Source organism: Phalacrocorax carbo, chromosome 8, assembly GCF_963921805.1.
Source record: "Phalacrocorax carbo chromosome 8, bPhaCar2.1, whole genome shotgun sequence".
NCBI classification, from domain to species: Eukaryota; Metazoa; Chordata; class Aves; order Suliformes; family Phalacrocoracidae; genus Phalacrocorax; species Phalacrocorax carbo.
The window spans coordinates 8,896,711-9,173,117 of record NC_087520.1 but is presented as its reverse complement, the minus strand read 5'-3'; the positions used below and the strand labels follow the sequence as shown (position 1 = coordinate 9,173,117).

Here is a 276,407-nt window from a genome sequence, read left to right as displayed (position 1 = left end):
CCCCATCAATGCGCATAAGGGATCCCCAGGCATTTTTCGGAAGTTGCCTTTTAGTCCTCATGACAATGAGCCTCCAAACCCAGCAGCTCTCATGGTGGAGCCTGTTTGGCGATGCAGACCTGCACCATGTAGCCCCAGGGTGCTTAACTCAGGGCCCCCACACCCAGTCACAGGGTAGCATAGTGCCACCTGGCTGGGTTTTGTATGGATGAGGCTGGGGTGCCCAGCCCCACCAGAGCTGCCCATTTGTCTTTTTAGAGAAGTTGCAGGTGAGAAGCACAACACAGATCACAGCTACTTCCTGGAAACTTGCCATCCCTTCAGGTGTCCATGGGAGGTGGGTGAAGCCACCTTGGTGTTTCTGAGCAGCATAGGCAAAAATCCTGTGATATCCATGGAAAGGCTCTGGGGACACTAAAAACAGTGAAAAAGAAGAGATGAAGGGTGGCATTCACCTGCTGCTGCTTCTAGTGGGACAGAAGGGCTGAGGGGGAGAACATTGCTGCTGCTAGGGTCAGAAATTGCCCCCAGTCCTTCTCTGCAACAGCAAGCTGCCCCCACACTGCTCAGGGGCACCAGCAGGGCCTGCTATCCCTGTTCTCAGGACTTTGGTGTGGCAGGGCTGGCAAGCAGGCTAAACACTGCTCAGACATATCTCTGTGTTGTGCTTAGATCTGACCCTGAGGATGGGGATGGTTTAGACACTGTGGGCTGCACAGGCATGTGTGTAATTAGCAGAGAGGGGCAGCCCAGCTCTGGGCTGTGGACCTTGGCTTGGACCTGGGGCGCCTGAGCAGGAGGCAGGTCTGCCAGCAGCCCAGAGTAGTCCAGGGAAGTCTGAAATCTTCCCCATTATCCTCAAGCCCTGTAAATGCTGCCTCTCATTTGACCATAATGACAGCTCTGCAGCACTAACCTTACCTCTACTCTGCTGGGAAAACTGGAGCCTTCGGGTGGCTGCAGGCAGATCAGAAGGAGCAAAGCCCATCATTTCACCATGCTAATCATATCCTTTCTGAGTGTGATTTTGCTTGTGTTTCAGCTGGGTTAAGGTTTAGGCTTTAGAGAGCAGATTGAGTTGGTAACCAGCATGGGGGTGTCAGTGCGGTTGGACTGGCCTTGGAGGCTGGGGGATCATTTGTGGGGTGTGCTGCAGTCCTTTTGTGTATGTCATTGGGGTCCTCACAAATTCTGCATCAGCAACTATGGGAATGGCATAGGAGAAGGTTCAGATCCACGACACAGCTTGTTATCTCCATTGCCTGGAGTTTGCCAGCCCTGTCTGTGGCAGCTCCAGGCAATGACAACTTGAAGTACAAGCACATTGTGGGAATAACATTAAAGCTGAAGAAAACATTGTGTAGTGGATCTGGACTTCCCCACCAGTCATTCTCAGGGCTGTGGTGAGACTTTTTGACTCTACAGCATCTTCTCACAGGCCACGAGTTACACGGAAGCAGGGGAGATTCCTCTTTGGGGTCCCTCTCAGTCTCACCCAGGTTCAGCACCCTGCTGTGCACCCTGGTTTAACCGCATTGTGGGAGGCAGAAAGGAGTCCCCGAACAGAGGATGTGGCCTGCAGACTCCCAGGTTGTGTTTGCTCAGCTGAGACCAGTGCCTGTTCCACACTCGTTAATGTGGCTGCTACTACCCCAACACACAGCATGTGCTAAGCCTGGGGGCCTGGTGTCCGACACTGCTTCTAGGCATGCATCCTACACAAACACAAATCTGTAAGAAATAAAAAGGGGGGGAATGAAACAGTTTTGATATGCTCCTTTAAAAAAAAAAGGGTGTGTGTGTGTGTGTGTGTGTGTTCCCTTTTTTTTCCTCCCCAAGTAAACCTGCTAATTAAGCCAGCAATATCTTCACTGCAACTTGCAATTGGCAGGGCTGGGCCAATCCTTTTGCTCTTATTAATTAGCTCTGCACTAATTACTTCTTTAGAGCAGGGCTGTCTTTTGCTGGGGAAGGTTCTAATACATTTGCTGTGGTGCTGGCTGGACTTGAAAGCCCTGCTTTGGGGAGCTGCACAAGGGCAGAAGAAATAGCCAACAAAGTGAGTTTGATTTGATCAGCCATGTGCAAACGTAGTCCAGAAATGCTGTAGCAAAGCTGTAAGTGTAACTTATGTTGCTAAGCATTTTTATTTACCTTTTTATCCATCCCAGTTACTGAGGCTGAGGTGACAATTGGAAGCAGGGAATCTGGGAGGGTTATATTTAAATGAAAATATATAGAAGTAATTTCTGAGGAACTGGCTCTGGCTGTCAGTACGTACAGTGAAAGGTCAAAGGGAGCCTTTTAAAATGTGCCTGGAGGAAAAAAAGATGCTGTTTTCCAAAAGCAACAGAACCCCCAGAATGCAGTTTCTGCATCTAATGAAGAAAAACCATATGAAGGCAGAAGGTTTTCAGAAACAAAAGACTGTCAAAGAGTATGTCATTGGCATCTGGAAACATTAGTCTTTATTTTTAAGACTTTTCCTTGGAAGGCAAATAAGAAGTGCGCTTGACTAAACATAAAGCACAGCTGCTGATAAAACCCTCCAGTAAGCAGCCTGAAACAATACACAGGGTCTAAGTTGCAAAGCCCTACAGGGGCCAGTGCTTCAGGCTGGGCAAACTTTGACAAAAGGCAGCCTGGCCCCTGGCAGTGCTGTGAGGCTCGTGCTGTTGTGTTGTGGGGTTCAGGTATCCTCAAGAGTTGCTTTGCTACAACTTGCTGCTGCCCGTTAAACTCACTGAAGCAGGTCTCCCTGCAAAGTCTGCCCACGTGCACCTTCGCCCTGCCCGCACTGGCCTCCCATACCTCCCAGAGAGCTGCCAACAAGGAAAGCTGTTTGCTTTAAAACTGCTATGCGTTTCCCCAAAACTCCATTCCCTCCAGACCTTGCCTCCTGCCACCTCTCAAACTGCCAAGCGCTAAGTCATGAAATTGTCCAGGTTTAAGACCTCTCCCGGTGCTCTGAGCTGCTGAAGTTATTGCAGTGTTTATGGGCTTGCACTGGGAGCCTGTGGCTAGAGTGAAGCAGGTTTTAATTTGTTCAGAGTCCATGTCAAGCCTGAATGGTGTTATATCTGGGGATTCTGGCTCTGCTCCATGGAGCAAGATGGTTAATTAATGAAGGATTTAGCTTTTGGTCCAAGTAATAATTTTCACTGGACCCCAGAATTTTGTGGACAATTGTCTGTATCAAAACGACCAATTAAATTGAGTAGAGGAGGTCTGACGTGAAGAGATAATGACTGAACTACCTGATTAGTATGGAGGAGGTACAGAAAAGCAATTAAAAAGGGAGATCTGAATATACTGGGACATGGGATTGTCTAATGAGAAAACAGGAGGAAATACTGAAAAAAAAAAAGCAGCAAGCACTGAGTTAGGAATACAAATCCTTTAAAGAGAAACAAGAGGAATGAATTAAATATAATTTTGCAATTAATAAGAGACCTCTCTTAATAGACTTTATTGGAGCTGACTGCTCTGGTGGTCCCTTTCCATCTCAGCAGCACATTTCATTATGTTTCTAGGTTTGTTTCTTAGCCTTAATGTGCTTTTCTAGGCATTTTTTAAGGTTAATATAAATAAATCTCTGGGTTCCAAAGGTGGAATCTAATTGGAGCTTAAGAAAGAGCAAGCAAAAGGGAAGAATGTGGCTGAGTACATAGGAAATTAGAAATAAGAATAAATAGCATCATGGGACTTTGGGAAAGAACAGAGATAACCACACAGTGTGAGGCGAATGCATGAAAAAGTGGAAAATTTTGGCGTAGTAGAAAGAGGAAACGGGACGTGTTGCTGCAGACATGACAGCAGATGGCAAAGTTGAGCTACAGAGACAGAGCAGAGAAGCAGCTGGAGAGATTAGAAGAGGCTGTAAAAGTGATGCGGATTTGCTGCCACCAAGCAGAATAAATGCAGCCTCCTCCAGTCACGATGGAGGTCCTGGCAAGGAGCTCAGGTCACGGCTGCAACCAAAGCACACTTTCTGCACACTTGGCCTGGCGTCTGGCTTATGTGCCCCCTAGCAACACCATTTCCTGCAAGTCTCAGTAATACCCAGATTTTCTTGTGCTCCTGAGGCCACGGTGGCCATGCACTCCTTGGTTTCCCCTTCCCACTGATGTGTAACCCCAGCTGGGAGCAATGTGGCTTTGGTTTCTCTTGCTAATTTAAAACATAAACCCCAAGACTCAGCACCTTCTGCAATTACACTGTGGTAGCAGTGACCTGGCAAAAGAAAAGTCAACCTCTAACCACCCCGTAGCTCATCTCAGCATCCACTCCCTCCTGCTATCAAGCACATGAGAAAAGGTGGTGGTCTTGGCAAGGGCGCCTCCAAATTATCGCTTTGGGGAGTGCTCAGAACTAAAAGAAATACTGAGATTAGAGTGGGGCTTCCTACAGAGAACTCTTTGGTAGGAAGGTTCATCTCCTTACCCTGTGGTAACCTCATCTTAAGAGCTCCGAGCTGAGGTAGGAGGTCACAAGGACAGTGGGAGGATAGATGCAGACTTGAGTGTGCAAAAACTGTTGGAAAAATTGGGAAGGAGGGTGTTGGGAAATGATCTTTGGTATAAGTTCATTGACTTTAGTCTTTGAAGCACTGAGCCTTCTCCAAGGGGAAGGGAAATCCACCACTTCCCCAAATGGCTTTTTTTTTTTCCTAAGAGTGGAAAGAAGCTGTATGTTCTGCTATTTCAAAATGCAGATTTTTTTTTTAGCATCTAGAAAAAAGAAAAGGGTTGTGGTTGTGGTTTTTTGTTGGTTTTTTTTTTTTTTAAATACCTAGGAAAAGAGGTGTAGGGTAGGTAATCCAAAGCAGAGAAGAAGTCCTGTCTATAGTTAGGTTTTCTAAAACAAAAAATACTAAGGCCTGGCTCTCCTCTCTCATGTACTGGTATGTGCTTTGTAGTTCTACCGATGTTAGTGAACCCTCAATCCTTGAAAGTAACCCTTTTTCATGCTTAGATGTATATCTAATGAATATTCATGGCTTCAAAGCTGCTCTCAAGCACCAGAGCTGGTGTCATTCTTAACTAAGCCATCCAGTAGTTAATAAACATCACACAAGCATCTGCATATTTAATGCAGGGCAGAGAATTTTATGGAGAAATCTATAGCTTTTAATCCAGTGATGAATGATTTATGGAATTTTGGATTATTCACTTTGCACTGAATTAAGTTGTATCTCTCTCACAAAGTGAGACACCCCCCCCAACATGGTCTGCGTCACAGACGAGGCTGCACAGTGGTGTATGTTGCTGGGATGAATTATTTATTGGATGTTTTAGAACACTTGCCCAGCAGTGAACTAAGCCAGTTAATTTTAAATCTGTTCATTCCTAAGTACACAAAAAGGATTTTATGTACTTGAAATGTGCGGGTGCCAGAGCAGGGGCACAGGCTGCCCAGAGAGGCTGTGGGGTCCCTTCCCTGGAGACATTCAAACCCTGCCAGGACGCGTTCCTGTGCCCCCAGCTCTGGGTGTGCCTGCTCAAGAAGGGGGGTTGGACAAGATCATCTCCAGAGGTCCCTTCCAACCCCCACCATCCTGTGATTCCATGATTCTGTGAAATTAATCTCTCCTTCCTCCCTCCCCCTCCAGTTTACTAGTGAATGATCCATGAAGTTTGGGTTGGGTTAGCTTTGGATGCAACTTTTCCCTTAGGGGACACAGTGATGGTGTCCTGGTGTGAGGGACTGTTTGCCCAAGCCATTTTTGGACCTGGTGTGCAGTTGTTTGTGGAGACCTTCAGCCCTCAGTTGTGTCCTACTTTAAAAACCATGGAACTGAAATGATTTTGATTTCTTAGCTTGTAATGCACATGGTATATTCTTCTTAAACCCAAGGGAGCTGTGCAGACAACTTATCAATGGACCTTGATATGGGGGGTAGGGAAACTCCTGTAGACTGTAATGATCAAGCACTGATTTGTTGGTTGTTTTTTTTTTTTTAAATTTCAACATGCAAGCCTCAGCCCATGCCAGAGCAGAGCTTTCCCAGGGCTGTCCTGTGATTTCTGCTTCAAGGGCAAGGGGAAATCAGTCTCTCAGTGGGGTGGTGAGTCAATGCTGCTTTTGAATTCTGCTTGGTGTTTTGTGTCCTTGGTCCATTATCTAATGGAGAATATGATGAAGTAATTATGGAAATACACAAACTGCAACCTCATGAATACCAGAGAAATTCATGATGATCCATGCTAAAAGAATGCATAAAAATGCTAATCTTTTGTAAATGGGGAGCAATAAATCTTGTTAATATTAATAACTTAGAGCATTTACTTGCATAAGGTCTGGATGAATTCTAACCAAAGCCTTCTGAAGAGAGGTTTATAAGACTCTCTCCTGTGAACTGTGTACCATGAGGTCAAGGGAAGCTCTAACTTGGATCCACTTGGTGTGCGGTTGCCTTTGGTTATCTATGGTGACCTCCATTTTTGAGGGAGGGTGGATGGGACTGGTCCAGAAGGTGACACAGGCCACCCAAAGGAACCTGGGGGACTCTCTTTTGTGGGAGAATGTCAGAACTCGGTTGGGTATGTGCAAGACCCTGGACTCATTTCATAGGCACTCGCAGTATGAGGCTTTGTGTCTGCTGTGCAGCTTTGACAGTACAGTTAGATTAAATAACACTGCTGGGGAAAATATCCTGGGTGTATAAAACCTCATTGCCTTGTTAACTGGGGATTGTGTCTGTCTCTGAAGTTAATAAGAGTGGATTGTCTCTGAGGTGGGATCAGGCCTCTATCTTCTTCTCTAGGACAGGATATCTGTGTCACACTAGCTTTTTAAAAGCTTTTTTCCCCAGTTGCATCATTAATAGTTAAGAGTATGTAGTAGGCTACCAAGTAAAGAGCTCTAGTAAAGTGCATCATGTTGTCTCTGCAGAAAGAAAAGATGTCATCAAACCGCTGAGTTATGCCAATTTTCTCAGTCTGACCAGCTTGTTCCACACTGGGGAGCCAGCGTTAATGGTCATGCTCTGGGCACCGTCAGCATCTTTGATCTGAGCACCTCTACAGGCTCTGTGGTGGCTGTATGACAGCACAGAGGAGGTGGTAGAGAACTGTCCTGCAGAGGAATTGAAACTTTCAGAAGGCTATTAAATGAATTGTTCATAAAACTGGAATGAGAGGCCATTGACTATGAATTTCAATGTTGTTTCTGAGCAACCTGATCCCTTCTTTCTCTAGGTCGTTTAGTTTACAAAGCTGGGGAATGTGTTCCTCTTTCCTGAGTGGTTTAGTAGTACCATAACTGCATCCTAAAGATGGGTGTGGGGAACAAAAGGCCACAGCTGAGTGAGCTGGGTATATAGATAGGTGCCTCTTCAGGCAGACTTCACGGGCAATGAAACCCCTCCAGTGCTGAAGAGAAATGGAGCTGGTTTGTTAAGCTTGTTGAGAGATGCCCGGTATGGATATATGGATTATGAAGCCCGGGGAGGTCCTGTGACTGCACTGTCACCAGAATGATTTAAACCACTTCTAATATTGGAAGGAAGATGCTGGGAAGCTGTAGGGCCTCCCTTTCTGCATCATAAACACTGCTTGGTCGGTTCATCTGTCGGCTAATTATGGGTCTGGGATTTATCTTCAGGCTTCCTTCTGGGGTTTGTCATATCACATCGTATCTTGTTTGGGTTTGCAGGAGGTGCTCCCAGCAACATCCTGGGGAGGAAAGGGAGAAGAAATTCCAGCTGTGTTCAGATTTTTGCCTTTTTTATGCTATTGTTTTTATACCTCTGGCCAGGTGTGGGGGAGTTCTGTCAGGCATCTGCTGGGTTGAGAATACCCCTAGTTACCCACTCACTGAAGCTTTCCCAAGCTGTTAACAAATTTTTCATTTATCTATTTTCCTTTAAACTTTGCCAGGCTTGTCAGTGGCTGAGTGTTTGGTAGGGATCATATTTATCAACGTGTTCTTCCCTCTTTAGTTCATTCATTTCCTGTCTATAGCTCAGTTATTCTACAAAAGAAATTAATTTTATAATACAAAGATACTGGATGGCACTTTCAGGCATGATGCCTGCAGCTTCATAAAACCTGATGAAGGAGAGAGGAATATTCTAAAAGAAAAGGAGAAAAGGTCGTGATTTATTGCTTATAAACAGTTCCCTGGATCTTATTATCTTTGCTGTGTAGAAGCTTGGAGATCTAGACTGGGCTTTATAATTCACATGAAAATTCATTGTATCACATGTCTCCTGTAAAGCCACATTTTTGAATGATACAGCAAACCCTGTTAAACAGGTACTCATTAAACTACACCACCTTATAAATTTTTCCTGAGTTTTGTTGACAGTACACATCAAACACAAACCATTAAGTTCTTTTCATTTTCCTGGTAGTGTGCGATCATAATGCATTACATGACAAAATAATGTGTTTACATGACAGATTTAATGCTTGATGTGCTGCATGAAATGCTTCTGAGCACCAGAAGATAAGAGAAAAATGTAACATTATACTTCCAAGTGTCTATTAATTCTTAACTAATAATAAATTACAGTGGGATTCTGATAGAAATGGATGAGAGAGGCATGTGTGCATGGGAGGAATTCATGAGGATCGGTGACACGACAATGAATACTAAATGCAGACATCATAACTAGAGATAAAATGAAGCATTTCTGTGTTGGCAAGAGTGCCTCTAGAGCCTGTGGACTTGCTGCTGCTCAGTGTGTGTGTTTCTTTTGTGTCCTGACAGGTTGGCCTGGTTTGCAGCGAAGGTCATGTTAGACTTACTTTCACTTGTCCCTCCCTCCAAGATGGTGCCAGCAAGAAGTCCCAGCTTGCTTTGTCCTGGGAATTGGCCGGGCATGCAGCCAGCATTGAAACTGGACACCAGCTCTGGGGACATAAAGGTACCCTGCGCTGCCCTGGCAGACCTTCCCACCAGCCCTTTTGTGTTACCCTGGGACTGAAAGGGTTACCCACTTGCCCCTCTTAAACCATGTGAACAGCAAGGCTTGCTATAGCGAGTCATTTTTCTTCATAGTCAGCTTGTTTTCTAGGCTGACAGCCCAGGGGGTGCCGTGGGATGGCTGTGTGGACTTGGGAGCAGCTCTGCGGACCTTGTGGCTCCACATCAAGCCTCTGCATGGATGTTGTACAGGGATGATGTGTGCATTAAGTGACAAGGACAATCATCAATCCCCCTGGGGCTGTACAGCCAAACAAAAGTCAACCCTTGCTTGGAAGGGTTTGCTAGTAAACTGTTTCCCACCAGTGAAAGAAAGTAAGCAAGTTTCTGGTTTTCCTAGCCAAAAGCCCACCCTGCCAGACAGCCCCCCCCCTTTTTTTTTTTTTTTAAATTTCCTTGGTTCCTTTAGCTGGGAACTGGACCATTCCTGCACCTCCTGTGCACAGCGCTGGGCATGTGGCTTCCCACCCTCACCCCGCATGTCCCAGCACTGCAGCTCATGCACCTCCACACCAAATCCTAAGTGAAGGTTTGCTCCCATGTGACTGAACTGTCGCGTTGATCGCATTGCAATGATTTCATGCTTTGGTTTGGTAGTGCTTCCTACTTGTCTTCAAAATAAAGCACAGACAAATTTAATTTCAATGAATTCTGTGCCAAATTGGAGTTTCTTTATGAAGAATTGTCCTTCAACAAGTCTGATTTCTCCACAGTGCTACTAGTCCGCCACCAATCCTTTCCCTCCATGAAACCCTACTGTAATCCAGGATTTAGCTGACTTCCAACCCCAGCAGATAACTGTCAGAGCCTTGAATCCAGAGTTTAAAGAGGGCTATTCAGCCACTTCACAAGTTTAGAGTATGAGGGCAGCTGTGTCTATTAATCTTTAAAAAGAACCCAAATCTCTGGTTTTTATTGCAAGTGGGAGCTAAGAAGGAATTGGTATGTGGGAAAACAATGCTGTAATAACGACATGCAATCAAAGGGAGGGTAATAAACCTGCTAGTTCTCTATATTTACTGGGGGAGTTTGCTGGGGAGCAGGAGCTGAAGCTTGTTTTAACTATGGACAGCTTTCTCCTTTCAGTTTTTATGGCTTTCTCAATCACTTTGCTCATCTGCTGCTGGAGGCTTTTATTTGCTGATAAGAGGTGCTAACCTGTTGGAAATGAATTTATGTAAAATGCAGTGAACAGTTTTTGGCAGGTTAGAGACATGATGCTTTTGAGGAGTAAGGGAGATGGGAGGGCTTCTGCCCCTCCTGTTGGAAGGGGAAATGTCCTGGGGAAGGCACAAATTGCAGTAAACTATATGTGTATATATATCACTGTTTTACTGCGATTTGTCTCCCCCTCAGGATGGGACATACATATATATATGTAAGTATACAGTTGTATATGTACACATATCTGTCCCTGCACCTTGGCACCTGCTGGTACTGATGGGACAATGAGTTCCTCTTGCTTATTCTGTTCCCTCTTTTTCAGAGAAATTTCTAAAGTCTTCTTTAACAGGGAAATTACTAACAAATGCTGATTTGCCATGGGAAGGGTGCTCAGACTGCCTTGCCCCAGTGCAGTGCTGTGAGCAGCATCTCTTAGAGAAGAAACGACCAGTTAAACTCCAGGAAGTCTTTGAGCTACATTAAAGACTACTTCCAAAATGACTTTGTAGTGCATTTCCTTATCTGGAAGCAAACAATGATAGAAATGGAAAAAATACCATATTTTAACATTGCAGTTTTCCTTTGAGCATTCATCAGAGCTGTGTCTCTGCAAGGATGCAGGGAATTGTGTAGCATTTTCTTTTCTAGCAAAAGAGAATTTCAAGGAGCAGAGCATCAAAAGTGTGTAGGCTTCCCCATGTGTCCATGGGTACTTTGAAAAATCCCATGCTTTGCTGAGAATTCAGATTTTCTTGTTTATAAGATGTGCCTGGCAGTTTCATCTTGTTTCATGGCATTTTGCCCGAGACAGTATTTCTAATCTCTAGAGCTCTGTGTATGATGCTACTGCAAAATTCAAGAGGAGAGCATTATTAGTTTGAATTCTTAAAGGGATATTCAGCATGGAAACTGGAGTGTAGGACACAAGGCCTTACGATTCATGGTGAACCTGGCTTATTTGGTTTGGGGTTGGAAGTTTATTCTATACAGAGTTTTTTTGCAGAGGCAACAGTTATTCTGGGTGTGCTTTGTTTTGCTTCTTCAGCCATTATTTATCTATTTATATTTGTCCCTTTCTGAAAGCATTAAAATTTAATCTGAAAGGTTGTGTACTATATATATATACACACACACATATAAAATGTATATAAAGTTAAAATAAAACCAAACAAAACCCAAAAAATCCACCAAACCAAAAAACTTTTCCCAATATTCAGCTATTATCTTTCAGGACCCTCTTGCAAATCAGTAACACAGTTTGGTCGACATGAGTGCACTTTTAACAGTTTCTTCAATTTTACAATTTTTAAAAGGCTTCTAATTTTCTTTAGCTCAGTTCATGTCCCCAGTGTTGTGGATTCTCTTTAAACCCTGTATTTCTCACCAACTCTTTGAAGGTCTCAATTACTGGAGTACAGCAACCTCTAGTTTTTTTAAAAATTTCCTGGAAAAGCAGGCATCCTTTTCAAATCTCATCTCCATTTGGCCATCACTTGAAAAATGAGGAGCATCAGATTTTACAAAAGCATTTCAGTTCCCCATCACTCCTTCAGAATCTTTTTGCCCTGAAACAAAACAGAAAAGTCCTGTAGTATTTTCTTGTAAAGCCTCACCTCTCTCAGATTCTGTATGGTAGAAATGCACTTACCCTCCTACCTTTTAGTCTCAAGCAATTTCCCTCTACCCACAAAGAAATGTGAAGTCAAAACTGATGACTCTGTCTGGAGGTAGCCCCTGTAATGTGACAGCTCCTTCTCCCCAGAGCAGAGCAGCAGGGCCGGTAGCCTGGGAGAAATACTGCTGACTGCAACAACCAATTCACTTGATTTTCCCTTTCCTCTCTCGAAACAGTTTGTTCAAAGCCCTCTTCAGTCAGGGAGCCTGTGAGAATAGTTTTAAAAGGTCTAGGAAAGGATTTACTCTTTGCATTAGTTGACAGGCTGCAATCTCCACTGTAGAGCAGTTAATTGAAAACCAGGGAAGGAAAGGCTGTTAAAAGGTGTCATGTGAATCTTGGCTCAAGGTAGTAAAGCCCAGCTTTCAAGCTAGTTTCTTCCCTCTTTCTTGCAAGAAGTGCAAGCTCAAGGGACAGAGATCTGAGGGGTTTTGGAGGGCCATAAAGCTGCTTGGTAATGATGGAACATTTCGTGCAAGAGAGCAGTGTGAGTGCAAGGCGCTCGCTGTGAAAGCCCAAGAGGGCTTTGACTGAATGCTTGTTAGAGTAACTGATTTCCTCTATTTCTATAAATGTATGTGTAAGAACTTCCCAAATTGCTATTGCATCTGGTTTCTCTACTCCAGCAGTCTGGATTTTGGGGTCCAGTGCACTGTGACATAGTCAGGTTGATGCCCTGACCTCATGCCTTCTGCTACCTTGTGAGCAGTGGTTGCTGCATTTGCACTTGACAGATTTGCCCAGCTGCTTCATAATTTGGAAGATCACTTTCCAAACTGTGGTCTCTTAACTGTGTATAGTATTTGCCCTGAATGTGAATCTCACTTGAGGAAAGGCTGGTATGAATCCTTTTAGAAAAAGTATAGCCAGAAAGTCTGCCTATATGTATGCTGGTGGGTTCACTGTTCTACCGCTGCAGGAAGGATTTGAGATCTCCTTGGCTGATGCTCCATTTTCTGATGGAGGTGCATTAAAAATTGATTAGTTTTTTTAGCAGGCTCCACTACTTCCCTGCTGGGGCTATTTATGTAGAACTAGATTTAAACATCTCCTATTTACTCATAAATTGTATTGACCTGGTTAAATCCATACCATTTTCAGCAAAGTCTGTTCCATTTGGAAACAAGATATAAATCTCCTGACTTCAGAAAGCTGTTCTAAAAAACCCTCATCTGAGGCACAAGTGGGGTCAAAGCAAGCTAGAATCTGAGATCCAAAGTTTTCTGTGTTTCTCCTCACCCAAGCTGCTACCTGATACCAAAATTTACTAGTGTTGTTTTTCCACATTAAATTCTCACAACCACCAGAAAGTTTTACTTCTCAGCACTTCTATTTGTGGGTTAATAAAATCCACAGTCTTAACAGACTCGGCTGCTTTCCTCCTGCTGCACCATCTTTGAAGCCCTCCGAGATCCAGAAGTGAGACACGCTGCTTGCTGTCACCTCCACAGGGCTCAGCCTGTGACTGGCTCCCAGGGTGATACTATGCCTCAATACTGAGTTTCCTATAAAATGTAATTGCCGCTGCTTTCTTTTAAGACACGACCAGGGGAAAGAGAGGTGCTGAGGGCAAAATCTCTTCTTTACAAAGTAACCTGTGAATTACAGTGTGTGCTCATGCACTGGAAATCAGGAATTCATTTCCACTCTTTTCCTGAAGAAGTCTAAACCCACTTTTCCCAAGACAATGGCCAAGCCAGTGGCTGCCCTGGAGTAGGGACACTTCCCTCCATTGTTTCAGGCTAGAATACTGGGGGGAGGGGGAGGGGAAGATTTGGGTCCCACTGGTGGCAGAGAGAGAGAAAGCACTGTCAGAAAGGAGTGGGATAAGGGAGACCCGGGCTCTGGACTCTTAACCCACCATTGCTTTGCATTTTCCATTCAATGCCCATTCAGCCAAGTATATCAGCTTTTGGACCAGGAACAAAGTCATTTTCCCCCTCTGTGAATGTGTTAGCAAGCAGCTTATACCCATGTAGATCCTGTGCCCCTTTTGTCTGTTAAGAACATTGCAGGTGGATCATCTTCCTGGACAGCCCAGATTTGGCTGGATCTTTTCCAAGGCAGATGCTAATCCCTGTGCAATGCCCCTCTTCCAGGCTCTTCACTCCAGGGTCTGGATCCAATCGAGTAGCCAAGCACCTTCACTCAACCCCAGAAACTGCCATGCCTCAGATGCAGGAGGTACTTTCATCCCGCCCCAAGTGTATGCACACAGGAATAAGTGAGCTACCTGATGAACTGATTAAAGATTTATAGTTCTTAGAGCACATAGCTGTCTGTTGGGGAAAATCCTGGATCAGAAATCCATCTCTGTCCTCACTAATCCAGGTATTATTCTCTCTCATTACTTTGTATTGCTTAATTCCCTTGCCACGTTGCAGCATTGGGTCACCAGCGTGTGTCTGATATTCCAATACATTATTCAGTTGTCTCCTGAATCTCTTTGGTATTTGGTGGCATCTGTTAACACGGTTGACTCCTCTCTGTCTATTTATTTAATGGTAGTACCTTATTTTTTTCGTAACAATACCAACATCCTCCTGGTCCATTAGCTGGTCTTATTCTGCCTGAATCCAAAGTTGAACTCTTTTGTGCCTCCTCTTTTTTTCCATTTTACTACCTGCAAAATGTTATCAGGAATTGATTTTGTCTCTTTTTACTTTCCAAATGATACAAACATGATTTATGGTGTCATCCTATGGGAATTCACGTAACAGAGGAAAGCTCTCTGCTCTCCATTTTTCTATCACCTCTATGCTGCCATTCAACCACTGGAGTGAAGTACCTGGGATATTTAGGGAGCTTTACAAGAGAATATCTACCCAGACCAAGTGCCATGCAAACCAAATGTAGCAGGACCAGACTTCTGCCTATTTTGTCTCTTCATTTCTATATTTTTGACTAAACATTTCAAGTCAGGGATTCTCCTCCTTCTAAGGAAGTGAGGGTGGGACCTGATTTCCTGGTTGGGGTTCCTAGGTGCTCTTTTAACACAAATACAAATCCTTTTCTTTTCCCAAAGCCCATCATATCACAGATAGTAGTCTCTAAGAATATGGGAGGAAACCAGCAAGTGTTCTTGCTTTCTGATGAGCAAGTTTCTTCAGCAAAGAGCAAGCTGAGTGCTGTGCTCCTGCTCGGGCTGAGTGTAGACATAGGCTGGCATTGCTAGCACAGACACGGATGCAGTGGAGTGACCTGGCCTTCAGCTGCTGATTTGCACGGCCCTTGTCTTTCTCAATGACTGGTCCCTCTGAAGAGAAACTGCTCCACATCTCTCTGGGCATGACCCACTTGCTGCCTTTCATCAGCTGTGATGGGCTTTTAATATTTTAAGATGTCAGAGAACATGTATCAGCCCCAGTGGTGACGAAACCTTTCTATGTTCCCGGGCTTGTAGAAGTGCTGTTGCAAGGGTATGCAGAGCACTTCTGTTTAGTTTCAAATCTACTTGTAACAGCTGGGTTGTATCATCCCCCATGCTCAAAACAGCACAGCATGGTGACTCCTCTCAGCAGGCTGCTTTCTCAGTCTCAGCTGCATCCCTTTAGGGTGTCTTTTACCCAACTGGCTCTTCCTGAAGTGCAAAGCACATGTCAGATAAGAGTCTGCTCTTGAGATTTCTTATCATTTTCCTTTGCTGGACCGCCTGAGCAACAACAGCAATAACTCTAGCATCTCTCCTGATCAATTAGAAAATCCTGTGAGTTCCCTAAGTTACAGCTATTCATCTCACTTCCTTTGGCTTCACAATAATAACAAAAGACACCTGGACGGTGCTGTCTGACTCCTTCCTTGCTTGTTCAGCATGCCCTGCTTCACAAGTTTTGAGGACACAGCAATACCTTAACTCCAGGACTTCAGTAACCTGACTATGCCAACAGCTGCCTGATCCCACTGCTGGGGAGAAGAGAGTCTGCTGTTGGAGAGACATCACAGCAGGGTTTAGGAGAGGCTGGGCTGATGGAAGTAAGTGTTGCTCAGAAATCCCTCTATGGAATCCTTACAAATGATAATGGGAACACAGACAGCTTGCAGATAATCCATTCAAGTATTTTTAGGTGAACTAAAACCCTCAAAATTTTAATTCCCTTTTTATTTTCCACCTTATCAAGCACACGGGCCTCAGCTCCATAGTATCCCTAACCAGAATGGAGTTGAGGTCCCATTATCCGGAGTGACAATTTCTGCCACCCCTGTTCAGACTTTGGCTCCCAGTCATCTGAGAAGGGTTGCACCCCCAGGGAACGATGCAGGTGTTTGTGTACCAGGGCTGACCTCCCAGCAAATGCAGTTCTTTTATTTCCCAGGTTGTGGGTGGCATCTGGTCTATGCCTGTCCCTGCTGCAGTGAGATGAGCTTTGACTCCGGTCTCCCGTGAGAAGAGTGGGATCTTGACTAAACTTTAGTTGTACTATGGAGGTACCGTTGTGCACAGCGGTAGCTGTGCTTTGGAGATACTTATCAGGGCCTTGGGAACTCCACCAGGATTAGTCTGAGACCTCTTCTTGTTTTGTTTCTGGTTTGATTGCATTCAAATCACAGCCATAGTTTCTTACCATGCCTTTCTCCACCCAGCACCTGTATTTCTTCCCTGTGAAAACACTAATTTCCAACACTAACTTTTTGACCTTTAAAATGTCCCATAACCTCTTACTTTTCTAGATCTTAAACTGTTTTGTGTTCCTCTTTTTCAGCTAGTTAAATTTTTTAATATGCTTTTAAAAAGCCATAGGCACCAGAGTTGAACTAACATCCTGGGTTTGTCTCGCCAGTGGCACAGCTGGGAGTAAATCTCACCTTCTTCCTTCTGCTTGCTCCTGTGTGGTTGAGCTGGGTACATCTGCAGTCTTTAATTCAAATACTTCCTGTGATAGAAAATCTATCAGGCACTAATGGAAGATGTTCCCATGGTTAATTACTCTCTTTGGTTTACAAAAAAAAAAAAAAAATTAGAAAACTACTCCCCATACTTATCTTGGATTGATCCAGTTTCAGCTTGCAGTCATTGGGTCTTATCCTGCCCCATCTGCTCTTTCTTAATAGAAAATCATGTGGATACTTTAGTGACCTCTTAAACTTCTCTTGGTGAAATCAAATAAATGGAAGCTCTTTGGTCTCTTATTGCAAGACGAGCTTTCCTGATGAGGGTCAGGGCAGGCCAGCAGGGTCCAGGTCAGAGATCACAAAAAAAGAAAATATTTATGTTCTTGCCCCACTTTCTGGAAACCCAAAATAGATTAACTGTGAGAAGGGATTGGACACTTAAATACATTTCTTCTCTCCCCTTTTCATGATTCAAATTAACAGAGAACTAATGGATAAAATTAGTCAGGCACTGTTTCATCCATCTCCTTCATGAAAAGGCAGGTGAACATTAAACTACATTAAGTAAACTGAGATTCCATACAAATACAGTTAATTGAAGACTGAGACCAGCCAATTATATGAATATATGCAAGAATTATTTGAATGCGGATGCTACAAGATTGGAGAAGGGAAGAAGGACACCTGTCTATGCCTCTAAAAACCCATTTGAACTGCTTAGTGCTGCATTTTATATTTAACTTAATAAAGGCATTTACTGTTGATGAGATGATAAATGTGCTGGAAAACAGGACTAAGTGATTAAAATAGGAAGCTATTGAGGTGTAGCACTTGGCATTGGTAAAAATGGAAAGGAAGTGGTTTTAATGGGGCCATCTGATAGGAAGGGCTGTGCTGGGACCCAGCAGACAGTCAGGTAGGCACACGAAGAGGTGTCTCTGTCTCATAGTCCCTTCTTGGCTCTTTGTCCTCCTGCCCTTCCCTCTTTCTTCCCACTCTTTCTGATGTTGCTAACTGTGTTGCTAATGAGCCCTGATCATGCTGTTTCTCTGAAGGTCTGCAAATGAATATAGATGAAAAGACAATCTCTGCCCAGTGACTTATTTCCAGCCTATGTGCATTTGCTTATCCAAAACAACGCTACAAGAGGCTAGGTTAATAAGAAGTTGGTCACAGGAGCAGAGTCCTGTTGAATAAAGACAGCGTAATTCAGCCCTTAAATCATAGGAGATTTGGGAGCTTCTTGAATTATGCTAATATTCAAGCAAGGGTGAATTTCATGGTTTTAGTGACCTCCAAGCAAGGACAAAAAATACCGCTTTCTGTCTAAAGCCATTTTCTGCAAAAATAAGATATAGTTTCTGGACACAGAAGAATTAAGGCATTGCAGTGTCAGAAGCTATGTATGGAACTTATATTTGCAAGTTTTTCATTTGTTATAAAACATTGATAGGATGAATTCAGTGTCTCCATTCCCCTCTGGAACTGACCTTCTCCTGGGAACAGGCTGCTGAAGCATTTAATATTTAGATTGCTGAGAAAACTACCTGCAGCAAAAACTGCACCAAGAAAATTGGACCACGTTATTAGGGTTTTGTCACAGTGTACCTTCATTGCCCTTTCAATTCAGGTTAAGGAATATTAGGCAACGAACCCCCTCATGTCTCACTTTGCAGCTGCAGAGCTGGTAATTCTGTGCACATTGCTGGGATAGTGAAGGTGGGTTTGGCTCTGCCTTTTCTTTTCTGCCATGCTGAAAGGATGAATTCTTGCCTTTCTGGGCATAGATCAGTTTTAGTTATGGAAGGTTAGGAGGAAACCTCCCTGGAACCAGCTTATCCAGTGATTGACCACTGAGTAGGTTTTGGACCTTTGTCTGAAGTATCTGGCTGTCGTCACACCCTCGCTTGGCAGGCTGTGTTGGCTCATACAATTCAGAAGACTTCAATGCAACAACAGCCAAAAATACATTAGAGGAGAGGGCTTATGAGGAGGGGAGAAAAATCTACTGGGTGATCACAGGACTGTCTTGCTCATGCCATAAGCACTAAACAATAACGGCCAGAAATGGGCTGGAGACCATCCTTCTTGGAGGATTTAGTCTTTGTGTCAGATGTCCCAGAGGTGGCATGTACCAGCCCATACCAGTAGTGCCACGCAGGTTGGCTCAGAGGAAAGCTGAGCTGTGTGTTAAGCATACGTTTAGCCTATGTGACACACAGGACAGAGGGTGTCCTCTGATAAGAGGACATAAGATAATGGTTATTTTCATTTTAGATGTATAGGTGCTGTCTCTGCCAGGAAAGGAAAAATATAATCTGTAAAAGGAAAGGCAGTGTCTTTTGGTTTGAATCGTGCAGAACAGGATAGGGGTAACACAGGAATCCTACAAATGATAAGGTAGGAAAGGTGGAATAGAGCAGCCCCTTGCAGGGTTTATTTGGCCAATAGGTGACACTCTTTTGCTACATTTCCAACAGTGAATGCTGCAGGTGGACGTTAGGCAGACACAAACTTTTATTTTGGGCAATCCAAGCGTAACTGTTTCCTCAGTCTACAGGCTTAATTAATGTGCGAACTTTACAAGAAATTTTCTGATCAAGAACCTTCCACTTCATCCAATTCCTGATTAATTTTATTCTCCACTTTAATGTGATTGAAAATTCAGGAACCAGCTCCCTTGTGTTCAGAATAATAACAATATATTTTGCTTGATTTAAATCTCTTTAGGTAGGCATTGTAAGATAATTCAGTCATCAGATCCAGGGTGTAACTATTTAATTTGTGCAGAGGGTGGCATTTCAGCACCGTGGAAAGTAAAGGAGACCAAGAAAGATGCGTGAATAGCAAAAAGAGAGGGACAACCAGGGAGTTATTTTGCTGATATTTCTGGCTGTGTCACTGACCTGTCTAATGACTTTGGTCAAAACAAGGACTTTGAAAGCAGCACAGAATAACCCCAAAGTCAGAGACATGAGTTTGCCATTTTCTGGCAATGAAGTCTGTATAAACACATCTATTCCACCTCCTTTACCACTGTTTTTTGCAACTATAACAAAAGATAAATGCGTGCTTGGCCATCCCTCGAAAGAGCAGCATTGAATTCTCAGACTACATCCACATCATAATGGCTCAGTTGAGAAGGATGGCTTACATGGAAAAAGCAGTAGCAGTATTTTTTTTTCCACAAGCATTTGGAAGATTTATAGCAAACTTACCTCTTAGTTCTAAGGAAGTAACTGGATTAGTACTAATTAAAGACTATATTTTAGATTTAGAAAAACAGTCACTTATGGATTGTAGACATAAAACTCCCTGTTTTTTGCTCCTGACTAAGATATTTTTTTGCTGTTGCTGCAGTCAGCAAATGGAAAGCTCCTGTTTTCTGTAGTGCACCTTGCTGGGAGGAAAATTGTCAATGTAAGAAGTGAAGGAGACTGGTGGGGAAGGCATTATATATTCCTTTAAATCTTTTTAATATCCATGTATAGAGGGACACAGAGCCAGCATTGACCTCTCCCGAGGTGACAGAGTGCCTCTGCTCAAGGTCACTCATTTATGCCTCTTATTTGTTTGCTCTGGAGCCCACCTAACTTCTTGAATAATTGACAAGCACACTTGGGCCCAGGAACACTCTTTAATGAGTTTGAGAAGCAGCCAGGGCTCAGTTGCTGCAATCAGCTTCAGACTGCTGAAGTGCAGAGCATGGGGCACCGTTTGCCAACCCAGGGCTCCAACACGTACCTAAACAATATTGGTCTTACAGCAATTTACACTCAGTGAGGACAGGCTCCAACAGGAGGCTGCCAGAGACATCCCAGTGTTTCTTCTTCCTCAAACCTTCAAGATAATTAATCTTGATAAGAAGTGAGGGACAGAGATTTAATTTCTGCTGGGAGGGCACTCTGATGCTTCTGTTCCTTTTGACTTGTTTTCCCTGCCAGGGCCAGATCCTGTCTGTTCTGCAGGTTTAACTATGTCATTAATGCTCAATGGGAAGTCAAGGCAATTGACCTGGACTTGGAGGAGCCAGTGCAAATGGTTATATTCTGTCTTTACAGGATTTGAAATATGTCTACTTGCTTATCTGCTGAGAGCTTCCCACTCACGATGCTGTTCACAAACACAAGAGCCCACCAGCTTTCTTTTATGCCAGATTTCTGGTTGTGTGGCAGAGGGAATTGGGTCTTTCACAGGCTTCCATGGTAGTATCTCTATGCTATGACTCAAGCACAAGAAATACAAAAAGATCTCTGAAGGTACTTGCTGTAGTAGCCACCAGCTTTCATCCTCCTGTGGCTGCGCACCTCCTCTCTGGGAGGAGCGAGCATGGAACAGGATTCACATGCCTGCTCCAGCCTAGCTGGTTTTCATAAGCTTGCTTACAAGTTTGCAGAGAAAAATCAGCTTTGCAGGTATGCTCCACTAATCTGAAATGACTTTGGTGTTGGTTTTTCATTCCATTGGCATACTCGTATTTACTTTTTTGCAACACTTTAGGTATTTTTTTGCTGTCTTCCTTTCTGCATCTGTGTGAAGTAGGCAAGGCAATTTTCTGTTTCAATTGCTTCTGGGGAAGGCACATTTAAAGCCATAGACATGCTTGAAAGGTGTGTTAAAGACTTAAAGGGTCATCTTAGGGACCCAGTTATATACTTTGAGTCCTCCAATACTTAAAAAAAAGGCCATAATCTGGTTGGGTTCTTCTGATCCTTTCAGGAAAGAAAAGAAAAAGAGTAGCTTAATTTGCAGTAGTTTTTTGGCTGCCTATTATGGAAAGATTTCTGACTACAAGTTCATTGGAACAAGCAGGAGGAGGCTTTTGACAGCAGGTTATGTCATCACCCGACAAATGCAGGTGTATTAGATTTTGCAATAAAAGCAAAAATGGACTTGGTGTCCTCCTGGAGTCTCTGTTTCTGACCTGATCTCCCAGATAAGGGTTAGCAAGCATTGCATTATTGACCTCAGTGAGTTTGTAAAGACTTATGTCCGTTTGGCTTTTCTTTTATGAACCTGAACAAGACTGATGGTTAGATGAGATTTGTGTCCTCCCTCATGTAGTGATCCTGTCTTTCAGTAAGATGGTTTTGCTCCCCTTGTTAGTAGCAGGGGCTGAGGTGGGATTGTCAAACCTGGGAAATTCCATATGTTTGGAATATTTATTCCTCTTGCAAAATAACCTTTAAAGAGCAAGGTTCATGCCCCACAAAGCTATATTTTTGGATTACGTTTTTTTTTTTTGTCTGCTCAGTTGAAACATTTGATCTTTTCCATAATGCAAAATAAATACTGGAATGAAGAGCTATACCACACTGCTGCTGAAGTGGTTGGAGTTCTCCATCTCGACATTTTCAGAATAGAAGACAGATGTTACCATGATGTTTATGGGATGGCCTGTGTTTTTCTTTAATGAAAAATCATTAGCGAGCAAATGTCCACAGAAGGTCGGAACTTTAATGAAATGGGATTTTTCTGACAGAAGATGTTTTATGGAAACTTACTGTTGCTTTTTTCGCAGTTAATTGGCATACCCTTTCTGGGCATATGCCCTTAATCCTGCCTGTGTGATTTGATACGAGCATCTTCCTCCCAGAAGACATTGCTCCGCATACTGTATCCCCGGGGGATTTTGCTCTATGGAGGTGCTCTGAGAGCTGCCCAATCTTTCCCAAATGGGGCAACATTTGTGTTGGCCTATAAATAAAAGTGAGTTGTGTCTTTAGAGACCAGTTGGCTGTAGCCTCAGTGCTAGTAGAAGGCTGTCCCTGAGGACCAATGCAGGAGGGTTGTGATCAGACGCTGGAGCTGGGGTGAACTCCATGGACTGTTTCATAGTGGCTGCTTGTGGCAACCTTGTGTCATAGCACATGTGGATTCTCTCTGTGACCATGTCTTGTTGCAAAGCCTGGGGTTAGAGATGGACTGGCTGGGACATGCTGGGCAACTTAGAAGTGCTCTGCACTGTTATACTTTAAAAAAAAAATAAAAAGGCCTATATTTCTTTGTATGTAAAAGCTGGTCAGGCTGGTATCTTTTCTCATTGTGGTTATGTTGTGCTTGTTCTTCTGTGCTACTTATGACTACAGAGTGTAATGGTGGTTGTCCATTAATTGCCTGCTGATTGTTTAAAGACATAATTAAGGTGTTACTGTGTAAGTCTATTTTCACTAAATTAGAATGATTAACATTAGCAAATTGATATTAAATAGAGATTCAAGGCAAAAACAGCTCCAAGCGCAATCGCTGTTTATTCTTCAAAAAGTCCTGGGCACAAGTTACAGTCCTATAGGCCAGTATGGGAGGAGCAGTGTTGGGTCTTAATCTTAGCCTTTCTCTGGTTGAACAAAGAGAAGAGCTTGAGGGAAAAGGCTACCCAGGACCTAAGAGGACAATGAGGAAGATGTGTTCAGTGGAGGTCCCCAGCAAGCAGGGGGCTGCCAAGGGAAAGTATTCTGGGAAGGTCTGCTCATCCTCACACTCATTTTCACTCCACTGTGAAATTACTCAGAAGTGATGGTCTTCACAGTATCACTGAGAGCCCATCATTTCCCCATAGCTGCTGGAAGAAGGGATGATCTAGCTGCAGGGGTTGAATTCCCTGTGACTCCGCTCACTTGTGGGCTGCCAGGGCTGAGCTGGCTGCAGCGTGCTGCCTGTCTGAGCACAGCTGGGCATTGGGAAAGCCACTGCTGGTCTGGGCAGGCGCCGTCCAAAATTTGCACGCACACAGCTGGCCAGAGCTTGCTTTGAATTTGCTGCAAGCATCATAGTCTGCCTTCATTCAGCCAGCGTTTTAGGAAAAAAACAGTGCGGACATCCCCACATATAAAAAGCACTGAGTTTGTTATCTTTCCATAGGATGGTTTCACTGAAAGTCAGATCTATATATGGACCAAAGGACAATTCCTGCTTGATACTCAGCCTGCAGACCTGGATCTCTGAAGCTGGAGGTGTCCTACATTTTAGCCTTTCTGCTGCAGGTGGCACTACCGTTCCTTTTCTGTTAACTGCTGTCCCAAATCTGAAAAGGTAAGTTATTTGCTATGGTCCAAAGGGCAGCACAAAAGCCTGACCAAATTTAACTAAACCAGAAGGGCACAAAAAGGATTTTGAACAAAATGTGAGCGACTTGCTTGCCTTGCCCATCCCCTCTCAATTACTGAGAGCAAATAACTTGCATGTAATGGCTATGGGGGAAAGGCACGGAGACGAGTCAGAAAAGTCTTTTTGGCAAAAGCAGTGAGATTCAGGCAGAAAAAGAAGATGAATTCCACAGTGTTTGCTCAAACACAGTGTGTGCTCCGCTGGCTTGGGACTTCACAACTGGCTTCGCAGCTGACATGGCAGCAGCAGTTTGGCACTCAGGGCTCCGTGCTGGGGACCCTTTCATATTTAATGCTCACCCTTTGCACGCTGACTTGGTGGAGCAGTTTGCCACAGCACCAGTCCCCCAGAATACATGCCAGCAGGTTGGCCCTTACTTCCCTAAGGACATATGAGAATTACCGCTCTTAGCACCACGGCAATGCTTCCCTCCTCCAGCTTGATGTGCTGGGGGTATGACACGAAGGATCCCCATGATCCATCACATGGGTGGTGTCTATAGGATGGTCAAGGTCAGATTTCCTTGGCAGGATCTGGGCAGCCAAATTTCTTCCATTTTTTAAAATCCAGGTGAAGCTTTCTTTTCCCTTGTGAACTCTGTTAGGGTCGTGGGAGGGAGGAAGCCAGCAGCAGTTAGCGGAGCAAATGCAATTATCAGGTAGCATTCAGGTAGGAGGAGGGAGGTGGTGGGACCTCTTCCCACCATCCCAAATAGGCCAGCAAGCAAACATAGTGTTTGGGCCGCTTCCACCTGCTCAAAACGGTCCATTAAATCATAGTGGGTCTCCTGGCTTCAGCTGGGATATAGTTAATTTTCCCCTAGTAGCTGGTACAGAGCTGTGTTTTGGATTTAGTATGAGAATAATGAATAATGTTTCTAACACCCTGATGTTTTAGTTGTTGCTAAGTAGTGCTTATGCTAGTCAAGGACTTTTCAACTTCTCATGCCCTGCCAGGGAGAAGCTGGTGGGGGCACAGCCCTGAGAGCTGACCCCAACTGGCCAAAGGGATATTCCACACCATGTGACATCGTGCTCAGGGTATAAACTGGGGGAGCTGGTGGGGTCCAGCAGCCGCTGCTCAGAAACTGGCTGGGCATTGGTTGGCAGGTGGTGAGCAACTGCACTGTGCATCACTTATTCTGTATATTCTATTATTATTGTTGTTGTTCTTGTTGTTGTTGTTGTTATTGTTTTCCCCTTCCTTTTCTGTCCTATTAAACTGTCTTTATTACAACCCACAAATTTTACTTTTTTTTTTATTCTTCCCCCCATCCCAGTGTGGGGGGAGTGAGCGACCAGCTGTGCGGTATTTGGCTGCCAGCCAGGTTAAACCACAGCAGCAGGTTAAAAAAGAACAAAACTTGAAGACATAAATGTGCTGGGTGGAAGAAGCTAAGATATTCAGGGTTCTTATCGAAGGGAAAGTTAAGAGGTGACCCAGTCACAGCCTGTAAGTAACAACAGCCAGCAAAATAGTATTTTAATCGAAGGAAAAGAGTATAAGTAAATTTCAAAGACTGTAAATAGAAGCTACATAAATCCAAATGGGAAATAAGGTATGTGAAATGCCATTCAGTGGCTACCCTGGGCAGGTAACAGGAGGGTACAAACAAGATGTATTTCTTGGCTGTGTGCAACACCATGTGCACTAATCTAAAAAGCCCATAAAAATCTTCCTGCAGTTTAGCTTGATTCCATGCAGTACAGGAATAGTAAACAGAGAGGAAAAGTATATGGATTGAGTTGATGGAAATTTACTTTCAACTGACTGAAACGGAGGTGACATAAAGCAGATGGAATTTTTTCTCACCACTGCTAGCTTAAGGAAATGAAGTCTTTCATGATGATCCAATTTTTTTATTAATTTTCATATAAAGAACACAAAATATTGTGGCTGTGAAAAAGCTGAATATGAAGCAGAAATAAAATATGTATATAAAACAGGATAAGTGACAGGTTTAATACATTTTCAATTTATATGTGAATATAGCCACAATTCCCCCCTTCATAAACCAAACACCTAGCCACGCAGTATAACACAGGAAGCATAAAATCAAAACAATGTGAGGCTCCTGAGCTAGAGAAAGGGTGGTAGAGTGGTGGCAGAGGGCAGGAACTGCCTGTTGGCTTGATGCGATCATCCCCTCCCTCCTCCCATGCCCATCTCGGTAGCAGGCGTCAGACTGGCTCAGCACCTGACAGGCACAAATCTTTGGTCTTCCTGGTCAGTGTCTAAGACTTTCTTCATCAGCAGCTTGGATGTTCTGCAAGAATCAGAGAAATCATCAAGCTTAAGGAGTTGATTGTAATGGCCACATGTGACAGAAGGCAATCTGAAGGCAAAGCTGGTGTGACCAGACTGTAGCTGTTTCCTAACAGCTCCCAGACGACCCATAGCGGCTACTTAAAGATTGTTATAAATTGTATCAGGCTCCAGTCAGATCCTGTGTGAATTCAGACACACGATGCCATAAAGCCACCCTTACCACCCTACCGCCTTACCACCCTCTGATGCGTGCACTTCACCCCAGATTTTTGGCTTGCTTTAAAAAAAAAAAAAAAAAGGCCTGAAAGGAAAGGAGAAAAAAAAAAGAAGAACAAAGAAAGAACAGACAAAAACTCAGAGGAGTAGAATAAGAGAGGGAAGAGATTAACATTTTCTGCACCCACAGCAGTAACCTATCTGTCTCCCAGGATGCCCGGCTGTGCCCAATGCTGCCTTTTTAATTATTGGCATAATCAGGTCGAGCAGCTAATCGGCACCCTGGTGTGGGAGCTCATGCTCATGCTGAGTCTCTCCTCTGCCAAGGCTTTTTTGGAATTTGTTTAGCTGCATGACACAGTGAAACCTCATTAGGAATAAGACCAGCTCTCCATAAAGGATAAGTTCTGATGAGTGGGTCTTTTCTCTTCTGCTTGAGCTACTGTAAGGGCTTCTTGAATTAATTTAATATAAGCAGCAACAAAAGCCTCTCAGGCAGCTCTGCACTCTCCTTCCCAAACGGCTGTTTATAAGGATTCAACTGTCCTACCCTATGTTTTTCATCACAGAATTTGCAAATATTTAGCAGATACCACCAGGGCCTGCTGCAGCTGCTCTTCACTCCAGGATGACTGTGCTTATGAAGCAGAGTTGTGTCACAGGGACCCAGCACACTCTGCTCTGGTTGCGTGGCTGTAACATACTGGGAGAATAAGGTTGTGCTATGCCTAAAGAAAAAAATCTCCAAGGAAAATGGACTAAGGATTTCCCATGGCTTCTGAGGTGTGTCCCAGCCTAGACCCTTTCTCTAGACCCTCTCATGGATGTCCAGCAATGCCTTAATCTAGATATTTTCTAGGAATGTCCCACAGCTCTCCAGGAATCTAAAACCTTTCTAGGAAATCTCCATGGCTTTCTAAGAATATAACAGTTGCTTTCCAGGAATCCTTGCATTAGAAGGTTTGGGGCAATTTCCCTGGTTTTCCAGGAATTTCTCAATGTAGAGTCCTAGAAATTCACGTAGTGCTTTCAAACAATTCCTTGGGCTAGATTCTGTCTAGGAAATTTCCTGCTACTTATAATTTTTACCAGCTGCTTTTCAGAATCTTTTTTTGTGACTGTGCAGGCAGTTTTATCACAGCCTTTCAACATACGCTTTCTAGGAAAATTTCTGTTGCTTTTCGTGACCTCTCCAAGCTTTCTAGGAATTTTCTGCTCTTTTCTAGAAAATTTCCTGTTGCTTTTTAGGAGTTTTCATACTGCTTTCTAGAAATTCAGTTGGTGCTTTTGAAGTTGGTTGTTTCCTAGAAAATTAAATTAATTAAATAATTAAAATTAAGATTAATCTGTTGTTTTCTAGGAATTTTACTGGTGCTTTCTTGAAACTTCCCCACCATTTTCTAAGAATTTACATGGTGCTTTCCAGGCATTTGCCCGTAGATTTCTAGGAATTCACACCAAATACTCTAAGATTTTCCCCACTGCTTTCTACGAATTTTCTGCTGTGTTGAAGGTCTTTATTAGTTGCTCTCCAGAAATTTAGGTGGTGCTCGGGGGGAATTGCCCTGTGCTTTCTAGGAATTTTCCTGCCTCTTCCCAGGCATTTTCCTACTACTTCCAAGGATTTCCTCCACTGCTTTCTAGGCATTTTCCCACTTCTTTCTAGAAATTTGCTCTGATGCCTAAGTTAATTTTCGATGTGAAAAATCTGTAAGGTACTTTCTGCTCTGCTAGCATGGTCTTGCTGTGCTAGTGGTGTCCAGGTTAACAGCGCATACCATCTGTGACCAGGTAAAACAGACCAACAGGGCAGGGCAATGGCGTGGAGAGAAAATAAGGCAACTCTTCCATCTTAACCCATGGTTGTAACTTGGTTCTGCTATTGCAGTTTCTGACTGTGTTATATCAAAGCTGAGGAGAAACTTCTATATTTTTAAAAAGTTGGTTTTTTTCCAGTGGAGTAACACTTAAAGGAGTTTTGCAATTAGAATTGCTAATGTTCAAGTGTGGTAACAGCCAAGCACGATGCAGCCTTGCTGTTTGGCACAGCACTGATGAATTGTTAGGAAAAGGAACTGATTCACTTTGCTAAATTAGAACTGATGCCATGGGCACTATGAATGTTAACATCCATGTAATTATGCAAAATATTTGTACTTTTATCTACATTAAGTAAGGTACAAGTGTACAAGACAGCGGCTGTCAAAAAACACCCACAACTTACCCAAAAGAAAAGTTTCTTATCTCCTTAGTTCCCAGGAAAAAAAAAAAAAAAAAGAAAAAAAAAAAGGAAAAAAAAGGTGTAGTGACAGGTTCTGAGGCTGCTTTCTGTAGTGTATTTTTAGACATAAAATAAAGCAGAATTTGGGGTCTGGGGTCTCCTGCTTGTTAATGGGAAGAGCTGGCCTGCTGCGCTGGGAGCACTGCTCCTTCAGTTGCAGCGTGAACTATGCAGCCCAGGGAAAACAGGAGGTCACCATTTTTCCCTGTGAAAAAACATGTGAAGGTAACCTCGAAGTCTGCACAAGGAAATGGAAAAATAAAGTATGACCCAGATAAATGATATCAGGAGAAGTCAGCCACAGCTAAGAGTCCCATTCTTCATACCTCTTGCTACAGACAAATTTTGGGGTTTGGGGTGTTTTTTTTAGCCATTTCCAGGTAGTTATCACCTTTTCCTGCAATGCCAGATGACAATGCGTGTGTCTGAAGTTGCTCGTAAGACTTCAGAGTAAGGTAAGGCACATATACCATTGTGGTGGCCATTGATTAACCTTTCTGCTTGCCAGCCTGAACTTCTTGTCTGAACGGTAGGACTCGACTCAAGGCAAGGCAGGTAACAGTGTGTGGAGAGATACCAGCATGTTTCACCTTGACAGACTCTCTCAGGCTGAACTAATTGAAAGGATAAGCATGTTTAGAAGTGATAGTGTACCTGTTCCACTTGTATTCACATAGCTGTGGTGACACTGAAACCTTTGCGGGTAATGCCATTGGATTCTTACTTCTCCCCATTTGGGGAAAATGTTAAATCTTAATAGTTTAAACACTAAATCATCCCACATGTTCAGAGCTGCCAAAGGAATTGTAGAAATAACCCCAAATATATGATTTTACTTTCAGCTGTTTAAAGTTTTAATCTGAATTTAATTACATTTGGGGAGCGGAGGTGGTGGTGGGTGTGTTACTACAGAACACTAAATCTTCAGCACTTGCCAATCCGAAGGTGATTTCTCAAAGGAGAGACTTTCTTAAGAAGGGTTTCAGGGTCAGTCGCACTTATTTTTAACCAAAAAGAAGGCTCTTGAAAAAGATTCTGAGCGGCAAAACCCTTGATCCTTCACTCTGGTTTCATAGATTCTTTTTAGAAGACTTTGTCACTTTTTCCTGCTCATTATTTATCTAAGAAGCTTCATGCCTATGCTCAGAGAGGTATTTGACCTTTGTATGTTAAAAGTTGTTCAGGTAGCAACGCTTTTAATAGAACAAGCACCTTCCTTCAGTAAGCTGAACTTTGACTGACATATGTATAAAACCATCACAGTCTGGACAGCAAAACCCCACAGTCCTGGGAGGGATGCTATTCATTCACCAGGCTTGAGAAGTAAATGACTGTTCATCAATATTAACATGGTTCTGGAAGTCAATACCCAATAGCTCTGCTGATACTCCAGGATATGGTTTGAGACAACTGAATACAGAGGTGAAATTTCAACCCGAGGTCAGTGGTATAAAAACCTTGGCAGTTTATTCAGCTTCCTACTTTTCTGCCAGCCATTGGAGAGAGGTGTTGTTAGTGAATCAAAATGTCTCAGTTAACCACAAAATATCTCAAAAGCTTTGTATGCTGTGAGGTTTTGGGCTGGATCTCACTTTAGAAAGAGGGCTGCTATTTCCTTTACACACAATGAGTTTTAATACTAATACTGTTAGCATCAACAAAATACGTATTAGCACAGTGTTGCACCGGTCAGGGCAGGTTCTGCCATACTGGGAGAGAGTTAAGGTGAAGGGACTTCTGCTGCCTGTGACAGGATCAGGATTGAGCCCTTAATGTTCTGAGTTTGTGTTTGTTTTGGTTTGTTTTTTTTTTTTTGAAAAAAATAGAAGGCAAACATTGGTGAGTCTGAAGCACCAGGCCGTTGTAAACCAGCAAAGCTGTGTTCCAGCACCTCTCCTAATCCACATCATTCACAAAATCATCAGCTAATCCTTTCTGCTGGTTGTGATGATCTACAAAGCTTCAAAGCAGTTTCTTTTTCAGACAGTACATTAAACAGAATTGGTTCTGCTGTAGACTGCAGAAGCAGTCATGTTTAAGTGAGAAACTGCAGTAAGAGGAAGGTAGCTGTAACAGCCATGCAACATCAGTGGTGTTTGCTGTCTCCCCTCATGAGCAATGGTCTCAGAGCAGGCATTCCCACGGCTGTGGTTAAGGCTCGAGGTTTCGCAGGCATAGCTCATGCTGTTAGCAGAACTATTCTTTTCGTAAGATCCTCTTTATCATCTTATATGTTATTATGAGGGTTTATGACAAGGGACTACTGAGAGGTGCTGCCCCAAATTGCGCACTGGGAGCCTGGATAAGGAATGGTCAGAGATGGATTGCAAATGAGCTCTGTCACAGCAGGATGTGTGATTGTCCTCTTCCCCGATACTGTCCAGACAACTCACAGTCGTCAGGCTGAGTCCTACCTCCTATGCGTGAACAGATTTTTATTTGCTGTTCTGCTGAGAGTCTGGAAAACTGTCCAAGTGGTTTCTCACAGATGGATCTCAGTCCTAGAGGTATGTTACTAATGTCTCTGTGTACGTGTGCGTGTGCACCTACATGCACCGAGTGTTCATTTGCCATGGCAGGACAACCTGCTGAGAGAGGAAAAATCTTTTATTGACAAAACCCACCCCAAACCCCAATACCCCTCACCCCCTAGACCCCAGAGGGACCATTCATTTTTAGAGATCTAATTCACCACAAGACCCTATGAAAAAATGAACTGATGCCTGCTGGAGAAGCTAATGAAAACTCATTTAGCAAGAAAAAGGGTACTGCTCCCAGGTCTAACAAGTGCAACACACTTGCCCACCCCGGGCCCTGCAGCTGGAATCCTTCTAGTGTAAAAAAAAGAAGAAAAAAAGAAGTGAGAAAAAGTGAGAAACACTGGATCTCCTACAAGAATTGTGTCTCACCTTAGCAATGTCTAGGTAAGGTGTTCCTGCAGGCTGAACTGCAGTTGAAGTCCATGGGTAAGGAGCTCTGCTGCCTCGTATGCCTTCGAGTAATTTAACAACTTCCTTTTTTTTTTTTTATTTTTTTTTTTTTTTAATAGCCAAGACTGGTAAGTAGAGGTGATTCCTTGACACAGAGCTTTAGCACATTTAAGTCTTGTCTTCATAGTCAGGGTCTTTTAAGATGCCTCAGATTACATTCGCCAGATGTGATCTATTCATCATGTGGAGCATTTGGGTGCTGTTTGAGCAAGAGGAAGATATCAGTGTGTGTCCACCAGCAGATGGACGTAAGTCAAGGAGAAAGTCTGGTTGCAGCTGGGTGAGGCATTGCTCTTTAGTCCTGTTACCTGCTTGTTGTTTCATGTCTGGAAGGCAAGAGCTGAAGTGGAATGAGGTGGTTTCCAGCTGCTACTTTCAAGCTTGACAAATAACTGCAACAGTTGGTGGCATAGGAGGGCCCACAGTGAAAAGCCTGAAGTGCTGATTATCCGACCCTTAAGCAAGATACCCAATTTTTATGCTAGAAGGTCAATACACCAAGGTTTAGCTTGGGAACAGTCTCCAAACTGGTTTATAATTCTTTCCTATGCTATGACTCAGTGAAAATATTTTGTCAGTCATGAAATCTATTCTAAATCCCAGAGAACTGCTGAGAAAGAAGCTGTTTGTACATGATCACAAAACAGCAGTTTCTTCAGACTTGCTGTATATTTACAGCTCTCCTCCTTGGGAGTTTTCCTGTTTCAATTAGGAGTCAGGGTGCATAAGAAAAATGCTTTCTCTGTCTCCTACATAGATTTGGGTCAGCACAGGACAAGCAAGAAATTCAGCTGAGCAGTGGCTAATGTACATAGGAGGTATTTGATTTGTATTGACTGTCCTAAATAGCTTGAGCTCCAATATGTGATTCAGATGGGAGACTGCCAAACTTCTGTGTCAACATCGCAGTGGCAACAATAAAAAAGAAAGAAGGAGAGACTACCACAGAGAGCAAGCTCTGGAAATAATCCTTCACAGTGTGACTTTCTGCATTGTTAGACAAAGAGGGAGCAACTAATTGGAGCATTATTTTCCTAACAGAAGCTCACATTTTGCTCTCAGTTACATGTCAGCAGCTACACTAAAGTAATTGGAATAACACCTCCAGCAGAAGAAGTTCAGATACCATGGTGATGAGTGCTAATAGAGAGACTGGTTAGATAAAGCAGGATGCATAGATGACAGATCGCTTCAGTTAAATGTATTTTAAAAGTCATAAAGATTTTCACCTGTGGCTTTCTTTTGAATCAAACACTAAACCAGATAGCTTTAGAAGACTTCTTCCTAGAGAGGTGTTCATTTGCAAGAATTGTAAGTTTGCTGTGCTAATGCTCCAAATTCTGTTTTCTTTGAAGTCACAGATATTTTGCAGTTATAAATTGTGATCCTTGTTATGAAATCTTATTTATGAATGGAAACTTAGACAATATATAGTTCTACCACATCTACTGTATGCTTAGAAAGAATTTTCTATGTTATAATTGTAGAGATGTGCAGGTCATGGGTTTCCAGGGTAGGCTAATGACACCTGGACGCTAGTTCTGAAACATGGCTAGAAAATCTGTAGGTAAACCTAACTAGCATGTCTATAAATGTTTTATTGCTATGAATATTTGCTGAAGATCTATTCCTCAGGCACTAACTACAGAGGACTGAAATGGATTTTTACATTCCCTTTTATATTTTTCCCAGTTAACACTCAAATAAGGTTAACAAAACTGTTCTTGACTATGATTTTTCTTTTATTTTATTTTCCCAAAACTTCTGGAACCGGCTATTAGGGAGCTTAAATTATTAAACTTGTGATTATTCTGTGATAGGCCAAAGTTGATATGAACTTTATTCTCTGAACTATATCTCAGGTAAATTACTGTGTCTAGGAGAGAACTGGGCTGACGTGCCCAGAAAAGAAAGCAAAGTGGTTTATATGCAGTAAAGGCAGTCACTGTATGCCTACCAAAATCTAGATAATCCACTCAGAGTGGGACTTAGACACTGTTCCCAGTCTGTTGGAACCTCTCTAGGTTTAAAGGGAGCTGATTTGTACCTTAGACGTTCTGTGCTGCAGTCCTCCAAAAACAGGTAGCTTGGCCATCTAGGACAACAGCTTCTCCACCTCCTCCCTTCCTTCCTGCCCTCAGAACTGGTATCTTTCATCTAGCATTTACTCAGCAGTATGTACACTGGCTGATGTATCCCTTGACAAAGTTTTGCATCTTTCATTAACAGGTTACCTTATAGAGTAAAGCCTACAAAACTGATGCTTGTGAGAGCATTTGCTTAAAATTGCTCGTAAGGGCCAGTTGAGCTGTTCAGCCATTGACATACCACTTGCACTGAAACGCAACAGTGTGCTGAACTGTGATGATCTTCAACCACTTTTGTTTGGGAAGCTCCAGAGGAAATAACGAAATGCTTTGGCTTCATATAGCTGAATAGTATATCAAAGCTTCATTCAGTGCAGAAGTACTGATGTTCATCCAGAAAATGGAATTGTTGACCTATATATAAAAGCAACATGCGAGAATTTTTTAGAAATCAAAGTTCAGCTTTATAGGAGGGATTATCCTTTTCTTTTTAGCAGCATAGGGAAGTTAAAGTCGCTGCTTAATGGATTGTAGCTGACAATGAAAATTACATGGTCTGACAGCCTTCCCACTTAAAGTAGAAGGTCAGCTTCCATGGTATCAGGAATCATTCCTTTTATAATTGTTCTGGGTAAATATAGGTTTCTTTTATAATTTTCAGCCAGCCTGTAGATCAGACATGGTGGGAAGCAGATTGTCTCTTCTTAAGTGGCACGAAGCTCATTCAATGCAAGACTTCAGCAAAAGATAACTGCTACAGGTATCCTCTAGTGACATCACACGGGCTCTGCTTAACTTCTTGTCCTCCTCAGCTTCTGCTTTTCCCAAATTATGGCTAAGCCTTTTTGGCAAACAGCTTCTGCATTGCATAATGTTCAAATAGAAGGGTTCTGCATTGACCCCTGCAAGAGGGCGGTAAGCGTGCATTTCTCCTAACGCGCTACATACTGGGGTAGAACTAGGAAAGGGTTCTGTATTCATGTTATCTGAAGCTTCTTTGTGCTAATTATTTAACTATGTGTTAGAGAAGAATTTCCCAAGAAATGTATTAATCCCAGAATAGAGCTGGAGACAGAGGTATTAAATGGCTTATATGGAATTTTTCTAAGCATAAGGTTTCCTGGACTCTAGCCTCATGCATTAGTCTCAAAGTCAATCTTCCTCAAATAGTTTGCTCTGTCTAATTTTATCACAAGGCTGAAAATTCACAAATTTGGCCTGAGTTTCACTTTGCAGCTAGAAGCCAGAAGTAATAGCACTTCACTGAATACTGATGTTTCCAAGTCAGTGCCAGCTAATGGCTCTGATAGAGTGAGAGTTATTGGCATAAACAAGAAGTTTCAGGACCCTGAATGGAGATGTTCACCTCTTTTGTCCTACCTAACTATATATCAAACGTTAATTCCATCTTGGAGGTAACTCAAATCTCTAATTTCTGGGGCTAGATCTAGGTGAACTAACTCAGACCAGCCTCAGGGTTAGTCTCTGTACAACCAGATGTTATCACTCTTGCTATTCCTCATGTTGGTTTCCTGTCTAGCCAGGGGGTGGAATAATGCTGTTTCCACATTAAATTCATGTTACTTATTTGCCTTTATCATTTTGGAAAGCAACTTTTTGCATTTCAGAGGTGTCTGACCTGATGTCTGCAGAATCTACTGTAGGCTATGTCAAATCAACACTTCCAAACTTTCGCCAGTTAGAGGAAAAATAATCAGAGGAAGGCAAAAGTTGGTCTTTTGCCAGCTGAACATCTGGGAAAAACAAAGTGGTCCCAGAAAAGTCGGTGCACTGAGGCATTTTAACAGCTATTTGCTAAGCAAACATTGGTAATTAACAGACCTTGAGAACATTGCCTATCAGGTTTTCCATGTGCCTGGCATCTCAGGGCTTAGTGTACAATTCACAACCACGTTTGTGGCTCAGCATTAGGCTGAGAGAACCGTCTTAGGAGGTGCACCAGGGAGAAACCAAAGGTAGTAAAGTAGCATTTCAGAAAGAACGGCAGAACACAGCAGTCTTGGATGGAGCATTGTCCATGATTTTGGACTCTTCACCCCAGGTTATCTTTCCTCTGGGGCAAGTCCCAAGTTTCTTGGAGATAGGAGCCAAACTCAAACTTGTGTTCAATTCCCCCCAATAACCATGCTAAAACCAGCTGGCTTTTCCTACTGCTGCTCAATTATGCTGTTATTTTCCTTCCTTTGGAACGAGTCAAGTCTGAACGCAGGAGGTCTCCAGCTCTCCTGTTTCTTGAGAAATAATTGTTATTTCTGGGATAGTACTGCTGTTGAAGGGTTCTTGCTTCCTCACTTCACCCCAATAATATGAGCACAGGGACTGTTCCATCCAGCCAGAAAGGGAAGAAGACTGTGAGCCACAGATGGAGGCCGTTTTGGTTTGATGTTTCAACATTGCCTTAGTCCTACATGTGTTTTGTCTGCTGTGTTTAACTTTTGACTCTCAGTATTAACAAGGAAGTGAAGGAACTGTCTTTCCAGGATGTAATTCCATACAATTTATCTTTCTGTGCATGAGAGAATATGGAATAGCCATGCCAAATACCGATTCTCATTACGATGGTGATGTTTGCTTGTCTTCTAACCCTGTTGTTGCTTTTTGACACTGTCTTCACGTATGTCCAAAGCATAGAAGCTTGGCTTCAGTGATCAATAATTAACAGTAGTCAGAACATTTCTTCCAAAGACTCAGAACTTGCTTATCTGCAAAGATAAAGACCTGGAGGGCTGGGCTTCCTAGCGCTGCCTGTGGCTTTTCCTGTTATAGGATGGAGCTCATATTTTCAGCCATCTCCCTGGGGTTCACTAAACACATTATTTAAGACACTGAATACCACAAGGTGAGATAATTTGTGTGAGAGTTGCGTGTCTTGGCAGCAGAGGCTTGCTCTAGCCAGACTCCCAGCCTGGGATTTGGCTGAGAGCTGCATTTCTTAGCATGAGTGGGAACTGTTCCTGGTGCCCAGGAATCTTGCTCCCTTCTGGGGGCATAGCAGATGCCCTTGACCTCCCACTCTCTGCATAACTGACTGCTGAAGGGCTGCAAGCCCATCAGCTTAGGCTGTATGCAGTTGGTTTTAAAGAGAGCATTTGCATAAGGGATGCTTCAGTCTGCTTTAGCCTCTCTCTCCATGCACCTAATCCGCCCTCTCTTCTTGAGGGAAATCATTGCAAAGGGGTGTCAGGATGTCAAAGGCTTTCTGTGCCAGCTCCCCCTGCCCAGATGAGTCAGAACTAGCTTCCCCTCTCAGGCAGACTGGGATATAATCCATCCCATTTTCCACAACGACTGTAATCCTAGCACTGTTTATTCAAGCATGGCCATGCTACAATTAGAGCCAAGGGCTTTAAATATCCAAATGATGCCATTGGCAGAGCTTGCGCTCCAACGAGCAAACTGCCAGCCAGCACCTCCTCTATTTGTGCAGCCTTTCCCCAACCAGTAACTGAAGTGCCTTAGTGTGGTCTTGAACCTAAGCGGAAGAGAGGGCTTTTCCAGTCTCACCTCTGACTTGCATATACTCCCCCGGCTCCTTCAGCACACCTTGTCTCTGGGCTTTTAAATAACTGACATGGCTGAATGGCTTTTCTTTTTCTTCTGAAGCTTTTAAACTCTATTCCAGGCAGAACAGTCTTCTATCTGAATGCAGGGTGAAGTCCTGAACACCAGCTTCAGAGCCAGAAGAGGAAAAGCTTTAATTCCTCTGGAAATTCCTCTCTGTGCAGCACATAAAAATTCCCCCTCCAAATCTGACTCCTGATGATGAACAGAAAACCTATCCTGCTCGTGCTGGCACGCCTGTGTCCACCCCTGAGAGGGAGCTACTTCGCAGCCTGCCACTGGCTGCTCAGAAGCTTATGCCTCTCTTTAGGTACGTGGATGTTCCCACTGAAATCAGACCTAGACTTGGTGCTTCCGGATCAGGAAATACAATTTCATCACTAATTCTTTCAGCTACCTGCTTGCTCGTGCCTTCCTGCTTGAAAAGATTTTTGCTAAGGTCGACAGTTTCCTAAAAGGCTTAAACTGAAAAAAGGTCCCCTGAAAAATGTAAGTTAAAGCTAGTTGTTAGCAGTCTAATGAGACAGGCCTTTTTCTTGTCCCAACAAGCTTCTAATGCCTGCTGGGTGACTTCATAGTAAAAACTTGTAGTTGCCCACTCTGACTCCGAGTTCTCGTTAACCGCAATGAGGAGCAGCTCGGGGCAGGGATGTCTGCACGGTCCGGCGCAGCACCAGCCCAGAGGTGCTGACAGCGGGTGCTGCTGCCTGGTGCAGGACTATGCTGTGGGATGTACATGCCTGAGATCGTAGCCTGGTTAGTGCTGAGCAAGAAATTTGTCTGCTGCTGTTTTGGTGGAGGATGACTGCCTTTCCTGTGCTGTATTTTTGGGTTTCTGTGTACTTAGTGTAAAAGCAAAGGACTCTGAATCCCATGTTTAACTTCATCCAAGGTGTTTTTTTGGGTGGGGTTTTTTTTTTTTTCTTCAGTGAAAACTGCTAGCTTTTAAGCCTTTCCTGCTGCAAGCAAATTTTCCAGGAGCCTCCACTTGGCTTCTGGCATTGAGGGAAGCCAGAGAAATTACCACTAGAGCAAGGCACCATGCTTAATTTCTCATGGATGTGACAAATTCCAAGAGCAAGAAATCTTGAGGGCCACAGAAAAATCCAAGGTGGGAAATCACTGCCTAATCAATTTTGCAGTTTATCAAGGATCATTAAGAATTGGCCATTTATCCGACTGCAACCAACTGAGTATGTTACAAGAACATTATATACGACTTCATCTCAGCACAGAGCAAACCCAGATAAGCTGGGAGAGTTCTAGTGTCACTCTGTCACGATATCCTTGGGGGAGTGTATTCTTTTCTAGATTTGACCAAAGAGCAATTGCTTCTAGATTTGCCAGAGTGTTTCTGGATTTGCAGCCTAGGAATTGTTATGATGGCTTTTAACTATTTCATTCAGGTGCAGATGCCCACATACCTTGGACTCCCGCACAGCACAGCACAGCGTGGCTGGTAGTTGGCTGATGGGTATTTGGTTGATACAGACTCAGTGACTGGCAATTCTCCATTTCTTTGGGATGGTAGGAGGTGAATTTAACATTTCTGGTCTCTCTTTAGGTCCTTCTAAGGCAAGAGTCAGGCATGTGCAATGAAGCTTGTTCTTTCCATTCTGTCGACAGTAAAATAACAATATCCCCAAGTCCTAACTGCTCTCATAAATTGAGTGAGTAATTGCGATCAGGTCCGACGCAGTTATTGTCTGGAGTCCATGGAACTTTACAACCGCCTGGCAGTGACTTCTGCTGCACATAACACCAAAGCCTTTACAGCAGTAGATCAGCTCCACATCTGATGGAGAAACCCAGTTTCTCAGTGACCCCAAGCATGCTGCATTTATTCCTCTTGCATCCAGATTTCTGCTGCTGCCCAAAGTGCTATAATGCGTGCATTATAGCTTTCAGCCTACTGCCTGCTGCATGATGGGCCCGTTTGGGCAGTGTGCTCCTCACCTAATTATTTTTTATGTGGTAAGATAAAAACATAAAAAGAGAGGTCCTTCTTTAATACACAATTAGGGATCACTTTATAGGCCATGCAATATTAATGGAATTTAGCAGCTTATAAATGTTTTTTAATTGCAAATAATTAATTGTAATTTATTGAATGTATTGTTTACCCTGAATTGCCTTCTGGCTCCATTCCTGCACCTTCTAAGGCTTATCTTAAAGTCCTCCTTGCAGTCCTCGTGCAAAGCAGGGATGCAAATATTCTTCCAAGGGCAGTTTATTATTTATTATTATTATTTAATTAGTTAATTTAGTCTTCCTGTTTCAGCCCTGGTGTCTTTTTTAGTCATGTATTTCTTAGGAAGTGAGTAGCCTGCATCAGCTATCCTGAGCCAAATCAGTCTATGGTTTGTTTGGATGAATCTGGATCCAAACTGTCATTCACACCATGCCAAACTTTGGCCCTTTCATTTTAAGCTGGCTCTTCTATCTCTTAAAAATGGGAGTGACACTCTATATGTATACTGAGTGCCTTCTGATTTCAGTGGGAACTGCTTGAACTTGCCCTAAGGTTGCAGAGCTTTCAATATTTTTGCTGTCATTTTTGCTGTCTCCTGTCATCTTCTTGAGGAAAGAAAGAGCAAAGCAGTGGGTATTCTTAAAATGGCAGCAGGGGGACAGTTAGGGTGTCTTGTCTCTACTGAGCTCCCTAACAACGATCCTCTACAGAGATCCAAAAATCAAATCAGAAAGTGAAAACTAAGATGAAAATAAATGAGGCATGTTTGGTTGATATCCCCACCCCCTCATGTGTGAGAGAAGGAAAAGTGCCAAGTAAGATCCATCAGTCATTGCTGGAAGCTGGTGGCTGTGTCTATGTACCTTTTTCACCTCTGGGACACATGGGTCCCACCAGCTTCCATCTGCCTCACCATGCTCTGACCTCTCTCCATGACAGAGGTTGTATGTGCTATGTCCTTGTCCTGCAAAACTGCCAAAAAACAGGTCTCACCTCGGCACGTTGTGCTCATTAGTTTTGTCCCACCCAAATATTTGATTTGATAAACAGCAAGCCCATGTGGAAGAGGCTTCAGGTCCAGAAGTCAGCAGCGAAAGCAGAAAGGAAGAAAAAGGAGAAAAACTGAAAAATCATCTCCTGACTCTGCAGCTCTCAGCTGCTCTGCCTGGTCTGCTCTTTTTGGGAGGGAAACATCGACCCTCCTCCCAACAGCCAAAGTCCGAGCACAGTTTGAACTGCAAAGGTGTCTTAAATATTTCATCTGGTTTCTAAGATCAGTTGATGTGAACTTCTCTGAACTAGCGCAGCATCTTTCTGCTTTTACCTTCATTTTTCTGGTGGAAAACAACATAAAGGGCAGTTTTTCACTTGTTTTGGGAAACCATCATGGCTTCACCTTATTATTCAGAGCCTACACAGGTGCAAGTCAGACTTACCAGGGGATGCTATGCTGCTCTTCTCCCTGTGGAGAAACGCTGGCTGTCTGGACACAGAGTTTCCATTGTGGCACTGCTAAAAAAACCTCATGCCCTATGTGGCTGTCAGGACTCTGCACTATGACACTGGGCCTGGGGACAGGGGCACAACCAGAAGCAAAGGCGGTGGAGCTGCATATAACTTAAAAAAGTGACCATTATAAAAGTCATTGTGGGAGGGGCGCTAAACCATGCTCAGCTGTACTGTGCTTTAAGGGGAGAGACAATCTCAGCCATTCCACTGCAACCAGGCAGGTCTCTTGTGTTGCTCCAGAAATAAATAGGAAAAAAAGAGATCCAAAAGCATTTATAAACTATTCACTGTGTTTGCTAGGGTCAAACTACAGAAGCCAGGAGCTATGGCAGGAAGCGTCCTGCTGCTCTATTTGTACAAGTAGTTGTGACCGAGCATGGCCTGTGTCTGGTGATGCCACAGGAGCTGCAGCAAGCCCAGGACAGCCCAGTCTGGGCCAACCTGCCTGCTCTGTTTTTGGTTTCTCCCAGGCTTCTCCTGCCTATGTTCTCCTGCTAGCTCCCACGTCACCCTTGCCCCAGGAGCTATTGAATGCAGTTCTCAGCTCTGCCAGGAAACAGCCAGGTTTGTTTATGCCCATGATCCATGTTTGCATTAGAGAAACAAGGCATGCAGCAGCCAGTTAGCCTGAGAGCATGCCGTGCAGCTGCACAGCCAGCATCAGGACTGTGGCTCGGCTGCAGCTGCACGGTCAAACCAGGGATCCCAACTAGGCAGGAGAAAAAAAGACCCATAAAGCATTAATTTAATGTCATGCTAAAGGCAACTGCTGGTGTGGAGCCCTCACTGCAGAGCCCATTCCAGCGCTGGGCAGGGACAGCCCCTTTTATAGCCTGGCCATAAAGAATTAATTTAAAAGCGGGATGTAGCCTTTATACCTCCTGATTTCTTTGTTCCCATCATTAGCCTTTAAGCAGCAGCTCAGTGTACTTGTGTTTTAGCTTCGCATAAAAACAGCGGTGGGGGAAAGGTGCGAGGCAGTGGGTGACTCCTCCACAGCAGATGTCTGTAGACCAGAAAGCGCTTGTGTCTGCCACCTGGCACCGGCCAAGCAACGCCATGTGCCAGTCACAGGGTATGTTGGGCTATTAGTACATCAGGCTAGTGTTTGCTAGGAATTGGATTTTTTGTCTTAAACTTTCTTAGTGTGTACTGCTAAATGTCGTCTTGCCACAGGAACAGCGCACACGCGTCCCCTGCCATCACCCCAGGCAGGGCTGCACCGCCAGTTTATGTTTCCTTTGACTGCTAAACTGTTCATTGCAAATTAATTCATAAATAATTCATTGGATGTTGCACTCTGTGCTTAAAAGTTCATCGTGTAGGTGGTGGGTTGTGGGTTTTCTTGGAAATGACAGTGCTTTTTTCCTTTTTGTTTTCTTTATTAGTCGTGTGTGTGTGTGTTTGTCTGCAGAGCTCCCATAACATTCACAGCCTGATGGTTCCACTATAGATGTTTTAATGTTGTTATAGCAGATGATAGTTATTTTCAAATTTGGTTATTATGGTTCAAGATGATTGTGTTGCAGAAACTCTCTTTTGAGACTGGGGTTTACTGAAATACCCAAATGCTTTGGGGAGTTGCTACAAGTGACACAAAAATAACACATTATTCAGCAATGTGTCTCCCCCATCCCCACGCACGCGTGCCCACTTGTGCACACGCACGCATACATGCTCACATTTCCGAATCAGTCAGTTATTATTCCTAAGCCCGCTGATACTAGAAAGCAATGAGAAGTTTTTCATCACCCTGGATTTGGCAGTCAGCTGCTTTGCAGAGCTGGTTTGCATTGGCAGGGTCATTAAGCTAAATGTGGCCCTCTCTGGGTCAAACGCCAGCTCTAACACGGCTTATTTCACCCCTGGGGACTCTGTGGTTTGTTCTGGTAAGTGCTTTGAAACCTATGTAAATATGTCATGTAGGACACATTGGGGTGAAAACTGAATCTCATACCTCCTGACAGACTTCTTGCCATGGCAGGGAGGGAAGGTCTTGCTGTGGAGCACTGGCGTGCTTGCCCGGCTGCATCCCGCTGTGCTGGGTGGAGTGGGGCATTTCCCCATCACCCTGCCTCGGTCTTGGAAGCACTGGGGATGCAGCAGTTTGCAGCCGTGGGGCATGGTGCAGCTAAGCCCAACTGCAGTAGCTTCCATCAAAACCCCAGCCCCCAGGGCAGGAGATGAGATGTGGCACATTGGTTGGCCTCAGGCTAAGAGTGGCCGACATACAGACATACAGCATCACTTTTTGGCATGTGCAGGTATTGGGGTATTTTTGTGCTTTATTTTTTTCCCCCTTACATCTCCCCAGTCTGGCAAAGCAGATGTAAGACCCATATTCAACTAGTGAAAAATCCCATCTTAGTCATGTTCAGCATCCTTTGGCCGGCTTGGAGCTCTCCGCCACTAAACTCAAGATGTAGGTAGAGTTTAGGCCAGGTAATGCAGATGTATTTTTTATTTGACAAGGTGCTGAAAGACTGAGCAGCAGTGAGCTCTTATTGATTCCTACTTGTGGGTTATACTGCCATTTAAAATATTTGTGTTTCCCAGTCTGAGTCAGGCAGCGGCACAGGAATAGGGCTGCTGAGGAAGGAGAGGTGGGACGGACCAGGAGCCCCAGGAGGGGTCCAGCCCCAGCAGGAACCCGGGTTGCTGCCAACTCTGCCTCTGCAGCTGCATGCTGCAGAGGAGGGAGCAGAAAACCAAGCCAGATGCAGTTATTTCAGAGATTTAAAAGGTGTTTTGTGCTTTTCCCCCTCCCTACATGTGCTCACTGAATGGAGCAAAGCAGATGGCCAGATGCATTCCTCAGCGAGGAGGCAGTGGGGTTTTTTCTGCCTGTGTTGCCATGCTGCTTATGAGACTGAGAGCAAAGCCTAGAAATAGGGTAAAAACAATGTCCCTTTAGGTGTGAAAGGGAAAATACCACAGCTCATGTTACACAAGCTTAGCTGTATGATGGCCTGAAGCAGAGCTGTTATGTGAAAGGCTATTCAAAAACCCCAATTTTAAAAAGTGCAGATCATATCACTAATGTATATTACAATAACCTGATAGTGTGAATCAAATATTTAAAGATTACCTGTGCTCTGCTTTTTATTCAGAAACAGCTGCAGAAAAGAGCCAAGTTCTAGCTGCAGGCCAGACTTCTTGCTTTTTCTCTATTAAATGAGGCCATATAATCTTCCTCTGGGATACATTTGGCACTGGAGCTATTTAGGTCTGAACCTTCATCACTAAATTCAGGAGGATTTTTCTGTTCAGTTTAAGGAGAGAAGGATCAAGGTCACAGCACTGGAGAAAACGTGTTAAAAACAGGTACGTCTCATCACCGATTTCTGGACACTGTTCATAAAAATAAAAATAATCACCCTGATTTAACAACCGAACTTCAGCAGCAGCAACTTGTCTGTAGTAGACTTAGATGAAAAATACAAAAACCTGTCTGCACATAAAATTTTAAAATGTTGAAGTTGTTATCATTTTACAGAGTATGAAATGGACTCATTTCATCTCACTGGTTCTTTTCTGCTTTTGTAATTCTTTTTTGTTTGGTTCATCTTTTTGGTTTGATATTTAGGGGGAAAAAAAAGAAACAATGAATTACCTATAGGGGTAGAAGGGAAAGAAAGCAAAAATTGGGAAATATGTCTTAAAAAGTGAAAGGCGAGATACCTGGGAAGAAATTACACTTTGATAATTTTCCCAGGAGTCCATTTTGAAAGACAAATCCTGTTTTTAACTACAGCTTCCCAGGCTGCAAAAAACAGTTAATATATTGTTGCTACTAAGTATTGAACTTTGCATCGCTAGCATGGGGACACTGCAACTATGCTGCTGTTAAGGCTGAGTTTCGTAACTACTCACTGCTTAAATCACAACACACCTTCAGGCAGCTGGTGAGGAATTTGCTGGGACTGGGGAAGGATCCAGCTGCTGCCTGCCGTGGCAGTGCTGGGTGCTGCCCATGCAGCTACGTAGAGCTGCAGCTCCTGCGGGTGCTGTGAAGTTCCTGCCAACATGCTTCTTAATGGGGGTTAATTCATGAATTATTTCATTGTCAGTTTGCTAGAAATTCCAAATTCAGGCCAAGAACTGCAGCTGAAGTTCAGCTGAAAGATATTTTTTTTTTCAAGTGCAAACAGTCCAAAACCCAGTGAGCGAGAGAAAGGCTGTTCGTGCCCACTGAACAGGGCGCAGTGAACTTATTTGAAGCCTGGTAAACAGTAGCTCCTACAAAATGGTAAACAAGTATCCCTACAGCCTGGATTTTTGGCAGTGTCTCAGTGGCGAGGACAGGGCTCGTACTCTCTGTGCACTTGGAAGGCACACATATCTTTTCAGCCGGATTGAATTCCTGCTATTTGTTCAGATAATGAGCCTCAATCAGTGCTCTCATTTGCTGACAAAATCCAGGGTGAACAAATTCATATTTAAAACCCAGCTCCTGCAAAATGCCCTCACAAGTGATTGCCTGGCATGTGCAGAGTCACCCATGAGCATCTGATTAGTTAGCCAATTAAACTAAAACCGATGGATCGTTAAAACAGCCAGAGGTTTTCAAGAGGGGTTCTGCAGGTTGGTCCTGGCTGCTGTTTTTTTTTAATTTTTTTTTTTTTTTTTCTGCAGGCAGACTTGAGCTTGTGCTCCCCACGCTGTGCACAGGCAGGGGCTCGCTCCCAGGCACATGCACCTGCCTCTGGTCCCCCTTGGAAAACCTTGAGTTCCTGCTGGTTTGGAGCACAAGCAGCACCAGATCCCCTCTACTGAGAGAGGCAGAGATCCCCTGAGAGATTTATGATGCTCAGGCAGGACCTCAATGTCTGCAACACTTCCTGGCTGTGAGAGTCTAAAGCCAGGACAAGGGTGAGAAGTTCAACAAAACAGTAAGCAAGACGGTAACTCAACTTTCCCCAAAGGGAGTTATTCTTTGTTTTACTGACAAGAGGTTTTCTTCCAACAGCCATTGCAGGGATTCTCATTCTGTCCTCTACAACAGTTTTGGCATGAATGTATCCAGGGACTTGATGCCGTGAAATGCACCACTACTATGATCCAGTCTGGCATGTGCTATGGCTGTACAGATATATAGACATATCCCTCAGACATATCCTATCTGTGTCCTACAGACAAGTTTGAGGTGTGATTCATGTGTGCCATGGTCAAACAAACAAACAAAAACCCCTCAACACCTCTTTCCTTCTTAACAATCATTATTTTATTAATATATTTTACAAGATTGCAGTTGAAATCATTTAAATACAAATTTTTTTATACAGAAAGTGTAATAAAGTTAAAATAGTTCCTTGTGTAATTCATAGCATTATTGCAATGCTTACAAAATTTTGCATAGAGTGTGCAAGGATTGATGTTATTTGATACAAAAAAAGCTTTATATTTTCCCACACAACCACACACATACATAAATTAAAAAGAAAAAAAGCCAAAACAAATCTGTATTTCTTAATGAGAACTGTGATAAGACTTCAAATTAATTTTGTCCTGTTTACACAATCAAGGTCATTGGTGATTATCAGAGTAGAGGTCAGACAAGGTATTTTACCATCACAGATGAAAACGGCCATAGCATAAGCATATGGATTATGCCTGTTATGCTGCTGCCGTAGATGAATGGGGTTTTGCTTTGACTTGCACCGGATGTTGTTTTGCTGTTGGGTCTACCTACACGGAGCATTTGTTGTGTTAATATCGACAACCCTAATGGCGTTTGTGCACAAGGAAACCAATTCAAATAATAGGTGGGCAAAAAAACCCAAACCCAAAAGCCAAAGGGATCTGAGTCAGACCCAGCAGGCCAGTCCCTTGCCTGCTCCCAAACTACTGCACAGTGCAGCTCCAGACTGAGATCTGGGTCGCAGCTCAGGAAAAGCTCGGATCTAGGGAGAAATCCAGGTGCGAATGCTGTCAACTGAGCCCTTCTTCAATAAACATAGTATATAATTGCTCAGATCTGCTCTTTATGAGGTATCTGGCATGCTCTTACTATGCTAAGCAAGGGCAACATCTGTTCATCTTAACTTCTGTGCTCTCTGCTAACCCACAAACGGGGGGGACAAGAAAGTGAATCCCTCTAGCAGCACCTTCCCCATGCAAGCCACTCTGCAAACAGCGCAGCCCTGCCCTGCCACCAGCGGGACCGGCAGACCCCCGGTGCCTGCCCGGCGAGACCTGCTTCACACATTACCTGCCAAACCCCCAGCTGAACTCCAGCATGGTTTGTGGTGGTGACAAAAAGCCAAGCTGGATGGACATGCCTCCGCTTCCAGGCAGCGGCTTGAGCTCTTTACCTGCACCTACTTGACAGGGAAACCCCAGAGGTGTGAGGGGTCCGTGTCCCAGCCTGCCCCCAGGAGCACCCAGGCTGTGGTTTAGACAGGGCAGCCAAACTCTTCCTATTGATTTCATGAAAGCTGTTAAACCTTTAGGGCCAAACTCTCAGGTCATGTAGGCTACTGGTGAGTTAAATGGAGCCAAATCCAGATCTACACCAGCTACAGAGTTGAACCCCTGTGCTGTGGTGCTGTGAATGGCCCTGTTGCACTGCTCCAGCCCAGACTCCCAAGGCAGGCGTCCTGCCTTGCTGCTATTTCTAGTGCAGAGGACCTGGCAGTGGGGTGGAGATAAATAAGAGTGCAAAGCCACCCACCAGCCTCTCCACCTCACAGGCGTCCCAAGGGGAGGCAGCATTCTGGGGTACCATCCCCACAGCACCCCCTTGGATCCTGTACAGGTGTTACCAGGACAAAGCAGCAGTGGCTTTAAGAGCTGCTCAGCTGCACCTTCTGGAATTACTGCTGATGCCTTCAAGGTGGTCCAAGGTTTGTCAGAACAGCAACCACCAGTGTTATTTATACCACTTAGACTGCAGACACATGTCATCTGTAAAATCATTAATACTGCCAAAGTGTTTCATTCATTATCCACTACATCAATAATAGCACCGATACTGAGTGCACAAGCCCAGAGGAGGACCCAGATGAAGACAAAATTATCAGGCTCTGGCTTAGCGCAGGCACTAACTCCTTGCTCCACAGGCAGCCACCCTAGAGAAATCTAGCTGTAGTGTTGGGGGGGGTAATGGTGTTTGCAGCTAAGTAAGTGTGGGAGAAACTCTAACAGCAACATTTTTTCATCTACAATCCAGCCTTCGATAAAAATAGAACCTCCCACAAATAATTATTCTTTTGCTCTCCAGCGTGAGCCTGCCTCAAGATGTTTCAAGGACTCTGTTATGAGGAAATTTTTAAAAGACCAAAGAAACGGCATTGCTTTAGAAAGTGATAATGCATTTAGCAGTAGCAGGCTTCAGAACGCTTTATCTCCTATCAGTAGTTAAGCCTTCTGAATGAGGCAAAAATGTGAGAGTACAATGCAATTTAAAATTCCTGTTACATGCAAAGATGCACATGACCTATGCTTTGCAGTGGGCCTATTCCTATAATGGCAAATATGTTAGAGATGGTGAGACTTTCCATTTGGGTAGGACCTGATGAAAGGCTCCAAAGAGTCCTTTTTAATCTTAGAAGAAAAGACTGTTTAACTAAGGCTGCATGTTTTTACCTAAAGCATTTGGTAGTGGGGCACAACGTAAATGTAATACCTGCACGAATTCCTCCTTCTGATATTTTCTTTTGCTGGCAGAAAGAATAAGCCAACTAAATGCGAGACAAACATACAGTTACATATTGCTTCACAGTGGACACATCCTTCCTATTTTTTAATACTGGTGAAAAACTAACAAGAACTCAATCCATGGAAATGAGTTGCCTCAAAGGAAATCTGGCTTCCTCTGAACAGGCAGCCCATTGGTACCAGCTGGTGGTGGAAAATCCCAGCCACCGTGTGGCTTTGGGCTGTAATAAGGTGAGACATTTCCTGGGAGTGACCCTGGTGCTAACTTTCCTGCAGGAATTACACTTGTAGCAAATTAATTTTTAAGGGACTCACACCTCTAGTTTAAAGTGACTTGGATGGCAGATCTCAGTGGTGCACTATCATTATATTTTTGTCTTTGCTTCAGATAAAAATCCTGCAGCTTTAAATATCCATCTTTTCCTGTATAAAGAAAGTGTGCTGCTTTTCACAACGGCACAATACAGCTCAAATGGCGGGACAAGAGTCTGAAATGAGAAAGCCTCAGGGCTGTATGTGCATAGCCGTGGGCTTCTCAACCATAGCAGTCTTAAAAGTATCTAAATACAAGCTATTCACTGTAATTTCCATCTAAGCCACTGTGGTTTTTGTGGACGGAAACAACACCCTAGCAATCTTGAACAATCCCAAGCTGTAAGTGGTTTCAGTGACAGTAATTCCACCGTGCACCATGAAAGATTATGCATAATTGCTACCATATTTAGTAAAATGGATGTTATTAATCTAAAATATAACAGTGTAAACAGAGAAGTTTGCTGCATTACTGTGATTAGGGTGATGTCTCTTGCCATTTCTTCCCTCTCCCTCCTACCTGCCTTGTTTAATTCACTCCACACTTGATTGAATAATCTTATCAGCGGCACGTCAGTGTTTAACCCTGCTCCACTCACAGCCGTAAACTCAGCTACATCAGCTGTGAAAACACCGCAATTGCAGCGCAGAATTTCCCTAGAAGTCCCAAATTTCATCTTAGTACCTCTGCTACATGCAGGTTTTGGTTTTTGGGGGTATGCAAGATGGAGAAGGGACATGATGGGGGTTTGGGGGCCGCTGGCCACCTGCCCGCAGCCCCATGTGTGGCAGGACACTGGCTACCCAAGTATTACCCAGCAGTTTCAGAACTGAGGAAAAAAGTTAAAATGGGGAAAATGGAATTGCTGCCGGGGTTGTGTTCCTCAACAGCAATGGCAATAAAAATAAGTATTTTTGCAGTCAAAAACCACCAATCCAGTGCTTGGCAAAGCTTCGCAAGAATGTGCCCTGCATTTGCTGGGTGAATTCTGGATGATGAAATCTCAAAATTTAAAATGTCAGCCATAACAAAAATAAATAAAAAAGAACACAACCTCTAACTTTTTTGTTTTACTGTATGCACTTTTAAAAAAAATCATTACAGCACAGATACTCTTCGTCACTGAGCAGCTACTGGAGTTCCTGATCTGCCAATGCTCGAGTGCAGGTAAGCGAACAGCCAGTAGCATTTACTTAGTTTATTTATACTTTCAGCCCAGGATGACATCTTTTAGTGCTCTGGGTTATTTCTTCACATTTCAAATTTCAGGTAACCTTGCTCTCTGCACACATTTAAAGATTTTTCACATTATTTCCTTTTCTCCCCTTTAATGAAGTTAGAATTTTCCTGCCACTTTACTGTATCAAATGCAGCTTGGGGATAAACCTGTATTTTTCCTGCCCAGTTTGAAAAAGCACCATTAAAGTTAATGCATTTCAGGTGTGAGGGCAACCAGAGGAGGGATGAATTTCTGTAAGTCTTTGGTCTTTTTCTCACTGTCTTTTGCAATGTGAAATTTAAAGCCATAGCAACAAATAAAAAGAAAATTGGCTTTTGCTGTAAACAAGTGTATGTGAGTGTGTATATATATATATACATGTATGTATTTGTGTATGTGAGCGCGCATCTTATGATGACAAAAGCTAATTTCCTTTAAGAACATCTGTATTTGCAGAGTCGTATGATGTGAACTAACCTGACATCTTCACAAGCTCCACAGGAATCTCTCTTTAAGCTTGGAGAAATTTCTATGGAGGGGTTTTTTATTTAGACATAATTTTGCTATACTGTATATGGCAGATGATATTTTTAAATTTATGCCTTAAACTTCATTGTTTGTGCATATATGTGATATTCTGATAAAAGGAGGAAAAGAAACCCCTCTCAAAATACAGCTGTTTGACAGCACATGACTGAGAGAAACAGATATAAATCATTCTATGCATGCTTGTTTTTTAAAAAATGTATACCTTGAGGGGCCTTATACATATTTTAGTAGTTATTGTCTTCCCCTTTTGATGACTTCCCGTAGTGTTAACATTTCTTTGTACTCTCAAGCTACCCATTTCACTGACTACTGGGTAATATACTTCAAAAAGTGCACAAAAAACTCCAAACAACCAAACAACCAAACCAAACCAAAAAAAAAACCCACAAAGAAACTGGGAGAATGGATACAGCTGTATAATCAGTGTATGACCTCTGCTTTTGTTAATGGCAAAGTCTTTTTCCTTTAGAAAAACCATCCTAACACCTGTGACAGCAGAAGAGCCATACACTACATATGGATAAAGTACTGGTGTACAGGTGAGCACTGACAGTCATCTTCCTGACTGCTTACTAAAGTGTCGCATCTAAAGCAAATTTCACAAGGTCCCGAAGCCCTATAAAGTTAAGAGTTACAATACATAAACGAATTTATCTTTAACTGCAGTACTCACGGTTGCCTAAGGTATATGGACTTCAGTTTTCACAGTTCCTTGATTAGCATTTCAATGGGGTTTTAATGCTCACAGCTGCAGAGCAGAGTTGCACCCAGTGATGAATCAGGGTTTGGTCCCACAGCCACCCCAAGGGCTGGCAGTGTTTCCACTGCAGTCAGTGCCCTGAATTTTCACCTGTCCAGCTTCTGTCCTAGCTCTGGTCGTGAAGTTGTTGGCATCTCTTCCATTGAGCTCAGCAGAAACAAATTCACCACCCACCCCAGCCTCGCCTTAGTGTTGGGAGGTAAAACTAAACTCCGCTTTGAGATAAACATCACCTCCCCAAAGAGCAAATGCTCAACTGAACTGAATTGCAGGCCCGATTCATAAAGAAATACAGAAGCCCTTGTTTGTTTTTGGCAATTTATCAATGGCAGGTAGAGCATATGGATGAAATTCCAGCCAGGGAGGCTCTAGTTTAAATGGATTGAGGGAAAACCAACCCATACAGGTACAGCAACTGTGAGGGATTTCTGTGAGGGCAAGGCAGGAGGAAAAAGGACTCTCATGCATTTGCCTCATCCAACAGGTGAGTCAGTCACTCCACACAGCACCCAACACCACACAATGAAGCATGAGCTAGCTGGATGGCCTTGCATGCTGCCTTTTAAACGAAACGCCTGGTTTTCCCCTGGGATCTCAGATACACAGTCTTGTTTGCTCTGGTTTGCCACTCACTGAACAGGAGGGGACTCATTGTGTGGCCAACACAAGCACAGGCAGCATCATCTAAACAGCTATCTTAAAATTCAGGTGGGGCTCAAATGATTTACAAGCTGCCATACAGGGTCAATCTCTCTAGTGACAATTTCTCATCTTTCATCACAGCATCTCATTTTATGCTTTTTAAGATGGAAACTTGATTGTAAAAAACATTGAAGCAACAAGAATTCCTTTATGTAGACGTAATCGAGGTACCCTTTGTCCACCTCAGAGAAGCATCTGCAGTGATGTGTAAGGTTGATCCCTACCAGCTCCCCCGCAGAAACTCATACCAAAATAAATGGCTGAATGAGAAGGCGACAACCTCATCCAAGAGCCCAGCACCATGCAAGACTAGCCACTCAAAATTAATTTACTGGGAGGGAAATCCTCAGCAGAGCACCCAGAGGGTGTGTGGGGATGAGGACTGAGCCACCAGCCTCTTGGGAGCGGAGCATGGGAATCAGGACAGAGCATCCCTGCTGGGTCAGTCCCTGTGTCCAGCCTGGACTTTCTCATCATCCCTCTCAGGGATGGGGAGGTTAATACAACTTGTTTTCTGTACAGGGTACACTTCCTGCAGCACATGTCTTCACAACTGCTCGCACGGGATTTGTTTATGAATTGGGCCATGCTTGCTCTAATGTTTGTGATCAGTATTAAATGAAACAGGGAAAAAAACTCTACAGTAAAAGTAGGATTATGAATGGGACTTCAGCTGTGGTCCCAGAGGTAACGCACACAGTATTTTGCTATATTTAACATGGTAAAAAAAAAAGTCTGTATCACTCTAGGTGCCCCTACAGTCTTAATGCATTTCATTAATATCTGTTTTAAGTTGCACGACCAGTTCCCAAGACAACCTCCTGTCCCTCCCCCCAAATAAACTAGTTTTAATAACATGATAAATATGATGTGCTTCTCCTTGCTGAGTGCATTGACTTAAGGCATAGGCACAATTCCCCTCTTTGAACAGAGATGGTATAGTCCTGTGTCCCAATACAATTGTTATCCTGGGTGACCCTTTGCATTCAAACATTGACTCAAGACATAACAATTAGAGGAATCATTCATTAACAAATAGTTTGAATTCATTAATTAATCGGAAAACATTACTGAAATAAAAGCAGATCATTCAGTCCTCTTTCAGGAATAAATTTTATGGGAGTGTTGCTTTGTTAAGCAGGAACATATCTAATCTAAACTTCATAGAAATCTTTCGAGTCCAGCCAGTTTTGGATTAAGCCAGAACTGTTCATTAAAAAAAAAATAAAAATTCAAACCCTGGTACTCTCCAGACCACAAGAAAATACGTGAAAATCTGTAAAAAGGAATGGGGTAAATTATTTCTAAATAATTCTGTCAGCTACGTTTTTCTTGAAGATCTCTTGACGAATACCAGCTTTGCTTATATATCACTAGGGATGGGCATAGATCTGTCATATTCGCACATGAGGTAATATTTTCAAAGCATCTCAGTAGCTTGGAAACCTTGCTGTCCTCGTGAGATCTACTGCGGCTTGGACGCTTTTGCAGTAATTAGTACAGTTGTTTTTCAAGGATTTTTACATGCATGTGGATGCAATTATGGGTCAGAATTCAGTGATCTGGGCTCTTCTCTTTATTTTTCAAAACTCGAACTGTGGAAGTAATATTACCAGATCAGATTTCATGTTTTGTCCTGCCCGTAAGTGACTCCTGGACTTAAATAAACAAAAATGCACCCAGGGAGAGATTCAACCACAGAGTTTTGGGGGCTCAAATCCTAGAGGAAGCAGCACCCAAAGCCCTTGCTTTCCAGTAATCTGGCTTTGTCACAGTCTTTAAAAAATCCTTAAAAAAAAGTGTGTTTCATTGCCAGCATCTCTGATATTTGCAGTCTCCACCAAATCTAAGTGACCTTGGACCGTATACCCTGAAAAAAAAGATGACAAAAATTCTGGCATGGCATTCACAATACACATCTAATTTGTATGAATTTCTCTGTATCTATGGGTAGAACAAGTAATTTTCTCTGGTTCTATAGGTATTGGTAGGTAATATCCAAATCTTAAATCTTCAAACCTTCACATGATATCTCAAATATTTTCAAAATTAAAGGTGCCAGTGGAGACTGTGTAGGGTGGTCCAGGACACCTGTTAACTAAGGAGGTTCAGGATTTTTCTATTAAGTCCAACGTTCAGAGTTTTTTTCCTTCCAAGAACTGAATGCAACACCAGTTTCGTTAGCACGGAGATGACTTTAGGTTAGGGTTAGAGATGATGAATGACATCTGAATAGCACAAGGCATCCTTGGCCACATACAGCCAAGTCTGACACCCCTTCAGAAAAATACATGATTATTCCAGCAAGATCTGGACTTTTCTATTGGCCAAGTGCAATCCTTGCCTCCCAACAGGGAGCCATGCTTCAGGTGAAAATTAAAGAGCGTAATTTAATCTTAGGTATCTTGGCTCAATCTAGGGGATCAGTACAGCTCATCTGGCTATTTTGTGGTGTGCTTTGTTTTTTTTTTTCCATGCCACTGATTTAATGGTGCAAAAATCATCAGAGATGCTTCCCCTCCCTTTGTATGTTGGTTCCAGGGTCTTGCCCAGCCAGCAATCCCATTGGTCTGAGAACATGATCAAAAACGAGGGGTGATCATTAGACTGTATTAATATGGAAGGGTCCAGGGGAGCATCAAGTCCAATTCAGCAGATTGTACCAGTCAATTTTGGTGTGGGAAAGAGAAATGCTACACAAATGTAACAGGGTCACCCTGGGATTCCTTGTACTGAAACATCATTTTACACAGAGGATATATATATATTTTATATATATATTTTTTTATATATATATATTCACACACACGCGCGCGCACACACAAAAAAAGTCTTTGATAGGCTTTCTGTGTTCTAGTAAAAATAGTTGGCAGCTGCAATCTGTGAGACCAGAACTGGCTTTTGTGCTGCCTGTGATGCCCCACTGCAAATTGTCTCTCAAAGGCAGATGCTTGTATTTATCTGGCAGGTTGAGCTAGTGCCTGCCTGAGACAGAAACAACCTCCCGTTGGGACACACACAGAGCTCGTAGATTTTTTGCCTGGACCCTGCAGAAGAGGAAGATCCTTGAGGCAAGTTAGGTAGTTTGATTTTTGCAGAATTCAACGTTATCTAAAGTCCAAGGTGGGGGGAGAAAGAAAAAAAGAGAGAGAATTAGTGGACAGATGTCATTTTTGATCTTTTGTTTAAAGAAGCTTCCTTCGGACAATTCAGCTGCTACGAAAGCTGGGTAGGCATGTGTATTAAGGTGGGAAAGTCTGACACAAATCTGGGTGAGCATAAGACCTGCCTTTACCATGAGCCACCGAAGACCTGCAGTTTGTTTCTGGTAATCTACCCACTGTGTTTTCTTGTCTTGTAGCTTCCTGGGGCACCTCTGAGTTTGGGTTAACCCAACCAGAGGTACCCCACTGCTAGGTGGCGAGCGTGTATGGTTCATGTCTACACAACAACTCTGCTCCTCCACTGGGACTTCTGGCACTGTGAGCCTATTGCCACTTACGCTTACAGACTCACAGCACTGACTTTTATGTATATTTTATGTCTACGTGTAACACTTTTATGTACATTAAAAATAACTTAAATGCCACAACAGACCTGAATTTCTCCTTATAAGAGAGAACATAAAAGCGAACATGTGGCAGCTACAGGGGAGTGCTCTAACATTACCAAGAAGAGCACAGTAACATAACCTACACACCGGAATTTTACAGGGTGACTGAGAGTATTTGCTCTTATCTTCCAATCACAGTAAGAGTTTCCACTTCAGTTTCAATATCCAACCATCTAATCTCCTGAAAGAAACAGGTCAATATATGTATTTTAAAAGCAAATTAGTGTTTAAAACATTGAGGCAACTGCTTGCAGTGGTGAAATGCCTTGGATTTCAATGACTTCAATTGTAGTTTTTTAGGTAGGGTTTTTCTTTTTTTTTTTTTTTTGTTAGCACCCCTGCTCTGGGTTTGGAATGTCTTAAAATGAAAATGTTCAGAAATAACAGGGATTGCAATAAATTCCTATTATATTTATTACATCTGCCACTAAGATAGGAAAATGTTAGCTTATGTTGGAGCCCTGCTGCTGGGAGGTTTGTGTTCAATGAGAAGCTCCTCCTACCAAGGCTCTTGGTGGGTTCCCCAGCGGGAGCTCCTCAGCCACATCCTTTGGTGTCTTCCATCATTCTGGCAGGAGGGGATGACAACTCTGTGCTCGTGTATTTTTGAGACACCAGAAGAGGCTTAACTCAACACCTATTTTACTTTTGTTCTTTGTTATCAGTTTTAGTTATTCTCTCTTCCTCTTTGGAAGTTTCCCCAGTACAACAACCTGTGTCTCCTAATGTTCCCTTTCTTTCCAAAATTAAAACATCAGCTACAAAAGCTTTTCAGATCAATAATGGTGAATTAAGCTTTTCTTATAGAAAAATGTATGATAAAATATTTAATTATGTTGGCCAAGTAAATCTTGTTTTAAAGTGACAAGAAAACAAAGAATTTAGGAGCACAGTATATTTTACAGCTGCATAAATCTGCTTGAACAACAGATGCTATTATCCAAGCACTTTAAAAATAATGAATGAGCCTTTGCCACACAGTGAGGCTTGTTTACATATGATATGTTCAATCACTGCTAGCAGAAACTCAGCTAGGAAGGCCTGCTTCACCAGTGCCTTCACACCAGGGTTTCAAATGAAGCAGCTCAGTGACTCAGAAGGCTACAAATCCGCAGATGTGTGGCTTGGTTTGGTTTTGCTGCAGGGCTTGGCATCTTTCGCTTACCTCTCCGTCTTTGGATTCCAGCTTGAGCTCTGTCCTGCACGTGGCTTTCAAGCTGCCGGCCTCGGCGTTGATCTCAATGCCTTTTGGAGCCTCCATCACCAGCGCGCGCGTAGGCGACTCCAGCCTGTAAGAGAAAGGGGAGTTACAGAGCTCGGTGGGTTGAATATTCACACTTAATCTCGGGCTGTTGTCTTGCACAGCCTGACTGCCCGCTACACGGCACCTTAGGACCTGCTGACAGGCAGGTCCTCGTCTGGCTCAGTCAGTGGAAAGAATTCCTGCAGAGTGTGGTAAAACACATCACAAAACCAATCTGCTAACATTTGACATCAACTTTGCTATGCTGTAAAGATGCAAGGTGCAAGATCTTCCTCCACAATCAACTTGCTTATATGCAAGATGTGAGGTTTGGAAGGGTTTAAGGGCATAAAGGAAATCAATTAAAAAAAAAAAAAAAAAAGGCTGAAGGCCCCCAAATTCCTGGTCTCCACTACTATGCACACATCCCACTGCACACAGCCAGGCGTGCCTGTGCAGTGCTTTGACCCTCCTAACCATGGATACACCACACAGGGATCTGACAACCCTGTTACAGCACTAGCTAACACAACCAAACCTTTTAATTCAGGCAGTTTGTGTTAATGCTGTAAGAAGCATTAGAATGTAGAAGTGCAAGGTTCAGTCTTCCTTGCCGATTCTCCATTCATAGGTCTTGTATTATACTTGTCTCTTCTTTATAATACAGTGTCTCATTACTTTCTGTATTAGAAATTATAATAAAAACCAATTCTCCCTCTTTGGGAGTACCCTCTTAGTTGGTTTTATCACCATTTATTTACTGTACCATCACAAAATCTAGGCAATGATCTCCCCAGATGCCGCAGGCAGCCAGGCTGCGACAGAAACTCCTCTGCTTCAACCGCTTTGGGCAGGCAGCACTGACAAAACTGAAGCGCAAGGGCAGCACTCAACCACGGAGCTTACTTGGGCAGCTTTCAGGATTTGCTTGCATTACTGTAGTGGCACTTCAGCTGTTTCCCTACTCTTCATACATAATCATTTGTGCAAGTGTATTCTTAAATGGACTCCTGCTGGTACTGAGACAACATTATGGGAGACTGAGGGAATTCAGCTGTATTTATTGCAGCCAACAGTTCAATAAAGCAAAGGCACAGTTCCCTCTGTGTGGCACTTTTCAAGTTATGACTTTCCCTCTTGTTGGTGTCTTCATATTGCTGCTTTTCAAACACCTTTCCCGCAAGACCCCAAACTCATCTGTAATTTCCTGACTGACTCAACTAAATCTAAATTTCAGGGAAGAACTGAGGCATACACAGCCCCAGGAATGAGCATGGTCTCATGGTTAGCAGCCTCTGCACAATCTTTCTGAGCTGCTTTTTGTTTGTTCTCTGCAGGAAAGCTACATCTTACATAAACCTTCTTCTGATCCTTCCACTGGTATCACCCCTTGGCTGGTTTCTATACAAGGAACCTAAGGTTAAGACTGCTGCTACTCACTTTTTTTCCCCCTGATTGAATTGCAGATTGCATGGAGGAGGAAAAAAGCTTGCAAGTAATGATTGACATTAAATAGTGCTACCTGGGATATGATTCCCACTGACCTTCCAGTTGCAATAACTGCCTTTCCAATATCTGTTAGAATTTCTTTATGGTCAAAATAGCCACAGCACACAGCCTTAGGGCTCTGGCACATGCACTCTGGTGGTTTTTATTACAGGGGCGTAACATGCTGTCTGCCCCACGTTTTCCCTGGAGATTCCTGCCCAGGATACGCTACACTCTCATTCTTGGTAGTGCAGCTCACCAGCTGCTATCTACCCTGAAAAATGAAGGGCTTGCACTAAGCCCCCAGGATCTGAGCTGCAATGGCTGGGATGCAGGCACATATTCCCTCCTGCTGCCTCCGCTCCAGAGGCAGGAACCTCTGGGGGAGAAGCAGAGAACTGAAGCCAGTAATGTCTTAAGTCACTGTAGCTAAATTCACCAGAGGATGTGTCCAAACCCCAAGACAGTTGAACTAATCTGAGGATAAAATAATTCCTAAGAACCATGGCCAGGTGACTCAGCTGTCCGACATCTTAGTGACTCTTCAGTGTCTTTGATATCTTGGCTGTCTCAATATATTTGTTCATCTGTTAATCTTGTAGCTCTTCTGCCCACTAAGAAATAAATCTTGTAGTGCCAAGCAGTGTTCAGACACCACGGTGCAAACGCACTCATCTGCAGCAGCAGCAGCAGCTCTCGATTCCCGCCCTGTACTGGAGCAGCCTCCCAGGCCCACACTTTTCTGGGGAGTGTGAAGAGCTGGAAAATTGGTGAATGTCTTCCTCTGGTGGGAGGGAATCAAGAGGGGCTTTTTCCTTGTGTATCTTCCCCTGTGCACACAGGTCCCCATAACATCAAATGGAGTTAATTCCACGCTTTGAATAAGCTACTAAGTACCTGGGAGTCTATTAGATAACATTGTCCCAAAGTTTTATTCTCTTTTTATATCTAATAAAGTGACTGAGTTGTTCTCCCTCCTCCACCCAAAGAAAACCTACAGGACAACAGTGTGTTACAAACACTGATGAAAACCCATGCAATGAGGCACATCCTTATCCCTCCAGAGTTTCTTGCCTGACAAATACCCCTCTCGAGCACCTCCTCATAGCCCATGGTGTAATGTGGGACAAGCACATGACACTGGGTCTCTGCTGCTGTTCTGTAACACACCCCACTCCCTGCAGCGCCACGTGTGTTTTTTAAAGTTAGCCGAGCTGACCCCGCTCTGTCACCCTAAAGCACTAGCTCAGGCAGCTGCAATCTTGCTGACATGCTGAATTAACCAAGCCCCATCCCTTTAACATTAAAAAAGTAATTTTGAAGCCCAGGCATTTTTTTTTAGAACCTTAAAGCTGTGGAAATGAGTGCAAGTACTATAACAGTAAAGTTTAGCTCTTCCAATGATGAGAAACTAGGGCTTGCAGCCCACATGGTTTTGTACCTGTGCTATGGGTTTGGAGTCTGACTCTTCTCTCTCTTACATGTTCGATATTGGTGTAACTCCATCTATTTGCATGGGACTTTTGTCCTGATTTATGCTACTGTAAGCGAGGACAGAAAGGTCTTAATAAAATTTTCCTTGGCATTTGAGGGGCTTATGATTGTAAGGGATTTAATTTGATTGTTTTCTGATATCCTGAAAGAATCCCTGAGACACCTGTCTTTAAACCAGGAGCTGAAAAATCTATGCAAAGCCAGAGAAAGCAGCTGAGGAGTTTATGCTCTAGGGGGTTTGAGTAATGTTTACCGAACACTTTCATTTGAAGCAAGTGTTTAAGCGACACTCTGCTTTTAAACCCAATTCTGTCTTCCAGAGAAGAACCAATTTGAAGACTAATAATGAAAGAAAATGATTTAGCGATGAACAGATAATTTGTTCAAAATCAACATTTGTTTTCCAGTGTGATACTCTGGAGCTTTCAGTAGGCTTCACATCTCCTGGTTAGGTGTAAGCCTGTACTTAGAGCAGTAGGCTGGAAAGGTGGCTGCCTGAATATAGATCGTTTCATTATTTGCTCCTGCTCTTGAATTTTCCATCCCAGCAATTGGCACATAAGCCCTTTTTATTGATCATGGGCACTGCTTATTTTTGCTCCAGTATTTCCAGGACCGTATTCTGACCTTTCTCACAGAGCTGTGCAAGGCAGGTAAATTTGCCACTGCCCACAGAGTTACAGCTTGCTGAATTCAGGACCGAGATAAGCTACTTCCTCCCACTGCCGTAAAATTGCTCCTGTCCCACCTACAGTCTCCTAGTAGGTGTATGTAGACAGCCTCCTGTCTGGGTGACCACCCACGACATGGGAACTTCTCCTCAAGATCCCAGGGTGTCATGTAAGCCCAAAATTTAAAAAGAAAAGACACAAGTAACAGGATTTTCAGAACTATCAAAGTACCCAGGTTCCACTTATTACAATGGGTGATAGGTACTTTTGAAAATCCCATTGAGTACCTAAATGCCATAACAAATCTGACCCCTAATCTCAGTTCTTAGTTCTGCAACAGAAGTAATAGCACTTCCCAACTCCACAGCGGTACGTGTGTGTGTGTATGAAAAGATAAATATATTAGTGGTTGTGAAGTGGTTACACACTGTAATAACTTAGGCCAGGTAAGTACCATAGGCAAAGATAGATGTCTGGCCGATGGATAACTGATCTTTCCAAAGCTGCAATATTAGCCTCTTACCTTCATCAAAAATACTGTTAGTCTTGTTCCTCCCACTGAGCACACTCAGCCTGCATATCAATGTGCGAGATGATGTATGCAGGGAAAACCTTTCTCCAGCTCACTATGCTTAAAGGACAGTGTTAAACATGCCTCTTAAGCTCCTTTAATCAAACCTATCTCTAAAGCATCTCACATTTTAAAGAGAGGTGATGGCATGTGTGCATCTCGCAGTGGACCCCTCTCCTCCTACTGCTGGAAATTCTGTGTGCCTGGAAATCAACAAGAGAGCAAAATTTTCAGTGCCATCCCTGCTTTGCTTTGAAAACTTGAGCAATAATTTAAAGGAGGTCAGCACATGAGTTTGCATTGTGGTTCCAGTGAAAGTCATTCTCTTGGAAAGATCATTACTTACCCAGATTTCTAGTTTTCATTTCCTTCATCATAAACAGATTAATCACTCCAGCAGCATGGATTATATTTCTTTCTTGTCCCTCTCCTGTCCTCACCCCCTCCAGGATAATGCATCATTTTCCTTAGTACTATGAATAGCCTTTTGAGTTTGGGGAGAAGAGAGGATATTACAGATGGGAAGGCAGTACCACCAGCAGCTAGGGGCTGCCAGCATGCTTCCAATGAAGTGGACATAATTTACTTAAAAAAATCAAGTTTGATGCAAACAGTTCAAGGGGAAAAATACTCGCCTGGATCCAGCACTGATGCAAATCGTACTGGGCAAATACAGGCTGATTCCTTGGAGCCCATCAGCCCACGGAGCAGGACCAGGAGGGAAGTGGTCTGTACCTCTGTGGGGAAGGGCTGGTACCAAAGGCTGCAGCACAGTAGAGGGATGATCCTCAACATGTGAAAGGAGTTAACGTGAGCTGGGGACCTGCTGCTGCCACTTTTTTATTTTCATTTTTATTTTTTTTTTTAATAAGGAATGGCCCCAAGCTTCAGAATTTCTTGTCCCCAACAGGGAATTTTTCTGTGTGGGGGACAAACTGTGCTTGCATATGGAAATGGAAAGAGAAGTTTACTCTCAGGAGGTGAGGAGCATATGATGCAGCAGTGTGATAACATGAGCTAATTTAATTTTTCTTAGAAACCTCTGGACTGAGAATAGAGCATGTATTACTGCAGCTGTAGCCCATTATTTCTAATGACTCTAATTATTTCTTATGGTATCCATCTGACCAGCTATAAGATTTCACATTGAGCATAAAATTAGCCAATGTTACCACTACGCCTGCTTACACCTCATACAATTGGTAAATTATGCCAGCAAGTAAACGTAGAACTCCATCAATTTGCCGGTAATGAACCAGTATCTCAGGTTGAAATTTGTTTTCAGTTTTAACTCCCTTGTTTCAATGAAATCAATGGGATCACCCATTCGCAGTGACTTATACTTCTGCCTCCATTATTTGTGTGTCATCTTATATATAGCTATTCATAGAAGAAAACACTACTTTTCTTCCTATTAACCGGAAATTAATTAGCTTTTACTGAATTGCAAAGAAACCATGCTTCGTTTCTATTTCTAGAATGCTTTTAAACCTTTAAAAATTTTTTTCTTACTTTTGCTTGTGTTGGAACAGAAAAAGTTTAGGAGGAGGAACAACGGTAGGGTCTGGCCTCATCTGGTGAAAACCTCAACTGATCATAAGTTCAAGCAAAGCCTTGTCATCTCCCAAAGAGCAAAAGGCTCTGCCCTGGGCTCTACCCTTCGTCACTAGATTTCCTTCCTACTGGAAGGTGCTGCCGTTTCATGAGAACAAAATAAGCTAAATTATGGCAACAACAGCGAGCCTAGCATACAACAGGAAAGACCAAAAAAGGGAGCTGTCTTTGATACCTCAGAGTGAGAGGTTAAAATCAAAAGGGAAAAATGCACAATGTCTTTTTCCAAGATTCCATGATTTTGACAAAATATGACGTACATGGCACAGTATAAAAGCAGTAAGTACCCTGAGAGCCTACAGAAAAGATCGTGACTAATAAGAAAATCTGTATCCCTGTTATTTATTGCTTAGCATTGACATAAATCTTGTTTTCAATTACATTTTAATGAAGCACACCAATTACTGTTTGAATGGGGACATCTGATTACAGTCTCAATCAACAGAAATACATCTTGCTTATGGGAGGTTTCCAGAGTATTTTGTTTAGGAGCATTTATTACAGAAGTAAACAAGGATATATTATTATCATGTCATCCAATTGTAAATTCTGCCTATTGCTTTAAATACTGTTTGGTTTGAGAGCATGCACCACCATACAGTTTCCAGTGTTTATGCTGCAAATCTAATATGTGACAATTCCAGTGCAGCCATAGTCTGAAACAGACTTTCATGGCTGGTGGTCCAAAGCCTCGTATAATTCCTAATATGATCTAGCGCACAAGGAATGAAAATTCTTTCAGCTATCATCCACAGTCCATGGTTAATTCCTAAGGAAAATCCAGTTAAATCTGTCAGAGGCCTGACAGGAGCAGAGGTCTAATGATGCTTTACTGGAAATTACAGTTTTCTGAATGAGCCAGAGGTTAAGTCTGGTTCAAATGGCAAAGGGTGCAACAACTTTGCTTCTCTGCATTTGGGCAACACAGATGCTGAAGAGATTTTGTACAAAGCTGAGCCAAGAGAAAGAAAAAGGATTTGAGAAAACACTTCGAATTAGCCTTGTGCTTAAAACTATTCATAAGCTTTAATATTCTTTTGGATAGGGAACCTATCCAAAGCTTGGACTTTGCAAGTGCTGCAGTCCCTGACAGACGAATGAATGAGCAAGAGTGCGTGTGTCTGTGGGTACCTGTGTGCTTGCTCCATCCTCCCCTCCTGGTGTGCTACATCTATCAAGTGCTGACCATTTCTCCCTGCTTCAGCTCTGCTAATTCAATCTCAACTTAATGCCTTAAATCTCATTTTACAACTTGCCTTTTCTCTCTCTCTCTTTTTTTTTTTTTAATAGACCTCTTACAACTGCAATACAAAAAGAAGCGCTTAATCAGAAGTAGTGTAATAAATCTGCTGCTGGTTTTGCTAACTTCAGCTTAGCACCAAACAAAAGAGTTTATGTATTTTTCACCTAGTTTGAGCTGCAGGTACTGTGTTTAGTGAACTTTTCCTAAACACAGCCCATGCTGAAACAATACTCTCCTGGCGATATAATGGAAATGTCTTAATATATCTTCAGAGACTACAACTCCCCGAGGAGGGCTAATTGAGTAACAGGAATGGTTTGAAACCATTATGAAACAGGTCAAAGCCGGCATTAGGAAGATGCTCAGCTAATACTCAAAGAATATTTGAGTGGGTCTAGGCAAAGAGGAACCAGAGGAGTGTGTAGGTACGGTACTGGCTTGCAGCACTAAGCAGGTGAGAAACAGCTTTCATTTTCCTCTGAGAAAAACGTCATTCCTCACCAAGAAGAAAAGTTTGAGCATGCAGTTCCTCCCAGCACAGTGCAAATCCCCTGTTGTAGTCTTCCAGTACACTTTGCACTAGCTGAGGCTTATTCAGAGCACTAAAAAGCAATAAAACTAGAAAAACATGGACAAATCAAAATAAAATTGCAAATTCTTTGTGATTGCCTACCACGTTACAGCATGGGAATTGCTGAAGGAGATGTAATTATGCAAAGTTGTCCTAACTGTTTTAGGTTTGGTTTTTGGTTGTGTTTTTTTTTTTTTTTAAATTTTTACATAATCCCTGGAATGGTTTACAAGAAGGCAAATATGGTATTTAGAAGAAAACGCAGAGATCAAACAGAAGATATCAAATTAATCTAGGGAGAAAAACGTACTGCATAATACTATTGAGATCAAGTTTTGTTATGGACTGAAGAAGGGGTGAAGGGTAGAGATTGTCAAAGAAAAAGGTACAAGATTAATGTTTAACAAAGTGGAGGTATGGCTTAGAAATGTTAACAAAATCTCTGCCAGGAAACAGCCATATAAGACACTATGAAATACAGCAGCAGAGATCTTCCTTTGGCTGGAGGAAAATCAAAGACAGATGCCCCCTCTCCTGACATGATCAGAAGGGGGACAGTAAATGACATTATCACAGAGTAGGCTGGGCTCTAACTAAGCCATAGTGCTGCTACTGGTGCCACTAACTGGAACTTAAGTACTTGCAACTATATTTATTACAAAAAACTCACCACCAAATGTCTCTTGTCATAAGTTATGTAGTCGGGGTCAAAACTGGTCAAGTAACGGTTTGGAAGTTCCTTTGTGGCTGTGTGTGCTAACTAGAGGGCTTCGAGCTGCAGAATGGCCATGCCTTTGCTCCCGCTGATAGCTTCTCTGCTCTCCCAGTGTGGCAAAGTAACGGTCTCGGTAATTAGATATGCCCGATCTACTACCAAAACCAGCTTTTTTTGTTCTTGTCTGGTATACCTTGTTACCTAACTTATTGCAATAAAATAAAACAAGCTGAAACAAAATAAACCCCTCCACCTGTTAAGTGCATTAATGAGCACGCTTATTTTACACATGGAGAAAAATAATTACTTTTTATGTTACCATAATTGCCTAAACCACAAATGCATTTTTCAGAAGCAAAGGTTGGGCTGGTGTAAGTTTCTAATTACATGTTGAAAGCTTCTAATTAAAAGGCATAAATTGGAAGAAACCCTTTCAAGCAGAATTACAGATGAGGCTGCTAAGATTGGGTATTATCTTTATGTACTGTCACCAAGCCAGGGAGGAGAAAAAGAAATAGAAACAAAGCATCGCAGCTCTTCATCGGGGCCACTGACACCACTTGCTACCTAATGTCTAACAAAGTGCTGCCATCAGGAACACGGAGGAGATGAACACATCACAGAGTAGGTCTGTGGGGCCACTGAATCTCATACCAACCCTGAGCCATTGGAGCGGTGAGAGGGACAGCTATATTGCAGCCTGGAGGTAACAGCTGAGGCTTAAATGGGCTTTTTTCTGAAGTTTATACTGGCTTCTGGATGGTGGCAGGAGGACATGAATTGGCCTGAAATTATAAAACCCAATGGAATGATGGTACTAGCGAGATGGTACTTGCTAGATTAACCCGTAAAATATTTGTTAACATAGACATACAGCGCTCTGCCTCAGGGTGACTTTCTTGTGCAGTCAGTGGTTGACCACTGGGTCAATTTGGGCCAACTCTCCACTACTTTCATGGTTTGCTCTTCTGCTCTACTTCGGAATAACGTAGCACAATGCAAATTTTTGATCTTATTCTTCTGTTTTTCAGGGTGTTAAATAATCCTGCTGAGCAGACCAGCATGTCATCACTGACAGAGAAATCACTTTCTTGTGATAACCCAACATACTCAAATGAGAGGATTACTGGCAAGGGTGCAGTGCTATGCAAATATTGCAGTCATTATCCTCAGTACTTCGCATGCAGTCTTCTACGTCAGAACTGCTTTACAAAGCAAAGAAATTTTGATCTAGATTTCCATTTTTAAATTCTTTTTGAAGTCTATCTGCCACGGGCTTTTTACCTGTCGTTTGGTCAGACATAAAGGAAAAGGGTCAGGCAGATTCAAATCTCACGTGGACAGCACACAGGTTTAGCCTACAGTGTTTTCTGCAGTGATGATTTACTTTTTCTCTCCTCCAATGATTTATTCTGTTCCTTCTAAGAAGACTGGACTTAATAGTAAATCACTTACAATGAGATCTATAGAGATAACAAAACTTAAAAAGGATTTTAAATGGTAGGATAAAAAACCTGCTGGAAAAAAAAGCGTGTCTGTATGCATCACAGAATCATAGAATTATTTAGGCTGGAAAAGATCCTTAAGACCATCGAGTCCAACTGTTAATCTAGCACTGCCAAATCCACCACTAAACCATGTCCCTAAGTGCCACATCTACATGTCTTTTAAATACCTATGGGGATGGTGACCCAACCACTTCCCTGGGCAGCCTGTTCCAATCCCTGACAACCCTTTTGGTGAAGAAATTTTTTCTAATATCCAATCTAAACCTCCCCTGGTGCAGATTGAGGCCATTTCATCTTGTCCTATCACTCGTTATTTGGGAGAAGAGACCAACACCCGCCTCTCTACAAACCCCTTTCAGGTAGCTGCAGAGAGCGATAAGGTCTCCCCTCAGCCTCCTTGTCCCCAGGCGAAACACCCCCAGCTCCCTCAGCCGCTCCTCATACGCTTGGTAGTGATATCCCTTGGAAACATGTACACGCTTGCCTAAGTGGATTTGAAGAGCTTATTTAGCATGACAAATTGGCTACAACCTGATGGCTATTTCTAAAAACCCATTTATAGACCTTCAGACATTCATACTCCTGTGGTATATCCATTCATTGTACAGTCAATTTATAATGATTCCACCAAATTAAATCTTTATTAACAAACTTATTGACTCTGGCTTCGACTTTTTGTCCCATCTTTTAATTAACTGCAGTAATGAGACAAGCAACATCCATTATAACAACTGACCAAACATTTTGTTTAAAACCTGTGGTTTATTTCAAGCAGCTTCACAAAAAATGAAGGCTGAATTGCTATTTGCTAAATGTCAATTTTCACACTCTGTTAAACCTTTTCTGAAGCTTGTCAACCACAAATCTGTAGTCATTTTCCCCCCCTCTGATCAGAGCTATATAGAGGATATAACAGGTTTTCAGTTATTTTTCATTTTTATGCAGAAGATGCACCATTTGCTGTCCCCAGTATACTACACAAAATGGTAAATATGCATAAATTGTAAATCTAAAGGGATGCATATGCCAAATTTGTAGTCTCTTTCACAGTCACAATTTACATACAGTTGTATGTCTGCATGTGTAAGGCCACAGAAATGATCCAAACTCCTCAAATTCAGTCCATTATTATGCAACAATACTGCACTATCCTCTTTTCAAGTGTGCTGGGGTCCCACTCAGCGTTAGGGAGGTGTTTCATCCTCCAGACCACTCGTTCACAGCCTTGATCCCTGATTAGAGGCACAATTCCTATTTCCAGCTGCAATTCCCTGCTCTTCTGCCTGGCAGACACAGAGCAGCCTCACTTAATCACAAGCACACACACACTTCCCTGTACAAGCAATTATGACCACACACAGAGATGCAGGACTTGGCTCCAGTAAGAAGAAATGCCTTTTACAGGGTCAAACCCAGTGGCAATCACTAAATTTGACCTAACTTTTCCCACACTTATTACTACTTGCCAAAGCTGGGATAGCAAAGAGGGATATCAAAAGATGCTGTCTAAGTCAGGATACTACCACTGAATAGGGTGATAACCAGTGTCTAGTCTGATTTCTGGCATAAACTGGCCTGGAAGTCAGTTGCTCATTCCCGTATCAAACCTAGCTCAACTGAAACCTGCCGTTTAACAAGACAGCCAATTTAGGGGTGTAAGGTCCTCTACACCGCTCCATTATAGCACTGCTTTGTAACCTATTTTGACAATTTGGAAAATTTGCCTGTGTACAACTTACAATGTGCAACAGAGAATACAGACAAGTGAAAAATGAGCACATCTTCTCTGGAGGAACACCAAGACAAAGCCAAGGATCGGGCGAGACTGGTAAGGACAGAGACTGAGAGAGGGACCCAGTACCCTCCGTGTGGCTGGCTGCCACTTCAGCACCAAGGAGTTTGGCAGGGCAATGGGAGGGATGGGGGGGTATTTGAACAAGTTAGTCTCAAAGCTCTTTGATTGTCTAGAACTGAAAATCTCACAGCTATTTGAGATTTCCAACTAATTTCTTGCTTTCAAATATGCAAAGGAAAATAGGTTGGGAAATGGTGCAGGGAAGAAAATAAAGTGATTGTGTGGGTGGGTGGAGGGAGGAATGGAGCAGAGGGAGAAAGAGATCAGGAAACAAAACAAACCAAAAAACCAAACAACTTGCTGAGTATAGAGGTGTCTCCAAAGAGAGTACTTCAATTCTGAGAATAGGATGTTTCGCAGATTCTTAGCATCAATTTATCTTCAACTAAAAATGAAACTGTTTCCTGTTTATCTTTTGCACATAACCACTCCTGAGTAAAACATTTTAAGGTAAGGTTTGGCAATCTTTCAAGAGATATCTGTTAGACGATACTTTTCTTAACTGAAAGAGAGGCGAGTCTGGTGGTGCCAATTCACTGTGTGCTGCGAGATGACCTTATTGGCATGAATCCACCTCTGTGTAGGGCAGAAACATCCCTGTTCTGCTCCACCTGGAACTGGTGGGAAATGGGAGCTATGAAGCTCTGCTGCTCACAGGTGCTTGTCTCAAGAAGCTGTGGTCCCTTCTCTTGGCTCTGCTTATGCTCTCTGATATGTGCCACTGTGCTATCGCTGGCATCCACGCAGTAGGTTCTTGGCCTTGTTTGTTTTAAGGTATGGGAATCTGTTTTCCAGCTCCTTGGGTCAACCACAGCAAAATGAGAAAAAGTTCAGCATTTCTTGACTTCCATGAGGTTCCTTCCAGCTTTCCTTGGGCAAGTCTGCATTCTGACTGTAATAACCTCCCTTATAGGACTTTTTGGCAGGTAACGAAGAGAAAATTACAGCTGCTAATGGAATAGGTCAAATGGAGGTGAATGAAATGGCTAAAAAAACCAACCAAAAAACCTGATGTCAGAAAAGCCTCCGTACCACTCAGTGGCGTAACCACTTCCTAGAACAGATTTTTAGTTGGGAATTTCATTTCATTTTGCTCTATTTTATTTTGATTTAAAAAGAGAGGCAGGCAGGTAGGAGGACTGGCTTTGAGGTTGAAGCACTGGAATTCCATTTCCAGCCCTGTGATGAGCTGCCTTAGTGACCACGTGCGAGGGCGTTCAGTGCTCCCTGGGTTTGTTGAAGTAGAGCGGTGGTGGGGATGGCTCAGAGCAGCCCAGGAGGAGTAATCCTCCCAAACACAGCAAAGTTATACAGGCAACTCTTTGCTGCTGATTTCTTCTAGTATCCAAACCACATGAAAACTCTCTCATAGCAGACTGCCACCTCCACTGCAGAGGATGGCCCTGAATCATTACCTCCACAAGGAACTTCACCAGATGGCCTCGTGCAGTGGGAACGCTCCCATGTATACACAGGTAACCCCACTGGCTTCCCAAGTACTGTCTTTAAAAAACAGTCAATAGAATTACCTTGGAAACAACATGGGAAAGGAAATTGAACCTTGAAATCAACATTAATTTTTCCTTTGCATGGCCAAACAAAGTAATAGTGAAGAAACATTGCAAGAGAAAAAAAATAATTGTGGTTATTTTGTGGTCTTTGAAACCAACAACGATCAAAGCTGCAAGGTATAATTTCTTTTCCTGGAATTCCTTGCTTTTTCTGAATTGCCTGCACCCTCATGGTATCTCTCAGCAGCCACATTAACACTATATATTGATTGCCTGTTTGGTAGGTAGCAGGAGGGAAAATAAAACAGGCAAGAACGTAACTCTGTTTAGGTTCCTCCAGTGCATGTGGAATCTGGACAATTTTCTGTGAGTGGCCACCACTGCTAAAACCTTCCTGGTGAAAATTACTACCATGGTTTTCATCTGTGTTAGTAACCAAAGCGACCACTGAGCCAGGCAGGGCAGAAGTTAGGGCATGTTTTTTCCCTTCTCTTTAAAATTCTGGTCTGGTTCTGTTCACACAGAATCACAGAATCAATGACAGAATGACAGAATCACAGGTTGGAAGGGACCTCAGGGATCACCTAGTCCAACCTTCCTAGAAAGAGCACAGTCTAAACAAGATGGCCCAGCACCCTGTCCAGACGACTCTTGAAGGTGTCCAACGTGGCCGAGTCAACCGCTTCCCTGGGGAGATTATTCCAGTGGTGACTGTCCTCACTGTGAAAAATTTCCCTCTGGTGTCCAATCGGAATCTCCCCAAGAGCAACTTGTGCCCATTCCCCCTTGTCCTCTCCATGGGACTCTGTGTAAAAAGGGAGTCTCCATCTTCTTTGTAGCTGCCCCTTAAGTACTAGTACATGGTGATGAGATACCCTCTGGGCCTCCTTTTCTCAAGGCTGAACAAACCCAGTTCTCCCAGCCTGCCCTTGTATGGCAGCTTCCCAGTCCTTCGATCATCTTGGTGGCCCTTCTCTGGACCCCTTCCAGCCTGTCCACATCCTTTTTGTGTAGAGGGGACCAGAACTGCACACAGTACTCCAGGTGTGGCCTGACAAGCGCTGAGTAGAGCGGGACGATGACTTCTTTATCTCTGCTGGTGATGCCCTTTTTGATGCAACCCAGCATCCTGTTGGCCTTCTTGGCCACAGCAGCCACTGTTCGCTCATGTTGAGCTTCCTGCCCACCAGGACCCCCAGGTCCCTTTCCACAGAGCTTCTCCCCAGCTAGGTGGATCCCAGTCTGTACTGTGTTGTTTTTTGAAGCAAAAGGTATGAGAGATGTCTTGATTTCTACCATTCGAAGCTGCCACTCCGGCAGGTTTCCAAATGTCACCTGCTACCCATAGACAGAGAAGTGCTATGTGCTAAGGCTGGCCTATCTCACCCCTAGAACGGGGAACACCAAAAATTCAGCATTCCTTGTGACACCCCATGTTCCAGCAGTCAGGATTGGTTAATTTCAGTTCCACAATAGTGAACCCAGTCCTCACTTTATGGCCCCAAGGAAATGAGGACATGTGTCACATCCACGCACCATGCTGAGGAGCCACGTTCAACACTGGACCTTCCAGTCCAAACCAGTACCCACTTGCTAACATTACCCAGAATCACTGCTGGGATAAAACACTGGAACGAGTCAACCTAACAGACCACTTGTTTTGACACTGAATATGAAGCCTGCCATACAGAGCTCAGAGAAATCTACATATCTGTATCAGAGAAATACAGTAGAAAATTTCCTTCAGAGAAACTTCCTCAGTAGGGAGAAGACACTCAAAGCTGGTTACCTATGGCCCCCGCCCCTTTCCAAGATGGATAAGGAGTTTTCAACATTAATGACAGATTTTTTTCCAATGTTTCCCTTAATTTCTCACAATCATATTCAAGGTTGCCCACATATCAAAATGCATCTTTTCAAGTTGGATCCAAACATTCACCAGGACTTGGCTGCGATTTAGGAAGGTGAAGAAACAACAACCCCCAATCCATGACTGTACAGCAACATATCAGGGAATGTTGGTTTAATACTGAGAGCCCAAAGCTTCAAAATGGAATCTTTGGTTGCTTTTTGAGCTGCTGTTCTAAAACACATTGTCATGTTCATGCCACATCCTAGCATCCCAGTTTATTGTAGCAGTGAATATTTGTTTTTCAAAGCAATTGAGAAGTGGCAGAGAGGCAATGGCCTGGGAGTCAACCTGGGGTTTCTCCTGCCTCAGCCCCTGCACTGCTGCACACCACCAGAGAGGTCATTTCAGAGTGCCATGCCCAGTCTCCTTTTGTCTTTTCTTGTTTGTTCGGGACACAGTTAGGTGCAAGGACTATCTCTTTCACTGTCTACACAGCATTACACACGTCTGAAATGCTGTTTCATCTACAGCATTTAGGAACTAATCCTATGTAAGAAAATATTAGCCAAACATGCTCTGGTTACCCAAACTCAATTAGCTGTGAATTGGAAGGGAATATATTTAAAATAACTGAACCATTAAAAAAAGAGTGGAGACTTGTAATGATGTTTCCTTGCCTGCTGGCCTGTTTTCAAAATTCTGGTGTTGCATCTTTCTGTGCCCACTGCATATGAAGGAGGTAACTGTATCTTCTCTTCACACAGTATCTGCTGCTGGATCTCCTGGTCTAAACGATTTTCGTTCTTACTTAACATGCCACATTAATACTCAAGGGGAGAAACCTATTTCATCCCCAGACTCAATAAAACACGGACAATGGGATCATGAGTCCCATGACACAGGTCTCGCAATAGAACCTGACTCTGGCATGAACAGGAGGGGAGAGGGAGACAGCTGCCTCTTACAAAACTCGGAAATTGCCAAAGAATTTATTTTCTGTCCTGCAGAGATTATTAAGTTCACTGCATTTCTTCCCTCCATCTTACTCCAATGATTCCCAGTCCTCTTTTTTTTTCCTGTGTACTTCTATAGAGCAAGTGGCCAGGTATAAACATTTGCTGTTACCCTAAAAACGAACATTTGCAATTTTTAGTTTACAGGTGATGACAGTAACGGAGTACCCACTGAAACCACATAACACCCACCCCCCCCAAACCAGTAAAAACATACTCTGCCACTTCAGAAGAGTTCAAACAACTCCATCCCAGCAGCATTCATGGTGGACGAGGCAGGACCTGCTTTCCTGCAGCCTGCAGGGAGCCGAGCTCCTCCGCGGGAACGCCTGCCCAGGGCTGTGGGCACGGCCGGGTCTGGCAGGGCGCAGCTCTGGCAGCGGGGGTGCAGAGTCAAACCTGGGGGCAGGTTTTATCCAGCAATGCTTACTACACTCCTATGATGCTTCTACGGATGAGTAGAGTACAGCACAGTATACAGAGTATCTTTATCTCCTCTAAAGGGTATCTTTTATAAAGCAGTCACATCCTGACAGTCATGCTGCTTTAACTTTACTGCTCTAGTTAGAGGTATAATGTGGGGAGAGCTTAAAGAGATATAACTGGACAGGCCTGTTTTAATTGTTCCCACTAGACCTGTGTTCTGTGACCTTGGACATCTACAGAGCCATAAATATGAGCTTTGATTGTTGTTCCCATAGTGACTGGCAGGAAGAACACACTGGAGGCTGGACTAGGACCGCTTCAAGCAGGCAAGCAGCAACTGGAAATGATTAAGTTCAGAAGCTCTGGGGACACTAATGTCACTGCAGTCCAGCCAACCTGGAAGATAAACATTGCTGGGCACGGTGAAAATGATTTTTCTATTTGCTTTCCACTGAGAGAGTGAACCAGGGTACACTATAGGTGCTGGGCTTGGCAGATGAGACCACGAGCTCTTCTGAAGCAAATTTACCAGTCCTTTCTGCTGCTGGAGATGTCAAAGCTACTGCAGGGCCTATCATGGTTATGTTGTGCACACTTACTGCTGAGGAATGGGAACATCAGCCCTTGAGCTCAGTTAGGCCCGCAGAGCAGGCATGGCTGATGCATGGAGAGCATTTCTATGTGGAGCAACACACTGTGTGGGAGGCCAAATAATCCCAGGCAAAGCTGCCAGGTACCTGGGCTGTCCCTCTTCCAGTGCCAAAGCCAGCATGGTTTCTTCTATAGTGCTCTGCATTGTGCACCAAGGGCTGTCACAGGGTTTGGTGTGGAAATGGGAGACCTTTGGCATCCCACTCCAAAGGGGTAAGGACCTGCTGGATGCGCCTGGGAAAAGGAATGCAGCTTGTCCTGCGACCGTGACATCCAGCTCTCACTCTCACTGTGCTCTGTGCTGTGATTACAGAAATAGAACTCAAATAGCTCTAAACTCTCCTCTTTCGATATAAGAAATTGTAGCGTTTCAGGAAAAGAGTAGAGACCACATGCTGGTGGCTTGAGTATATATAAAAGCAGCTCAGGAATATTTATATTAGCAGAATGCACAGCAGGAAAAGCTGAGCTGTGCTAATGGCAAAGCTGCCAGAGTATTTCTGACTGACTTGCTCAATAGCACGGCATGGTGTGCTTGCTGGCTGCCCATCCACACGCAGCTTCATTAACTCCCCGGCAATCAGGGCCTTATACATCACAGAAGAATGGAATTTACACATGGTCAAATCTCACATTGCTCATAGATCACTCAAAGTTATAACCCTGAAAAATGCAACAGTCTCACCGTCTCCATAAGTATATTAAGGTTTGGAATGGAAAATAGCTGTTCTACTGCCCAGAATAAAGCAGTAATTATTCAGATGGAAAGTAACACTGAATCTACCTGCCTATACACTTCTTACACTATCCAAAGTCTCTAATTCACATACATTAAACTCTTCAGACTTTGGTATTGTGGCAACTTTAATGCCAAAAGAAAACAGATAAGCCAATAAAAGAACAAGTACAAGGCATTGCTTCTCCCTCACTACATACAGCACTTTCACATATACGCATAGGTCTGTTAAAAACCATGGTCATTCTGATATGTTTTGAAGTCAAGATTACATGGTCTTTTATGAGAAGTTTAGTGGGACACACAGGGACACACCGTACTATTCTCATGTGATAACTCATCATCCTGGTCTCTTCTCTATGCCGCTAGCCTTTCACTGTAAGTAGATCCCATCATTTTTCAAGTAGTTGAGTCAGATTCGCAAAGTCTGCACATTCTTCTAGTGGCCACAAAAACTTAAAGCATCAGCTATTTTTTTCTAAGTTTGGTTCCTCCTTTCTTTTTTTTTTAGTCAAGTAGAAAATGCCAGAATTGTCCAACATTCTTTTTTTAAAATGACCAGCTTGTGACCCCCTGATATTTATACAGTATGTACCATCATAGTCTGAAAAATCAAGCATTATAAAAAAATGAATCTCTCAAATCAGGTGCTCAAATGTCTTAAGTTACTTTTGGAAATATTGACTAATAATTATTATTGCCTGCTCTGCTTTACTGTTAATCTGTCTTTCAGAAAATGTGCTTCTTGAACTGTAGAAAATGGCACTTTTAAGAAGAATTTTGCATTTTTCTGACTGCAGCAAACCATATGGAGAGATGCTGACAGATCCTGATGGATAACACATATGCTAGCAGCTTCTCAGAATACTCATCTCTGAAAAGAAGGAAGCTCTGCAGAAGTGGCCTGGATAGCTCCACAAATCAATGTCACGCTGTTAATTCCTGACAGCTACTACAAATTAAGAGATGGTCAATTTTAAGGATTGGTCCTACAAAACTTTAGTAATCATTCTTTCAAAAGAGCCATAATCTCCGCTTGGGAGCAAGAGAACAATTATATGCAAGTATTTGGTGGCTCTGTCAAAATTTCAGCCTGGCTCTTGGAAGCTATTAAGTAAAAGCGCAGCCAAAGATGTTTCTTTTTTTCCTATAATTTTTTTTCCTGGAAATTCAAATCTAAAAAAAAAAATTAATTTGTTGTGGAATAATTCAGTCACACTGGCAGGCTAGCCAGTGCTGTCACCTACCCTAGGAAAGCCAGACATTAAGGAAATAGTATGCGCTTTGCTTCGCTCATAAACAGAGAACTGGCACCCAGGTAGAAGACAGCTTCCTCAAAGAGATGATTATGAAACCAGCCCTCACTTTGGTATCGCACAGACATTTTGACATCCTGTGTGAGTCAGAGAAACACTTTTAATGTGTATCTGAGCACCTTTGCCTGCAGAATTCCCATTGCATTGACACCACTTCCACTTTCAAGTCACATGCAACATCATTGAAAATGTGCATGTATTTATTAGAGGTTACAGCATAAAATATGCAGGCACCTTGAAATATATTTCAGACTCTGACAGCAGGCAGAGTGACTGAATATATGTCAGAGGTTTATGATGAACTCTGAAGTGTCTTCATTTAAGAGGCAGCATCCTTTTTTATAGGCATCCTTTATTGCTTGATTTATTCTTTCTATCTGTAACTAACCTCTAGACTCATAGATTTAGACTCTTGGTGTGACGTTGCTTGAATACCATGTACCTCAGAGCTCTGCAAAACGCTCTGCCAAAGTCATTGCTTGGCCCTCTCTCACTGTTCAGAACAATGGCAATGGATGGAGAGATTAAATGATTCCCCACTGCTCAATGGAGAACCTATAAAATCAACATATTTAGTGGGTGTTTTAGGTAATTTGTCACATGCTAAACAGGGAAGAGCAGGAAAGGACCAGAAGAGATTTAGTGTTCCATTTTCTACTCTCTTTAGCTGTATTGCCCTTGATGTTTTCGGTAAGATGGTTTTTTTTGGAAAGAGTTAGGCATGAACTGATGATGGGTATGAGGAACTGAGTCTAAGTGACAAACTGCTCTCTTCTAGATAAAATCAGTTTGATCCCATATAGCAAAACCTGAGCATTTATGGAAGTGTGCAGGGCACAGATGGGCCAAAGCCCACGCTAAGGCAGCTACTAGATCCCAGGGCTGAATTTGGGACCCAGGTTGTTTCCAGATGTGCAGCTCATGCAGAAATGCACACAGTGTGTTTCCAAGACGACCCCATTAACTGGAAGTAAATTATACAGAAGTGATCAAGGGACATAAAGTGCTGTGTAAGGCCATCATTACCTCATGACTTCAAGGGAACATTTTTTTTGAATAAAGGCAAAGCACTGCCTTACAGGATTTCACCTATTAAAACTAACAACAAAACCACACCAGTAATCCCACATTAGCAAAGTTTCTGTACCACACAACGTATCAGTGAATTAAGCCATGGGGTATGATACACAGCTAAAGGTTTGGATTTGGCGAGGAGCAGAAATGCGTTGCCCAAGCCTCTGTACATTTGGGACTGGCTTTTTCCACTGTGCTCCCAGCAGAGTTCCTTCTGTCCCAGAGGAACAAGAATTGATTATCTGGTACTGAGAGGTTTGAAGGCTTTAGAAGAAATGAACAGCAATTACGAAGGACTTAATTTTTGTACCCTAAAAGGCTCTGTCAGAAATGTAATTTGTAATTAATCGGAAGTGTATAAACCAGATTAAAGCCTGTTAAAGTCAGGTAGTTTTTAACCCAGGGAAGTCTGGGTCTCAACCACTGGCTGAAAGCTCAGGACCTTTTCACAAGTTTCTCTGTGCTTTCCAGGTGACCCTTCTGGCAACACTTGTGTTTCCAGAATGAAATTCTTCAGGTTTATAAAAAAACTTCCATCTTTAGGCAGAACTCCTCAGCTGATTCTTGTAAGATATCCTGTTTTTCTAAAGAGACTTCTATTGCAATATGAATTTATTACAAACCATTTCACATGCACACATTTTCAATCGTACTTTGTGGGTCATAAGAGAGAGAATTTAATTTCAGAAACCTTAGGAAGCAATAATAATCTTTAACCTCTGGCATTGCACGAGAAGATACTGCATATTTTCTATCAAAATGAACAGCTCTAATAACGTTCCATTAATATCCATTTATATTTATTACTCCTTCATTAAAGTTAAGACACCAAATCCCTAATAAAAAAATGTAATTGACATTTTACTTTACTTCTTTCTCTGTCTTTTAAAATGTTAATACTTAAGGAAGTGGACAGGACATGACATATTTTTATCACTGCCACACACAGTTCAGCACTAGCAGCATAAACCCTTTGTGTCTTGCTTTTTGCCCTTATTATATCAAATATAAGCAGATTTTCACTGAGTTCACTGGCAGGGAACATCTCCTTACAGCAGCACATCCCCTCATTATCCAGTCCCCTCAGCTGTTCTCAAACGCACCAGGAGGCCATTTCCCCTCTGCTTTACAACCTTGCTTTACAAAAGTTGGGTTTTTTTTCTTTTTTTGTTTATCTTCTTGCTTGATTCCCCCATTCCACTTTATAACATGTCCTCAGCCAGCCTTCCCACAACCGTCCTTAATGACATGAAACCAGGCAAAGAGGGACAGAGTGGTTTTTTCCTTTTGTATTGTAAAAAGCAAGAGATAATTAACGAACCGAGGTCAACTCAACATGAGAAAGAGAGAACTGCGGCTGAGTTTCAGCTGCGAAACAGCTGCCAGGAGGGTCCCAAGAGCCTGACACTGGTTTGTGTTACCCTAACCTGGGGGAAAGCTCCTCTCCTTCTGCAGCTACTGCCCACCCAGGGAGATTTGCTCCTACTCTCTAGAGAACTGAGCTGTATTTCTTAAGGTGTTTCTTCAGGTTTTCTCAGAGCCATGCACCTGCTTTTTGGCTATTACTGGATTGAAATCACATTTCTGCTTCCTCATCTCCTGCACGACCACGAAGCCACACGACACTGTGTGAAACACAAGCTTGTAAGTTTAGCTTCTTCTATCCAAGGACAAAGTGTCCCTGTGCAGCTGAACTGAAACACAGTGTTGTTTTACTTGCCAGCAAAGACGTGTGTATGTACTGAGGTATGCATTTATAGTAGCCACCTCTGCTGATGGATGAAATGGTGGCTGCCACTTTACCTTTCAAACCAACAATGCCCCACCGTCAATATGGTGCTTTCACATGTTTGGCCTCAAAAAACGCTGCTTTTTTCAGTGAGTCACTCTAATGCCAACTCAGCTGGGAATCAGAGCGGGGGGACTGCCAGCTTCAGAAGTGTCAGCAGAATCTAAAAATGAGGTGGCGACGTCCACAGGCTCTCAACTTTGTTAAGATGGAGAAGAGAAAGAGGAACCACATTGCTGGCACAAGTAGCTTCTGCACTTCCATTTCCTCCCTTCACAGGACATGAGTGTGCAAAGGGTGCAGGATGGGCCATGGACCACCTCCGGTCCAACGGTGCTGAGCTGACTTGCTGCTGGGCCCAGAAAGCGCATGGCAGCATGCAGCTAATGCTCACACACTAATAATATATTATTACCTTTCTAGATGATGTGGGGACCAGGGAGCAACTATGGGTTGTGCAGGGGTCCCCAAAGAGGGACATAGGTTTGACTGCCGAGTCATATTTAGAAAGGATTCTCATTAGCCATGTGCTGCCTCCACACTGAGAGGCAGTGCTGAGTCCAAACACCATTCGGGAGCAGGGAGTAACATTCCTTTAGTGTCAACTCAGCAACGCTATTTGGTTGGAATTTATTACTATTCAAAACAGCCAGAGGTGCAACAATAACCCATGGTATAAATCCATACTGCAAAATACACAGGAGGAGTAGAACAGCAGCAGCCACTGCACATTAAAGAGATAAAATCAAGTCATGAAGAAACAACATAGCTACTCCTGTTTGGCCTAGAGAAAGCAATTGTATTCCACATGAAACATAAATTCAGAATAAAGATTCTGTAGGCAGAGTGAATAAGATTTGTCTTAATAAGTGTACAAAATACTGCTTTCAAAAGAAAGGATCCCATTATAGTTATGGAAACATTTTTCTCCTCTCTTTAATAGTGTTATGCAACAGCTATTGATTCCTGACCACAGTCTGAAGTACAATTAATGTATTTGTAAAAGTGTCCTTTTAAATCACAGTGGACTTGTATAGCTCAAAGTACCTCACTCACACTAAATAATAAGTATTGTTGCCTTGATATAGCCAAACCCTCCGGCATCAGTAGAAGAAAACAAAACCCTGAGGAGCTCCCCACTTGGGCAGGAAAGCATCTCAACTGTCCTTCCCTATTTTGCACCAGGTTAATGAGAAGTCCGTGTTAAATGCTCAGTTTTAAGGAACGTGGTTCACTAACTGCTGCTCTTCAGCAGCTGAAACCCCAGCTGCGGTTCCCATGCTGGGCTCTGCACAGCTGCAGGCACGGGGAGCTCTCTTTGCCAGAGGGCTCCCAGGCTCGTGCGCAAAGTCTCAGTGGGGAGACAGTCATTCCTTAAAAGCAGGTACTGAGGGCTTAGTAAGGCAAAGATTTTTATTGTGGATCCTTCGCTCTTCATTTTGGGTTTTAGACATGCCAGATACAGAGCTGGAGAGACTATAAAGGGATAGAGAGAAATATTAAAGAAAACCATGTATTTTTCTACCTAAAAGCAAGCATCGTGCTCAGTGGATTACATTTCTCTCATTTCTTTAAGATAAGAACAGTGTTCAAAGGAAAAATCTCCTTCTCTTCTGAGCTATTCAGTCATTTTGAACACGATTATATCCTAAATATCACAGTATTTGCAAAGGATTGGGATCACAGTGCTAGGTGGGTAAGGTGCTTTCCTTGCCACCTTTCTATTTACTTGTCTATTTCATGTTCAATATCCTTGGTACAAATAGCTCTATCTCAAGTACAAATGTTATGATAAACCAATAGTTACTGAGCCTCTCAGACAGCGTTACCAATGCCGCATCCCAGACCAGCACACCAACTGATTCACGGTGCAGCATCTCCCAACTAGCCTACATAACAGCAGCAATGCCAGCCCCTGCTGCAAGGTGAACGTGTTGCCCATCCTGCACTGAAACAAATGCTGGTTTGCCTGCCCTTCGCTCTGGGTGGTTCTCTAATGATTGCTTCTAGGATACTTATGGCTGCAGTTCGTCAATAACCTGTAGATCCTGTTACAGCTGACACCCCAGAAATGGTCCTTAGAGCCTGCAGACCAGGTATTCCTCCCAGGGCACAAGCAGTAAGGTATCCTGCTCTGGAACATGGTACCCCTCCTTAATCATTATAAAAATGTAAATGAAAGGCAACATTTTCTATAAATGCCTGCATTCTAGAGGCTAAAGGTTATTATAATCATTTTCTGTAAGACCTTCCAAAAAATACCACTTCAGGGAACAGACTAACCTACTAGGCATACATCATGTTAGATGTGCCACCACATCCTTTTAATCAGTGCATAGTCAATATTCTGTATTATAAGAATAACTAATTAGTTTCACAACTTATTTCCACAGATGTCATTGCAAAATCTATCTGAGGAATGTCATCTGCACTTGAGAGAAGGACAAGCATTGTAATTAAGTATTAAGCCATTTCACCAGTGTGAGTCTGCCATGGAGTGTGAAATGGCTATAATTCATATTTTTAAGACCTCACATTTATTAGCATCTATTTTCTACTCAAGGTGAGCCGAGTGCTGCACAGAGTTAAAAAAAGCAGAAAAAGCTCACATTTTTAAAATTCAAATGGATATATGCACATGTCTGACTGTACAGATTGGTCACACCGATAGGGTTTCTCTCAAGTCCCAGAGGACGTCTGGCTCATACACCTTTGTGAACAGCATGCAAAGGTTAGATGAATGCTCTGATTATGGAGCAAGCGACATTCTGCTGTTGAAAGCTAATGACAATCCCGGGCACAACACACCTAGGCAGGATACAGATCTTGTATACAAGAAAGATATTCGATCTGAGATAACAGTCAGGATTGATGATTAATATCTCCCAGAAAAAAAGGCTTTGTTTGCATTAGGAAATCCCTACAGAATAAATGCAGAGAGAGAATAATGAACCAGGCTGTTGTATTTTATTCAGGGCTCAGGAAAACACAAACTGGCCTCTGTCTGGAGCCATTGATCCCATTGCAATTATGCTGCTTAATTATATGCGGAAGGAGAGGAGTCTCATGTATCGTCCCACCAACCACAAAATGAGAGGGGTATTTCCACAGCTCTCTATCCCACAGGCTATGCCATTTGAGAGTAATTTCATTTAGAAACATGCCTCCTTACCTCCCTGTTCCCACTCCTCTGTTTTCACATGAAGTGCCAGGTAGCTCTGGTGGAATATGCATGCTCTCGCACCCACACATTCCTGCAGCACAGGGAACGTGAGCGCATCTGGGAAGAGCCATGCACCCCACTGCAGGCTGCTCAACTACAAATTCCAGCTGCTTTTTCTTTTTTCCCTAGCTTGAGCTTATCTCATTTTTTACTTCAGCAATATACTGTGTTCGAAACACCTTCATGCCAAGTGCCCCTTCCTGTCAAACCTACTTTCACTGTCCATTAGCCCTCTTTGAAGAGGATCTGCCTGTCTATGGACAGATCCTATTAGCATCATTGTGAATAGGGCAGGGCCATGATTTATCCAGCTGGGATAAGTCAGCAAAGCTCTGTCAGTGCCTCTGCCATTTCCCAGGTGTGTGCCTCCTGAGCATCTGGCATCTGATCCATATCTAGGCTTCACCTGCTAAAAACAGGGAAGGAAAGGACACCAAGAGCTAAATCCCCTCTTTCTGGCGCCGGGTGTGAAAGAGGTAAAGACCATTAAGAGAAGATTTGCTGGGTAAGGAAAGGGAAGAGCAACCCCCCCTCTCCTCTTCTTTGCAATAGAAATACTTTAACAGATGGAAAAGCCCCATTAATCAACTGCCTCCTTAACTTCAAGCTTTATATCCAATGCTGTAAAGAGATCTTAATACACTGCCCACAAGAAGCCTATGGAAAGACTGCCTTTGATTCGGGAGGGCTGTGGCTTGTCTTCCATAACAGACGAACAGGCAGCAGCTTTGAAGGGGTGTCAACAGGAGGAAAGGCTAAAGCAAAGCGGCCATGGCTGTGAAATCAGTGTGAATTCTGCTCTGAGAAAGTCTCACCTGAGAGCAAGCATTTCAGGAAGCCTTAGCTGTCACAGGAAAATTGTTAGATCAGATGTGGTCTCCTAGATTAGAAAAGCGAGTGTGATGAGGACGTCTGCCATTCAAAAGAAACTCATCAGAGGCCACTTAAATTAGCCTGAAGTTTAGAAACCAGGAACCTGTTCTCTCGTTTTAGTTGTAGGCTAATAGGTATGTGTTGACTTTAGTGGAGAGAGTCATATAAATACAACCCACCTGTGTCATATGCAAATAGTTATATTTGTTACAATGGGGAAAGTAAAGCTCATCCCAAGGCAAAAGTCTGTTGTCTTTTAAGCTGGTAGGACTACCAAAATTATTGGGACTGCACTGGTATAACACAGAAAATAATTACATCCTTTCTGGTAAATCAGTTGGAAAATAACATTAGCTAGATACAAGGCTACATGGACCATTTTTCCCTTGCTGAAACCTCCCAGAAAACCCCAAGTGTCTGCTGTAAACGAAACAGTGCTTCAGTATCACACACTAGTCTTTATAAATGACTACCATTTCCCACCAATTACTTCCTCTTTCATACCATTCATTTTTTGCATTTCCTCTAATTTTTGTTCTCTTAATCTTTATTAATGTAATGGGTTTTAGACAGAAACATTATTTGTGTTCGTACTTATTGGAAATGTCTCTACTGCCTTGTGAAAAACAGCTGGGAGAAACCTTAATTTGATAAGAATTATTGTTTTGCAAAACGAGTATTGTTACATTAGCCGAGCACTGTATTTAAATTGCTTTTTGTTACAATAGGTCTCACTTGGACTATTTGGATAGTTCAGTACTGTACATGGTAAGGTAGAATTGCACTAATAAAATCAAGCTGCAAGTACATTTCATCTGCCGTTCGGTACTTTCAGTGCTTCATAATTAACTTTGGTCAAAAATTACCCCTTCAAGCCCAAGGGATTAATTCTCTCTTAACTATATTTGTGCATTACAGGAAAAACAGCCACTCCTTGGTTTCCTGGCCTTGGATGAGCAGTTTACTGCATTTTTAACCTACAATAATTGTGGATGAAGTCCAGGTGTGTGCTTGCCCCTCATGGAGTGAATTTCATGCTGTCTGATTTTGTTTTATTTAACTCTGGGAACAGAAATGCCCTCAACCACGTTTCCTTGCTCCGGGTGCCTCTGCCCAGCGTGACCTGGCCATCAGGGAGGTACCCATGCTCATTCCAAGCCCAGGGATCTGCTCCCACCAGGAGCCCAGGATGGATATTAACACAGGGCCTCCATCCAGTGTACACCCTCCCAGCTTCCAGCACTTAGCAGTTTAACCACATCCTCCTGATAATTTTTCTTATATTGGATCACCCACTTTTTAATCCCCTCACCCTAAATTATTTTCCTTCTTCCTTACTCATTGGCTAGTCTAGCCCTTATCCTTCGCCTTGGAGGATGTGTCAGTGCCAGTGAAAGCGCTGATCTTGTTAGCCTCCTTGGTGTATATTTGCCTTTTGGAAGAAGATAAATAGAGGAAGGCAGGTGATTCCTGGCAGTGTCACGGAGAGGCTCTCACGACAGACTCTTGCCAAGTTACCTGGGTGCTACTAAAATAATCCAGTGAGAAAAGGAAATCTTTAATTCAACCTTTATACAAAGGCAATCACATTACTGTATGGCAAAGATCTGCATTAAAAAGAGTCAATGCAGATGAGTACAAATATTTCGATGTCCTAACAAAGCTCCCAAGCCCCCTAAACTCTTTTGGGATGATACCGAATGGCAGTGTTAAACATTCCAAGAATTTGAAAATAATTTGAATTTGTCTGCCTTTCTTTTTACTGTTTTTGACCAGTACAGAACCCAGTGAACAATTACAGAAACTTTCAAGAGCATAAAATCACTTTAAATAAGTAAAAACTTTAAAATGTTCACAGAAGTATATCAAATAGTTTTTCAGCCATTTCTAGTCTTAGGTCATTATTAAAGAATATTCTAGATCCCAAACAGAAAACATGAACCATTAATAACACCCTGCATGAAACAAGACATTTATGAGCTCTGGCATTTCTACCACAACTGATAATGGGCTGAACAGGATTCTGGTTTTAGGACACGAGTCTCTCTGCAACACGGGAGAGCACCTCCTGAGAAGACTCAGCAGCAAAGCCCAGACCTGTCTCAAACAAGCACCAAACCAGTCTTTGCAGCCTTGCGGCTCTCTAATGGGCTTAGCACGTGACAAACAAGCTCCGCACACATTGCCACCGGAACTTCTCCATCTAAACCATTGCAGACCAAAGTGTCTTAAAAAGGGCACTCAGAAAAGAGGACCACACTTTGTCTGTTCTCCAGGACGGTGACCACCTAGTAGAGCAGCTGGTTACTAAAAAATGAATTATAAGACCATTTGTCAGCTAAATGAGGACAGAAAGTCTGTTGAGAACGTGTGTGCTGTCGCCTGGAGTGTGTCAGTCTTTGTGACACATGGGCATGACTGAAGGCCTTTGGGAGATGGGAGGAAAAGAAGGAAAGAAACAGGGATGACTAGCACGATAGCGTACTGCCTATCTTGCAGGGGAAATCAGTCTGTCTGCTAAGGAGAAGAGGAAGGGAAAGAAGACATGCAGATGGTCTGACTCCCAGTGGTGACAGGAGCAGTTGGTCTCCTCTCCTTCTGATAGTGACAGTCGCTGTCACCTTATTCTGAAGTCTCCTAAGGAAAAAGTGGGAGTCAGTATGGTACTGAAAAGAGCAAATGGATAAATCACGTAACTAATCTTAACCATTTGGTCTAGGATGAATGATGGAGGTTGGTGGCGCCTGGCGACAGCCTGCAATAGCTGAATGTGCACTTTCCCACACTGAGAACTTCAGCCTAAGGAGGAAAGAAATTTTGCACTATTTATTACAGAAAAAGGCCTTTTAGAGTCAAGCCAGCTACTGAGTGCATGTTTACAATGCTGCTTTCCTAGCAGTCTATGACAGCTTGGGACCCATAGGCTGCCATCTCATTCACTCTGATTTCACTGCAGCATCTTTTTAAATAGGCCAAAAGGACACCTTATGCACGCACTCTGCTATCAAAATAGGAAGGTACCAAAAATTTTCCCCCAGAGTAAGATTATTTTCTCTATTAACTCTGTACTGCACCCAAAAGGCACCTTTTTAACTAAGAAGCAGCCAGTGCTCCAACATGTAAAGAGAGAGATGGATGGTTCTTGGTCCAGGGAAGAATAGACTATTTGCTCTTGGGAAACCTTGCTTTCTCTACACAGTGCTACCATTGACTCTTTTCTGCTCAGAGTGGTGGAAAAAACATTTATTTTTGCCAAGATGAAATTTTCAGAAGCACACCAAATGTTTTAGGACCCTGTGGGACTTTTTTTTCCGAAGTAAATCCTATTCCATGATTTTCCCTTAAAAAAAAAAAACAAACAAAAGAAAAAGAAAAAGAACCACCAGATTTTTACAGGACTTTTTTTACCCAGTTCACTAATTTTAAAGGAAGTCAGTTACCTAACAGGTCTCTACATAAAAAAAGTGAAATAACAACTTGAATTTAAAGCAGATCAAATATATTGAATCAGCTCCTCACATGGACACTACCATTAATTAATTTCAATTTCATTTAACTTAATTCTCTTTGGAACAGAAGCATACTCAATCAGATTAAGGCCATTTTAATTCACATTTCTCCTCTCTAATATGACACCCTACACTTATTTGGATTAAATTCCCCTCCCATGTTTAGAAAAGTCCTAAGTAACCACAAACTTGGACCTAAATCTTGGATCTCTTTTGCACTCCTGAAAATGGGACCTGGTTTTGCAAGTTACTTAGATGCTATTAGATACTTTAACTATGATCTTGCCTTTTTTTTTACCCCCCTTGAAAATTTCAGCAAACATGGGCTGTGCCAGAAAGCCTTTGCCCCCTGAACCTCACCTACAAATCCACCCACCCACTGACTGCTTCATACGCTTGCTCTGCCCGGAGAAACAGAGGGTACGTGTGCTCTGCACCACGGCACCCTGCCCTCCTGGGGCTCCCTTCCTCCACAGCAGACCCTGGAGCTGCCCTGGCAGTTGTATGTCAGGCTGAGCAGAGACCCCGTTTCCTCTTTTTTTAAAGGAAGTATACCAAGATTCGGAAAACCACAAAGCAGTGTTAAAGTCACCGCACGGAGAAAGAGAACAAACTTTCATAACAAACCAAATCATGCCACCACTGCACTTCTTGTCTGACATATGATTCCCAGAGTGCAAAATGGGAACAATTAGAGTGTTTCCAGGGAGAAAGTGAAAGATACCGAGAGACCCAAGGGAAGGCAGCCAGGATATTCTTCACGTTGCACAGTGATCTAGCTGGGCCATAGCTATCCCCAGTATCAGAGCAGAGAGAGTTAATGAGAAGTCTTCTCCCATCTCGGTGCATCTAGCAGTAAATCTGCAGCGCTCCTGCACAACTTCAGCTGTTGGAAGATTGCTTCATCCCCAGGAAAGGAGAGTTTGCAACCCAAGACCCAAGGATGAAATGTCCTTCCGGAGATTTTTTCACCTTTCTCCTCTCTCTCTTTTTCTAAGGAAGGATAATTAGAGCATTGATGGCAAACCCTGACAGCCCTCTTGGCCAGAAGATATCAGGAGATTCAGTCAATAATTTATTAGGCCATACGATTAGTCTCTTGTCAGAGACTAGTAATCCAAACTAACCTGTAATGCCACACTTATTTTTTTTTAATATAAAATTAATATAATGTCCAGCATTAGCTTGAGGGCAAAGCTGGTTCTCAGGAGCTGTGCTGTTTATTCCCTCCCGATACATTGCTGTCAGCAAGTGGCATCTCTGCGAGTGTCAGCAGTTACATGCATGCACAGCTAGACCCTGTGTAGGTCAGGGAGGCTTTGCATTTCTGCAAGACAGATAATGCTGGAGAGCTTTATCTTTTTGCCTGCTGCTACTCCCTGTGATTCAGCACAGACTCCAGCACCTCCCTGCACGAACAGGAAAAGATTCCTCTACTTCTTTTCAAAGCCTGAGCCCAGGGTAAGCAGAGCATGCTACAGAGAAGAAACTATGCTCTCATGAGCTGTGATTGCCTTTAGCTTGGTCATATTACATGTAAACATGGCAGGTCCCTTCTCTTCCATGGCATCCCCTTGGTGATACCTTCCAAAGCAAACCCCAAAGCTCTTATGCAAAAGCAGAAATGATGCCCAGCAGTATGCACAACTCCAACAAGTCGCCACTGAGTTACCGTTAAACCATATTCCAAAGTTTACCTTAGTTCCTTGAAGGGGTCTGCCCTGACATTGGGAGTTTCTATAGATTTAGGGAACACTGTGCCTTCTGCTCCTGAAATCACAAAACAAAACAGAGGACAAATTGTAAACATTATAAGCTGTTATCAGGGGACTGATTGTCAAATCATATCTAGGTGCAATTTAACCCGTCACCTGACCCCATTTCTCTCTTGCACACATCCCTTCTGCCCCAGGAAATGCCAGACCTTGATCATCTGGAATTGGTTGCCTTGATTACAACCGGGATTTGCCTGTAAATTGCATTTCTGGCTGTAGAAGCAGCTGCTTGTGCCCTGACTCTGGGGTGTTTGCTGACCCAACTGATGCAGGGAATTTGGAAAAGAAAGCCCCATGGTAACCAAGCATCTAATCCAGCTACATCCCTCACTAATGAACCTGGATCCATGTCATGAAATTATTTCTTTTGCTGGGCTCTAAGAGATACTCAAAGGAGAAAAACAAATTTGGGGCCAATCACTCCACAGGTCTCTCAAGTCAGGCTGTGCTCCTGCCTTGGAAAAAGGAGGGAGGTGTCCACCGATGAAATGCAGTACAAACAGGCAGCAGGCTCTGCTCTAGTCCCAGTCCAGCCACCAGTTTGATTGTGACCCAGAAATCATTTAACTTCTGCTCATTTCCCCCTTCTCTTGGAGATGGTGGGGAAGGCAGTACTATCCCTTTTTGCTGAGTGGTTTAGATCATGAGCTGTAAACTGCTAGGCAATATGAGCAGCTTTCCTAAGTTTCAGGCCACTGCAATCCTCTTCTGTGACCACCTACAAAGCTCAGGTTGGACCATTTCTTTCACCCAGCCATCCCTGCATCAGGTCTGTAGCTGTGACCGAGCCATGTCGCGACTCTCTACAAAGATGTGCTCTCCCAGTTTCATTGTTTTAAGCCAAAGACAGCCCGCGCCATCCTCTGGCAAGCCTTTATGCTAACTGTTCTAATTTAAATACGTGCATCTAATCTGAATTGGTCTCATTTCAGCTTTCAGCCACTAAATCTTCTTGTGTCCTTGCGTGCCAGCCAATCGGCCCTGCACGAGCAGACCCTCCACCTTCTGTAGGTACCGACAGTGACCCAACCATCCCAACGTTCTCTTTTATTCTCTGAAAATGTATGGCTTTCTGAATAATTTCTGGACTTCTTATTGCTTTTTTTCTGAACAGATTCAACTTTTAAATACTCTGTTGGGGCACAGGAGTCCCCAAGTGCTGTCACTGATGCTCTGTGCTGCAGAACGTCACTTTCTCACTCCCACTGAAACTTCCAGTTAAAACATAGCTAGGAACGGTATTAACTTCCTTACACACAGCAGTGCACTAGAAATTAATGTTCATGTTCTCTAACACACAGCTACCTACCCAGTGAGCAAGTATGACCTATATTCCTAAATCTAGACCTGTTGTCTTGTGTTCAGACACATTGTGAAAAATCAGTCATTCATTATCTGTATTCATCACAGCAATTTCAGTGTCAGCATGCAAATGGCACCAGTGGCATTTTTTTATTTCTTTAATATTTTCTTTGATAAAGCTCTTGGTGCAAGCTACTGATCCTAATGAGACCTTTTCCATATACTGTTTGAGACCTCAACATGTGCTATTATAATTGTTACCTATGTGCAGTCTAGAAGTCACCACTATAGAATAAAAAATGTTTTGAGATGATGCAAAACTTGTTAATACAATATCCTTCTGTAACTTCTGCTATAACTGAGAAACACCCATGGCTTCAATAAGACTACACTTTCTTTGCACTCAAACAAATTAACTAAGCTGTCCCACTATATTAAAGAAAAAAATTCAGAATGAAAATAAGCATTCTAACATTTATAAAAAAAACCAGCTCCTTTTTAACCTAGAGAAAAACAAAGTAATCTCGAAGATGATAAAAGCAGTCTGAAGTTTGAAGCTTTATACTTGGGAATTGAAATTGATCCTATGGCACAATACAGATATTTAGCTCTTAACTTTACTATAAGCCTTCATCGTTACAAGTTGTCAAAAGCAGCTGTAACTTGCCAGCCATGAAGGTTATTATTATCAGATCTGTCCTCTCTCAACAGTTTCCAAATGATTTAAGTCTCTGCTTATCCACACAATTGCCTTGGCTATTAGCTTTCCAATGAAACTTACCAAAGACCCAGCCTGCACATATCTGCATAATAAAACAATGACTTTTGAGGGGAGGAAGATGAGGAAGTGCAGCTGGAGAGAGGCACATAGATATCCTTGTACCCTTTCCACCTGCATTGCTTAAATGGTGACTTTATGCTGGTAATTTTAATTCATTTTTTCAACACTTTAAGTCAGCCACTTAAGTTATGCAAAGCCCAAAATAACAATCTGCACATAACCGAAAATGCCTGCAGAATAAGGAGAAACTTTAGCATATTTCTAATGACTTGAGGTTTTCCCGGCTTTCGTTATTTAAATTAAATGCAAGAAGCAACCTTGGAAACAAAGCCAGCGAGGACTCCAATGCAGTAATTCCAGGAAGGCTGAAAACAAAAGAGCCTGCTACTCCTTTCCTCCATCTCCTTGTTTTCCTTTCCCTTCACAGAGTTCTTAAACCCTCTTTTCCTGTCTTTTTTTTATTCCCAGATCCATGGAAGAGTCCTGTATGCTCTGGGAACAGCAATGAGATTTCCAAATCCTTCTGTTTCTTTCCTTTGATATGAATTAGAGATGAATGCTACCTGCCTTGACAAGGCTTCCTTCCCTGACAATATAATTTCTTATTATTCTGTTTTAAGAACACCAAATCTCACAAAGGGCCACCTGTGCCTGTCACTGAGTGACACCAGCCACGAGGGGATGCCTAGGGACCAGGACTGAGACATCCCTCTCTTGTCTCTGGCTGTCAGCAGCTGAGGGATTCCTTGAGCTGGCTGTGTCATCCAGCCACTGGAGAGACACCAATAAGCTTTCCTCACCTCACCTAATTATCATTTTAAGTGTTTCCATTTCTGTAGCAGGGGACTCACAGATGAATTAAATACTCTGGAGAAGTTCTTCCTTTGGTTTCAACCTGCTGACTGATGATTTCACTGGATGCTCGTTCTGCCTTGGTCTGTGAAAAGCAGGGTATAACCATCCTCTTCTTCTTGTGCTACTAGAAATTTTGTAGACCTCAAATGTGCCCACTCCCACTAGCCCTCTCTCTTCTCTGCTGAAGAGTCTCGGTCTCTGCCTGGGGGATCGGCAGCTCCCGCAGTGCCTCCCAATGGAAACAACTTCCTTGGACAGATTCAACTACACCGGACATTTGTGTCAAAGTCTGGCTCTTGGCCACTATAGAAGTCCCTGGCCAGGCTGTGGTAGCATCAGTGTTGGATGGTGTTGACAGTGAAGGCATTAGGCTGGAGGAAGTGACCTCATTTAGTGCTTTTACTAAAGGCTTTGGCAAAAAAAAGAAGGAAAGTTTGAGGGAAATGTGCTGACGACACTGAATTGGGCTATTCTGGCTCTGCAAATGAGAACTGGGATGTCATGGAGAAGGAAATGTTTGACCTCAGGGAGCGGAAGAAGAAAGAGAGTGTGAAATTTAAAAATATGAATTCCAAGGTCATGTGCTCAGAGAGCAGTAGAAATTTCTCCTCAGTGTCGGATGCTCCCAGGATGGAAACGCCCCCGGATAAAGGCTGAGTGCTACTCATGATTCATGGCAGCAGGACAGGGCCAAAGGGAAGGCAAACGTGGCATTAAACTGAAAGGCAAGAGGGAAGTCTAACAGGAACATAAGAAAAAACACATTATTTTAAGAATCATCAGTGAATCCTTGAACTATTATGTAGCCCCCAGCTCATCCCCAGTGAGGAAAGTGAACAGAGAGGAAATACTGTCATGACTGCATGAACATAAAAACTCTATCCTACAGAAGAAGACAGGAAAGACTTGGCTTTTTAGCTTAGCAGCATGATGGCTAAAGCAGGATATGAATGCCGTGTATAAATACATTAGGAGGATAAATGACTTGAAGGAAAAAGAACTACTGGCTCTAGGCCAATGTTGGCATGAGAGCAAGAGGCAATAAACTGGTCCCAAATATACTTGGGAAGAAAAGTGTTTTCTAGCCAAAAGAGGAATAAAAGTGGGAGCAGCTTTTCAGTCAGATGGGACAGACAATCTAACAGATTTGACAAATTTATGACTATAAAAAGTGGCATCTCAAAACCAGGGGACAAGATCTGCATGACCAGAAAGTGCCTTCTAGTCTTGCACTCCCCTAGTTTTATTTTCACTGTCCTCTACCTGAGGAATGATGAGTTTTGGCAACTGGTATTAATGCACAGCTCCAACAGTTCAAGAATTAGCTGCTACAATCTCCCTTCTCAATCAAAGCTACTATATCCCTCTTCTCTCTTTATGGAGTATAAAGCAAATTTATATTACATTTATCATCGTACAACACAGCTTCTGGTTCCTGAATCACCTGTTTTTAAAACATTTGCTATCTACCATGAAAAATGCATAATACAAAATTTCTATTTTGTTGCAAAGTACTGAAAATATTTTTTTCAACTTATGAGACACTCTGCTGCTGCTAAGGGCAGCTTACCTGAGCCAGCCAAAGACAGTTAGGAGAAAACAATCATATAATTTGTATTTAAACATACGATACTGTACATCCCATGGCAATAAATTATTCTTTCTCACAGTATTATATCACAGCAACTTCTATTAAAAGCCATACCTACCTATTCCCTCTTCTGACATTGTGTAATTTACCACCGATAAATGTTCATAAACAGTTTGACTGAAAAATCCATAAAGCCATTTCAGCTTTATTTTAAGTTCCATTTAATGTCCCTCAAAAATTATTTCATCAATGTGTTTCCATTAGCTGGTTCTCTGCCCAATAACTTAATTCCACACAATCAGTCAGGAACTTATAAAGCATATGACAGGATCTACCTAAAGTGTTTTGAATCACCATAAAGATTCACTCAGAGAGTGGGTTTTTTTTTCCCCCTTCTAGTGCATGAGGTGTGAGGGCACAAATGTCAAAGACCCCTATGTGCGTTCACTTTATGCAAGAACAAAAATCAAAAGTCCTATGGCGAGGGAACATTTATAGTTCAATTTCAGGGTTTAGGGATTTTTTTTCATTTCTTTCTCTTCTTTCATTTGAGACTCAGAATAAAGACTGCATGAGAACAGGTCTGCCAAATAAGAGTTTGCATCTTCTCTGGCACTAGCGGTTTCTTAGAAGCCTACTGACACATCCAGGACACAAGCCCGGTTGCGGTTTGGACCACTGCAAGTGAGTTGCTGGAGCAACACCTCCAGCTTTTGAGCTGCTCCTCTCACCTCCCTCTTCCCATTCTGCACCTGCCACACGAGCCTCCATTGCCACTGGTCTGTTGCATCTTCTGAACAGCTGCAGCTCTTGCTCAGGAAGACACTGTCCTTTCTTGCTGCAGAGCATGTGCCTGGCACAGCAATCTGTCCTCACTATTTCCAACGTGGAAGCAACAAAATGAGCCAGCGGGCTGGGCTTTTGGCAATCATCTTGCTCTACGACACGAACCCAAGACATAGCATAAAACAAGGCATTTGTTTATCTCAGTTTTGCATTGAAACAAAGCAGAAGCATCATGTTCTGTATGTGCATGTTGGTCTGCTAGCCTCCTGTTGAAGAGTGCCTTTTGAAGCATCAGCCCTCTTCATCCAAATGGGGAGTTGGTTGATCAACGTCATGAGCTTTGTGAGAAAAGACCAGGAGATAACTAACAGCCGACCAAGGCACAGGCTCTGGTGTGAGCTCAATACTGGCTGGTTGCCAGCAACCAGGGGAGAGAGGAGTTACAAATGCCCCAAGTGGGAGCAAATATCAGCTAGAACATGCTTCTTAACTGGCAACAAATCCAACCAGAGGCAAGTGGGCATCAACAGTTCAGCTTTCCAAGCTGTCTCTTGCTTTCCCTGTGTGCTGCAAAAGTGCCTGAGCTGCATGACACTGTCCTGGCACCTTCCCTGGTGCAAAGGCAAGGGCCCGGCCAGAACTGGGCTCCAGCTACCGTGGCACAATACTGATCGTATCGCTCCCTCTGCACAAAACTTGCTCTAGGCTTCTACTGCTGGAAGGGAGAGAGGAGCTCAAATGCAGTGTGATGAGAGGTATTTTTAGACTAATGATTCATGCTCCTGCTGTTGAGGGTAGGTGGCAATCAGCTGAACAGCACTTGGGGGTGAATGGAACGTGAAGGAGAGAAATCAGGTTTCCGCTCAGGTGCAGATGCACCTGGTCAGCTATTCCCCACTTTCCTTTTTCTTTTCTTTCTAGACATCACATTTCTTTCCCACTCTGTGTATTGTTTTAGTAATAATTCAAGACCTACAGTACAACTTTAGTGTTGCATATCACTGCTCTATAATGAAATTGGGGTCTCAGAGCCCTGTGATGGACTTGGTGATTAAGCTGGCTTAAGCGTATCTTCTCTTTAGTGCTCTGTCTTAATGTAGCACTGTGCAAATGAGGGGAGAAGGAGAAGGATTAGCCATGATTTTTTACTAGCTAAAGAGGCAATGTGTAGCATGCTGGAGATCTCCATAAACTACCTCTGTTCCCACTATCATTGATCAGGACACATTCAGCAATTTGTTCATGAAAACACCCATCTGACGAGGTTCTTTCCTCTGTAGGTCTCATCAAGGTAATATGTGACAGTCTCAGAAAGGTGTCTGAGCAAACCGATGTCCAGGAAGTAAACCTAATGCAATATAGGTATAAATGATTTGTGCCCCCTTCTTTTAATTCCTAGCTTTAAAAGCTTTATTCATCCTTAATTTATGTTTTTAAATGGATGAATATAGTAATTGCTGTTGCTCCCCTTGAATCTCATCAAATCTGAAATCAATAAGAGCTCCATTTCAGGGCCCAATGATAATAGCATGGCTAGGTTAAGCCAGTGCACTGAACAAAAGCCATAAAGCTTCATTCATGTTTCTTTCTAGGATACTATAAAAATAGTTCATTGCAAAGGTCTGTCTGTCTGCCTACCTCCATTATCAGAGTGTTGGGGAGTTGTTCTTTTAAGGGCAATCTATGTAATGAAACCATGTGCAGCATCAACAAAGGTGTGTATAATAAAAATGTAATGTAGTTTATTCAGAATCTTTTAGATGTTGGTCTTGGCACTGTATGCACATGGGGAGTGAGTCAACCCTTAGGCACTGGGCTGTGGCTGAGTTAGGCCAGAAGGGAACTCCCTGTGAGTCCAGCACCGCCAGCTCTGCTGGGTAGAGGAGGAGCACTTATCTGACTCATAGTCCCAAGAAATAAATGGAGCCTGGTTTTAAGCTAGAAAACTTACAAACAATAAGATGAGCTGCAAGCTCTAAGATGAGCATGTTGGTCATTAGTGGTGTATGTGTCTGTAGATGCAGGTTGATCTTCAAGAGCCTAGCTTCAGTGGTTGAACGTTTGAGAAATATAAAGGGAATAACAGAAAAGAAGGGCTTGCATCCAAACTGAGAAAAGACGTACAAAGAAAGGTTGCTACGACTTATGCTGACCTCTAGATATTTCCTTCTTGACTAGTTTTGGGGTCCTTCAATACTTTTTCTGCAGCTGAACAATAGCAATGTCATCACTGAATTCCTTTGAAGCTCTTCTTGGCATTCTTGTGCAAAGTTGCAAAGAAACTCAGGAGACCACCTGAAGTAGGAATACACAGTGGAAATTTTCAAGGAGAATATTATGCAAGCTTCAAAGAGATCAGGTTGGAAGGCTGTGGAGGACACTTAGGAAATAAAATACAAATCTGCCACATTTTTAAACTTGATTTCAGTGTTGGTAAGTGTACAGTATGTTTCTTTCATAATCCTTGTGACATTTAATCAATATTAATCTGACGGTGGATGATTCCTCTTTTTCCTTAAACAGGATTAATGTAACGCAATCTGAACACACATTTCAGCCTGGACTAGAAGCCTAAACACTTTACAAAAATGCTATCCTTTTTGCCTGGAAGGTACTTTGAAGCAAACACAAGGAAAACTCCTCAGTATAGTTTTCTACTAATATATATATATATATGTGTTTTATGTATTATGTATCTTATAATATATAGCTGTATTATTTTGTTATATAACAACAGAAATGTTCTCAGTATGTCTCCCTCCTGACACACATTGTTCCCTCCAATGAAAGACAAGTTTACAATCTGGGTGAGCAGATTTTGAAGAAGGAGGACAATGTTATTTGAAGTCGGAGTTAAAAGGAATGGACAACAGTGTCTATGCTATTGCCCTCAAGGCAGCAAAGCAATCAGAATTATTCATTCAAGAACTGTATGTTTGCTCAAGGTCTTTTAATTTTAATTTCTTCATTTATACAATGGGAAAAAACCCTTTATTCGGAAGAAAGAATCCTGAAATCCCACCCCGGCCTCTGGGGAAAAACCCCCCACCCAATTCAACCAAATAATTTCTTTCTACATAGCTTTTTAATTCCTTGTCACTGCTGATTACAGGTTAAATCACTTCTTCACGCCTGACTTTTAGGTTGATACAACAATAGTGCAATTCCTAACTGGGAGCAAAAAAGAATTTTCTTGTGGCTTTAATCATTGATGGGAACCACATTATTTTTCTCTGCTCCTCCTTAATTTTCCTAAATGCATTTTTTTCCAGCACCACAACTCTGCAATGAGTGCAAAGAAATTTGATGAAACTCTGTTGCCATGACTGAATGCTACGGACAGTGGAGGCTGTTTCCAGTCTTTTTAGTGCCAGTGCTAAAACCTGGTGTCTTCATTTTCCAGCGTATTTCCCTACTTTGCTAATTTTATTCTCTGTCCCCTTTCCACAGGATCAATGACTACTCAACAGCTTGGCAATTGCTCCAGAACTGCATTAGCATTACTGCTTAATTACCTATAGGGAGTGCGTAGCGAATATTCGTAGCTGCTTCCTAAAGAAGTTCATACATCTCCTGCAAAAGGTCAAATGCCTGTCCAAGCCGCATGAGCAGCGCAGTCGTGGCAAGCTCCTTTCTCCTGCCAAGAGCACAGAAGGGAGCTCTGGAGCAACTGTTACCTCCAGGCGCCTTGAGGCAGCCTGAGCAAGCAGGAGCTCATTTGCAACTGGATGAACTGGGAAAGGCCTCTGACCCAAGGCTGTATTAAGGACACTTTTTTTCAGGAAAACATACAAAATCCACAATACTAAGATTCAAGCTTGGTATTTATACTCAGCTGTAAAGTTGCAGCAGCCTCAATGGTGAGGCCAGAAAGCTCTGTTTCCTCTTCGGATCAGGCCTGATTTCAACACTTGGCTACAAAAGTTGTTCCCTCTGCCACAAACAAATCAGCAAAATGCCATTTTGAACTCATAATGGCTGCTGTAAAGGGCAACTGTGCATGTCCTGACCCATAAATAACTGCTTCTGAAGGAAGGTGCATGCAGCAAAAATGGGTGTAATTCCTGGAAGTTGTTAAATTTCTAGCTTACACCACCCTCTGAAATGGTACCAGTCAAATCCACGAGCTTTGTGGATTACTTTCATGAAATATAACTACCCTTGCACTCATTAAAATTACTCTGCTGTAAATATTGCAGCAAACATAAGGTAGACAGGACATGCCAAGAAGCTACTAAAATTGTAATATTGAGGAAATGTGAGCAGAGGCCTTTAACCATTGCAGCCACAGTTCTGCAGGGTTCCTCCCAGATCAAGCTAAAACAACGCTCCCTGAAAATGTTTGTAGATGTTAAGCTTTAGAACCAGCTGAGCCAGCTTACACAGACATATTAGTTTACCACATTCGTATTAAATTGTGTTCTCCTTTTGTCCAAAGTGAAGGACACTGGAAATACTTTTATAACCCTTCCATGGGTAATGAAACCCAGCACTTTGTATTCTGCAAATACAGAGCAGGTTTCTCCCTCTGCCCCCAAGAACAGAAAACCCCAACCCAAACCCTCCCATTTACAAGAGCTTTCTACAAGATGATCATGCAGTGATCTCACTGACTATAACCTTGGCTTATGCTGCTTTTGTCATTGGTGTTCCTCCGCTAAAACCTTTAAAGCCCTTAATATACAGCTTATAAATAAAATGCTGGAAATGTGCCTTGGAATTAATTACTCCAAACTTATGTAATAAATTTGCAATAACATTTCAACAGCTGACTCCTCTTTTCAGGTGCCTACCCAGGCACCTGGAGAGAAACTGGAACAAATGCTCCCAAACTCACATTCCTGGGAGTCTAACCTGTGGTCAGCATTTGTATGCTCCACATGGTTCAGCGCCCAGAGGGAATATGCTACAGTGGAAAAAAGCTACAAGGTAGAAATAGAGCTACTGGCTAATTATATGATGGGAGGGCATTCAAGGGGACGGCGAGATCAAAGGTATGTTTTAGCCAGCCACAGTGCTGGGGACAGCTGTAATGTGTGGCGGGTGGGTCACACGTCTCCTGCAGAGAAGCTCCTGCAGTTTTTACACTGGGAGATGAAAGGCATCCTACCCCATTCTAAACACAGCTATTTTAGTTAGAGTTTGCCGGGGGAAAAGCTTTAGCCAAATTTTTATCATTAGGCTATATTAGAAGAAAAGCTTATGCTATGGTAGTATAAACGTCTGAGTGAGAGGCACATTTTCCAGGGACCCAGAGTGGGAGTGATTTGGGAGCAATCCCTGTATTCTTCTATTACAGAAAAGGGACCTTGCAGTTTTATGATTAATCCTATCCCTATTCCAAAGCAAATGGTAATCTTGAGTAGTTAATAAGTGTGGCTGATTTGTTATGGGACAGCATCCAGCCCATGCAATCCTACCTCCCACGCAAAACTTCCTCCACCACTCAAAACCAAGGACTGCAAAAGCCTGTAAGCTGCAGGAATGTGTCTTTTGCATTTTTATCTCAGATCACTGCAATGCATGTGGATTCTCATCAACATTTAGCCTTAAAAAAAATTGGTTAAATCCATCATAAGTATTAAACACTGGAGTATACTGGCAAGTTTCCCTGAAAACAAACTTCAAAAAAATAATCTCCAAAAAAGATGTCAAGGCGTTGGGAGAACTGACACTGTCATGTCATCAGATGTTTTCTTGTAAGGTGAAATTAAGCATCTGACCAGAGTTTAATTTCTGTAAAAACTCATGCTAATTTAAAGTGCTTTAGATTTAATTAAAAATGCTTTTCTATAGAGATAATAATGTAACTCTGTTAATTAGTATCAAGTGGCATCTAGAGGGCATATTTAAAAACTAATCTGGAGAATAAATAGAGCTAATTAACAGTCAGAATAATGCTTTATGATTGTCTTTTGTTTATAAATGCTATAATGTTCAATATGCTATTAAATGAAATTGGTAATTAATATATATCAAAGTTATTTTTTAATGCTCTTTTAACTAAAGAGTATTTCTTATGCACCATTTTTAAACGATCCGAACACGTTTCATTTCTGGAGGGAGGGAGGAGGGGGGAAGGAGAACGGCTGTGTGATGTACCACATATGAATTCAATTAGGTCCAGCTCATTCATCTCCCATAACACAGACTGTAAGCATTTATGAGCCCGCGGGGGACATCCAGTGAGGCATCAGTTTGCATCTACGTGGTGTGTGCCGAAGTGCGCTGCTGACCGCTGCCAGCGCAGGGAAGGTTTGCGCTTCATGCCACACACAAACCCAGGCGCAGCACCGTGATGCCATTTAGCAGGCAGAGAAGTGCCAGATTTTGCCTTCAAAAGTCTCAGCCTTGCAAAACCAGAGTCACAGTTCTGAGAAATGAGAACAGCTCTGAGGTTTGCTGTAGTATCTTTTAAAAGACCATGAGGTGCTCGAATACTATAGGAGTGAAGCTTGTAAAAAAAGTGGTGCTGACAGTGAGGATGTGCTGCCATCCAGTCCTACCACAAGAGTGGAGGAGACGGCTGGGAACTGCAAGCACTGGCAGATCAGCTGGAAGAAAAAGGGCAGACCAGATTTGGCATAAGGCTCCGTTTCTACATGGCTTTTGTAGGCAAACATGAGCTCCTCCTGAGTCATCTGGACCAATGCAGCTGATGAGCTCCCAGCTGGCTTTGAGTAAGGCAGAGGGAATTTGTGCTTGTGTCTGGAAAAGGTTGGGTAGGTGTTACCAGAGCTGATCATGGCCAAAGTGCTCAGAGGGCTGCCCTTGCCCTCAAACAGAAGTTCCTGTTATCCTCCAATCTCTCCTATGACAACAGGCTTGACCAGATTCACTAAATTAAATAAAATCATTGAAGTACTCTATACTACATCATGCATGAAAAGCAGAGGGGACCAACTCTGTCTTTCTGTGTCCTTCAATGGTTAAAAATCAGAAATAACCCCCCAAAATACAATTAAAATAAAAAGCACTTTCATCTGGTAATCTGCACTACCCATGCTGTGCAATTTTTTGAAGCACCATCAAATGCAGCACATCCTACTTGTATTTTTTTAATGCCTAATTCTATGTATTCCTCTCTTTTTGATTCCTTGCTAATGTTGAAAAATCCTTTAGCTACCCAGAGCAGAGTCCATTTCAAAAAAAGAAAGCACCTCTTTTCTCATGACAAGGCTTCAACATTACTTTGTAGAACAAACTTTCAGAATCAACTTTGAAGAGTGTACAAAGAAAAAAAAAGTAATTATCATTAACAAGATTAAAAGCTAGCCACAAGCCCAATAACTGCTGCTCTAACCTCTGTGAGATGACTTTCAAGCCAGATTGCAGACATACACTTCCTTCTATGACAAGTACGTGTTCAGCAATAACAAGAACAAGTTGAGATTATTTACATAGCATAGATAGGTGTCAGCAGACACATTCCGACAGCACCTGAGATCCCAAACACCAGAAAAATGATCAAAGGAATTTGTCTGTGTACTACAAGTTGGACTAGCCTCAAGTGCAGACAAAACCCTGGAAGAAATACGAACATATGGTATAACACTTCCCAGCATGGCAAACAGCCATGGCAAACGCTTTTGGAGATAAAATTAGATTGGGGAAGGAAAGCTGGAGAAAAACAAAGCCAGGCATGAACTCTGAAAGCATTTCAGCTCAAGGTCATTGAAATACATGCCATGTAACATCACCAGTGGTATCAATCTACCTTTTCTTTTCTGATAGATCTCCATAAGCCAAATAAACCCCAAGGAACACTCAGTTGCAGATAAAAATGAAAGTGCACTACAGTGGTGAGCAATATGTTTGATGCTTTTTTTTTCTGGAGGCAGAAACTCAAAATAGCTATCAAAAATAATTGCTGGTTTCTCCAAAGTACAAAGTAAATAAAAAGCAATATTTCTTTAAGTATGTAATCTAGAAGGGAGTACTTGCAACCTGTAAGGAAAAGTTTCTGTATTTGTTCTGAAGAACCAATGATAGAAATCTCTCACTTTTTAAGGCCTTCAAGAAAACACTTAAAAACTGTTGCTTCCTGACTTCACCTACCCTGCACAAGGACTGTACAATTAATTAGCTCTGAAGGGTTCAGTGGGAAGGGAGGTTTGTGGCAGAACACAGACTGTGACAAACGTTCCCCAGCTCTGTAACACCGCAAGAATTTTGAATGGTCCTTTTCAAAGTTTTAAGCTAAAAAAGATACTGTTAATTTTGTGAGGTTCAACAGTTACCCTATAAAAGTCACCTAACTTTGTACAGCTGGTGACTGAGCTAGTCCAGTATGTAACAACAGTGACCTGCGAAGAGCAACACCTGGCCTGCCTCGACAAACAGGAGCCATCTAGAATAGCATGACATCAGGTAACAAAAAATGTTAAGGGTTGGATACAAAGTCCCATTCATGATGGTTAGACTCTGAGGCACTCATTTTAAGCTCGTTTAGATTATACATAGTATACTAATAATATGCTATGTAATATGTAGAAAGAAGAGTAATTAAAAATACTATATATCATTCTAAGATCCTTCACTGATCTCTCTGTTTTTAGGAGTTACTAGATAAGTAAGGAACAATTTGGAGTGAAGAGATGCATCCAAATCAAGCCATTGGGAAACAGGTATCAGCACATCCACAGAGACCAGAGGTACTGCTATGTGACTAACTGCTAGCAATATTGAGCTACCCAGTCTGGTCCTACATGAAAACATTCACGAGCAAATCTTAGCCTAACCAAAGATCATGGATTGAACCGGAAAGCTAGAGAATTTAAGTTCCTAAGAGGCAATTTCATAGAACTATTAAACACATTTTAAAATTTTACAATTACCATAACTGTTTCTTTTCTCTAATTAAAAAAAAATCAAAACAAACAATAAACAACCCCACGGCCCCAACCTAAAAGTCCCCAGTTTTTTTTTAGGAAATACTGATGTAAAGCCTAGCAGGCAGGACAGCTGGGGAGGCAGATCCTGCGTGGGCAAAAGGAGAGCTCAAGCTGCCCCCTCTGTCTCGCAAGGCAGGCGGGGAAGCGGTGGCATTGGGAAGGTTGGCCTCTGCTCCCATGCTTGGGGCGCTCAACCCAGCCGCAGCACAGCTGAAGGTGGCGCAGAGATGCACAATGTGCCCTCACATGTGGCTAGGGAAAGATAGCTAAAATAACAGACACCAAACTATTCAGAGAATTAGTAAGAGATCTTAATTCATGCTGACTTTTTCACTGCAGGTCTCATCCTTGGTGCTTGAATTTAGAATGAAGGAGGAGCCGGTAAAGGTGGTGCAATCAAAACTATGAAGCCTGAGGTTTCCCTATGCGCAGTGACTGCAGCCATGGAAGCATCCTTACAGCGATCCCTCACTGCCCTGCATCCCCGACCCAAGGGGTAAAGTTGTTCAGTCTCCAAAGCTGCTCTTAAAGCTGCTTCACTGAGCCAGACAAACCACTTCCGGGGGAGTTTTTTTTCCGCAGGGGAAATAACACATTGTGCAAGTTAAGAAAACCCTCAGATAAAAACTCCTGGCCATTATCTGCTTGGGAAAGATTCACGCAATAAAGACAGCAAAAGGCTTTATCTCCAAAAGCAGCCTTCCCCAAGCACAAAGGGAAGATAGGCAAAACTATTCTAAAATTAGAAGAGGCGCTTATTAAAACAGTGATTTAGTGAATAATCTTTTACCTAAAACTCTCAATCTCTCTGCTCCAACCACCACTTCGTTGTCATCTGCAGAAAACAGCAATTTTCCAGCGAGGGTTTTCACCTCAAATTTTTGGCTGTGTGCTTCCACTGCTTGGGGACCTAGAGGGAAGAAGAGATTTAGCACAACCTTTTAGTGAAAAGTGTAAGAAAATCACATAGTAGCTTCATACATTTGATAAGCTCATCTGCTAAGATTATCCTAATAGCTCTGCAGATACAACCTGCATCTGACACATCAAACAGGGAGGTCTGTGCTTTTCAGGGGGTGACCTCTCATTAGAAAAGGGCTCTGTTTTCTACCCAAATAACAACCCCTCAACTATTTCTACTTATGTTTTTGTTAATGCTTATGTATGTCATAGAATCACCATTGAACTCGGCATAGCTGGGACATCTTTACAAAAAGACAGACCCACATGTGAAATAGCAACGAATATACCCAGCCATGATTTGAGAGTGTTGGTGCAGCTGTAAGAGGCATCAAGAGTTCCTGAGCACATTTTGCTGGACTGATGCTGCACTGTAAAAAATTCTTGGTTTTCTGCCTGTGAACCATACTTGGATTAAAATGTTATCGGTGTCATGCACAGTCCAATTTGGGAGAAAATAAAAAAAAAAAAAAAAGACAAGCACCACCACAGGAGCAAATCTTTTCTTTAGACCATTTCGACCATGTGCAGGCTAAGACAAACAGCAGACTAACCCACATTTCAGAAAGTTTTTAGATGGGTAAAACTTTCCTTTGTAGCTCTTACTGCAATTCTGCCGGTTCTCCTGCAGGCTGCTGTGCACGGCAGTGCTGGAAAGCCTCTGGCAATGCGGTTTGTCATGGAGCCCCATCAACATCAGCTGCCTGAATAGCAATTCTGTGCAGGTCTGTGGCTCAAAGGCTACAAAGAACAGACCCCTCTATTACCCGACTTAGGCTAAACTTTTGACAAATCAGCACCTAACAGCCCTGTGCAAGCCAGTCCAAGCCACAGCGTCCCTGGAAAATGCTACTGCACCAGGCAGATGATTGGACTTTGCATTACTTCTGGCCACCTTCCTGACTAGTCCCATTTCTCAAAAGACAAGAGAAATAAGACCTGAAAGCAGTATTTTATTAAAGGCAGGTTCAAGCTTCATCTATACCCAGCATTTCCCTGTACGGGTCATCTGTATTGGCAACAGGGCACACAAAGAACCGCGTGCATGGTTTGTACTACAGAAAAGTAAGGCTATGCTGAGATCCCTGGAAACACTTAAAAATCTTGCAGCCATTCTGAGAAAACCCATTACATTTGAGCTTTAATTTTGATTTGTATCTTGCTAATTAACTGCCTCCCTACTCATCACTGCAGCACGCACTACATGGGTCCATGTCTTTGCTCCTCTCTGGAACCAAAGCTGCTGCCGAATGCAGAAAAGAGCTCAATAATGAGATCACACCGGGAGATGTCACTGACTGCGTCCTCCCAAGCTCTCGTGAAATGGAGGTGCTTAAGTGAACCAAATGCCCTCTTGAAAATATATAGAGAACCAACAAACTAAACACGTTCATTCTGATTGTGAGAATCAGGTTGCTTGGGGTTGAATTTATTTCCTCCCTTCAGGCAATTTTCATGTGTGCTGCTTAAATCATTGCTTACTGAAGCTGCATATTTAATTATTTAATACTGTGACTAGAGGCCAAGATGTTATATAAGCAAACCAAACAAGCCAGTCTCACGTAGAAACAACATGTTTGTGGATTACTGGCTCTGACACACAGCAATACTTCTCCCAGTCCCTAGACAAATCTCAATAAATAAATATCTATCCTATATCCTATATATTATATATTAGAATATATAATGCATTAGGCTCTTTCAAGCCAAATTACACATGCATTCATTCAAAGGCTGCTGTGCACTGGGGCTTTATGAAACACCCATTTCCCTTTCAAACACACTCATATTTGGGAGCAGGAGAGTGTCCTTCATCAGCAGAAAGGCACAGAGAGCTCTAAATTGCAAAGCATCCCAACCCAGCCAGAGTTAATCAGCAAAGTTCCCAAGATCTCAGGCAACTTAAAAAGTGTCTCAGGAAAAGCCTGTGCCTGTTACAACAGAAATGTCACCCTGCATATGTTCTTCTTGACCCTGAAGTTGTACAACTAACCTTTCTGTCTCTGGATTGGCTTTCAAATGAAAACGATGGTCTACTTCATTATCAGAAAGCACCAGCCAGCTGCCTTTCCAGCACGGCTTTCATGTCTCTAGCTTTGTTTCTACAAAGTGGAGCAAAGTTTTCATTTGTACTTCACAAGACACCTGGGCTCCCCTCCTGTGTGCTAAAGCCAACGCAGCATCCCACAACACACCCACTTTCATCCTTTCTTAATTCTTCCACGCAGCTTTTCTCCCTCCTTACCTGTTACAAGGCGAGTAAGGACTTTAGTCTTCTCATTGAGGATGTTCACTGTCACATTTCTGGCAGACTGGAAGTATAGTGGGTTGCCCTGGAATGAGACCATGAGATCAAGAACGTGAGACAGGGATGGCTGCCCAAGACCAGCCTGCCTGAGATACCTGGAGCTTTGCCTAACTCTGATGGGCTGCTGTTAATGGCCCCAAGGCTGGGTGTGTGGTTGAGGTGCAGGCTAGCCTGCATCAGTTTTTATTGTCCGGGATAAAACCATAGTCCACACCTTTGACCCAGATAATGTACCAGAGACTAGCGTTGTTTTAGGGATGGTTAGCTTTATTGCCAGTATAAGCCAACCAGCTTGTTATTTGAAAATGTGCAGGTGATACGGGACCTGACCTAAGCTTCCTGAAGGTCATGGTGTTTTCGCAGGGCGGCTGACTGCAGCAGCGCGTCTCAGAGTCAAATCTGCAATATTTCACACAGCTCCAGATGACTCCCTCGGGTGACTGTGTCTGCATACCACACAGCCACATGAGTGAGCCGTGCCCAAGGGCTGTGAACGAGAAAACCTTATTAACGTGTAGAAAGTGCCTTTGATCTCAAAGCACTTATGAACCATCTGGCATGCACCACCATCACATTCCAGTCTGGGATGCCAGCTTGGGACTAGACCTGTCCCATCTGGTCTGGAGATACACAGGACATGAAGTCTTCCCCACTCAACCACACAGATTTCTACCAGCTTTCCATTTTTATTCTTTAAATATACCTCTGAAAGAAGAGTTAAAGCAGCTGTTAACACACAGGAGCCACACAGCTACCTGGCAGCATCCATCTCAGGTATTACTCCCGCAGAGTGAAGCCAAAGAAAACCCACAGAGAAAACCATCTGGCTCCTTCTGTGCGCAAATGCATCCAAGACACTTGAGAACTTGTGTTTTCTACAGGCATTCCCAGTCCACACAGTTGGTTTCTCAGGGGCTATTAGCACAGGGCGGCCCCAGCTTACATCAGCCAAGAGTCTAATGTGCAAGGTGGAAATTCACTGCCAGTGTCTAAAGCAGGCAGCTGATTAAATTCATCAACTGACTAAGGCATCGGTTTGGCAGAGGGGACAAAAAACCAAGAAAACCAGCAAGGAGTTGAAAATTTTACGTCCACGTGCTTCCCACACCAAAGTCTCTTTCCAGTGTTTCAAAATCCTTCCATTAGGAATGAATAATCAGGATGGCAATGGAGGATTGTGGAGGTCAGGCATGTTCTCCTTGCCTCTTGATTTTATAAGGAACACAAATAATATTTGCATTGATGCCATTTTTCTGGATCATGGCAGAAAGACTAGATGACTGTATATAAAACATAACAGAAGCACAGGAATGCACTCATGGGAGTCCTGTGATGGATTGGAGCTTCGAGGAACACTTCTAGTGATTTGTAAATGATTCCCAGCAGTGTTTGCAGAAACAAACCTCAAAAAACTCAAACAAAACCAGCCCCACGTGTGAACAAATATTCACAATGATTACATTTGGTGCCTTAACTATTTGTGCTGCGTGCACCCATGGGATCAGCCCTTCAGCAAAGAAGGGGGAAATGAGATTTGTTTGATCAATTGTAACTAGACCATTATGGCTACATTCAGACTATTTACAACTGAATAAAAATAATAAAAAGAAAGAATTCCACTTAATAATTTCCAGACCACGGCCAAGTTTCCCAAGCTCTTGGTGTCTCTGTCTCCTCATACACTAAATGAGGAGAAATCATCCATATATACCTCTGTGATGTGTTTGAAAGCTTAAGTAATATAGTATCTGAAACTGAAACATGATTAATAAGTTAGAAGCAAGGAGCAGTGGTAATGACTGATAATGATGCTCTTTTTTATTATTTGTATTCTTCTAGAACCTAGAAATTAATGTTGATTACTATTGTACGGTTAATAGAACAGGAAAAAAGATGGCTTCACTTGAATACCCACTTGCTCTGGTATTAATTCCCCGCAGCCCTGATCAGGAATCTGATTTGAACACCCCCAGCGACAGCAGTTTGCTGCTACATTTTCATTTCACACTTAGAGATGAAGGATATTTTTAAAGGCAGATAGCTACAATCTGCATAATCTATAGTCATAGGTGCGACTATAACCACTACAAACATGTCGTATCAAGCACAGAAAGGTCACATTTTTGACTTTCGCTATTTGACTTTTGTTTGTGGAGTTGTGCAAGCAGCTAGAGTGTTTTGAAAAGGCCAGGAAACCTTCTACTCCAGATTCAGGTAGGAAAAATTATTAAATCCCCCAGCTTTGAAACTCTCTTACTGATCTGCATAACAGGAGATCCCACTACAGAAGTACTACAAGATAAGCCAAGTGGTTAATATAAAGAGAGTCACAGAAAAAGTTGCTCCAAAGAAGTCTTAAAAGACAAGCTAAGAGCTGGTATCCACCTACGAAAGACTTTAAATACATAATCAGATCTTGAAACGCTTACCCCAGCATAGTCATCTCATTCACTGATTCAGAGCTCAGATTCATGCAGCCTTCAAAAATCAAAATTTCCCTAATGGAAGAGTTATGTTTTTATTGGTCTGCAGGGAAGGAACATTTCAAGCACTTAATGCAATGCCCGCTCTCATTTCCATAATTCTTCTTCCATTAACAAATGAAAAAGAGCTGAAAAAATTACTCCTTTTTGCTGAAAATTCTGCAGATTTTCTGTCCATCATCTTCTATTTACAAAGGTAACAACACCGACATCTTTTGCACAATGAACATTTTAAAAATGTTTCCTCTCCTGCAAGCTTGGTGATGATGCCAGCTTCCTTCACACAGAACAAAAATAATTAAAACATTAAAAACCTCTTAAAACAGTTAGAAATTGTAACTGAAAAGGTAAAATCCTTCATGTTAACTTTCATGTTATCATGAAACAAAATTAAGCATTCTGATGCACAGGAGCAAATGGAAATCTAGATCAATGTGGCATCAGCACCACAATAAAAATAATTATGCAGTGAAGTAATATTCTCACAACTGTCATAACACTTGAAAGACCTAGAGTCAGACTATCAGCATGCAATAAATAAGCATGTCTGACTCTAATTATAACATTGGAAGTATGAGACACACCACATTTCTTAAATATAGTATGCAACAATCCAGTTCTGAATCTTTCCAGATAAATAATATTAAAGAAATAAATATATTTCACTCTTGGACTTGATGCAAAGACAGCTGAGGAGAAGAGAAAACTGGATTAAGTATTCTTCTGGGTTCAGAAAAGTAGAGAAAATACTCTTTTGTCTACCTGTTTCTCTCCAAAAGGTGCCACCCAATTCTTCAGAAAAGCACATTTGAGATAAAATACATCTGATATCACCCATCACACAATAACCCAACATATGTCACTGCCTCCATGCTATCTGATGTACTGAGAAATCTCTTTCTCTGTCATTTGTTCTTCTCCTGCTCATCACAAACATGACAACAAGGTTTCCCTGCATCTCTCTCTGCAGGAGCAGACGCTGCCAGCCCATATGCTGCCACTGACTTGCCCTTTATGCCCAGACTCAGCTGTTATGACTTTAACCTCTTTACAACAACCCTCTCTTAACGGTGGTGTGTCAGCAGAGTCCCAGTTCACATCCATCCTAGCCATCTCATTGCACTGCACTGAACGACAGCCTTTGATTTAACTTCCTATGCAACTTCCTTTCCAACACTATTTTACATTATTGTTTCTTTCCAATGGTTCCTTTGATCATTTGGCTGGAGAAACTGAGGTAGAGACATTGATGGGAATAGGATGATTTTTTCCCCTTCTGCATATTTGCCTGTTTGCTTCTGATGTATTTCAAGCATTTTCCTTGCAGCACACCGATGGAGGAGGATCCCACCCTGCTCTGGGCTGCAGCTCCATTTCTGGGGGCAGGAGGGGCTGTGATCTTTTAAGGACCCTTTTGAGCTGGTTATCTACTTCCAGCCCACCATGAATCTATTATTTACCTCTGTGGGAAATCCTACGTAATAAATACATCATTCTGCCTCTTACTCCAGCCCCTCATTACCAGACCAAATGGCTTAACAATAATGCCAATGTTTGCAGACGCATAAAAGAAGTTGCCACAGCTACGCAATATATTAAAACACTGGAGACATGCTGCAGAATAAAGAATGTGAAAAGTACAAAAATACATCAAAACTGTATAGCTTGTTTCCTTACTAAGCAGTGAGGTATCCAGGAAAACACAGAAGACTTTGCAAAAGGTATCGACTGATTGTTTGCTAGGCTAAACACATGGCAAAACAAGCCCTAACAGCTCACTAGCTGTCTTTCTCTGGCTCACTTTGGAAGAGAAGCTAAAATTCTCTGCTAGATGAGAGACTAAACCAGGGAAAGCACTTTGACTGACAACCCTAATTTGCAGCTGAAGCAATCCCAACCAGTGCTGTCTTTAAGGAAATTCAATACTTTAACAGATGTCCTTAGACTGTTTTAGGGAATTATTAAAAATATTTGGAAATCCTTTTAAATTTTAAGAGGCAATTTTAAAATAATACATCACAGTCAGTGTGTTTCTGATTTGGATGGTCAAAAGGAGTAGCTTTGATTTAATCCTGTGGATTCAAAGACTTCACACAGTAAGTGCAAGTGATGCTTGTGGAAATAATGGAAATGATGCATTTCCTGCAGGCTTGACAAAGTAGTGGGAAAAATTAAAATATTGAAGCACAATCCAGGTTGGCAAGGAGCAGTCTATGGAGAATCCACTCAGAGCACCATTTTCCTGCTCAACTGTACCTCTCACTGACATCACAGAAAGCGAACACTGCTCTCTATACACAGCTGGACTGTCAGAGGGCAAAAGCTCATTTTCTGTAAAGCAAGCAGCCAGCCCACTATGAAGGCAAAAGCTCTCCACCTGGCCTACAGCCACAAGCAGTACATTCCCTTGCCTGCACCCTTGAGTGCTGTTTTAAGGAGCTGCTGATAGAAAGGAAGTGTTCATGTGGGTTATAACAAAGATATTCCTTTCGTGACGTTCAATCGGTCCTGCTATACTAGCAGCTAAATGTGGTAATAGTAATAACAGCAATGATACTTCCTCTGCCCTGTGGCATTTTCCCTTGTTAGGGACAACTCAAAGCTGCACAAGGCAACGTTCCAGTTTTGTCTGCTTTGGAGTGGCAAGTTTTCATTGCCTGTTAATTGAGACACAAAGCAATCATTTCAGGGCACAGGACGTCTTTCACCAAGGGTGGCAAACTTCACTAACAAAAACACAAAAACATCATTGTTGCCGCACCTCCTAACGTAACCAGACCCAGCAGCACATGCTGCTCGGGGCACAGTACTGTGTGTGAGCTCATTTTTGCAGTCGTCAGACATGTCCTGAAACCTACCGGGAAAGCTGGCTTTTTAACCTTTACTCTGTCGTTTTTGGTTGGTTGACACAGACATGCTTAAATTAGTATCCCTGACCCAGTTCTGCATGTTGCCGTATGACTTGCTCATCCTTCAAAGGGAAGCACCAGTCATTCCCTCACTGCATGAGACTAACTGCAGAGTTTCCTAACCACAAAGATGTCCAGAACATGCTGTGAGCACAGTCAAAAAAACCACTAGACCTGACCCCAATCGTGCATTTCTTTTTCCCAGTCCTGCCTTGAGAACAGAAACTCCTTTCTGGAGTGTCTGATGCTAGAAAAGCTCAGCACTGCCCCCTTAAAAAAGAGAGTTGGGAGGAAACAACTGGGGAAAAAAAACCCTTCAGAATTGGTAACAGATGCTGCAGAGATCAAGCAACTGGCACCACCACAAATCACAGCAAACCTCACCAGAACATTGTACAGCCATCGTGTACCTCCTGAAAAGCAAACAGACGAAACACTGGACAGCATCTATCTTCGGCTGCGAAGAAGACAAACTTGGGAGTATTTAGTGAACCCTTTCTCTGAGATCCCACTTGGAACAGCAGCCTGGTCTTCATCTATGTCAACAGAAAATCTAGACTCCAGGCCAGACTTGCAAGCCAACCATTACTGTTTCTATTTCAGAAGTAAACCCAATAGCTCTTCTTCCTGTCAGACCTTCTTCCTGATCTAGCTCCCTACAGCAGGAACAGGATTTTGCCCAGAAGCCTTCTGACACAAAGATTTAAATCATGTGGCTAAATCCCTAAGTGCTAGATTGAAAACATCCCTTAATATGATTTGAACATACTTTTTTTGTTGTTTAATCATTGAGTCTCTTTTGATCTTGTCTTTGTCCCTCAAAGAATTGAATATAGTGTTCATGTAACTAAATCCCTTTTTTAGTAAAACTTCTGATTTGGCAGAGTAAGCTTTTCACAGCAGAATGAAGGCAAACTGTGAATGGAATTGGTAACAAACAGATTAAAACAAATGCTACAAAATGCTCTAGAACGTGCTGTATTTGTGTCTAAAGATGATTGCTTTTAGGAAGGAGGCAATAGATCCAGTGCAGAGATAACAAAATGTAGTCTGCATCCTCTTCTTCCAGGAAACAAACTTTTCACAGGTGTAATATGCCCAGGTCATGTCACCTGGATCAGTAACGGAGCTGATACAGCCCTGACCTGCAACTGGCACTCAAAGACATAAACGTAATATCATGAGCTTACTCTGTGTGCTGTGTTCCAACTTTTGACATTTTATTGAGTAGTCAAATCCTTAAAAGAAAAAATTCAAGTCATCCCTTCTTCTATGCAAAAAGGTAGAGTCATGTTTGCAGAAAGATGTGTTTTACAGCACCATGAAGCTCAGAAAATACTGTGGTCCCACCCAACTTGACACATTTTAATGGCATACCTAGTGCACATGTTGGAGTTTTATGTTCAATACCACAAACCCCCCTCTTTTATGCATTTCTTGAAGTTCATTTAAATAACAATAGAAACAAAAGAAATTTCCCACAGCTTCGTTAAAGCAATTACATCTTCGACTCTTCTTTTTAAAGTGCAAAGAAGGCAAGTCTGCGATGTGAGATCTCAATGACTGCGTTCTGCTTTTGGATGGCTACCCAAGGGGGTTTGTACCCTTCAAAGTGATTTATTTCTGGCAATCTAAGGGTTTCTGTCTTTAGAAGAATACCTGTAATAATCTCATGAACACAGTGCTTTGAGAGAGTGGCTGCTCCTTCAAGATGCCTAATCAGCTGCTTCGCAGCTGAGATTCTTTTGAAAATTAAATTACACCATGTCTGTTGACATTAAAAACAACACCAAAAAAATCTCCAAGACTTTACATCTGCCTCGACTTCTTTGCTGTTCTTTTTCCTTTTTCACTCCATTGACTTATAATATAAGGAAAACCACAGATGACATGATGAAACTGATAGACATACACATAAAAATAAAATGCAACTGTGCATGTTGGAGTTCCATTCCTATCCATGGGGGTGGGAAATCTGGGTTTGTAATGTCTGAAGGCTGCTGCACGTTCACAAAACTTTCTGTATTGGTAGGACCGAACTAAGCATTAGTGGCTTCGGAAAAAATCCGATGCATAAAGTGTGCTCAGCACCAGGAGCCCTCTGGCTAGACACCCTTAGACAGCAACTGGAATGAAGAGAACAGCACAACTTGTAAAATGACCAAGTAATTCTGAAAATGCTTCAAGCACTTCACTGCAGAGTTCACCCAAAGGTGTTGCACCAAAGTTGAGCAAATGTGCGCTGATGATTCACTTTGCACCACTGGGGAATGGCTCTTCCTTGTACAAACGAAGCAGGACTCGAGAAACCGTAATGCTCTTAAACAGGAGAACAGCAGACCTAGGTTCTCAGCACATTGATCACCACTTCCAGTAAAAATCAACCAAGTATTCACTAACCATTTCAATTTACTTTAATTCTTCTGCAGAAATACCTAACCGCAGTAGCTGCTCAGTGGCAGTTTGCACCGATCTGATCCTTGTCTATAGCAGGTGTTGTAGCAGCGGGACTATGGATTTGTGCTAACTTATAGCCTTTTTTCTGCCTCGGGCTATCCTAGTTATGGTCAGACTCCAGTGGAGACAGATTTCCTGCTGAAGTGAACACACTGTAGATAAGCACAGGACCAAGAAGAGAGGGAGAGGAAGAAAGAGAGCTCTGCTGAGGTTTAAAATATTCTAAATCATCCAACTATATAGCTACTCCACTGCTCGTAACTTTTACTCCAGACAAGTGTGCAGTCCTCTCTTCATGTGTTTTCATTTTTATGGCCTTTCTGGTATGCCTACTGCCTGCCTTAAACATCTTTCAAAACTGCTGGTAAATCATACCTCACTATCTATAAAAGGCATTTGAAGACAATATTAAAATTATACAGAACTAGTAATTTCTAAGTTATTTTCTCTTTCTGTCAGCATTACTTGGACAATGGTACAGCCAGAAACAGTTAGGATCTCGCTCAGTTAGTGAGGTGGATACACATTAAAGAGTACCTACGGTTAATGCTACGAAAGGCACAGTAATATTTTGCCGAAGTCTGATTCAGCAGACGCTCGGGTTCTGCGACGCTCACAGAACCTTTTAAACATTTTGTTACTGCACTGCATAATGCCAAATTATATATCCAGATAATTTTTTTCTAAGAAGGCTAATAACGCGGCTATCCCTGAACATTGCTTTGAAATTGTATCTCTCCTTTGCTGCATGTCATGGATCGCTTACTTCTTGTATTAGATTATAAATGGCCATGCCAACTTATGTATGCATGTACAGCACGAAACACAGGCAAGATCCTAGCAGAGGCCCCTGGTGTTACTGAAATTCAGCTGCTGCTAATAAGAAGAAGGGAAAACATTTCCATCTGTCTGGATTGAGAAAAAGAATTCATGAGTCTCTGATTCATCTGCATCCATATGCTGATATGTAGACAATACTTATGGACACATAGACATCTGCGAGGTAGCCAGCAACAGAAATCAAATCAATCACAGATCACAGCAAGTGATTTGCCTAATTATGAGTAACACCTCACATTTTTTATCTACGCAAAAAGCACTTTGTGAAAGAGCAGATGGCATTGCTATGGGATGGCACTATCCTCGACAGTTGCAGATGCAGAGCATTTACACGGCACGCTGAAAAAATGACACAACACAAGCTGCTTCCTGGGAAAAAGATTCAAATTGAACAAGTGTCACCAAACAAAATACACGTATTTATTGATGTTCTGAACTTATCTGATCCAGCCTCTCTCCTCAAATCAAATACATACGCACAGGCCAGGCAGTGATGCTATCTAGACATCATTAAAGTCTCTTAGATAGAACTGTCACGTGAGCTGCCTAGGACGGAAAAGCGGGGCTGCAGACCAACTCGAGTCTAGTTCCAACCCGCAAACAATTTAAATCCGCACAAGCAGAATCAATAGGAAGAAGCCCTGCAGAGAAAGCAATTACTCTGCAAAAGCAACTATATTACAGCATGGTTACGGCTGGAAGGCAGGACGCAGAAGGCCATCCTCACTTCTGTGATTACCCAGTGGAGTTCTCTCCAATGCATCTGGCCTGTGAAATGGCAAGGTTCAGCCTGGACTTGTTCCTGCAATCAAAGTGGTTCTGTTTCTGGGTTTCTATCGCAATTATAAAGCTCTTCTTTACAAGACCTGTCCTTCAGGTTTGCTGTGCTCCATAGGCAAATGCAGGTCTGTGCATCAGGCAACAGGTTTAAAGGGCTCAGTGTACTCTCCGTTTCAATAGCTTTGTGGGAGTAATAATATCGTTTCCTGGATCTGCAATTATTTATTCATTGGACACTGTGCACTTGCCACTGTACAAGGAACAAAGAAAGATCATCTGACCGTTCCTGGTGATAGCAAATTCAGGTTTTCTATTCAAATTCTTGCTTTTATTTGTGGTTTGTCTGCATGTTTTTTTCCCTGAGCTGCTGTAAGCACATACGCTGGTGTGACAGGGCTGAAGCAGCTATAAAATGATTGATGAAAACCATATTTTGGCCTTGTTGTGGGAATATTTATTGTAGAAATATACTCAGTTAACTCTGTAAGGGCATATCTGGATAAATGTGAAGGGCAGAAAAGAATGGCTGGGCCCAAGACTGTACCTCTGATACCAAAGTAATTTGATCTGCTTTAATTATGAAACAGGGTTATGGGGTCACAAAAACATGGCACAGGCTGGTTTTGAATTGCTTTTATCTAACCACTTTGTTTCTTCTGCTGAAATGATCAATGCTCGGCTTTAAGAAGGATGCTCTGTCAGTGTACATGACTAGACAGAGGCTTCCCCACAGGAACAAAACAGGGGCCAAACTCTGACCTGCAGTGCCACAACACTCCGTGTGTGAGTTAGCGTCAAACAGGAACCATCTTGGAGAGGAAGAACTGCAAACCTCTATCCATCTTGGAGAGGCCTCATGTCTAACAGCCAAGGCAGTACTACACTTGAAAAGGTAAAATGAGAGCTGCAGCCTAGCATGCGACATGAATTTGGATTGATCTGGAAGAAAGATGATGCTAAATCACGCTGGATGTTGCTACACTGAACACATGTACCTACAGACATAGCATGACGGCAAAGGTTTGATCAGTAGGACAATTGCATGAGTGGGAGTAGGGTGCTCTGTGTTGGGATTTAACTGTATCTTGCAGTTGCCATTCAACAGACGCTCTCGAGCATCTGCTTCAGGGTGAAGAGAGGAGAGGAGCACAGGATATTGCCATGGTACAGGGCCGACGAGCAAAAATACATTCCTAACCAACACCACTGGGGAGCTGGGGATTAGTATTTCAGGAGATACCAGGCTCACAGAAAGAGCAGCAGATGCTTTTTCCATGCCTGGAAGAAGACAGGAATGTTGTTTGGGGAAATGGTGAGTAATGGCAAAAGCAGCTGAAGAGATTAGAATATGTGAAGGTAAAATAGAGCACAGGGAGGCATATAAAACCCAAGGACCCCAAATTAGTCTTTGGGCAATCAGCAGGGTGGCTCAGCCTGTCTGGTTGTCTCCACTTTTAAACAGAAGGCATTTCCCTTCTGGTGTTTTTATTCCTGAAGTTCTTTCAAAACTCTGGAGGAACAAAATGGATCAGCGACGACACCCAACCAGTGGCTCCTCCCAGGAAAGGGCACAGGAAGGGTCCTGCCTGCATGTCCCTGTTTCTTCTTCTTCAGCTCAGCTACACTTCCCAGAATGCTGCATAAGAGATGAAGTTGCAGAGAGAAACAAAAACCTGCCGCTCTCCCAGCTGTGTACCAACATCAAGGTTCATAATTTATAATTAACAGTTGGGATATTAACGAGACATATATAGCAAAAGTCAGTCTGCAGTAGGAGTTGGGGATTTCAAGAGGTAGCAGAATACAGATAAAACACTTTGGCGTGAAGCGACAGTAAACATGCAATAAAAGGTGTTCCTCAAGCCAGCAGCATTGACAACATATGTGCCATTGCCCTGTGTGGCCTTTACTTCGTTTAAACAGTGCAGGATGTTCTGCAAAAAACCTGGAGGGGACAGGCTTTGAACACTCAACCACAGGAAGCATCAGAGGAAACATATTCAGGTTCATCCCATCAACCCACTGTCTTCCAGCCATGGCTCTTTGGAAACCAAGTCACCAAATCAGCTCGGGCTCATCACTTCCTCTTGACCTTTCACAGCAGTTAGTATGTATTTGGATTATGGATTATTTTCCATTCACTGTGTGGCTTCACCTGTGCGTAAAACACAACAGTGAATCTGCTCAGAGGGAAATATCAGCTGCCTTAATGTGATAAACAGCTATACCCACATTGTACTTCTATCCTGCAAAATATAACTCAAAAATAATGATTTAAAAATCCCCAATGAGTTTTTTTCACTCTTCCAGATCAACCTGATCAAAAGAAAAGACAACAGCTTTTGCCTAAAGAACCGAAAGCCTTGCTGGAGAGATATGCTTGTTCTGTCAGACAAATGACCTCCCTTCTCCCCTCAATCAACCTGACTGTCTGTAATTTTATTTATTTCTCTGCTTTTAAATATTGATATCTTACAAAGCTTCTCATTGGAAAAAAACCCACGTCTTATTCTTTAGCTGTGCTGCCTTAGGCTGTAGTCCTGTCAAGATCGCATCCAAGAGGAAGGCTCAGCTTGCATTAATACATGGAAAAGAAGACTTTCCAGGCTCTGTGAAGAGTGATATGGATGATTCAGTGAACAGCACGTTTCTCTCCAAATCAGTAGCCACCCATTCATGGTGCCACGGGCAATATTTTGCAGCTGCTGTTGGCTTCTTAGCAGAAAGGCAGAACTCAGATTTTAACCACTTTTGTTTATTAAATGCCCCACGACAAATCCATCCCTTGTCTAAATCAAGAGAGAGACTATGGACCAGCATATTGTGTTGCTCAAGGAGAAAAAGAATTAGAAGCAGAATATCAAGCTGTAGCTGGAAAGAAAGAGGAATAAGCAGTTTCACTGCATAGATTTAGACTAAAAATTAAGAATCCAACAAAGTAACCTGCACTGACTAAGACACCGTGCAAATCTTGGCCTGAATTTACTCACCGTTATGTAAACAGTGATTTACAAATAAAATTTTGGCACTGCTGCATTTAAATAAAACCTTCCCTTGTAGACCATAACGAAGGACTGTCCAAAGGAAGGCATCTCTCTATCCTTGGGAGGGATGTTTCTGGGGGAAGTTGGATGACAGCAGCACTGTACCGTTGACGCTAACTGGGGAACCTCATTGGTGAGAAGACAAAAGCCACAGATGCTTTTGCTCTGCTCCTGCTCAGGGAAAATTTAAGGTTTGAAGGTAAGGAATCTCCTGCTATTTCTTGGAAGGATGGCAAACAAGGATCATGGCCTGATGGATGAACAAGGAAGAAATATTGTGAGCTGAAACACCTTGAATTTTCTTTCTGTTCCATAGACTATTCCTTTTCAGAGAGAAACGAGGAGCAGAATCCCTGCTAGTACTTTGTACAACCTGCCTCAGAAAAGTATCCTACCTTTTAAGGCCAGACTGGAAGCAAACCTAAAAAGTTTGTTGGACTCAGAATCACAGTAAATCAAGAGGAAATCAGTGGACATGTGTCATTTTATACTGAAAGCCTGCAGTAAAAAATGAAAAAGAAACAAAACAAAAAAAATGGGCATCATGGAAACTGCTCTCCCTTACCCCGCCAAGAAGGACAATTTTTTACTGTATCAGCTTTTATTTGAAAATATCTGCCAGCTCTATCACCACACTCCTTTGTACTTGGGGCACATGATCTACTAAAATGAGCATGGACAGAGGACTCCTCACACCAATCCTCAGGTGCTTTAGGAGTGAACGAGCAAGCTGTTTTTGCTCACTCTCATCTCCGTCTCCTGTCCCACTCTCTGCCTACCTATTGACAATGTAAAGCCTTTTGGAGAAAAGAGGTGTGTCTGTCTCCATGTTTGTACAGGGACCGGCGGGACAGACTCCTGCCAGTGGCTTTGATCTGCCACACACATGCAGTATATGTAGAAATTACAGAGCGCAATCTGGCAAAGAATACAAAGTACACCTGACCTTATGCATCCGAATAGCCTTACTGATGTCAATGAAATTACATATGTCTGTGAATTATGCATATAATTAAATATCTGGTTGGACTGAAGCCTAGATCAATGTCAGAAAGCCTATCTCTGTAACTAGATTTGTATCCATTTTTATCACACACCTACAGTAGTGTCCTGCACTCCAACACTGTGTCACTAATGCTGGCGTGCGACTGTCTCTTCCTGAAATACACTGGTGTAGATGGGAGTAGATGGCCAGGCACGGCCTCAGACAAACAGAGATCAAATACAGAGATGTTTCAGTCAGGGAAATGTTAATGGCCAAAGAAATCTTTCTTCTTCTTTAAAAAAGGAACTCAGTTTTCCCAAGAGCCTCAACCAATTTGCCCTAAAAGAACACGAGCAAATTTAGAGTAGTTCTTCTTTTATCCTGAGTTCTTCTCTCTCCAAATCTAACATTTGTTATTTAGAAACAGAACAATCAAAGAAACTCTCATTACAGGCATAGCAACTGGTAAATGAAACCTGGAAGGTCTCGCTTTCTTTTCCTGTTGCAAATCAAACACTCAAACTGAACTGTCTGCAAAACCAGTTGTGTGTGCCGCACCTCCTAATGACAGCACAGCTTGTCTTGTCAAGTAACGCTTGCTTTACAAAATACATAACTTTGCTGCTGAAATAGTTTTGATCAGCAGAAGAGTTGCAGAAGTGTTTGCTGTCCTCTGGTAAGAAGACACAAAGCTCTGCTCTTGAGGCTTCTTGGAAATATCACAAAAACATTCTTTCTCTTTATAATTGGATCTTGCTATTTGTCTTTTAGTGTTTCCTTTGTCTATTTGTCTCTATCTTCTCTCTATCCATACTGCATAAAGTTTTATTCTTTTTATTTTTTGGTATTAATAAGCCTTTCCAAAGCAGCCAGAGTCCTGATTGTCAGCAGCGATGTCTAGACATAGTAAATTCTTAAACTCAAGGCTTTTGCCCTTGAGAGAGAGAAATGCAGCAGTACACGATTGCAACGTGTTGTTCCCTGAGCAGTTACAGGTGCTTTGTAAGGCTTATGTCTTTCTGAGGCTACAGCTTGTTAAAATGAAATCTGGATCAAGTTTTGGACTGAGAATTCAAGGCTACTCTACAAATGCGTTCAATCCCACAGGCTGGTTCAGGTCAGCTGTAGTCAATTACCAGCAGCGCTTCTCTTTTTAACATAATACCTATCCGGCAATACAAGTCAGCAACAGAAATCCCATAATCAATAGGTGTGACTGATTTGTCCCCCGCTTATGAATCCCCCAGTAAACTCCCTGTGCAGTTTTTAAAAATATATAAGATTAAACATAGAAAAAGAAGGATGATATACACCTCCTGAAGGTTTAGAAGCCTGTAGGAATACTGAGAGGCCATAATAAATGGCTAATTAGGAAAAATGAGCTTCACAGCAGCTTCCCAGTTAATTCACAGAAGCAGCATGCAAATTCGAGATGCTAAACCAAAGCTGAGATAACAGACACTAAAAGAGTAGTTCATGTCCAAGGAAGACAAGAAACTACCTGCCAAGTTCATTCAGCTCAGCCATTTTTTTCTTTCAACTTTGAAATCAATAACTCCACATCTTTTGGTTTTCCTTTTGGGGGAATAAATTAAATGAAATGCTTATTCTGTTCTCTTAGCTTCTAATGCCGACATGCCTGTCTCAAGGCTTGTGACTCTGTTGAAAACACGATGATAGCCGATTTGCAACATTTCCGTGGAAATACAGCCCTGCCACAAAACTCAGCCCTGTTGTCTTGCTCTTCACAGCTGAAATGCATGCAATTTCTGGGATCATGGCAAAAATGCAGTGTGTAAGCTTAGAGACCACAGAGCACCCAGCCTTAATCCAGCAGCTCACTTTGAGCTGTGATGCGCATCACTTGTTTTTGTGACCGCAGAGTCCAGCTGCAAATGTTTAAAATGAAGAGGAGATAAGAATCAGATTAAGAATAGCAAAACACATGATCCAAACATCTCCCCTCTCCTTACACAACCAGCTCAAGCAGAGAAATTTCACCTGTCAAAGGGAAAAAGTCAAATACATTAGGAGGTCATTTGGGAAATTCTCCATCTCCTTCATGTTTAGCTCCAGAGCTGTTAACTAGCCTGCGTCAACTCCATGGCGCAAACTCCCTTGCTAGAAGGTGAAAACCACAGACTACAAAGTGCTTATTCAGCTTATGTGTTCAGATACTTCTGCAGTGGCCATTTTGGACTTTTCTGGCCACAAAATCTCCACTGATGTTAGGATAAGAAAGCACAAGCATGTTGTTCCCAGAGTTAGTTCAGAGGTGTACCCATGATGAAAATATAGACAAAAGCCGAGGTAGGTAGCCCACTTGGCACAGCTGATTGACTTTAATAGGTGTTGATTACACTGCTCATATTGCATGAAATTAAAAAGCTTACAAATGTTATGAGCCATTACCCTTCCATTTAAGAGAGCTTATGACAAGTTAGCAACATTTAATGAAATCCTTTTCAAAATGCCATAGGCAGCCTCCACGAGATTTTGCTTTGAAATGTAACTTGTGGAGTTATTTCAAAAAGTTGAAGTAAACAAACTTTTTTGTTTACTTCAGCCCTTCCTCTCTTGCTCTTCTTCAGGATACTCTGATTTTGCAACTGGCAGGATACTTCAGTTCCCTGTTGTGCTCTCAGAGTGTGGCACTTAACACCAGCTCGTCAGACAAACAACAGGGAACAGACAAAGCAAGATTTAATTCTGGTGTTCTTGGAAGTACCCCTTCAGCCAGCCTACAAAATTTCCTTCAAAACTCAAAGTGGAAAGACTTCTGGCCAATTTTACTATGAAGCTAGAGGGAAATGTTTTCATAGTTGCCGTAAAATTTACTTAAACTTCCACCTTTTCAGCACACTGGAAATATCACTGAGCCACTAACTGCCCCCAAAGCGCTGGGGCAACCAAGGTTCAGGCTGAAGTAGGCTCTCTGGTTTTATTGCTTAAGAATAAAATTTATTAAGAGCAGAGCATATCAATTTTATAAATCACACCGGATGCTCACAGCCTACCGCCATATGTGGATTCAAATCTGCTTTGGACGGCGATGGCAACAATATCTTTGCATCAGGTGAGGGCACTTCTGCCAGAATGATGCCTCAGCCACTTCTGTTTATTTTTACTGTTTGTCCCACTGACTGCCAGCTCTCCTCTCAGCTGTTGGGCAAGCAAGACTTGAACTGACCAAACTGGGAGAGACTTTTATAGCAAAAGCACACAGGCAGAGAACCTATGACAAGGTGTCTGGAGTGGTGCCACAGCCAATGCTTAACAAACCCTATAGGCAGAATATGAGATGGCCAGGCATGGCTGCAAGAAGCTTTCTTTTGTTGGCTGTGCCATCATGAGTGACCTTGTTAATTTTTAAAATTATTACAGCCTTTAAACGATATTTTAACATCTACTGCCAAATATCAACTGAGAAGCAGTAAGCTATGAAGATGCAGTTAGAGGAAGCATCGTGCTTCAGAAGTCAGCCTTGGAGAGTGTGAATTTTTTCTACCTGACGCCACAGAGGCAGCTGAACTGCTCCAGAGGCAGGAGACCAACAGCTCCGTGAGCTGCCAGGAGCTGTTATAGGCTCATTCATAACCTAATGTGCAAATAAGAAGGTTCCTCTCTTCTTTGAAAAGAACTGGTCACTAAGGGAGTAGCTGAATGCTGGGAGGAGCAATGGCCAAAGAGGTGGTGGGAGTGCGCAGGGACTGCTAAGTGATGGCAGCATGGCGAGACAAACTTCATTTCCACCCTGTGATGGTTTCAGTGAGCGTGCTGAAATCCTTAAGCACTTTGCTAGACCAAATCATCAGGAACTAATTCAATATCCTTTTATTGCTCTGTAAACTCTGACAAAGGAAGAAAAGGAATTATTCTGTCTCCTTCCTCAAAAAATAGCAGCCTTCTTTCAGGCTATCTATCTGAGCCTTTACTGAAAGCCAGATTTCCTCTACATCATACAAAGTTGCAATTATCTTGCCATCTGCATTGCCTTTCCTCATGGTTGAATGTTACCTTTTAATCCAAATTAGTATATTATACTGTTTAGAAATATATATTTATGGCTATGAGGCAGGTATGTCATTGTTTAATCCAAATACATGGTTTATTGTTTTTCAGTGTGTATTTTTAGCCTTGAGGCAGGTAGACCTGCAGAGCAAATAATACAAAAGAATACGTCCATTACAGAACTGCTTCTGTGCTTTAAAATTATACCACTCTTCTTCCAGATCTGAATACAGTGAGACAAGTACATTGGCAAAATAATTATTTATCACTCTTAAAAGCTTCCCTTAAAATTTCTATCATTCAAATAGTGGCTGGGGAAAATGTAAAGTACAGACAGTCATATTTTATGCACTTGCTAGTATAGGTTTTATGCTGATGGGAACTTACTAAACACCAGTAAAGGGAATAGCAGTTATCAGCCCTAATTCACAACTGTGAATTTTTTAGGCCAAACAGATGCCCTTGCAGAATCACAGCCAAGTGTTAATGACAGGCCCAGTCCTTCTTCCACTGTAGTCACTAGTTATTTCATATGGCTTCAAATGAGATCAGGTTTGCTCGAACGCTTTGAATGAGCACACTGCTCTCAGTGAGACACTCCTTGCCACAGGGAGCAGGATAGGGACCTCTAACATCACCCAAAGAAAGGAAAATAAAAAAAGACACTGTCTTTAGCTTCGGGCTTTTTTTCTTTGATGTATAGGATTCTTCCTTTAAATTCTATTTTTAGTTGATTAAAAAGGAAGCAGACCTTCAACATGAAACTGGCTAAATACACTAAGAGATCTCTTTTAAAAGACATTTAAAATCTCCTTAAAATCTGTTCAGTGAATTTTGCCATCGTTTATACCCGTACAAAAACAGAGTAGCTTGGAGCTTCCCTCTGGTAGCAGAGGACAGGCAAGAAGGGTTGGTTCCCATGTTCAGATCTGTGTTCCCAGACCCACCCATCAGCAGGCGAGTCAATGGGCAGGACCTCAGTCACGAGCTTTATACTGCAAAAAATCTTTGTCAGGCAAATCCATTCTCTTGTCTTTAAAGGATTCAGGGTAGGAGAATTTAACCGCAGGTGTAAACATTTGCAAACCAAGGTTTATTTTTTCTATCCATGCAGTTGAAATGAACGTTGAAAGGGCAAAACCATCCTAATCCTATCACGGCAATGTCCTTCTCTGCTTCCTAAAGCTGAGATTATCATCTCGTTGGTTGTCACACAGCTCCTGAGAGAAGTAATTCATTTGATTTTCCTGTATAATCACAGCACAGGATTTACTTCTGTTGTTATTGGAATAGAAAACGCACATAGCCTGTTCTCTGTCTTGCCCCTTTTAAGATACTTATAGACCTGGATGCCTTGCTGTAAGTTTCAAGCAACCTGGTTGTTAGCAGCTCTTCTCAACAAAGGCAGGAAGATTTCCAGTTTCAAATTTCAATTCAAATTAAGGCAATGAAGACCGAAGACCACAAAACTGTTGCCATTGCTTTCCAGCACATAAAATTAACAATTTGTGCTGCTGCGTGCAACTTTCAGTCAAAGTTTGTCTGATTTATAAGCAAGCAGATGGTTCACACGATAGACCACAATAAATTACAACAGTTAGAAAGACAGCTACATTTTGAGAGTGACAGTGCAGCTGAGCTACAGATGGGTTTATAGATGACCCTTCCAATTTTTAATAATCTCCACAATTTATGTGCAAGTAAAGAAATGCAAGGATTCCTTATACACCTTCTTGACTAAGTAGAAATCACTTTTATTTACACAGGCTATACTTCATGGTCCAGTTAACTTCTTAATTAAAGGCAGCAAGATGCTCATGTTCCATGCAAGTGGCATGGAAAATACTGTTTAGTGTGCAATATGTTTAGCTGGAAGTTTAAGATGCTATGATCACTCCTGGAAAAGGGATTGTATCTATCTCATTTCTTTAAAACGAGACTACAAGGGTGCAAACACTGCTACCACCAGTTACTATTCATTAATCTCCAGATAAACTTTAGGCTCATGCAGTACCAAGGTTACGTTTATTTGCAAGCTCTCATGCTTAGAAACAGGCTTCTAATCCAGGAGGCACTATGTATTGAGTGTTACTGAGCCAGGACTAGTATGGGGAAACAACAGGAACAGAGAGAGTGGGGTTTGAGGGGGTCACTCTTGAATGGGTGAGGGAAAAGGAAAGAGAGCCTGGAGGGTGTCATTCCTGACGAGAAGGCAGTGGTGATGCAGAAAGAAACTGGCTGGAAGCAGCTTTAAGGAGCCGGTTCACGTCAGTGATTTTAATGGCCACTTCTCTGGAATGGGACCAAACCACATCGGTCCAATCCTTCTGCTAACATTTTTGAAGGGACTCCCAGAAAGATGCCCTTGTTGGGTTGTCGTCAATTGCATGCCACACTACAACAGATTCAGTTCCTCCTGGCTGTAATTTCAGTTGCAATGAGTTACCCTCCAAAAGGAGCACAGCTAAATGCAACTACTCTGTCCAGAATGTGATGAAGGGGGCAGTACCTACTAGAGCTCTTTAAGGCACAAATCACAGAAGCTCAGACGTTAACACACCGCCAGTCTCTTGGGATGACATTTGAGGGCTTTTCCTCCTCTCTAAACCTTGGTCTTCCTGTCCTGCCAAATCAATTTGGAAAAAAAAAATCCACTTTTAAGTAGAAATCAGAAATTACCTTTAAACCAGAAGGCACAGCTCCTAGGAAAGCAAGTCTGTGTGTACTTTCAATTACCACCTTCCTGGGGCTTAAGAGGTGCAGCAGAGAAGAGGCACCAGTGACAAATTCAGGCTTTCCAGAATTATCACAGTTCATGTTTTGGAGATATTTTGGCAGGGATTGCCCAGCTCTGGCCACAGCACGGCAGCAGGGCAGCGTGGGGAGCAACACTGCAGAGACACACGAGTGGGAAAACCCTCTCCATGGAGATCATGGGACTGCAGTCACTTACACAAAAAGTGATTCTTCCCCTGCTATTTCCACACAGCACCCACACCCCTTCATCTGCTCACAGAATGACAGTGAAATTACTTTTTTTTAAATGAAGGTCTTCTATACATCACCAGCATGTGAAAGTCTTCTAAGCTTTATATAAAATCATTATCTATTACTGTACACAAATCTTAGGTTGTTTGATTAAACATATAATAAATATTACATGCAAGCTTATTTCTGGGATGCTCTTTACTGTTATTTGTCATATTGTTTCTGCTACACTTTGCATATTTAAAGCCACATTATGCACTTCTGAAAACCCAAAGAAGATTACTAAGGGATTAGTATGGATGTTCATCTGTACTACTGAGTGCTGAGTTTGGCACTTTATTTTAGCGATATTAATCAAGTTCAGGAATTGCTAGTACGCTTCCCTCCCAAGAGAATACTGGGTCATACTACTGTTCATTAAAAAATATAGCATTGATTATTTAACAATATTTTAAAATATTCCATAACGATCATCCTTTGATTGACTGCAACTCTTTCATTCACTTAGAAGAGGCCAAATTCACACATAGCACAAGAAAGCAGAAGTTGATTGAAATCAATAGGATTGCCTATTGTTGCCTCCAGCCCAACAGTAATTCCAGCGTTACTGTGAGCAACCTGAAAGCCAGCACAGGCTATTCCAATTTAACTTCACTGAGAAGCCAGAGAAACTCTGCACACTGTTTATGTAACTATAGAGTTAATACAGTTTCCAGGACTCATCTACTGAAGCCAGCAGGGATGCTCGAACTCACTAGGCTGTAGATCAGACCTTCTGGCTTGCAACGACACCCTTCCCTGGCTAACAGCAAAAACAATCCTGGGGGCGGGATGATGCAAGGAACACACACAAAAGCCTTACTTTATATTTCTTGTTCCTTGCATTCATTACACTGCCAATGCTGTTTAAACTAGTTTCATAACCTCAAGAAGGGGCACCTTTTGTCCCGCCTGCCATATTAAAATGTAGATCACTACGATAATATGTAAAAAGTAAACTCCCCACTAGCTAGACGTGGTTCTCAGCTCTCTTAGTAATCAAATATTATTTCCAGCACTCTAACTAGAGAAAAAGAAATATAAGTAGCAATTTGTCGGCCTATTTATCAAACCGAGTCCTGCACCTTTTCTACACATTTTATATTACAAAGTGTATGACATGTAAGGGTCTGCCATTCTGTTTTAATTCAGGGATGAAAACATTTATAGATATGAACGTTTTCTCATTAAGTTTTCTTCCTAAATGATTACGCTTGTTCAAATCAATTCCTAGCCATCTTACAGAGGTTACAACCTTCAATAATTAAATCGGATATTGTATTGGATGTTGTGTTGATTATGCTACAAGTTCCAATTCCTACAAGACCACTGAAATGCTGAGATAAAGGGATGTTAACTTTATTTAATTAGCTATCTGCCATTGTTATCAAAATGGAAGGTTGGTATCTGACTCAAATTAACACTTTGGATCAGGAAACAAGATAGACGACATCATCTGAGAAGGATCCTGGAAACTCTCTATAAACATTTCAGTTATTTTAAAACTGCTCGGGACGATCAGGATTGCATTAGAAAGAGCAAAAGTCACCGACAGTCAATGAAGTGCTGCTAGGAAAATGTTATTTCAATCACACTTGGGTTCTTCCTCATTTTCAGTTGTTAACATCCTTGCCACTTTTGTCAAGCAGTCTCTCCTAGCAGCATTGAATTTTAACTGCCGTAATTTTAAAGCACAACATGAAATAGGACTGAGCACATAACATGGGTTTATTGTGCCAGCTAACAACAGGTCAGGCCCTTGTGCCAAGGCATCACCTTTCTGGTCTCTGCAGAAAAGGAGTAACTAGTTAAACGCGAGCTGGATTTCACAACTGCCTGCCATCCCTCTACCTCAGAAACAATAGGTTCCTCAGTTGAGGGTTGTTTATGATTTAATTCAAAAGAAGACAAAAACTTCAGTGTGAAATCTCAGCAGCCCTTGAAGCATTTTAACTACAAACTAAACCCATGTGTATCAACCTTGAAGCTGTCCAGAGGATACACCATCCCGATGAGGCACCCAAAGGACACCCACTGTCCTCTTTTTTTACATTTGTATAGAGCGGCCAAAGTAATGCATTTGATAACCACGCCACCCTGCCACTTCATGGTTTCTTACAGTTAGGGCTACAGAAACGTGCTTGTTCCTTTCCTGACAACTTACTGGTCTTGACCGGATTTCTTTGGCGTAGAGAGGTTTCAAGAATTCTGAATCTCCTTCAAGCTTTAGTCCTTTTTCCGTGATTCTCAGGTTCCCCATTCCATCCTAAAACACAGACAAAAAGAAATAACCCCATTAGTTGCAATTATTTAATTCACCAGGCTGCCAATAGCTGATTTTTTTCCCCACAGAGGAGAACGTGTAAAGCACTGGGAGGCACTAGAGAATGCAATTTCTTGCGTTATCCTTTTAGCTCTGTTTCTGTGAAAAAAAATTCTATTCAGAGCAATCTGCAACGCCCCCCAGTAAACCATTTACACAGAAAAAAGATATTTTTTAAGCTAGTCTTCTCAAAGAGATGCAGCGATGCTCTCAGTTAACAGGAAACTATTCACTGTAATATTCACCGCCTGCCTGTATATTAATATACCTTCTCATTCATAGCAAATCCGTATAAAGACTATGTGATTAATTCTACTGAACTCCATATGGAGAATGTGTTATTAATTCCACTGAATCAACAAAGTAAGGTTTGGTTATGTATGAGTATTGCAATAAAATATGGTAGGGAACTTGACCCCTATTGTTTGGTGAAATCTCTGCAAAACATGGACTCTGGTGGGGTTTCTTTAGGGCTATCGACCCTTACAGCAAAAAGTTGTGGAAAGCTGCTGGTTAGTTTCAAGTCTCACAGTCTTTCCTGTGCTTTCAATACCGTTAGGATGCTACACAGCTTTACTGGAATATATATTTATGTAACTATTTGCTTTGGGAGAAGCAACCACACAACAGGAATATCTTTCAAGCAGACCATCTTGGGCTAACTCCTGATTTTTCTCTCCCACAATGATCAGCTCTGGATCAGAGCCCTTGGTCTGCTCCTTGTACAGCCCAAGCATATCCCAGCAATTTGAACCTCTATATCCAAGTGTTTGGGTCTCCCAAGTCATGCTCCTGCCCATCAAACAACCATTGCAAAGTCCATTGGCCAGGCATTAAATGACTGATGTAACATGCATTTCTGTCCTCTCCTCATTCGGATTTCACAGTTGCAGCTATCAGTCCTCACCCTCTCCCCAGCCCTGCACCAGGCTCCCCGGTCCCCACCGCTCCCTGTGCTTCCATGGCAAAAATCTTGACAAATGGCGTTGGCTGCAGGCCTCCAGCAGACGACTGCAAATAGTCCATTTTCTTTAGAAATTGTTTAGTTATGTGTGCCCCAGATGTAATGAAACAGCTGACAAATCCTAATAGCAAACAAAACATATGTCAAAATTTTATATGAGTTTTTCTTATGTTTTTTATACAATAAGACAGGTATAGGGATACATTGGCTCCGAGCAGAATTGGACCAAGCTATATTTCACCTTTAACTTGTGAAAGTCGTAACTTTTACTAAGATGAGGGATTTAGGTTCATTTAGGCTATAATTGCTTAGAAAGGGGTGTGTGTGTAAAAAACATGGTGTGAGGAGGGAACTGCAAAGGAAAACGTATAATCAAAAAAGACATTATTGCTAAGATTCAGGGTGATTGTCAAAGTCTGCAAGGATTGAAGTAAGTCGGGGTTTTTTTCTGGAAAAAGATGGTCTGAAGAATATCTTTTAGCGTAAATTTGACTGACATCACTAGGATTTCAGACTGATGCTAGCAAAAGCTATGTCTCCACATGTATAAATTAAGACTGGGAAATGACCAAGAGCTGGGTAGGGGAGTCAACAACTACCATGACAGTCCTCAAACATACTCATTAACAAATTTTTCCACCTGGGGTTTTTTTTTTTTCCATTTCTCCAGGCTAGGGAATCAGGAGGATGATGCTATATGACGCCTTGGGCCTCCAAGATAAAGCAGGATACGATAATCACAAAACCTACAGTAGCTGGAGCTCAGCGTGGGGAGGACATTGTGATGAGGGACACGCAGATCTGCACTTACAGTAAGAGGATTCATGTTACAGTGAGAGAGACATTGAAACCAAGGGTCATGCAGGCCACAGGATGGCACGAGTAGTAATTTGGAGGAATTACTCATCTATAAATGTGGCATGCCATACTTACTCCACGGCATCTCATCATGCAGTTTAGGGACTCACTGAGGGGGACTGAGCTGCCTTCTCAGTCGCTGCTAGGCATGTCCAAATCGGAAGAGCCACCACAGTGCCTAACTCACAGCTGTTTCAGGGATTTTAGAGGAAAGAGGTATGTACTTCGGTAGAAGCCCTAAGAAGATCAAGAGAAGACTGGGAAAATCCAGGAAAACCACGTGTATTTGGATATATGTCTTGCATGTTTTCTAATCCAGCAGCAAAAAATAAAACACATCTGTCTACTTTCTCTTCCTTCCACCGCATGTGCACCTCCAACACTGCAAGAGGACTCACTATCACCAAAGGTGAAAGGCTAACCAAAACAGATTTGAATGAACTATTGCCAAAAGGCATGAATTTGGAGGGATAAAAATCAAAGACATAGCATGGCTCAGCAGTGACACTGGTCACTTGCCAGAGGTTCCCCTGTTCCAAGACGTATTGCTCCCAGGGCATACCCTGCCAAGTAAAGATCGTTTCTGCCAGAGTGTGGTGCCTTATGAACAAAGGCAGGCTCAGGAGTGCTGGGCAACAAAATGACTGCTGTCATCTCATTTTGAAATGAAAGCTGTAAGTAAACTTTAAATAGAGACATATGCTGAAAATGCTATTGATTGTTGAACAGAGGGGAATGAGAGATGGGTCATAAGTGCCACTTGCTACATTCCTTGTCCTGGGTGTAAAATACTGACTTATGAATTCTGGGTTGGTGGTGGCACAGAAGGGGTTCATTTATCTCAAGCAGAAGGATGAAGGAAAATGAGTGAAATATGATTATGCTCCAAAGAGCCCAGATTAAATTTTGATAGTGGTATGCTTCGTGATTTGAGTGAGCAGGAATTATTACAGCTATCTGCAGACCCTCGCACATTTTGTGCTGCTAAAAAAACTCTGCAAATTTTTTCCCCAGATAGATATTTCAGTAAGGTTACAAGCCCTGAGGGCTTTCCCATTGCAGGCTCTTCTCTGGTTTCATTAAGAAAAGTTGCGGGTCACGCGAGCTGGAATATGCCACATATAGTGGCAAGAATGACCACCTCCGTGGATATGCAATCCTGACCACCTCCAGGGCTCGCTCCTGAGCTGAAGCGTTGTGCTGGTTTTGGCTGCGATAGAGTTAATTCTCTTCACTGTAGCTGGTAAAGTGGTGATGGCACATTGATGATTTAGTTGCTGTTAAGCAGCGGCTCAGTGTCGCCGAGCAGTGCCTGTAGTAGTGAGGGACCTTTCCAGCTTCCCGCGCTCCGCCATGTGGGCAGGAGGCTGGGAGAGGCGGGGCCACGGCCGGGGCAGCTGACCCCGACCGGCCAATGGGGTGTTCATTCCGCACCACGTGACGCATGACCAGTACAGAAACAGGGGCGGTTGGCGCGCGGGGGGCGGTTGCGGCTCCGGGACTGGCGGCAGGGGGTCGGTGGGCGGCTGCGCCACGTGCTGTTGGTTTTGGTTGTTCATTTCTCCTTCCTGCCCCCAGGTTTCGCCTCACTCTCATTATTTTCCTTTTCATTGCATTAGTATTGTTGTTGCTGTTATTATTGTTTTATTTTAATTATTAAACTGTTCTTATCTCAACCCATGAACTTTCTCACTTTTACCCTTCTGATTCTCTCCCCCATCCCGCCGGCGGGGGAGCGAGCGAGCGGCAGGGTGGGGCTGAGTTGCTGGCTGAACCACAACAAGCGGGGCAATACTTTACCAGTAACATGGACCAATGGATAATGGGACTTGTCAAGTCACCACTGAACCTGTGGCAAACCAGCGATTTTGATGGCTCACAACTATATTCCATGCTGGGTAGTGATACAGATCAAGCATTCCACTCCACTCTTCTGCGTGTTTCTCATCCTTTCTCTCCTTCACCCTCTGTCTCCCACGTCCCCACAGGATTTTTATATATGAAAAACACACATATGGGACTTCTAGATCACAGCTAGCAAGTCCTATACATCCTAAAAGAGGTATCAAGCCTATGGGACCAGGTACTACAACCAAAACATCAGGAATATGGTTGATTTATATCATATAAGCAGGTGTATTCTCTTACAGAACCATTGGGCTGGTGAAAGAGACACACATCCCCGTATTATTCTTCTCAACCTTTGATTCTTCTCAACCTCCAGCCCCCCTCACTTTTCTCCTGCTGCATCTGCCAAACCTAATAAAAGCTGCACCCACCAGGTATTACTTCTTGACTTCCCTGGTGTTTGGGATCAGGATGCAATGCTCAGTACTGACTCGTACCATAAGTGACTCTCTGCTGCTTGCTGCTCATGTTTCTCATGATTAAAGATGACAGTTTTTTGTAGTGATAGTCTGGGTCAGCAAGTCAAAAACCAAGCAAAGGTTGGAATCTGATTTTGAAGTTAATGACCATCCTGGCCTCCTACAGTACAATCATTATTAAATTATATTAATTTATTATTTCCCATTAGAAAAAAATAAGCAGCTTGCAGAATTATATAGAGATCCCAACATACAGATACATTAGAGAGAAATCACTGTATGAAAAAGTACTTCGCATGTTGTTTTGGATAAGCATCTTCATCTTCCCTAAATTATATGGTTTAATAACAAATAAATGTCATAGTCTGCTACAGAGAATATATATGAAAGTTCCTATGAAATTGCACGGACTGTGACCCATAAAATGTGGCAGAAAGCTGGCCAGAGTGACAGAGACCACAAGTTTTTATTAAACATTGTGTCTGTGATTGGTATATATCCTTATCTGCCACTCTATTGCTTGTGAATAAGGAGAAAAAAAAAGTATTGATTATTTGATACACTGGCATCCAACAATCTTTGTTTCTCCCCTTTTTATTAGTAGACTCCTCAGCAGCGGGTGAATGACTTCACTGTGCATACACTAACCAGCTCTGTGGGAGCTTCCAGGAGGCAAGCCCCAAAGAGGAGGCACAGAGTTGGGAACTTTCCATTACCACCTGCTTTGAATTATTCAGCTTTTTGGTAGGGCATGGAGAAAACTTTCACATCAATTTTATCACCTACGCCACCTCTCTTTTTATACAGTGCCTTGTAATGTGCAGGCATAAAAATTTATGTGCTGCTGCTGACTGCTCTGTGTTGGAAGGGGAGAGCAATGGTAAAATCCTGAATAACATAGATGTCATTTTGGTGATGCTGAATGAGAAAGGATTTTTTTTTTAAATTAGCTTAAGAAGCAACTCAGTTTAACAACCAATTACAAATGATGGTGTTAGTGTTAGGGGAAGAGCCCAGCTTTGCCACTGCGTGGTCACCAAGGCTCTTCTCTGCCTTGTGGTTAGCGCTGTGGCTACCTATGTGAGTAAAGCCTAGCTTTTTTTTTTTGTTTTCCTTTTTAACAGTTGTGGGTTACTTTATTATTTTTTTTAATTGTATGGCTGGTAGCAGGAAGATTCAGTTAACAGAATAAGAAAAAACAGCCAACCTAACCAGAGACATGTAATTGCTGTGGTAATACCAGGAAGTGTCACTAGCCACACAAATCTGGACTGCTCACACATAAGAACAGGGGTAATTTTCAGTGGTGTCTGACATCCACAGGCAGCTTTATTAGCTCAGGCTGGGCTTGCGCCACAGCTTAACCTAGTCAAGAACCAAGGCGGTGATAACACATATTCACTGTGGCCCTTCTTGCCAGGATGCTTTGTTCTTTAGAAACAATTAATTCAGCCTCACACTCCTCTGCGCTTCCTCTGTTCTCCTGGCATTTCTGAACACAGAAGGCAAATTTGTCTACTAAGGTCTTTCTAAGGATTTTAGGGACACTGGTGATGGGGAACATGGACAGCTCTAGTTATCTGCTGGCCATCACTGCACCAGTGGGTGTTTCCCCATGCTTCTTCCTGCACCTCCAACCCTTTTCAGGTTTCAGGAGAAAAACTCTTGGCAAGGTTTCTTTCTGCACTGCAGGTAAGCATTTACTGTTTTACTAGGAGTAAACTGAAGTTATGTTTGGCAATGTCCTGTGGGAAAGAATCATCTTTGGAGACTGCTCATGTCAGATGCCTCAAACGCCTGATTATTGTTGCTTGTATTATTGATTGCTGTGCTCTGCATTGCTTCCAGATATGTGCAAGTTATTACACAGCTCAAAACATCCAAAGTTAGGGAAAAAGAAAAAGCAAATGCAAGAGACCTGTTTTTTTCTTCCCCGACTGGGAAGATTTCTGTGCTGTTCTTCTACCTCTGACTTGACATTAAATGTTTCCAGATTCTACAGATTTAAGGAAGGTCTGTAAAGATGCACATTGTTGCCAGATCATCACAGCCTCAAACACCTACTTTCTCTAATAGGATCTACCCTCCCTCCCTCTCATTTTCTGCAGTTAATTTGTCATCTCAATGAAGATCCCCACATCCAGCTGCGGATCAGCAGCAATGTTTTCCTATGGAAGCCAGGAGAGCCTAAACACCCACCACCAGCAGCAGTCCTATAAAGTTAGAGCTGGTTACACAGCACAGTTCAGAGTGACACACACTCCAACACAAGGAGCCAATATGTGACAGCTTCTTCCTCTGATGTAAGACTTTGTTTTGAGAACTCATGTATGGACTCACGTTTGTGCAGACAGTAGAGAAAAACAAGCCAACGTGGTGTCACACAGCATATATGATCATATATATGTGATGTATGCATGGATACACGCTTATGCCTTGAATTGCACTATGAGGTCTCATGTCCACAACTGCCATCCTTCCCCCTCTTCTGCCGCTTATTGACTTCAGATGTCCCTGTCAGATGTCTCACTGGTAGTTTTTTCATTTAAAGGTGATGGGCACAGCATAGGATAGCTGCGCTGAGACATCGGTGGCTGACAGAAGGTGACCCCAAGCGCCTTGCATCACTGTGAGACAGTATATGTGCCCTCTCCAGGGAAGGAGAGGGACACAGATGAAGCACAGCTAAAATCTTTGCAGCTAATTGGTGCACTAAAACATTATAAATTGCAAGACCAGCAAGCAGCTAACTCACTGCTCTCTCCAGAAGGCTCCCTCCAGTAACTCGTGACAGACTGTGAGAAGACACCTCTATATAATCTCTGTTGCTGCAGTAATCAGTCACAGGGAGACATGATGTTGAATGAGCAAAGACCAGCTGTGGGGGTCACCCACTGGGAAATGACCTCTAGAAGCTGCTGTTAAAGTCGTGTGAGCTATGTAGTCACTTTTAGTTCCTTCCACAGGTGTGAAGTCATTTGTGATAGCTACAGGAAAGTCAGGTGGCTGCTAACTTATGAAGGAATTATGTGCAAGTGGAGGAAATTGCCTGCAGACTATTACAATTAAGGTAAAACTCAGCCCAAACAAGCCTGTGCAAAGCTCAGAGTCCTTGTTTTCCAGTGGGAACTCCTGGTTTTGCGAGTTCCTCTGCACGACTGCAGAAAAAGAGGCAGAAGATGAGAAGAGGGCATACAAAGAGGAGAGCACAAGAACTGAGAGGACATCTCACGGTTACGGCAATGAGCTGTGATGCAGAAAATCTTCACTTCGTTTCCATCAGACTCACATGCCACGATGGTGTTAGGGACATCTTCCACGTGCACATTCCTATAGCGCCTTTCCCCTCTATCTATTCCTTCCACGCTGAGCGAGTGCTCACCAGAGCCAATGCCATTTATTTTGCAGATTACTCAAAGAGCCCTATGAAGCTGTCACTGAAGGCAAAAGAAACTTATGTATTGGCTTTAGTGGAAGTTAAGGAGAAAAGCCTTAAGAAGCAGGAAGAGGATCAAATGTGGTTTTCCAATTACTGCTTCAAATACGTTACCACTGACCAAAGCAACTAAAACCCATCCCTTGAAACAGTTCCAAACTAGTGCCGGAATAATTTCTAAACAAATTGTTCAGCCAGAGCTTGAAGAAAGCTCAGCTCAGGATTTACTGCGTATTGCTGGAACTACTTTGGGCGGGAGGTATTTCTTTTCAAAGCAAACTGCTGGTGAGTTAACTCAAAGTATGACCATGTGTGGTACGACAAAACCAGGGCTTCTATGAAATAAGCTACTGCATCTGAGAGTGTGTTTTTGCAGGAAAAAAGATTAGCAGACCTTTTTGTGAAATGATTATGAATCCCAACATTGTTACTACAACACAACCACCATGTGGAGAATTCGTCTCTAGGGTAATGATTTCCCTTTCCATCGGTACGGCAGGGAAGGGATCAAAATTTGCCTTTCACACCTTCCAACTCCCCGTTATGGAGCACTTTGGCACTGAAGCATTATAAAATGAGCCATGTTCTCTTGAGCATCTTTCTGCTTTTTTGCTCCAACACAAATAGTAAAGTTTCACATCAACATATATTCCAAATGCGTCCCCTGAATTCTCCGTCTTTTTTAGTCTAGCTCATTACCATAATTATGCTAACTAGCAGGGAAAAGTCCCATCCTGCAGAAATCTGTGTGCACTCAGAAGTGGAAGAAAAGATTCTTATACTGTAGGAACAAGCACTCTTATAATGCAGCAATTTAATAATAAAATCAGCACATAAATTCACTGTACAGTTCAAGGGGTTGCGGAAACAGGTTTTATAAATTATGGTCTAATACTCCTGCATTATGATGGTCTGCCAATCACCAAATGAAGGATAGAAGAAACACTTCTTTTTTTTTTTTTAACTATAAATATCTTGGACACAACATCCTCCATGGCATCACTCCTCCAAGTTACATCAATGCTGAATTGAACTCACTCATCTTTATATTGTTGGAAGAAGTTTCTGGGGAGAAGAAGGATTTCTTTCTGTCTTTCACTCTCTTGCTGGATCCCTTTTTTGTTCTGTACTTACACTCTGAATTAAGATTTTGCTGACTAATCCAGTAGTTAGCAATTCCCCCCGACTGGCAATAAAGCTGGCAGATTAAGACCAGAGAGTGTGAAAAGAAGTACCAGGTCTCACACGGCGTTTCTGAAGGTGAGCTCTTGAAAATAGCACCAATTATTGGATCATTTTTGTCTGGTGTGCACATGCCAAAACAACTCAGGGGCACTAATTAGAGCATAATACCAGGTCTGTTCAAAGAAATAAGGCTCATGCAAACATGCTCTGGTTTTGAACCTCTGTTCAAGCTCCACACCAACACACAAATACAAGCACAGGTGGAGAAAGACCGAGCAGGGCTGTGGCCACTCTTGCAAGTCCTGTCTGTGGGGCACATCTGAGGATTTCATCTCAGCAGACTGATCTACAGGCTACAGGAATACTTGGAGGAGGCACCTGTTGCACTGACCTTCTCAGAAACCACTGCACCTGCATTATATACTCGCTGCTATAGCAACATCAGCCTCCGAAGGTGGGATAATCATGATGCGAACCCGTATTTTCAGTTGCATCATTTACTCTTCTCTACTATTGCCTCTTCTATTTCTAAAAGCCAAGAGAAAATAGGGTGGATTGGGTGGATATTTTCAGTGCACCTCAGTTAATCACTTCTGAGCCTGGATTCAGCTAATATTAGGCATTTAACTGATGAACCTGCATTTGGAAGACCATCACCCCATGCTACCTCTGCAGTCAGGGGAGAGAAGATGGCAACAGAGTCCACCTAACTCCCAAATCACTCCCAGGAAGTGCTTCTTCCCAGCTGCTGTGGAGCTCCCCCAAGGTGACTTAGGCATCTTTTCTGAATGCTTATAGGTGACTGGGATAAACATAGACCTTAATAGTGTGCAACAGGATTCACACAGAAAATAAATGGATGGTCAGGCAAAACAATAAACAGATATCATGAAATAAAATAAACTTCAAAAATTTGATTCCAACTATACCGACACAGAGTGCTTCAGGAAATTTTAATGATTTCTTTTTTTTTTTTTCTAATCAAGACTCATACTTCCAATAAGAGACAGGAGCTTGGGCACATTCAATTTATTTGCACAGGTAGGTAAAAAGAAATTTGCTTTAAAATAAAGTTCTCTGTTAAGAGGAATCCATAGCCCCCTTGTTAAGAAGCTGTCCTCATGGCTACGGAACCACCACAGAATTTTTATAGCTGTATTTGTCACAAAAATATATGATTTTGCTCTTCCACTATCAGAATATACTAAAAAATAATTTAAACTGTCTTCCAGACTTATCTACAGTGTGTATATGACATTGTTGTTAGCAAGGGAGGCTCTGGGGACAGCAAAGAAATGAGAGAACTGAAAGCGCTACTCCCAAAGAGGCTGAATAAGTATATTGCTTCTATGGCTTTTTGAACAATTGCCAGCAAATAATTATTCATAGAGGAAAATATATGGGTATGTTTAGGGTCCCTTGCCACCGCAAATGGTGGGCAAAGAATGAGTTCAGATCTGTGGATTGCATCTACTGATTCCAAATAGCTCCACCAATTTACACCCACCTGGTATCTGGCCCCAGAGCAAAGAGGTAGGCAATAAGGGCTTTTGCAAAACGCCTGTTAGGCTGCGGTGGCAGTCACCCAGGCAGGGCACTCAGGCAGGGTGCCGCACCCGCTGCGGGTTGCGGCACGTGGAGGAAACTGGCACGCACTCACTGCACCTTGCTGGGGGGGACAGACGCACAGCCAAAAGCAAGCAAGCCACCACGGCTTGCCCTAATGCTCTGTGATGGGCTGCGACTGCCCTGGAGCAGCCACAGGGGACCAGAGGATAAGCAACAGTTTCATTGCTTACCATCATTTACTCTTTCCCAAACTCCCAGCCCCAAAGTGTTTAGCATCAGAACTAAGTTACTTACAGCCACAGAATCATAGAATTGTTAAGGTTGGAAAAGACCCTTAAGATCATGGAGTCCAACCGCTAACCTACCACTGCCAGTCCACCACTAAACCATATCCTCAGGCACCGCATCTACCCTTCTTTTAAATACCTCCAGGAACGGAGAGACAACCACTTCACTGCGCAGCCTGTTCCAATGCCTGACAACCCTTTCGGTGAAGAAGTTTATCCTAATATCCAACCTAAACTTCCCCTGGCGCAGCTTGAGGCCATTTCTTCTTGTCCTATCGCTTGTTCCTAGGGAGAAGAGACTGACCCCCGCCTTGCTACAACCTCCTTTCAGGTAGCTGTAGAGAGCGATAAGGTCTCCCCTCAGCCTCCTCCAGACTAAACAACCCCAATTCCCTCAGCTGCTCCTCATAAGACTTGTTCTCCAGACCCTTCACCAGCTTCCTTGCCCTTCTCTGGACACGCTCCAGCACCTCGATGTCCTTCTTGTAGTGAGGGGCCCAAAACTGCACACAGTACTTGAGGTGCGGCCTCACCAGTGCCGAGCACAGGGGCACGACCACGTGCCCTCACATCCGTGCATGGCACGCGCCGTACTGCATGCGTGCTTACACACCTGAACAGCCTCTTAGGGGCAACTGAGGCACAAGTCAGGCATCCACTAACAGCCACACGAGAAAGCTGCATTAAAGGAAGAGCTCCCAAGGTTTCTCTCCAGCACCTTGTTGTGTCACAGCACTGCAGCTCAGAAACTATATATATCCTGCTCCTAAGAAATAACAGGTTAATTTTAGCAACTTTCAGATGCCAACAATTCAGACTTCAGATACTCTGTTCTCCCTGTGCTTTGCAGTTCTCTGCCTCCTTGCCAGAAGATGCATTCTGCTTAATGCCCCATCTTCTTCACAGCTTTTTAGTGCACATTCAGAAGTGTTTACTAGAACAAAAATAATGATCATTACAGAGCAAGGGAACTAGGAGCTTGCTAGTCATCAACCCAAGTCCAGAAGCATCCTGCAAGACGGTGCTTCCTGATATAATTTCCAAAATTATCATCATGGTAGTTTATACTTCTTGAGCTGTGAAGTGAATGAAAAACACTGAGATAATTTTCCTACTGTTCACTTTTTGAGGAAAATAACTGCAAAATGGCATTTTTTCATATTCACAACTCATGCGTGGGGTGTTTTTAATTTCAAATTATTTATTGAGTGGGTGCTTACTGAGTCACAGGGGATTTTTGCCGGATGCCAAGAGTTTCTCTTGGGAGTCGGGAGTACAATATCATGTGCGCGAAAATCAGGCGGTTATGTGAAATAGCCAAGGATCAGATGCAAAAATATACAGCTGGCATCAGCAAACTACAACAGAGGAAGATGCAGTGCCTTTTTTTAAATACTTTTTTAAACCGAGTCTTAAAGTCACAGAAAGGTGGTTGCTCTGGCCTTTAGAGAACATAGCTCTCTGTGTCACTTCATTATAGAAATATGCCTTATTTGGGGACATTAGCATTTCTTCCTTCTTCAGCTCCTTTTTAAAACATGACACCAGCACAAACAAATGAAGTGACTCACAATCTGCATACTTATTTATTTATTTATTCCCTGTGTATAACCTCACTCAAGTTTTAAAATTTTTTTTCACTAGCACCAAGATCATTTAAATAATGAAATTTTTCAATATAAATACTGCCTCAGATCTGATTTTCCTTTATTGTGAAACGCTTTTGAACCTTCCGTCAGGCCATGTGCATCTGGGATGTGAGCTGGTCGCAGTTTTGCAGCAACACCAGCATGAGTAAGAAGCGATGCCCACTCCCCCTAGCCTGGCAGAACAAGCAAGGGCAAGCAGAGCGCGTGATACCATCAATCTGAACATGTTATATTCTCCAGTGGGTGTCTGCAAGGTTTGGCAGAAGCCCCTGGTTATGCTCCCTAGGAACTTTTCAAAGAAAATAAACAAACAAGTCGCAGGAGGAGGATGCAGCCCTCGCTGGGAGCAGCTGCCGGGTCCCATGGGGCAGCCCTGACTGGCTCTTGGCACGCTTCTTGCACGCAGATCGCAGCACACAGGGAGATGGTAGACGGAATCAGGCTATGTTAAAATAATGAACTCAGTGAAATGTTTTCGATCGGCAAGCGCTGCCGGTTGGAAGTGCACCGGCAAGCTCCTCCATGGAGCCTTTCGCAGGCAGAGTCAGGCTGGCTCAGAGGCAGCAAGAGGAGCTCAGCTCTCCATCATGATCCAGACAGGGCTCTGGGGTCAACCGAGACTTTTCTTATAGCTTTTTGGCCATTTTGGCAGCCTGTGCTTGTTATTGCTTCAATAAAACTTTTCTTTCTGAAAAGGGGGATAATGACACATAGTCGCTAATCGTGCACTTGGCTAGGGACCAAAAATGCTCGAGAAGGAATTTTTATCCCTTAAAAGAGCACAACGCATAGAGCAAAAAATGCCAAGGCAAACATTTGCATTTCCTTTTTGCTATCCTTTGGCTGAGCATCCACAGCCTGTCTTCAGACTGCCTGAAGCCACAAGATTTCTTTCCTTCTCTGCACTGAGGCTGCCATGTCAGCATCCTTGCCTGGGACATGGCTGTGGCACAGGGTAGGAGCTCTGCACCACTGGTGCCTCCTCCCCTCCCCATCCACCTAAACCCTAAACCAGATTTCTCTCTCTTGTTTTGGCTTTCATCACTGACCTACTTGACAACTTTAGTGAAGTGAATCTCAAAACACTCACGGATATAGGGCAAAAAATATTTTTCCCAGCCTACAGATAAAGAATGTAGTTTCAGGGAGCTTAAATGGCTCAATGGGACATTTTGGTGACCGGAGGAAATTCAGAACCTTATGATAAATTTGGGATATTAATGTAAGAATAAAGTCACACCGCTAGAAGCAATATCTTATTGACAAAACTCGTAGAAAGTTGCAAAGGTAATAAAGAAGGTATTGAGATGGATTACTGGTGATATGCTTTTGAATGCTTTAGTCAATGCCAGCTGTTGGATATCTTGTGAAGTCCTTATACACCTGGAAAAAAATCTATCATATAAATACCTTTCACCTATAAATCTGTATAAAGTTTAATAATTTTTTTATCACCTATAAATATCTTTCCTGAATGGGACTATTAATGAGAGTAACCATGGTAAGTGTGGACAGTGATCTTGTTAACAAGGGAGAGGCATTAACACAAGTATTATAGTTTATTATTCTATTATTGGTTATTTCAAGTCAGTCTTTATTGACCCTATAAGAAAAGTATAGTTTATAGCTATAGCTATGGCTATATATCATGGCTATTTTCTCACTCAAGGTTTATTTAAAAAATATTTTTTTTCCCTTTCAGTTATTAGTGGGGCCTTAAAGACTTTAGCAGTCTTGGTAATCAGCGCAATACACCAAGTATTTCTGGGAAATCCTTGAAAAATATCTACAATTCCTAACACGGGGAATGGGATCGGCTCACAAGAAGACACTCCTATGGAATGCTCGCTGCTTAATCGAACAATTTCTAAATTATGAGATGTCTGACAACAATTTCTTACTTTAATTACTGTTCCAAGCTTTAGTAGTCTGTAGCAGACACTCCTTAGAAAACCATGTTTATTCCTCAAATGCTTAAAGATTATGTCATAACGTTTATTTCCAACATTTGTTACCAAATGCAAGCTGCAAATGCTGCAGATCAAAACATTGCAAAACTTTGTCAGAAGTCCTAGAATTTGTTAAAATACAAGATATTGCCTAAATACAGGATAGTTCTATTAAACGACAAACTATTTAAATATTTGCTAGTGGTCAGCAATATCCTTTCCAAAATACAAAAGAAAAAACCCATAGTTCTTAAGAAATGGCAGTGGTAGTCTTTGCAACTTTAAAGACCTTATTTAAGACTAAGCTTAAAAAGATCTGTTTGGGAGCTGAAAATGCTTTGTACATAACTTAAGGATAGTTGGAGTTATTTTAGGCAGAATTTTAATTTCTGTGAAATGATGAAAGAACTAAAGGAATATCTCAAAAGGCAGACTCAACTGAAGGAAAACAAACATTAAAACACTAATTATATAGACACAGGGAGTATTTCTGCTACGCAAAAAAATACACAGAAAGAAAATTGGGATTCAGCTGCAAAGTCATTAACAACCTGTACTTTCAAAGCTTACTGATGTGTCTAGGGCCAATATTTCAACAGAAATCCTGAAAGTTAGAGTGAAGTTACAGAAAGCCAAAAATAAAATCTCTCTGGCTCAAACCTATCCCTCATTCAGCATTCCTCTGAGCTCAATATTTTCATTGTTCTCAGGTTGGCCACCTCCTTCTATTTCTCGGCAGCCCTGCACTGTTTCTACAACACAGATATATCACTTACACATCTAGTATGAAACTGTGCAGTGAGTTTGTTGAAGTCCTGCTAAAGGTTTGTGGTTTGGTTTTTTTCCCCCTCTCAATTGCTATCACAGGGGAAGAAAATCTTATGTAAGTTAAGATAATAATAGCTTCGCTTGTTAAACATCAGACTAAGTATTTCTGGAGAAGCGATGGAAAATCAGTAAATAGAGAAAATAGCAGGGTATAAAATTCTTAATAGTCATTAATCTGTCTCTTTAAAGACAGCTCCTTGAATGATGTGCAGGTAACCTAAACGAAACACATTAGTCGTGTTCGCAGAATTTAGCTCAGAGCCTCCATCTTTGCCCATTTGAATACCAAGGGTGTGCCAAAGAGGACCCAAGTCACCTTCAGCAGAACACTCTCTCACCTACGAAATGCTTTGTTTACTGTGACATGAAAGAGGGCCCCCTGCTAACATTTTTTTTTTCCTCACCGTAATTCATGGCTCGAGACGATCAGAGTGCAAACCTCTTTCGCCTGGAATTGGCCACAGAAGCTCTTGCAGAGGCATTGAATGGTGTATGCACAAGCTGGTTCCCTCTTGGACTGCAGGCACACCTGCCCCACGGCTGCACAGGGCTCTCCGGCTCTCCAGGACGATTTTAGAGGACACATCCCAAGGGCCTGGGCAAAGGGCATTGGAGGGAGGGCTGGGGCCGGGCGATGGGTGGGAAGGGTGACACTGCTGCTCCAATGTGTGCATTGAGCTCAACAGTGCTCAGCCTCTCCAAACCCTCCATTTTTCTCTAGACCTCACCTGCCGACCACACCAACCCTTGCCGAGGGAGCGTGCTCCTCCAAATCCAACATGGGTACATGTGCATGGCAGTGCCCAGCACCACACAGAGATACCCGAGGTGAAGGAGCTGGTGGCAGAGGCGCTAAAACCCCATTAAGGCAACACTTCAGTGAGCTCTAAATAAGTGACCTCGTGGCTCCCTACACAAAACTGCATCGTGCTGTACAAATTTACCCATACATGCCTTCAGCTATTTCATTTCCTGCAGGTCTCATGTCATCATTTCATTACACACCATCCTTTTCCAGTGAAACTACATCTTATGTAGAAAAGTGCTATAAAGAATAAATGTAGCCATGGTTGAACAAACAAGTCAGGTCTGTGGGTGTACCACACTTCTAGAGGAATCTTGCAGCAGTTTCTCATTTACACTGCATGAACTGAACTCCATTTTGCTATATCATTAAAAGTAATTGCTTTGCCTGCTTAGCAACTAATTTTTAATGATTCCTTTTTCTGCTGAATCTTACGCTGCTTTTTTTTCTAAATAATTTCTTGTTTCTTAGAGTAAGGCAGAGATTCCTAAATCAGTGAAAAATACAATCTTGTTTACTTAACTTTGGGATAATGCAAACAACTTGTACATTTGCTTTTTAAATTCTCCTCTGGCTATTGACTTCGTACATTATTAGTGTCTTGTTAAGCTCACTACAAATCTTTCAAAAGGAGTCAAATGTGTAAGCTCTCCATGTTTTGGTTCCTAGCTGTGTTTGGAACTGCATTCAAATATTTCTGTTCTTCAAGTTCCAAGAAACATCTTAGCTGTCCCTACAATCACTCAAGGAATTTTGGCACAAAACTGGCTTTTATCTTCTGAGCAAACAGAAAACATTTGACAATCAGGTTCTCTTTCAGCTGACAAATGCAGACCCTGACTTGTTAATGGCAGTGTGTGTTCAAGTATTTGCCTCTACAACAAGCTGACACCATGCTAAAAGGGAGCATGTGCTGAAATGGACTTTCTCCTCCGGATTGTCTGAAATTTTGATGAAAGCCAGTCTCCACCTCAGTTCAATTAGTCCACTAATGTAACATGAATTCCACTTCATATACTTCAAACTCCTGTTTATTGCTCACATTGTTTTAAAGACCCGTAGTTAACAAAAGCTTGTGCCATGGTTAACAGTGGTAATATCTTTAATTGCCTTAGCCATGAAACATCAACAGCTGTCCTAGGATTATCTACAGAGAGTCTCTCGGTTGGAATGGGAGTAGACCTGAATGCCTATTAATTCCAGTTAATTAACGGCCTTATATATCCTAGTGTGGACATTCAGTAGATGCTTGTTCAGCAAAACAAACAGGTGCATGCTTAATTGTGGTTTATTCCGGGCTGATCCATTAACTGTGTGTGTCCCCCCAAGAATGCACATTCATTAACTCAAGTTAATTGCTATTCAATTACCTTGAGTTATAGTATGTCCCTAAACACTAGTGCAGACAGACCCCCTAGAGATTTCATGTACTTCAACCGTTAATTAAGCCATGCCGTGTATTGTTGATAACTGCTTACATCTAGTTTTGAAGTAATAACTTCAAAGTTATGCTTAAATTGTTTCCTATTAGGATTTTAAAAAAATCTCCTATATAGGTAATTGTAGCGATAACATTTCTTCCTTGCAGTAAGGCACACTTGCATTACTATTATTATTGCTGCGCTTGGCCAAAAATGTTTTCTGCCATCATTTTTTTATATAACCCATTTGTTTAGATGGAAAGAACAGCATGTATTTGACTTGATTATCTCAGAATGACACTCATATGATGGCAGATGTTTTGTAAATTTTAAGGTTCTTTCTCTTAACTTTCAAGTGTTTTTAAGATTTTTCCACAGTCTTTTTGTAGAAGTTTCAAAAAGGTACCTTACCATTCCATATGTTTTGATTTTTTGGCTCCTGCTAACAGAAAGACAGAAAGGCCAAAGCCTTTCTTTTCACAAACTACAGCAATTCTGATAAACAATAGCTAGGAACAATTGACAAAGATCTCAGACAATAATCACAGCAAGAAACTAAAGCTTTTTTATGGTAAAGCACACCAGTGAACAAGTGATACGCTGGCATTCCTCTGCAACACTGAAATGCATCTAAAAGAATTGAAGTGATCAATACCTTCACCGTATTTAAAAACAAGACAGAAGTCAAGGCAATGACCTTGGGGTGCAACCTAATTAAAAAAAAGAACTAATGTAAAATAATTTTTTTTAATTTAACATAATCCCCATATTAAAAGTAAGAAAAAAAGAATTAGAGTTAAGACCAAAGATGTAGCTGTAGCAATAAATATTTTAAAACCTGGTGAATGTTATTTGAATATGTTTCTACTCAATATGTCCTCCTGAAACTAATGGAGCCCCCCCTGGGCACTCATATCAGATGAACAAAGAATGATTGGTAACTCTTAAAGTGATTACATCCAACCAGCACTCTAAAGCTTCTCCTGATGTGAGCTGGGGGTGTGAGGAGGGAATTCCACCCCAGCAGCTCCCCACCTAACAATCACCCTGTGAAAAGCTCTTTGTCCCAGAGGAGAATTTCATCATACCACCAACAAAGCAGATATCATAACCACCAATTGGTCCTAATATTTTTAAGTCCATGCCAAGAGAGAAGCTTTGCAAATTTTGCAAACTTGTTAAAGTTCTAAACTCCCCAAAAAATGAAACTGGGTTTTTGGATGTGTATGTGCGGAAGCCTGCCCGACTTCTGCCAGCGCAGCTTGCAGGGCTCCTGGTAATGGCACGTGTCAATCTGAAAAAAAGAAACATCCTGGTTTTGGCCTCTGTGATACTGGGAAATAGGCAGAGGTGGCTCGATCAGCTCTGAAAGCACCTCTGCATCGCAATGGTTGCCTGATGTGCAACGGGAATGGAAGAGACAGAAGGAAAACAAAAGAGGGATAAAGGAAGCATTAGAATAGGTGGTTTTGTTAGAAGTATTTAAAACAAAACATATATAACAGTAGCAGCAGATTTCTTTGTTTCTGAATCATAGAATCAGATCATCACTTGCTCTGTTGACAGTTATTAAACCATGCAAAAATGAACTATCTGCTCACACTCACTGGAGTGACAGAAATCACCGGCAATACACACTCTTCCCTTCCCTGGGCCACGTTGCAGAAAGCTATAGAGAAGTGAGGTAGGGCTACAGCAACGGCATGAAGACACTGGGACTGGAGAGATGATACTGCAGAAAGGACTCCAGCCCCTACTAGTTACTCTGCCTCCCTCGCTGGGCATCGCTACGCAGTGAGCACACAGAGCCACTGCACTGAGCTCCAGGGGCTGGAGAGGCCTTGATTCACAGGGCTGGAATGAGCATCAACTGTCAAGCCCATGTTGTATCCCTTACACCTGCTGACTTCCCAATGCCACTGATCCTAGGACTCCCTTTAAGCCAACATACTTTCTTCTCTCCTTCCTCCTCCCCGGTACAGTAATGAATTATGGCACATCGGGTGCCAAGCAGAAAAGCCAAGCCAAGGAAGGGCCGCAACTGGGCTGTGCTGAGCTGCATAGCATATGGTTAGCAGTCTTAAAGCAGCCAAAAAGCAATAGCAACTTGCAGTGTATTTCACACAAGACTCCCATCAGGATCAGCTCTTGCCAACCTCTAATATCAGCACAATAGAAGGGAAAAATTTCCAAACTGTACACGGCCAAAGAGCACCCCCTCCGCTCCATGACAGCACCTTGGGAAGCAGGTGCTAAATGACACTTGCCTTCTGAAAATCTTTTCAATGTATTTGATGTCCTAAAAAAGAAAGAAAAAACCAATCTTGCCTGTCGGACCCCAAAAACCATGCAGTATGCATCTTCTCCCCAGTGCAGAAGACCTCACCGTGCAGTTCCTATGGGGAAAAAATTCCATTAACTTTCCCCAAGTGAGGCACTGGGGGTTGTCCCAATACCACAGACTCAGCTCCCACATGCAACATATGGCATGTAGATCAACCTGAAAAGTGTCAGGAGCTAGAGCCAAATTTACAAAATTATTTAGGTGTCTTTAGCTAAAACTCAAGCAATTAGTTAAATATTCCCATCTCAAAATTATGTTTCTTATTAGCCTGAAAAGATTTTCAAAGATGACTAGGACTTGGCACTTCAAACGTGGAGGCTGCAAACTCAAAAAACCCAGAGGATCTGGATTTTTTAGAACTCACTAACACCCACTGTCTGAAAACCAGGCCTTCATAAAACGCTTGATCAGGCAAAAGTAAAAGGATCGCATACCATGATCAGTTTGAAACATCTATATATTTCACTGCAGGAAGCAAGAACCCGGTCTGGATTCCTTCAGACATCTCTCCAGGACAGCTTTGCCCATGTGTCCCAATTACATGGGCTCTGTTAACACCTCATGGTACAGCCGCATGATAATTTATTCCTAAGCATTTAAAAAAAAGATTTACGCTTCCAAAGTCATGCATGCTGCTGATTCATTTACCCCAAATTAAAAAGCTTCATCTTCATCTCTGTCTCCCAAATTTAACTTTCAGCATTTTAATTGTTTCTTCCTTTATTGTTAGATCAATATCAATCATCATCTTCAGTTACCAGAACTTGCATCTTCCTGAAAATTATGTTAAATTTAGATGCTAATGAAAACTGTTTACACTGTTTAACCACAGAAATGAAACCTCTATTACAAACCATAAAAACTGTTAGTTATAACAAGAAACCTTAATTCCTACCTCAATCTCCTTTCTACCATCTGCTGCCCTATAAGACCCATCCCAGAAACCACGGACTAAACAAACAAACAAACAATAAAAAGGATAATTGTTAACTTTGCTTCACAACACAACAAACATTAAAAGAATTAAAATAGTCCCATAAACCATTACACTGAAAATTATGTTATAAACCAAACTAATCCACGTATGCCAGCACATGCCAATAATTCTTCTCTCCAGCCGTCTTCCCAAACAACCGACAAGACATCCTACACAGAAATATATAATCGACCCGTAACACCCACTGACCACTCTCCATCCTCCCAGAAGGACTAAGACAAAAAAGCTCCCAGCCATTAAAAGAAATACCACAAATATACCCTACCATAGTAATAGGTGATAATTATTCTTTCACCTAAAGCACCACACAATTAATTAGATATAATTATTTTAAATATTTACAGTTTAAATATATAAATAATATTTGCTCTGGCCAAAACCCCATAACTGGCTATGTAAAACACTGAGAATGCATCTATGTCTGTTGATCCCAGATGTTTTTCTCATGGGTCACCATGTGTCTTTGTACAATTACAGACACCATCGTGTTCTGGGAAATGCTGCATCAATCACCATCAGCTTCTCTGCATGGTGGGACGAAGAGAGCTTAAGGCAGACAGTGGGTTTCAGGCTAAGGGCCATATTCAGAATGCACCAAGAAGGTCCAAATCCCCTAACATAAACTGTCAATGACAGAAAAAGAAGACTCAGTTTCTTGTATAAAACCAAAACCTAAACTGTGCATGGGGTGATGGAGGAGAAGGGGCGAATGTTAAAACTGTTACAAAACTCTAACAAAATGTTTTAGTTATTTTCTGTGCTGCAATAGACAAGCAATCTTAGCAAGTCACCCTTCCTTTTTATCGGGTTTAGATGAGATACCATCGGATGAGGTAAGACACTGCACTGTATTTTACTTCATAACGGTTGAAAATCTTTATTTCCTGCTTTTTCCTGATCTGTCCCCAAAGAACACTCAACACATCTCCATCAGGGTCGTAAGCTGCACATTAGTCATGTCCCAAGGAAAACTAGCAAAATCAGACAAACACAGCCATGCTACACCGCTGCTAAATAAAGTCCCATGAAGTAAGAAGCTAATGAGCTCATTTGAGCAATAATGTGCTAATGTGGTTTATGCCATCTGGAATGCAGAAGAATGAACACCTCGTTCACTCTCTGCTTTTTCTCTCTGAGCCCTAAAACACCTCAGCTAATATAAATGACTACGGGGAGACTCCTGATGTAAGTCCACTGACTCCCAGAGACAAAAGCATGGATTTATACACCTCCCCCTGTGCTGCCTTGCCTCCCACCCCCACCCCCACCCCCCCCCCCCCCAAAAGAAAAAAAAATGAGAAAAAAATGAGAAAGAAAGAACTTGTACATAAACACATCATTCTTTTTTACAATTTGGACAATTTAGTAGCTATGGTCTACCTCTCAACTGAGCTAATTCGCTACTTGAGTTATCTTACACACCTTCTTTAATGAATACACGTTCCTTTGATTAAATTAACATTTTTGCCTACCTAATTAGCCTGAAAAACCTGTGCTGAACCATTCTAAAAGTGTCTTCATTACTGCTCATTGGTGCATGTTTGCTACCCATCACTGTCAACTCAACAGGCGAAGGATTAGGAGAACATTAAGTCTGGCTTATGTGGCTTTCCATAGCAATCATCGTACTTGGAGCACGCAGCCAATCCAAGCTTTCAATCGACCCGGTAGGACAGTGACAGATGTTTTAATCATGTGGCTTCATTCATTAGTGCTCATTTGCCTGGCTGGCCAGGTTTGTGGTTCTGAGAGACAGTTGAAATAAAAAATAATTAAACCTAACCAGTTTAATTACCTTTTTACATTCATCTTTCATCTGGTACAGTTCACAAGTAATGACAAATTGAAAATATAAATAAAAACCAGTTTATCCAGACTAATGAGCTAATAAGTATGCTCACCAGAAGATCATCATTGCTTGTCTAGGAACATAAGCGCAACTTGCTTAATAGGCACTTAATGTACATCGGTTAATGAAATCATACCAGAGCTAATGAATATATGTCACTGGGTAGGCAGCTGCCACTAAAAGAAAAAGTTAGTGAAACCATCTTGCTAATTCAGTTTGCAGAGACAATTAGAGAAGGCCCTTGAAGACAATTCAATAGACCCTGCTAATACTGCGACTGCTATCGATTATTTGCACAGTGATATCACGTTGCTTCTTTCCTGACCGGCTTCTCATACAAACAACCCCCATCCACCTCTAAAATACTAACTAAATAAATTAAAAATTAATTTCAAAAGAAAATCAAATAAATTTTAAATACATTGTATTACAAACCATCTAAAACAGTGACTGAGTGTCCACAACCCAATGAACCTACTGGGATTGCCCTCATCAGCCATCAGTTCAGATTCCAATTAATATGGAGGTAAAAATGTGACTAAAATAAAAATTTTACTGGATAAGCTCAGGGATCCTACTGCTCAAATCTGTGGTGATAATTACTGAAGTCTGCACTGTGAATTTGGTATGTGAGGCCCTGGAAAAGCTGTGCCATTGAAGCTGCGATACAACAATATTTATCACAAACTCTCCGGCTGTTTTCACTTTTTGCTTTTACCTGCTTTGTTCTTTCACTATCAGAGACCTTAAAGTCTTGCATCATTAAATGTCATTCTTCAATGAAGATACCTCTTCTTCTATCCTCTTCTAGAAACCCTTCAAAATATTAAGAAACTTTCATGTTATTTTACGTAAAGCAGTGTAAGAAATCCAACACCTGAATGGGGTGAGAGAGTGCCTCTGAGGATTTTTATTAAAGGTCCATTTGATTTTTTTCAGCATCTCCACAGACTATTTTTTTTCCCCATTTCCCAGTAGTTGAATCAATACAAGAGAGATCTGAGGCAGAAAGGTTAGAGCATCTTTTTTCAAGACCATCCTTGAGTATACCAAGACAGGATGCTCCAGCAAGCAGAGGTAGTCCCCTGGCACAGCCGAGAGCCCCTGGCACCTAGGGCCAGGGAGGTGAGGCAGAGGCAGCCCGACGGACACCCCCCACCCAGACATCACCCACCTGCCGCAGATGGGAACCCCAGCCCAATGTGCAAGAAATCTGGAGATGGGCAAGCATGACAGCATGATCTTCCCTCACACCATTTATCCTCCTGACTACCAAAGAATCTAAACTAAAATTCAAGACCTCTGCAGTATAATTTAGCAGACCATAACTACTTTTCTTGTAGTAACGATTTTTTAGAAAGCTCTGGATAACTAATAAATATTGGTACATATGTTTTATCCCAGTCATAGTTTGTTATCTTTTCAAATATTTTTTTTCCCCAAAATATCCTGTGGAGGCCATTTGGAGTTTGTTTTCATTTTCAGGCTCTGCTGAACTAAGCATTTGATTCAGAGAAAATAACAGGTTTGAAAGAAAGGCTCTGGGAAACTTAAACGTAACAGATACTTATTTGCAGACATCTGATTTAACTGAACTGAAAACCCTAGTCTAAATCCTGAAAACCATAAATGTCAGCCAGCTAGAACAGAAGAATAACCACTTATCAATATGGATGCATCTAGTAGATAACAGAGTTCCTGGATCATAATATTCATATAACTGCTCTCAGTTCGCTTCTCGTGAGCTCTGAAATTACAACTGGCAATACTGTATTTCATTTCTCAGTGCTGCACATTGATAGCTCACAGTGAATGGACTGGTTCCTTACAAGCCGCTATTTTTCTTCCAGTATCAGGTGTGAAAAGTTTAGTCTGGAACTAACATCCAAGGAAGCTCATAGAGGATATTCCCAGCGGCGTAAACGGTCAACAGTAGCCACCTCTGCAATTTACAAAACAGCCCATCGTATGCAAGCTGACGACCTGCACCTCGTAAATCTAACTCTCTTGATCTCTGAAATTACAGAATCTGTGTGATCAAAGTAAAGTCACAGGCAAAATCACTCTGAAACTGCAAAGCAGTCTGGATCGGGATTTGGCTTTTCTGTGTGTCCAGAATGAGGTAAAAGCAAACACTCAAATAGCACTGATGTTTGCAAAAATTTGGTGAAGATAACTATCTGAAAATTTAGGACCATTTGAAACAAAAACCTTAGCACCATAAATCAACCTGAATGTACACAGCAGAGAGGACGCTGGCATTTTAACTACAACAGTAAAATTTCAGCTTTGAAACCAGCATCAGGTTGGGCTGTTTAATACTTTCTCATACTTTTCTCTTTACCGGGGTAAGGGATGAGATACAGTCAAAGTCACTTGGATGGCATTTTGCCCTTAGTCTGGAAGTTACATTTCATTCCCTGTGCTCTTGCCCTTTCAAAATCAGAACCAGATTACCTTCCTAAAACATGAGTCACCTAGGCATAAGGTGCACGATCTCAGCAAGGTGTTCAGGTTAACTCCGTAGCCAACGAAAATAGAAAGCAGTCACCGGAGAGCGATTCATCCTGCCCAAGTCAGATGCCTACTGTGGGGTGTGCTAAAACAACTCTCTCTTTGGATACCTGAAACTTGGCAAAGGAAATTTCACATCAGATGTGTAATATACTTGATTCCCTAAGCCAGTGGCCTGTCTCAGCAGCGTTAACACCACTGCATTTTCTGTTTATATTTCTAATTACTTTTCATTACATTTTCAAACTTGTCTGAGACATGCTTTGAGAAACTTTGGCAGTTTGATTCCATGATTTCTTAAAATCATGACTAAAAGCCTAATGTGACATTAATAGATTTTAACTAAATTCATTATGCCATTAATTCAACGTGATCTGAGGTAGTCTAGAACTCTGTTGCTGATCTCAGTGGGAACTTGGCTGAACACTTTCCGGACAGATGAGCTGACAGGCAAGGAGGCGGCTGAGTAAGGCTGACTGGAGATACACTTTATGTGTTATGGGCTGCATTTTCAGGTGGTAATATCCTAGAACTACTGTATAATGCACCACATATATTTTGCTGGGCAATGAAGTCTTCTCCAAAATTTGATGAAAGTATACGGTAGCTTCAGTGAGATTTTATGCAAATCTCTTAAGAGGAAATATGGATGCTGCACCTCTTAAAATATTCATTGAAAATGGGGAAAAACCTTTTTTATTAAATGCTCCCTAATGTACATGTAAATGTTAAAACTGGGAAAGGATGAGACTCTAGCATCAGTCACCATAAAGAGAAAAATCAATTCTGTAGCTTCTTCAACTTAGTTGTGAAAGAGATGAGACCAATATAATTTATACCATAGGGCATAAGTCAAGAAGAAATGCAATGTACAATGAAGGGAAGCATCATAAAAAACTTGGGTCAGGACTCACGGGGTGCTGTATCCTCTTGGCCCTGCTCTGGCAGCCCAGAGGGATTTAAGCCATCGGTGGGATGTGGCTGTGCCAGCACAGCCAAATCTTGACCTAGGGCAACGTGTCCCTGAAAGTCACTCTGGAGCTGCCCATGACCATCTGAACACAGCTCAAACCAACATCACTGCTGCTCCAGTCCAGCCTGGCCAAAGAGTATTTACTGCAAAACCAGAGAAGAGAAGGGAGCAGCAGCACGAAGGGGCCCAGGCAGCCCAGCTCAGCTGTGAATGCTGCAAGAGGTGCAGGATTTCTCCATGCTCTTGACAGGGCTCAATGTTATCTCCATTCAAATACATTTGTGAAGAACAGAAGGCAAAAAAGGTCACACAAACACACTTTATATGAGAAGTGAATTCATAGGTTAAACAGTATATGCACAACTGCAAACAACAATGATGTCATTGCATTTAACACACCTTTCCCTTGCATTCATGCTCCTTCTGAGCATACAAAAACCATTACTCTTCTTTCTCCAATGGCCTTTAGCAGAACCTCCCTTACATCCCTAATAGAGCCGAGCACTCCAGCACACCCCATTTCTGGCGGTGCCACCCCACGGAATTGAAAACCTTATTCTATGTGCGCGTAGCTGATAAGCAACCGCGCTTAAGATCAACAGGGCACAACCCCGTGTGCAGGGCTGAGGTGCTGGCGTCATTGTAACAAAGTGTGTATCAGAAATGTAGTGCTAAAAAAGCACTTCAATATTATTTTGGCTGTTCTGTGACACTGATATTCATTTTTCCCTGCATTATAGCCTCACTTCTGAAGTTAGAGTAGTAAAAGTAATATCCCTTTGCCACAGGGCAAAAACTTTCATTCTACACTTATGTAACGTATATTTCTACAGTAAGGAAAGTTAGTGAAAAATGAGCTTGTGGAAGTGACTCTCCTTAAAGTTAATGATCCAAACTTTTTTTAATATGATGTAAGTAAGTGAAGTTTTACATCAAGAATTTATTAAGTAAGAGGAGTTGGGCCTTAAAGGTGCTATCAAAACCCTGATGACACTGCAAGAATATAGCCTATCCTTTTAAACTAGATACTAATTTTTTTCTTTCTTATTCATAGACTGCTTGAGGTGAATGGCTACACAGAAGATAAAAAGGAGAGCCTGACAGATATAATTGAAAAACACATCCAAATATCTCACTACCCATACTGACACAGGGAAGAACTGTATCTAACGTCACCTGGAAAGCCCATATAATCTGTCAAAACCGCATTAGTAATTACTTTCATCATTATCCCCGTCCCAAAAAGGCTATTATTTTTATCAAGTAGTTGATAGCTCTGACTGCCCACTTTCAAAGGTTGCAGTCTGAAATTTCTGAGAGAAAATCAGCCCGGATGCCTAAGTGCTGCACGTTTGCAGCCAGATCAACCCATGTCTAAATCTGTGCAATAAAGACTTCGGCACACAGATAGGTCAGCACAGTCAAATGCACACGTGAGGATCTACCAAGCTGTTTTACTGTGCCTCTTCATATTTGTAAATTGTGGTAACAGTTGGGTAACTATAAGGAGTATTCTGCGGTTAAAGAGGGTTAAGCTCACATGAATTATCTTGTATTTGCAGTGGACAAGTGGAATTCAGCTGCACAGCCTATTCTTTGGGCTTTGCTAGCACATGGTGATTTTTGAAAATACGTCTGAACGCTTTGCTGAAGCACATCCAGGCCTGGAGATGTGTCTCAGGTGGGCTTGACAAACAGCAGGGCACCTAAAGAATGAGCCTCCTTCACCCTATCACTAGTTTGCCATCATTCACTGAAGCTGGGAACAGACTCATTCACCCATGTCCTACTGTTGAAGAAACTTAGCTAATATTGTATTAGGCCAAGATGTTCTTCATATATGTTAAGCTAATAAGTAAAGGACATTTAATCATCTCTAATCAGAAGAACAAATATTCAGTATCCTTTAACAAGGGCATCACAGCGCAGTTAGACCTTGAGGAGGACAACTACTCGGGGTGTTTTATGTAAGTTGACAACTTGGTAAGAACCAACTGTTCTTTGGGTGAACTGTCTTCATTCTAATACTATAAATCACGCCCATAGGTCAGAAAGCCCCCTACTCAAATAAGCCACTTACTCTTTGAGCATGTGCAGTAAATTTAAAAGGAGCTGTACCTTTAGGATGAAGTGAGAAAGAAACTACCCAATGACCAGCTGGGGGGCAGGAATATTACGTGTTACTAACACATTTAACTGTACAAATACCTACTGTGATTTTGACCTGGTGTGCTCGATTTGTGGGAAACCACCAAGCACCCAGGCTTGTGCAACCCTGGAATAAATACGCAATGTCTCTCCTGAGTGTGCGATTATTGACTCATTGCACACCAGGCGATGAATCTGGTATTTCAGACAACACTACCTCTGACAAGTAAAGAAGGACGTTATGTGTCCTTTCTGAATATGCCCATTTCTCCTGTTTTCACAACTAACCATTTCACTTTAGAATTTACTTGCTTTTATGCTGTACACTACATAAATGTTTCCATATTTACAGTTGGTCTTGATGAACAACAGTAATAGTTATATTTTGCTTCAGCACTTGGACATACAGCAGCAGTGATAACCTACACAACACCACAAAACCCACAAAAAGGATTGCAACACCAAACTTGTAAAGATATTTAGATTGAGGATCTAGTTTTGCTCCTGGTAGAAATTGCAGAAGCAAGCACAATTTATGACTAGGTAGCCCTGAATATGCCTGGGCACTCTTAGTGCAACCTCTGTGATCCTGCAAGCACTGGGGAGGGATGCAGTGACCCTGCAAGCAGAGCATGGGGCAGGCAGTTTGGGGCAGAGGGCACATGGGCATTATTGCCTTGCTTAGGGCCCCAAATGGCCAAAAAGCTTATTTCAAAACTCACCAAATGTGTAAGCGCAAGCAAATGCTTTGGCTTTTTATAAAATGTGAAATTTGCACATACCATAGAAATGAATCCATGTTTCTCCTTATGGGCTCAACATATTCTACAGTTCAAAATGTTGAGAACTTACTCAGTTCATCCATAAACATATTTATTTAGAATAAGGTTTTGCTGGGTTAGATTTTGGCTCATGTCATATGAAAGAAGATTTCCTAGGCCACATAAAGGACACGGTGTTGCACATTAGACGACAGTTCTTGCTTTTAGGCAACTTTATGAAGAAGTATCCCTTCTTTCCTTCCTGAAGGAAAAGCCTTTCATAGCGTTCATGAAGCAGTTTAGAGTATTTAGCAATTACCAGCTCCAAAGGCATGTTTAACTTCCCTCGTTTATAGAGCTGCTGGATAATATTTACATGTTCTCAGCTCTCACTGAGCTCCTCTGGTGAACCCTCCTTCCCTCCTAACACTACTTCTAAATTCCCATACTTCAAAAAGTAAATATTTTTACTTTATTTCTTTATAAGTGCTTTGGAGTCATTAATCCCATTAGTATTTAGTGTATTCATCTCTCTGGGTATAACAGATCTCATCTTCAGCTGTACAGAATATTTTCAATTTAGCCTGAATTGCAAGAAGGCTCAAAGTTTGCAGAAGGCATTCAGTACCTAAGCACACACGGCCCTTGCCCCGTGGCTCGCCTGTTCCTCCTGGCTGCAATTCAGGCTTCTCGCTTTTGTCCTCCCCACAATAGTCAGAGGGATCAGGCAATCTGTGGGACTAACAATTCCTCAACATGCTGATGAGTTGTATAATAAAGTTGCGCATGTTTTTGGAATCTGATAATGAACCCTTTTGTAATTCACACAGACAGATAAGCACTTAACATAGTGACCACACGTATAAAAGGAGAAAGCTCCACGTCCAAGCCCATATCACACATTTTAACAAACAATTAGAAAAAAAAGATGATTAAGATTGAACATTAAAAAAAAAAGTGAAAATGGGCACAAGGCAACAAAGGTGTGATTTGTTCTCCTGTTTCTACTTCAGGTATTTAAAACTATACCAAAATATAAGGACTAATTAAGTACTACCTATTATTGCCTGGTTTTTTACATTGTGAGCTCATTGTACCTGGCAGAATATTTCCTAAAGGCTGCTAAAATCTGAAATCAATTTGCAGAAGAAACAATAATCAGTCATTAATTGATTTCTGATTCCCTATTCATCCCAATCAAATTCATCCATGTGTTCTGATATAAAGCAATGATTGCTTATCAGATTCACTTTATCACATTTTCCCTTCCCTGCAGGATGGAGCACAAAAGCTTGTCAAGGAAAAGTCACTGTAACTGTGGGATGCCACCAGCCAGGTACTACACCGACTGACACCACATCAGGTTTCCCTTTATTTTTGCATGAAATTTGTTTTAAGGATTTCATGGCAAAAACTCACTTATCTGTACACAGCTGCATCTGTAATTGGAGCTGTTATATTTGCATGCTCAGCTGTAGGTGAGGGAAACTTACCCCCTGCCCCTGTGCTTGAAAGTCCCGGTTCAAAATCTATGGAACAAGTAAATCCAGTGTAGGCCTAAACGGGACTGCACAATGGTCACATCACACACACCACCATACCCACAGATTAATTTTAGCTTGTTTCTTAATAATATTCCATAAGGTATATTTTCATGTTTTGGCTATAATAAAAATATCTCCAAAACGTCTCAACTGTGTCTTCATTCAAGCATTTTTCTCATACAAATTCATCAAACTTCATTTCCATTTCACTAGCTGAAGATCGGAACTCATACATCATCTTCATACCCGATGTTTTATTTGCTCAACTTACAAAATACACAAATAAAGAAAGAAATGCATTTCAGCGACAGCAGAAGGGTGAGCAGAATGGCTTCAGCAATGAGATTCACCTTTACTGTTCAGGTTTGAGCATGAACCAGGGTCTCAGGGAAGACAGCCCCGCAATTCAGCTGTGCTCTGGTGGAGAATAATCCACGGCCCTAACCAAAGCCCAGCTTGTCACAATTCAGTGTGTGCCATGACTTCAAACAGCAAAGCATGTTCTGCAGCGCGCTGTATATGGGGGGAGATGGGACAAACTCACTCCTAGAAATAAGAGAACAATGTGCTCTTTTTTTTTTTATTATTTGGCATTACTAATGGCTTGACAAGATGTTCTGCAAACAGCCCATGGGCTGCTCCTGAGGCAACCCCTGGTTAGCATTCCGATGAGTATTTGTGAATGCCACTTGGGAGTATTACTCCAGAACCACTTTTTGCTCATTAGGTGGGTCTGAGCTGCTGCCACAGTTGCAGGGGAAGCTCACTGAATGTCTTTCACTGGAAACTGAACTGAGCCTAGCTGAAATATAATCTTCAGTCTCAAGCGTTGCTTAGCCTGTGGGCATCAGAACCCCCAGCACTACCATGGAAAAGAAAAAAAATCTGTTTCAAAACCTTCAACCACATTCCATTCTTCTCCTTTCCCCATGTCATCTTGAACTATTACATTTACTTTCATTCTGCTCTGGAAGCCATTTGGAATTTATGCAAATAAACCCCCTACTTTCATAAAGAAATAGTATGCATCAAGTTATAATTCTTCATCTGCTTAAAGAGTTAGTAAAATGCTATTACAACTTCAACAGGGCTACATCTATATTTCAGGGATGCTTTGAGGGGCAATATATCATGATGGCGGGCCCTTTGGCACCCTGTAGCCTCCCATGCATATGTGATTTGTATTAGAAAGGCAATGACATACTACAATTAAAAACACGTTTAGCATTCCCTCAAGCAACCACCCTTTCCAATTATTTTCTGTTAAAGGTGCATTAACCTGCTGTGGCAGCCCACCACAATAAAGACAACACTTGTTCCCGTTGCTGAAGTTTAAATATTGAGTGTGAAAACCAATTCTGGATTTCTATAACCTTGAAATGTCACCACACATAGACAATACTTATGCTTAAACACAGCTGTCCTCATACACAAACATGGCTTCGTGCTCTTTGGCAGTCTCATGGTTTAACCCCAGCCGGCAACTCAGCCCAACCCAGCCACTCATTCCTTTGCCCCCGGTAGGATGAGGGAGAGAATCGGAAGGATAGAAGTGAGAAAACTCCTGGGTTGAGATAAAGACAGTTTATCAGGTAAAGCAAAAGCTGTGCACACAAGCAAAGCAAAACAAGGAATTCATTCACTGCTTCCCATGGGCAGGCAGGTGTTCGGCCATCCCAAGGAAAGCAGGGCTCCATCACACATAAGGGTTACTTGGGAAGACAAACACCATCACTCCAAACGTCCCCCCCTTCCTCCTTCTTCCCCCAGCTCTATACCCTGAGCATGACGTCATATGGTGTGGGACATCCCTTGGGCCAGCTGGGGTCAGCTGTCCTGGCTGTGCCCCCTCCCAGCTCCTTGTGCCCCCCCAGCCCACTCACTGGTGGCGTGGGGTGAGACCAGAAAAGGCCTTGACTCTGTGTAAGCCCTGCTCAGCAGGAACTAAAACATCCCTGTGTTATCAGCACTGTTTCCAGCACAAATCCAAAACATAGCCCCAGACTAGCTACTGTGAAGAAAAGTAACCCTACCCCGGCCAAAACCAGCACAGGCAGTAACACATTTCGCTGAGAAGTGTGTGATTCCATTTGCTGTGGGAATGCAATATAAGAAAGGCGAAAATGTAAACATGCAGCTAGGAAAAAAGATAATACATAGGCAGGAAAAAAAAACCAGCAGGGACAAGATGGAATGAGCACAACAAAACAGACAGACAAAGTAGTTTCACATTAACCTTTTCACTACAAAAAAAATTACCTAAAATAAGGTTCGCTGCGCTGCAGCAAGGCCATTTCAACCCCCATCTGCCCTGGACACACTTCTCAAAACACTGTTGAGACATCCTGCCTTACCACAGGTGAGGAGCTGGCTGCTGGAGTACCCACCAAGTATCCGCAGACCAGGGCCCAAATATTCCTGACATATTCTGCAATCTGCAGTACCTATAAATCATGCTTTTGCAGAAACAAAACGAACCTTGCCTTTTGCAGCTTTTCTGCATTGATTGCCTAACAATTTCCAAAGGTGTAATACAGTTCCAGGCCAAGGCATGACGGTAACTTGCTACATCACTTTGAAGTTGGTTTCTGCGTGCAGCTACTGCTATTATCTTGTACCGAACTACAATAGCTCAGCCAATATTTGAGAGCGAACAGAAGCTGCACAATGACAACTTGGCTAGTGATCTGCTCTGCAAATCGCTCAGACTAGCTTGAGCTTATCGAAATCCGTCTTCTCCAGAGCAACCTCCAAAACATGACTAATAGGCTGATTCTCCTCCAACAATATCTATCTTGGTTCCTGCTGTAAAATCATCAATTACACTAAATGGAATTATTTATACAGAATAGGAAAGCAGTTTGGATTTGGTGGAAGTAATATGCTTATCAGATGGATTAAGATCTAATAGGCTTTTCTCTCTGAAAGTACAGCTGTTCCTGATAGTCTATCAAACCTCTTATGTAAATTACTTTGCTCTTGACAACATAAATTAAATAAAAGAACTGTATTTTGTTTACAGATCTCAAGTAACAAGACTTTAAATATATTTTAAAGCTGTGCCAATAGAATCAGAACCTCTGTTTATGAGGTTCTGATTTTGCCTTAGCTTATTTTAACTAATGAAACGAAAGTGAACTGTGCATACTTTTTGTTAATACAGTGACTCCAAGAAAATCAAATATTTATGTCTTTGGTCTAGACGAATTAATATACAATTTCTCTATCACAGGAAAAAGAAGGCAATGTCTTCCTTAATGCATGCCTTAATGGAGTATCTTATTGCTCTAGGGTCAGCTCAGAAGAGCTGAGGGCTGCACGATCGGTTTCAAGGCAATGGCTAGAGGGAAGGGAGCAGCAAGAGCCGATGACCAAAGCCAGCTTGGTGAACACCACCAGCATATAAGGATGCCAAATGTTGCCCGTTCATGGAGGCTGCACAGTTAACTGATGGTCCATGAAAACTTACTCGGAAATATATTTAAGAAAATTTACTCAGATTTCTAGGGGCTCCTCTTCTTACTCCTTTCCTTCAGGAAGATGGTAGAGGAGCCCTTGTACTGCAGTTGGGATAAGAGAAAATGTGTTTCTCCTGTCTTTGGAGAAAGTCCTAAAAGCATTCTTTGTAATACTTTTATTATACACAAATCTGTTTTTTTAGATTTTTCTTAAAATGTATGCAAGAAGTAGAAGCAATGTCTAACTTAGGAATATATTTAGTATATTTAGCAAAAAGGAAATGATATCTTACAAAGCAAAACTTTGGACTTGCATTGATCTGAAGTACAGGATGAGCGAGACATTTGGGGATTTGTAGATTAATTTTCAAAAATTAGATAGTACAGCACAAAAGCATTTTGCGTCTGTACGCCCATTTCACAGCCCTAGACTAATTAAGATCAAGTAAATTATACTTGGCCCAGAACTTGGCTAAACAAAAAATAACAACGCACGCTAAAGCGAGTCTTAAATAATTTCTCAAAAGCCCAGAAGAGTTCCTTTATGAGATGCAACTAAGCATTTTTGCCAAAAGGGAACAAATAATTTATGATGCCATTTAAAAGCTGGTAACTGCTTCTCTTACCTGAAAAATAAAAAAAAGGAAAAAATGAGTCCCTGGCTTGATTATGATTCACTGTGTATCAGTCCTCTGCATCACGGGACTAGAGTATCCTTTTGTCTGTGTTATTTCTCAGGACAGGTTGAATAATGACAAGTGGAGTACCGAGCCGGAGTTCACTCGCAGATTGGTTAACATCATTTTGTTCCCACAACAAGTCTCATCGGCCCTTATCAGGAGCCTCACAGAATTGTTTGAAAGTTGCAGGCAGCACACCAAGAAAATTAATTTCCCTGTCTCCCTCCTAGTGTTGTCCAAATCTTGTTACCCTTATTCACACAAAGTAATTCAACGATCTTAACACAAAGTGCTGCTGCATTTTTGCTTAGTCTTACAAAAACCAGTAATGTATAATTTCTAGGGAGTGTGCAGGCTTCATTTTCCATTAGACTGGAACAGGACATTTTCTTTTTTATATATATATATATATATATCCTATTGCAGTTTACTCTAAATTTACTTGCAGCAATTATGAACTTTGTTCACCGACAAACTATAACATTAGGAGGGTCTTAAGAGAAAAACAGTCCTTCCTGCAACTGCTGCTTGGACCAGAGAGCATGGTCTGCTCCAGCTGGTGATGGAGCCCCGCTGGCACAGGGATGACATTTCTTTCTTACCGCAAAATACTCTAGGGATGTTTTTATGCCTCTGGAAACCCAACGCTCTGTATTTTGAAAGGATGCAGATTTTCTGAGCTCTCTACCAGAATCAGGACAAATATATGTGAATCAGACTATGGTTTTTTTACTCATTCACTAAGCAGTTTGTACAATGGACTGACTGGAGAGCTTAATTAACGGAGAAAGTTTTTTGGATAAACAGAATTGCACCAAGACCTTCCAATTCAAACAAGGACAAATGCAACTTTTAATGCGGCTTTCCCACAACAAACATAGTCTGTATGATCATACCCTGCACGTGTGCGGGAACAACTGTGGGTCTGTGTCATGAATTTTTAAAAGCATATGACACTTTTAACCAAATTCAGCAAAGATCTTTATGATTTCATTTACCTTCTGCTTTAGTGGAGGCTTTAGCACGCAGCGATGTAGTAAAGAAAACAAATCTATGGTTTGAGCTTTACACTTGTTCTCAAACAAACTTCTAGTGTTTTATCTCACATCAACATATGTGGAAGCTGCCCAAAACGATTCACAGCAGCATGGCCTCAAGTGAGAAGCACTTTCCACCCATCTGAGTAGTCTCAGTCCTGGGACTTGTTTAGAGATCCTGCCTGTGGCTGTTTCCAGGCATCCTAATTCTCAGGGAAGTTTTGCCTTGAAGCTTTTCCATTTCAAGTGACTTTGCTTGCTCCAATTCAGGCGTATGGGTTAAGAGTGCAACAGTGACTCATGGGGCAATTGCTAGATTATGGTTCTGTTTCAAAACCAGCAAATCTAAATATATTTCTCTGAACAGACGCTGCGGTCAGATGTGCTGTTCTGCACAAAGCCGAGTGATTGCAAAGTCGCCACCTTACACCCACGCTCAGCCGCTCCTCAGCCCACCCCCACGCAGGGCACAGCACACCCAACCATCCCTCGACCCAGTTCTGTCAAACCAGTCTGGATTTCTAAAACCTGCTATTAAATTAAATTAATTAAGTGTTTCAGCCAGTTTGGATCTTCATGACAGAACCGACAGAAGGAACAACGAACGATTTGTGCATTTATGCCAGTAGACCTGAGACAAGCAAGAAATCTTCAGCAGATGAACCTCTCTAAACCAGCTTAGCACTTCTGACCACTGCGTAACCCTCCCTAGGACCAGTCACCTTGCTGAGCCAAGCTATGCATCAGCCCTTAGCCTGTAATACATCCAAGCTGGGCAACAGTAAAGTGAACTTATAAACTAATCCAACGCTCAGTTTTTACCTTCACCAGGTTCGAAGACCTGCTTTTTTTTTAATTTATAGGCTGGAGGAAGTCATATTAAATAAAATTTACAGTGCTTTACTCGAACAAGGGGAAAACACTGAGGCTGCAGACCTCTCCAACACGGGGGCTGAACAGATGTTTCCAATGTCTATTTGCATTTTGAACTGAAATTAAAGGGCACAAATCTCAATAGCTTTAGATCTCTGCCAACAACTTGTGAATACTAACAAATGCACCTAATGATCCATCAAAATGGGTGGGTGATATTTCTAATTCTTTTTGAGGAGTAAAGATTTAACTAACTAAACAAAATAAAAGAGAAAGAAGTGAAAAAATATCAAATAATAAAATCAGGAACTTAAAACAGTATCTTAAAGCCCCAGCTACAAAGCCTGACAGCCGTGCAAAACTCTGACAGCAAAGATAGGGCTTAATATTCTCTTATATGAGGGAGCTTTGAATCTCATTTAATTTTATCAGATTTAGAATCATTTGCTAGGGGCCAGACAGCCAACTTGTGTAAATCAGTTGAGCTCCATTAACTTCAACGGAATTACAGTTTCCAATTTACATCAGCTGAGAACCTTGCTGTTATGCTACTATTATTAGCTGCTATTTATAATGCAATAATACCTAGAGCAGTTGTCTCAAACATGTGGCTCAACAGGCTTTCTGACATTGCCTGCAGACACTGGAAGACTCTGCTTCGTTAGCCCAAGTTGCCCAGAGCAGCAAAGTTGTCTGTATTGTACTACTTGCCTCATATTCAGCCAAATGGACTAGTGAGGCTGGAAAATACTGTTTAATACTGAAATCTGAGCCTATGCTTGCTATGATATATACAAACATAAGAACTACAAACCTAATAATAATAATGCACATTATTATTCAAAAGCCATCCCTTCCAAAATATCTCATAGTGGCAATCTGCAAGGGATTGAGCAGGAGAAAAAAGGGCCAGAGAAATGATGTGAGGTTACACAGAAGGCCAGCTGTAGAGCTGCAGGGAGAAGGGGAACCCCGGCACTACCCTGTGTGATGGCTGGGCCACTTGCTTCTCAGGGATTCAAAAAACATCCAGATTCAAAGATGTACAGGGTCACCACAGAGATCTAAGTCCTTCAACACTTGCAGTGAAAAGAGTCAGTTTTGAGCTTAGAATTTCATAGCTTTAAAAAGAAGTTTCTGAGGTTGATGCACTGGGAATATTCAGACTAACTAAATTTAGGATCTAACTTATGTGCTTAAATTAGGTGGCTAGAGACATTCCTCCAAGTGCTATTCAGTGCAGAAGCATAACTTAGGTGCCCTGAATTATTTTCTGAAGTATTCTAACTCTCTCTCTTGGCTATTCAGAAGATGCTAAGGAACTCTCCTCCTCCTTGCAATTAGACATCAAAATAGACTGATAACAGGAAGAGTTCCCCACACCCATCTTGGGGACACAGCCAGGTTTTAACACCTTTTTGTCTCTTCCTGCTCAGTGTTCATTTATTATGGATGTACATCCCACTCTGGCACTGTCCAAACAAAGAACCATTTGTGCCCACAAAGCCCAGTCAGTCACACTCCTCCACGTTATACAGGGCATGTCTTCTCCCTGACTCCGAAGGGCAGACGGAAACAAAGGTGGACATGTCATGGGTATGGTCTGCTTCCTCTATTCGCTACTCGACCTTCGCACAAAATCAGGAGGAGCTTTCCCTCACACCTGCTAGACTTCCTGCAGATCCTGTCTCTTGCTCAGATTTGCCTCCTTTTCTGCAACACATAGCGAAGGCAGATCCCAATCACAAACTTGAAATCCTCTTCAGAGACAAACCAGACTTTTCTCTGAGATTTGGCACTGTCCTGTTCCCACATCCAGGCAATGTGGGAGGATGGAGACTGAGATGAACAGCTTTGCTGGGACCAGGAGGTAGACAGAGAAGAGACACCAAAGAAATGATCATTCCCATTTACAAGTGCAGCATGAGGCCAATATCTCATGACATGACCCAACTTTGCAGCATTTCTAATCAAAGCTGCCTGTGTTCGCTCCCTGGTTGGCTCCACGTTTTGAAGCTGAACTTCCCTTACGTTCAAGGGCTCAGGAGGAGGAATCTGGTGCAGAGATTTCTCTTTTTATTTATGAACTCCTACTCAGTAGACTTCAATCTCGCAGTGTTTAAGCTTATGCAAAGTCTCTCTGAAGCAAATGGGACTGTTCACATGCCTGAAGTGCAGTCCTTTGCTGGATCAGGGTGGCAGCTCACTTCTTGTCAGTCTTTCTGAGCTCTATACATTCTGTTCAAACATTTTCTAAGGCACACGGGTTAGTTCTAAATATAGAAAGCCCTCTGTTCAATATTTTTTTCTCTGAGACTGTCACATGCTGCAGAGTTTTACAGCAGTGCTGTGCACAGATCTGCAGAGCACAAGGCTGCCACTGCTTGTCCGCCACGAGATGGTGGGTGCTTGGAGAGGCGTAAGACAGATCATCTCCAAACTTATAAATATTAAGAAAAAGTTTTCCATTAGGTCCCAATAACTGTTACTTGCTTATAGCAAATACCACATTAGAACATCTTATTCTGCCCCATCAATAATTTGGCTGACGACAAATCCTGAGCCGTTTGCTGGGTTTGTGCTGCTCTCTAGGAGGATGATTGAAAGCTCTGTGTAGACTGATCAAGCAACCCATTAATATTTCACAGCTGGGCTCGGGTTGACTGGCAGTAATTATTCAACAGATTATTTTTTCATTTGAAGTGCAGCTGGTCATCCATTACTTTCTCCACGGCTTTGAAGGTCCAATAATTCCAATTATTTTTATCAACAGGAGACAGATAAACTGGCTCTATGGAAATCTTCCCCAATGTGGACACTTAGCAGGTGACTGGAAGCCCACCGCCATTATAAATCCACTCTTGAGAGCCGAGATGTTTGTGTACAGTGGCAAACTCTTCCCCTGATTTTCCAATCTAGAACACAGTATGGATTACTGCTGCAAAAGCCTGTAGCTTTGGCCAGTGCTTAAAGCTGGCAGTCAGTAAGCTTTCCTGTGTGCTCAGTTACCTTGGACAGGACTGGACCATCAACTGGTTTCCATTCATGAAGATACTGGCCAAATCTGTATCATACTTCAAAAAATAAAGCCTTGCAGTACCACAGGATGGCACTGGCTGACCTTGTCCCTCAGGGCCACATGGTGTCTTCTTCACTAATCGCCTGCCCCACCAGTCATGTAACATAGCCCAGGCCAGGCCACTGGCTTTGAGCTCCTGGAGAGCTGTATGTGGCTGAAGGGACAGAAGGGTGACTGTCTCACATCGACGGCATCTGCTGAATCCAGATACTGAAACAAAGGATGGCTTTCACGAGGCATTGTGCCATGATTATTCTGCATTGTTCAGAGCGAAGGAAGACTCCCACATTTCTTGCCAGCTTTCTCATTGTGTATAGCACCATAACTTACACTAGGGAGCTCAAAAACTGTAGCAGCCCCAACACTGAAAATTGTAACAACAGAAGGGGTTCACTGTAAAATTGGCAATCGGATCCAGTCTGCAAGTACACATTTAATCTTGGAAACATTAGCTGGATTGAACCTGACTGCTGATGAGTTATTCTCCCTTGCTTGACTGGAAGGTCATAAACATCCTTGATATTAATGGCCTGGTGGAAGTCAAGGCTCCGCGCGGATGGACTATTCTCTCCCCATTCCTCATCCACCGAGAACTTTCTGCTCCACTTGTTCAGCAAGTGGGCACTTTGAATAATGTGGGAAAACACCACTTATCTATTCAAAGGGTTCCTCTGTCTCACTGCTGCAGTACTGCCAAGTTCGCTTCAGGACAGAATTTTATTCTGCATCTATTTTTCTTAATCTAAAGGTCCATTTAAAAGATCTGCTCTACAGAATGATATTTCTGGTGTTCACTGCTCTGCTCTAATAGCAGCTACATTTATTTCATCCTTTCAGTGGGAGTGAGATTGCTTCGCTTTGACTCAGTGGGAGGGAAACTTCGGCGATTTTTTTCATGCCGTTGCTTGAGCGTGTGCATTGCAGCAGATTCTCTTGCATCAGGACCAGGCTAATAAGATTAACAAAGTGAGGCTGTAGGGCTCCTCCTCTCCCCATTATTCTGATTGAGCTCTTTCTTCTCCCCAGTGCCACCCACAAGCGAAGTGACTGAATGTGTGCGCTAAGTGCACGCTGCCCTCTGTGTTCCTCTTTATGCTACTCCTAATGCAACTCCATGCTCCGCTAGAAACGCAGAGGCAGTGAGATTTCAGAGGAATACGAGGCCCAGAGGCAGATGCAGAGAGGTACATTTGGGATATTCTCCTCCACAGACTGCATTGCAGCTACTGCCTCAAAACCTACGCGGCTGACGATCCTCGGGATGTTCATGCTTTGCCTTGATGTGAGAGTCTGCACGCTCCTACAGAGCATCATGTGGAGAGATACCTCCCCAAAGCGCGGAGGCATTTACAGCCAGCAAGTCCCAGCTTTCTGTGGGCTGGTACTGCATATTTGTGAAAGCTGAACTGGATTTCTCCTCTCAGGGAGCCACTCGTAAGGCTGAAGACCCAACCCTGCCCAGTGGTGGTGCCAGTAACAGCCTTACCTGGAAGCTAGGCTTTTTTATGCAAGACGCAAGAGATTGTCCCTACACAACACATGCATTTAAAATACTTGGAAGGTGCTATAAAAAGTGCCCTTATTTCAGCTCACTGAGTATGAAATGCATGCATAATACTCAGGAAAGTTACAAGAAGATGATTTTATTGGCTATAATATCCCATCTTACTGAGTCCCTGAAGGCACACTCCACAATCCACCAAGCACAGGAGTATCCCAGCGGGTATGTCTACGTTGTTGCTTTAAAAAAGAGCTCAACAGAGTCCTGGGAGCAGCTGAGAGCACAGCACGCCGCCTCGCTTGCTCCTGGCCACGCAGGGGCCTCCCAGGTGACTTGCAGAACCTCCTGCAGCAAGTCTTCCTGAGCACAGCTGCTGCCATCCAAAATTGCCTCCCAGCAGCCTGAGCCACCTGGCCAGCACAGCCCCCCACAGCCCCCACAGGCTCCAGGCAACACTTCCCAGACACGGCCTCGGGCTGAGCTCCCAAGCTTCCTGTCTGGAGGGGCAACAGGTTTTGTGTCGGGGTTTGATCATCCAAATGCGTGCCCTGCTCTATCTGGAAAGCCAAGGCAATCAAATATTTAACATACTGAATGAGAGCACTCCCAGCTAAAAGGAACAGCAATTAAAGACCTGCTGACTCATCAGATATCGAAGGGGAAGAAACACAGTGGGGAATAGAAATATTCTGAAGGAGCCAGATGTTTGCAGTGCACTGGGCTAGGAGTTCACATGAACAACATCCCAAACAAGCTGGGAACAATGTTTGCTTGAAGTCCCCACTGGGGGAGTTGCATCATCAAGAGGGGAAAAACGAAAGGAAAATGGGTATTTTGAAATTTATAAGGAATACATCCTTTATTCTGCAATAAAAATGATGGAAGATAGCAGTGTTATGGTCCTAGATGCCCGGAATCTGTCTGTACACCACAAGGAGCAATTTAGATATTTTGGAAAACATGACCTTTCAGCTTTCTCTGCAAGCTTACCCACTTCTATGTGCATACATCAGGCATGCGCATACATTTTATTATGGGGCCAATTCTGATATTTTGGCTTAGTGTCTGCTTGTGTGTGTGCTGCTTGCTGCCCTGAATCAATGCCCTGACTGAAGGAAGATGTGTGAGTCTTATCACAGATACTGGATCTCAAGGTCACACTTGATTTTGCTTAAGCAGAAGACTGTGTGTAATCGCTGAATCAGCATACTGATGGCACTCACGGAAAAGGTTTGGAAGGCAAACCTCAAGTCCAATAAACTCATCCATGAACCTAATGAAAGCCAAATTGAACCTGCAGGCATTAATATCCACATGAGCACAGCTGCTGTGGGTACCCATGTTCTCTAAGTGCCAATACTATGTGAAGTGACTTGGAATTTTCTGTGATCCTCTGTCAGGAGACATTAGGTTTATGGTTGGACTCAATGATCTTAAACATCTTTTCCAACCAAAATGATTCTATGATTAAAAACGTAAGAAATTGAGAAGCTCCTATAGCTGACGATGCTGAACAGGTATCTACTACGTATTTCCATACCCGTACAGAAAAGCATGTGGCATTGCTCACGGGTCAGCAGCAGGGCAGGCGGGAGCGCAGAACTGGACCGGAGTCCAAATCTTTGTGATTACTTGACAGGTTTAGCACCTTCATTGCTGCAAAACCGTGCTTAAAACCAAGTAACTGCATAAGTCAGTACAGGACTGGTGACTTAAAACTTACCAGCCGCTCCTTTGGGAAAATGTTCTTTATGTCTCCATATGGCTTACTTCTCCAAATGCCATAATGAAAGATAAACTTTCTCCCTGCAATATCAAAAATGTGATTTAAAAACCACAAGGGCAAGCCAAAGCTGCCATTTCTTTCTGCTCCAAAAATGTTCCTACACTTCCTTTTCTATAAACCTTCCTGGCATCCTGCAAATATCCCCACAAAATAACCCACCTGTAGACACAATATCCTGATTCCACTGCCAGAAGAAGGTCACTTGAGCGAGTCTGAATACGTTGGTTCAGGTGTTCATTTTTAAGTTTGGCTAACCTTAAAGCAAAGTGCCCTTTAAGTGCATATCACTTTAGCCCTAAAATACTTAATCATTAACGATTTAAAGCAGAAAGGAATTTAAGTGAGTTAGACATCCTGTAATAGGCCTTTTGACTAGGGCCATTAGGAACATTTTGGCTCAGTTCAGACATCATTTATCATCCTGAGTGGAATTCACCTGAAAGGCAGGCATCGCCTTCTGCTCTTGTAGCTCTTCTCTTAAAAGGAGGGGGGGGGGGGGGGGAAGGAAAAAAATCCATTCAGCTTTTCTGATTTCCTAAATAGCTTAAGGTTATGAATGCCAGATAGATTCCAGCTAGGCATTTACTGATGTCTTTAATAGCCAAAACCTATCAGAAGCCTCCTGAGGGTAAATAAAGAGGAGAGAGCAAAAAGTAATCATTTTATATTCCAATCCCTGGTAGGAGAAACCTGCTGAAAGAAGGTTAAAGCACTGTAGACTGGTCTCCTTACCATTTCTAACTCACCAGTTAATTATCGCAGCTTGGCCAGTTCCTTAGGCAACATAGAGCTTCACTGACTTCAGGGCACCCACGAAAGCAGCAGAGCTACCCTGGGACCTCTGCAGCAGCATCCCCCAACACTAATGTACTTCTGGATAGCGACAGTAAATTAAGAAAAGGGCACAGTTTAGCTATTAAATAGCAACAGGGCCATAAAATAAGACATTTCAGGATCTCTATGTGAATTTTAGGCTGGTGTCAACTTACAGTGATGCTCCAGTTATTCTGTGGAATAGAAAGTCTGACAGCCTTTATAAGCATGGCTCATTTTTATATGGGAAACATATAAAAATGCTGATGCATTATACTGTTGTATATAAACATGAAAAATAGCTAAGGTAAGCCAGAAAAGGTTTAAGTCCTTCAGATTGTAATAGAAAAAATGTCCAGCCATCTTTCTGACTGATTACAGAAAATTACATCCCTATCAAAGAACCGTGAAAGATAACAAAAAGCTGCTGGGATGGACATGTTCTCTGCTTAATTTAGTAGATTTTGAATGTCATTTTTACCAAGCCGTAGTGGTTTCATTGCTCTTAAGTTTTAAAGATTTTTTTTTCTTATATGGACAAGCACAGAAAGGGAATGAAATACCTGAAATACATCTCAAAATACCTGAATACAAAAACGCCATATTCACACATTACACTGCAAACGGTGGCGTGTATGACCTCTCTCTTCTCTTCAGAATTTAAACATCCGTGCCACAACATTTCTTTAACACAAGGCACGGACCGTCCTGGCGCTTCAACTGCAGAAATCTGGGTACAGCTGGGCTGGCAGGCGTCAGCGCAGGAAAAAAATTGTATTGAAAAGGAAGGTTTGTTCCTTTGATTATGACAAGACGATGTTCAGTGCCTGACTTGGTATGGCTGTGAATGATTTTTAATGGAATGAAGGTCAAGAAAGATAGGAACTTATTAATAATAAATACATCAGACCTCCTGTTACTTTTAGTGGCAAACACGGATGGAAAGTGAGGAAGGAATGTGTGTGCTCTCAGACTTCCGTCAACTGCAAATTTTTAAAAATTCTAATTTACTCATTAAAACTCAGTGGTTTCACCTCTAATTGGACTCCTTACCCATAGGATAAAGAAGGAGGTGCAGAAAAAGAGTGATCAGGCAAGAGGCCACAGTAACAAAGAGCACACCACATCCATCTAGGTCATCCATCCCTCATCCCCACGGCACAGACGTGATGACTGGCTCCTGCTTCGTGACTGCAGCCTGGAAGTCAGGGCAATTGCTCTGCTTCCACTTCTTATTGTTTTAAAGGATTTTCATGGGGGGCTGGCAGCTTTGGTAACTGATTAGTGTATATTACTAAAACAATTCACAGGGTTTCTATAAGCCAGGAGGAGTCACGCTGGGAGATCTGCTTTCTGCTCTAAATATAGCAGCACAAGAAATGAAATCCAAGTGCCAGATTTCAGTGGGATTTCCCAGGGTGAAATGCATTGCACACATGGCTCATTAGAGACCTTTAAAACAAAAACAAGAACTACAGATTGCACCAGTGTATTCCCTTCCTGGTGCTGTTTCTGAAAGTATTTTGGATGAATGGTGGTCATTTCCCCACCATGAATCTCATCATCTCTCTACACTTGTTTTCGGCAAGCATTTCAGCCAGCTCATCCAATACAAACACCAGTGGTAATTGTGACTGAGCAGTGAATTTAGACATTTAACTTCACATTTCTTATTGAATGGATTAATTTTAAGAACAGGAAAACATTAAATGAGGAAAAGGAAAGAAAGAAATTACAACAGGCTAGTTTACTCTCATTTACTGGAGTTCACATATAATTGTCCACCATTTCAGGCTCCTGTGCCGTGTTTCCAAAGCTGGGAGCCTGCTTCTGTAAGACTTTGGAGCACAGATTTGTAGCTGTTGCCAGCTATTTTTGTCCACAGAGATCTCTTGGGTCCTTGTCTGTGTTTTGTACTGCATATATTCACACAATGTCTATGTATTTGTTTCAAACCTAATAGGTGAGTGAAATCCATTTAACGCGTCACCCTCCGGATTATTACCAAAGCAACAGCCTCTTTTGTTCCCTATGGGGAGAAAAAAAAAAAACAAACCAAACCAAACCCCAAACGAGGACACACTCTTCCTTCCAGTTGCCCGGACACTGTCTATATTTCAAAGTTTTAAACCCTTTCCTTTGCAGCCTGCCTTCTGGAACGGTACATTGCCAGCCTGTTCTTCTCTTATTAATACCTGTGCAACCCAGAAGCGATGTCATGGATTTACACCCCTATAAGAGGAGAACCAAGTCATCCATCAAATGACTGGCTGCTCCATGTTTATTTAGCATACTCTCCAGGGAAAAGGGAATTAACTGCCTTCCTAGTCCTAGGCTCTGACTTCACCTGCAGAACAGATTTTTCCCCAAAGCCCTTCCCTCGTGCAGACTGCTCCTGTACAGGAGTATTTTAAAGCCTTTCACTTAGGTAAGTGCAAATTTCTCATGAGTTACAGTGAGTTGCTCTGACTGGTACCTGGGAGGATGGGAAACATGACCATGGCACTGCTCCCGTGGGCGAGGGAGCACAGAATGCCCTGGCTCCCGCTGTTTTGCAGGACTCCTGACACCACAAGCACAACAGTGGCACAGGGGTCTCTTACTGGCCTCGGTCTCCCCATACAGAGAACTGTTATTTCAGCCCCGAATATGCAAAAGCTCCTCATTCTCGGCTCAATGAAAAGAGGACTGACAAGGCAAACTGTTCAAAGAAAAGCTTCCTATTAGAAGAAAGGCACAATGGCAATAACTGTAGCTCCACTGGGAAGAAGAAAGGAATTAAACACATCTGCCTTCTAACATACAGGGTTTTTCCTGGGCAACATATGAGACTGAATAATTTATAATACTAAGAAAGAGAAATCTCTTTGTTCAATAGGTCTTGACAAGTAACTTCAAATAAAGATGAAATTTGCCTTACAATCTACACCTGCTGGTGAACTGAATCGTTCTCCCTTCTAGACAATGCAGTTTTCTGTAAAACCACAGCAGAATTGCTGAGACCCACCCAATGTTCATATAACCCAGCATCAGCTGCTCCGGCTAAGGTTCCTCCCCTTCACAAGATCCAAGGCTTTGCTGCAAACCGTCTATCAGTCTCTGCTGACAAACTCTCTCAGTAAAAAATTGCTTTATACAGAAGTGGCTTGTGTGCACAAATATATAATTAGCCGGAATTCCCTTTCTAGCATGCAGTGGAAGGAAAGACTGTAAAAGGTATTTGATTTCCTAGTTTCCCAGAACAAAATTCTTTAATGTCTTGTTTTGAAAGATTAAATATTTGTTGTCAGAAACAATACCACCCTACTAAATAATCTGAATCAAAATAAGCACCTACACACGTCTATATGACTTGCACCTACACGAAATACAAGTATTTCAGGGCTCTGCATACAGAACTAAAGCACTTTTGGTTTTCTTTTTCTGAAATGAAAAGGTGTACTTTCCCAAGCATGTTTGCCTGCTAAGAAATAAAAGATGCAGGTCACACATATTTTCATGTATTTAACTGTAGCTGCAACTTCAAAAAAATACGACAAATCTACTGCTGACAGTGACATTTCCAATTCTGACTCACCTGTAGCCCTCTAAGAGGTCACTCTGAAAGATTTCAGTCCATCTAGACATTTTGTGTGTTTCAGTGTACATTAAATATCACCTTCAAGACAATAAAAAGCAGAAATCAGATCTATATTACTGCTGACTTGTGTGATACAAGGCATTAATGAACAATGCAAGAACACAGGAAAGCAGAAAGCTCTCATGTTTTTCAACATCGGTATCTTCAGTGGGGAGAATAAACAGTAGAAAATGGCCATGTCTGCTGCTACAACATACGCTTTTATTTTTGTCATGCCTGTTTTCAGATCCGTAATACAAGGAGGGATTTTAATAGAGCTGAAGGGTGCCATCAGCGTGACTGTGCTGCCAGAAGTGGCTCAGAAATGCTGATAGTCGTAATTAGGCAGAATGTGTAATTGAAGTGCCACACGCTTGAGTCTGAGGTGGTGGCTTTAACGAGAGGTGCTGCGCTCCTCCCCAGACACAGTACCCGCAGGCTCCCATGGCACCTTTCCAGCCAGAGCTCACCTCTCTGCACCAAATGGGCACCGCAGCACCTCCGGGAGAGAAGCAGGGCTGGTTCCTAACACCCCTGTCACAGATGGGTGGTTCATAAAATGTCATGCCTGCTTTAGGGGCACACTCCATGCACCAGGATTACCAGGGCAAGGCACTGGCAAGAATCCTAGAAAAGGTTGCCCAAGCCCATACTCCCACGCCGACACCAACTGCCAAACTATAAACAGTTTGTCATGACAAAGATCCACTTCTTGCAGCAACAAAGACTAAGCCTGTGGCCCTGGGGCCCTGTACAGGTGCAGGAGCAGGGAGATGTCTGAGATGTTCCCAACCCCAGAGGCAGGGCCTGTGCTCAGCCCCGCACACCTCAAGCTGGCAGAGAGCCTCTCCTGTGCTTCGCGGGACATACTAGGTCAAAAGGCTGGTATTTTTTTCCTAGAATAACCAAAATACCATTGGAAGTCATCAAGAACTGTACAAAACCAGAAACCCATGATGGAAATGAAACCACCAGGAGGACTTAGGCAAGACTCGTGCACCTGCACCCCCTGTGCCTGTCTGTGGGAGTCACACAGCGCGGCAGTTCGGGAGGATGGACCGTGCCTTTGGACTTCTCATAAACACACCACAAGCCAGCTTTTGAATAATTAAACTTTAATTTTAGCTGGTTAACCCACACTGAAGAATCATTTAGAGGACCCTCAGTTGCCTTAATTGCATAAGGATAAAATGATTTTCAGGGACCCCGTGTGTGGGAGTAAACTTTTCAGGTTTGCGTTTTTTTTCTTTTCCTGAGGTGGGGTGAGAACTCTGAAGACTTCAATTAGAAGCAATTACTGGAGATGTAGAGGCTTCTCTGAGGTTAAGCTGCCCTTCATTTTCTCAAGAGAAGCCTTTAATTAAATGCAAATAATCACAAATTTCATATAGCAGATTGCCATAATTTCACGATTAGTTACTGGATCTCATTTAAAAAGGAAAGAGGTGGGCAGTAGTGCTGGGCGGACGCTTAGTAATGAGAACTCACGAGGTCAAGGCTGAATTACCTGCGTAAATCTATTCCTCTTCTATAAATCTGTCTGCAACCACATCATTTCAGTGTTAGGAGGTTGTCCTTCATGCAAGTGCACTGGAGTGTAGTCCCATAGAAACTTGGGCCTCAATACAAATAATTACCTCAGTCCATCTTACTGTTGACCACGGCAGCAAAGGCAGGACGGGTAATGGGGAAGATGTAATTGAAGTGGAAATGACCAGAACTAAAATGCAAGCTATGATGAATTCAAATTGTATATTCAAGCTCATCTCCATAGCAGAGCTCTGGAAGAACAGGCACATGAAATAGCAGCAAGTATTTTAAACACATCTATCAAATCAGGCATGGTAGCGTATAAGTAGAGAAGAGATAATATAGCATCTGCGGGAGGGGAGGGGAAAGACAGACTCCACACAACCACAGGGCTGTACTTCTGTCCTCAAAACCATCATTCTTTAGAGCAGGTTTTGACAGTTACAGAAGGTAAATAAAGTAAATGCATAGAACTGCAGAGAGAATATGCCACTTTTTACTTACTCCTTTTGTTTAGCCAAACACAAGCTAATGACAGCTAACGGGCAGCCGTTAGCCCACAAGCTGGGGCTTCACCCAAAGAAGGTGAAGGTTTCTCCAGCTCAGTACTTTGTGCTTTGCACAGTCGTTTACAACGTAAGAGACAGCCGCCTCCGTCCCCTTTCCACGGATTAGGCTACAACCCAAGATGCAGAACAGCAGGGGTTCAGGTCCAAATACCAAGAAACGTTTTAAGAATCAGCTTTCCGAAAAGCTGATGGCTTTGCAGTTCCAGGACAAGCTGAAAGAGGCATGGAGGCTACTCCAAGCAGCACCTCAGCCTTCTGGCAACCACGCAGAAGAGGTGCTTCAGAATAGTTATATTTTTGTTAAAGCAAAGGTTGCTGTGTTTTTAAAGCTGAGAAGGTCATTGCTCTCGCCGTGCAGAGCTCAGGAGGGATGTCAGGAAGCTCAGAAGGACAAAAAGCACAAGGAAGAAGAGAAGCAGCAGTGGAAAACTTACTCTATAACTCAGCTTGGCACATAATTTCTGTGCGGATTCCCAAATTAAATCATTTCTCCTACTGTACTGTGAGAATATGGGGAGGGATCAGATTGTAAGCTATTCAGAGGACTAACTGATTATCGGCATTTTAGCAGTGAGCTTGTTTTTGTTCTTTCACACATTTATAATAATACCTTTTACATGTTCTCTAAGAGACAAATCTCTTTCTGCTTCAGAACTGCTAGTCTGAAGATCTTTTGTTGGCACTGAGACAAACGCTAATGTGAAATATCTTATTTCTTCAGATGAAAGAGAAGTTGAGAACAATCCCCTCCGGAGGGAGGTGGCAGAAAGCAGGATCTGGGATCAGGAGTTTATGACTCACCCCCTGCCACAGCCCACCCATGCCCTCCTTGCTGTTTGCCAGGTCCTGCTGCTATCACACCATGGAGCAGCTCCTCCTGGTCTGACAACACTTCCCATTGCACTCCCCACGGCACAGCAGGGATTTGGGGCACCAGCAGATGGGACACTGTTCACATGCAGAAACGCCTGGAAATGAAGCATTTCACCAGAGACCAAATGCTCAACCTCACATCACAAACCACCCAAATCCCTGATACTCTCCTCCCCTATCCATCTATTTTGGTCCCTCTGTTCTTGGAGGGGCCAAAGCCATAACGTATTTTTAATGCAGCAGTATATTTTCCTGCTGTGGAGATATGCAGGAGACTGGCTATTGAAGCTTGACAGCGTGGTCCATACACCAAATCTGCCAGATGATGTTTTGCCTGTATGCATGCACTGAACTGCAAGTATGAGGAGAGGAGTGTGGCTGAGTTTCTGACAGCTTCCTTCAAATCAGTAGCAGTACTAACCAAGAGATGCTGGGTATCTGGATTTCAGGGCTAAATTCTTGAGTGGCCAGTAGGAAACGAGCACCAGGAAAAGATTTTTCTGGTATGGGGACGTTTGTAATATCTCTCACTCCTGGTGGGTAGTAAGTACAGAGCTTCTGCAGCAGCTTCTTCCACAGTAGGGAAACTAATAAATAAGATTGCTGCCTTCTGCCTCTGAAAAATACAGAAACTAAATATACTTGAGATATTCCTGTCTCCTGGACACATAATTCTGTTCAGATGGCTTGACTATGAACAGTGGCTTAGAAACAATTGAGAAATGAGAGCTGGACGCCTTTTCATTGAGATGGAAGCACAATCATGTAAGCCTTGGTTCTTCATGAAACCCAGCCTAAAATATTTGAGGGAAACGGACCATCTGCTGTCGTAACACTCTATATGCCGCAGGCTGCTTTGTGCAATAGTCAAAGAAAAACCTACTTGATTTCAGTGCAGCATACCCAGCCTTGTTAAGCAGTACTACTGGAAGACTTACATTTCACTACTTCCTTTGCTCCCATAACATATCTGTAAGCACATCCAATGCCATGGCAGGCCTCTGAAAAACACAACAGTTCAGCACAGAGTAGCAACAGTGAGGTAAAAATATGGGGTCCTTTCATCGCTTTTTGGTAACAAGGAAGATGAAAGCCTTATGTGCTTATGCTGGCTAAGAAAATGTGGTATTAGGATAATAAAAATGAAATATTATCAGAGACTTGAGTTTTTGAAGGTGTAGCACTAGAAGAAACTGATGCATTATAACTCAGCAAGATATCAGTACCAAATGCTTGACACTCTGGAGAATGCAACAATGAAGGGGTCAAACTTGTAATAACACCATGCAATATCCTATTAAAACTGACTATATTATTCTAAACTCCGAAGGAGTGAAGGCAAAAAAGTACTATATGTATCTTTAAAAAAGATAAGTAATCCTAATTACTTTTCATACAGAAACAGAAACTCTCTATGAATTAAATTCAGATCTCTAAAAAGAGTAAAAGAAAAGCATAACACATTTTCTCCTCAATCCAGGAGGAAGGAAATTATAATTTACTATAAAAAAACCCTGCAAATAAATAGTGTTGTGGTGAAGGCGTTGATCCACTGATCACGAAGAGGAACTATAAACTGCACAGTCACTCTATTCTGAGGCAATTTTTAATTAAAAAAAAATTTAGAACAAAGTCTGTTCCTTTAAATCATTGATAAAAGAATCCTGCCTGTTAGGGCAATGAGCTTTCCTACCTCTAATCCATCTTTACTGCTGTGTTATTACCCTACTGTTTTCCTGTAATTAAAATGTGGCAGGTAGTTTACACACAAGAGGGAGTAATTGTATTGGAAATAACTGTTCATAACCAAATTTTAAAAACTCATTTTTCTTACCAACTTTTAATAAAGCAAGCCAGATAATAATGATATTTAGCATTTGTGCCACCTACGGCAGCGTTTTGTCTCTCTAAATTGCTAGCATTTCATTCAACAATGCTAAAACACACCTCTTCAGCTATGAATGCAGCCTGCAGCGAAAAAAGGAAAAATCTGAAAAATCATGGTCATTTGTTCCTGCCAAATGAAATCACAAAATATGGGTGAACATCATGCTAAGGCACCCAAACCTTCAAAAAACCTTGCATGGGTCTGGAAGCAGAACAGAGTTTGCATGTGCTGTGGTTAGGGAGAACCCCAACCTCAGCCTGACCAGGCTAGGAAGCGAAGACTTCCCTTCCCTGCATCCCAAGGAAGATGGAATGAGATGGGTCGTTGCCTGCCCATCTCTACGTTGCATTTCTTCACAGATGGCACATAGATGGCACAAGCAGTCCGCATGGATTTGCACAGGTCTAGAAGCAGCACATGCTCTCCTGGCTCAGAGGTAGATGTTTACTTTGGCTTGTGAAGGGCCTCCTGAATATGATAGCTGCAGAAATAGTCCTTACAAAGACTATTCTGGAGCCTTTGCTTTGGATGATTCTTAGAAGGCAGTTCTCCAGGAATTTCAAGCCTTGCAAGCTGATTAGGGGAAAACACTGTTTTTCCATTTATTGTTTATAGCATTACTGGAACGTGCCAATATACAGGACTACAGGATGCCATATGCAAACAGCTTCTGTCCCAAAGAGCATACAATCCAAACCACACAAACAGGCAGCTATGGATAGAAACACCAAGGAGGGGCAAAGGAAAAGCAGAGTCCTCAGCGGTTTGAGGGGCAGACAAGCAGGAGGACGCTTACCATTTAAATGCAGCCACAACACGACACAGTCCTTGTCTCCCCTGTTTAGAGGTCTTCCTGCTGCCTAAGAGGCAATAAAGGGGTACTAATGGATAATCTTTTAGACTCCTAAATCTGTTTAAAATACAAGACATTGTATGTTAACCTTATGGAAAGAGGTCAATGCACTGTCATTGCCCATTTCCTGAGCCTTCTGAGCCTTATACTGTTTAAAATTAGTTTGCTTTGTTTATGTAGGCACATCTTGTGTTATAATATTCAGAAACTAATACAACGGGAAGCTTTTAAAAAATGGCTTAAGCTCACTAGTAATAGCTGAAATAGAGATCTGCAGCACATCATAGGCATACAGCATAAAAGATGCATGTACTTATATACACAGTCATAGGCAATCCTACTGCTAAAGAGCTACATCACTGGATGCTAATGCAGGTGGACCATAAAGAGGAAGGTCATTAAGAGCTCTGGTTCCAGCCTTGTAATTAGATTGGCACATACAAACCCTTGCGGGGGCTGTGCCGGCCTCATCTGAGCCCTGCACAGCTCGAAGTCGAGCCCTCCACCCCGCAGGCGTGACAGCAGGATACAGCCCAAGCCTGTGCTGGACCTGCAGACTGAGCGGCTGAATCACATACACAGCCCGCAGGCATTAGGTTTTTTTCTCACCAAACCCAGTATGTGCAAACCACGTATTTCCACCAGGCTTGTCCAAGATCTGAAATGGAGATCAGAGTGATCAGAATGAATGTGTCTGCTCAAGCAGGGGGTTGGACAAGATGATCTCCAGAGGTGCCTTCCAACCCCCACCATCCTGTGATTCTGTGAAGCGGAGATCCCTTTACCTGCATATCACCAGAAAGTTGAGTGCTAGATGGTGGTTTCCACCTCAGTTAGTGGTGGACCTAACCCCTGAAGTTAGGCCACCTTCAGCGTGGATTTGTATTTCAACCCAAATTGGTGGCTTGGGTGTAGATTCATTATGTGGTTTGGCTTAGAAATCAGAGTAAGTTTTAGAAGTAACAGCCTTCACAGAGCTTCCCACAGTCCCAGAGCAGTGCAGTGCTGATGTAAATGAACTGGATAAATGGACCTGGCTATGGGAACCAGCTGCAGGACAGGCAGATGACATTTGAGGTCCCCTCCAGGCCTGTTTTTCCCCTCCTGTGCCTGATAAAGGCATTTAAAACAAATTGAGGATCAAATACTACATGAGAACTGAATGACTGCACAAGAGGATAGGTTGGACAGTGACAAACTGGTCCCATGTGAACGTGACACTGTTTTCACAGCCCTGTGTAAAAAGCAATAGCCACGCATAAATTTCTTCAAGCCTTGAATGTTCAGATAAAAACATAACCTAGAATAAATTAGCAATGCCTTGCTTATTAAAAGCCATGGATTGGAAGCTTACAGTTTGATTTTACAGAAGGTGTCTCCTGGCTCATCAGCCAGTGGGGCATGCAGAGGGGAGAGATAGGGAGTTCAGGGCTTGACGTGGGAGTGGAGTGGATGGGTACTGCTACAACAGGCATGAGAAGGTGGGTTTTTTCCCCTGAGATTGTGTTGCTTCATCTCCTTCTCTCTTCTCCAATCCCCATTATCAGCATTTAGAACACCCCTGAGTTTCCTTGAGCAGGTTTGCTGTGCTCATTAAAATGCTGTGAGAACTTATTGGCTATAATGAGCACTCATTAAATTCTGGTAAGTGGCAGGACTGTCCTGTGGAGTTGAACCGACTCAGGTTCTGGGGGCAGAGCTCAGGGGTGGGGAGATACTGGAAATATTATGTTTTCCACAAGAACAAAACTACAGACAGTGCTCTGCAAGCACTGGGGTAACTCAGACCTGCTAAGCAGCAGCTATTGCTTACCGAGTACTCAAATCATTCCCCCACCCCAGAAGGACTCTCAGCTCCCCTTATCAGAACAGGGACAAACGAAAGATTTTTCCATATTTGCATCTCCTCATTTGAGAATTTTCCTACGTTTGTTATTTAGAGATAAAAGTCTGCCTCTCAAAATTCACTTAACAAAGTGGTTTTCTCAGCCGCAGGGAATGGTGCAGGAGGAATTGCGGAGCAGGATCCAAGGCAGCTGGTGAGGCTGCAGAAGCAGCAGGAGATCGGGAGATGAATGGGTGCGTACCAGGGCAAGGATCACATTTTACATGCCCTGTTCTTGTATTTATTTCCAATTGGCTGTGTCAGAGACACACACCCCGACTAGTATGGCCATGCCTATAACCATAAAGCAGTTCCCACTGCAGGATTCAGTGCTACCGCCTGCGTTTTTATCACCAAAAGCTGTTCATCACTTGCTAACATTAGAAGATATGAATCAACTAAAGCCATATACAAATATACTTTACCTTGGACTAATCTCCAGTATCACAGAGAGTTAACAACTATTTAAGGAAACAGAATCAGACAGGACCTTGAAGATCAGTGCATCCCAAAAAAAGCAGACAAAAATGCTGGAAGGGGAAGGTTTCTGTGGGTATCCCTAGGAGATGATGCTTCTGCAGATGGCCTGCAAAATGCAATGCATCAGGAGCAGGCTGTGAGTGAAAAAGCAGCAGAGAAGTCCACCTGAATACCCAAGTAGCTCAAGTAGTAGACTGACCACCCCACCACCAAATAGCAGAAAGCACGGGACTGACTTACCAAGGTTATGTTATTCTAAAGAAATAAAGTTGCATTCCTGAAAAGCAGGAACCTGAAACCCTATTATTTTCTGCTTAGGCTGATACACATACCACTGCCTGTATGATCAGCATATGACCAAGTCTTCCTCACCTCAGAAATGCCTACTTTTCAACTACACTCATCTAAAGACCACAATTCAGCACAAAATACATATCGAAATGGCATCAATTTCCCAAGATTAAATAACTGGTCTGGTTAAGCATTAATTGCTCCAGTTTGGCCCACTCTTCACCCACTCACAGGAGCTTTTTGTAGATTACTGCTCTATAATTGCTTGCTCCCTAAGCACACATGCATTGCAATTTTCTGCGCACCTTGACAGCATCCTGGTTAGAGAAAATAAATGCTACATGTTCCCCTGACACAGCATTTTGTCTGCTGGATACAGTAAGTCAGAGATTGTTTACTCAACTTCTCATGGCCCATTAATGACATAATGTTGGACACAGCTGTTCAGGGCTTCACAAGACCAAAGCAGAAAAAGAAATGCTAGGAGACTTCAAACATACTGCTCACATCAGAGCCTGGCTGGGAAAACCCTTGAAAGTGGTCTATGGGAATTTAGTCTTACAGCTCTCTCATGAAGTAAATCCTGGATTAAAGCCTCAAACTTAGTTTACCCTGAAGACTCAGATGGTTTTAAAATAGCTCCATCTGACCAAGGTGGCAATGACTGCTTTGAAGAAGAAGGGACCAATCATTTCATTTTCGCTCTGCTTGGCCAAATGATCTTCTGAAAAAACTAGGACCTGCCATAAATAAAGGCTCACTAGCCATGGCAGTGAGCTGTGCCTAGTTCATCATGTCTTGACTTTCAGTGTGTTTGAGCAGGAGAGGTGAAGCTCACCCTGTAAAAAGACAATTCAAAGTCAAGGTACCCCTTGAGATCTCAAAAAGAGTTTGAACAGAATTCAAGTGATGCACAGAGCGCTCCATGCCCAGAAGTCACCATCTGCCCCAAGGCAATCTAACTCCCAGTAGAGTTGCCCAGCATTTTTCTAGGGGCTTCTGGAAAGTGAAGCCTGGCCAGGGGGTCCGTGCAGTGAGGGACTGCTGCTGGCCGGACTGATGTGCACCAACCACAGCACACGGGGATAGAGATACGCTCCACCTGAATACCACACCCATCTGGAAATTTTATTTTTCTTCATTAAGCTTCTGGAACCATGTCATTATGGAACAACATGAATTTTTCCTAAGAAAAAGGCAAATCAAGTTTCTCGACTTCCCAGTCATGGAGAAAAGCAGGAAAAGTGTAAGAGAAAGGCCCAAACCCATTCCCACACCCCAGCTCAAAATAACCTCTTTCGTTAATTTTAAACCACTTTATAATTAAAAACTGGGGGAGGGCAGTATGTATTGTTTACATACATGTATATATATAGCAGAGAGGAGGAACATGATTTGCAATGCTCGGCTAATTCCTCAGCTGGGCAATACTGCAGACATCTCCAGCAAAAAAAGAGGATCATTGGGTAAATTTGTTCCTCCCTGTAATAACAGCTATCCATGGCAATTAGAACACCCCGTTATCAAAGCTGTATCTGAATTCATGCTCAGAGGAAAGACCATCACCCTCCCTCATCTTCCCCACACCTTTGAAGGGTAACCCCTACTTACAATTGTGAAGTTCATAACCTTCAGAATCCAGATGGTCATAGCAAGGTTCACCAGGATTAAAATCATTAGGAGCAGCACAAAGAAATAGAGGCATCTCTTCCTCCAGCCATAAATCCCCACTTTGTATACCTGGGGTCCTTCCGAGGTCTGCATGGTGCTCCGGTGCGCGTACTGTTCCTGAGGCATCTGAAATATCACAAAGAAATAACCACGTGTATTAAGCGGCAAGAAAAGCCGGTGATAAAAACTGCTTCTGTCTTTGCCTCTTAGAAGGTTTTGTTTTCTCTTTTTCAGAGTTAACCAGCTGGGCAGCGTCTCTTTCGATATCTTGGTTCTGCATTATTTTTCTTTCTGCTTACTGTTCGCAGTAACACACCAAAAGAGAATTTTATGTTACGTATGTGTATAAACACACGTAAGCACACTGTCTAAAGGTATCCTATAAAGATCACTCTGAAGTGACTCTGTTCACCGCCCAGGTTTTGCAAGGCAGGCACTCCAGGGCCTCTAAGGATCCTGAGGGGAAAATTTTGCATGCATTTGGTAAAAGCAGTTGAGTTCAGCAGTTTGTTTTGAAGAGGCAATATTACTTCTCAGAGGCTTTAATTACCCCCCCCCCCCCCCAAAAAAAAAAAAAAAATCACCTCAAATAAAACCATTCCTTCCAGCCAAAGAAAAAAGGCAAGGGGAAAATGTTTGCCTTCCTTCCTTCCTGCACCATGTAAACTTGAAGCACAAGGTTCTCCAGCTGCCACATCCCTAACAAATTATCCCCACATATCCGTGCTAGTTTAACAAGGACTGTGACACACTGGGTGGGCATGGCACACTGGGAAAACACTGGGGGCCAAAACGAAGGGAAGAGGGAAGGAAGAAAAGCTGGTGCTGAGGAAAGCAGTGCACCAGCATCCTGAGGAGGAATTTGCTTAGAGTGCCCTGTGGCGAGCACCGTCCCTGCTCCTACACTCCGGTACCTGGCTGGCTCCAGGCAGTCAAGGATGTGGCTGCCCCCACCGTGGATGGAAAGAGAAGGGTGCTTTTAAATGGCCTTGCAACCAGCTGGGATGGGGTACTGGAACACAGCCACTGCACAACGCTTGTGTGCGGCCGGCTGCAGGCACACGGGCGTGTGATGGTGGAGGCATTTCGTGCCACAAAAATGAAAGTATTCCTATTCTCGCCCTTCACATTTGGGGTGCGGACAGCAGATTTCATGGGCTTCCCCCAAGGATCGATTTCTTATGTTTTCAGACTTTGATGCACAGACTGATGGTATCATATCATCTTTAATAACACATAGTTTGCTGAATGTTTTGCATTTTAGACTCCAGACAAATAAACCACCAAATGCATTCCTACACTACAGATTCAACATCACGGGCTTCTTCCTCAGGGTATCTGGCACTGACGTTTGTACTCAGTGAATTACAAAATTCATATGACAGGAGGAAACAATACGAGTTCTTCTCTGTGGGAGTGTGAGCCGCGAGGGCTGAATGAGACAATGGTAGAAATTAGATGCTCATTGATAGCAGCTTATGCTTGTTTACCATTAGTTTCCTGGTTTTTCCCTTACTTTTTTGCTAATAGCTTCATATTCCAGCATCTAATAAAATACAGCAGGCAGGCAGTGGTGGTGCAGAGCCCATTACAGGCTGATGCAAGTGAACTTCATGGCATAACTTTTATTCCAGTAGCTCTCCACCAGGGATGAAGTTAACACTGCATCTTTGCTGCTCCAGCACTGAAGCCCACTTGCTTGAGACAAGGGCCGCCTGAAGAACCAGGTACCTTTTTCTTACCTTTCACTGCTCCAGGAGTCGCCAAGACCTGTGTTTTTTAATGCTGCCTGGTGTTGTCACCTGCAGCTTAGGGGATCATCCACCTCTCCCTTCCTCCATGAGCCTTCACCCCTCACCCAGGCTGAAACAGAGTCTCAGGTGCTAAATAAATCCATTCAGGCACTAAATTATTTTCAGATCAGAGGCACTGACACCTCTCTGATCTGGACCTATAAAGCAAAGCCGACTTAGCAGCATATTCAGGAAGGCTGTGTTTAGCCCAGGGAGGCTGGTGTGCTCACTCCCCTGCCTGCATCCCAACAGCGATGCTCCTCTGGAGGGTTGAGGTGCCCATCTCCGCCTCCTCTAATGTCAGCAGCCATGTTAACCCCTCACACTCAAAATTCACAACAGTGGCTGAAAACTGGAAAATTTTAAACCATAACAACAAATCAGGTACTCCTATCACTTTCCGGTTTCTGAATGATTCCATTATTAAGCACTTTTTCCTCTTTTACGCTTGAGGGCTACAGTCAACCCAGGAGAAAAAGCAGGTCAGACTTTTGCAACAGTTAGATGCTGCAGAGGACGCCTGCAAAAGGAGCGCCACCGCTGCCCATCTGCAGGCAGCTGCCAGGCTGAGCTCCCTCCTTCTGAATGAAGGTGCTGCCTGCACTCGCTAACTAAAACTGGAACAAGGCGAGTTTTAGCCACCCGTCCACGCCTCCAAGCCCGCCTGCTTTTTCCAGCTTTCTCAGCTCGTCTAAAAAAAAACACCCCACATCCCCCCGCAAACCCTCATTTACAACCTCAGACTACCCCAGCCCCAGCTAATGCTGTGAAGATCTGCAACGTTAATTAGTCCAAACGGTCATACCGTGTTGGGAGGAGCCAACAGCTCACAACAAATAAGCCTGTCTTAATACAGGCTGGCTCAGCTAGTTTAGCCAACATGCATTAAAAGTACATCACCAAAGAAAAGTGTGTCTGCATCAAAGAGCAGTTTTCAATAGTGTAAGTGGGCTCACCACAAATCACTTCTGCTGTTCAGACCAGCTGGGGCAGCTATCTCTATACCACAAAACCACCTGAAGCCCAGGCAGACCCATAGCTTTTGCCAAGGAGGAGCAAAGCAAGTTGCTTACAACAGATCCAACTCAGTCTTCACCAGCATTTTAGCTTGCAGATGCCAAGTCAGCAACTGTGGAGGGCTTTGCAGCAGAGCTCAGCAGAGAGAGGAGCTGGGTCACCAACAAATACACGCATCTGGAGAAAAAGCTGTCCTTTTTACACTGCTACAACCACTCCGATCCGTGCAAAGGGAAAGCTTAAACAACAATAAATTACAGAGTTTCCACTACCTGGGGGAAATTATAAGCCCAACTACTGTACAGTCAAGGATTTTATTGCCTAATATTTTAACAGGGGAGCCTGGAGAACACATATTAAATGCAGCCTCTCCCTTGGAGAAAATGAATAAATTGCATCTCTAACCCTCTCAAATCATGGAAGAGGTTTGACCAATAAGAAACAATATGAAATATCCGGCTCAAAATATCTCTTTATTGCAAAAATTGTTTATTCTCGTCGTCTCTTTCCTGCTCTCCCTCTTTCCTTTTTTCTTCACTTGCATTCTCTAGGATGGAGAAAATGGCATATCCAGCTGGGGCAAAACTTTGTGGACATCAAAAATATTTATAGAAACAGAACATAACCACAAAGAGCAACTTGTGTATAGACAGCAGCCTGATTTTGACAATTTCTCTGGTTCCGATAAAATATTTAGCTCACAGCCGCCCTAACAGAGATAGAGCCACTAAAGTACCACAACACGCATGATGAGCATGATTTAGTAATACAGCATAAATTTATAACAAGAAAATAACATGGGAATCATAGATGGCATGTTCTTTCTATACAAGCTCTCACACAGCTACTTTTAAAGCTGTACGTGATTTCTAGCTAGCATTTCCCCCCTGAATTGTGAATACCAAAAGAAAATGCTCATGTCTATAGTTCTCCAGGAAGAGAAGACAGAATGATGGACAGAGAATGCTGAGGTGTGTTAAACAAACAAGTAGAATAAGAAGGCCTGCAAGGCAACTACACAAGGAACAAGCTATATCCGCTATCAATAATCTGCTCTGTGTGGGAGGGAAAAGTATGCTAGTCATAATTTACATTTTGGCAACTTCTCCTGACTCAAACATTAAAAGAGCTAAGGCACCAGAAAAAAAGTACCGCTGTGAAAGGACATCCAGCGGTTGCATTTGTAAGGTTCCTCCCTTCTTTCAATTACTGAGCTGCTGGGGGAAAGGGGAAGGATACTAGTTACTTAATGGGATTTTTTTTCCAGGAAAGCATTAGGAACAACCTCATAATTTCATAATAGTTGTGAAAAAATAATACTGAAACAAATATAGAAATTGGAAAGAGAAGCACTCCTTCCAAAAGCCAAATCTGAATGTGTCTGCCTGCTATGGGAGGGCTTAGAGACACGTGGACAGCATTGGACCACCATTAGCACATGTACAATCCCATTTACAATTCAAAAAACGCACTAAGCCAAATCTTTGCAGTTTAGCCACAGACAACATTACCATGACTACAAAAGTATAGCCTGGAACCTGGGTAATTCTCCAAGGAATTCTTGCTGCTGCAGAAATATGGGTAATAAGTTTTTGCACAAGAGCTGTGCACTGTGTCCTTATATATGAAAACGGCAAATAGGGCCTGATACAAAATCCAGCCTATTTAGAAAAGCTGTTCATTCTTTCACTTCAGCATACCTTAGAGATACGGTCCACAACAAGAAGGATTTATTTGTTTTTTTAAGAACACTGTAAGAGTCATGTCACTATGTTTGCTGATCCGCACAGGCAGCTCACTGAATACTTCTGGCAAAGAAGCTTCAGTACTTTCCTTTGGTAAAGCTAAAACCAGGCTCAGCTGAAAGGCATCACAAATCAGAACTGGCATTGAGCTTCCAAAAATCACATCAGCCCCCACCAGTTATGGCAAATCTTTACTGCATGCCTCTCTCCCTTCCACCACGTCCCTCCTGCTCCAGCAGAAAGCTTCTCACTCAGGGCACACAACCCAGATTAAGGATTTGTCAGGCAGAAGTGTTTTACATGCACAAGGATGGATAAACACGGTTCCCTCACTGGAGCAGTAACATCCCCTGGCCATGCTGACTTTGTAGGCTCAATGAGGGCTATGAACAGGGTGAAGCATAACAAGAGAAATCAATGATGTTTCTGTGCCACAGGGTTTTCTTTGATCAGCACTTAAATGATGTATGTTTAGTAATAGAAAAATTTTAAGCTGAAAGGGGAGGTAACCTGGGAAGGTGGCTTCTCTCTTGTGAGCCTACTTGAAATTTGGTGCCAAAAATGCCCTAGAGCTCATCGAAACTGCTTACTACAGCACATACCAAAAGCCTCTTAAGTCCCAACACAGCATTTCTGCTCCCTGTCTGCTTGCATATAACCGAGGTGTAACAACTTCATCAGAAAAATTAAGAGCATCCAAACCCCAGGCTAACCTGTAGCATGGTGACGGGAACACATTTCTGGAGATGACAGAGAGGGGTTCAAATTTCCTTGGGCCTTGGACCTACAACTCCTACATCTGCTGTCTCTTTGTGTCCGTACCACTGACATCCTCTTCTCTTTCTCTCTCTGCTTTTTGAAACACAAAACCATTACTTTTGGGCTGAAATGAGGGGAAAAAAAAAAACCAAAAAACCTTCAGAGGTGCTCTCTGCCATATCACTGGAAGGCAATGTACTTGTACTTGCTAGCTGTAAATGCTCTGTGGATTCATCCTCTTTAATTTCTCTGTCTTTTAAGTGCACAGTATCCACCAGGTCAAAAGAACAGACATTTCTGAAGCATGACTGAGAACAAAATTTGGAATGAAGGAGAGTGTTTTGAGCCATCTATCAACAAGACTTTTGCCTCTCTGCTCCCTATAAAACTCTCTCTCTCGAGCTTGACAGCCCCAGGCCTGTTAATACACCAGTGTCATGACCCAAAAGTGATTTATGGCCCCACACACAGGTCAGACCACAGCCCAGGTCTCCATTAAAGGATCTGGCTTTGGAAAATGACTTTTCACTTGTAGCTTGACCAGCAAGGGCTGAGAACAGGGGAACAGCCCAAAGGATGAAATACTTTCTGGGGTAGTTAAATCTCACAGCACTTTTCACCAGCACCATCTAAGACATGAACTTGGGCTCTTTTACCCCAATGGCTGTGCCAGTTTGGCCTTCGTCACTGCCATTGGTGTTCCCAAAGCTGAAATCTTCCCTCTCTGCTTGTCCCTCTCCTTCTGTCAACAGTTCCCATCCCTTCACATGGGGAGCAGCTCTTCCACGAGTTGGCAAGACCATCATCACTCAATGCCCACTTCTCAGGTATCAACGCAATATGATACATGTCCAGAGAGACAAAAAGTGGAAGGAAACATCCTATGGAATATTTTATTCTTTTCTGATTAGTTTCTATCGGTTGGGTACATAAGATGTAGGGTTCTTCAAATATCTAGCCTGATTCCGGCAAACATAAGCACATCAACAAGTTTTTCTTGGTCTGCACAGCCCATCGGTGTATGCTCTGCCTGGTACACTAGGAAATACCTCTTTTCCCATCCCCACCTCTTCTATCTTGAGGAATTTGGACTCAATCAGCACAGGCAGCTGGGAAGACCTTGGGGATTCACCTTCTGGTAAAACATCTCTAACTGAGATTTCTCAATGCTCCAGGCCACCACCTACCTTCTAACATCTTGAGAGCTCATGTAATTTCCCCAGTTGCTAGGACTGACAGCATTTCAACAATAAACATGCTGTGGATAAGGGCACTGAAAAGCCCCAGCTTATAAACCGGTATCTTTGAGCAGATGGATTGAACGAAGAGCTGAACATGGGACTTCTGCTCTGCTCCATCTCTGCTCTGCATTCAAGGGCACTATAACAAAGCTCTGAACATATTAGAGTTTGCCAGAACAAAACAAAGTAACAGGCAGCTCCATCTCTGAATAGCATGTCCCACACCAGAAGTGGTGTTTTAGTACGATGCTGCAAGAGTCTGTAAGCAATGTGATGTACTATTACTTCTCTTCTCTGAGAAGAGGAGAAGCATGTCTGTTTTCTTATTTATGAGTATTTCTTCTAATTTTTAGACTTTGTTTTTTGATAACTTGTCTCAATATTTTTCTTTTTCAGAATTAAGCAGAAAATCGAAAGGAAAGTTAACAAGGAAGGAAAAGTTTCTGCAGTGAGTTCTCTTATTTATCGTGCTAGTTAACAAAGGATTTCTTTCACAAAATGCCCCATAATTTGTAGCGATACATTCACGCTGCATGCAAACATCATACCGCTTTCCTGCATTCACACGCTGGTTCCTTTGCACCACTCAGATGATGTGAAGCAATCATAAGCCTATGTCCATCCCTGCCAAGTTTATAAATGCTCTTTCCCACTGGAGTGTCTTAAAGCAGGATGAACAAATATGAGAACTAACTAAAATATCCAGCAGCAGGTGTGACTGCAGGAGGCTGTGGGAACAGCAAGGGGGATATAATCAGCTGAGCTCGAATCAGAAAGCAAGCTACAGGAGGTGATACCTTGCAGACTTCTGCCCCAACACACTCTCACCCCACAGTACCAAGAAAAGAGATATGGCTTTTAGCAATGTGCAAAGCAGGATCGTAATATGGATTTATACAGCTGGAATCCAACCGGCATGGCACAAATTGAGAACTGTGGGCTTGAGCATGTGCCAGGATCCAGAGCACAGTCTCTGCAGTGATCTTGCTCTCACAAGTTAAAACTTGTTCTGCTGCATCTTACCTCTACCGAATTCCCCCCACGTGATGTGCTTACTGTGCTTATCCATTTGTCCATTTGCGCAGACGCACTTGCTTTCTAGTTTGCTCTTGGCAAGGACCAGGAGACGGAAAACACATATTAGGGTGTGCTAACAGCTCTCTTATCCGTATGCTTCCAAGATCAAGTGACCCTCCAATTTCACTTCAGATGCCTAACATTCTGTCCACACATGCACACACTCTTCAGTCCTTTTGGATAACAAAGCAAAGCTTGAACACTTGACCCAGGTGGGGCTGAAGAAAGCTCACCTCTGGCAGGGAGAGGCTCAGGAGCAGCTGCCAGAGCTAGAGAGGAAACCACCACCTCCCTTGGTCAAATCCAGCCTAGGACATTGCAAAGAGCCTCCCCTACCCTGCCCAGACTCAAACCCACGCACAAGTGTGTCTACCGGGGTCCTGTCAAAAGTGGGTATGGCAAACAGCCCAGCTGGGCACTCGGGACATCCCGTGATCCAGACTGATCCCATAGGTAGTGAAAAACCTGCACTGCTTGTCTTACCCAGACGGGGGGCAGGAGCACCCCCAAAACCAGGTACAGCATCACTTCTGTGCCTGGCAAAATTATGGAGAAGATTATTCTGGGAGTTATTGAAAAGCACCTGAAAGACAACACAGTCATTAGTCCTAGACAGCACGAGTTCATGAGGGGAAAATCCTGCTTAACAAACTTAATTTCTTTCTATGCAAGGTTACCCACCTAGCTGACCAGGGGGAGCCAGTCGATGTAATCTTTTTGGATTTCAGTAAAGCTTTCGATACTAATACTGTCTCTCACAGTATCCTCCTGGACGAAATGTCCAGCACACAGCTGGATAAACATGTAATGCAGTGGGCGAGCAATTGGCTGATGGGTTGGGCTCAAACGGTCATAGTAAATGGGGTTACATCGGGCTGGCAACCAGTCACTAGCGGGGTTCCACAGGGATTTGTAGTAGGGCCAGTATTCTTTAATGTCTTGATAAATTACTTGGATGCAGGACTTTAAGGAATGCTAATTAAATTTGCTGGTGACACAAAATTGGGGGGAGCTGTTGACACTCTCAAGGGCAGAGAGGCCCTGCAGTGGGATCTGGACAGACTGGAGAGCTGGGCAATCACCAACTGTATGAAGTTTAACAAGGGTGAGTGCTGGATTTTGCACCTGGGGCACAGCAACCCTGGATGTACAGACAGACTGGGGAGCAGCCCTGCGGAGAGGAATCTGGAGGTTCTGGTCAACGGCAAGTTGAACATGAGCCAACAGTGCGCCCTGGTAGACAAGAGCGCCAACCATGTCCTGGGGTGCAAGTTGGATATTAGGAAAAGGTTCTTCACCCAGAGGGTGGTGGAGCAGTGGAACAGGCTCCCAGGGGAGGCAGTCCTGGTGCCAAGCCTGACAATATTCAAGAAGCATTTGGACAACGCCCTCAGACACATGGTATGAATTTTGGGGTTGTCCTATACAGGGAAAGGAATTGGACTCGATGATCCTTGTGGGTCCCTTCCAACTCAGGACATTCTTCAATTCTATGATACAGCAGCCCTGACTGCTTCGTGCTAAGGCAGATGTATTCCAGTCTCTTTGTCTCTCTGACTCTTCAATCCTGATGACCAGATTTGGGAGGTGGGATGCTGCATGATCAGAGGCAGGAACTTGATTTTTTTTTTTTTAATTTAAATAAGCTTATAACTAGCAGTGAGGCAGATAATAGGCTGACTGGGTGCCTAAATTAACAGCTGCTGAGAAAAGCAATAGAGCTCCAAGTCTGCAGGGTAAGATGGCAGTCTGCGAAGGCTCAAGCAGTCCAGATCATATGAGGCTTTCATTTAACACATTTTCACCGCAGGTGTATTTTCTGCAAACCAAACTTTGAGCTTATCAAGCCTCGTCATTTTCATCATGCGCCTCCCTCTTCCACAACTCATCTCTGTCCTTCCTCTCATTCCCTTCACCCCCATCAGCCTCCAGGAAGCTACAGTACATCCATGTCTCTTGGAGGATGCCCTTCCTGCACCCCAAACCAGCAAAGTCCTCACTTGGGCCAAACGAACCCATTTCAGCTGACCATTACTTTCACAAGAGAAAAAAGGATATGGTGGCAAGGAGAAGATGCTCCCTAACACCTTCTTTTTTCCCTTCCATCACAAAGACTCTGCATTGGACGAGGTAATATTCCCGTTAAGGATACAAAACCACTGAATCCCACTCTTTCCAGGTAGGGTTTGCTGTCTGCCTGAGCCTGCCATTATGCTTTGGAGTTGCCTGCGTATGCACTTCAACAGCATTACTGGGAGGAAGCTCTGGCCCTGACACATACTGGTTCTGATGCACTTTGGTGGCAAACCTCACCTTGTCACTGAATTTTTTTCGATTGCCAAAATGAATGACTGTTTGAGCCCTATATGTGCAGTCCTGCTGGATACAGGCAAAGCAAACTGTGGGTCTACTCCTGTGAACCAGCCAGAAATGCTTAGTGCTGTCCCGCTGTATAATTTAATATCCTTAATTCATTCCTTGTTGAAAGAAAAAAAAACACAACACTGCCATAAAACACAGCTAAAAAGCATTTCCAACACATTAGATAACACTGCTGTGAAAATCCAAGCAAGAGGCACTGGCAGAGGCATGGAAGTTTCTGAAGCTACATGAGGCGGACTCCTCCTGACACCTCCATCCGCCTTGACAAACGCGCCTTATCCTAACACCCAAACACAAGCCTGCCATATAAGGTGCTGATATCTCTGCAAAGGCAAGACAAGCTTTAATGCTGCAACTAAAAGGATGAGAGAGCATTGCCTAAATCTGGCAGGCTCCTGAAGAGAGAGCGAGCTTTTTATCATAAGTGTTTCTTAAGTTATTTGGGGAAAGAAACTCAAATCAGAAGAGAAGTTGCAGATAGAATAGCCCCTAAATTAATGTTTTTCCTTCTAATCTGCCCTAGGTGGTTTCTGACTGTGCTGTCTGTTGCAGTTTGCTCATGCTTTATAAAATACAGAAAAAAAAATGCAGAGAAATCACAAGGCAATGATTATTACTGAATTACTGCCTCTCTTCACAAGCTAGTTGTACCAGGAATTGCCCAACAACCCCTACACAAACATGCTTTCAACTCATTAAACAACTACAATACAATGTATACACAAATGTATTTATCATGACTTAATCGTGTTTTTCATCAAAATCTGTAAGTTACACATGGTATAGAGCCAACCTTGCAGTGGCTTCAGGTTAGATACATACTTATTCCTGAAAATGAAAAAGTTGGGAATTATTTGGTTACAGTGCTCACGCAGCCAGAGATGCAGCGCAGGAGTTTCTTTGCCTGCAGAATTACTACCAAAGCAAAGTTAGCCAGAAACCACCACCCAGCCTCAGACTACTCCCATCCCTTTGCAAATATGCCACAACTTCCCATTCTTGACTTTTTTTCTCTAAACAACAGTCTGAAAGCAAGAAGCCTCTTAGCACGAGCACAAAAGAAGAGCAAATCATCCCGGCTGCGGCGGGAAGGAGCAACGCAGCTCTTACCTATCCCTCGGCGGGCAGATGAAAACCCCGAGGGGTGCCGGAGGCTGGGGGGAAGATGCAGCGCAGCTTTCAGAGCAGCACGAGGCCTGGCCTGTGCTCCTGAGCTGCCCCTGTCAGATTTTCCAACAGCAGAATTGCAGCCAAGTCCCTGCCCATGCCTGAAGAATTTCCTGAACAGCATTCCCGTTCTTTTTCTAACTGCTTTGAAACCACACTGTCTATACTTCAATAAGGCTTTGTCAGGCCAAGTTACAGCTACTGGGCTGGCTCCAGATAGCAATTGAAAACACATGTGTTTTGCATTAAAAGCCCCCTTCTCCACACACACACATTCAGACAAAGACACCCCCGTCTGCACTCAGCCCTGGAGCCTGCACGTCTTGCCTTTGCAGCTATAAAGCTAGCCATTTTGGTTAAAAAGAATAAAAGGATTATGTTGGTGGGGATTTTCTTTAGGAAGAGGAAAAAGGGGGTGGGAGAGATCCCGGTCCCACAGATAACACCTCGCCCTGCTTCATATGTTTGCTAGTATGAGCAAGACATGGGCACCCAGGTTAACAGACAGCTTTGCCAAACCCCAACAAGCAAGGAAGCACAGGAATTAAAATTTCAGCACTATTCTCCTCTTACCTTTGCCTCTGTCTCTTATAAAAATTGTGAGAAAAGAAAGCATATTTTTAGTATCTCCAGACTCAGTTCAGTACATCAGAACTGTATCCTAATCTTGACACATACTCCTGTATCTGCTTATACTAAAAATATACAACTATTTTTGAGTACTTTCATCCCTCTCTGCTTTCCAGCTGTCCTAACCCTTAAAAATATTTTAAGCACCTTGCATTGCCTTTTAAAGAGCATTAACATTGTTCTGGTGTTGGCTTAAGGAAAAGAAATAGAAGATATAATGTTATACCTTTAATCAGAATGGGTCCCAGTTCTTAATATCTGTAATCATTTCCAGACCGCACCATGGGTCAAGGCAGTGAATGTGGGCTCTGCAGCTCGAGATGCCCTGCGCCTGGCATGTGCCCGTGAAGTAGAGCCTGAGTAGGTGTGGAAACGCACATGGATGTCCCCCTTATTCCACCACGGCTAAGTCCCACCAAAGATGAAACCCAGCAGCAGAGTTGTCAAGGTAACAATATAGAAAAGAGACAGTTTAAAGAGAGAGAGTTATATTTTTCCCTCTTAATGTTCCTTTTCAAAACCGTGCACTCCACTTCTCTTGGGTTATTCTATCCTGTGATTTACAGAGGTGCGGTGGCCAGATGAAGTGTTTACAAGAGACAGATGCAGCTGGGGACTGGAAATAATTGAGACCCTTATGTATGGTCTGATCCAGAGCTCACTGAAGGCGGTAGGAAGCCTGTTGCCTTCCACAGGCTGTGGATTAGGGCCAGAGCAAGGACCCGTTTATCCACAGGAAGGTGAGATCTGCCTTTCACGCACCAGCAATGAGATCTTACAAAACCCACACGGGTTGCCTGTAGGGAACGCCTGCAGTACTTCACCCACCAATCTGTTTTGAGAGCTGCTGGGGTAATACCATGTGTGGCTTTCACCTGCACCCTTCCCTGCTACCAAAAATGCCCTTTTCCCAGCTCCTGCAGAGCGCCACACGTCGGTAAGCAATATTGCCCATGTGCCCCGACAACGCGCGCAGGCCAGACTCCAGTAACCCGGACCAGTACCCCAGCTGCGCTGACTTCAGTGGGGATGTGTGCAGAATACGATGCTACTTTGCAGAAGACAATAGGAAACAACCCAGTCTTTCTGCCTCAGTTTTTAAGACTATAAGCCAAGGGAAAGGCACGCACACTCAAGCCACACACATACAACCACTGGTGATAGCATTTCAGATTTATTTGCACAGCTTGTGAGGAGTCAGTTTGTGCCAGAACAGAAACCACAGGCTTTTGGATCTCAAACTGGGAGAGCTATCGTGCAGCTAAAAGAGAGTCTCCTAAACTGGCCGCAATGGCAATGATAACACTCTTTGGGTTGGCAACCCAACTCTTTGGGCTGAAACCAACGGCGCCTAAAACCTTTGGAGTCTCTTAGTATAAATAAACTGAAGCAGAAAAAAATATGAACGGCAGTTTCACATAATTAGAATTTCAGTTGTACAAGACAATCGGGCATCTGCAGAGCTGTTTGCAAGATGTTAGTAGACCTTGCCTTCTGTCTTAAATTTCCTCATGGTCTCTACTCAGCAAACCAGTTACGAGTGGTGACAGGCAGTAACTTCAATGGATCAACGTGTGTTTTGAGTTAAGCACATGCTTCAGTGCTTTGTGGTCCAGGACTTCTTATGGTAGCCTGTGTCCGGCAGGGCCAATAGTGAAATCATTTACCACATGGCAGTATGGTACTTGGAAAGTATTCAGTTCTTTACACAAATATGTTAAATCAGTGGTTTTAAAATTTTTCTTGGTGTATGGACCCCTAAACATTTGCCAAAGGAGGTGCACACCCTTTGATAATTTCACAGAGAGACATTTCTATGTACCCTACACAAAACTCTTTTTCTGTCATTTTTCGTTGTTCCCTTGGGAATAGTCCACAGGCCTCCCATATGTCTGTGGACCACAGGCTGGAAACTACTGCTGGAGATAACTTAATCCCTTATTAAAAATGTAAATGATCTCTTCTGTTTATGTGCCATACTTTCAATCTTCAGAATATTTATGCGAGCTGGCAGCATGCTGGCAGGTAGAGACATAGGGAGGTGACAGTATTAATACTGCATTTTTTCCATTGGCATAATTAGTAGGCCAAGTCTATAAATATTTACATTAAATCTGTCAGGCCAACCTCACTGATAACTTCAGGGTGTCTTACTGTAAAGTGCATTAATGCCTAACTATTTTGTCATCAAGTAACACATAAAATGCTCCTTCAAGCTAAGCAACTTTGACTAGGTTGTTTTTATCTCTTTCTCATTTGGGTATGGGGTTTAAAGATGCTTCAAGAATCAGAACTGTGGCTCAGGGACTGTTCTGCTTTTCTGTTATTGAGCTATCATTTGTATTACTGCCAGTGCTACCAAAAATATATGAACCTTGCAAGCGTAAAACTTAAGTTGATGTCAACATAACTATCTGCATAACTGCTCTTATTTCTCAGTACTGGCAGGGTTATGAGGATTACAAAAACCTACTAAAGCTCTTTGGGAAGATAAAAGCAAATTAACCCCCCCAAAGTTCCAGTGTCTTTGCAGCTGGAGAATGCAACACGTAGGGACTTCTATTTTGTGCAGGAGATCCATTCCACCTGGATCCATGAATTTTTACACCAGGAAAAACATGATACCTAAAAAAGGTAGGAAGGAAGGTTCCTTCTCTACTAATTATACATGTCCTGCATTTTGGCATCCAGAATCTTCTAGAAGCAGCTGAAAAAGATTTAGCATTTACCGTTGACTTAGCAACCTTCATACCTAAGTCTGTTTAACTGATAATATCTAGTTGTATACAAAACAAAACCCACAGATTTATCATACCGTACAGATTTCCAGGAACTTGATGAAACATTCCCAAAACTTTCCAATGAAAATCAAGGGAAAATAAAGACGCAGAATCAGCATATAAATGCAAGGGGGTGTGCACCTGGAGTAGAGGAAGAAGTCAAAATAAAATTTTTAATATCTGATTGAGATAATTAAGCAATCCCTTGTTGAAGATTTCCCTCCAAATTACTTTTTTAATCCATTAAATCTCTTGAAATATCACAACAGAATAAATATAAATGTTTAAAAATTTTTAACTCTATTGAAAGAAATCCTCTGCCTAATTATTATTATTTTAAATCACCCTCAGCCTTGGACTCTTGTAACAAATCTCTTGCATACGTGTATGTAGAAAGGGGAAGGCAAGACTCATTTGAGCTCCATCTCCTTAAATACAGAATTAAGGTAGCTGATGGATTAAAAAGTTAACTATTTTGGGTCAGGAACAGCAAGCCCTGGGAAGGCAGCTATTGGCATTCCTGATGGATTCACCCAGCCCTGAGCAGCCAGAGAGGATGGAGGGCAATGTAATGAGAAAGGGAAGGGAGGAGGGGGTTCCCCAAATTTGTTTAGCTAATGGCAGTAGTTGTCTGTCCTGGTTTCAGCTGGGATAAAGTTAACTTTCCTCCTAGTAGCTGGTACAGAGCTGCGTTTTGGATTTAGCATGAGAATAATGTTGCTAACACCCTGATGTTTTCGTTGTTGCTAAGTAGTGCTTACACTAGTCAAGGACTTTTCCTTGTTGTTGCCTCAAGTTGCCCTGCCAGGGAGAAGCTGGGAGGGGCACAGCCCCGAGAGCCTACCCCAACTGGCCAAAGGGATATTCCACACCATATGACATCGTGCTCAGGGTATAAACTGGGGGGAGTTGGTGGGGGGCGGCACCGCTGCTCGGGGACTGGCTGGGCGCTGGTCAGCGGGTGGTGGGCAACTGCACTGTGCATCACTTATTTTGTATGTTTTTATCACTATCATTATTATTATTTTCCTTTCTTTTCTGCCTTATTAAACTGTCTTTATGTCAACCCATTAATTTTACTTTATTTTGTCCTGATTCTCTCCCCCATCCCAGTGCAGGGGGAGTGAGTGAACGGCTGTGTGGTGTTTAGCTGCCTGCAGGGTTAAACCACAACATTGTCAGAGGGAAATGCTTCACTGGAGGAAGAAAACCCATCCCTCTGTGCAGGGAACGAAGGTCTGATTTGATGGTGGGGAGCAAAATCCTATTTAAGTGCTGCAGCTGCGAATGAATGAAGGCACACAGGTCATCAGGTAATCACACGCAGGACTGAGATGGGCTTGTTGGACAAGTGAAAAGGAAATGGGAGAAAATGAAAAAGCACTCGTGTGTGTGTGTGTATGTTCGGCTGTAAGCAGCCTGTTGCGACTATGCCTGGAGAGCAACCAAATGTGCATGCAACCGTGCGCTGGAAGCAGCCAGACTTGCAGCGCCCACATCCTTACCCACTGCTCTAGTTTCTTCAGAGAAGATAAATATGGCTATATTTTAGCAAGAAGCTATAAATATAGGACTGGTTATGAGATGCAAGATCTTCTAATTCTCAGAAACTAAAGACAAAGAGGGGCAGAGCTAAGACCACTCCTGGCTCCCGCAGACAGGCATTCAATGATGCTCTGAATTTCATGCAGGTGAGAAACTTTAGTAATGGTAGAGGTGACCCTGAAGTGGAGACCTTGCTTCGTGTGACACTGAGTTATTTAGACCTGACTGCTGAATTTTGCCCCTTCTATTCATCTGGAGTTAGCAAACAGTACGATGGCGTAAACGAACCAAGGGAAGCACAACAAAAAGTCCCAGATTCATTACAGGTGAGCTGAGGAATGGGAGGTCAGGGCAGCAGTTGGTGTTGCTTGCACAAGGCTGAAAAGACAACATGAGTTCAGGGGAAGGGCTCAAGGAGGTGAAGGACTGAGCTTTTATGAGAGGTCAGACCCAGACAGCTGCTGCTCAGGGTCTGAAGTTTAGAAACATCAGCATCTCTGTTGTTGCTACAAGACAAGGATCTAAGTGGCAAAAAGCCACCACCACAGGCAGAGATCTTCCACTGCACAGGCTCAGGAGAGCTGTAGAAAATGGAGGGCGAAGGACGGAAATTCAAGTATCCAGCGTGCCAGAACAACAGCAGGCTCATGCTTAACGTTGCTAATGTGTAACGCCTGCATTGAGAGCAACCTACTCCTAATGGCTATTTTCTCCTTAGGGCCCAAGACCTGCAGACTCCCTGAGCCCATTTGCAGACTGCAGTGTGCCTAATCAGAAAGCTCTGTGCCATGCTCCTTTTTCCACCAAAGCAGCAGGAGTGTTTACCCGTCAGCCAAAGAGCCACAGCCAGGACCTCATCCAGCCCTCCCCCCAGCCCCAATCACTGCTTTGTAATTATTCTGATGATTTCAGCCATTTGCAGGCTCTTCTCAGAAATAATTTAAGGCCAGTAGAGCTTGTTAATAGGTAAAATGGAAAGCGTTCCTTTTCATTTCTCCAGCAACATTAATGTAATTATCCTGAATCATTCTCAAACTACGTGGGCTGTAAGTTCAAGGCAGTATTACTATTACAGAGCCCCGTTCTTTCAGCCAGCATGTGTCATACTCCCCATCCAGAAGTTATTTATCAATAATCGGAAAGGTCTTCATTTTCAAACAATAGAGCCTCTTCATTTGCAGCACGACAGGAAAGCAGGATGGGTGTCACCATGCAAAGGTGTGCCACTTCCCTGGCTTCTACCCCACTGCCATAAGAAATGCAGTTTCTCTGCTAGGTCTACTGTGGTGGGGATTTTTGGAGTACAGCTATGCCATGCAGCTTACATGTAATGCACAGCACAGTTGCTGGTCAAGCAGAGCCGCTCAGCAGTCTGTGCATATCACGGTCTTCCCCTTAGCACTCCCGGCTATTTTTGTTCTGTCAAGAAAGAAGCTCTGCTTGTTCTTACACTTAGATATCCTATTATATCACAAAGTTTAACACCACCTGATGCACCCAAATTTGGCTCTATGGAACAATTTTCGTAGGCAGTATTTCTGTATTTTTACAAAGCAATTAGCAGGGCCCTTGCAGAACACTAACAAGGCAGACTGTCAGTCCGTGAGCAGCCCTGGACATTGCCATCTGTTTTAATGAGCTGTGGTGTGTCATTCTGGACACTAAGACTTTTCCATGATCATGTGAGCCTCCTGAGATGAGCAGCAGTGACCTTCATACATAATATCTGATCCAAAGAAGAACTCTTGCCCTCCTTTTCCCATGACAACATTAGCCACTCACCATCAGGCTAAAACCTGATGTAAAACATCCACTCTAGAATAAGAAGCAAGGAGACAGCAGCTCTGGTAATCAAAATGATGAGCAATCTTTGGCCAAATTTTGCAAATTCTTTCTCTCTGCTTATATTCTGCAAGGGGTGATAAGATACATACTGTTCATAAAGCAGCTTATGACAGTATGCAAATACTTGGAGATGTAGCAGAGTAAAGAATGATTATGCTTATATATAAATAAAAGCACACATGCACATAAACTCACATATTTTGAGTCTCAACAGAGAATGAGGGGGAAGGTTTAAAAAGCATATTGATGGGAAAATTAAGCTACACTGAGATTGTGTAGAATGTGTGAGCCAGAGGGAAGGAAAAAAGATGTAGTGACCTGAGAAATAAATGCATGTTTGTATGTCAGTAATCACTCCTGACCTTTGCTAGAGAACTTAATACGGTAGAGGCATATCTGTGAGGATATTTACTCCAAGGACCATGAAAAGACCATTGTGCAAAAATTCCAGGCTCAGATTTATCTACAGAGATCTACCTGATGGCTTTTCAATCTCAGCATCTCTGCTTCAGTTATTGGCAGGGTGTCTCAAAGGGTAAAAAGCCATTTAAATAGGAAATCCCTTTATTGTTGTAGCTGTTACCTCTCAATTTTTGAGAGCATTCCTTGTGCTTTCCCATACCTAACCAGTTTCTTGGAGCCTGTGCTAGGGGTTTTTCCTGTGTGTTCAACAGCAGCCATAAGGGCTGCGATGCCCAAGAAAGCTGATGAGACCATTTGTACTTGGTCTGTTCTCTTCCGAATATTTATCTAATTCAGCAGCTGGTAAGGCTTAGCCCTCACTCCAGTGTCAGAGAGTTAGCGTGAGTCTCCAATGTGCAGACTCACGCTAAGGATAAGTGTAAAAATGTTTGGTCCCATAAGAGTATGGAAGAGAGAAACAAATGTCCTGTCCCTTCCTCTGCAGAGCTGAGAGTCAACATACAACTTGGTTCTTGCCTCCATCTTTTTATCCTATAACTTTATAATTACAGTCTTGGATTACCTGTGAGCACAGTGACCCTACAGTTTGGCAGCAACAGGATCTTTTTTTCATTAGTAGGACACAGGGAAAATATTGTCTCATTCATATATTTTGGAATGAAGTTTCATCACTGCTGTGGTTAATGTTAACATCAGTTCTGCCCTAAATTCTCCATTCTTTCAGGCTACAAATACCCTCCTGCGTTTTCTGATATTGTCCAATGAGAATCACAAGGGGGGTGAGGGCAAGGAGGGAAAAAGAGAGAGAAGGGCTTTGTGTCTTTCACCCAGACTTACTTTTGGGGCAAAGTAGCTGTCAGGAAGGCAAGGGAGCTGTTCCCTTCTAAAATGTGAGGGACTTTATGTGCCCACTTTTGTCCCAAAATAACAGACAAAAGTTTATGTGGATGCTCTCAAAGAGTAGCACAGTTTTCATGCCATCCCTTGCTCACAGATACATTTACAATTACAGTTTAACTCTATGAAATCACTAACCAGTAATTAAAAAAAAGCTTGTTTGATTTGGTCTTTTTTCCCAAGCACCCGTGTGGCTTATTCTCATTGTTCAGGAATGTCCTGCCTTCTCAGTCTCTGTGGGCTAGGGGCATACTCGAGCTGGAGTAAACTCTCCCTCCACTACGGCAGGAAATAAGCAAAGTGAAAAATTAAATCCCTTTCTTACAAAACCTGTTTCCAAATGCAAAGATTACCTAATAAAAGGCTTAGTGTTTTTGTAACTGCCTGCCTTGCAGAAGATCAGCCTGAAAGAAATCAATGCAGAGCATTTACATTCAACTGTGTGTGAAAACATATACCTATATTTAAGCAGTGATATTTAAGTAACAAGTAATGTATTGTTACAGTGGGGTTAGATGTGAATTCTGCAGCAACAGCTTCTACCTGGGAAGGCCAGAGGTTAAGTGTTTCTCAACACGCTGCTCTAGCAAGTGAGCATCTGCCCCCTGGTATGAAGCTGCACTGCCCTGCATTTGCATTAGTGCTGATGAGCAAAGTCTCCTCCTTTCACCCCTTCAGCTATTTATCATCATCATAGAAAATCGGGAGCAATTTAGCATGGCATCACGGAAGTCTCCATCCCTACTGACACACAGAGGTTAAACCAATCTCCCTGCAATGCAACAGCAAAGCCAGTGCATTTCTTTTAACCTAAATCACCCAGGCTTTAAAGGCGACCAGGTGAGCAAATGTGTGTGCTTGCAGGGGATGCTGCTGGGAGCATGGTCTGGAACAGTCCCAGAGTTTTATTGGTTTATCATCCCAACATATAAACTTTCTCCCAGCAGGGCTCCTTTTCATTTCCCTATTTTTATCATTCTACAGCTGGAACTCCATGGCAAATCCCTCAAAGGTTAACAGGCCTGTCCAGAAAGCGCAAGAAACAGCCTGACTACATTCTATGAATTTTAATGCTCTACATTACAACAACGTGCTATTTTTATAGCAGATAGCAGTCCACAATCAGCGCTATTTCGGTAACCGTCTAAGATACGACAGAGGACAAGGAAAGGTGCAACAACACTTGTAAGACAACCCGCCTGCAAATAATAGTAATAGGAGACCACCATAAAGATGAAATGGGAGAGAAAGGGGAAATAACAAACTGGGGAGATTCAGAGAAACTCCAGCAAGGGCACCTCCATCTGCTAGCGACAGAAACCAAGTGAATGTTGTTGTGCTACAGCAGGTCGGCACGCATTTCAGACAGATGGTGATGCCCGTGTGAAATTAGTCAATCTTTTTTGATAGGTTTCAGAAAACCCCGCTGCTGTCTTCCTAAGAGGAATGGCACCTTTATGCTGAAAGTTACCGGTTGTTGCGGGCAAAAGGACAGAAACACACCCACACACTTTCCTCAGCCACTGTACTCTCAAGCTGTCCATGTATTTTGCGACAAGGAATGCTTGCAGGCACTGAGACATCTCTCAGACACATGCTCTAAACCAACATATTTCAGAAGTTATTTAGAAAAAAAAAAAAAAAGCTGGCTACCAGAATACACGTCGTGTTTCTTCATCCACTGCAATACAGTGAACAACAAACCTTTAAGTGATGTTTAAGTCTCACACATCTCAGTTAAGGATTTTTAAGCACCTTAGGATGAGAGATCACTGGGCCAAAATCAGGTCCCATCAGTTCTTTGGTAGTGCAGTGAACCCTGAACATACTTCAGCACTGGCGTAAACACATTTGCCACACCAGTCTTACAAAGGATGAGTAATACCTGACTCTGAGGGTGTAACCAAAGACTCCTGGGTCATTGGATGCACCGAGCAGGCTGCAGCCCCAGCGCAAGCAAAGCACTTGAGCACAAGTCGTGTTTTAAGTACTTTCTGTAATAGATGCTTACATGAGCATTTCACATAACTCAAATTACATGCAATTCTGTCCACTGACAACTGGAGTAACCCATGAATAAAATATTTCAATAAAAACCTGTTTCAGCGACTTCTTTAAATGAGCATCAGAAGCCCATCAGTTTTATCCTTTCTCCATCTTTTTATCTTCTTTTAAAACTAAGCTAAGTTGGTCTTTTTCCAGCCTTAAAGCTGTGAGAGTAAGGGCTAAATTCTCTTGCTGGAGGACACAGCACAAGGTGTGAACAGTCAGTCCAAGCACAAAGGCTGGCACCATGCCTGGAGAGTAAGAGCTGGCAGGTCTGCACCATGATAATGCCTCTAACACCAGGGCCCGGTGAGAGTTTAGCCCTGTTTATCCTAAATTATTTGCATTTCTATATAAAGACAAACCCAAGGATTCCTTAAGTATAAACTTTGTCACAACTATGTGCTGGCATTTCTTTAAAATTACCTTAAATACTTCACTCTCAAGAAAATGTAGTTGAAAATGCAAGAAAATTATGCTGATAATTTGCTCATAATTAGATAGATTCAATAAAATCTGGTGCTTAGCATATTTTGCATCTGTATGCTCTTTATACAAAATTAATCTCAAAGATATCTCTATCATTTTTCAGTCCTTTGCTATCAAGCACATCTGAGCTGGCAAGGATGGTCTTCATAAGCACATGCCTCTTGAGGATTATTTAAAATCATTACTTTGCCCACAGAACAGTTCCCTAGCACTCCAGTTTTTCCTTCTGCTACTGTTATGCAAAGCTTGGAGAATTACGGGCTTTGGCTTGTTCTGAGAAGAAACCAGTTATGGAACTGGTGATTTTTGTTGGAAGCCTGGTTATTTATGAAGAAAATAAGTCTTGTTTCCATGGTGGGAAGAATGAGGGGAAAAAAAAGTAGTAATCTGCGGTCCAGTGCTCCAAATGTCTTTCAACCAGCACTTAACCAAAATGTTTGCTCAAAATGTTAGCAGCTTCTTGAAGCCAAAAGCAAGTACGAATATGTACATCTCAGCACAAAAGATGTCCTACTAGGTACCACTGATGAAGCTAAAGCTACTGGTAGACTCATAAAGCTTGTTGCCATAGTCTACTTGTGGATGAAACTTCCATCTCCTGGTCCAGATAAAAAAATCCCTAGGAGGAGATAACAACTGCCTGTTTTCCTATGCAAAATGGCCTCTGTATCATGGAAGTCCTATTAGTTTTCCTGGGAGTGCACAAAATTAGTTAAAAATGCTTATATTTACTAAAAAAGACAAAATATATTTATGGATCTCCTTTCTGCTGTCTCTCCAGAGCAGTCCAATGTGGCTTCAACCCCATATATAAGCACCCTTGTTTACTACTCTGATTATCTGATCTTTTCTCTCTGTGTGAGAAATTTTTCTTCTTCCTTCAGAGTACTGTCCCTGTTCCTACACCTGAAGAATATGAAATAAATATGGTACTGCATATATACAGTGCACAATATAACAGAGCTTCTAAACTCAGAGTGAGCTCTCAAGTTTGTTTTCTTTCTCAGTGATTGATGCCCTCTAGAAGAAATAATAATTATATGGCACAAGGAGGATGAAAAAGGCATGTTGAATGATATAAGCATTTAGTCAAAACATAACTGAAACACTAAGCAAAAAGAAAATGCTTTAAAACTGCTTAGCCTGAATAAGACAGCATTATTATCTATAAAATGGATGAAAAATAAACCCCCTCCAATAAGAAAAGGACTTAAGAAATTTGTTATACGCTAATGCCATCTATCAGATGTCAGTGGAAGTAGCAGAAAATAAAGTCAAATGAAACAGCAAATACAACAAAGTATCAATTTGTGCACAGCCCCAAGTTGTTTTTTTTAGCAAGTACCAAATTCAAAATCTTGTCCTGTCTTTCCTTTTTTCTCAGAGCAAGGATTTCAGGACATCTGTGACTGCAAACATTGATCACTTGAATCTAATTGGCAAGGTTGCGTAAAAAACTTTTTAATTCCCCTTCCAACACAACTTTGAGGCACAACGTAGATTTACATTACTTTGAAATACCATTATTCTTCTGTAAGCTGCCACTCTCTTATGCAAGGAAAAAACACCCTTATTTTGTGTCAAATTCCACATTGCCTCAGGGCCTCTTCAACCTGCCTTGACTATCTTGCTCAGTGAGTCCAAGCTCAGTGAGCTTTCCAAGTAGCCACACTGTCACAGTCCTTATCTGTACGTGGAGACCAGTTTCCAAAGATTGCCTGATAACCGTAAAGGGGTTGTTACTCGTCTTCTTGTCCCAAGTGGCTCCAGATTTATAGCCAGCTTCAAAACACACCTCAAGGACTTATGTGAAATCTTAACAATGCAGCTGCTTTTTCAGGAGGAAGATTTCTACGACCACCGAAGATGAACTCCTTGAGTTGCCTCCTCCTGGAGCTCCTCCTCCCTTCTGTCTTCTCAGCCATGCCTTTTGTGCTAAGACAGAAAGCTGAAACAGATGAGCCCAGAAGCCAGCATCAAGAGTGGTTCTGTGTTATTTTAGAGAACTAAGAACATCTGTATATTCTCATCTTTTGGAGATTTCAGATGGGATAGAAAACTTTTAATGACTCCTGTCACATCAAGACAGCCGACTTGCGTGGCCAGTGATGCTTTGACTCTGTGCCTTTCACCTGGCAGTTCTCCTTTGTGAGCAAACCCAAGGCAGTCAGGCTGCGAGTCACACTCTGCCTTAGTCTGGCACTTAAAAAGACTGTTGCATTTCTTTCTACATACAACTGCTGATCCAACCCTCATCTCATGTCTACATACAGATCATTCCTTAACTCCTACCAGGAAAATTCTAGACATGGTCTGAATTCTCTCCTGCAATCACCAGCTCCTGTCTCAGGGTTCACTTCCTTTTACAAAGTTTACAACCTCTTGGAAAACTATTTTCAGTCTACTTGTGAAGGCTTCAGCTCATGTTTTGGGGCTTGCTTTGTGTAGATTTTTATGGATTCTCAAATACACACCCTTCACATGGAAGCAGAAGACTATGAAATGAGTGGGACTTCACATGCATGAAATTATATTTGTGCTGTAGCCTGGGCATAATAAAGGCCAAAATGGACAAAAATTGTAGGTATAATTTTACAGCACAAGTCTGTAAGCAGCCCAGAACCCTAAAACTTGTGTAACTGAGACAAGCAACACTGGCACGACCGTGTCTTTTGGCTACGTACTTTTCAAAACCTGAAGCTAGACTGTTTTTTGTATACTTCAACTTTCCTTTTGGATATCCACCAAAAATAAAGAGCAGATGCCTGCTCAGTCTCAAGACAGTGAGAAACAGAAGCAGCTACAAAATCTGCCACTGCTGTGCCATGGACATGGTCTCCATCTGCTGATGCAGACATGCGTATGCACAGAAAGTGGGAGATGAACAAAGATGTATCTGAAACCAGCAGAGCACAATGTGGACCTGCACCATTTTGAGAGACCAGAGAAGACTTCTGTTTCAAAAAGAACATCATCTGTTTACATGCCTGTTATTTCGGACACAATTTCATTTCTTCCAGTACATAAACCTACCCAAAACTAACAAAATACATTAGACTTTTAGTCCCTAATATCTCTTTAGGAAATTATTCCAGAATTCTGTCAACTAGAAAGAATCTAATTTTCTGTATAAATGTATTCAGATCAATGACACTTTTTTTGCATCAACTTTATCTTTTTTTCCCCTCAAAAAAAAAAATTCTTTAAGGAAGCATTCCGGAAGAATTTACACATACCAACTAACAAAGATACTATCCAAAAACTCTGTCAGTATTTTTCTCTTTCTGATCTTCCAAAAGGACAGAAACAAGAGCTATTTAGCTGCCACACTTAGTCCGTCTCTACAATGGAAAGGTTCAAATGATGAATCTGTACTGAATAGCCACTGATTAAGAAATTGTAGCAGTGCTGGGAGCTGCTGTTGATTCAAGGTGAGAGGAATCGCACTGAGCTGGAGTTAGTTGGCAATGCACAAAGAGGAATTTCCATGTTGTCAAAAATCTTCTGCCGTGTCTGATTCTGGCATTATTTCCTACTGGCTTGTTAAGAAAAAACGAGCCCTGATCACACTCCTCTGGTGCTCCCTTTGCTCCTTGGATGAATATTCTGCAAGTGCAAATAAAATGTTCAACCGCGGCAATTTATTTTCTGTCTCCTACAGAAAGGATTGCAGGCAGCCAGGCTTTTGTATCAGGAGCTGAAAGCAAGCGTGTTACAGCAAAGCCTCCCTGCCAGATCTGAGTTCCTCTCCTTCTTCTGTCCTTTGCTGTCTGTGAGATAACAGCCATAAGGCACCACAAGGGCCATGTTAATATGGTACTACTTCCCCATATTTTGTCTCATCTCTACTACTGTAAGTGCTTGTATGGCACTAGCAGGATCATAGAATCATAGAATAGTTGGGGTTGGAAGGGACCCCCTGCAGTGAGCAGGGACATCTTCAACTAGATCAGGTTGCTCAGAAGCCTGTCCAACCTGACCTTGACTGTTTCCGGGGATGGGACATCTACCACCTCTCTGGGCAACCTGGGTAAGTGTCTCACCACCCCTAATGTAAAAGATTTCTTCCTTATATCTAGTCTGAATCTACTGTCTTTCAGTATAAATCCATTACCCCTTCACCTATTGCTACCAGCCCTATTAAAAAGTCTGTAGGCCATACTAAAAAGGATGTAGCCACTCATGAAATTTAGTCATGAAGATCCAAACCCATGTTCCTGAACTGCAAAGAGAGGATGCATAGGCAGTCCCAAACTGGGCAGAGAATCAATACTGGAGATTAATATCTCATTATTATTGCAGTATAAGTCTAGGCCTTAAACAGCCCATGTCAGAAGAGCAGAGACATGCCATTGTAAAACCCCTCTGTTTTACAGAACAACATTTGCTGCCTCTCTTTTGCCCATCTTTTCTTTCCCAGGATGCTGGCAGCACATGGGTTAATGAGACAATTATTTGAAGGAAAGACATTTCCAATAAATCAGCAGATAGCAAAAGGGAAGAAGCACTAGAATAATTTTTTCTGCTCACAATTTCATTATGCTCTTGGCTTTGAGCCATTAAATCACCCAAGTCATGTAACACAGACATTTCTAAAAGGACAGATATTTAAATAACTTAGTAAGCTACACTCCTTGTTTTGAATGGAGAATCCTGCTTATTTTGTAAGGCACTTTATGCCCATTTAAAAGTTTTGAAAAGGAAAGCTGCAGTCAAAGCTAGAGCTGTAATTTGGCTGCAAAGAGAATGTCACGGCACTGGCCCCAGTGTTGTCCCTGTAGCTCACATTCCCCTTTCCCTCTTGCACCAGACCTGATGGCAGCATCCCAGCAAATGGACATACAGCCCCTCTTCTGTTCCGTATTGGCAACAAACCCTGGAGTAATGCTGCCCAAAGAAGGGATGATTACTTGTATTATCTTGAAGTGGGCAAGTCTGCTGAGCTGGTGACGTTCATTAACCCTCTCCCCAAGCTTCCATGTCCATCAGCCTCAGGTATTCACTCGCCAGTCACTGGCTCATGGCTCCTCAGCAAACACAGAAAAGTGAAAAAATGTCCTGTTTTCACCACTGGGAAGATTCTCCTGGGATGAAACTCCCAGAGTAAGGAAATAGCGTCTGCTGGCAAAAAGATTATGGTTTTGACAGAACCTGGCCTTTTCATTCTCCTTCTCCCCCACGACACCAGTGAGAGCAAGAGAAGACAGAGCAGGAACAGCAATGCAACAGCAGAACTTCTTGGACAGAGAAGACAGGGGATGAAGAAAAGGCAAATACCATGGTGCTGCTGCTGGCCTTGAAAGCTCCAGCTTGTCCCTGCACAAACTGTCTTCCAGCCATTTTTAATGGTTTCTAACTTCACACAGTGTCATTAATGTCCAATGTTTTTCTTTTTACAGCTCACAGATTTCAACCTAATATGTTCATTGTTACATTTTTCCACCTGCAGAAGTCACTGAAAGCACCTTTACCTTCATGATTTGGAGTCTTGCACAATTTATTGAAATACTGAGCATCAAGTTGTAAAAACCACACATAAAAGCCAAATGCACTGTAAGAATATTGAGTTAACATGTAAAAGCATCCTCACACGCACTCCGGCAGACAGGAATCCCAATTAATGCCTTACACAGAAACACAAGCTCTTCATGCTTAACCCTCAGATTTGGAGTGGGAACCCAGTGTTTTCTGCAGCACAGTTTAGACATTTCATTTTTGACCACTGAAATAAGGGTGAAGGCTTGCTTGCTTCCCCCCTCCATCCATCTACCAAGCTCTCACTTGGGCTAGGTTTGGCACAGCAAACAGCTGCTGCAGGAGACAGAGATTCCTCACCAGTTTCTAAACTAGCTGACAGACATTTCCAGCTGCTTTTCAATGCACGTTCCACTGTCAATCAAAATTACAGGGTATAATTAAGCAGGCAACAGCTAAGCAATGTCTGTCTTCCACCCAAGAACCCAATGAACAGATTAATTTACCAGTGAAATAGAGTAAGATGAGTTCCTCTAAAAAAAACCCTGGCAGAATCAAGGCACCATCAATTTTTTTCCTATCTAGCAGCAGGTTAAATATATTTTTCTGCAACACAGAGTTTCAAAAGTTGTCAAGAACTCAAAGCTTTCTGAATTATCCTGTATTAATACTGGTGATCTCAGTTCAACCTGCAAATTCAATTCATGAAGACATGTCATTCAGTCTCACGACCAAGGTAACAGTATCTTCTACCAGGCAAGTTCCAGTTTGGCGTCCCATGTTTGGCATTTGCTACCCTGCACTGGGAACGCACCAGCACTGGTCATGCCGGACACTATGCAGCATCGGCTCCTGGAGACAAGAAACAGAACTGCCCCAAGCAAACATCCCAGAAAGATTCGATCAGCTTCAGCTCCCTCTTCCTCTTAGTGCCCTTCCGCCCCTCCAGCACACTCTCCGTGTGCACCTTCACATTGACTTGCAGAAGCATCTTGGAGACCTCAGATCTCACCATGACACCCACTATGCTCCCTTACAGCTACTCCAAAATGGCATCAGATATTAGAAGGATGATGGGATGACACACGAACCATTGTAGGAAAGACAGAATCTGCCCCGAGCTGTTGTAGGCTCCTGAGACCTACTAAATACCTCGCTCTACCTGACATTTCTTTGTGCAATATCTGGTATCTTCACTTCGCATCCTTGAACTTTAATTAGTTTAACAACTTGCAGGGGACTTTTAAAATAATATTTTATTTAATCAACAGGTTTTCCATTGTACTGTTCGGTTGCAGCAAGAGATCACACTAAGATAATGAAAAGTATTGGAGCAGCTGAAAACTTAATTAAAACACGTAAAAATTAATTATACTGCTCATCATTGATTTTTCTGAAAAAGCTGATATTGCAAATAGGAAATCAAAAGCAAGAGGGTCATGTAGAGAATTGCTGATGTGAAAGTGATGTATTACAGAAAAAAGTACATTCATGCTGAGAAGAACTATTCACTCTAGGTCCATGATCCAGTGTGGAGCTGAATTCCATCCAACATTGCAAAATTGCCAATCAAGCATCAATAAGGAGGCTGATTAAGGTGAAGCCAGAGAACAGAGTACCTAAAATACAACAATTATGTAGGCAATTGTATGTGAGATTAGAATCGCACGATTAATAAAGTCAGCCATTTCAGGATCTTCTTCTGCCTCTGTATGAAGGAGTTTAGTAGCGTAACCATGAAATGTCATTCTTCAGCCCCTCTGAGATAGCCGCCCAGGTTAGGGCTACGCCACTTGGTGTTGCCAACAGGGATTGTAACACCCCTTAATGGCCATTACTAAGTTGGACCCTGCTCAAACCTGCATTCAGTCTCCAGTGGTAGGGTGGCGCAGGGAACAGCTGCACAGTCTAACCCTTTCTGATTTACCCTGGAAAAAATTACATATTGTCCTGTAACTTAAATAACAATTCTCTCTCCCTCCTGTCAGTTTCTGAGCTTGTTTATAAAGCATAATTAGATCCTATTTCAACTTGGAGTCAGTAGAACCAGTTAATAGAGCCTTTTAAGAAATACCACATCACAGAAGGCCAACCTGGTAGAGGCATAAATTTTACCTGGAGCTCTACCATAGACTGCTTTGGGCAATGACTCAACTTCTCTCTGTCTAAAGTACAGAATGAAGGAAATACTGTTTTGCCAAACTCAGCAGAGAGATTATCTAATACTATCTAATATTTATAAAGCACTTTCAGATCCTCAGTAAAGTCCATAGAAATGTAAAGAAGTACTGACCCAGCTAAGGGTTAAGAGCAAAATCTTTTTCCCAGTGACAGCTCTCAAATGACCTTGTAATGTTAGGATTTATTTTCAACGCAAAGGAATATCTGTCAGGTCTAGGAGCCATGTTTTGCTCTAACTGCAGATGACTTGCTATCAACAAGAAAACAAGTTTAGTCACTGAACCAAATGTCAAGAGCTGCCAAATCAGCGCTTTGATGAAATGTCAGGAATACTAACGTGCTTTCAGGTCTGCACTGATTTAACATTGCACAGCCAAAATGGAATCTGGTCACACTGCTGTTTTCCCGAAGAAAATAACAAGTAACCAGCAATATATACATTATATATACTTCTTCGCTTTCTTTGAAGTGAAGCTGAACAACCTAAAAAACGACCTAAACCCATAAATATTTCCACTTCTCGGTTTTAAAGGAGTCTGATCTCCACATGCTGCAACTTCAGGAGTACAAATATCCCATTTAATGAGACAACTGAAGTATTCAGGGATTTTTTTTTCCACTCCTGCCACTACACCTTGCGGAGGAAGATACCCTGCAAAGGCAGTCTTCCAGACATAAAGTTGCTCAGAGAAATCGAAACAATCTTTTACATGACTGAATGTTGAAAGGCCAGAAAGCACAGAGCAGGCACATTCGGAAGAGATGACTGTATATTTTGAGACTATTTTCTTAGCCAGAAAAAAAAATAATTAATATCAGTTATTTAAGTGAATCAAAAGAATCCCAAAGGGATGTCTCTTTTGGTTAAAGTAACCAGATGTTTCCAAAGAAAATATTTAAAGTATCTGCATGCTGTTGTCAGTAAAACTCTGTGGGAAAAGGATGGCAATCAAACCCTTGTCATAGCAAGAAAAGTGCTGAAGTATTTCAGTGCTGGGAGAAACTGTAAATGTCTAACGTGTTGGGGAACTGTAACAAACTCTACCCCAGCAATTAAACACAATCTTACAAAAACATGGGTAAGAACAACTTGCCATATTCATAATTCCACACTTTATACTCTTGCTCATCTCATTGACCACACAGAAAGTAAAACTGAAGAGAAACAAAAACATTTCTTCTAAGAAGGAAGTGTGCTGCACATTCCCCGTCTGCACCCAATGACTGGTATGGAAATACCTGTAAAGAAGCAGCACATGCAGTCAGGTATCTGCAGAAGCAGGGTGCTTCCCCCATTGCATGTGAACAGCAGAGTGGTTTGCTGTTGAGAAGCGGGGATGATATGTCACATGGAAAGCATGTTGACAAAAGCTGGCTGAGCTGTTGCAAAAATACAACTCTCACAACTGACACTACCACCCATAAGCTCTAGAAGATACCCTGCAATAATCTATATGTGTTATCCTGTATTGACACATACATGAGTGTTCCCAACACAAAGCCTTTTTGTGCAAAGTATAATTTTGGTCTCAAGTTTTGGCACATACTTTAAGCTAATTATCCATCCAGTGCTACACACTGAGGAAGTCATACTGTGGTACCTGAAAACCCAAATAACATCCCATTGCCAGCATGGCAATGATTCATTTTATAATTCAACCTGGACAGCATTTCAACAGGAGGGAATATAAAAGTATCTCCTGCCAGAAGAGCACTGCCAGGTCTTTTATAAATATTATAGAAGTTTCCTGAGCAGGTGGCCCATCAAACTCAAAATAATTGATCCATGTCAGTTAGACCTGGAAGCTCAGTAGTACAGCACATCATTATAGCAGTCAACATAAGAAGAAAGTCCTTGTGGTTCTCCCTGCAGCAAGCAGTTGAAAGGAAACAGAAAAACTCTGCTATCTTTTCAGTTTTGCACATACTTCCCTTGAAGTCTTCAGGGAAACAGCAAATACTAATAACCTCTGCAACAGGCCCCTCCTCTAAGACTTGCCTAGTTTTCTGAAAAATAAGATCATTGTAATAGTCTTAGTTTCTTTATTGGAAACAATTCAATGTGGATTAAAAAAAGATTCTTGGCAGGTTCAAGCAGTGCCATTAAATGGCCCATTTCCTGATGTAATGTGCAGTTTTAATGGGCGACTTTCCTCACGGCCGATAAAGGCAGGCTTCTCTTGGCAGCACTGTCATGATGGCCGTGACAGCAGCGTCTGTAACGAAGGGCTCCGATTTATCATCACGGGAAGATTTAGCAGTTGCAGCTGAAATCACTACTGCCCCAAACCCACCTGCCGGAGGGGACAGACACCCCGTAGGGGACATCTCTGTGGATGGTGTCTCCACTCTTCACAGCCTGACTCCTCCACGCCAAGGGAGTTGCTCCCGGTTACAGTGGTTCTCCCTGGTCGTTCATAGACATGACTCTCTGGATCTTCTCCATCACTGCATGTTCTTGGGGCAACCACAGTGTCGTGGTTCAGCCCCAGGCGGCAACTAAACACCCCGCAGCCACTCCCTCACCCCCCCTACCCCTGTGGGATGGGGGAGAGAATCGGAAAAGCAAAAGCACAAAAAAAAACTTTTGGGTTGAGGTAAGAACATTTTAATAATGAAAATAAAACAATAATGATAATAATTATTATGATAATAATAATATAATAAAAAGGAAAAAGGGGAAAAGGGAAAAAGGAAAAAAACCCAAACCCACAAATGATACAACCGCTCACCACCCGCCAACCGACACTGCCGGTCCCCGAGCCGCGGTTGCTGCCTCCCTCCCCCAGCCAGCTCCTCCCAGTTAACATACTGGGCATGACGTTACATGATATGGAATATCCCTTTGGCCAGTTTGAATCCGCACTCTTAGCTGTGCCCCCTCCCCTCCCGGCTTCTTGTGCACCCAGCAGAGCATGGGAAGCTAGAAAATTCCTTGACTAATATAAGCACTACCCAGCAACAACTAAAACATCGGTGTGTTATCAACACTGTTTTCATACTAAGTCCAAAGCACAGCACTGTGCCAGCTACTAGGAAGAAAATTAACTCTGTCCCAGCTAAAACCATGACACACAGCCTTATTAAGTTGGTTATAATTTTTGCTTAAGTATCCAAGCCTTAAATTTCCAGCACTATGGCTTCCGCTGAACAAGTGAAGTCACTCACTAACTACGTATTAGGACTTCGAAAAGATAAAAGTGATGTCTGAATCACTGCAAGTACAGAAGAAAGCGCTATCAGCCACAATCACTTAATGAATTATTTACTGAATTTGCACAGGAAAGTCAGAGGAAATAAAGCTATTAAAGCAGTAGCCCACAACCTGTGGTCTTAGAGCAGTACTTTGCCTGCAGGATCTTCCCATGCTACCCGCAGCCATTGGAAATCAAGAAGTTTCCACCAAAACAGTACGACAGGCAAAGACTGGCGCTGCCTATAGTGTGTTGCTCCTTCAGTACTGCAACTGTGGCCCATGAAAGGTTGCAGACCGCTCCGTTAAAGAGATATCACTATAAACTATCACCTACAAAACATATTTCCTTTCTTATGTTAAGCAACTCTGTTCTTAGGGGTTTTTTTTCACTCATTTGGAAACTTCACCATTGACTATACATATAACACTTTCACAGATGCTTACAGAATTTGTTTCAAAACACTGCAAACAGTGCAGCAAGCTAGCTAGGGCAGATGCTGCTTGCCAGGCAGGAGGAGGAAGGTTAGAGAGACTTCTCACTGCCAAATTTTGTGCCACCAAATCCATACCATAGCATTGCCTAGAGATTTCTAGCTGAAAATTAGCTCCACATGCGCTGAAGCTAGCCTAGGGATTGCCTTTATGGCTCCGACAGAGATCCTTTGCTGCTCACAGCCAGATCCCTGCTGACAGGCATGGAAACTTAGGCACTCCTCTTGCGAAGAACAAGAGAGCCCCCTCTTCCCATCTCCTCGTTCTCTCTACGCGTAAGGACCCAAAGTGCAATCCCACAACATGGCAGGGAAATCTAGACCTTTGTCACAGGCTTTTGAAAAAGCTTTGGGTGTTAATGGCTTAATTTCTAAGATGCTGCAGGCCACCTGCAACATGAGTGGGCCTTGTAATAGTTGGGACCTTTTCCAACTGAGAAGGATGCTAGACAACTTGGACACTAGACCGCTGCTACGAACAAGTTTGGGAGCTTCACTGATTTGACTTTGGGGTTTTTTCTGCCCCCCAAAATTTTAGCCAGTAATACACTAGTGACAGTGAGCGCAGACCTAAGTCACTCATGCTCCCACCAGCCGATTGCAGGGCAACTCTCAAGAGAAGTCAGGCAAAGCTCAGGTGGGTTAAATCAGCCTCTGGAGAGTCCTGCTTCTCTCTGCTACATAAAGGGGAATCTTGGGTGCCTGTGCTCCCACCTAAACCCTCCAGCAAGATGTATAATATAAGATGAAATGACATCAAGCCTTTATTTTTCAGTTTCCACCTCCATAAAATAGGTATAATAATACTTACTTACTTTCAAAGAGAATTGTAAGGCTTAATTAGATAATTAACATGAAAGTGCCTTTAAAAAGGCTATGTACACACAAAGCACTACTGTGTTATTAGTGTAGGCAGGCATGGGGAGCTCTCAGAGATTTTCTAGCAGGTTATTTGTTATTCTGTAAGAAGTCTTTAGCTGCATACAGCAGTAGTATAATTATTATCATCATCAGATTCACTTCCTAAAGTTATTTATGAAACACTGTGTGGAAAAAAAAAAGCATCAAGTTAAGTAGCGCTGAGCTGAGTTTCTGTTTTGTTGCATATGCTGATTAGGAAGGCTGTTAAAATGTTGCTTTGCTGTAGTGAAAACGCTGGTGCCAAAAATTTAGTTATATGTTTGTTACTAGAATCATCATTATTAGGTATAAGTGGTAGGTATCAGCGATTTCCACGCCTTTTTGTTTTATTTGCATTTCTTTGCAATAGGATTTTTTTCTGGAGTCTACTGGAATATTACAAGGACATGCAGAAACTTACAAACTTGAATTGCACTGTTGCACAGCTGATTTTGACTGTGCCACACATCCAGGAATTTCTTTCTTCAGCATAAATATGGTATATAAAAAAATAATCTTTGAGTTATGACCATAAGCAGGGAAAGCAGGGATTACCATCAGGCAATAACTATGTCATTCTACCTCCATCAAAAGATACAAATTACAAGTACTCCACCTCAGTGGTAGTACTTGGCACTGGAATAAGCAGGCCAAATTTACTCACTCAAGTTATAGAAATACCTCTGGTTTTCCCTCATGAGCCGCTTGAGCAGGATTTCACCCTACAACCCTATTTCTCTGGTTCTGTTGCAACCTAATGTCATGGTAAACTACACTATGATCAAGTTCACATGAGTTTCATACACCTACCCTCAGCAAATGTCTCCTGGCTGACTCCCATGCGAAATAAAATCAGGTATGGTCTTATCAGAGGTATGTCTGCAGAGCTGAGGACTGGGCTCTGAAACTTTGCATCAACTATGCTTCTACAGAATTTTAACAACTTCTATCATTACTAAATATCATATCATATAAATATATATGATATATCTATTATATATAAATGACATATGCAACTATATATCATATAACATCAACTATGTTTCTACAGAAGTACAGAGAGCCAGACTGCTGGACCCAGCAATGCTGCGCTTCAGTGTCTAACAATCAGACGAAACCAAGATTGCGTTTCCATGTAAAAACTTTCTCTAGAGATCATTTTGTACAGTCTGTACTGTTACGGTAAAAGGAATGAAGAGTTCAATTCTCCCCATCAGTATACAGAGGCTTTCAAGTTTACTTCCTATCAGCAAGAACAAGAATTAGCTGAGCAAATTCTTTTCAGAGTGTTGGAGTAATAAAATTGCCAGGAATTACATTCACCACCTTACAGCTTCTAATAGTCCATATCAGTATTTTTTATTTTGAAGAAATCAATAAGGCATCATATTCCCCAAAGAGAAAATATCTATAAATCTCATTTTCAATAATAAATTTAATTTTTAAATCTGTTCATTTTGAACAGTCTCCATGATTCTGGTACAAAACTGGGCAGAAAATGTGTTTCCACCCAACTCTAACTGAGTAGCAAACCCTCCATAAAACAACAGGGAAGAAATCTAAACAACATCTAATATTTATATTATGGGAAAACATCAAGAGATCTTTTTTGCAGCTTCTACTGTATATATTTTACATGTAAATTAAGCTGAGTGGTTCCTCTCCATAGCTTCAAGCTGCTTCTAATGCTTCATAGATTTTTCAGGCAGACAAATATTGGTGAAAGGAATTTTATAACCTTCATACTGAAGATTTATGATTACACATGAACTAGAAGTCTAATGCATTGACATGTGGCCTTGGCTTAGTCTCATGATAAGAGTAATTTGTACCCCTGGCTTAATTGCTGTTGTTTGAATGTAAATCACCCTCTCCTTTCATGCAGTTCTGCCACATATGAAGTTAGAGTGGAACTTAGCAGATCTGCTAGAGTTTGCATGGCTTATACTAAAACTACTGTTAACTTACACTAAAATGCCATCAAACCCAATGGGGGAATAAGCCAGGCCAGCCAGAGCAGTGACAAAGGTGCCTGAGCTGCCTCACAAGACAACAGTCAGGAGACCAACTGCCTCAAGGGCGTGCATGGCTGCAGTGGGTCCTTGTGCATCCCTCCATGGAAACCTGCCTGCTCAGTTTCCTCTCGGAAATGCCTGTACACCAACGCACGCAGCATGGGGAACAGACAGGAGGAACCAGAGGTCTGTGGGCGGTTGCAGGGCCGTGATCTGATTGCAGTTACAGAGACGTGGTGGGACAGCTCGCATGACCGAAATGCTGTCGTGGATGGCTACAGGCTTTTAGGGCTTTTAGACAGGCCAGCAAGGTGAGGCGGGGGAGTTGCTCTTTATGTGCGGGAGCGACTGGAATGTATCGAGCTCTGCCAAGGGGTGGAAGAAGAATGAGTCGAGAGCTTATGCGTAAAAATTAAGGGGCAGCCACATACGGGTGACGCTGTTGTGGGCGTTTGCTACAGGCCACCTGATCAGGAAGAGGTAGCTGGTGAAGCCTTCTACAGACAGCTGGAAGTAGCCTCACAATCGCAGGCCCTGGTTCTCGTGGGGGACTTCAACCTCCCTGATATTTGCTGGAAAAGCAACATGGCAAGCAACATGGTGAAACAGGAGGTTTCTGCAGAGCATCAAGGACAAATTTTTGATGCAGGTCATGGAGGAGCCAATGAGGCAAGATGTGCTGCTCAACATTATACTAACAGACAAGGAAGGTCTAGTTAGGGTAGCCTTGGCTGCAGTGACCATGAGATGGTGAAGTTCAGGATCCTGCGTGGTAGAAGCAGGGCGACAATAGGATTACAGGACTTCAGGAGAGCTAACTTTGGCCTCTTCAAAGACCTGCTTGGAGGACTCTCATGGGTTAGGGCTCTAGAAGGTAGGCGTGGTCCAAGAGAGCTGGTCAGTATGCAAGGACCACTTCCTCCACGTTCAAGATCGTTGCATCCCTGTGAGGAAGAGGTCAAACAGAGGAGCCAGGAGACCTGCATGGATGAGGAAAGAGTTTCTACAGAAACTCACATGGAAGGAGGAGGTTCAACAGTATGTGGAAAAAGGGACAGGCCATTTGGGAGGAATACAGGAATATTGTCACGGTATGCAGAGATGCAACGAGGAAGGCTAAGGCCCATTTGGAACTAAGTCTGCCAAGGGATGTCAAGGATAACGAGAAGGGCTTCTTCAAATACATCAGCGTAGAAGGAAGACTGGGGAAACTGTGGGCCTGCTGCTGAGCGAAGAGGGTGCCCTGGTGATGCGGGATGCAGAGAAGGCAGAGTTACTGAATGCCTTCTGTGCTTCAGTCTTCACTGCTAAGGCTGGCCCTCAGGCATCCCAGCCCCCAGAGGAGAGAAAGAAAATCCGGAGAAAGGAAAACTTCCCCTTGGTTGAAGAAGATTGAGTTAGGGATCACCTAGGCAAACTGGATCCTCACAAATCCGTGGGCCCCAATGGGATGCACCCACAAGTGCTGAGGGAGCTGGGGGATGCTGTTGCTAAGCCACTCTCCATTATCTTTGAAAGGTCACGGAGGACAGGAGAGGTGCCCGAGGACTGGAGGAAAGCAAATGTCACTCCAGTCTTCAAAAAGGGGAAGAAAGAGGACCTGGGAAATTATAGGCCAGTCAGCCTCACCTCCACCCCTGGAAGGTGACGGAACAGTTCATTCTGGAGGTCATCTCCAGGCATGTAGAGGAAAAGAAGGTTATCAAAAATAGTCAGCATGGATTCACCAAGAGGAGAACATGCTTGACCAACCTGGTAGCCTTTGATGACGGCATGACTGGCCGGGTAGATGAAGGGAGAGCAGTGGATATTGTTTACCTTGACTTCAGCAAGGCTTTTGACACTGTCTCCCATTACATCCTCATAGGTAAGCTCAGGAAGTGTGGGTTGGACGAGAGGACAGTGAGATGGACAGAGAACTGGCTGATCAGCAGAGCTCAGAAGGTTGTGATCAATGGGGCAGAGTCTGGTTGGAGGCTGTGACTAGCAGGGTTCCCCAGGGGTCTGTGCTGGGTCCAGTCCTGTTCAAGATATTCATCAATGACCTGGATGATGGGACAGAGCGTCCCCTCAGCAAGTGCGCTGAGGATACCAAGCTGGGAGGAGCGGCTGATACACCAGAAGGCTGTGCTGCCACCCAGAGGGACCTGGCCAGGCTGGAGAGCTGGGCCGAGGGGAACCTCATGAAATTCAACAAGGGTCCTGCACCTGGGGAGGAACAACCCCCCGCACCAGTACAGGCTGGGGATTGACCTGCTGGAAGGCAGCTCTGTTGAGAAGGACCTGCGAGTGCTGGCGGGCAGCAAGTTGATGAGCCACCACCGTGCCCTTGTGGCCAAGAAGGCCAACAGTATCCTGGGGTGCATTAAAAGGAGAGTGGCCAGCAGGTTGAGGGAGGTTATCCTCCCCCTCTACTCTGCCCTAGTGAAGCTGCATTTGGAGTAGTGTGTCCAGTTTTGGGCCCCCCAGTTCAAGAAGGACAGGGAACTACTGGAGAGAGTCCAGCAGAGAGCTACCAAGGTGATCAGGGCACTGGAGCAGCTCCCTTGTGAGAAAAGGCTGAGAGACTTTTGTTTGGTCAGCCTGGAGAAGAGAAGGCTGAGGGGGGATCTCATCAATACTTACAAATATCTGAAGGGTGGGTGTCAAGAGGATGGGGCTGGACTCTTTTCAGTGGTGCCCAATGACAGGCCAAGGGGCAACGGGCACAAGTTGGAGCACAGGAAGTTCCACTTAAACATGAGAGAAAACTCCTTCCCTGTGCGGGTGGCAGAGCAGGGGCACAGGCTGCCCAGGGAGGCTGTGGAGTCCCTTCCCTGGAGACACTCAAACCTGCCTGGACGTGTTCCTGTGCCCCCTGCTCTGGGTGTGCCTGCTCAAGGGGGTTGGACAAGGTGATCTCCAGAGGTCCCTTCCAACCCCTACCATTCTTTCCCAATGCAAATTAGCACTGCTTCTTCCCACCCTGACTCCCCTTATAAAAATAACCTATTTGATATTTTTAAATGCTTAGACACACTGCTTTGATTCAGCCCTTGTACTGCTTCTACCTGAACAACAGTAATGCCAGTACATGACATGAGGCGAATTGCAATAGCTCCAGCAGCTGGCAAATCTCACGTCAGCAATTCATTGATATTTCCAAACAGTATTACGATAAATTAATGCTTGTGATGGAAATCGGCCAAAGCAATTAGAACACGGTACTTACAGTATGGCAGTTTCTATTAGCAAAAAACGTATGCCAATACCGCTGGTATTGTGCATACAACAAGAGACAATTAATGCAATGGACTGCCACTTACCAAAAATAATGGACTTCAGTATGAGCCGATGGCAAAATCCTGCATTTTTCCTACCTGCTCTCAGCCTCAAATCTCTGGCTGGCTGAAAACAAAACTGTGTCAGTTTAAAATATATAAACAGCAACTAGTATAATTAGCAAAACCATCATCCCAGTGGATATTTTCCAAGCTCATGAACTATTGGAAAGTTTAAATGGTTTTCAAAGGGAGTTAAACACATTGTTAGAGGGCAGGTCCATGGTGGTCTAAATACAACTGCTGGCTCAGAAAGTACTTGCAAACTACAAACTGTCAGAAACTAGGAGAGTATGGCCTGGGATGGATCACTTCTTCCATCCTGTTTACCTCTCATATTTTGGCATCCACTACCAGTACAGATGAAGAAGAAATGTTTTGTACTTTATCCAGACTGGTGCAATGGTTCTCATGTGTTTCATAACACAGGACCTCCAGGAATAACCCCTCCGTGAGCAGAGCAAGTTGATGGGTGCTCTGTAGAGCCAAATGGCAGCCAGGATAGGGGACAGTGCTGCATGACCAACCCGGCACATCTGCATCAAGCACTTGAGATACTTGCCTGTGAGAGATTTTGCACCATCCTATGGGAGAAGAGGGAGAAGACCCTTTAACCTGGACCTGTAAATCCACACCTGCTTTATGAGATGCATGCTTAAGGCTCATTAATATGCCTAATGGCAAAGTTGTACTTAAGTGCCTTACTGAATTCACATAGATTTATTGAAGCAAGTCAATAATTTATGGAACTGAAGCCTAAAAGCGAGAGTTTCTCTTGTTTAACCTAAAGGCGTCATCTTTGGCTAGCAGCTGTAGAAAGCTTATCGTCTTTTATAGCTCAGCCACTAGGGAGGGAAAAAGACACATTCTCATTGCATTATATCTGATAGGTGCATACAATTTCTTTCCTTACAGCTTCAACAAAGTAATGACCTTCACTTGTGTTTGATACAGATAACTTTGTGAACAGCTATAAATATGGAGAAGACAGTCTTTTTAACAGCCAGCTACACTGTCTGTCTTCAGCTGGGATTTGTTTCCCTCTTGAAGATTCTTGGTCCGGTTGCATTTCCCTGTGGTTTTCTCTGCATAAACCTATCTCAAACACGGACTGGGCTTGCTGGGTTTCCTCTGGAAGATGCTGCACTGGGATGCATCATGCCATCAATGCAGTACAACTGCAAGGAATTTTCGCAGTACATGTGGATTGTACTGTGTTTGCTCCAAGATATCTTCAGAGAACAAAACATTTCAGGAAGAATTTTTGGCAATTCTATGGCTGAATTCTGAACGGGGGACAGAGAAGCCTCAAAAAGCAAAGAGTAGAACCAGGCTTATTTGAGTCATGGCTGCAATTCTGAGATGCTACTAAGGTGTCTGCAGCCACTTGGCATTGTTCTGCGCTCTCTTCCTCCTCAAATTGTGCTAAATGCCAGTTAACCCTGGGCATCCAGCCCCAGCTTTCCTGAACATACCAAATGAGTGACAAAAGCCAGGGAGGGTGACCTGACCTGCTCCCTCTCTGGCTCAATACATGCTCTTGATGCTGTTTCACCATCACATTCTTACTGCACTATCAAGTTTAGTATGGCAACAATCTCCACCTGAGGGCAGCTCCCAGCACGCTCAGCAGGATGGGAAGCAGAACAACGTTGTGAAGACGCAGCGCTTGGGGAGCCTCCCAGCTCAGGCAAGGGCAGCAAGGGATGCCTGAAGGGCAGTTCCCCGCAGCACCCCTGACCATTTCTAACCAATGCTTACAGTTAGAAGATCACCAATTTCAGACTCCTTCTGATAAAATGAAATGTACTGGAGGAAGCTGGAAAAAAGGCAACCTGAACAGCTATAGTTAAGCTGCTGACCTCAGGCCACTGTTGTCTTTGTAGTTTTAAGTTCTGTCTAGGTAGGGAAGGCTGGACAATTGCATTCAACTACATAATATGAGACAGAAAAGAATAACAGATACCAGGTGAGCTGGATCCTCAGTGTGGGGTTCAATAGAGCTACACTGATTCGCACCCAGTGAAGACCAAACCCATGGTGTTCTCACCCTGCTAGAACTCAAACCATTAAAGAAGCAAATCACCTTTTATCACAATAGCCTCATTACGACTATACAAATAAATTTTAAATGGAACATGTATTTACTGTGGAATATATATACACACATACACTCAGAAAGCTATTATGTAAGGAATATATTTGAAACTCTTTGGACGATGATTATTTATTTATCTCCAACATTTATCTCTTAAAAATGAATAATACATTTGCAAGATACTTTTTATTTTAAAAGCAGGATCAGTGGTGGGAACGGTGTGCTTTGCTTCTGACTAAGAGTAAGCAGCAGGGATTGTACCTGATCTGTCCCCAGAGAGTAAAACACTGTTCTGATGTTAAATCCTGCAGACGGGAAGAGCAAAAAACCACCCAATTTCATATCACCTGCAGTGATGGCTCTCCTAAAACTTTCCAGTTAACTAGTATGTCCACCTTGCCTTCTGTTGTTCTACATTCAGAGTAGGCAGCACCTTAGGATGAGTGCAAAACTACAAGTTACTCTCCTCAGCTACAGTCTCTAAGGCAACTACAATATACCAGAAGGTGACCCCCGAGAGCATTATCCTGCGTGGTACTTTTCCAATACCAATTATTTGTACTGAGCAGTTGCAGCACATGCAAGATCCAACAAAAGAGGCAAGTGGATGCCCAACAGCAGCAGGGTGAAGAAGGAAGGGGAGCAAAAGAAAGTCTTATTCCACATTGAGTCAGAGGTTCTGGGGGAACTGCATGCTCAGAAATGCCAGGAGGGGAAATGCAACACAGCCTTTTTTCTTGGTTTTCCCATCAGGCTGTTGCTTCCCTGAAGAACAGCTTCACAGAGCGCCACATTTGCCCCAGACCTCAACTTCGCCCCAAGAAATGCCCCCTTCACCCTGCCAGAACAGCAATTTTGTTAACATTGCTATTGTTGCATGGGGGAATTCAGTAAATAAGAGCCGTCTGGAGAATATTCCTGTCTTTCCCCTCTCCAGTTTGGTCAAAATCTTTCAAAGGAACAAAATCTCCATCAGCCTTGCAGCCTGAAGGCTAACAGCATTCACTTCAATGCCACCTCTTTCCTGTGCACTTGGTCAAGTGGGAAAGGAGAGGAAAACCCCGTATGAGAATCACCCCAAACTGCCACCACCTCAAATTTAATGTGGGAAGAGCTGGCAGAAATTATGTGGGAATTTGTACATTTTTAACCATAGATTTTATCCTCCTGTCCCAAATCTCTGTGTTCCCTCTGTGGTCTAAGCACCCGTGCAAAGAATAGCCTGAGGGAAAGACTGAAGGCTGGTACTCCAGGAAAATGCTTCACCCTCTTCTTTCTAGCATCAGCATTATCCCTTCAGCAGCGTTTCCACCACCGGATGCGTCATCCTGAGTACAATCAATGCTTAGAACATTTGAAAACAGGATGTCACAGCCCATGAAACATACAGGATTTAATGTCTGCAGAAGCACAAAAGCACTGTCTCCAGAGCACTTAACATATTGACAAGCCATGTGAAAAGGGAACATTTTTCTCCAAGTTGCCAGTTATTTTGGTTTCTCTGAGGAAAGCATCTCTATTGCAGTATCACATACAGATGGGGCCCCTTGCTGCCACTATAGCCCCAGAAACTCCAAGTCCTCAGTCATCACTGCATTTTATACCCAAATAATCATACCAATTAATCTAAACTGTGTAGGGAAATTTAAACTATATGCAGGGAATTCTGTTAAATGCATCAGAACATTTTCCAAGGAAGGATCTGCACATGGCAAAGGATTTAAATTCTAAGCTTTTGTTTTAATAATTTGAAAATGGCAAAACCAATCATGCAACCAAGCGCCACTCTCTTTAATTAAGGAAGTCAATTCATAATCAATAAAAGGGCAATTAATCTGCGGATGTCACCGTCTCTGAATTATGCTGATAGCCCCGAAGAGGTGACCCTGTGACCTCCAACACTTCTCCCAGGGTCTGAAGGTTTTAACACACTGATCTATTATTTTATGACAGACATGCTGTTAGAAAATACACTGATAACTGTCAGGAAACACTGAGGGAGAAGAGAGCTGAAAAGCCTATGTCTCTTAAAGGCACAAAAGCTCGTTGAAGGGGAAAAGAGGATTCAGGGGAGGAGCACATATGCTCTCCTGGGGACTGAGGACCTAGCTGGTCATCCAGGATCAGAGCTGGAACTACAAACCCCCCATGATTTCTCTATTTCTTGACCCCAGCCACTCCGAGTTGCTCTGCCCCTGCCCCAGCCTGCACTAGAGCCCGTTGCCAGGTGGCACGAGAGGCACCGGTGGTGCCACGTGTTGCAGGACCGGCACCACCAGCGGAGCCACGTGGGAGGGACCACCAGGCAGCCAGCAGCACGCGTCGGCACCGCTTTCAGCAGCTTTCTCTTTCTAAGGGTTTTCCAACAAGTCTCTGGCAGGTTTTGGAGAGGAGGAACACACAATTTAGCACAGCCCCTCTCTCCAAGACAGCCTCTTCCTTTCCATTCTCTGTGGAAATGGGGCAGTGCAGCTTTTTCAAGGGTAAAAAGGAGAATACGAAACAGCATAAATCTCTTGGCTCGCTCCCTCTCACACATCTGGGCACAGATCACTGTGGCACATGCAGATTTATGTTATTGCTGATACACACAGATTGGCACAAAGAGAAATTACTTGGCTTGTTTAGGGCCAGAATTTAGCAGCTTGCGAGACATCTCAGAGCTACAGAAGGTAAATGCAATGAAATTTAACAGAAAGAAGAGGCAGTTTTGTGGAGTGACTCCCTCCTCAAAAGACAATCCCTCCAGCCTCACAGGCACTTCATTACTTATGGAATACGGGGCTACCAGAGCATGTCACACTCAAAGCCCTTGTAAAAGTATTATTTTAAAGAATATGTAAAATCAGATCCAGGGTAAGCAGAGGTACAACTAAGGGGTGACTTAAGAAGCTTACTTGCATTATTCTGTACCACTCGCTACTGACAACTTTGTCACTTTAAGAAACATCTTATTTCCTCCACCACGTCCCATGCATCTGTAGCTAATACCACATCCAGCAAAGACTTCATTACAGGTGTTTCATCCTAGCCCATACCCCAGGAAACACAGCTTTGACCGATGTAGGTCCATATCTGAGAAGTCTGACTTGATCTGTCTCATCATTTCTATTCTTTTGCTAGTTCAGGGCTATAGCTCATCTTTTGGTGGCTCCCTTTGCTTCTTGCTTATTACCAATCCCCTGTCTCATGAATTTTGAATTAGACATTTCACCTCCTCTGGCAGGAGTTCTCCAGTGTGAGATGACTAACAGACATTAAATTGTTAGTCTTATGTTCTCTTTAAAATGTGCTCAGAGCAAATGCTAATAGCAGCACATCTCAGAAGACTCCTACCAGCATTTATCTTGATCCTTCATTACCCGTCTGTCAAAACCCAGGTGACAGTTATGAGTTTAAATCAAAGTTCAGAGGCACCTGTTAGTTTCAAAAAACTTTTGCCTCTAAAGCCTACATTTGTTTGAACTGTTGGCAGGAGACTAAGTACATGGGCATTCTACATGGTTAGAAGAGCTAGGCAATTTTCCATTTAATAAACACCTGGGGGAAAATAAATCACAGCCCCTGGGGCAGAGCTTCCAACACATTTACTCTGTACTTCCTCAGAATGGCTCACATGGTGTCAACTTGCCAAACCAGGTGGGTTAAGGTGACAAAGAACAAAAGAAAACAGTGGCACCAGCTAAACAGCTGGCATCACCAAAAGTCAGGCAGTTACCTGTTTTGAGATGCTGGAGATAAATTAACCAGTGCTAATCTGATCAGAAAGGGAGCTACAGACGCAAACCTCTGCTTGTGGAGCTCAAGCCACAGCGCAGAGCTGAAAATGGAGGTCATGGTTTGGTGTGAGGGAGGATTACGGAGAAAGACAACCCATAGAAAGCTCTCAGTCCTCTTCAGAAACTCCCTCTTCTCTACTAGAGTCCCAGCTCTTTGGATCTGACCTACAGTTTTGGGTTTTGACGTATGAATTTAGCTTTCCAGACTGCCTTGAACAGAAATCAGTCTGAATAGAAAATTCAGAACCAAGTAAAAACACCCTCCCCAAAGGCCTGGCAGACTTTGGTGGAAAAGTGACCTTTGTTCAAACAACCGGCAACTGCCGACCATGAATCATCAGCCACAGCCTGACGCTAAGCTTATTTTGCCAACTGTTTGTATTGCCTGTTGTAGACTATTAGTTCCATACATTTCCAACAGTTGCAGCACATTTTCCATATTTTGAATGGTTTATTTTAATTTGAATGTCACACAACTATTGGAAACCACGTGCAAACAGACAACTGTCTGCATCTTCCTGGTAATTTCTGGATATCGATGAATGCCAGTGCATGCCACAGTGTGTCCTTCAGAAAGGACAGAGTTAGACTGATGCTTTACCAGGTACCCTAAACGTTCACTGGACTAGGCACAACTTACTTTTTCTTATCAGCATAATTTCTACATCAAAATGTTGGCTTTGGATTTCTATTACTGTTTTCCTATTTTGCAGAAAAATTCTACCTATACAAAACTAAATAATTCATGGTCATCACACCCCAGCTGCATGTTGAAACGGGTACAGAAAGTAGTTTGCTACACAGCCAAATAGTATGTTCCCGTGCAGAAATCATTTTGCAGCTCCATTATTTGCAATCAGCTAGCAATGCTATGCTTCAAGGGTTGATTTTGATACCATGAATAGAAATGCTGTTTCCACTGCTCCATCTTGTTACAAGAGACTTCACAGCTCAGCATGTGCCTTGTTACTAATCCTGTGGTTTCATTCATAGCACCTGGAGGTCATATTAGAGGTGAAGTTGCCAACCTCAGTGAAGTGTGCATATCTATGTCCTGATCAACCCTTCCTCGGCTTAACCTTCATCGTGTCTGCACACTCCAATCGGATTTAAAACACAACCTGGAAGTTTGTTCTAAACAACTGGAAGCATACAAAAAAAGCACATGCGTCTTAAAGGCACCACTGTGTATATGCAACAGGTCCCTCGGGAATCTGACTCACTTTTTGTGCTAGTCTCTGAAGTTAGACCTAATAAATCAAGATAAGGCTATAAGCCAAGCAATGCATCTTTTTCAGTGGATGGCAGAATACAAATGCAATAATTTGTTCTGATTATGGTGTTTGATTACTGAGTGTTAGAAAAGCCTCAAACAGAATGTAACTTTTAATTATGTCATTGTATGGCAGTTCATTGCAAAGCTTTTTCAGGGCCGTGCAAATGTTTGCCTTGCTCCTGATAAAGCCTGAAATATGTCTTCGTGCCTTCCATAGCCTCTGGGCATGGTCTGTATTCATTCTTGCAGATCTCGCTGTTGATTTGCTATATTTTACTACTGCTACCCTGGCAACCCTATGAAACACAAAGATCTTACTCTGTGCCTCTCTTTTATATGAAAAATATGTATTTAGATACTTCTAAACAAATAACACCTGCTATCTAATGAAAACCCATGCAAGACTGTAATATAGTTGTCATTATGCTAATTATGGTTGACCAAGAGTTGAAAATAAATGCGCAGAAGCACTGCATTTCCTCTGCATACATTACAATGAGCGCGACTGCAGACTTCAGAAAATCCTTGACAATAAATATGGTGGCCTAAGGATGAGCAAATAAGGTGGGACTTGAATATGCCATGGCTATTCAATATGCCTATGTGTGTAACTGAGGGCAGAAATACTTGCAGTTGATTTTTTACTTAAATATCTCAAAGATTGATTCATTTATACAAACCTTTCAAGCCCTCCCAACAAGCAACAATGTCCATTTGTGAAGTTCAGACAAGCTAAAAGCAACTCACATTTCACTACCTCCTATATTCTGCTACCCCCTCCCACCCCCAACACATACACACACTTAGCAGCATCTATCACTGAAGTGAAGCAAAAGATGAAGAACCCAAGAAATCTCATGTTTGGATTAGTAGGAGAGCCCGTGTTCCTCTGGGCATAACAACAAGAGTATTGTGGTCCTCTGAAATTAAAATCAGTTCCCTATTTCCTTACTGGTTGTTTCTTCCCCCACCAAGCACCAGTGCATGGAGAATGCTGGTATGGGCAAGAGCATGGAAAGGGAGGGGAATGCAGGTTGTAGTAGATCCTCCTGAGTTTACATATGGAGAGACAATACAAAAAGTCAGAAAAGCCACAGAGACAGATGCTATATTTAGTGTCAGTGGCAGAAATGAAGAAGAGAAAATACATTCAAGAGATGCGGCACAGAAAAGCTGAAGCATTTCACGAAACCTTGGAGATGGAGGAGGAGTGAGAAGTGACACCACTGTTGTGAGTCTGTGGGGACATGGGGTGGTGGTGGAGCTGTCAACAGTAACGGGAAGAGGAGGAGGCTGGGAGGATTTTGAAGGATAGATAAAGAGTTCGGGGTTTGAGCTGTTGGGCTTCAGTTGTCAACAGGACATCCAAGATCTGCCAAGGAAAAGGGAATGGAAAGAGAGAAATCTATGAATCATCAGCTCTGGATGGCAATTAAAACCTCCACGCCATGAGCTGCTCTGTCAGTAGGCCCCTCTCCTGAAGCATGGGTGGAAGCTGCTCACGCTTGCCATTTTCTACCCAATTTCCTAGAGGAATTCATGCAAGCCATTGTTCACGTCCACCTTCTAATTAAGCCTATATGGAAATTAAGCATAAATAAGTCAGAGGTTTGCCTGGGCTGTCACAATGAGCCAACCTTGCCTCCAGGTTTCAGTCCACCAGGCCCCAGCGAGCAGATGCCAAAAGAGAGAGAAACATACTTAAGAAGCAGTTTTCAGACAGTCACTCCTTGCATGGAAAATAGAAAGAGCTGGTTGATGAGGCTCATGGTTAAATTACCCAGCCTGCCTTTGAGTGTTGCTGGAGTAGCTCTCCTCCCAGAGCAGTGTGAAGCTTATCACTTTACTTAGCATTGATTTGTCAGGACCATACTATGTTATTGTCATTTCCAGCATCTGCTTTGATCATTTTCTTCCTTTCTCATCTCAGAATGACCATGGGCTTACAACAGTCATGACAAAGAGCAAAAAAGCAACTTCTCATCTGACCCTGAGATGCTTCGTGTGATCACTCCCAGGCAGCTTTCTAGATAGCAATCACATCTATTCAGACTGAACCCCCTCATCAGGTTCAGTCTGTCCACACAGCTTCATCCAAAGTAGACATATTTATTACAGGGTTTTGAAGCAGATGTTGTCCCTGCCTCTCTACCTTTGTGACTGCCAGAAGCCCCGAGGCAACCGCTACCCACTGCCCATACCAAGTTCTGAATCTGTTTGTGCCTTATGTTTTCTTGGGGCCACTGCAATACTGCAGGACCACGCATAGCCTTTATCAGAGCTGCCAGTGAATATACTGCTTTGGGCTGGTTTTGCATTGCACAGCAGGGTCAGGAGAAAAAAGCCACAGTGCCTTGAATCAAATGTCTAGTCACCATTTCAGCAATTGCAGGACCTTTATTTTAATTTAGAATTTGCCCTTACATCTTAGGCAATATCAAATACCTCTAATACTGATTTTTAAAAGAGAGTTAAATGCTAACGTTTTCTCCTCAGAGCCTGTGAATGGAAATGCGAATCAAGTGCCATGAATGCAGTCATAGGTTAGGCATTTATGTCCCCTCCCACGAGGCAAATGGCACTACCTTAAGGTGTAACAGAATGAACAGTCCAAAACCCTACACCTGGCCTCCGTGATGCCCTCATCCCTGGGAAAGTCTCCCTGCCCCACTCTCCAGCGCTCAGAGAAGGCTACACCCAGTTCCCAGCGTAACTGCCCTGCGTAGGCTCAGGTGAGCAGCCTGACCCAGATGGGGAAGGGCATACTGTATCTCTGAAATATCTTTGTACCAGCCAAGGTGATACAGATTCTGAGAAAGACCTCCAGAAGGAAACCACCAGAGGAAACTGTACACAGGGTTCCAAAATCCTTGAGAAAGCCCCACTTCTAAGCTCTCCTCCACAAATCCTCTCTGTAATCACTTCACAACCACGCTTGTTCCATGTAAGCTGGGCTTGAGAAGGAGCTCAGGCTGCTTCAAGCTTTCCTGCTTGTGAAAATATCACCCTCCTGCTGGCAGTCATGGGAAACGGGCCATCTTCCCTCCCTGGTCCTTGCTTTTCTCCCCAGGAAAGGAATGCCCCTAGGACAGAGTTGGCCATGTTTTTCACATTATTTCTCTTTGGGTTCTCAGAAACGTCTTCCTACAGCCTGGCCAAGGAACGCCTTCAGGGATAATTGTGTTTGGACTAGTATATAAAGTTAAGTCGGTTTCTCTGAAGTACAGAGGAAGCAAACAGCCCCCTGACACATAACTGTGGGCAGTGGGTACAGATTTCAGACTGATGTCAGAATTCAAAGCAGGGCTTAATAGCATTTACTGTTCAGAAACAAGCCTGTCTTATTATTATTTTTAGTACATTTCTCAGACTTGTCATTATGTACTTCTGATTTACAGTATTAATGCCAGGCAACAGTGTTACCTTTATTCTTCCCTGCAGGATTACATGAGAATATTCTATAGAGAGAATATCACACTGGGCTAAGGTTAAAAAACAATCAAGACATGTATCAAGCTCCAAGGTGTCTTCGCATATCTCTGAAATATAAATGATTCCCTGGTATAAAAGATTCTGAAATACACAGCCATAAAGTCAAAGCTTTGCTAAGCAAATAACAAATACAAGAGGAAGCTCTCCTTCCAAAGGCTCTGAATCACGTCGACAGCTACGGTATGCATGAAGCTAAAATATTTCCAAAAAGCCAAAAGCTGTCAACAGAAGGTAGCAAAGCACTGGCCAGTTCTTAGATTTAGATTATAATTCACACAGAAATACACACTGGGGGGATGGACCTACAGCTTAGAAAAAGTGCAGTATGTGTTTCTTGGAGACTTTTATATCCAGGTGCTAAAGATTGAGGGTCTTGCACCCTTTTGCCAATGACACTCAGTAACTAACTGGTAACAACTAAATACTAACTGGTACCAGAATATCAAACGGTTTGAGAATTTCTTCCTGCCTCCTGAGAACAAATACCACTACTGGATATAATCAGGCAAAACACACAATCTCACTTTGCTATAAAAAATTCTGTTCATTAACAACCAAGGAATAAAATCAACATACATTGAAGAAATTACTTAAGTAGGACAATGTCTATATTTATGAAATCAATATTTGTGTTTTAGGACTCAAAACGAGACCCTGAGACTCATTTTTCTTTGACAAAAACATTTTTCTTTTGCCAAAACCACAAAAAAACAATTTTTAAAAGCCCAGCTGGGAAAACCATCTCCTAAAGATTCAACAAGGCTTCTCCCACTGTTGTGTCAGCATACCTAAATGTAACAGGTTCTCGTGGTCAAGATTAGTCTTCCAAATACATCCCCAGACATGGATCAAACACATTCATTTGTATTTCTCTGTGCAGATGTGAATTCCTCCATCCACAAACAAGACCCACAGTGAGCAGTTACTAGATCAAGCAGAGTGGATAACTTCAGCGCCTGTGCTCCAAGGAAGCACATTTCCCTGTCTGCTGTAAAGGAAAAATAGGGACCACAGAAAATTACTCCAGTGGGTTACAGTATAAAAACTTCAAGTGTTTAAAAAGAAACCTGCAAGAAGACCAGAGGGGCAAGGCTCAAGTGCTTTGCAGGTAAGGACAGGCATGGTTTTGCCCATCGTTTTCCAGAAGCTGGCATTCTGGGTTTACTATTTCCATCCAGAAGTATCAAGTTCTTGAGCTGTCCCAGTCACACGTGACGTACACAGGAATCCAGCGCTTGGGCGTGCACACAGCAGCACACGTCCAGGGGTGGCACCCAGGAAACACGCTCAAAAACAGCAATATTGATCCAACTGGCCACAGTCCAGGCAACAATCACTAGCACACGGGAAGTGTAAATACACTTCCGCACCTTGTCTAAACCATAGCCTCTATTAGTTTAACCTGTGTCACTGCAATTGTCTTTTTTTCTTGTTCTTTCTTTTTTTTTTCCTCCCTAGGCTTATAAGCCTTCTTGAATGTGGAATACTTGCCAGGAAACAAAGGAATAATGTCAGAGGCATGAAAGACAATGAGCCAGACTTTTCCTAAATTCTGAAACACAGTCTACAAGGTATGTCCAACAGTATTTCTTCTTATTCCAGAGTCCAAAAGGAGTTATTGAATTTTTTTTTTTATCACAGTGTATTTAACTTGGTTTTTTGGCTTTTGTTTTGTTTTGTTTTTAAGAGACACAATACAGAGAGAGTTATATATTGAGTAATTCAAGCTGAAGGTGTATAGTTGTATCTCTGGTAAAGGCATATATATAAGATCGTGCAGATCATTCATCAGGTAACTTCAAACAATGTAACATTCTACATGCTGAAACACCCAGTAATCTGTTCTACAAAAGAAGTCACAGTCAGTAGTGATCAACCTCATTTGCCTGACAGAACCCTACAAAATTTCCAAAGAAAGTGCAGACCACAGGATTGTATTTAAATATCCTGACAGAAGCTTTGGTTTTACTACCTACTTTCTGTAATTCCTTACAAGCGAGCATAAGCTGCTGGAGGTCCACGTGCAAGAGGCTGAAAGGTACTTTCAACACCGAACACAGAAACATGGCACACTGTCTGTTCACATCCCACAGGTAACCATTCGTCAAGGCCAGGATAAAAATCAGGCAAGTTTCGTATTAAAAGTGCCAGAATGAAACAAGTAATATCCTGAATGCACATGCAAGTATCAGTGCAAACCAAGGAAAAGGAAAAGGAAAAAGGAAAAGGAAAAGGAAAAAGGAAAAGGAAAAAGGAAAAAAAAGGAAAAAGGAAAAAAAAGGAAAAAAAAGGAAAAAGGAAAAGGAAAAGGAAAAAGGAAAAAAAGGAAAAAGGAAAAGGAAAAGGAAAAAGGAAAAAAAAAAGGAAAAAGGAAAAAAAAGGAAAAAGGAAAAGAAAAAACCCTGTCTGCAGGACTATCCCTTATAATAACGTGCAGCCTAAAAAGCCCGAGTAATAACAAGTAAGCACCAGCATCATTTGTCACCAGCAGGTCTAGTAGCTCTTGCTTAAGTTGCACGGAAAATTAATGTTATAAATAGCCCTAAATTCAAGCTGGCTTTCCTATCTCCTATTTATGACAAAGACAGAGCTTTGGGAAGCAAAGATTAAAATATCCTTTAAAAGTAGGATACCAGTTCAGCAGGATACTGGAGCAGAGGCACTTCCAAGTTTGCCTGGTATTGTTCAGGCACCCAAACTGCGAGTGAAAGCCACCAAAATCTTCAGAATGCAAGAGCAGCTTTCTCTAAACAAGTAATCTTACTGTAGATGGATCTTTTCGATTCAATTTCCAAGCAAAGCAATGTTTTGTGATTTAGTCCTACTAAACCTTAACAAAACAGCGTGAGGAACGCATCTTTATCTCAACTGTTGATACAGTCTATCAATATTAAAATAATCTGGTGTGGACTGGCTTGCTAATAAACCAGCATTTCAGAGATGCTGCAAAACAAAACTGTCTTAAATGTGTGATTTGTGGAGGATATAAAACATAAAACCTATGAAGAAAAAAAAATGCTGTCATTGGCACAGCAAGATTAAAAAAAACAATTACAAGGCTGAGTACATTAAATTAAACTTGGTGCAGTCATTCCTGACAAAAGTCCTACTGTTGGTAATTGCACATATTTGGACTTGTAATTGTTAAAAATATCGCACTGCAAGTGTTTGATACATCTGAGATTCTGCTTCTGAAAAGCCATACAAAATTCCCAACAGAAATCTCAGGTGTTCTTTTAACATGAGCTCGTGTAATATTTGTTTCTTGCTCTTTTACTGTGTATTGCCTTGGGATCAAAGATCCATTTTGTAGTGAAAATAAATTCCAAATCATTGTTTGCATGGCCCTTCACTACGAGAGACAGAAAAGCTAGAGACAGAAGAGACAGAGACAGAGTGATTGAATCCCATTTGTCTCCCCAAATTCCTGGTCCTCTAGGGATTCCAGAGCAGCGATGTCAGATTGCAATAGTTTAATAGGGCTGATGTTGTCTAACCATCATGGCTTTCATTTCCAGTTATCAAAACCCAAACTCAACAAATTTGCCCAGCAAAGACCAGCAGACGAGATCCCAGGTGATGCCTGAATTCCCTCTCAGCAGACATTATGTCAAATTACACCTAAAATGGATGTTGTGTTAAAGTGCTCCAAATCAACTGTCATGAAATGAGGACCTCAACAAAGCCATGCACCATCATTTAATTAATCAACCAGCCAGAAACTCTATTTTATAAAATAAAACAGAATCTAGGAAGTCCTTCTTTCCTGAAGAGATCACAGATCAAGGAGGCCAGAGCAAAGTAAGGGGGGATGCCTGATTATTTAGTTATTAAAAATATTCTCGCTATTTTATATGCAGGTCACTGGTATTTACACATTCTTGTCTTGCAATGTGATCTGCAAACATTTTAATGTTAAAGTTACATGACCCCTGTCATGTTAACAGCCTCATGCTTGTGAGACACAAAACCATTTGTGGTGGTGTTTTCTAGAGCGCACCTCCTGTCTAAAACACACCTTCACCTTGCGCAGCAAGCACTTTGGAAAGTCCTGTTTTCTCTCCAGAAAAGTACAGTTTAGTAACAGAGTTTTCTATGATACCATCAGAACAGTTTCAGTTTGACACCTGCCTTTTCCAAAAACCCTGAGAAACTTGAGCCCCCAGTTTCTAGGGAGGAAAAAGTGGCATTCTGCGTTCATTAGAAAAATTGTATCCTAATCTGTACGTCTGGATTGCATTATTGTAGGTCCCTTTATTCTCCCCTCAAGCACAGGCTTTTTCTTATGAGCTTTTCAAGATCAGCAGAGACAGATCTTGGCAGAGGAATGCAACACAGCAGTTTGGGTAGCACCCTGTCTGCGCGACATTGGTGTCATCCTTGATCACAACTCAGTACAAAACCTTTTAAGCAGATAAATTAAAGCAATTGTGAAGTTTTCATGAACTCAGGGAAATTATTTGTCTGCCAGGTTAAGACTTTTGTACGGACACAAGTTGCTCTTGGGAAGATTCCGATTGGACACCAGAGGGAAATTTTTCACAGTGAGGACAGTCACCATTGGAATAATCTCCCCAGGGAAGTGGTTGACTTGGCCACGTTGGACACCGTCTGGACAGGGTGCTGGGCCATCTTGTCTGGACTGTGCTCTTCCTAGAATGGTTGGACTAGATGATCCCTGAGGTCCCTTCCAACCTGTGATTCTGTATGCTGTTGAACCAGGATGCTGCTTGTCACTTTCAAAGTTGTGGGTTGGAAGGAAGAAACTAGTCACCAATATATGTCTATGGTACATCAGGAAAAAGTTTCTAGCCTTGCTCAATACCTTCAACAACATTGTTTTGCCAGACTCCAATACAAATCAGTTATTCAGGCATGTGAATGGTAGCTGGTGGGATGTCCTGTAACAACTCTCCTGTTCCTCTTAAACAGACTATGGGAATTTTTAATAACTGTTCTTAAAAAAGCACACTCTTTAATGAGCATTTATAAAGTTGCACATTTATGAAACTTCAAAAAAGCTGTCCAGAAAAACTTCCTAGTTCTCATCTAACTGTAGGCACTTGACCTTTCTGGTGTCTGCTGATGTGAGATGTTCCCCATGCAACATTGCTTATGTGGCTTATCTTGGATTAAAAACCTTCGCAAAGCTAACAAACCTTTGCCACAGCTGCAATCTCCGTGTGGCCCCTCCAGATTCCTTGCCCTGGTTATCTTGCCCTGCTCTGACGAAGTCTGGGTACAGCAGATAGGTCACGCCACCAAACACATGGGCCTTAGTCCAACAAGCTCTCGACAGATCTACCCCACATCTTGAGAATCAGGACAGAAAGGGGTAACCACAACCCTGCTACACACCACAAAAAACCTTCACCTGCATAAACATCCCCAAGTATCACAGTAATGCAAAAAATTGTTATTTAAGCTTGGCAATTTGTTTGCCATTACATATTAGGTGCCCTTTGTGGAAGGTGCGCTGAAGCGTGGGGCTTGCCGAGGCACGGCCACCGCACCGGGCTGCTCCACAGCCTGCTCTCTTGTGGCCTCATTAGCCGAAGTCTTGCAAGTGAAGCAGCCGAGCGGCGTCCTAGATTTTCACGCAACAACTCTGACATTTATAAAGTACTTTCAGTTATGACAAGATCAAAAACTCAGCATTCTTTCAAATCTCATAATAACTCTCAAACACCCCCAGCACAAGGCTGGAAAAAAACCAAACCCAAACCCCACAACTGAAAATGATAAAGTTGTTATTAGATAAAACTGGAGAAATTATGGGATTCCCCCCCACCTCCACCTCACTCCAGGCTTCATTTGATTTCTGCAACATGCTTTGCTCTTAGAAAACACTAATCACATTACCTCCTGGACAGGCCTCATTTGCAATCACTGCAGTCCTTCCTTCCCATCAGCTCTTCTGCCAGCAGCTTATTCAGTCACTTGTGGCTCTCGTCTCATTTTGGGCTCTCAACCATCTACTCCTATGATTATATTTAAATGTCAATGTGAGACAACACCACTTTGCATGTTAGAGCATCATCCTCCAGCCAGGCTTAAACATAAGTTGTGTCAGGGCTTGTAGTCTAAATTATTTCTTCTGAGCTGTATAAAGGGACTGGGGTTTTTTTATGGATTTTGCCATAAAAGCTATTGATCAAAACAATGTTTTTCGTGTGCCTGCACTTAAGAATTGCTAAAAGTGACTGGGGCAGAAGGGAGAGGGAAAGGCTGAGAATACAGCAGAAAGGAGTTTTCCTTGGTCACAGCAAACTGTATAAAAGATACGAGTACAGAACGACACGTCAGCTGTTGTTTATACAGGTATGTAAAATTCTTAAGCTGTTTATAATTGTCTATATGAGTATGAATAATCTAATTTCATAATTATCTATAAGAGACATATCCAGAAGGAAAACACTGAGTTTAATTAATTTTTTCTCTGACTTCAGAGCCAAGAGCTTGGCCAGTGTGCGTGTTTCAACAAAAGCAGATTGTACACTAAAGGCTGCAGTTGTGCTTGACCAAGCGAGGGCATTACCACCTCGGCTCACAATGTAAGCCACATGGCACAGAAGATGAAGACAAAATGCTGAAGGCATCAGGTAACCGATTCCCTGCGAATGCCTCTTCCTAACTTCCAGTGTTAAAGACTATGTAATTCTCTAGAAATTGAATACTTATATCATTTTCAATTTTCTTGGTTGCTATACAAGTGTTAAGTCTTTGCTTTTGCAACCCTAGATGTTCTTTTAATCTATACTAATGCCCAGCTTTTCTTAAATCTGGATAACTTTATGCCCAAGTTATGTGCTACAGCTTATCTATTCGCAATATTGTAGAAAAAAAGACAGTTGAATACTTGAGACAGGCTGTATTTCTTCTGTCTTGTAATAGCTCTACTGATAGCTTCTACCTAGAGTGAGTGTGACAGAGTCCCTGAAGCACATGTGAATCAAAGCAAAATAATAACAGGAGCATAAGCATGGACAAAAGAAGTGATGAATTTTCTGGGTTAGAAAGTATACAGTTTTGTTACTTATTTCTCTAAGGACTTTGTTTTTATTTTCCTTTTGTTGATTCACGGCCCTTTACTTATTTTTTTTCACTTGTTTATTCCAAACATAAAACAGCTATTAAATCCAAGCTGTTCAAAAAAATATACAATTGAGAACATTTCAACTATAAACAATACTTGCAGATTTACTCTATGAAAACCATAACTGAAAAGCAAGTGACTCTTCAACACAATGAAATCGCAGACAAAATAGGCAGGAAACAATTTAAAAAAAAACACAATAAACCACACACCACCATTCCAGACCTGCTTAACAGCATTCCAGGGCTTTACAAAAAGTAATGATCATCAACCATGAGAGCAGACTTTTAATTAACAAACTGATGTATTCTGTAGAATGGAGAGTCACATTACATTGTTTTCAGAGTCTCAGGTGTGTTTATATGACTTACTAAAATGAAATCCTTCACTCAGCCTAAGCTGGGCAACCGTATCCAGCATAAAATACAAGTTGTTGTTTACACAGCTATACTGTGATTAATGTGCACCATATGGAAGCACGGACCAGCCTCAGCAAACAGTTCTGTCTGTACAGAAACTGGGTTTGTAAAACAGGCAACCTGTTACTTGCTAGGGAATGGCAAAAAAGATTAAACCAGAATATCCACCAATAGCAACTTTTAAAAGAGCAACACTGGCAATTAGAATAAATGCAAAATAAAACTTTAAGTAGGCAAAATAATTCTGCAAGCAGCACTTATGAATGTGGTAGGTAATCAGGACAGGTACTTTGGACACGGGGACTGTGTGTGCGTTTCCATTAATAGAAAGAATGCAAGCGATGTTTCATCTAGCAAATTTTGTTACCAAACTGGAAGATTAAGCTAGCGTGTAGATCTGAACCAGAAATGCACAGGAACGTATAATTAACGTATTGTTCAAGCTTACTGCTCGACACAGAATGCCAGTAGGCAGATTCCCAGGCAGTGTAACGTAGCACAGCTCCAGGCAGCTACGATAACCCACAGCAGCTGAAAATACTCTCCCTACTGCCCCAGATTAAGGTAGCTTCCATGCTAACACACTCTTACTGTATGTCTTGCCATGTAGTTGGTATGGTTAACAGAAAAGAGGAGTTAAGGGTATTCCTTGAATGCAGCAATGCCATTTATCCCATACTATCCGGGCTGCTAGTAGCCCTTGTGCTTTTGCTCCATTTTTGCCTATGTTGGCCCTGATGCTGGAGCAGATGCAAATTTCTGGACTCCTGCTAAGTTTCACTAATTTGAAATAAATGATGTATAAACATGATTGGAACAGCAGAGCCACAGACCATAAAATCTTTATCTACGGTGTGTATCACACAGAGGAGACCAACTCCAGTCTAATAGCTCAAAAAGATTTTTTTTTATTAAGTAGCACCGTTAGTCAGAGGAGAGACCCTGAAGTTGTTGCTTGCCAGAAAAACAGAGGCTGTCCTGCCTAACATCACCACACGGGTCTTCCCTGTAACCCTTCTATACAATGCTGTGATAGTTTGTGGTTGCTGACTTCAAGACTGAGCATATCCTACTTTTTATGTGTCTAAGGGAACTATTTTTGGTGGGGGTTTTGTGATTTGGGGTTGGTTGTGTTGTTTTTTTTTTGTTGTTGTTCTATTTTAATAAGACAGGTAGAATAAAAGAAAAGGATGAAGAACTAAATATTAAATAAGTTTTCTAGCATTTCACAAGCAAAAATCATTTAAGTATATTGATCCCAAGAGAAGGGAAAGTCCATGGCTTGCAGCCCAGCAAAGCTTATAAGGTTTGTAAGAGTCCAGCCCCAAGGGCTGTAACTGAACTCTGTTGAGTTGGGCCAGGTTTGACTTTCTGTAAAACTACAAAAGTTTTGACTTTCCTGTCTCTTTTATAGCGCTAATCACGGGTGCAGAGCCGCTAGAAGCTGGATCAAAACCAGAGCCGTAGTATTTGATACAAGATCACTCAGCTTTTGGAGCTTAAACCCTACCTGACCTGTGACTGAACGGCCACTTGTCCTGCAGAGCATTCAATTTCTGCCAAACTTTGCCAGTGGAAAGGGTGTAACAAACAAATGCACCATTAACACTTTACTCATACAACACTTTAAAAACCACTTTAAAAGACCATCAAGAACAGGAAGCAAGCTCTAATAAATATGCTCAAACAGCTGACATTAATCTTGAATGAATTCGCTTCTGCTTATAGGTCTCAATAAAATCTTCAAAACAGACTATATTTCTAGAAACTGAAACAGCCTGATGGGGTGATGCCCCTGCCTGATTTTCTGTAGAGTACCTAAAGACTTAGTTTCAAGTACTAGTACCTACTGGGAGTGGGGGTAACCTGAGGCGTCCGTGCACACCTGGGGAGCACCGGCATTCCCCGTCCCCGTCTGTGACACGTGCAGCTTAACTGTGATGTGCCAGTACCTGTTTCAGGTTTGATCACCAGTCAGATGCTCTCCCAGGGGAGCCGAGCCGAAACATAAGCCTGGCTGACACCTCTCTTCCTCCTACTGAACTTGGGTTTGAATTACCCTTCCTGAACAAAAATTAGAAGATCCCCAGGATAGGAGCTCTGTGCAAAGGGACTGCTGGAAGTTTCTGCTGTGGGCTACTCTTTGCCATCCAGCCATAGAGAAATGGGTCCAAAAGGGCTCTGGAAATGGAAGCGACGTGGAAGTTGACACAGGAGACACTTATCTGAAGCACATGGGAAGTGGGTGCTTGTAAGAGCCCTTCAATGACAGAAGTCAGCAAGACCATCTGAGTTGCATCAACAACAGACAACTTACACATTTTCTAAGAATTTCTTATGTCAACCCACCTGCCAATTCCACTGTAAACCAAAGCTTTTTTCCTCTAAACATGAATATTTGACCTGAAGCTAAACTATGGCACCCACTGCCTTGAGACCCCTGTGGCAGCTGACACTGGTGTGGAGCCAGTCTTGTGTTACCCAAATGCATTACTTCAGCATAGAGAGGAAGTAACTTGGGAATAGGAATAGTGCCTAGCAGCAGCAGTTATTTTCTCGTCTTCATTCAGGTCTCTACATCAGGAAATGGAGACTGATTTTTTAGGGCAAGTCATAGCAAATGGATCAGGGGAAGCTGTGGGAGATACCACTGCGTTCTTGAGCCTTTGCAAACGGCTTTGCTCTGCAGACCATGGATTTGAGCATGACCCTGAGCTCCGAGCAGAGCAAACCGCTCGCTTGGCTGCTGCCGCCTCCTCCACAGCCCTTTGGAAAGTGGGCAAGGAGCAAGCGTATCCAACTTGGTTCACCTTTCAGCTGCAGAACCACCTTCTGCCTGGTCCCACAGCTGGTTTCAGGTTCTGCTGCTGAGCAAATTTGCCCGACATGGTGCTTGCAGGACTGTACAATAACGAGAGCAAAACAGGCTCTTCGTTTCAGGGATGTTTGTATGCTAAGAAAACAGTGAAAGCATAAATCAGGCCAACAGACCTGCAAAAGCCTGCTCTGTATTCCTGCAATAATTCTTGCCTTACTTTCTTCTCTCGCATATTTTTATCTTCTTCGCCCTGCTCTGTTTAGAAACTCATCTAATTGTCATTTGAGATGACAAACGCCCTTTGCCTCAATGCCCCTTCCTCGGTAATGGATGTTTCGTTTCTGTATCACTCTGCTTGTAAAATTCGTTTTCTTAATTAGGTGATGTCTGCATTTATCATTTCCTAATTTTTATTTTACATCTTTCTAGCTCTTTTTTCTTGGCAAATATGTTTACAACCCACTGCTCGTGCTTTTTATTTTATAAACTGAGGTTTAAACCTCATAAATTTAAAAATCCCACCAACTTCCGGTACCATGGTTAGCTTTTACCTTAACCTGCTGGTTTTGTTATTTCCCATAAACTATAAACATGCATTCCGTTCAGCTCTGGAAGGAAAATTAAGCGTACTGTATTAATCAAACATTTGATTGATGTTTCATTTAATTTGAGGCCAAAAAGTGCTATTCTGATCATCAGTTTGACAGCCCATACAGCACAAAACAAGCATCTGACCCTGGGATTCCTGCATGTGCTAATTCCATTGAAGAACTACTTGGTTGCTTTTAGGTATGGGCTTTCAGTCTCTCAATCTGAAGTTGTCCATGTTAGAATTAAAAAACCAGCAAATATTATGTTCTTTACTGTCTTTTGATTTGTTTGTTCTTTTCATACCACTGCACTACTGTAACACTTTAGAGTCAACCAAGAAAAACACCCAGTTTTCAGCAACGATTGTGATTTTCTCTCTACATTGGGGAGATATGGATTTGATGGGTGGACTGTTTGGTGGATAAGGAATTGGTTGGATGGCTGCATCCAGAGGGTAGCAGTCACTGGCTCGATGTCCAGATGGAGACCAGTGTCGAGTGGTGTCCCTCAAGGGTCCATACAGGACCAGTGCTGTTTAACATTTTCATCAATGATGTAGACAGTGGGATCGAGTGCACCCTCAGCAAGTCTGCAGATGACACCAAGCTGAGCAGTGCAGTTGACATGCCAGAAGGATGGGATGGCATCCAGAGAGACCTGGACAAGCTGAAGAGGTGGGCCTGTAAGAACCTCATGAGGTTCACCAAGGCCAAGTGCAAGGTCCTGCACCTGGGTCGGGGCAACCCCCAGTACCAATACAGGCTGGGGATGGAGGGACTGAGAGCAGCCCTGCGGAGAAGGACTTGGGGGAACTGGTAGATGAAAAGCTGGACATGAGCCAACAACATGCACTTGCAGCCCTGAAAGCCAACCGTATCCTGGGCTGCATCAAAAGAAGTGTGGCAGCAGGGCGAGGGAGGGGATTCTGCCCCTCTGCTCTGAGCTGGTGAGACACCCCTGCAGTGCTGCGTCCAGCTCTGGAGCCCTCAGCACAGGCAGGACACAGACCTGTTGGAGTGAGTCCAGAGGAGGACCACAGAAATGATCCGAGGGCTGGAGCATCTCCTATGAGGACAGGCTGAGAGAGTTGGGGTTGTTCAGCCTGGAGAAGAGAAGGCTGTGGGGAGACCTTACTGCGGCCTTTCAGTACTTACAGGGGGAATATAGGAAAGATGGGGGCAACCTCTTTAGCAAGGCCTGTTGTGACAGGACAAGGGATAATGGTTTTAAACTGAAGGAGGGTAGACTTAGACTGGATACAAGGAAGAAATTTTTTACTATGAGGGTGGTGAAGTGCTGGAACGGGTTGCCCAGATAGTGGAGGCCCCATCCGTAGAGACATTCAAGGTCAGGTTGGATGGGGCTCTGAGTAACCTGACCTAGTTGAAGATGTCCCTGCTCACTGCAGGGGGGCTGGACTAGGTGGTCTCTAAAGGTCCCTTCCAACCTGAACCATTCTATGATTCTCTGATTATTTTTTTGTTGTTTTACTTTTGTTACCAAAACTGTAACCAGACATTTCATCCACCATCTGATTTTAAAAGGGGCGAAAGACAATAACTGTCTCCTACAGCAAGAATTAGTGAAGGTTATGCCTTCTTAAGTGAATGGGATAAAACAATCTAGGGTTCAACGGCATCCACCAAAGTTTTTACACTGCTGCCTCCTATGCCCTCTTTCGGCACTGCAACCCTGTTATAAACAGAGGTTTCTTCTGCAGTAAGAAAACGTTTACCTAGAAGACTAAAATAATATGCTTTTTTATTGTTTTAAGTCTCTTCCCCTCTCACTTTCCTTTCCTCCTCCAATTTTCATCCATCAATACAGCAAAGCAGGAGAAAATAAATGCATTTCAGTGGCATGATATTTGGTATGGGGAGAGCAAAACGTCATTTGCATCGATGGTATCTGGGATTTCTTGGCAATCTCCGATGTACAACCTAGCTGGGGTCAACATTACTTAACCTACAAATTCAAATGAAATAGAATACCTTCAAACAATTCAGTTTACAGACTTTATAATATCTGACATCACCCACGCTAAAAAGGGTGTCTAATTAAATTAGGATAGTGATTGTTTTGACTTAAGTCTGAAGAATTAGCAATCCATGCTCTGGGAAAACGAAAGAGGACAGAGCACTTCCTCTGCAGCAAGTGACCCTTCAGGTTCACACCTCTGTGTTTCACAGCTCTTAGCTGGGGGTCCCCTGGAGCTCCTCCAAACCAGGAGGGTGGGGCCATGCACAGCTCATTTGTCAGTCTGCCGTGCCACACCACGGTGGGGCAGATATGGCTAGCCATCCCACGGATGTGCCAACGATGTGGTGTGCAAATGACTTAAGACCCATCATGCAGTTCATCTCACTCTACATCTATAATGCAAACACCTCTGGTTGGACAAGTTATTTAAATATCCTTTACAGTCAACAGAGACAAAGAAGCCTTCCTAGAATGAGTCATCTGATCCCCTGAGATGTATACCTTAAAATAGAAGTATTGTGCCTAAAGGAAGGATCTGCTTCCATTCCTTGATTATGAAGGGGATCTCTGTGAGTAGGTCAAATGTTGAGATCCATAATTCCATGAGATACCTAAATTAACATAATGAATCCAAGTCGGTGTCCAAGTTGGTCACGGTATACTCGAAACAACTTAAACTGCTAAATAGCCCCAGAACATGAAATAACAATTGGTCTAGTTATTCAACCCACTTGACTCCCAGCTTTAGTGTATTTGCTGGTGAAAAAGAAGTCATGGTAAAATATGGTTCAATACACACTCCTACAGGCTCAGCATCTGGTGGACCTCTGTGCTAACAGGGTAGGTCATGGTACACCCAGAATGTCACAGCAAATGATCTCATGAGGGAATTACATGGATTCACAGAATCAAAGAGCCCAAGAAAAGAATTTTATACCTGTCACTCCCTGTATAAAAACTTCAGACAGTCAGAGCAGACACTTTGCTGCATACCCAGAAAAGACAAGGAAATGAAAGGGAAAGGAGGGAAGAGAAAGCAAAGGGAGATTGTTAGTCTTCTATGAAATACAAGATGATTAAGTACTGTCAGGCTTTAATCCCTGCTGACAAGCAGAGCTGCATGAGATATGGGTTGATTAATTATAAGGGAAAAAGGCTGCGACACAGGCATATGAGGCAGAAACACCAAAAGGAGAGATTTGTTATTTATTTATTTATTTTTAAGTAGGAGGCATTCACTAATGAAAGGAGAGCCTCTCGCCTGGACCTAAAACTTTCAGCCCTACTTCTAAATCCTAATGCAGTCTCCCAGTACATACTGGGGAAAAAAGATCTCATGGTTGAATTTGCTTTTCATAACAGAATTGAATTTAGGCACTGTGTAAGCCTTTCTGGTCAATACTCTGGGTTTTATTACTAGTGGCAGCAAAGGACAACCCTGGAAAGGTTGGCTCAACGTAGCGCAATGGCAAGCGGACCAATGGCAAAAAGAACTGATGTAGGACATGCCTCAGAGCGTGGAGATGAAAGATTTCAGAGAGGTGCAAAGTGAAGGCTTTGAGAAGCCCAAGTGTCCGGAGAGATGCTGTTCAGCAAGTATCAGTAGGGAACAAACAACTGTGATTGTTCCAACATTCACAATTGATCTGGCACTCGGAAAGCAGTTTCTGTTGTTTTAGCAGTTGCTAAATAAATGGGGATTTAATTCTGGCCTGCCTGGAAACTAGTCAGCCTAGGTCTAGTATGGCGCTGCTAAGGTGGGCTTTTTGGCCTGTGACTTTAGAAAGATGAGAGAACAACCAAAATAAAAAGGAAAGAACAATCAAAATAAAGAGGAACTAACAGCTTTGTTCAATGGTACATTTCCCTGATATTCTAGCAAGGGGAATAGCTCATTTGAAATAACTCACGTCAAAGCTGAAAAGATGTAGGAGACATTCCCATAGTCTGGAGTAAGGGAAACCTGACTGAGGCAACACCTGCTACTGGCCCAACTTGGATGCTCCAGCAAACTTCCCTAAATTAAAGCTAAAACTGCAAAGCAATTTTGGCTGCTGAGGGAGGTGTTGTCACCAGGCATCTTATCAGGAAGGAGCACATCCTAAAATGAGAGACTGAACAACGTCTATGTTACAGCAAGCAAAAAAGAAAAATGGTTTTGAAATCTGAGGAGGAAGAAGCAGCTGTGCACATTCTCACTCCTGATTTTCAAACAGGGGAATTAGTCCTTGCTGCAGACACCGCCACTCATGACTGCCTGGCCCACGCGAGGGCACGTGGACCTGCAGCGCGCACGGCAAGCACAGCCAAACACTTGTGCCTGATCTATGTGCGGACAGACTTACCGTTTCTTTTTACACCCCAGTGAAGGTGTGTCGCTGTTTGAACGTGCTGTATTTCTGGCCTACTGGGAAAGAAGCTTTTTCAGCTCAGTACCGTTGTCCCAGGGATTTGAACAGCCCCCAGCAACCCAGTGCTCCTTTCTCCTCCCCGACAGCGGGATCACAGGATCACGCCCCGGTGTTTACGGGGCTCCTTGGCAGTGGCTGTATAAGGTGCCCTACTCTACTGAGGACTGAAATTTATTTTTAATGTTTTTCTTTTTTTGTTAGCAAGATTCTTGCTTCATCCTGATTTAGCCAGCAGATGTGACCAGGGCACTAGGAGGTGAAGACTTCAAAACAGATTAAAAATCCAGGTTTTCCTTAACCGCAATTTCAGCTTTCCTCACTAAACCACTCAACGTTTCCAGATACCAGTTCCAACACCAAGAAACAAGAAAAGAAGGAGAAGCAAAGAGAAAGAAGATACGAGAGAGAGAACAGAGAGAGGAAAACAGAGACAATCCGTTATAGCCCCATAATTTCATCCTGCAAAATTTCAGTCTGCATGCACCACTGATTCAATTACTGTGTACAGCTTTACCCCTCAGCAAAACTAGAATTACAGAAAAAGTCATTTTTAAAGGTTAGTGAGAGAATTTTTCATTGACAATGACCTGTTTCAATAGGGGCACACGATGTAAGGTAGGAATTGTATTTGCCTTATTCCTTCAAAACAGCTATTTAAACCTCTTTTGTGCTGCGAGTGAAATATGTCTGGTGATCTTAATCTACTCCCCATAGAGAGCAAAGCCAAGGAACAAACTCCCTTGATTACCATGTTCTGTGCAAAATACTGAACTTGGCATTACCAAGCGTGTTCTCCTGGACAGAGGAGCTGATCCCCACAGCATGTGCAGGAGTAGATAAAAAATTAGCAGTCACAGCTACAGGGCTGGCAGATCAGAAGGGGCAAGGTTTAATGCTCCCAGCACTGCGAACGCCTTGTCTCTCGTGGTTGTGCTGTCTCTCTGAATCGTGTCTCCTAGCACTCCTAATTGTTATTTTGGCAAATTGTATATACTTAAAGGCAAGTATTCTGGGCTATGTGGAGCGCACCCAGTGCTGGATGCCAGAGGAGATTTGACCCCAAAGCTGCAATGCTCAAGAGCGTAAGGCCAGAAGGGCTATTTTGCTGAGAAATAAGCGGGCTTACTGCTAAAGTATAATTTTTAATTACCTAAGCAATGGTAAGTGTGTTGCCAGCACTTGTTAGACAAGGTAGAAACATTCAAAAAAATTTTTTCTCTCAAAACAGTACATTCCTCCAACATGTTTCATTTACCAAACCTATAACCACAAACACACAGAAGTTCATCTGCAGTTCAGACGCTTGAAAATCATCTGATGAACAGTCTCTCTCTTAAATCCAGGAAGAGCATGACTATACCTTGCTAGAGAAGAGCTCACCAAAAGGAGCAGCAAAAGCATCTATAGTAAACCAGCAGCCGCATGGCTTCATTGAGCCTGGAGAAGGGCTGAGCTCACAGGACGCCGCTGATGCTGAGAAAAGATGGAATTACTATAACTATTTACATAATCAGCAATGCTAAGACAAGGTACAGTAAAAGCAGCGAAAGCACTATTAATTATGTTATTCTAAACTTAGTGTTCTCAACCTAACGTGGAGTTCTCCAGGGGAATTTTCTTGATTTTTTTTTTTTTTTTTAATCAGCTAAATTATAGCCTTCCAAAAAACTCTGGGCAAATGACAGCTTATTCTTCAAGAAGACTGCTGTACAATTGGACTGGTGAAATATCAAGATCATTTCCGCCGAATATATTCCCATTTCCCATCCTAATTACTGACAGATTAGTTAGTGTCACTGGAATTATAATAATTTGCCTAAGTAGCAGGTTTTTAAATAAAGATGGAAATTGCAGTCAGATGCTCCTCTTCCACACATTATTTATACATACCGTGTGTCTGTTTACTCTCCATGCATGAGTGGCTATTTTGTCCCTAAAGATCCAAGATAACATGATAACAAGGATCCTACAAGCACATACACAGTTTCATCTTTTCTCACTTGCAACCATTTCCATTTACAGGATTATCATCATGCTAATGCACGTCTGCCAGCTGTCGCCTTGCTGCATTTTACGCTCGCAGCGGTGCCTCCCTCTCCTCCTGCACGTGCACCTGCATGATGCATGCAGGGGGTTGTTAGTTCATTCCAGCAGTGACTAATCCTCTCTCCACCTTCAGAAAAGATAAAAAAAACCCTCTGTCTGCCTTCAAGCTGCAGAGCAGGTGGGTCAGTTGGTTGAAGACCGCATGCTCTCAGCCCAGCTCTGACCCCCACGCAAACCCCTCTCCTGCATGGAGCTCGCAGCTCCTTGTTGATCCATGCAGGCAATGGATTCCCTCCCAGTGATACCGGGTCAGCCCGCTGCAATCTTGCCCCTTAAAGAGGGAAAATTAGTCTCGTGTGGGTCTAGCTCTAGCATGTCTAGCTCTAATCAAGCCCTTTACAGATTTTCCAGCAAGAAGAATTCCCATGGGGTTTTTGAGAGAGGAGATGGCAACCGCTCCCCTCAAACCTGCGCAGCTGTAAAACTCGGGCTTAAAGCAAGGCGAGGAGCACTGTGTTTCCTACAAAACTCAGGTCACCAGTTCCAGCAGCCCAATCACTTCAGTCTCCCTAATTCAGTTACCGCCCTGCAAAACTCTCACTTTTCATCTTGCTGCTATTTCCACGCTCATGGGTTTGGGGGTACGTTTGTCCTTCCCTCCGTGGCTGTTTCAGTCTCAGCATGGCTTTCCAAAGGCTATGAGCTTTTTTTCCTTTTCTAGTAATTCATTTGTACAAACAAAAACACCTAGTGCTACGCACAACAAAGCCTTCTGGAACAGGCTAGGCATCACTAACTTGTCACCACTATGCTGTTTTTAGCTGGCTGATAGCTTTTCCCCCTTCAAAAATAAAGTATGTGGGGGAGAGGGAAGGCCTTGTTTTCAAACTAAACCAATCTCTCCAAACCTTTGCCATCTGTGATCTCCCACTACATGAAGGTGAGAGCAGTGTTCAGGCTTTGTCCAGCAGGCTCCAGAAACTGGGCGAGTACACGTCCTGGTGAGAAAGCGTCCTTGGTTTCTCTGTCCATCCCTCATCTCCACCAGACCAGGACTGGGCTATGAGGCCGAAGTCCTGCAACAACACTATCCCTAACCCTGCCCTGAACTCACTCCTGACAGCCACACCTCCTGTATACTAAGGAGCAAGATACTCCAGAAAGCATTTTTCCAAAGTTCCAAAGTGTTCTTTCTCTTTCACATCCATTTTGACCATGGTAAAATCTCTTTTTAACCCTTGCAGGAGCATAAAATAACAGCTGGAACCTAAAAATCAAGCCATTTTTCCCCCACGAGCCACTAAAAAAGCTCAAGCATAACACTCCTGCTCAGCCCAGCATGGTTCATCGAGTCATAAGACCACATTGGTGCCATGGTTAGGGCTACACAGGAGCTCACATGGCCACCGCACTGGAACCAGGGGGTCTGCATGTGCAGCACACGTATCTGCTTGGGAGATTAGGTCAATGGGAGATTAATAGCAAAGCCACAAAGGGAAATCAGCTGCTAAACTCCTACCAAAAGCCACAGGGAGCTGGGTGATTACTGTTTTTAAAATCCTCCTTATCAATCAGTGGCTATTCTAAGGAACAAGATAGGCTGGAAATATCTCCAATTAAAGGGAAAACTATATACAGTTATTTGGGAAGAGAGTTCGTACTTGTCAGAAGCTCAGAAAATGAGCTATTTTCACTATTCTTATATTACTACTTTCTTTTTCTTGGAAAATGGGCCCATTTTGAACAGCAGCAGCACATTGTTCCAGGACGAAGTACTTGGCACATGCAGTATGAAAAGGACAGCATTACTGCTCCTATTTTGCAGGGGACACAACAGGAGGCAGCGAGGGCTCTGAGGACACCTTTCCTGCAGCGAGAGAGAGGAATACATCCTGGAAACACACAGCCCCTATTTCAGCCACAGCTATTAAATAATACTCCTACATATGTAGGCCGCAAGTAAAAAATATTGGCAGGAGTCATAGCGTGGTAATGCACAAGTGTGACGGGAAACCTGAATAATCACTTATCTTGTGATATAGAAACAACAGGGGCCCAATTCAGCGCAATATTCCAACCAGTTTGGTAAACACACCAGAGAGTGCTTGATAACAAGTTGCCTGTTTCCAGAAAAAAAGACCTTTTGAAGTTTGTGCATGTGATGTCAGTTCATTTTTTTGAAAGGATCAACGTGACAGCTGTGTTGGAGATAATCAAGAAACCCGGGGGCAATTAGGTTTTAATGCTGTGACAGTGGGGAAGTATATCAACCTCCCTGTTACAGCCACAAGCTTCTTGGCAAAAGGTTCTATAATAAGGCACATGGGATATCATCATTTCTTTACAGAATATTTTCATGACCTTTTTTTTTGGGGGGTTGAAACCATGCAAGGAATTACTTGCATATGCCAATCACCACTACAGCACCCTATTTCACTTGAAGTAAACATTATCTACATTAGATAGAGGAAAGGAAGTTTTGCAGACATTGCTGCATTATACAAACTGAAGAACAAGTATGAGAGCAGGCAGTGCTACAGAGGGCACTTTGATTTCTCTGGTACATTCATGCCTGATGTAGGGATGTTCTTCAGTGTCTCTGGCGTGGCCCTTGACAGCCACACATCTGGCAAATTACTCATCTTCCCAAAATCCCAGGTAAGGGTGAGGAAGCACCCCTGGGAAGATGAAAAATCTGAAGCATGGAGAAGCCAGATGAATTATTAACAGGAAATTTCTTCCAGAAATGGATACTCAACCTGGGCTCTGTTTTTCCATTCTGTTATTTTCTTCTGTTGGCACATTGCAATTTCCTGCAAAGACTGTAGCTTGAGCTGCTACAACAACACAAATGAAATGGACTTCCCTATGTCCCAGAAACCTCAGCTGTAAGTTACTCCCTGAGCGTAAAAGCCCATCTAATAATTGGTCATTTAAAAAATATGTATTTTCATTATATTCCAGAGTAGTTCAGCAAAGGTTTGGGGATTCCCACCCTGCCACAGACTCCTGACATGCTGCTCATGAGAACAATATAGCTGAGGGCAGAACTGCCATCCATTCTCTCCCTGCGCCCTGGTGCTTCAGGTGCAAAATGCAGCTGGTCTTACCCTCCTTCTTATGCTTTTGGTAAAAGCACTCTTACACTTCTCCTTCTCCAGTTCCACAAAAGCTATACGAATCCTTGATCATTTCTCACAGTGGTCTTGCAGAGAGAGAAAATGGAAGGAGAGGTGAGGTCAGGGGGATCATGCTTAAGCAATGTGCTGGCGGACAGGGAGGGGAGAACACTCCATCCCTTCCCCACTGTAACACCCCTTCCTCCCCACACCCTCCCAGCCACGTAAGTTCAAAATCAACTTTAGCATGTCTGTGCTGTGGAATACAATGCAGAGCATTATCAGCTTCAGCAAAAGGTGTACAGCAACGAGCAAAGCACGGCAACCAGCCAGTATGTCTCACCTGCCAGGGCAAGGAGCCCTGGTGCGACATGATGCTCAAATGGCCGTGCGACTCCCAGGTCCAGAGCCCCAGCCAACCCCAATGACCTCCAGCTCGCTCTTCTTCTCCCTGAAGGCTGTAGGCACCCACAGCAGCACCAAATATAAGCTCCAGCCAGTGCTGTTTTACATGCAATTCACACAGGTGTAAATTGACTACTCAAGGCAAAGGAGAATCAGCTTTCTTTAGCAGCCAAAGGTGAAGTGATGCTCTGTTTTCAGTTGTACAATCTCCTTTTCTCAAAGCTCCACATGCCATAGCAGCCTGCTGCCCTTTGTCTTCCCTTCCCATGAAGGAGATTATAGATTCCCACACCACAACCTGCACTGCCACAACACAGAAAGCACCAGCAACAGAGAGAAGGGGAGCAAAATAAGGAATTCATGATAAAAGGTACCTGGTTCTGTGCTCAGCCTTCATGCCCGATATAGTCTGGTTTTACATGCAGGTCACTCAGTCATTCTTCTCACATGTACATCAGGCACTGCTGGAAAATGTGGCCATTATCCATCAAGTCCTTTGCTTTAGTCAGCTTCCAGCGGAAGAGTAATAGATGCACTTGTGTTGTCACATCATTGTCCAAAATGTCAGGGAAAAAAAGCCCTGAACATTAACAACTCCCTAAGGAAATCAGTTCTTAAAAAAATAGAATAGGAAAAAAACAAAGTGAGGAGGACAGAAAGATGAAGAGCATCCCTTTTTATCAGGGATGAGGTATGCAGAAAAGTGCCCTGACTAGCTGTATGCCAACCAAGTACTCACGCTGTGGTTTTATTTCCACTGAAGTTTACATTGCATCTGGATAAAGCAACACGTGCACATGTTGGTTTTAATTTCCAGGATCCAGAATTAGAAATAGTCTTCTCTTTGGACATCAAACATTAAAAGAGATTTATTAGTTCGAAGGATGAGTGTAATCTCTTCCCAGGGCACTTGCATTAGGATTCAAACAGCATGGTGAGGTGATAGTATCAGGCAGTGCAAATCTTCATAGACAGTATGGGGGGGGGGGGGGGAGGGGAAGAAGAAAAGAAAAAGATGAAATACAAGATGACAAGAAGCAGTAGTCAAAGTTAGGAGGAAGACGAGGTCAGGCACACAAACTAATCAAGGTGGCACGGGGGTATTTTCCTGGTGTGGTCAACCTCAATGGTCGTCTTTTCAAAGATCTGCTAAAATTACGGGAGAACTAAGCAAACCTTCAAATCTACACAGCTGCATAAAATGTAGACATGAAAAAAGATACTTCTTTACTGAGATGCAGGGAAGAAAAGCGAAGTGGAATGGGACGGAAGGAATACCTTGTCCAGAACAGCCTGAAGGTGAATTTGGGTGACCTCTACTCACTAATGACTAAAAAACCCCTGACCTGGGACTACAAACCCTGCAGAGGAGCTGTTGCCAGCCCGGGCAGGCTTATGATATTGGTACATATTTTAACATGTGCAGCTGCAAGTGCACAACATCAAAACCTCAAATGAGACAGATAAGGTGCAATAAATTTGAGAGAGCTTTGCCCACTAAGTTGTCACTGAGTGCCCCTTTCACACAACCCGTCTTTGCAGCACAGTGAATATGTCCAGGAAAGGTGCTCATAAAAAATAGGAAATAAAGCCAAAGTTAGACCAGACTGCAGGAATCTGGCTCAGAGATGAGTAACATCACCAGGTCAGTCCCCTACACCAGATAAATCCTCTGCCTCTCCAAACTCACCTGTGTGCAGCCTCATCCATGCAAACTCTGAAAAGGCACCTTTCAACTCATGTTCCAGCACTCGCAGGGGAGGCATGGCCATGCTCTCAGCACTACAACCTCTCTCCAGTTCCTTAATTGGGCTTGTGTGTTACTGATAAGTAATTGATACACAGGAAATGAATGTGAGGCCGCTGCTGAGTCCGCTTCTGCATACAAATACGGGCAGCTGAATGCGAATCAGCAGCAAACGCTGCAGCCCTGCCATTCCAGTGGCATTTCCAGTATGAACGTGCTTAAAATATCTCAACGTAAAGCGTTTGACTTGGTACAAATGATGCTGGCGTGACTGTTCAATGCCTTTTCAGAGAGGGAAGCGGAGAGGGCTGAGGGGGTCAGATAAAAACAAAGATAATGTGTTATGCAGACACTAGCCTGGATGAATATCTAGATAAGAGAGAGACTTTAAGGGGCAACACAATAAGAAATCAAGATAAAGAGAAAAGGCGCACAAAGGCAAGCAGACAGCTCTCCACACATTCAGCCTTTAGGGACAATCTTCCTATTTTTTTTTCCCAGGAGCTAGAAAAGCCCCAAAATTAATCTCTGTGCACAGCCTAAATTTGTACTTAGTGCCAACTTTGTGTCTGCATCAAATTCCTCCACAGCGTAAGATACAACACTGTAAATAGGCTCATTTTCGTTATTTTATCAAATTGTGTTAACTTTCTCTGTGCAGCATCCTCCGAGGCTGGCAACACCGAGACGTGCGGGAAATGCAAATCACTCCCCTTTTGATATGATAACCGTAGCAGTGAATTGCATCCCAGAAATCAGCTCAGGATTATAGCCGAGAACTCGCTGAAAGGCACTTAGCTGTGGCGTTGTGCCAGAAGGGTAAACTTCAGCTGGCAGGTCAGTGCAAAGTGGGCTCAGGTCTTGGGAAAGAGGAACAAAACATAACATATAGCTATCTTCGGCTGCACAGACCTCAAAGCCAACAGCCTCAGGGTCAATGTATAATTAAAGGATGCCAACAGGTGTTAAAAACAAGTGTGTATTTATGTATGCAAATACATGGGAGAGCTACATTAAATATGAATAAGCACCTAGGAAAGCAACAGCCAGCAGGCTGCAGGATAAAATCTATTTGCCAGACAAATACAGAGATATATATATATAAACAACCACATTAAAAAAAATGTGTTTCCTGCATGGAACTATTTGTGGTACGGAACATTTTAATAATAATTTTAATCATGTATCGTTTATTTAAATAATTTTTCAGTTTCAAAGATTCAGCGGATGTTGGAATGCAAATAAAGATAATCAGAACGTGAAAATAATTTTTCTCCCAATGTCTTATTTTCATGTGTAAATGCCACTGCTAACAGCTCCTAGCGTTAACCCTGGGCCAGGACACCTCCGAATTTGGTACTGCACAAGCACAAAAATAAAAAGCTGTCTGAACCCTAAGGAATTTTAAGCTCTAACAGAAAAGAGGCAGCAGATGGATATAGACAGAAATAATCAAGAAGTAGTAGTTAACAAGGCAAGAGTTAGTCTCAGCGAACCAAATCCCTGATTGCTGTGAGCCTCGTACAGGCACCACAACAAAGAGGAGTTTTGATCATCGCTGCCCTGCAACACACGGAGCTCTGCACACCCTTCATCTCCGCCGCTGTGCTCCATCTGTTGCCTCCACACGTGTTGGCAAATGTGTCTTGTTCACCCACTATACTTGGTTTTTTAGCACGAAAACTCTTTGGGCCAAGCACAGTCACGTACGACGTCACTCTCCAGCACCAAGCATAGTAGGACTCAAACTGGTCACAGAGACAGATAAAACCATTTATGAACAAAATGGCTCATTAAGAATAATGTTTACTAATAGCGACTCTCACAGAGCACGCGCATGCATGCGCAGAAGTCTAAAGTTGAAATTAACATACACAAACCGCATGTAAAACAATAGAACCATCCACCAATATCTGAGCAATAGTGCCTTCTGATGGCTTTTACTTAGTCCACACACCTCTTGATCTGAATCTGAACCATGCAGAGGAGAGGAGGCATGGCTGGCACATAATTGTCTTGTGAAGCTGAGACACACTCGCAGTAAATGCATGTATTATGCCCAGTCTCAGCTGCAACCTCCGGAGGCACCACATTACGTACAAAAGGAATAAAAACTAGTCCAACAGATAGCTGGGTGGCTATGACAAACAAGCCCCATAAAAATATTTAAAACGTCCTAAAACAGTTTTCTGTAACAGAGATAACATCTGCAGGATACAACATTCTTGCTGGAAGGTTTTATTTCAACACATTTGCCTCAACGACCCACTTATTGCTACAACTTTCAGACTAATGTTAAGCCAATAAAGTATTTAATTTGTACCACCAAACCTGTCTTTCATGACACATGGCCATTCCACATGGCTTTCAGGTTCTTAAATTAAATGCCTAAACGTCACAAGATGGGAAAATAAGAGACTGCTGTACAGCATCAATCCATCTCTTCCCCGTGCCCAGCCAGACCTGCGCTGCAGGGGAACGCTGCCCTTCCAGCCTCCGCTTCCACACTGTCATCAAAGGATTAAACAACAAATTTAGCCATTAGAATATTAGCAGTAAATGGTAAAAGGGTTGCCTTTGCAGCACCCCAGCGCAGCGCGTACAGCTGGGTGGGACAGCCGAGCAGGAGGAATCGCAGCGCTGAGCTGCCCGCCACAGCTGCTCTTAGTGGCAGCAGGGACCCAACCAACTGAACAGTTGGAGCTGTGAAGAGCTGTCTCCCTTTCAAAAGCCTATACTGAACACTCTTTAATATACTAATATTTTCATTGAGGTCTCTAGAGAAAAAAAAAAACAACCAAACTTCAGAATAACTCCACCTGCATAACAAAAAAAAATAATATCTGTCATTGAGCATTTTTTATCTTTGTGCCAGGAACATCATGAACATATATCTTTATAGCCAGGATTCAGTTGTTCTCAAAGTCTTTGGATTCTTTATTATTATTTTCTGTCTTTTTTAAAACTGTGCACTCTTTTTTTCCCCTTGGACATCTCCCAAAGACCAGAAGCAACTGATAGAAAATACTGCTTAGCGTGAAAGTTCATGGAGACTTCACTCTGCACAGTCTGGTGTGTTCCATATCTATTAATTATATTACTTTTTCAGTAAGATATAAGCAAGGTAAGGAGGCAGCTGCCACATGAGCTACAAGGCATGCTCAGTAAAGTGTTAGCTGCAACTTCCATGCTCAAACATGCAATGTGACAGATTTTCCATTGCAATTCAAACCTCAAAAGTGGAAAAGAAATACCATGTAAGTGAACCTCGCTTGCTCTCAAATCACTGTTAGCAAATCTGAATCTCTTTAAGCCTGGTAGTTTCAAATCAGGCCTATTTAACTTGCAAAGGTAGGTCAGGTTTTATTGATCACCTCTAATGCTTAGAAATGCACTCTCAAAAAAAAGAGAGTAATGAGAGACATAAACACACAGCTCAGTTGGCAAAGACTCACTGGAAAAATATGTGACAATATTTACAGCCTTCAAGCTATGCTGTTGTCAGCGCCATCTCTATACACACCAGAATGCGGATTACAGTCTTGCCAGTTCATACTGGAAAGGCAAAAAAAGAGCCCTAGCAGAGCGGGAGTGGATTACTATTTGTATTTACTAAAAGCACAACTGTTAACTTCCAGAATACAGTCACAGCAGCACAAGTCCATCTACTTCTCAGTTATTACTCCTCAACCTTTTTTCAATGCAATATTTTGTGCCTCCTACTCAGAGTCCATGCTATGCCCTGAATTTTGAACTACTAACAACTGGTCGGCATTATTCCAGTTGCTATAGAAATAAGGCAGGTTATTTATATTATGCTATAGAAATAAGGCAGGTTATTTATATTATGGTATCACCTAGAGGTGCATTTAATTAATCAGAGCTCCTCTACTACATCTTTCAGAGACGGACCAGAGAAGAAGCCCATTTATAATACTGATGAGGTTTTTAAATATGCAAGCGCTGACTATTTGAGGAACCCAGATTTTAAAGGAATGAGATGACAAATAAAGGAAATAAATATATGTGACCTGGCTAAAGGCCAGTGATCCACTTTTTAGCAAAGAAACAAGGGAATGCCTAAATAAAAGGAAGTGCAGCACTTTCCACCTGCACGGACAAGCACAGACCAAACACATTGCAAGATCTAGATACAGCCTTACTTGCTACAGCTGTTTGCTTCCCTTCCCTAGCTTTTCGTATAGGATTTCGCTTATGAACCGCCTCTCAGAAAAATGAAGAGTATTTTCCATGCAAAACTAAACATGATTTTCACTTTGTTATTTTTCATGCCATGCTAAAATAAAACCACAATGGATTTTCAATTGATATCAGATATATCACTCCCATTCCAACTATTAAATACTCATTTTTATGGCCTGACAGAGGTTCTAAATATAATATTTACAGAAACATAAACACAAAAAATGACTGCAGCTAATGTACCAGAACAGACACAGGATTTCTGGGTTTTATTCTACTGCAGACTTCTTGTGCAACTCAGACAAGTTCCTTAATCAATCCTTACACCCAAGCTTCTTCCTCCATCTAATCGACAGGTAAGCTGCATAAATGCATCACTGCCTAGGACGTGCTCTGGAGCTATGCTGTCAAATCGTTAGAATAAGCCAATAATAAATAGTATAAATCCTTTCATCGACTTTATGCAATTACCAAATGTTTATTAGCCTCCAAAGTGAAGGCTAATAAACCTGCTTATTTTAGCAGATAAAGTCAAATTACCTTGACTGAAGTTGGTAAGTGTTCAAAGATGAACAGCTATGGCCTCATTTGCTTTTAGTTATTTTTGATGAAATGTCAGCTCAGAAAACTGAAAGATATTTCCTAGTTATTTAGGCAATGTGAAACTTGGGCAGTTATTTTCCAGGAAACATGGCCTGCCTGACAGGTTTTAAATGAATAAAAGTGATATTATTACAATTATCATTAGAAGAAGATGTCCCTCATCAAAATGTGTCTGGATTTTAATTGACAAGGTCTGGGTTAATGCTGTGAAAATGCCAATGAAAGCAAAGCCTGTGGCTCAAACTAATTGTCAGCACTGAGCAACCTCAACCTATAACCCACCACAGATTTATCACTCTGTGCACACTGTACTCATGACAAGAAATGTTTGAATTAATCATTAACAACTAGAAATTCCTCCCAGACAGAAGGCGAGCAGAGTGCAGGGCTGCCCACCCTCCTTTCCCTTGCTCCTGAGCCAAGGAGAGGTGCCTACAAGCCTTCCTAATGAGAAAGACTTGTTTTGTTGTTATTTCACCACCTTTTCTTTTAAGAGCACTGCAGGGGAAACTTTCAGTGGTCCTGAAAGGAGGACAGAGACATTACTCTGCGAAAACTGCAGTGCATGTGTGGCTAAATTCCTCCTACCTCCCCGGCCACCCTCCCTGATCAGCTCCAGCACAGCCAGTGGGAGGACACGGCCTTCATGGAAGAGGGGACAGTGGCGAGGTATGACCACGGTGAGGTCACACACGAACACAAATCCCAATGCGGAGGCTAAGGGGCTTCCTTATTCCCAGCAATACCCACACAGTTGGTCCCCTTTGTCCAGAAAGGCCACCCAGTGCTCAGCACGCTTGCTCTCCAACCCAGCACATGCATGGTTCTTGCCCAAGGCACAGCAACTGCTACTTATTGTGCCCAGACCGCCTCTGCTGCCAATCTTTCATATGGACTCATCCAAAATAGTGGCACCAGTTTCTAGCATACCAGACTACGCAACTGAGCATCCACACTTGGGCCGTCCACCAGTTAATTCAGGGCAGGTCCCACCATGGCCACTGCAGAGCAGCCCAGTGAGCTTCCTCTGCAGTGTTGGTCATCACTTACAGGGCAGTGGGCCACACTGGTACTGAGAACAAAAGGCAGTCAAAATGCAGGAGAGAAGCCATCAAAGCATGAGATGTAAGCACTGGCACCGGATGGTGGTCCACCATGTTTTGGCAGCACCCCTGGAACAGCACAACTGTGCAGAGAAGGACTTACAGCCTCCCTACTTCAGCCACAAACTCAGTAACACTTGGGAAGGTCCCCTCAGCTGCAGTGGCAGTCAGCACCGCTTCTCCCACCCACTTCATAAATAAAACACAAAGGTGTCTGTAAAAAAAATATCTCCTGAATTCTCTTTATTTTATTTAGATTTTCTTTATCCCAGCATGCTGGTGCAAACCCTCCAGAATATTGCTGGGCAGAAGGAGAGAAGCTGAGAGGCTCCAGTACCTGACAGAGGCGTGAGGTCTGCCAGGGTAATGGCATGCTCCTAAGCCTTACGTTGCCTTTTACAGGCTTTACTCTGAATGCTTTGGTTCTCAGCTTCTCCATCTGCGTGGGTTATGGCATCATCACAACATAGCTTGAGTGCACATCAACTTGTTGGCCCCCCAGCCCAAGTCTTTACACGACGTCCAACGCAACATTAAAGAGTTCCTTCTCACACGATATTAAGACTGGAAAGCACAACAGTGTTGGGAGGAAAAGAAGAGGGGGAGTCTCCAAAAAGATCAGGGACCAGTTCCTGAGGTGGCGGGAAAGGCCACTGATGTCAAAAGGCTCCAGGCTTGTCTGGTGAGACATAAATGGAGCTACTTGCCCCACCTAGTAGAGGAAAAAAAAATTAGAAAAAATCTCCCTCTTATCAACTGAGTAGTTGGGAGAAAACAACAGACGGCATTTGCTGTGGTGAAGGAATAAGACACTACCTTGGCTTAGAGGGTGCCAGTGCCAGCAGGGTCTCTGCTGGTCCCCTCCCAGTAACTGGGAGGCTGAGACTGCTGGGGTCACTAGCCCATAACAGAAATGCTGCTCACTTCACTGTCCCTTTTCTCTCAGAGGCAAAAGGCAGTCATTTCTCCTCCCATTCACCTCCAGCTACCCCGCCTTTCTAGTTTTTGCTGTTTTCTATATATTTACTCTAGAAGCTGGAAAGCTCCCATTAAACGATGCCAACAAGAACTCTCCATTCACAGCTAACGGTTGGCTGCACACATTCTCTCTTATTTCCAAATGTTTTCAGTATGTTTCAGCTTCCCTTCATTAAACATATACATAATTATTTGCAGCGCATCTAAAGAACTTGTACAACAGGTTTGTGCTTCCAAATATAGGCTCCTGCCTGCAAAAACTCAGCATGACAGCACTAGAAAGAGGCTTGTGTCGATCAGGAGTTAGAGCTCAGGTGGAGGAAACTGGAAGCCACACCATCATGATTTCAGGGAGTGGAGTGACTTCCACCAGGCAGCAATTTGGCCCTTTACAAAATCCTAGGTATTTTTTAGAGCATCACCCCTCAGTTAACCATCAAAGTAGTCAGGAGCTTTGAGCATTTTTCATTATAAAAATGTGCAGAGTGGGGAATTCTAGTACCTTAACTGAAATCTTGAACACCCTACAGGATCTTTCTAGTCTAAAGAGGCACTTAATACAGCGAAGTATCTCTGTAACACTTCACACCAGTTACTCTTGTGGCTTTGCAAGGCCATTTCCATTGCACACTTCAATATCCTTTAGACTAAGCAAAGGCTTCATTGAGGAAAGTTACAACAAATGCTCATTTCTTTAGCTAAACCCCAAATAGTCACTTACAAAAGTTGTCAGGGCTTTCCAAAATCCTAACTCTTTCAGGCTCTTTCATGCATCCTACAGAACTATCTAAGGAAGGACATCTTCGGCACTTAAATTGTGCTGTGCTGGTTCTTGAGCTAGCAGGACCCAGCTTGCAATTACGAGACCGGAACAGCTCCTAAGGCACACACGGTGCTCGGGCTTCCAGCAATTATTTCTGTGATCCTTAAGACAGAGTTTGTTCAGGGACAGAACTGCTCCTTTAGGTAATTACATTCCCAGGGCTACACAGTGCCTGTCAAACTCACCGCCCTCTGCATCATAGGCCAGTTTTTGTGGATCATTATGAAACAAATATGTCACCCTGAAGGATGAAAATATAACAAGCTGTAGCTTATCTGAACCTGAACATTACCAAGTCACCACTATAAAGAAACACAAACTGTTGCACCCTGACTGCATATGGGACATGGGTGACTTCCCATCATGCACGCAGGCCTTTATCAACTCGGATGCAATATTAAGCTAACATTTGTCCAACGAAAGGTAAAAATTACTGTCTGGGTGGTGTCACAGCTGCAGGCAGAGCAGTAAAGGCTCTTAGAGCATCCTGAATGATCAGTCCCACATGTGACATTCTCCACTAAGCTTTGTTCTGGCAACATTCCCACTATTCAAGGAAGGAAATGCAGTATTCTCCTCCTTTTTGTCTGCGAGCTTGGATGTAAAGCTTGGAAAGCAGAAGTGCCTTAACCATGTGGGAGGAGGATGGTAGTTCATAATTAATTTTCCACATCAACTGTTGGCCGCCCTCCTCTTCCTCTCTTCTAGGCTGCAAACTGCCAGTGGATACTTATCCAAAGAGCAGACACGCCACAGAGCAAAAAGTGTGATTATTATTAGTTAATACTTTAAAGTGTGTGCTAGACAAAAATAAGAGGTAAGTGTGCCTGGGTGCAGTGAGAGCAGTACCGGTGCAAAGGCAGCCCTGCCTGAAGCTGCTTATCATCTAAGAGATGCAAAAATGAAGGGGATAGAAAAGCAGGATGGGGAGAGTGAGACAGATAGGAGAAGGCTGCAAGCAGGTAGGGAAACACATTCTCAGAAGAAGGTTTTAAGCCAGGTGATTTCAAACCAACTGCAACCCAAAGAAACGCCCTTTTCCACCCCAGTAGGACTCTGCCCAAGATAGGGCCCCCGAGGGCTGCCAAGCAGCAGCTCTGCAGAGGACAAAGGGCTCCAAACCACTTTGTCTTCTGAGAGGAAGAAGCTTTACTCCATCCAGACTGTGGTTAGCATTTTCCACCACTCTGTCTCCAAATTTCTCAAAGACCAGAGTGCAAAGTAATTACAGGGAGGATGTTGGTCCTCACAGGAGAAAGGCCTTCAGAAGAAATAAACAACTACTTTATCATGCTCTCTGAAGCAACACTACAAAATCCAGAGTCCAGAAGGCAGAGGCACAGGCTGACAGGCCAGGAACAAGCCCATTTGTATGACTTCGGGCAGATCCCCCGACTTCTTGGTACTTCAAAGTACAGGTGAAGGACTATTATATTACTGTTCTGTGATTGATATCTTAAGAATCTCATGTTAGTTTTGGACTTTCTTATTTTCTTTCAGAAATTCAACTCAGTTCAGCTGCTGATATCAGCTTTTTAATTCATTTTACACCAAGATATTTGTTATCAGAAATTGTGCTTTGATATGTGTCAGGTTGATGGATTCAATAAAAGCCCTGTCAGGAGAAGTTGAGTGAATAGGGTTGCAGAAGTGGTGTCATCAAGGGAATTGATATGTTAACAGCCAGTCTGCTGATCTCGCAACAAAACATGCAAACGTAATAGCCATTTTATTTCCTCACCCTGGCAAAACAGTTCAGAGAAACACTAGAAAATATTTGCATAAGTATTACTCATACAAACGAGCTTAGCACGCTGATAAAATACGTACGTAAAAAGAGATCCTACATGCTGTCCCGTTTTCCTATTTGGTGTGCAAAATGCAGTCAAGAAGAAGAAGAAAGGCTTTATTCAAAATAAAGCTTTGAATTTAACTTCGGGAATTTAAGAAAACATCCCATGACGCTCCAGCTGAACTTGTCCTTCAATAATGTAGGACAGTTTCACTGGCACATTTTCACCCACATCCAGTAGACCTGCACCCCTCATCAAGCCATTGGAAAGTGGCATCAAGGTTGGACTTTGACATCCAAACCTAGAGGCATATAAAATCAGTGTTTGTTCCTCATTTCATAAATGAAATCACATAAGAAGAAAGACAGATCTAAGGAGAGAAATAATAACTTCTTATCAGACCACGTAATACAGGGAGTGAGAAAAGGACACCTGCCCACTGCTCTGCTATAGGTCAAGAAGGACTTGGATATGCAAACTCTCTGCTTCACCTGTATCAGACTATCACAGCTGCAACATTACCTCTGCACTGTCCTGTAATACAAAGAGATTTTTTTAGCTTGAACTGATTTACAGAACTTTTGGGAATGCTAAAAATAAATGTGATGTTGAGATTCAGCTTTTTAAAAAGAGAAATAGTATTAGAGCCTAAACAAAGCAAAGGGAAAAGTTCCAAAGCAATTCATCTGAAAAAGGTGAATTACATTGAAGATTTATGTCCATGTAATGAAGACAATTAATTGCCACGAGATCCATAAAGCACATTAAATGAACAGGGTTTTTTTTCCAATTCTACTTGTGAGATAAAATTTATTAACTATGTTTAATGGCTACTTAAAATTTTTCTCTTACATACTTATTAAATGTGCTTTTTCAGCAGAACAGAGCATTTTACTAACCGGATTCTACTAATCTAAAAAATGACCAATTTAAGAAGAAAATATTACTCTGCATGTTATCTACAGATCCGTTTAAAATAATTCCTTGCACAAGAAGATTGCCATCACCACAATTGCGTAAATGCTGCTAAAAGGTAATCTGCTTGTCTCACATGAGCAAACAATGTTCTGCTGCAAAGATGAATGAGTTCAGCTAACATTATTTGGACATATGTTGCCATTTCCAGCAGAGATACAGAGCAAAGGTGGGTACTGATGTCATCTGGTGTTACTGTAATCACTTAATTAAAAATCCCTCTACTTGGAAGAGCAAGACACATGGAGGAAACTGGCTTAGATGGGAGCAGTGACCTCAAATGGATCCACATTCCAGCCTTACTCTTTGCCCTGTTGACTCAGAAGCTCAGCTAAGGCTGTCTTCGTGCCTCCAGCTGAGGGTATCAGAGGCACCTTTTGCACTTTTGACTGCATGCAAATCAGAGCCAGATGTCTACTGCTTAAAAGTGACCTAGAAGCGACCCTGTTCCTTATTCACCACCTGTAAAATGGGGATAAGTAGCACTTTTGTCTTACAAAGGTCAAGTTTCCATAAATGCAATCTTTCCTTAAATAAAAACCAAGTTTTTAGATCTGGCGGTCACAAAGTAAAATGCAAAAGTATAACCGAAGTCCAACCTAGAGTTTAACGCCTAAATAACAGTTTGCGTAAAACAACTGTATGGAAAATGCTCTTTGTCCTCTGAAACTGTGAGGTTCTGCAAAGTCCTGCACAACCTCTGCACTGGAGTACTACTCATGCTGCAGCCTGAGACGTGAATCTTAGACCCAGAGTTGGACCGACTTGGGTGGGAAGGATGTGGGGAGCTCATCTCACCACCATCCTGCCCAAGGCAGGGTCAGCACTACGGTCATGCCAGCAACCAACTGTTCTGGTGCGGATCTTCGCGTGCCCTGGGGCACCCTGCATACCCAGCAAAACACATACGTTCACTGCAAGGAAGATTTACAAACTTTCACCTACAAACCTCATACAGAAACAGGAATAAAAAAATTGTTGTGATGTCTACATTATAATAGTGCAAAATATTTCTCTGCAAGAGTCAAGAAGCCCTCTTGATTACGAAATACCTCTCCTACAGCTTTCCCCTTTAGGTACTGTAATCACAAGAGCAGCAGCTTGGAAATAAACAAAAGTGAAGATGATAACAAAAGCATGAGCAATGTTTAACAACCTCCTCTTCTAGAAACAAGGTGCCGCCACAGCAGACAGACAAACAGAGCAAGCACTGCAGCAGTTTAATGATGGGAACCCTCTACTCCCCGACATCAATGTTGTTTTCCTGAAACGCCTGTAAAAATTAACAGCATATGCTGTGGTTAGAACAGAATTTTCTTGTCCCTCAACATTTAAAAGGTAAGCACCCAATTTAAGCTGTTCCCACCAACCTTTCCTGCAGTTGCTGGGGTCAGGCAGTCTCCAGACCAGCAGAGCTTTGCTGAAGCATGAGAGTTTGAGCCTACAGTTTCCAGAGGTAACACTACTGGTACAACCATATCAAAAGCAGAACAATGCACACGTACCTGGATGCCTCATGTTTTCTTAGAGACTTTTAGGAAAGTCTTGACTTTTTTTTTTTCTTTTTTCTTTTCTTCCTTTCCACTAGCACCAAGTACAGGTGTTACATTGCAGCTGTACTTTTCTCAACAAGCCTATACTGCTGGTTCAGTCATGGAAGAGAAGTCAATACCCATGTGTTAAATGAAAAAGGATATAGCATCATCTGATACCATTCTACTGAGATCTGAGAACCAATACTTTAAATTTTGGGTTGTTTTTTTTTAATCAGCAAACCTCGTCTCCACAGAAAAATCTTGGCCTAGATAAAAGCAGCTGTATTATCAGAGGCTATATTAACCTAAATGCTTCCATAGCACAAGCTTTGTCCACGATACATTCCACAAGTCCTGGTCCTCAATTTCTTGTTAAAAGATATGTTGCATATTGCCTTGCTACAGTTACAGCATAGCCAAAGCAATGCTTGCGTGGATCTGTGAACCTTCACACATGCAAAAATTTTAAGTGCTACACAACAAAGGGGGCAACATATGATTATGCAAGAAATTGGTATCATTTTCATCCTTGGCAAACAAGAAGAATATACAAAGCACAAAGAAAAGCACGGGGCTGTATTACAAATGGGCTACTTCAGCGTCATTTATTCTTTCTGTCTCTGACCCTCTGAACTGCAGACATTAGCGGAACAAAACAAGTGGGACTTTCAGAATGCGGCTGCCTATCACCAAGTATACATCACCAACAGCAAAACACAACCATCAGCAAGCATTTTATTGAATAAAGCACTTGATATAAACACATACCCCCTCAAGCCCAAGACTTTAAAAACACTTCACTTTTGATGAACGCCATCCAGATTCAGGGAGAGCAAAGGTTATTTACAGAGGCAGTATGAGCACGGACGTATACAGCAATAAACACGAAGGCTGCTAATTTTCCATTGTACCCATCTGTAGCTACCCACAAAAGAGCAAAAAGACAAGAGCAGTGGGAAAATGACATACCTTACCAAGCCTGAATGTTGGACACAACTCGTTTCAGAGCAACATTGGTGTGAAGGTAAGTTCCTCAGGCGACCACCAACCGCAATTCCTTTCTGAGCTCCCCAGAGGCTCCAGCTCCCCCTTGTCCGTGTCCCTGAGGAAGATGCAGTGTCCTCCAGTATTTCAGAGCCTCAGCTGCAAAAGGTGCTGTTCAGAAAAAGGAAAGAGAAGAAGGTGTGGCATTAAATTCTAGGGTCAGTTGTTTGGCAGCTTCAATGAAGAACATAAGACAACATCGGATAGGAACGAAATGTCAAGGCAGGACAAAGAGTCGGTGACAATCCATCATGCATGGCACCTTCGGAGGGCAATCTTTGAATTCAAGAACTGTAGTGCAAAGCTATTCCTGCTTTACAGTACTTTGTGTCCCTACACCAGGAAATGAATGGCAGCCCAGCTGCTTTTTATTCCAGTCTAATATTGTAATAAGAAAGTAATACACTTCTCCATAGGGAATATTTTAATTAATTATGGCATTTCTGCAGAATAACAGGACTTTCATATTAAAAGCAGAGACTTCACCTCAGTCTTAATACTTTGCACTGGTGGAATGGTGCCCATTCAAGGAATTCCAAGCTCCTAAACAAGCAATCACATTAGGACCTTAGAGCTGCTGGGAAGCAGTGACTGTCAGCCCAATATGCAGCAATGCGTTCCTGAAGTTCAGCCTCCAAAACAATTGTCAGAGACAGATAAATGGCCTGAGCTTTTCTGGGAGGGTGGGGGCTCGGCATCGCCAAGTTTTCTAGCTCACTATCACTCCTAGAGGCTCTTGGTGTTTCCGAGAGGTCAGGCCCTGGCGCTGAACATGGATGTGGGAGCCTCACTGCGGACACCCAGGTGAGAAGCAAGTGATAGAGACAACCACCTGGCAGCAACGCTGCCAGCAACCAAAAACCTTAGAGAAGCACCAAGAAGTTCAAACATTCATTGCTGTCATTGCATTAAACAATCCCTAACCCCTGACACGTGGGAAACCACTCAAAGCACCATCCTTCCCCCACCCAGACAACAAAGCCTGCAAAGCAAAACCAGGCAGAGCAGCAGAAAGCAGGTGAGGACTGAGCAAAGAGCAGGATCCACCCTCTCTAGGTCAGATACACAGGCACTAGGGGGTTTGCATCCTTAAACTGGGCTTAGAGACACTTTGTCTAACATGAACTCAACACAGTGGCCACGAACGTATTCTAACTTTGCTAGAAATGCAAAAAGAACAAAGGAAAAAGGAAAGAAAAAAAAACAGACATGCAGACACATTTATTCCTTAGAGCTTCTGGGCTTGCAAGAAGGAAGATTTCAGTAATCAGCATGTAAAACTGTCCATACTGAAAGATAGCATCATACTGCTGTCTTTTTCTTTATTGTTTTTACCAAAAGTCCGCATAGCAAGCATGGTCACACAGATCAGAACAATCAAATATATTTACTTTATTTAGCAATAATTACTTCTCTGGACCTTGTATAAGTGGTTTATGTTACATACCACACCTGAAGGCTCTACAGGTGGAACAGCTTGTGAGATACCCACAACAGGAGTCAGGACAGCAAAGCCTAGCCCTGCATTTCTTGGCACACATTTACAGAACTTCTGCCTCTCTTAAACTCAGACATGAAGGACAGAAGTGGACCTTCACAGTTCCTGTTCTCTTCCAGGCTAACCATGAAAAATCAGACTGCCAACTGAAACGGCCACGGAATGACTTATGGGTACAGGAATGGCTGATGCTGCAGGTAGCAGCAAGACCTAATTCTACTACTTTTAAGGGACTTGTATCTCTGGAAACCACAGTTACAATTAATTTTTAATTTTTACTCTTATATCGTAACACAAAATAGTCACAAAGAAAATCAGTGCTACATTTTTGTGCATTAACTATAGCATCAGCTGAGTTGAGAAATAGTAGTAACAATAACAAGACCATATCATCACTGCAAGCTGAGTGCAGGAGCCTGGTCTCAGGTTGGAAAAGATGTGTTTTTGAAAGCTCCTACTTAGTACAGCTTGCCAACGCTCATCTGAAGCAAATCTCTTTGGTAAGAAGTTGGCATTTTGCCTCAATATGCTGCTATGCATGCACAAACAGTTTCTGTATTGTCTGGATTCCTGCACTGCTGGGTGGATCAAAAATTGCAGCACAGGCAGAAGCATGCACTTCCAGCTCTTGGGGAAGACAAAAAAAAACCAAACCAACAAAACTGCCCTCACTTCTAACCGCTACCGTTACGGGAATGAGAGCACAGCAGCAGCAAGCTGGAAAATATTGCTGCTAAGCCGCTGCCTGATCCAGACTGAAAGCATGGAGCACTATGAGGATGCGGTAATGAGGGAGGATGGGAACTAGCAGGAGGTGTGGACATGGAGGGGAAGACAACTTTGGTCGTGAAAAAATGCAATGACTTTGCACTGTTCCCAACTCTTGCTGGGAACTCCTGCTCCCAAGCACTTGCTGCGGACATCCCTCACCCCCATGGTGCAACATAATGAAATGAAATCTGTGGCTGGGATTCCTGCAAGCAGCAAGGTGAGGATGCTCCAGCCTGAATGCAACGTGCTTCCTCCACACTGATGATGTGCACAGAGGGAAGGAGGCAGACCAGCAACCATTCCTAGTCAACAATATAGTAAGGTAAATGTCTACTAAAAACTAATGCAAGGAAACCCTCATGAGCTATAATTTGTGTTGGCTCAGAACCTTCAGGGGGTGGGTGGAGGGGAAAAAAAAAAAGGGATGTATGCCAGTCCAGTTCCCTATATCTGCGTGATTTTGCAGAAAACCCTCCTCACATTCAGTGAGCCACTACTGACATGGTGGTCAGTGTCCTAGCAGGCAACAGGTTTCCTCCTCAGTCATGGAACCTGGAGAGCCCATCACTGCTCCTGAGATGCTCCTCAGAGCTCCTTGACTTTGGCCAGCTCTAGTGAGCAGCTGCCCTGAGGGCTGGAAAAGCCCGGGCTGACGGGCCGTGGGAGCTGCTGCCCAAGCCCAGAGCCATCCCATGCTGCAGAGCGAGACAGACACCAGCATCCCTGATAAAAAACCATTCATTTCAGTCTGCAGCTGCTGTAGAAGCTGGCACTGCACCTACCTGAAACCAAACCAAGTGCGAACCTACAGGTACGCCCTACGTACTTGTACTAGAAATTGTGCAATTTCAGTTAGTTTTCGTTCTAAAACTTTGTGCATCCCCACACTCCTTTGATCAGACATGTGGAGGTAACTGCCAACAAACTACAAATTACTTTCATTATCCCACCACTTCAGATTTTTACATTCATTTTCTGGAGTCTTGGATTAAATATTCAGGCGCTTTCCTAAATTAACATAGTTAAGTGGTATCAGATCAGTCTTCAAGTCACAAAAGCAGGCATATAGATGTTCTCATTAATCAGAAAAGGCAGACGACATTTTTTCCAGTAAAAAGAGAGTATTTCCCTTGGAGGAACCTCAGTCCTTTACTGGTAGAAAGCATGAATTATACAAAATAACTATACAATTTAGATGTAAAAAATCAGATCAAATATTAAATTTGAAGACATCACTTCTATCTTGAGATGTTCCCAGACCACAAATTAATGAAGGCTGGGAGACTCTCTCACAGGAAGCCTTGCCATACCTTTGCCCTGTTCTTATATGCTTCTTTAGGCATCTGCTATAGATCACTGTCAGGGTGGGGACAGGAGCCGACTGGACCCTTATCTGACCCAGCACAGTCATCCTTGTATTTCGGTGTCATACAGCTTAAGGTGCAGCGTGGGCCTTGTGGCTAGGTATGACAATATTGGTGAGCATTTGCAGCTTTATATATTGGGCAAAAAGAGGCATCTATAAGTGAATGACATATTTGCAAGCAAATATTACAGTATAGCAGATATTCAAATTAGTGTTAGCTAGTCTCATAAAAAATTAATTATAACCTACCTAACTGCAATTGAAGAAATTAGTTGGGCTTAGAAAAGATTAAATATTTAAAGAGTCTGGTGACTTAAAAATAATTGAAACCGTATCTCCTTGCTTAAATATTTATTTTATTTTTACTGCTAGTATGACCATGAAGAAATCAAAACCCCATATGTGCATGCACCCATGCAGACCTGCACACCACACTCAGGTATATGTAACATATTCATATATAGTCTTATAACTTCCCCCTTTCCCTATAGCTAAACTTGGGTAAACATGTTTGACTAATACAGAGCAGCTCCAGTGGTAGAGCCAGAAGAAAGGCTGTGAAACAAGCAAGGGAAAACACATTTTTATTGCTAAGTATTTAACAAGGTCAACCTCCTATGTAAATGCAGAAGAAAAGATCCCACAGCAGACTCTGAACACAGCAGGGGATTACACCAATTCATTAGCAGGTATATCTTCTAATTACAGCCTTGGGCATTAGTCCCCATACAGCCGAGCAGGCAACAGCTGCTGCATTTTGCCATATCCTCAGGATCAAGCTCACTGTTTTCTAGTGAGCTTCAGGACAGCATGGCTTAATGCAATCCCACCACACTAGCTTCGGCCAAAAGCAAGGGTATACAGTTATCTCAAAGGATGCTCCTGACTCCTCACAGCTCCTCAAATCCGAAGAGAAGCCAGCTTCTACATTTTATGGGATTTGTTCCTCTGCTCCTGCCGCGTCAAGGAACTGTAGGATCAATAACTCATCCTGTCAGTTCCATCTCTGGTAAAGATCTCACATTAATTCAGTGTAAAGGTGACACTGGTGAAGAACAGAATAAAACGAGACTTTGAATCCCTCCTTTCAGAAGGCTAATGGTAAAAAATTGGTAGCAATGCAACTTTGGCACCTTTCCAACTATAACACTTAGAGCACTGCCCACGACCGTGTCCTAGACATACTTTGTCATTCACAATGGCTCAGTAGAAAACATAAATAAAACAGAAGTCGCCAGCACTACGG

The 276,407-nt window shown here is 42.7% G+C and overlaps 1 protein-coding gene across 2 annotated transcripts; it reads right to left on the bottom strand.

Annotated features, from left to right (window-relative positions):
* Positions 1–45,813: 45,813 nt before the first annotated feature.
* On the bottom strand, positions 45,814–271,632 carry SGCD (sarcoglycan delta). 2 transcript variants are annotated; one of them, XM_064458539.1, is made up of 8 exons: positions 271,452–271,632; positions 185,719–185,904; positions 128,326–128,427; positions 105,563–105,650; positions 103,148–103,267; positions 88,071–88,143; positions 56,593–56,716; positions 45,814–54,925 (listed from the first exon to the last, which is right to left on the bottom strand). In XM_064458539.1, the coding sequence occupies exons 2-8, from the start codon at positions 185,902–185,904 to the stop codon at positions 54,752–54,754; spliced, it is 867 nt and encodes a 288-aa protein (XP_064314609.1). In that variant the 5' UTR covers positions 271,452–271,632; the 3' UTR covers positions 45,814–54,751. The 2 variants fall into 2 exon arrangements, with proteins under 2 accessions (XP_064314609.1, XP_064314610.1); XM_064458540.1 differs by lacking the exon at positions 271,452–271,632 and adding an exon at positions 196,903–197,075.
* Positions 271,633–276,407: the final 4,775 nt, after the last annotated feature.

Excerpts from the sequence above, each read along its gene's own strand:
- SGCD (XM_064458539.1), bottom strand. The coding sequence starts at position 185,904 with ATGCCTCAGGAACAGTACGCGCACCGGAGCACCATGCAGACCTCGGAA. Across the intron at positions 105,651-128,325 it reads AAGAAATCCGGTCAAGACCA|GGCAACCCACTATACTTCCA; the intron begins GTAAGTTGTCAG and ends GTCTCATTCCAG. Across the intron at positions 103,268-105,562 it reads CCTTACTCGCCTTGTAACAG|GTCCCCAAGCAGTGGAAGCA; the intron begins GTAAGGAGGGAG and ends TCTTCCCTCTAG.